Source organism: Gobius niger, assembly GCF_951799975.1.
Source record: "Gobius niger genome assembly, chromosome: 3".
Classification (NCBI taxonomy): domain Eukaryota; kingdom Metazoa; phylum Chordata; class Actinopteri; order Gobiiformes; family Gobiidae; genus Gobius; species Gobius niger.
The window spans coordinates 855,985-1,141,778 of NC_136854.1; the positions used below are offsets into that span (position 1 = coordinate 855,985).

Consider the following 285,794-nt stretch of genomic DNA (forward strand, 5'->3'; position numbering starts at 1 on the left):
TGGACATGATGATCTCTGCTCTGGTCATGATGATCTCTGCTCTGCTCTGGACATGATGGTCTCTGCTCTGCTCTGGACATGATGATCTCTGCTCTGGTCATGATGATCTCTGCTCTGCTCTGGTCATGATGATCTCTGCTCTGCTCTGGTCATGATGACCTCTGCTCTGGTCATGATGATCTCTGCTCTGCTCTGGTCATGATGGTCTCTGCTCTGGACATGATGGTCTCTGCTCTGGACATGATGATCTCTGCTCTGGACATGATGATATCTGCTCTGGACATGATGGTCTCTGCTCTGGACATGATGATCTCTGCTCTGCTCTGGTCATGATGATCTCTGCTCTGCTCTGGTCATGATGGTCTCTGCTCTGCTCTGGTCATGATGGTCTCTGCTCTGGACATGATGATCTCTGCTCTGGTCATGATGATCTCTGCTCTGGACATGATGGTCTCTGCTCTGGTCATGATGATCTCTGCTCTGGACATGATGGTCTCTGCTCTGGACATGATGATCTCTGCTCTGGTCATGATGATCTCTGCTCTGGTCATGATGGTCTCTGCTCTGGACATGATGGTCTCTGCTCTGCTCTGGTCATGATGGTCTCTGCTCTGGTCATGATGATCTCTGCTCTGGTCATGATGATCTCTGCTCTGGTCATGATGATCTCTGCTCTGGACATGATGGTCTCTGCTCTGGTCATGATGATCTCTGCTCTGGTCATGATGATCTCTGCTCTGGTCATGATGGTCTCTGCTCTGCTCTGGTCATGATGATCTCTGCTCTGGACATGATGATCTCTGCTCTGCTCTGGTCATGATGATCTCTGCTCTGCTCTGGTCATGATGGTCTCTGCTCTGGACATGATGGTCTCTGCTCTGCTCTGGTCATGATGGTCTCTGCTCTGGTCATGATGATCTCTGCTCTGGTCATGATGATCTCTGCTCTGGTCATGATGATCTCTGCTCTGCTCTGGTCATGGTGATCTCTGCTCTGGTCATGATGATCTCTGCTCTGGTCATGATGATCTCTGCTCTGGTCATGATGGTCTCTGCTCTGCTCTGGTCATGATGATCTCTGCTCTGGACATGATGATCTCTGCTCTGCTCTGGTCATGATGATCTCTGCTCTGGTCATGATGATCTCTGCTCTGGTCATGATGATCTCTGCTCTGGACATGATGGTCTCTGCTCTGCTCTGGTCATGATGGTCTCTGCTCTGGACATGATGGTCTCTGCTCTGCTCTGGACATGATGGTTTCTGCTCTGCTCTGGACATGATGATCTCTGCTCTGGTCATGATGGTCTCTGCTCTGCTCTGGTCATGATGATCTCTGCTCTGGTCATGATGATCTCTGCTCTGGTCATGATGGTCTCTGCTCTGGACATGATGGTCTCTGCACTGGTCATGATGGTCTCTGCTCTGGACATGATGATCTCTGCTCTGCTCTGGTCATGATTATCTGCTCAGGACATGATGGTCTCTGCTCTGGACATGATGATCTCTGCTCTGCTCTGGACATGATGATCTCTGCTCTGGTCATGATGGTCTCTGCTCTGCTCTGGTCATGATGATCTCTGCTCTGGACATGATGATCTCTGCTCTGCTCTGGACATGATGATCTCTGCTCTGGACATGATGATCTCTGCTCTGCTCTGGACATGATGGTCTCTGCTCTGGACATGATGATCTCTGCTCTGCTCTGGACATGATGGTCTCTGCTCTGGACATGATGATCTCTGCTCTGGACATGATGATCTCTGCTCTGCTCTGGACATGATGATCTCTGCTCTGGTCATGATGATCTCTGCTCTGCTCTGGTCATGATGATCTCTGCTCTGGACATGATGGTCTCTGCTCTGGACATGATGGTCTCTGCTCTGGACATGATGGTCTCTGCTCTGGTCATGATGGTCTCTGCTCTGCTCTGGTCATGATGATCTCTGCTCTGGTCATGATGGTCTCTGCTCTGGTCATGATGATCTCTGCTCTGGACATGATGGTCTCTGCTCTGGTCATGATGATCTCTGCTCTGGTCATAATGATCTCTGCTCTGGACATGATGATCTCTGCTCTGGACATGATGATCTCTGCTCTGGACATGATTATCTCTGCTCTGGTCATGATGATCTCTGCTCTGGTCATGATGATCTCTGCTCTGGACATGATGATCTCTGCTCTAGACATGATTATCTCTGCTCTGGACATGATGATCTCTGCTCTGGACATGATGATCTCTGCTCTGGACATGTTGATCTCTGCTCTGGAAATGATGATCTCTGCTCTGGTCATGATGATCTCTGCTCTGGTCATGATGATCTCTGCTCTGGAAATGATGATCTCTGCTCTGGTCATGATGATCTCTGCTCTGGACATGATTATCTCTGCTCTGGACATGATGGTCTCTGCTCTGGAAATGATGGTCTCTGCTCTGGACATGATGGTCTCTGCTCTGCTCTGGACATGATTATCTCTGCTCTGGACATGATGGTCTCTGCTCTGGAAATGATGGTCTCTGCTCTGGACATGATGGTCTCTGCTCTGGTCATGATGATCTCTGCTCTGGACATGATGGTCTCTGCTCTGGTCATGATGATCTCTGCTCTGGTCATGATGATCTCTGCTCTGCTCTGGACATGATGATCTCTGCTCTGGACATGATGGTCTCTGCTCTGGTCATGATGATCACTGCTCTGCTCTGGACATGATGATCTCTGCTCTGGACATGATGGTCTCTGCTCTGCTCTGGACATGATGATCTCTGCTCTGGACATGATGGTCTCTGCTCTGGTCATGATGATCACTGCTCTGCTCTGGACATGATGATCTCTGCTTTGGAAATGATGATCTCTGCTCTGGACATGATGATCTCTGCTCTGCTCTGGACATGATGATCTCTGCTCTGGACATGATGGTCTCTGCTCTGGTCATGATGATCTCTGCTCTGGAAATGATGATCTATGCTCTGGACATGATGATCTCTGCTCTGGTCATGATGATCTCTGCTCTGCTCTGGTCATGATGATCTCTGCTCTGGACATGATGATCTCTGCTCTGGTCATGATGATCTCTGCTCTGCTCTGGTCATGATGGTCTCTGCTCTGGTCATGATGGTCTCTGCTCTGCTCTGGACATGATGGTCTCTGCTCTGGTCATGATGATCTCTGCTCTGGTCATGATGATCTCTGCTCTGGTCATGATGGTCTCTGCTCTGGTCATGATGGTCTCTGCTCTGGTCATGATGGTCTCTGCTCTGGTCATTATGATCTCTGCTCTGGACATGATGATCTCTGCTCTGGTCATGATGATCTCTGCTCTGGTCATGATGGTCTCTGCTCTGGACATGATGATCTCTGCTCTGGTCATGATGGTCTCTGCTCTGGTCATGATGATCTCTGCTCTGCTCTGGACATGATGGTCTCTGCTCTGGTCATGATGATCTCTGCTCTGCTCTGGTCATGATGATCTCTGCTCTGGTCATGATGATCTCTGCTCTGCTCTGGTCATGATTATCTCTGCTCTGGTCATGGTGATCTCTGCTCTGTTCTGGACATGATGATCTCTGCTCTGGTCATGATGATCTCTGCTCTGGACATGATGGTCTCTGCTCTGGACATGATGGTCTCTGCTCTGGTCATGATGATCTCTGCTCTGGACATGATGGTCTCTGCTCTGGACATGATGATCTCTGCTCTGGTCATGATGATCTCTGCTCTGGTCATGATGATCTCTGCTCTGGTCATGATGATCTCTGCTCTGCTCTGGTCATTATGATCTCTGCTCTGCTCTGGTCATGATGGTCTCTGCTCTGGACATGATGGTCTCTGCTCTGGACATGATGGTCTCTGCTCTGGTCATGATGATCTCTGCTCTGGTCATGATGATCTCTGCTCTGCTCTGCTCTGGTCATGATGATCTCTGCTCTGGTCATGATGATCTCTGCTCTGGTCATGATGATCTCTGCTCTGGTCATGATGATCTCTGCTCTGGTCATGATGATCTCTGCTCTGGTCATGATGGTCTCTGCTCTGGTCATGATGGTCTCTGCTCTGGACATGATGATCTCTGCTCTGGACATGATGGTCTCTGCTCTGGTCATGATGGTCTCTGCTCTGCTCTGGTCATGATGGTCTCTGCTCTGGTCATGATGGTCTCTGCTCTGCTCTGGTCATGATGATCTCTGCTCTGGTCTGGTCATGATGGTCTCTGCTCTGGACATGATGATCTCTGCTCTGGACATGATGGTCTCTGCTCTGGTCATGATGGTCTCTGCTCTGCTCTGGTCATGATGGTCTCTGCTCTGGTCATGATGGTCTCTGCTCTGGACATGATGATCTCTGCTCTGGACATGATGATCTCTGCTCTGGTCATGATGATCTCTGCTCTGGTCATGATGATCTCTGCTCTGGTCATGATGATCTCTGCTCTGGTCATGATGATCTCTGCTCTGGTCATGATGATCTCTGCTCTGGTCATGATGATCTCTGCTCTGGTCATGATGATCTCTGCTCTGGTCATGATGGTCTCTGCTCTGGACATGATGATCTCTGCTCTGGTCATGATGATCTCTGCTCTGGTCATGATGATCTCTGCTCTGGTCATGATGATCTCTGCTCTGGTCATGATGATCTCTGCTCTGGTCATGATGATCTCTGCTCTGGACATGATGATCTCTGCTCTGGACATGATGATCTCTGCTCTGGACATGATGATCTCTGCTCTGGACATGATGGTCTCTGCTCTGGACATGATGATCTCTGCTCTGGACATGATGGTCTCTGCTCTGGACATGATGATCTCTGCTCTGGACATGATGATCTCTGCTCTGGACATGATGATCTCTGCTCTGGTCATGATGATCTCTGCTCTGGACATGATGGTCTCTGCTCTGCTCTGGACATGATGATCTCTGCTCTGGTCATGATGATCTCTGCTCTGCTCTGGTCATGATGATCTCTGCTCTGGTCATGATGATCTCTGCTCTGCTCTGGTCATGATGACCTCTGCTCTGGTCATGATGATCTCTGCTCTGCTCTGGTCATGATGGTCTCTGCTCTGGACATGATGATCTCTGCTCTGGACATGATGATCTCTGCTCTGGTCATGATGATCTCTGCTCTGGACATGATGATCTCTGCTCTGCTCTGGACATGATGATCTCTGCTCTGGACATGATGATCTCTGCTCTGCTCTGGACATGATGGTCTCTGCTCTGGACATGATGATCTCTGCTCTGCTCTGGACATGATGATCTCTGCTCTGGTCATGATGGTCTCTGCTCTGGTCATGATGGTCTCTGCTCTGGACATGATGATCTCTGCTCTGGACATGATGATCTCTGCTCTGGTCATGATGATCTCTGCTCTGGACATGATGATCTCTGCTCTGCTCTGGTCATGATGACCTCTGCTCTGGTCATGATGATCTCTGCTCTGCTCTGGTCATGATGGTCTCTGCTCTGGACATGATGATCTCTGCTCTGGACATGATGATCTCTGCTCTGGTCATGATGATCTCTGCTCTGGACATGATGATCTCTGCTCTGCTCTGGACATGATGATCTCTGCTCTGGACATGATGATCTCTGCTCTGCTCTGGTCATGATGATCTCTGCTCTGGTCATGATGATCTCTGCTCTGGTCATGATGATCTCTGCTCTGGTCATGATGGTCTCTGCTCTGCTCTGGTCATGATGATCTCTGCTCTGGACATGATGGTCTCTGCTCTGGACATGATGGTCTCTGCTCTGGACATGATGGTCTCTGCTCTGGTCATGATGGTCTCTGCTCTGCTCTGGTCATGATGATCTCTGCTCTGGTCATGATGGTCTCTGCTCTGGTCATGATGATCTCTGCTCTGGACATGATGGTCTCTGCTCTGGTCATGATGATCTCTGCTCTGGTCATAATGATCTCTGCTCTGGACATGATGATCTCTGCTCTGGACATGATGATCTCTGCTCTGGACATGATTATCTCTGCTCTGGTCATGATGATCTCTGCTCTGGTCATGATGATCTCTGCTCTGGACATGATGATCTCTGCTCTAGACATGATTATCTCTGCTCTGGACATGATGATCTCTGCTCTGGACATGATGATCTCTGCTCTGGACATGTTGATCTCTGCTCTGGAAATGATGATCTCTGCTCTGGTCATGATGATCTCTGCTCTGGTCATGATGATCTCTGCTCTGGAAATGATGATCTCTGCTCTGGTCATGATGATCTCTGCTCTGGACATGATTATCTCTGCTCTGGACATGATGGTCTCTGCTCTGGAAATGATGGTCTCTGCTCTGGACATGATGGTCTCTGCTCTGCTCTGGACATGATTATCTCTGCTCTGGACATGATGGTCTCTGCTCTGGAAATGATGGTCTCTGCTCTGGACATGATGGTCTCTGCTCTGGTCATGATGATCTCTGCTCTGGACATGATGATCTCTGCTCTGCTCTGGACATGATGATCTCTGCTCTGGACATGATGGTCTCTGCTCTGGTCATGATGATCACTGCTCTGCTCTGGACATGATGATCTCTGCTCTGGACATGATGGTCTCTGCTCTGCTCTGGACATGATGATCTCTGCTCTGGACATGATGGTCTCTGCTCTGGTCATGATGATCACTGCTCTGCTCTGGACATGATGATCTCTGCTTTGGAAATGATGATCTCTGCTCTGGACATGATGATCTCTGCTCTGCTCTGGACATGATGGTCTCTGCTCTGGACATGATGGTCTCTGCTCTGGTCATGATGATCTCTGCTCTGGAAATGATGATCTCTGCTCTGGACATGATGATCTCTGCTCTGCTCTGGACATGATGGTCTCTGCTCTGGTCATGATGATCTCTGCTCTGCTCTGGTCATGATGATCTCTGCTCTGGACATGATGATCTCTGCTCTGGTCATGATGATCTCTGCTCTGCTCTGGTCATGATGGTCTCTGCTCTGGTCATGATGGTCTCTGCTCTGCTCTGGACATGATGGTCTCTGCTCTGGTCATGATGATCTCTGCTCTGGTCATGATGATCTCTGCTCTGGTCATGATGGTCTCTGCTCTGGTCATGATGATCTCTGCTCTGCTCTGGTCATGATGATCTCTGCTCTGGACATGATGATCTCTGCTCTGGTCATGATGATCTCTGCTCTGCTCTGGTCATGATGGTCTCTGCTCTGGTCATGATGGTCTCTGCTCTGCTCTGGACATGATGGTCTCTGCTCTGGTCATGATGATCTCTGCTCTGGTCATGATGATCTCTGCTCTGGTCATGATGGTCTCTGCTCTGGTCATGATGGTCTCTGCTCTGGTCATGATGGTCTCTGCTCTGGTCATTATGATCTCTGCTCTGGACATGATGATCTCTGCTCTGGTCATGATGATCTCTGCTCTGGTCATGATGGTCTCTGCTCTGGACATGATGATCTCTGCTCTGGTCATGATGATCTCTGCTCTGGTCATGATGATCTCTGCTCTGGTCATTATGATCTCTGCTCTGGACATGATGATCTCTGCTCTGGTCATGATGGTCTCTGCTCTGGACATGATGGTCTCTGCTCTGGACATGATGATCTCTGCTCTGGTCATGATGGTCTCTGCTCTGGACATGATGGTCTCTGCTCTGGTCATGATGATCTCTGCTCTGGTCATGATGGTCTCTGCTCTGGTCATTATGATCTCTGCTCTGGACATGATGATCTCTGCTCTGGTCATGATGGTCTCTGCTCTGGACATGATGGTCTCTGCTCTGGTCATGATGATCTCTGCTCTGGTCATGATGGTCTCTGCTCTGGTCATTATGATCTCTGCTCTGGACATGATGATCTCTGCTCTGGTCATGATGATCTCTGCTCTGGTCATGATGATCTCTGCTCTGGTCATGATGGTCTCTGCTCTGGTCATGATGATCTCTGCTCTGGTCATGATGGTCTCTGCTCTGGACATGATGGTCTCTGCTCTGGTCATGATGATCTCTGCTCTGCTCTGGACATGATGGTCTCTGCTCTGGTCATGATGATCTCTGCTCTGCTCTGGTCATGATGATCTCTGCTCTGGTCATGATGATCTCTGCTCTGCTCTGGTCATGATTATCTCTGCTCTGGTCATGGTGATCTCTGCTCTGCTCTGGTCATGATGGTCTCTGCTCTGGTCATGATGATCTCTGCTCTGGACATGATGGTATCTGCTCTGGACATGATGGTCTCTGCTCTGGTCATGATGATCTCTGCTCTGGACATGATGGTCTCTGCTCTGGACATGATGATCTCTGCTCTGGTCATGATGATCTCTGCTCTGGTCATGATGATCTCTGCTCTGGTCATGATGATCTCTGCTCTGCTCTGGTCATTATGATCTCTGCTCTGCTCTGGTCATGATGGTCTCTGCTCTGGACATGATGGTCTCTGCTCTGGACATGATGGTCTCTGCTCTGGTCATGATGATCTCTGCTCTGGTCATGATGATCTCTGCTCTGCTCTGCTCTGGTCATGATGATCTCTGCTCTGGTCATGATGATCTCTGCTCTGGTCATGATGATCTCTGCTCTGGTCATGATGATCTCTGCTCTGGTCATGATGGTCTCTGCTCTGGTCATGATGGTCTCTGCTCTGGTCATGATGGTCTCTGCTCTGGTCATTATGATCTCTGCTCTGGACATGATGATCTCTGCTCTGGTCATGATGATCTCTGCTCTGGTCATGATGGTCTCTGCTCTGGACATGATGATCTCTGCTCTGGTCATGATGATCTCTGCTCTGGTCATGATGATCTCTGCTCTGGTCATTATGATCTCTGCTCTGGACATGATGATCTCTGCTCTGGTCATGATGGTCTCTGCTCTGGACATGATGGTCTCTGCTCTGGACATGATGATCTCTGCTCTGGTCATGATGGTCTCTGCTCTGGACATGATGGTCTCTGCTCTGGTCATGATGATCTCTGCTCTGGTCATGATGGTCTCTGCTCTGGTCATTATGATCTCTGCTCTGGACATGATGATCTCTGCTCTGGTCATGATGGTCTCTGCTCTGGACATGATGGTCTCTGCTCTGGTCATGATGATCTCTGCTCTGGTCATGATGGTCTCTGCTCTGGTCATTATGATCTCTGCTCTGGACATGATGATCTCTGCTCTGGTCATGATGATCTCTGCTCTGGTCATGATGATCTCTGCTCTGGTCATGATGGTCTCTGCTCTGGTCATGATGATCTCTGCTCTGGTCATGATGGTCTCTGCTCTGGACATGATGGTCTCTGCTCTGGTCATGATGATCTCTGCTCTGCTCTGGACATGATGGTCTCTGCTCTGGTCATGATGATCTCTGCTCTGCTCTGGTCATGATGATCTCTGCTCTGGTCATGATGATCTCTGCTCTGCTCTGGTCATGATTATCTCTGCTCTGGTCATGGTGATCTCTGCTCTGCTCTGGTCATGATGGTCTCTGCTCTGGTCATGATGATCTCTGCTCTGGACATGATGGTATCTGCTCTGGACATGATGGTCTCTGCTCTGGTCATGATGATCTCTGCTCTGGACATGATGGTCTCTGCTCTGGACATGATGATCTCTGCTCTGGTCATGATGATCTCTGCTCTGGTCATGATGATCTCTGCTCTGGTCATGATGATCTCTGCTCTGCTCTGGTCATTATGATCTCTGCTCTGCTCTGGTCATGATGGTCTCTGCTCTGGACATGATGGTCTCTGCTCTGGACATGATGGTCTCTGCTCTGGTCATGATGATCTCTGCTCTGGTCATGATGATCTCTGCTCTGCTCTGCTCTGGTCATGATGATCTCTGCTCTGGTCATGATGATCTCTGCTCTGGTCATGATGATCTCTGCTCTGGTCATGATGATCTCTGCTCTGGTCATGATGATCTCTGCTCTGGTCATGATGGTCTCTGCTCTGGTCATGATGGTCTCTGCTCTGGACATGATGATCTCTGCTCTGGACATGATGGTCTCTGCTCTGGTCATGATGGTCTCTGCTCTGCTCTGGTCATGATGGTCTCTGCTCTGGTCATGATGGTCTCTGCTCTGCTCTGGTCATGATGATCTCTGCTCTGGTCTGGTCATGATGATCTCTGCTCTGCTCTGGACATGATGGTCTCTGCTCTGGACATGATGGTCTCTGCTCTGGTCGTGATGATCTCTGCTCTGGTCATGATGATCTCTGCTCTGCTCTGGTCATGATGATCTCTGCTCTGGTCATGATGATCTCTGCTCTGGTCATGATGATCTCTGCTCTGGTCATGATGATCTCTGCTCTGGTCATGATGATCTCTGCTCTGGTCATGATGATCTCTGCTCTGGACATGATGATCTCTGCTCTGGACATGATGATCTCTGCTCTGGACATGATGATCTCTGCTCTGGACATGATGGTCTCTGCTCTGGACATGATGATCTCTGCTCTGGACATGATGGTCTCTGCTCTGGACATGATGATCTCTGCTCTGGACATGATGGTCTCTGCTCTGGACATGATGATCTCTGCTCTGGACATGATGATCTCTGCTCTGGACATGATGATCTCTGCTCTGGTCATGATGATCTCTGCTCTGGACATGATGGTCTCTGCTCTGCTCTGGACATGATGATCTCTGCTCTGGTCATGATGATCTCTGCTCTGCTCTGGTCATGATGATCTCTGCTCTGGTCATGATGATCTCTGCTCTGCTCTGGTCATGATGACCTCTGCTCTGGTCATGATGATCTCTGCTCTGCTCTGGTCATGATGGTCTCTGCTCTGGACATGATGGTCTCTGCTCTGGACATGATGATCTCTGCTCTGGACATGATGATCTCTGCTCTGGACATGATGATCTCTACTCTGGTCATGATGATCTCTGCTCTGGACATGATGATATCTACTCTGGTCATGATGATCTCTGCTCTGCTCTGGTCATGATGGTCTCTGCTCTGGACATGATGATATCTACTCTGGTCATGATGATCTCTGCTCTGGACATGATGATCTCTGCTCTGGACATGATGATCTCTACTCTGGTCATGATGATCTCCACTCTGGTCATGATGATCTCTGCTCTGGACATGATGACCTCTGCTCTGGTCATGATGATCTCTGCTCTGCTCTGGTCATGATGGTCTCTGCTCTGGACATGATGGTCTCTGCTCTGGACATGATGATCTCCACTCTGGTCATGATGATCTCTGCTCTGGACATGATGATCTCTGCTCTGGACATGATGATATCTACTCTGGTCATGATGATCTCTGCTCTGCTCTGGACATGATTATCTCTGCTCTAATCTGGACATGATGATCTCTGCTCTAGACATGATGGTCTCTGCTCTAGACATGATGATCTCTGCTCTGGTCATGATGGTCTCTGCTCTGGACATGATGGTCTCTGCTTTGGTCATGATGGTCTCTGCTCTAGACATGATGGTCTCTGCTCTAGACATGATGATCTCTGCTCTGGTCATGATGATCTCTGCTCTGGTCATGATGGTCTCTGCTCTGGACATGATGGTCTCTGCTCTGGACATGATGGTCTCTGCTCTGGACATGATGGTCTCTGCTCTGCTCTGGTCATGATGGTCTCTCCTCTGGACATGATGATCTCTGCTCTGGACATGATGGTCTCTGCTCTGCTCTGGACATGATGATCTCTGCTCTGGTCATGATGGTCTCTGCTCTGCTCTGGTCATGATGGTCTCTGCTCTGGTCATGATGATCTCTGCTCTGGACATGATGGTCTCTGCTCTGCTCTGGACATGATGATCTCTGCTCTGGTCATGATGGTCTCTGCTCTGCTCTGGTCATGATGATCTCTGCTCTGGTCATGATGGTCTCTGCTCTGGACATGATGGTCTCTGCACTGGTCATGATGGTCTCTGCTCTGGACATGATGATCTCTGCTCTGGACATGATGATCTCTGCTCTGGTCATGATGGTCTCTGCTCTGCTCTGGTCATGGTGATCTCTGCTCTGGACATGATGGTCTCTGCTCTGCTCTGGACATGATGATCTCTGCTCTGGTCATGATGGTCTCTGCTCTGCTCTGGTCATGATGATCTCTGCTCTGGACATGATGGTCTCTGCTCTGGACATGATGGTCTCTGCTCTGGACATGATGGTCTCTGCTCTGGTCATGATGGTCTCTGCTCTGCTCTGGTCATGATGATCTCTGCTCTGGTCATGATGGTCTCTGCTCTGGTCATGATGATCTCTGCTCTGGACATGATGGTCTCTGCTCTGGTCATGATGATCTCTGCTCTGGTCATGATGATCTCTGCTCTGGACATGATGATCTCTGCTCTGGACATGTTGATCTCTGCTCTGGAAATGATGATCTCTGCTCTGGTCATGATGGTCTCTGCTCTGGTCATGATGATCTCTGCTCTGGACATGATGGTCTCTGCTCTGGACATGATGGTCTCTGCTCTGGTCATGATGATCTCTGCTCTGGACATGATGATCTCTGCTCTGCTCTGGTCATGATGGTCTCTGCTCTGGACATGATGGTCTCTGCTCTGCTCTGGTCATGATGATTTCTGCTCTGGACATGATGATCTCTGCTCTGGACATGATGATCTCTGCTCTGGACATGATGATCTCTGCTCTGGACATGATGGTCTCTGCTCTGGACATGATGATCTCTGCTCTGCTCTGGTCATGATGGTCTCTGCTCTGGACATGATGGTCTCTGCTCTGGACATGATGATCTCTGCTCTGGACATGATGGTCTCTGCTCTGGACATGATGATCTCTGCTCTGGTCATGATGATCTCTGCTCTGCTCTGGTCATGATGATCTCTGCTCTGCTCTGGTCATGATGATCTCTGCCCTGGACATGATGGTCTCTGCTCTGGTCATGATGATCTCTGCTCTGCTCTGGTCATGATGATCTCTGCTCTGGACATGATGGTCTCTGCTCTGCTCTGGTCATGATGGTCTCTGCTCTGGTCATGATGATCTCTGCTCTGCTCTGGACATGATGGTCTCTGCTCTGGTCATGATGGTCTCTGCTCTGGTCATGATGATCTCTGCTCTGCTCTGGTCATGATGATCTCTGCTCTGGACATGATGGTCTCTGCTCTGGTCATGATGATCTCTGCTCTGGACATGATGATCTCTGCTCTGCTCTGGACATGATGATCTCTGCTCTGCTCTGGACATGATGGTCTCTGCTCTGGACATGATGATCTCTGCTCTGGACATGATGGTCTCTGCTCTGGACATGATGGTCTCTGCTCTGGACATGATGGTCTCTGCTCTGGACATGATGATCTCTGCTCTGGACATGATGGTCTCTGCTCTGGACATGATGATCTCTGCTCTGGACATGATGATCTCTGCTCTGGACATGATGGTCTCTGCTCTGGACATGATGATCTCTGCTCTGGTCATGATGATCTCTGCTCTGGACATGATGATCTCTGCTCTGGTCATGATGGTCTCTGCTCTGGACATGATGATCTCTGCTCTGGACATGATGATCTCTGCTCTGCTCTGGACATGATGATCTCTGCTCTGGACATGATGATCTCTGCTCTGCTCTGGACATGATGGTCTCTGCTCTGGACATGATGATCTCTGCTCTGGACATGATGATCTCTGCTCTGCTCTGGACATGATGGTCTCTGCTCTGGACATGATGATCTCTGCTCTGCTCTGGACATGATGATCTCTGCTCTGGACATGATGATCTCTGCTCTGGTCATGATGGTCTCTGCTCTGGACATGATGATCTCTGCTCTGGTCATGATGGTCTCTGCTCTGGTCATGATGATCTCTGCTCTGGTCATGATGATCTCTGCTCTGGTCATGATGATCTCTGCTCTGGTCATGATGATCTCTGCTCTGGTCTTGATGATCTCTGCTCTGGACATGATGATCTCTGCTCTGCTCTGGACATGATGATCTCTGCTCTGGACATGATGATCTCTGCTCTGATCATGATGATCTCTGCTCTGGTCATGATGATCTCTGCTCTGGTCATGATGATCTCTGCTCTGGTCTTGATGATCTCTGCTCTGGACATGATGATCTCTGCTCTGCTCTGGACATGATGATCTCTGCTCTGGTCATGATGATCTCTGCTCTGATCATGATGATCTCTGCTCTGGACATGATGATCTCTGCTCTGGTCATGATGGTCTCTGCTCTGGTCATGATGATCTCTGCTCTGGACATGATGATCTCTGCTCTGGACATGATGGTCTCTGCTCTGATCATGATGGTCTCTGCTCTGGACATGATGGTCTCTGCTCTGGACATGATGATCTCTGCTCTGGACATGATGATCTCTGCTCTGGTCATGATGATCTCTGCTCTGGACATGATGGTCTCTGCTCTGGTCATGATGATCTCTGCTCTGGTCATGATGGTCTCTGCTCTGGTCATGATGGTCTCTGCTCTGGACATGATGATCTCTGCTCTGGTCATGATTGTCTCTGCTCTGGACATGATGATCTCTGCTCTGCTCTGGTCATAATGATCTCTGCTCTGGTCATGATGATCCCTGCTCTGGACATGAAGATCTCTGCTCTGGTCATGATGATCTCTGCTCTGGACATGATGGTCTCTGCTCTGGTCATGATGGTCTCTGCTCTGGACATGATGATCTCTGCTCTGCTCTGGTCATGATGATCTCTGCTCTGGTCATGATGATCTCTGCTCTGGACATGATGGTCTCTGCTCTGGTCATGATGGTCTCTGCTCTGGACATGATGGTCTCTGCTCTGGTCATGATGATCCCTGCTCTGGACATGAAGATCTCTGCTCTGGTCATGATGATCTCTGCTCTGGTCATGATGATCTCTGCTCTGGTCATGATGATCTCTGCTCTGGACATGATGGTCTCTGCTCTGGACATGATGATCTCTGCTCTGGTCATGATGGTCTCTGCTCTGGACATGATGATCTCTGCTCTGGTCATGGTGATCTCTGCTCTGTTCTGGACATGATGATCTCTGCTCTGGTCATGATGATCTCTGCTCTGTTCTGGACATGATGATCTCTGCTCTGGACATGATGATCTCTGCTCTGGTCATGATGATCTCTGCTCTGGTCATGATGATCTCTGCTCTGGTCATGGTGATCTCTGCTCTGTTCTGGACATGATGATCTCTGCTCTGGTCATGATGATCTCTGCTCTGGACATGATGGTATCTGCTCTGGACATGATGGTCTCTGCTCTGGTCATGATGATCTCTGCTCTGGACATGATGGTCTCTGCTCTGGACATGATGATCTCTGCTCTGGTCATGATGATCTCTGCTCTGGTCATGATGATCTCTGCTCTGGTCATGATGATCTCTGCTCTGCTCTGGTCATTATGATCTCTGCTCTGCTCTGGTCATGATGGTCTCTGCTCTGGACATGATGGTCTCTGCTCTGGACATGATGGTCTCTGCTCTGGTCATGATGATCTCTGCTCTAGTCATGATGGTCTCTGCTCTGGTCATGATGGTCTCTGCTCTGCTCTGCTCTGGTCATGATGATCTCTGCTCTGGTCATGATGATCTCTGCTCTGGTCATGATGATCTCTGCTCTGGTCATGATGATCTCTGCTCTGGTCATGATGGTCTCTGCTCTGCTCTGCTCTGGTCATGATGATCTCTGCTCTGGTCATGATGATCTCTGCTCTGGTCATGATGGTCTCTGCTCTGGTCATGATGGTCTCTGCTCTGGACATGATGATCTCTGCTCTGGACATGATGGTCTCTGCTCTGGTCATGATGGTCTCTGCTCTGCTCTGGTCATGATGGTCTCTGCTCTGGTCATGATGGTCTCTGCTCTGCTCTGGTCATGATGATCTCTGCTCTGGTCTGGTCATGATGATCTCTGCTCTGCTCTGGTCATGATGGTCTCTGCTCTGGTCATGATGGTCTCTGCTCTGCTCTGGTCATGATGATCTCTGCTCTGGTCTGGACATGATGATCTCTGCTCTGGACATGATGGTCTCTGCTCTGGTCGTGATGATCTCTGCTCTGGTCATGATGATCTCTGCTCTGCTCTGGTCATGATGATCTCTGCTCTGGTCATGATGATCTCTGCTCTGGTCATGATGATCTCTGCTCTGGTCATGATGATCTCTGCTCTGGTCATGATGATCTCTACTCTGGTCATGATGATCTCTGCTCTGGTCATGATGATCTCTGCTCTGGTCATGATGATCTCTGCTCTGGTCATGATGATCTCTGCTCTGGTCATGATGATCTCTGCTCTGGTCATGATGATCTCTGCTCTGGTCATGATGATCTCTGCTCTGGACATGATGATCTCTGCTCTGGACATGATGATCTCTGCTCTGGACATGATGATCTCTGCTCTGGTCATGATGATCTCTGCTCTGGACATGATGATCTCTGCTCTGGACATGATGATCTCTGCTCTGGACATGATGGTCTCTGCTCTGGACATGATGATCTCTGCTCTGGACATGATGGTCTCTGCTCTGGACATGATGATCTCTGCTCTGGACATGATGATCTCTGCTCTGGTCATGATGATCTCTGCTCTGGACATGATGGTCTCTGCTCTGCTCTGGACATGATGATCTCTGCTCTGGTCATGATGATCTCTGCTCTGGTCATGATGATCTCTGCTCTGGTCATGATGATCTCTGCTCTGCTCTGGTCATGATGATCTCTGCTCTGGTCATGATGATCTCTGCTCTGGACATGATGGTCTCTGCTCTGCTCTGGTCATGATGATCTCTGCTCTGGTCATGATGATCTCTGCTCTGCTCTGGTCATGATGATCTCTGCTCTGGTCATGATGATCTCTGCTCTGCTCTGGTCATGATGACCTCTGCTCTGGTCATGATGATCTCTGCTCTGCTCTGGTCATGATGGTCTCTGCTCTGGACATGATGGTCTCTGCTCTGGACATGATGATCTCTGCTCTGGACATGATGATCTCTACTCTGGTCATGATGATCTCCACTCTGGTCATGATGATCTCTGCTCTGGTCATGATGATCTCCACTCTGGTCATGATGATCTCTACTCTGGTCATGATGATCTCTGCTCTGCTCTGGTCATGATGGTCTCTGCTCTGGACATGATGATATCTACTCTGGTCATGATGATCTCTGCTCTGCTCTGGACATGATGATCTCTGCTCTGGACATGATGATCTCTACTCTGGTCATGATGATCTCCACTCTGGTCATGATGATCTCTGCTCTGGACATGATGACCTCTGCTCTGGTCATGATGATCTCTGCTCTGCTCTGGTCATGATGGTCTCTGCTCTGGACATGATGGTCTCTGCTCTGGACATGATGATCTCCACTCTGGTCATGATGATCTCTGCTCTGGACATGATGATCTCTGCTCTGGACATGATGATATCTACTCTGGTCATGATGATCTCTGCTCTGCTCTGGACATGATTATCTCTGCTCTAATCTGGACATGATGATCTCTGCTCTAGACATGATGATCTCTGCTCTGGACATGATGGTCTCTGCTCTGGACATGATGGTCTCTGCTTTGGTCATGATGGTCTCTGCTCTGGTCATGATGGTCTCTGCTCTGGACATGATGGTCTCTCCTCTGGACATGATGATCTCTGCTCTGGTCATGATGGTCTCTGCTCTGGACATGATGGTCTCTGCTCTGGACATGATGGTCTCTGCTCTGCTCTGGTCATGATGGTCTCTCCTCTGGACATGATGATCTCTGCTCTGGTCATGATGATCTCTGCTCTGGTCATGATGATCTCTGCTCTGGTCATGATGATCTCTGCTCTGGACATGATGGTCTCTGCTCTGCTCTGGACATGATGATCTCTGCTCTGGTCATGATGGTCTCTGCTCTGCTCTGGTCATGATGATCTCTGCTCTGGTCATGATGGTCTCTGCTCTGGACATGATGGTCTCTGCTCTGGTCTGGTCATGGTGATCTCTGCTCTGGACATGATGGTCTCTGCTCTGCTCTGGACATGATGATCTCTGCTCTGGTCATGATGGTCTCTGCTCTGCTCTGGTCATGATGATCTCTGCTCTGGACATGATGATCTCTGCTCTGGTCATGATGGTCTCTGCTCTGCTCTGGTCATGGTGATCTCTGCTCTGGACATGATGGTCTCTGCTCTGCTCTGGACATGATGATCTCTGCTCTGGTCATGATGGTCTCTGCTCTGCTCTGGTCATGATGATCTCTGCTCTGGACATGATGGTCTCTGCTCTGGACATGATGGTCTCTGCTCTGGACATGATGGTCTCTGCTCTGGTCATGATGGTCTCTGCTCTGCTCTGGTCATGATGATCTCTGCTCTGGTCATGATGGTCTCTGCTCTGGTCATGATGATCTCTGCTCTGGACATGATGGTCTCTGCTCTGGTCATGATGATCTCTGCTCTGGTCATGATGATCTCTGCTCTGGTCATGATGGTCTCTGCTCTGGTCATGATGGTCTCTGCTCTGGTCATGATGATCTCTGCTCTGGTCATGATGATCTCTGCTCTGGTCATGATGGTCTCTGCTCTGGTCATGATGGTCTCTGCTCTGGACATGATGATCTCTGCTCTGGAAATGATGATCTCTGCTCTGGTCATGATGATCTCTGCTCTGGACATGATGATCTGTGCTCTGGTCATGATGATCTCTGCTCTGGACATGATGATCTCTGCTCTGGTCATGATGATCTCTGCTCTGCTCTGGTCATGATGGTCTCTGCTCTGGACATGATGATCTCTGCTCTGGACATGATGGTCTCTGCTCTGGTCATGATGATCTCTGCTCTGGTCATGATGGTCTCTGCTCTGGTCATGATGATCTCTGCTCTGGTCATGATGATCTCTGCTCTGCTCTGGTCATGATGATCTCTGCTCTGGACATGATGATCTCTGCTCTGGACATGATGTTCTCTGCTCTGGACATGATGATCTCTGCTCTGGACATGATGGTCTCTGCTCTGCTCTGGACATATGGTCATCTCTGCTCTGGACATGATGATCTCTGCTCTGGACATGATGGTCTCTGCTCTGCTCTGGTCATGATGATCTCTGCTCTGGTCATGATGATCTCTGCTCTGGTCATGATGATCTCTGCTCTGGACATGATGATCTCTGCTCTGGACATGATGATCTCTGCTCTGGACATGATGATCTCTGCTCTGGACATGATGATCTCTGCTCTGGTCATGATGATCTCTGCTCTGGTCATGATGGTCTCTGCTCTGGACATGATGGTCTCTGCTCTGGACATGATGGTCTCTGCTCTGGTCATGATGAGCTCTGCTCTGGACATGATGGTCTCTGCTCTGGTCATGATGAGCTCTGCTCTGGACATGATGATCTCTACTCTGGTCATGATGGTCTCTGCTCTGGTCATGATGGTCTCTGCTCTGGACATGATGATCTCTGCTCTGCTCTGGACATGATGATCTCTGCTCTGGACATGATGATCTCTGCTCTGCTCTGGACATGATGATCTCTGCTCTGGACATGATGATCTCTGCTCTGGACATGATGATCTCTGCTCTGGACATGATGGTCTCTGCTCTGGACATGATGGTCTCTGCTCTGGTCATGATGGTCTCTGCTCTGGTCATGATGGTCTCTGCTCTGGACATGATGGTCTCTGCTCTGGACATGATGATCTCTGCTCTGGACATGATGATCTCTGCTCTGGACATGATGATCTCTGCTCTGGACATGATGATCTCTGCTCTGCTCTGGACATGATGATATCTGCTCTGGACATGATGATCTCTGCTCTGCTCTGGACATGATGATATCTGCTCTGGACATGATGATCTCTGCTCTGGACATGATGGTCTCTGCTCTGCTCTGGACATGATGATCTCTGCTCTGGACATGATGATCTCTGCTCTGGACATGATGATCTCTGCTCTGGACATGATGTCTGCTCTGGACATGATGGTCTCTGCTCTGGTCATGATGATCTCTGCTCTGCTCTGGACATGATGATCTCTGCTCTGGACATGATGATCTCTGCTCTGGACATGATGATCTCTGCTCTGGTCATGATGATCTCTGCTCTGGTTATGATGATCTCTGCTCTGGTTATGATGATCTCTGCTCTGGTCATGATGATCTCTGCTCTGGACATGATGGTCTCTGCTCTGGACATGATGATCTCTGCTCTGGTCATGATGAGCTCTGCTCTGGACATGATGATCTCTGCTCTGGTCATGATGATCTCTGCTCTGGTCATGATGATCTCTGCTCTGGTCATGATGATCTCTGCTCTGGACATGATGGTCTCTGCTCTGGTCATGATGGTCTCTGCTCTGGTTATGATGATCTCTGCTCTGGTCATGATGAGCTCTGCTCTGGACATGATGATCTCTGCTCTGGTCATGATGATCTCTGCTCTGCTCTGGACATGATGGTCTCTGCTCTGGACATGATGGTCTCTGCTCTGGACATGATGGTCTCTGCTCTGGTCATGATGATCTCTGCTCTGGTCATGATGATCTCTGCTCTGGACATGATGATCTCTGCTCTGGTCATGATGATCTCTGCTCTGGACATGATGATCTCTGCTCTGGACATGATGATCTCTGCTCTGGACATGATGATCTCTGCTCTGGTCATGATGATCTCTGCTCTGGACATGATGATCTCTGCTCTGGACATGATGGTCTCTGCTCTGCTCTGGTCATGATGGTCTCTGCTCTGGACATGATGATCTCTGCTCTGGACATGATGGTCTCTGCTCTGGTCATGATGATCTCTGCTCTGGACATGATGATCTCTGCTCTGCTCTGGTCATGATGATCTCTGCTCTGGACATGATGATCTCTGCTCTGGACATGATGGTCTCTGCTCTGGTCATGATGATCTCTGCTCTGGACATGATGATCTCTGCTCTGCTCTGGTCATGATGGTCTCTGCTCTGGTCATGATGATCTCTGCTCTGCTCTGGTCATGATGGTCTCTGCTCTGGACATGATGATCTCTGCTCTGGACATGATGGTCTCTGCTCTGGTCATGATGATCTCTGCTCTGGACATGATGATCTCTGCTCTGGACATGATGGTCTCTGCTCTGGACATGATGATCTCTGCTCTGGACATGATGATCTCTGCTCTGGACATGATGGTCTCTGCTCTGGACATGATGATCTCTGCTCTGGACATGATGATCTCTGGACATGATGATCTCTGCTCTGGACATGATGATCTCTGCTCTGGACATGATGATCTCTGCTCTGGACATGATGATCTCTGCTCTGGACATGATGATCTCTGGACATGATGATCTCTGCTCTGGACATGATGATCTCTGCTCTAGTCATGATAATCTCTGCTCAGGTCATGATAATCTCTGCTCTGGTCATGATGGTCTCTGCTCTGCTCTGGACATGATGATCTCTGCTCTGGACATGATGATCTCTGCTCTGGACATGATGATCTCTGCTCTGGTCATGATGGTCTCTGCTCTGGTCATGATGGTCTCTGCTCTGGACGTGATGATCTCTGCTCTGGTCATGATGATCTCTGCTCTGGACATGATGGTCTCTGCTCTGGACATGATGGTCTCTGCTCTGGACATGATGGTCTCTGCTCTGGTCATGATGATCTCTGCTCTGGTCATGATGATCTCTGCTCTGGACATGATGATCTGTGCTCTGGTCATGATGATCTCTGCTCTGGACATGATGATCTCTGCTCTGGTCATGATGATCTCTGCTCTGCTCTGGTCATGATGGTCTCTGCTCTGGACATGATGATCTCTGCTCTGGACATGATGGTCTCTGCTCTGGACATATGGTCATCTCTGCTCTGGACATGATGATCTCTGCTCTGGACATGATGGTCTCTGCTCTGGACATGATGGTCTCTGCTCTGCTCTGGTCATGATGATCTCTGCTCTGGTCATGATGATCTCTGCTCTGGTCATGATGATCTCTGCTCTGGACATGATGATCTCTGCTCTGGACATGATGATCTCTGCTCTGGTCATGATGATCTCTGCTCTGGACATATGGTCATCTCTGCTCTGGACATGATGATCTCTGCTCTGGACATGATGGTCTCTGCTCTGCTCTGGTCATGATGATCTCTGCTCTGGTCATGATGATCTCTGCTCTGGTCATGATGATCTCTGCTCTGGACATGATGATCTCTGCTCTGGACATGATGATCTCTGCTCTGGTCATGATGAGCTCTGCTCTGGACATGATGATCTCTACTCTGGTCATGATGGTCTCTGCTCTGGTCATGATGGTCTCTGCTCTGGACATGATGATCTCTGCTCTGGTCATGATGGTCTCTGCTCTGGTCATGATGGTCTCTGCTCTGGACATGATGGTCTCTGCTCTGCTCTGGACATGATGATCTCTGCTCTAGACATGATGATCTCTGCTCTGGACATGATGATCTCTGCTCTGGTCATGATGGTCTCTGCTCTGGTCATGATGGTCTCTGCTCTGGACATGATGGTCTCTGCTCTGCTCTGGACATGATGATCTCTGCTCTAGACATGATGGTCTCTGCTCTGGTCATGATGGTCTCTGCTCTGGACATGATGATCTCTACTCTGGTCATGATGGTCTCTGCTCTGGTCATGATGGTCTCTGCTCTGGACATGATGGTCTCTGCTCTGCTCTGGACATGATGATCTCTGCTCTAGACATGATGATCTCTGCTCTGGACATGATGATCTCTGCTCTGGACATGATGGTCTCTGCTCTGGACATGATGGTCTCTGCTCTGGTCATGATGGTCTCTGCTCTGGTCATGATGGTCTCTGCTCTGGACATGATGGTCTCTGCTCTGGACATGATGATCTCTGCTCTGGACATGATGATCTCTGCTCTGGACATGATGATCTCTGCTCTGCTCTGGACATGATGATATCTGCTCTGGACATGATGATCTCTGCTCTGCTCTGGACATGATGATATCTGCTCTGGACATGATGATCTCTGCTCTGGACATGATGGTCTCTGCTCTGCTCTGGACATGATGATCTCTGCTCTGGACATGATGATCTCTGCTCTGGACATGATGATCTCTGCTCTGGACATGATGTCTGCTCTGGACATGATGGTCTCTGCTCTGGTCATGATGATCTCTGCTCTGGTCATGATGATCTCTGCTCTGGACATGATGGTCTCTGCTCTGGTCATGATGATCTCTGCTCTGGTCATGATGATCTCTGCTCTGGTCAGGATGATCTCTGCTCTGGTCATGATGATCTCTGCTCTGGACATGATGGTCTCTGCTCTGGTCATGATGATCTCTGCTCTGCTCTGGACATGATGATCTCTGCTCTGGAAATGATGATCTCTGCTCTGGACATGATGGTCTCTGCTCTGGTCATGATGGTCTCTGCTCTGGACATGATGATCTCTGCTCTGGACATGATGGTCTCTGCTCTGGTCATGATGATCTCTGCTCTGGACATGATGATCTCTGCTCTGGAAATGATGATCTCTGCTCTGGACATGATGGTCTCTGCTCTGGTCATGATGGTCTCTGCTCTGGACATGATGATCTCTGCTCTGGACATGATGATCTCTGCTCTGGACATGATGATCTCTGCTCTGGACATGATGGTCTCTGCTCTGGTCATGATGATCTCTGCTCTGCTCTGGACATGAAGATCTCTGCTCTGGTCATGATGATCTCTGCTCTGGACATGATGATCTCTGCTCTGGACATGATGGTCTCTGCTCTGGTCATGATGATCTCTGCTCTGGTCATGATGGTCTCTGCTCTGGTCATGATGATCTCTGCTCTAGACATGATGGTCTCTGCTCTGGACATGATGATCTCTGCTCTGGTCATGATGGTCTCTGCTCTGGACATGATGATCTCTGCTCTAGAAATGATGGTCTCTGCTCTGGACATGATGATCTCTGCTCTGCTCTGGACATGATGATCTCTGCTCTGGACATGATGATCTCTGCTCTGGACATGATGATCTCTGCTCTGCTCTGGACATGATGATCTCTGCTCTGGTCATGATGATCTCTGCTCTGGACATGATGATCTCTGCTCTAGTCTGGACATGATGATCTCTGCTCTGGACATGATGATCTCTGCTCTGGACATGATGATCTCTGCTCTGGACATGATGATCTCTGCTCTGCTCTGGACATGATGATCTCTGCTCTGGACATGATGATCTCTGCTCTGGACATGATGATCTCTGCTCTGCTCTGGTCATGATGGTCTCTGCTCTGGTCATGATGATCTCTGCTCTGGTCATGATGATCTCTGCTCTGGTCATGATGGTCTCTGCTCTGGTCATGATGATCTCTGCTCTGGTCATGATTATCTCTGCTCTGGTCATGATGGTCTCTGCTCTAGACATGATGGTCTCTGCTCTGGTCATGATGATCTCTGCTCTGGACATGATGATCTCTGCTCTGGACATGATGATCTCTGCTCTGGACATGATGGTCTCTGCTCTGCTCTGGACATGATGATCTCTGCTCTGGTCATGATGGTCTCTGCTCTAGACATGATGGTCTCTGCTCTGGTCATGATGATCTCTGCTCTGGACATGATGATCTCTGCTCTGGACATGATGATCTCTGCTCTGGACATGATGATCTCTGCTCTGGACATGATGATCTCTGCTCTGCTCTGGACATGATGATCTCTGCTCTGTTCATGATGGTCTCTGCTCTAGACATGATGGTCTCTGCTCTGGACATGATGATCTCTGCTCTGGACATGATGATGTCAGCTCTGGTCATGATGAGCTCTGCTCTGGACATGATGATCTCTGCTCTGGTCATGATGGTCTCTGCTCTGGTCATGATGGTTTCTGCTCTAGACATGATGGTCTCTGCTCTGGTCATGATGAGCTCTGCTCTGGACATGATGATCTCTGCTCTGGACATGATGGTCTCTGCTCTGGTCATGATGGTCTCTGCTCTAGACATGATGGTCTCTGCTCTGGACATGATGATCTCTGCTCTGGACATGATGATGTCAGCTCTGGTCATGATGAGCTCTGCTCTGGACATGATGATCTCTGCTCTGGACATGATGATCTCTGCTCTGGTCATGATGATCTCTGCTCTGGACATGATGATGTCAGCTCTGGTCATGATGATCTCTGCTCTGGTCATGATGATCTCTGCTCTGGTCATGATGGTCTCTGCTCTGGTCATGATGATCTCTGCTCTGGACATGATGATCTCTGCTCTGGACATGATGATCTCTGCTCTGGTCATGATGATCTCTGCTCTGGACATGATGATCTCTGCTCTGGTCATGATGATCTCTGCTCTGGACATGATGAGCTCTGCTCTGGACATGATGATCTCTGCTCTGGTCATGATGATCTCTGCTCTGGTCATGATGAGCTCTGCTCTGGACATGATGATGTCAGCTCTGGTCATGATGAGCTCTGCTCTGGACATGATGATCTCTGCTCTGGTCATGATGGTCTCTGCTCTGGTCATGATGATCTCTGCTCTGGTCATGATGGTCTCTGCTCTGGTCATGATGATCTCTGCTCTGTTCATGATGAGCTCTGCTCTGGACATGATGATCTCAGCTCTGGTCATGATGATCTCTGCTCTGGACATGATGATCTCTGCTCTGGACATGATGATCTCTGCTCTGGTCATGATGATCTCTGCTCTGGACATGATGATCTCTGCTCTGGACATGATGATCTCTGCTCTGGACATGATGATCTCTGCTCTGGACATGATGATCTCAGCTCTGGTCATGATGATCTCTGCTCTGGTCATGATGATCTCTGCTCTGGTCATGATGATCTCTGCTCTGGACATGATGATCTCTGCTCTGCTCTGGACATGATGGTCTCTGCTCTGGTCATGATGATCTCTGCTCTGGTCATGATGATCTCTGCTCTGGACATGATGATCTCTGCTCTGGTCATGATGATCTCTGCTCTGGTCATGATGATCTCTGCTCTGGTCATGATGATCTCTGCTCTGGTCATGATGATCTCTGCTCTGGACATGATGATATCTGCTCTGGACATGATGATCTCTGCTCTGGTCATGATGATCTCTGCTCTGGACATGATGATATCTGCTCTGGACATGATGATCTCTGCTCTGCTCTGGTCATGATGGTCTCTGCTCTGGTCATGATGATCTCTGCTCTGGACATGATGATCTCTGCTCTGGACATGATGATCTCTGCTCTGCTCTGGTCATGATGATCTCTGCTCTGGACATGATGATCTCAGCTCTGGTCATGATGATCTCTGCTCTGGTCATGATGATCTCTACTCTGGTCATGATGGTCTCTGCTCTGGTCATGATGGTCTCTGCTCTGGACATGATGATCTCTGCTCTGCTCTGGACATGATGATATCTGCTCTGGTCATGATGATCTCTGCTCTGGTCATGATGATCTCTGCTCTGGACATGATGATCTCTGCTCTGGACATGATGATCTCTGCTCTGGACATGATGATCTCTGCTCTGGACATGATGATCTCTGCTCTGGTCATGATGATCTCTGCTCTGGTCATGATGATCTCTGCTCTGGACATGATGATCTCTACTCTGGTCATGATGGTCTCTGCTCTGGTCATGATGGTCTCTGCTCTGGACATGATGATCTCTGCTCTGCTCTGGACATGATGATATCTGCTCTGGACATGATGATCTCTGCTCTGGACATGATGATCTCTGCTCTGCTCTGGTCATGATGATCTCTGCTCTGGACATGATGATGTCAGCTCTGGTCATGATGAGCTCTGCTCTGGACATGATGGTCTCTGCTCTGGTCATGATGAGCTCTGCTCTGGACATGATGATCTCTACTCTGGTCATGATGATCTCTGCTCTGCTCTGGACATGATGATCTCTGCTCTGCTCTGGTCATGATGGTCTCTGCTCTGGACATGATGATCTCTGCTCTGCTCTGGACATGATGATATCTGCTCTGGACATGATGATCTCTGCACTGGACATGATGATCTCTGCTCTGCTCTGGACATGATGATCTCTGCTCTGGACATGATGATCTCTGCTCTGGACATGATGGTCTCTGCTCTGGACATGATGGTCTCTGCTCTGGTCATGATGGTCTCTGCTCTGGACATGATGATCTCTGCTCTGGACATGATGATCTCTGCTCTGGACATGATCTCTGCTCTGGACATGATGATCTCTGCTCTGCTCTGGACATGATGATATCTGCTCTGGACATGATGATCTCTGCTCTGCTCTGGTCATGATGGTCTCTGCTCTGGTCATGATGGTCTCTGCTCTGGACATGATGGTCTCTGCTCTGGACATGATGATCTCTGCTCTGGACATGATGATCTCTGCTCTGGACATGATCTCTGCTCTGGACATGATGATCTCTGCTCTGCTCTGGACATGATGATATCTGCTCTGGACATGATGATCTCTGCTCTGGACATGATGGTCTCTGCTCTGCTCTGGACATGATGATCTCTGCTCTGGACATGATGATCTCTGCTCTGGACATGATGATCTCTGCTCTGGACATGATGATCTCTGCTCTGGACATGATGTCTGCTCTGGACATGATGGTCTCTGCTCTGGACATGATGATCTCTGCTCTGGACATGATGTCTGCTCTGGACATGATGGTCTCTGCTCTGGTCATGATGATCTCTGCTCTGGTCATGATGATCTCTGCTCTGGTCATGATGATCTCTGCTCTGGTCATGATGATCTCTGCTCTGGTCATGATGGTCTCTGCTCTGGTCATGATGATCTCTGCTCTGGTCATGATGATCTCTGCTCTGGTCATGATGATCTCTGCTCTGCTCTGGACATGATGATCTCTGCTCTGGACATGATGATCTCTGCTCTGGACATGATGGTCTCTGCTCTGCTCTGGACATGATGATCTCTGCTCTGGACATGATGGTCTCTGCTCTGGACATGATGGTCTCTGCTCTGGTCATGATGATCTCTGCTCTGGTCATGATGATCTCTGCTCTGCTCTGGACATGATGGTCTCTGCTCTGGTCATGATGATCTCTGCTCTGGTCATGATGATCTCTGCTCTGGACATGATGTCTGCTCTGGACATGATGGTCTCTGCTCTGGTCAGGATGATCTCTGCTCTGGTCATGATGATCTCTGCTCTGGACATGATGGTCTCTGCTCTGGTCATGATGATCTCTGCTCTGGTCATGATGGTCTCTGCTCTGGTCATGATGATCTCTGCTCTGGACATGATGATCTCTACTCTGGTCATGATGGTCTCTGCTCTGGTCATGATGGTCTCTGCTCTGGTCATGATGATCTCTGCTCTGGTCATGATGATCTCATCTCTGCTCTGGTCATGATGATCTCTGCTCTGGACATGATGATCTCTGCTCTGCTCTGGACATGATGATCTCTGCTCTGCTCTGGTCATGATGGTCTCTGCTCTGGACATGATGGTCTCTGCTCTGGACATGATGGTCTCTGCTCTGGACATGATGGTCTCTGCTCTGGTCATGATGGTCTCTACTCTGGACATGATGGTCTCTACTCTGGACATGATGGTCTCTGCTCTGGTCATGATGGTCTCTACTCTGGTCATGATGGTCTCTGCTCTGGACATGATGATCTCTGCTCTGGACATGATGATCTCTGCTCTGGACATGATGGTCTCTGCTCTGGACATGATGATCTCTGCTCTGGACATGATGATCTCTGCTCTGGTCATGATGATCTCTGCTCTGGACATGATGATCTCTGCTCTGGTCATGATGATCTCTGCTCTGGACATGATGATCTCTGCTCTGCTCTGGACATGATGATCTCTGCTCTGCTCTGGTCATGATGATCTCTGCTCTGGACATGATGATCTCTGCTCTGGACATGATGGTCTCTGCTCTGGTCATGATGGTCTCTGCTCTGGACATGATGGTCTCTGCTCTGCTCTGGTCATGATGGTCTCTGCTCTGGTCATGATGGTCTCTGCTCTGGTCATGATGGTCTCTGCTCTGGACATGATGGTCTCTGCTCTGCTCTGGTCATGATGGTCTCTGCTCTGGTCATGATGATCTCTGCTCTGGACATGATGATCTCTGCTCTGGACATGATGATCTCTGCTCTGGTCATGATGGTCTCTGCTCTGGACATGATGATCTCTGCTCTGGTCATGATGATCTCTGCTCTGGTCATGATGGTCTCTGCTCTGCTCTGGTCATGATGGTCTCTACTCTGGTCATGATGGTCTCTGCTCTGCTCTGGTCATGATGGTCTCTGCTCTGGACATGATGATCTCTGCTCTGGTCATGATGGTCTCTGCTCTGCTCTGGTCATGATGGTCTCTGCTCTGGTCATGATGGTCTCTACTCTGGACATGATGGTCTCTACTCTGCTCTGGTCATGATGGTCTCTACTCTGGACATGATGGTCTCTACTCTGGACATGATGGTCTCTGCTCTGCTCTGGTCATGATGGTCTCTACTCTGGACATGATGATCTCTGCTCTGGTCATGATGGTCTCTGCTCTGGACATGATGATCTCTGCTCTGGTCATGATGGTCTCTGCTCTGCTCTGGTCATGATGGTCTCTGCTCTGGTCATGATGGTCTCTACTCTGGTCATGATGGTCTCTACTCTGGACATGATGTTCTCTGCTCTGGACATGTTGATCTCTGCTCTGGTCATGATGATCTCTGCTCTGGACATGATGATCTCTGCTCTGCTCTGGTCATGATGGTCTCTGCTCTGGTCATGATGATCTCTGCTCTGCTCTGGACATGATGATCTCTGCTCTGGTCATGATGGTCTCTGCTCTGCTCTGGACATGATGATCTCTGCTCTGGTCATGATGGTCTCTGCTCTGCTCTGGACATGATGGTCTCTGCTCTGGTAATGATGGTCTCTGCTCTGGACATGATGATCTCTGCTCTGGACATGATGATCTCTGCTCTGGTCATGATGATCTCTGCTCTGGACATGATGATCTCTGCTCTGGACATGATGATCTCTGCTCTGGACATGATGGTCTCTGCTCTGGACATGATGGTCTCTGCTCTGTTCATGATGGTCTCTGCTCTGGTCATGATGGTCTCTGCTCTGGTCATGATGGTCTCTGCTCTGGTCATGATGATCTCTGCTCTGGTCATGATGATCTCTGCTCTGGTCATGATGGTCTCTGCTCTGGACATGATGGTCTCTGCTCTGGTCATGATGGTCTCTGCTCTGGTCATGATGATCTCTGCTCTGCTCTGGACATGATTGTCTCTGCTCTGGTCATGATGATCTCTGCTCTGGACATGATGATCTCTGCTCTGGACATGATGGTCTCTGCTCTGGACATGATGGTCTCTGCTCTGGACATGATGGTCTCTGCTCTGGACATGATGGTCTCTGCTCTGGACATGATGATCTCTGCTCTGGACATGATGATCTCTGCTCTGGACATGATGGTCTCTGCTCTGGACATGATGGTCTCTGCTCTGGACATGATGGTCTCTGCTCTGGACATGATGGTCTCTGCTCTGGTCATGATGATCTCTGCTCTGGACATGATGATCTCTGCTCTGGACATGATGATCTCTGCTCTGGACATGATGGTCTCTGCTCTGGACATGATGATCTCTGCTCTGCTCTGGACATGATTGTCTCTGCTCTGGTCATGATGATCTCTGCTCTGGTCATGATGGTCTCTGCTCTGGACATGAAGATCTCTGCTCTGGTCATGATGATCTCTGCTCTGGTCATGATGCTCTCTGCTCTGGACATGAAGATCTCTGGTCTGGTCATGATGATCTCTGCTCTGCTCTGGTCATGATGATCTCTGCTCTGGTCATGATGATCTCTGCTCTGGCCATGATGGTCTATGCTCTGGTCATGATGATCTCTGCTCTGGTCATGATTGTCTATGCTCTGGACATGATGGTCTCTGCTCTGGTCATGATGATCTCTGCTCTGTGTGCATTTTTACAACTTTTTCAGCATTTTTCGATAGCTTTTTTTGTCACATTTTAATCACTTTTTTGTCATTTTTTCTGTTGCTTTTTTATCTTTTTTTTTTGCATTTTTGTCATATTTTTGCCCCCCTTTCCATTGCTTTCTTGTCATTTTTTTGTATTTTTGTCCATTTTCGTAGCTGTTTTTATGTTTTTGTTGTTGCGCTTTCCAAACTCCTAACTCCTGCTCCTGAAGGGTCAAAAAAGTGACGAAAAATTGACAAAAATGTCACAAAAAAATAACTAAACAAATGACAATGTGACAAAAAATGATAAAAATTTGATAAAAAATTGATTAAAAATTGACGAAAAAATGACAAAAATGTGACAAAAAATGTGTCACTTTATCCATCACATTTTATCACTTTTTGTCATTTTTTTCTTGTATTTTTGTCCATTTTCGTAGCTGTTTTTATGTTTTTGTTGTTGCGCTTTCCAAACTCCTAACTCCTGCTCCTGAAGGGTCCTGACCTTCTTCTTGTCTCCTGAAGCTCCTGACCTTCTTCTTGTCTCCTGAAGGTACGTGGCCATCATGCACCCCCTGCGCCCGCGCTGCCGCCGCTCGGTTGATGATCTCTGCTCTGGACATGATGATCTCTGCTCTGGACATGATGATCTCTGCTCTGGACATGATGATCTCTGCTCTGGTCATGATGATCTCTGCTCTGGACATGATGATCTCTGCTCTGGACATGATGATCTCTGCTCTGGTCATGATGATCTCTGCTCTGGACATGATGATCTCTGCTCTGGTCATGATGATCTCTGCTCTGGACATGATGATCTCTGCTCTGGACATGATGATCTCTGCTCTGGTCATGATGGTATCTGCTCTGGTCATGATGATCTCTGCTCTGCTCTGGACATGATTGTCTCTGCTCTGGACATGATGATCTCTGCTCTGCTCTGGACATGATGATCTCTGCTCTGGTCATGATGGTCTCTGCTCTGGTCATGATGATCTCTGCTCTGGTCATGATGGTCTCTGCTCTGCTCTGGACATGATGATCTCTGCTCTGGTCATGATGGTCTCTGCTCTGGTCATGATGATCTCTGCTCTGGTCATGATGGTCTCTGCTCTGCTCTGGTCATGATGATCTCTGCTCTGGTCATGATGGTCTCTGCTCTGGTCATGATGATCTCTGCTCTGGTCATGATGGTCTCTGCTCTGGACATGATGATCTCTGCTCTGGTCATGATGGTCTCTGCTCTGCTCTGGACATGATGGTCTCTGCTCTGGTCATGATGGTCTCTGCTCTGGACATGATGATCTCTGCTCTGGTCATGATGGTCTCTGCTCTGGACATGATGATCTCTGCTCTGGTCATGATGGTCTCTGCTCTGCTCTGGACATGATGGTCTCTGCTCTGGACATGATGATCTCTGCTCTGGACATGATGATCTCTGCTCTGCTCTGGACATGATGATCTCTGCTCTGGACATGATGATCTCTGCTCTGCTCTGGACATGATGATCTCTGCTCTGGTCATGATGATCTCTGCTCTGGACATGATGGTCTCTGCTCTGGTTATGATGATCTCTGCTCTGGTCATGATGATCTCTGCTCTGGACATGATGATCTCTGCTCTGTTCTGGACATGATGATCTCTGCTCTGGTCATGATGATCTCTGCTCTGGACATGATGGTCTCTGCTCTGGTTATGATGATCTCTGCTCTGGACATGATGATCTCTGCTCTGGACATGATGGTCTCTGCTCTGGTCATGATGATCTCTGCTCTGGACATGATGGTCTCTGCTCTGGACATGATGATCTCTGCTCTGGTCATGATGATCTCTGCTCTGGTCATGATGAACTCTGCTCTGGACATGATGGTCTCTGCTCTGGACATGATGATCTCTGCTCTGGTCATGATGATCTCTGCTCTGGTCATGATGATCTCTGCTCTGGACATGATGATCTCTGCTCTGGACATGATGGTCTCTGCTCTGGTCATGATGATCTCTGCTCTGGTCATGATGAACTCTGCTCTGGTCATGATGGTCTCTGCTCTGGACATGATGATCTCTGCTCTGGACATGATGATCTCTGCTCTGGTCATGATGATCTCTGCTCTGGTCATGATGAACTCTGCTCTGGTCATGATGGTCTCTGCTCTGGACATGATGATCTCTGCTCTGGACATGATGATCTCTGCTCTGGTCATGATGGTCTCTGCTCTGGACATGATGATCTCTGCTCTGCTCTGGTCATGAGGATCTCTGCTCTGGTCATGATGATCTCTGCTCTGGTCATGATGATCTCTGCTCTGCTCTGGTCATGATGATCTCTGCTCTGGTCATGATGATCTCTGCTCTGGTCATGATGGTCCCTGCTCTGGTCATGATGGTCTCTGCTCTGGTCATGATGATCTCTGCTCTGGTCATGATGATCTCTGCTCTGGTCATGATGATCTCTGCTCTGCTCTGGACATGATTGTCTCTGCTCTGGACATGATGATCTCTGCTCTGGTCATGATGATCTCTGCTCTGCTCTGGTCATGATGATCTCTGCTCTGGACATGATGATCTCTGCTCTGGTCATGATGGTCTCTGCTCTGGACATGATGATCTCTGCTCTGGTCATGATGATCTCTGCTCTGGTCATGATGGTCTCTGCTCTGGACATGATGATCTCTGCTCTGGTCATGATGATCTCTGCTCTGGACATGATGATCTCTGCTCTGGACATGATGGTCTCTGCTCTGGTCATGATGATCTCTGCTCTGGACATGATGATCTCTGCTCTGGACATGATGGTCTCTGCTCTGGTCATGATGATCTCTGCTCTGGACATGATGGTCTCTGCTCTGGTCATGATGATCTCTGCTCTGGACATGATGATCTCTGCTCTGGACATGATGGTCTCTGCTCTGGACATGATGGTCTCTGCTCTGGTCATGATGATCTCTGCTCTGGACATGATGATCTCTGCTCTGGACATGATGATCTCTGCTCTGGACATGATGGTCTCTGCTCTGGTCATGATTATCTCTGCTCTGGTCATGATGATCTCTGCTCTGGACATGATGATCTCTGCTCTGGACATGATGGTCTCTGCTCTGTTCATGATGATCTCTGCTCTGGACATGATGATCTCTGCTCTGGACATGATGATCTCTGCTCTGGTCATGATGGTCTCTGCTCTGGTCATGATGGTCTCTGCTCTGGTCATGATGATCTCTGCTCTGGTCATGATGATCTCTGCTCTGGTCATGATGATCTCTGCTCTGGTCATGATGGTCTCTGCTCTGGTCATGATGGTCTCTGCTCTGGTCATGATGGTCTCTGCTCTGGACATGATGATCTCTGCTCTGGACATGATGATCTCTGCTCTGGACATGATGGTCTCTGCTCTGGTCATGATGATCTCTGCTCTGGTCATGATGGTCTCTGCTCTGGTCATGATGATCTCTGCTCTGGTCATGATGATCTCTGCTCTGGACATGATGATCTCTGCTCTGGACATGATGGTCTCTGCTCTGGACATGATGATCTCTGCTCTGGTCATGATGGTCTCTGCTCTGGTCATGATGATCTCTGCTCTGGACATGATGGTCTCTGCTCTGGTCATGATGATCTCTGCTCTGGACATGATGGTCTCTGCTCTGGTCATGATGATCTCTGCTCTGATCATGATGATCTCTGCTCTGGACATGATGATCTCTGCTCTGGACATGATGATCTCTGCTCTGGACATGATGATCTCTGCTCTGGTCATGATGGTCTCTGCTCTGGACATTATGATCTCTGCTCTGGACATGATGATCTCTGCTCTGGTCATGATGATCTCTGCTCTGGTCATGATGGTCTCTGCTCTGGACATGATGATCTCTGCTCTGGTCATGATGATCTCTGCTCTGGACATGATGATCTCTGCTCTGGACATGATGATCTCTGCTCTGGACATGATGATCTCTGCTCTGGACATGATGGTCTCTGCTCTGGACATGATGATCTCTGCTCTGGTCATGATGGTCTCTGCTCTGGACATGATGATCTCTGCTCTGGTCATGATGGTCTCTGCTCTGGACATGATGATCTCTGCTCTGGTCATGATGGTCTCTGCTCTGGTCATGATGGTCTCTGCTCTGGACATGATGATCTCTGCTCTGGACATGATGGTCTCTGCTCTGGACATGATGATCTTTGCTCTGGTCATGATTGTCTCTGCTCTGGACATGATGGTCTCTGCTCTGGTTATGATGATCTCTGCTCTGGTCATGATGATCTCTGCTCTGGACATGATGGTCTCTGCTCTGGTTATGATGATCTCTGCTCTGGTCATGATGATCTCTGCTCTGGACATGATGGTCTCTGCTCTGGTTATGATGATCTCTGCTCTGGTCATGATGATCTCTGCTCTGGACATGATGGTCTCTGCTCTGGTTATGATGGTCTCTGCTCTGGTCATGATGATCTTTGCTCTGGTCATGATGATCTTTGCTCTGGACATGATGATCTCTGCTCTGGACATGATGGTCTCTGCTCTGGACATGATGGTCTCTGCTCTGGTCATGATGATCTCTGCTCTGGACATGATGGTCTCTGCTCTGGACATGATGGTCTCTGCTCTGGACATGATGGTCTCTGCTCTGGACATGATGATCTCTGCTCTGGACATGATGATCTCTGCTCTGGACATGATGATCTCTGCTCTGGTCATGATGATCTCTGCTCTGCTCTGGACATGATGATCTCTGCTCTGGACATGATGATCTCTGCTCTGGACATGATGATCTCTGCTCTGGTCATGATGATCTCTGCTCTGGTCATGATGATCTCTGCTCTGGTCATGATGATCTCTGCTCTGCTCTGGACATGATGGTCTCTGCTCTGGACATGATGATCTCTTCTCTGCTCTGGTCATGATGGTCTCTGCTCTGGTCATGATGGTCTCTGCTCTGGACATGATGGTCTCTGCTCTGGACATGATGATCTCTGCTCTGGTCATGATGATCTCTGCTCTGGTCATGATGATCTCTGCTCTGGACATGATGAACTCTGCTCTGGACATGATGGTCTCTGCTCTGGTCATGATGATCTCTGCTCTGGACATGATGATCTCTGCTCTGGTCATGATTATCTCTGCTCTGGACATGATGGTCTCTGCTCTGGACATGATGGTCTCTGCTCTGGACATGATGATCTCTGCTCTGGTCATGATGATCTCTGCTCTGGACATGATGGTCTCTGCTCTGGACATGATGATCTCTGCTCTGGACATGATGATCTCTGCTCTGGTCATGATGATCTCTGCTCTGGTCATGATGATCTCTGCTCTGGACATGATGATCTCTGCTCTGGACATGATGATCTCTGCTCTGGTCATGATGATCTCTGCTCTGGACATGATGATCTCTGCTCTGGTCATGATGATCTCTGCTCTGGACATGATGGTCTCTGCTCTGGACATGATGGTCTCTGCTCTGGACATGATGGTCTCTGCTCTGGTCATGATGATCTCTGCTCTGGTCATGATGATCTCTGCTCTGGACATGATGATCTCTGCTCTGGACATGATGATCTCTGCTCTGGTCATGATGATCTCTGCTCTGGTCATGATGGTCTCTGCTCTGCTCTGGTCATGATGGTCTCTGCTCTGGACATGATGGTCTCTGCTCTGGACATGATGGTCTCTGCTCTGGTCATGATGATCTCTGCTCTGGTCATGATGATCTCTGCTCTGGACATGATGATCTCTGCTCTGGACATGATGATCTCTGCTCTGGTCATGATGATCTCTGCTCTGGTCATGATGGTCTCTGCTCTGCTCTGGACATGATGGTCTCTGCTCTGGACATGATGGTCTCTGCTCTGGACATGATGGTCTCTGCTCTGGTCATGATGATCTCTGCTCTGGTCATGATGGTCTCTGCTCTGCTCTGGTCATGATGGTCTCTGCTCTGGACATGATGATCTCTGCTCTGGACATGATGATCTCTGCTCTGGACATGATGGTCTCTGCTCTGGACATGATGGTCTCTGCTCTGGACATGATGGTCTCTGCTCTGGTCATGATGATCTCTGCTCTGGACATGATGGTCTCTGCTCTGGACATGATGATCTCTGCTCTGGACATGATGGTCTCTGCTCTGGACATGATGGTCTCTGCTCTGGACATGATGGTCTCTGCTCTGGTCATGATGATCTCTGCTCTGGACATGATGGTCTCTGCTCTGGACATGATGATCTCTGCTCTGGACATGATGGTCTCTGCTCTGGACATGATGGTCTCTGCTCTGGACATGATGGTCTCTGCTCTGGTCATGATGATCTCTGCTCTGGACATGATGGTCTCTGCTCTGCTCTGGTCATGATGGTCTCTGCTCTGGTCATGATGAACTCTGCTCTGGTCATGATGGTCTCTGCTCTGGTCATGATGGTCTCTGCTCTGGTCATGATGGTCTCTGCTCTGGTCATGATGATCTCTGCTCTGGACATGATGGTCTCTGCTCTGGTCATGATGGTCTCTGCTCTGGTCATGATGATCTCTGCTCTGGACATGATGATCTCTGCTCTGGACATGATGGTCTCTGCTCTGGTCATGATGATCTCTGCTCTGGTCATGATGGTCTCTGCTCTGGTCATGATGATCTCTGCTCTGGACATGATGATCTCTGCTCTGGACATGATGATCTCTGCTCTGGACATGATGGTCTCTGCTCTGGTCATGATGATCTCTGCTCTGGTCATGATGGTCTCTGCTCTGGTCATGATGGTCTCTGCTCTGGTCATGATGGTCTCTGCTCTGGTCATGATGGTCTCAGCTCTGGTCATGATGATCTCTGCTCTGCTCTGGACATGATGATCTCTGCTCTGGACATGATGGTCTCTGCTCTGGTCATGATGGTCTCAGCTCTGGTCATGATGATCTCTGCTCTGCTCTGGACATGATGGTCTCTGCTCTGGTCATGATGATCTCTGCTCTGGTCATGATGGTCTCTGCTCTGGTCATGATGGTCTCTGCTCTGGTCATGATGATCTCTGCTCTGGACATGATGGTCTCTGCTCTGGACATGATGATCTCTGCTCTGGTCATGATGATCTCTGCTCTGGACATGATGATCTCTGCTCTGGACATGATGGTCTCTGCTCTGGACATGATGATCTCTGCTCTGGACATGATTATCTCTGCTCTGCTCTGGTCATGATGGTCTCTGCTCTGGTCATGATGGTGTCTGCTCTGGACATGATGATCTCTGCTCTGGACATGATGGTCTCTGCTCTGGACATGATGATCTCTGCTCTGGACATGATGATCTCTGCTCTGGACATGATGGTGTCTGCTCTGGACATGATGATCTCTGCTCAGAGAAATAAATCATCATTTTGTGTTGATTATCGCTGATATGTAAATTATTATCGATACTTTTTGCCCAAAATCGATGCTTAAAAAGTAGCCGTTTGGTATTTATATATCGATACTTTGGCATCGATCCGCCCATCCCTAGTTCTGGGCGTTTCCCGCTCTGGGAATGGGCGGGACCGGCTGGGGACGGTCCGAGCGACGAACTTTTGGCTTGTCTGGTGAGTTTGATGTAGAAGAAAAACAAATATTGACCTTGTGTCTTGGTTGATTTGTGTTGTTTGTTGTGTTAAGTGGAAGGAGCTGGAGACGCTGTGTTCCTCATCTTGGTAAATCCACGCCATGTGAGGATTAGAGAAACATGCTAGCGCCATGCTAAAGCAATGCAGAAGCTATTTCAGGTAAAGAGATGGTTTCTACTCAATTCTATTTTAGTTCATAACAACACAGAGAAGCATTTTGGGTTATTTTTGCACCATTTTTGCTCCAGCAGTTTTTTTTTTCTTTTTTTCCATTTTTGCTGAATTTTTGTCATTTTTTTGTCAAATTTTTGTATTTTTTTTGTTGAATTTGTGAATTTTTTGTTGTTGATTTTTTGTTGAGTTTTTGTCACATTTTTGTTGAATTTTTGTCACATCTTTGTTCTATTTTTGTTGAGTTTTTGTCACATTTTTGTCACATCTTTGTTGCGTTTACATCCTTGTTTTCTCATTTTTGTGGCTGTTTTGGTGCTTTTTTCCCAAGAATCTTTTTGATTGGGGTAAAGCCAAACTGGAGAAAATGGGATCCGTTCAGGTGGGAGTTAAGAGGTTAAAATCCCACTTAAAGGAAAACAAACTGAACAATGGAGACGATTGACTTGAACACACTGAGCTCAGCGGGACTGGGGATTGATTTTTGTCACCGTACCCACTTAACGTGAGTCAGGGCTCACACCTCGTCCCATAGTTTTTGTTTTTTATAGCTTATTATTGATCTAAGTGATGTTTTATGTGTTTTATATGTTTGATGTTGCAGGACTGAACTTCCTGTACCAGTGTTTTTCCTTTTCCAATACTATACGCTGATGTGGCTGTTGGTGATGTCACTTCCTGTGTTGTTTCCGCCGCTGGATGAGGACGCTCGGGTTCGGGGAAACAGCTCTGAAGCTCTAGTTCCAAACTGCGCAGGGATCTAACCTTATCACATTACAAGAGGAGCGATCGGGACAGACGGGCTATTAATAGAGGAAATGAGAAGCAGCCTGGACTCCACTCTCTGGTAAGAACTCTTCTACAGCTCTTTGTACAAACTCTGTATCACGGCCGGATTTCTGAGCTTTCATCTGTTTCAACTCGTTTCTAACTTCACTGGAATCAGAGAAAATCAGTCACATCTGCAGAGAAGTGTCTCAGTCGTGTGAAAGTCAGTGTAAAAGACAAAGGAATCCTCCAGATGTAAGTCGTCCGGACTGAACCTGCTGTGAGTGTTTTTCCTCTTCCTCAGTTTGAAGGATAAAGCCTGTGGAGACGCTTTGATCAAAGCTTTATGTGACACTTCATTACAAAGCCCATAATAACAGAGGCTTCAGAGACAGAGCTTCAGAGGAAAAGCTTCTGTCGTCTGGACTGGGGAGTTTTAATGCTGATATTATAGCGGCTCTGGTTATGAAGAAAACGCTTGAAATGCTTCAGATACATTTGAGTGACTTTGTGTAACTGTTCAAATGTCACTGGGTCAAACAAACGACAGGAGCATTTGGACTTTCCCTCAGACACGTCCTCACTGTGACCGCCCTGAAGGGAAAGTCAGACTCAGGTTTCATGTTTGGATCCTCAGTTTGACCAGTTTCACTTTGACACGAAAAGGAAATGACACAAATGTGGGAGTGATTCTGTCAAACATTTAAAAAAGAAAAATATATGAAAATATTGCAAATGAATCATTTTATGAAAAGCCAACGTTCATGTGTTTCTTCACTGATAAATCATGTGACAGTTTAAAACATGAAACACAATGTGTCACATTATGGATTTATTTGAATATTATTATAGAACTTTGAAGGAAACCCTGTAGTTTTTACGATGTTACTCTTCCTTCCAGACTGACCTCAGCACATGCTCTGAGGAAACTGGTCAAAGGCTGATTTTTGTGTCTAAACGTCCTCGGAGTCGCCTCTGTTTGGTGAAAAGATCAGGGTTTATTTCCACGATGACTCTCAGGAACTGCAGGTTTCTTCAGTTTGCTCCGCCCCCCACACCTTCCTCTGCTCCACCTGTAGCAGGAGCTCCTCATCTGTTCACATCAGTAAATGTGGAACAATGACGTGAACAGGAGAAGTTTAAACTTGTCCCAAATGTTTTTCAGAAATGGCGTCTTGGACCCCGAGCAGCTCTGAGGAGCAGTTCCTGTGCTCCATCTGTCTGGAGGTGTTCTCTGAGCCCGTCTCCACTCCATGTGGACACAACTTCTGCAAACGCTGCATCTCTCAGGCCTGGGACACTAATGTCATCTGTAAATGTCCACTGTGTAACAGGAGCTTCTCCATCAGACCTGAGCTCTGTGTCAACACCTTACTCTCTGAGGTGGTTTCACAGGCCATACTGGAGAAGAGGAGCAGATCTATGGAGGACATGTCCTTCTTCAGTGAAGTCCAGTGTGACGTCTGCTCTGAGCCCAAACTGAAGGCAGTGAAGTCCTGCCTGGTCTGTCTGTCCTCGTTCTGTGAGAGCCACCTCCAGCCTCATCTGAGCGCGCCCAGACTGAAGAGACACCAGCTGATGGAGCCTGTGGACAACCTGGAGGACAGGATGTGTCCCAAACACAACCGGCTGCTGGAGCTCTACTGCATCACTGATCATGAGGCCATCTGTGTGGTTTGTTCTGTCGTGAAGCACAAGAACCACACGCTGGTTCCTCTGAAGGAGGCGTGTGAGCAGGAGAAGGTCTCTCTGCAGCAGTCTGTGGCTGAGAACCAGCGTCTGGTGGAGCAGAGGAGGCTGAAGGTCCAGGAGATCACAGCTGCCCTGGAGCTCAGTGAGAGAGAGGCTCAGAGAGAGACACAGCAGATGGTGAAGGTCTTCAGTGACATCATGGAGTCTGTGCAGAGATGTTTGGACCATCACACCAAAGTCCTGGAACAAAGTCTTTCTAAACATAAGGAGCGCGCTCAGGCCTTGATCCAACAGCTGCAGCAGGAGATGTGTGAGCTGGAGAAGAGCAGCACTGAGGCCCAGCAGCTCTCACTCTCTACAGACCCCCTCCACTTTCTACAGCGCTGCCCTGCACTGCCCCCTGCTGGCCTGAAGGACTGGAGCAGCGTGAGCTTTGAGCCGCAGACGTGTGAGGGCAGTGCGGCCCGAGCTCTGTCTGAGCTGGAGACAAGGCTCTCACAGAAGATCAACAACGTCTTTAGAGAAGTTCCTCCAAAGAATCAACTGAGGAGAGTTCAGACGTTTGCTGTGGACGTCACTCTGGACCCAAACTCTGCTCATCCTCATCTTCTTCTGTCTGAAGATCTCAAACAGGTTCATCACACTGATGTTTGGATGAAGCTCCCAGACTCTCCTCAGAGGTTTACTCATCATGCTATGGTTTTAGGAAAACAGAGTTTCTCCTCAGGCCGGTTCTACTTTGAGGTTCAGGTCAAAGAGAAAACTAAGTGGACTTTAGGAGTCGCCCGAGAGTCTGTGAACAGGAAGGGAGAGATCAGTCTGAGCCCAAAGAACGGATTCTGGACCATTATCTTGAGAGATGGAGAATACATCGCTTGTGATGACTCTCTTGTCCGTCTGTCTCCACTGAGGCCTCCTCAGAAGGTCGGGGTGTTTGTGGACTATGGAGCAGGTCTGGTCTCCTTTTATGACGTAGATTCTGCAGATCTCCTCTACTCCTTCACTGGCTGCAGCTTCAGGGAGAAACTCTTTCCATTTTTCTATCCAGGTACCAATGACGGAGGAACAAACTCAGCTCCTCTGATCATCTCCGCTGTGGAGACAAAGTAATGGAACTCTTCCTGATCACTGTGTCCAAACTGCTGATGTTTCTGAGTCTCCACAGTGATTGTTTTGAGCCTTTGCTTTGTCTCTATAAGACGTGAGAAACATCTGGTATTTCTTTGTTTTGTGTGGAATGTCTTTTTGGTGGTTTCTCTGTACAAAGTTCATTTGATTTCCTGAAGACTCGGCCACGTGGAGAGGGCTGGGAACCTTTAATATAATAACTCTCCAATATGTGTGATAGAACCATCAAACAGAACAACTGCTCATGTAAATGCAGCTCTATTTGAGTTATTTTACTTTTCCTGTCATGACTTTTGATGAACTGGCGTCTGAGACAATGATGGAACCTTTTAGTTTTTCTTGTAGAGTCAGATCCTTTGGCTGCGTAGAGTTTATTGTAAGACTTTGGTGTTTCAGAGGAATAACGTGTGGATCAAATGTGCAGAAACTAAATGAGTCCTAAAGTGAGATCAGTCACACATTTATTACAGAAGAATCATCTGCTGATCCAAATGTAACGTCAGTGTTTGAATCACTGTGGAATAAAAGTGACAAAGACCATCTGGATTTGGACATTTATTCACAAATATCTTTGATAATGTGGTCGTATAACAGGCTTTAGATTAAACTCACTATGAGCTTCAGCTCAGAGCTCTGTGGAACGACTGATGTGGGTGATTCACTCAGGATGAAACACGTTACATTCTGACAGAAACACGTCACTTATCATTTCATTCACTTATGATCTAATGACGCCGTGAACAATCCAAGAATCAGATCAGTTTAACACCTCACGCTTTTCTAACCTTTGTTTTATGGAACGTTCCCCTGGCTTTTGCGCTCTCTTCTGGCGGCTCGAGGAAGTGCAGCAGGTCTGGTCGAAACGAGTGCTTTGAAAGGTCCTCTTTGAAAAACACAAGGATCAAATATACAGTTCAGTCTTATGGCACAATGACAAACATTCTGTAAACATGTGGAGCTCCAACACTGAATCAATGCTTCCTCTTCCTGAGGAGAACCCTCTCAGAAGAATGTGAGAACTACAGGAGGAGCTGCCTGAGATCCTGGGCCAAAACGGGCTTTTCCCGCCCTGCTCCCTAAATAACAGTAATAATACATTTGATTTAAGTGTAGGGTATGAGGGTTTATTAATCAATTAATTTGTTTATTAATTAATTAATAGGTTGTAGATTAGCCTTAAAAATTTAACGGGGCACCAGTTCGAAAAGCGAACAAAATAAAAGTAAGAATAGGAGGCTAAACTACAGATTTATCTGAAGGAAGTGAGGTCTTGGACGTACACATTGACTCTTAGTCTGAAATAATAAACACAGACATTACCAAAGCAAACTGTGGTTTATGGAGGTTTAATGATCAAAATCAATTAACAGACGGCATTAAATATTAAAGTGCAAACAGGATAACCTAGAAGGCTAACAGGATGAATAATCAGATCAAATGTTCTAAAATTGTATCTGAAAGTCAGTAAGGTGGTTTGTGTAGAAGTTATGTGAGTCTTATTGAGCCAGGTCTGTGAGATGCGCTTACGACCGTGAGAGAAAGGTTTTCCAACTGTGGTCCGGCTTCCAAAGTCCTGGTGTCCGACGGCCTGTGGTCGTGGTCTCTCGGGTGGCGATCTCAAGCTGGTGAGGCGAGGCGGGGGGGTCTCTCTCCGGCTCCTCTGGGCCTTGGGCGTTTAGCTTGACAAGCTAATATGGTTGCACTGAAAGCTCAGCGAGCAAAAATGTTGTTGTCTTGTAGGAAAAATGGAAATGTTCTTAAAAGAAGTAACTGATAGTTACAAATCACGTCAAATGGGCTCAAACTTAAAGTTCTTGCGGTCCGTCTGAGACAAAGACAGGTCAGAGTTCAGCGGGGGAAGTGCCTTGTGCTCATCCTGCCGTCTCTCCTTCTCCAAGGGAAACTTCAACTGTCCAACTCCAACTCTCACAAGAAGTCTATTTCTTTTTCTGGGGTCTCTCTTTGTACCCCTCCTTTATACCAGGGCCGGCCCCTTTGTCTCCGCGGGACTCGACCAATCGGTTCAGTCCGTAACTCGATCTGATTGGGGCCCCAGGGGATGGGAGGAAGGCTTATCTTGGGAGAGAATTCAGGAAATACATTTCTATTGTGATAAACACATGAACAACTTCACAAACTTTCCAAATGCATCACCAACATTCCGACAGTATGTTTGTACATTGCATCTTTGTTGACCTGGGGAAGAATTCATCATTAGAACAGACTGGTTGAGTTCGTTCTCACTGTCCATGAATTAAAGAATTGGCTTATTCCTCAAATGGGATGTTTGAGATTCAGTCTTTAGTCCAATTCGAAGGTCAGTAAAGAGTTCTCGTCTCTGGTTGTGAAGGTTAAAGGATAAGATCAACACAGTCTTCATTTCCTGAACTGTGTTTGATCTGATCAGCCATTCACAAGACAGGAAGTGAAGACATTCCGAAGCTATAAAACGGTCTGGGGGTTTTGGAGTGTTTTTTTTTTGCTCATCTCTGGTATGTGGTAACCATGGCGACAGGGCAATAGGTCACCCTCATACGCTACAAAAGCCCCTCTTAAAACACCCAAGGACCCTGTGCAATGGACACGTTCAAAACAGGTACAACTAAATAAAACAGGACTACACTGGTGAGAGATGGGCCCATATTAGGCGATATATGTGTTCCGGCGGCCATTTTGAATACTGAAGTAGAATTATGCAGAACTACAACATGTGACATATTTCAGGATTTTTGACAGAGCAGGGGTCGGAGGTCATGGAGGTCATGGAGGCCGATTTTCTTCATCGCCAAAACACCAAGGGCTGAAACACACAAGTGTAGCCCAGAGTAAAGCACCTTCTTTCTACAAAAATGTGTTTTGCACATAATATTTGACCTAATGGGGTGTTTTGCTGGGAAATGCGAAAAACAGTATTTTCCACATTTTAGAGTCTTTTTCACATATTTAGTCTCTGATTCATAAAATACATGTTCTCTTGGGGTCCAAAGGTTTTATGCTGGAGGGTCGAATTTGGCCCCCGGGCCTGACGTTGCCTACCCCTGACATCGGGCCTCAGTCATCCAGAGTGTTGCTGATTTATGGAGATATTTTTACTGTAATTTATGCAGTTCTTATGGTTGAAGAGTTTCGTGGCACTAGGCTAATGCTAGGCTAGTGCTAGGCTAGTGCATGTCTATGGTATCAGCTAGCCTGCATTAAAAAACAGTGTGACCCGCTCCACAGAGCACCTGAGGCCCACCATTACATCATCATCATGTCACCCACCCACCATTACATCATCATCATCATGTCACCCACCCATCATTATATCATCATCATGTCACCCACCCACCATTACATCATCATCATGTCACCCACCCACCATTACATCATCATCATGTCACCCACCCACCATTACATCATCATCATGTCACCCACCCATCATTACATCATCATCATTAAAGTATAAAGTGTTATATTTATCTTCTGATGGAGTTAAAAGAAGAAGTTCTCGTTCTGTTTATTTGAAAAAGGCCTGAGTTTATTCAGTCCACAGTGATCACACACTTTCATACGACACAGAGGAGAGCGCCCTCTGGTGTTAGAGTCACATCCTGTACAACAACATTCAGGAAAGAGAAGCTTGTTTTCATACAAAAATATAAAATCTTATAAAATTGGCCAGAATTGCTGATATAATGGACAGGTTTAAAGCTGCCCTCGGCTCTGTCTCTGAATTCTCATTATCTGTAGTGACAGCTTAGGGGGCGGGAGATAATGAGCCCCAGAGGAGCTGCTGATGTTACTAGAAATGCATTGTGGGAATTTAACATTTCCAGCTCTGCAAAATGGAGACGCTGAGGGCAGCTTTAATGTGTGGTTTATTTTGTGACATTAAAACTAAGACGTTCAGGACTCAACAGGAGTGTCAGTGATGTCACTTCCTGCTGTAGCGTGATGTCACTTCCTGGTGAAGCATGAGGTCTCTCGCTGCAGTCTGTGATGTCACTTCCTGCTGTAGTGATGTCACTTCCTGCTGTAGCGTGATGTCACTTCCTGGTGAAGCGTGAGGTCTCTCGCTGCAGTCTGTGATGTCACTTCCTGCTGTAGTGATGTCACTTCCTGCTGTAGCGTGATGTCACTTCCTGCTGTAGCGTGAGGCCTCTCGCTGCAGTCAGTGATGTCACTTCCTGGTGAAGCGTGAGGCCTCTCGCTGCAGTCTGTGATGTCACTTCCTGGTGAAGCGTGAGGCCTCTCGCTGCAGTCTGTGATGTCACTTCCTGGTGAAGCGTGAGGCCTCTCGCTGCAGTCTGTGATGTCACTTCCTGCTGTAGCGTGATGTCACTTCCTGGTGAAGCGTGAGGCCTCTCGCTGCACTGTGATGTCACTTCCTGGTGAAGCGTGAGGCCTCTCGCTGCAGTCAGTGATGTCACTTCCTGCTGTAGCGTGAGGTCACTTCCTGGTGAAGCGTGAGGCCTCTCGCTGCAGTCTGTGATGTCACTTCCTGCTGTAGCGTGAGGTCACTTCCTGGTGAAGCGTGAGGCCTCTCGCTGCATTCAGTCATGTCACTTCCTGGTGAAGCGTGAGGTCAGTGAGGTCACTTCCTGGTGAAGCGTGAGGCCTCTCGCTGCAGTCAGTGATGTCACTTCCTGCTGTAGTGATGTCACTTCCTGGTGAAGCGTGAGGCCTCTCGCTGCAGTCAGTGATGTCACTTCCTGGTGAAGCGTGAGGTCTGTGATGTCACTTCCTGGTGAAGCGTGAGGTCAGTGAGGTCACTTCCTGGTGAAGCGTGAGGCCTCTCGCTGCAGTCAGTGATGTCACTTCCTGCTGTAGTGATGTCACTTCCTGCTGTAGTGATGTCACTTCCTGGTGTAGCGTGAGGCCTCTCGCTGCAGTCTGTGATGTCACTTCCTGCTGTAGCGTGATGTCACTTCCTGCTTCAGCGTGAGGTCAGTGATGTCACTTCCTGGTGAAGCGTGAGGCCTCTCGCTGCAGTCTGTGATGTCACTTCCTGCTGTAGCGTGATGTCACTTCCTGCTTCAGCGTGAGGTCAGTGATGTCACTTCCTGGTGAAGCGTGAGGCCTCTCGCTGCAGTCAGTGATGTCACTTCCTGCTGTAGTGAGGTCACTTCCTGGTGAAGCTTGAGGTCAGTGAGGCCTCTCGCTGCAGTCTGTGATGTCACTTCCTGGTGAAGCGTGAGGTCAGTGAGGCCTCTCGCTGCAGTCTGTGATGTCACTTCCTGGTGAAACGTGAGGCCTCTCGCTGCAGTGATGTCACTTCCTGCTGTAGCGTGATGTCACTTCCTGCTGTAGCGTGAGGCCTCTCGCTGCAGTCAGTGATGTCACTTCCTGCTGTAGTGATGTCACTTCCTGGTGAAGCGTGAGGCCTCTCGCTGCAGCTGGCTCAGGTCCTCAGATTCGCTGGAGCTGCGCTGAGCGGGAGGTTCGTAGTCGGACTCCGAGTCGATGAAGCTGCTCTCGTACTCGTCCTCTTCGTCCTCGTCGTCCTCGTCAGCGCGGCGTTTGGGGGCGGGGCCTCGGGTTTTACGAGCTGCAGAAGAAACGCAGACGTTAGGACTGAACCGGAGACGCAGCCGTTAAATATCAGAGTCTGACCTGGTCTCTTTGAGTGTTGGAACTCTTTACGATGCAGAGGGTTCTTCCTGAAACAGACAAAACAAAGAGTCGATAACAGAAACCAGAGGAAAAGAGTCGATAACAGAAACCAGAGGGAAAAGAGTCGATAACAGAAACCAGAGGAAAAGAGTCGATAACTGAAACCAGAGGAAAAGAGTCGATAACAGAAACCAGAGGGAAAAGAGTCGATAACAGAGAAACCAGAGGGAAAAGAGTCGATAACTGAAACCAGAGGAAAAGAATCGATAACAGACAAACCAGAGGAAAAGAGTCGATAACAGACAAACCAGAGGAAAAGAATCGATAACAGAAACCAGAGGAAAAGAATCGATAACAGACAAACCAGAGGAAAAGAATCGATAACAGACAAACCAGAGGGAAAAGAGTCGATAACAGAAACCAGAGGAAAAGAGTCGATAACTGAAACCAGAGGAAAAGAATCGATAACAGACAAACCAGAGGAAAAGAGTCGATAACAGACAAACCAGAGGAAAAGAATCGATAACAGAAACCAGAGGAAAAGAATCGATAACAGACAAACCAGAGGAAAAGAATCGATAACAGACAAACCAGAGGAAAAGAATCGATAACAGACAAACCAGAGGAAAAGAATCGATAACAGACAAACCAGAGGAAAAGAGTCGATAACAGACAAACCAGAGGAAAAGAATCGATAACAGACAAACCAGAGGAAAAGAATCGATAACAGACAAACCAGAGGAAAAGAGTCGATAACAGAAACCAGAGGGAAAAGAGTCGATAACAGAAACCAGAGGGAAAAGAGTCGAGAACAGAAACCAGAGGGAAAGAGTCGATACCAGACTGAAACCAGAGGAAGAGTTGATAACAGAAACCAGAGGAAAAGAGTTGATACCAGACTGAAACCAGAGGGAAAAGAGTCGATAACAGACAGATAACAGACTGAAACCAGAGGGAAAAGAGTCGATAACAGAAACCAGAGGAAAAGAGTTGATAACAGACTGAAACCAGAGGGAAAGGCCTCACCTGTAGCAGGCGGTGCCGTACGGGCACTCGGGGCGCTCCGAGGCCTCGTCTGAGTCCTCGTCTGGACCGGGCTCTTCGTAGTCGCTGTCTCCGGGGTGAGACTCCTCCTGGAAGTGCAGCGGGTTCTTCCTGAGGACACGAGCACACGAGGGTTTATTCATCAGGGCTGGAGTGATTTGTCTCAACATTTTGTCATTTTTTTCGTTTTTTTGTCTTTTTATGTCTTTTTTTGTCACATTTTTTGTCTTTTTTTGTCATTTTTTAGTCATTTTTTTGTCATTTTGTTGTCATTTTTGTTGTCATTTTTTTTGTCATTTTTTTGTCATTTTTTTTGTCATTTTTTTGTCACTTTTTTTGTCATTTTTTTTGTCATTTTTTTGTCATTTTGTTGTCATTTTTTGTCATTTTTTTGTCATTTTGTTGTCATTTTTTTGTCACTTTTTTGTCATTTTTTTGTCATTTTGTTGTCATTTTTTTGTCATTTTTTTGTCATTTTTTGTCATTTTTTTGTCATTTTTTTTGTCACATTTTTTGTCATTTTTTTGTCATTTTGTTGTCATTTTAGTTGTCATTTTTTTAGTCATTTTTTTGTCATTGTTTTGGTCATTTTTTGTCATTTTTTTGTCATTTTTTGTCATTTTTTTTGTCACATTTTTTGTCATTTTTTTGTCTTTGTCATTTTTTGTCATTTTTTGTCATTTTTTTGGTCTTTTTTTTGGTCATTTTTTTGTCATTTTTTTGTCACTTTTTTGTCACTTTTTTTTGTCGTTTTTTTGTCACTTTTTTTGTCAAATTGAGATGTTTATACTGATACTTTTTGCAGTGTGGAGTGTCTTCTGGGTGAAGAACTTTCAGAAAATGCAGCAAACTGGTGTTCTGAGCTTCACCTGTAGCAGCCTCTGCCGTAGGGACAGGGGACTCTCCTGGAGGTCAGTGAAGGAGCCGCTGGAGGAGCTGAAGCTGAAGGAGCCGCTGAAGGAGCCGCTGAAGGAGCCGCCAGGTCTGCGTCTGGACCGGAGTCTGGACTGACGGCTGATGGAACCTGTTCAAACATCAGAGCGATGAGTCGTCTCCAGGATCATCTGGAAACAGCTGTAAACACGAGGAGCACGAGGCTCAGCGACTCACGGCTGAGGCGCGCTCCGAGCCGTTCATCTTCCTCCTCCTCTTCTGCGGACGCTGCTCCTCCTCCTCCTCGCTCTCCTCTGACACAGGGGGAGGAGCTTTACGGGCTGATGATGTCACAGGGGGAGGAGCTTTAGGGGCTGATGATGCCACAGGGGGAGGAGCTTTAGGGGCTGATGATGCCACAGGGGGAGGAGCTTTAGAGGCTGATGATGTCACAGGGGGAGGAGCTTTAGAGGCTGATGATGTCACAGGGGGAGGAGCTTTAGGGGCTGATGATGTCACTGGGGGAGGAGCTTTAGGGGCTGATGATGCCACAGGGGGAGGAGCTTTAGGGGCTGATGATGCCACAGGGGGAGGAGCTTTAGGGGCTGATGATGCCACAGGGGGAGGAGCTTTAGGGGCTGATGATGCCACAGGGGGAGGAGCTTTAGAGGTCGATGACGTCACAGGGGGAGGGGCTCTCTGGGAGGGCGTGGTCTGTTTGCGGCCTGATGACGTGGCCTTCCCTCTTTTCGCCGCTGAAAACAAAGCGTTTAGTCCGGGGGTTAAAGGAAGCAGGTTTAAGTGTCGGTGTGAAAGTTACCTCCGGGGCTGTAGCTGCTGCTGGAGGCCGGAGCCGCCGCCATCATCCAGGCCGGGAGCACTCGGGGCCGGGGCGGGGCCTGGACTGGGCTTAAGTCTGGACTCTGGAAGAAAAGACACGAATGGATCCGGGTTTGGCTGAAAATATCATCGTTTTAAATAGAGATGAACAAACCTTCCTGAGAGTTTCCTGCTCAGCGTGTGATTGGAGGGTTTTCCGAGAGGGCGGGGTCTGCTGTGGGCCAATGGGAGCGCAGGTCTCTGGTCCCGGCTCCTCCTCGAACATCTGGCTGTTGCTGAAGACGAGGCGAGGATGTTACTAAAGCCTGAAGGCGCTTATGTCCAGTTTGTGACGGACTCGTGGACAGTCGGGTAAATAATGCTCGACAGAGAAAGGTCTGTTTATCATTTGAGATGTTAAACAGACACTGTACATACAGCGCCCCCTGCTGTCAGAGTTCAACACTGACACGTTTCAGCTCTCCTCTGTTAGAGACATTTCTATATTTCTATGATTGAAGCCTTTACAATAACACATGTTTAACTAGAGATATGTTCTTACCTGAGCTGTGACGAGTTCTTTAGGACCTGTCTGATCTTCAGTCACGTAAACACAGCGCAGACGGCGTTAGCATTTAGCCTCTCCCTCTCTCCTCTATAGCGTTAGCATTTAGCCTCTCCCTCTCTCCTCTATAGCGTTAGCATTTAGCCTCCCTCTCTCCTCTATAGCGTTAGCATTTAGCCTCTCCCCCTCTCCTCTATAGCGTTAGCATTTAGCCTCTCCCTCTCTCCTCTATAGCGTTAGCATTTAGCCTCCCTCTCTCCTCTATAGCGTTAGCATTTAGCCTCTCCCTCTCTCCTCTATAGCGTTAGCATTTAGCCTCTCCCTCTCTCCTCTATAGCGTTAGCATTTAGCCTCTCCCTCTCTCCTCTATAGCTCCAAAACTGGTCAAGATAGAAGCTACCAAGCTCTTCCACGTTTTCCCTATTTAAATATGGTTACGTGAAGTGTTCCACTACAAAGTATAATTACACACAATTAAACAATGTGGATTTTCTAAGCGGATAAAAGGGGGAACTATATTGTAAGGTGTAATAATACCAGGAGTAGTTTGGCATCCGCACAGTAAAGTGAAGGATTTCGAACTACTCCTGGTATTATTACACCTTACAATATAGAGTTTGGGAAAGTCTACAGTTACCATGGATATCGGCCATCTTTGCAGCTGTTAGCATACATTTCCATTGACTAACATTAGCTAAAAAAACAGTTTATAAAGTGGAGAAAATAGCCGTGGAACAACTGCATTAGCTGCGGAGTTACTGCTGGTAAATACATCTAACTAACTGTGGTCTCCATTCTCTCCATTAGTTTACAATTGCTGCTAATCCCATAATGCTTATGACGTCACATTCCCGAACTCTATAGTCCCCCCTTTTATCCGCTTAGAAAATCCACATTGTTTAATTGTGTGTAATTATACTTTGTAGTGGAACACTTCACGTAACCATATTTAAATAGGGAAAACGTGGAAGAGCTTGGTAGCTTCTATCTTGACCTGTTTTGGAGCTATAGAGGAGAGAGGGAGAGGCTAAATGCTAACGCTATAGAGGAGAGAGGGAGAGGCTAAATGCTAACGCTATAGAGGAGAGAGGAAGAGGCTAAATGCTAACGCTATAGAGGAGAGAGGGAGAGGCTAAATGCTAACGCTATAGAGGAGAGAGAGAGAGGCTAAATGCTAACGCTATAGAGGAGAGAGGGAGAGGCTAAATGCTAACGCTATAGAGGAGAGAGGGAGAGGCTAAATGCTAACGCTATAGAGGAGAGAGGGAGAGGCTAAATGCTAACGCTATAGAGGAGAGAGGGAGAGGCTAAATGCTAACGCCGTCTGCGCTGTGTTTACGTGACTGAAGATCAGACAGGTCCTAAAGAACTCGTCACAGCTCAGGTAAGAACATACAGTGAGGAAAAAAAGTATCTAGTTTCATATAGACATTGTATTGGATTTTGGCCAAATACTTTTTTTCCCCACTGTATCTCAGTATGGAAAAACGGAGGCCTATCCCTTTAAGAAAACTTGCCTACCCCTGCTCTACTGGACATAAACTCATAAAGCTGGTGTTACCTTGGAGTTCCTGCTGGCTCCTGGTCTCTCTCTGGTTCTTCCCGGTCCTGGTCCTGGTCCTGGTCCTGGTCCTGGTCCTGGTCCTGGTCCTGGTCCTGGTCCTGGTCCTGATCCTGGTCCTGGTCCATCTCCTCTGGCTCCGCCTCCTCTGGCTCCGCCTCCTCTCCCCCCGTGAGCCTGTAGCAGAACTGTCCCGGCAGCAGAGACAGCGTGTCCCCCGGCTGAAGCTCCGCCCACTGGTCCCGGGTCAGAGGCCGAGGGGCGGAGTCTGAGGCGGACTGGAGGAAGACCGGGTTCACGTGGGTCTGAGGGACAGTGGAGTCAGTGAGGAGAGCTTCACAGGAGGAGCGACCACACGAGGGAACTCACAGACTTGAGACGCAGGCGTCCATCCTGGTTCTGCAGGAGGGCGTGGCTCCGGGACACGCGTTTGTCGCTGATCTGAAACATTCACACGTTTAACTCCACCACGTTACGAAACAAAGGACTGGCGTGGTCCTCACCCCGAGCAGCGGCCCGCGGCCCAGGACCGTGTCTCCCGGAGGAACAGGGACCGCGGCTCCTCCGGACACGGGCAGCAGCTCCAAGCCCGACATCAGGCTCCGAGGCCGGGGTCGGTCTGAGCAGGAGGCCCCTGGAGAGAGAGAGAACCAGGACTGAACCAGGACTGAAGCAGGACTGGACCAGGACTGGACCAGGACTGGACCAGGACTGAACCAGGACTGAACCAGGGCTAAACAAGGACTAAACAAGGACTGAACAAGGACTAAACCAGGAATAAACCAGGACTAAACCAGGACTGAACCAGGAATAAACCAGGACTAAACCAGGACTAAACCAGGACTGAACCAGGACTAAACCAGGACTAAACCAGGACTAAACCAGGACTAAACCAGGACTAAACCAGGACTGAACCAGGAATAAACCAGGACTAAACCAGGACTAAACCAGGACTAAACCAGGGCTAAACCAGGACTAAACAAGGACTAAACAAGGACTGGACCAGGACTGAACCAGGGCTAAACCAGGACTAAACCAGGTCTAAACCAGGAATAAACCAGGACTAAACCAGGACTAAACCAGGACTAAACCAGGACTGAACCAGGGCTAAACAAGGACTAAACAAGGACTGGACCAGGACTGAACCAGGGCTAAACCAGGACTGAACCAGGACTAAACAAGGACTGAACAAGGACTGAACAAGGACTAAACCAGGACTGAACCAGGACTAAACCAGGACTAAACCAGGACTAAACCAGGACTAAACCAGGACTAAACCAGGACTAAACCAGGACTAAACCAGGACTAAACAAGGACTAAACAAGGACTGGACCAGGACTGAACCAGGGCTAAACCAGGACTGAACCAGGACTAAACAAGGACTGAACAAGGACTGAACAAGGACTAAACCAGGACTGAACCAGGAATAAACCAGGACTAAACCAGGACTGAACCAGGAATAAACCAGGGCTAAACCAGGAATAAACCAGGACTGGACCAGGACTAAACCAGGACTGAACCAAATGCTTTAGAATTGGATGCACAGTGTTGTTCCACTAAATAAACCAGGTCTTCACCTCTTAACCCCCGCCTGAACTGCATATTCTCCAGTTTGGCTTTGCCCAAATCTAAAAGCTTCCTGAAAAAAGTGTGAAAATTAGACGACAACAAAAGATCCTTCTAGATCAGATATGTAGGTCATTCTAATGAGGTCCATACACTGTGTTCCAATTTATTATGCAAATGACATTTTTCTCTGATTTTCTAAACTGTCGACTCAAATGAGAGTCAGCATCATGTTCAAGTCTTTAACTGGTCGAGGATCATTTAAATGTGGTGGAAAGAATCTCCCAGTGAAAACAGTATTTATTCATTTAAAATAAATATAGTAAAAACCTCAAAATCCACTGTTCCAAATTATTATGCAACTCATCGTTTCAATACATTTTAAAGCTTGTAATTAACTGAAAATGGTCATTTGTTGAGCTTGTAGCATTAGGAGGTCATATTTACTGAAATCAAAAGATATTTCAATCAAAAAAATATTAACAGGTCAAGTTATATTTTACCAAAGGACCTTCTTTGAGCAGCTTCAAAATTCTTAAATCCATTAAACTTGTAAGTTTTGGGACAGTTTCTGCTTGGATTTCTTTGCAGGATGTTAGAATAACCTCCCAGAGCTGCTGTTTGGATGAAAACTGCCTCCCACCCTCCCAGGGGAGGAGGGGGTCCACATCATGAGTTTCTCTCCTTTTTTGCCCATAGCAGCCAGTGATGCAGAGGTTTTCTTTACAGCAGGACATGGGGCGTTGTCATGCATGAAGAGGATCTTGTTTGGGAAAACACGGCTCTTCTTTTTGTAGCATAGAAGAAAGTGGTCAGTCAGAAAGAGGTAATTTTTACACCTTCAGGGATCCTAAAACATGACTCCGCCCCCTCCTTACTGACTCCGCCCCCTCCTTACTGACGTCACAGCCTTGTTGGGACATTGTGTCCATTCACCAACCATCCACTACTCCATCCATCTGACCATCCAGGGCTACACGGCCTCATCAGTGAACAAGACTGTTTGAAAATGAGTCCTCATGTATTTCTGAGCCACTGCAGCCGTTTCTGCTTCAGCTTCAATGAACAGTTTAGGGGAGGCCGGACAGAAGGTTTATGCACAACTGCAGCCTCTGGAGGGTCCGACACCTTGATGTAAGGGAGACTCCAGAGGCACCAGCAGCTTCAAATACCTGTCTGCTGCTTTGTAGCTGCTGTTCTCTTAATCTGATGTGTTTGTCCGGCAGAAACCGTCCATATTGTGCCTTTATCAGCACAAACCCGAGTGTGTCTGAATCATCCACAAATCTCTTATCAGTTCGATGATTACGCTTAATCTTTCATGAAATATCGAAGGTTTTCATACCTAGACCAAGATATTCAACTATTTCACGCTTTTCATCAGCAGAAAGATCCTTTTTCTTTCCCATATTGCTTGAAAATGATGATCTGCATAATAAAGTGGAACATCCTTTTTCAGCAGTTTTTCCCTTAACTGGGCTTAACCTGAAAACTAATCATCCCAGGTCTCTGAGATTAATGTCAGTGATTCATAGAGCCCGAGACACGACACCATCCATGAGTTTCATTATTATTGTTTTTTTTTTTTACCTTTTTGACACAAAAATCCAATTTGCATAATAATTTGGAACGCAGTGTAGGCTGTAACATTTTAGATTTGGGTAAAGCCAGGCCGGTTAAGGCGGGAGTTTAAGTCACTTTCTGAAGTAACTGCAGTAGTTTTATGACAAAGCACCTTTGACTCCCACGAGAGAATGATTAACTTGAATTCAGCCTTAATGTGTGGGCCAGATGAGGCGTTACACTGTTGCTCTCCAGTCGAGAAGCTTTTAGATTTGAGTAAAGCGGAACTGGAGAAAACAAGAGGTAGTTAGAGGTTAACTCCACTTTGCCTGGGCTTGTTCTGAGTGGATATAGATATAGCATATTATACACATCAATGAGTGGCACCTGCAGAAGGGGCTCTGACTGACTTTAAATGACCAGAAACATTTTATTATCTCACAAAATGGAAAAAAAAAAAAAATACAAATAAAAAATACAAACCTTGCTCCGGTCTGCGAGTTCCTGACTTTATGAATGGGAGCGAGGAAACAGGCGACAAGTTAGAATGTACAAATAAAACAGCCGTGGAATTCAACTAAACTCTCCTTACCTTTTGGAGTTGAAGATTAAAGTTAAAATTGGGGGATTATGTTCATTAAAACGACCTTATTCTGCGAAATATGGTTAAAATAGTTCAGAAACATCACGCTGCTGCGGAGAACTGTCCAAAACATCCGGGTAGGCGGCCACACGGAGCACGCGCAGGACACGCCCGGTTCGTTGTAATTTTCTATAATTAATTACACAATATTTATTTACAACTTATTATTCATAGGGAGTCTTTCGTCTGTAGGAAAATAATAATTACGTAACTTTTTATTTTATTTCGATTTGTGATTTCGTGTTTTGGTTTGAGTCCGCGGCGCATGCGCAGACAACACTACGCCAGGAAACTTTTAACAGCCTCTAATATTTTACACAATATTAATTTATTTATAGGTTATTGCTCATTAAGAGTCTTTTATGTGAAGGACAATAGTAATTACGTAACTTTTTAATTTAATTTCGATTTGTTTTTTCGTGTTTTGTTTTGACTCGGCGGCGCATGCGCAGTGAGTGTAAACAAAGAGCCGTTTAAAGGGCTGCTGTCAGACGGTAAGACTCGCTTAATAACGCCTTTATTACGGTTTATTCCTTTTGTTTGTGCTGAATACACACGTACACCGCGGGATTAGACCCGTTAACGATGGAAAACCATTAAGTTTGTTGTAAAAATGTGATTAGATTGAGTGTTTTTCGAGCGTGTTGTTTCGGGGCGGAGACACGGAGCTTTACTATACAGTCATGTTTGTTTTTACCGTTATTAATTAACTTACATTACACATAAAATGACTTGATTAACGTTAGTTGGTTAGTTTATATGCCACACTTTTCCTCATAAAGTGACTGAGATTAGGAAATGTTTTGCCAACGCGCCTTAACCTCTTAACCCCCGCTTGAACCGAGCACGCTTTCTCCAGTTTGGCTTTACCCAAATCTCAAAAGGTCCTGGGCAAAAAGCGTCAACATAGCGAGATTAAAAACGCAACACAAACGTGACAAAAGAGCCACAAAAACATTATGGAAAAAGGTGCAACAAACACAACAAAAAAGTAAGGACAAAAAGTGACAAAAACAACAACAAAGCAGCAACGTGACAGAACGTGACCTGTTTTGCAGCTTCTGTGGAGCCATGATGCAGCAGCACGTCCAGGGCCCCCTCAGCTCTTCAGACGGGCCAAACACAGGGGCCCCCAGCTTTAAGGGCCACAGTGACCAGCCCTGTTGCCACAGCCCCACGGCGGCCTGTGACTGCGACACCGAGGGCCGCTGGGATTGGAACCCCTGGGACTCAGACCCCTCGGACTCCTGGGACTCAGACCCCTCGGACTCCTGGGACTCAGACCCCTCGGGCCCCTGGGACTGGGACCGCTCGGGCCCCTCAGACTTCTCCCAGAGCCTGCCGGCTGAGATGAGCGAGCAGATCTTCCTCCAGCTGGACCCTCACAGCCTGTGCTGTGCGGCTCAGACCTGCAGGCGCTGGCACCGCCTCATCCACAGCAGCGAGGCCGTGTGGAGGGGCCAGTGTCTGCTCCTGAGGGCCCACTGCCAACGCGAGCTGGAGCAGGACCGGGGCCACGGCTTCTCCTGGAAGGTACGCCGTCACTAACCATCATAAAGGATCATACAGGCCTCCGTTTTTACATACTGAGTTCTTACCTTAGACGAGTTCATGTGTACCTGTCTGGTCTTCACGCGTGTTCTCAGTCACGTTAGCACAGACGGCGTTAGCATTTAGCCTCTCCTCCACTATATCTCCAAACCAGGTGAAGACAGAAGCTCCCGAGCTCTTCCACGTTTCACTATTACATATGGTTACGTGACGTGTTACACGATAAAGTATAATTACACAGAATGGATTTTCTTGGCGGATAAAGGGGAACTATATTGTAAGGCGTAATAATACCAGGAGTAGTTCGATCCACACAGTAAAGTGAAGATATTACTGCGCGGATGTCGAACTACTCCTGGTATTAAATCAAACATTAAAATGAAGCATTTCTAATCCATATTGCATTATTTGTGGTCCAATCTTAGGCTGACTGGATGTTTTTGGTCCAAAATAATCAAGTAAAATATAATGCACAAAAATGTCAATAAAATACCCTTTTGGGAAAATGTGGCTCATTATTATCATGAGAAATTAGATGTTTGTTCTCTTCTCATGTAAGCCACATGTTAGCCACATGTTAGCCACATGTTAGCCACATGTTAACCACATTAGCCACATGTTAGCCACATGTTAGCCACCTGTTAGCCACATGTTAGCCACATGTTAGCCATATGTTAGCCACATGTTAGCCACATGTTAGCCACATGTAAGCCACATGTTAGCCACATGTTAGCCACATGTTAGCCACATGTTAGCCACATTAGCCACATGTTAGCCACATGTTAGCCACCTGTTAGCCACATGTTAGCCACATGTTAGCCACATGTTAGCCATATGTTAGCCACATGTTAGCCACATGTTAGCCACATGTAAGCCACATGTTAGCCACATGTTAGCCACATGTTAGCCACATGTTAGCCACCTGTTAGCCACCTGTTAGCCACATGTTAGCCACATGTTAGCCGCATGTTAGCCATATGTTAGCCACATGTTAGCCACATGTTAGCCACATGTAAGCCACATGTTAGCCACATGTAAGCGACATGTTAGCCACATGTTAGCCACATGTTAGCCACATGTTAGCCACATGTAAGCCACATGTTAGCCACATGTTAGCCACATGTTAGCCATGTTAACCATATGTTAGCCACATGTTAGCCAGATGTTAGCCACATGTTAGCCACATGTTAGCCACATGTAAGCCACATGTTAGCCACATGTTAGCCACATGTTAGCCACATGTTAGCCATATGTTAGCCACATGTTAGCCACATGTTAGCCACATGTTAGCCATGTTAACCACATGTTAGCCACATGTTTGCCACATGTAAGCCACATGTTAGCCACATGTTAGTCACATGTTAGCCACATGTTAGCCACATGTTAGCCACATGTAAGCCATATGTAAGCCACATGTTAGCCACATGTTAGCCACATGTTAGCCACATGTTAGCCACATGTTAGCCACATGATAGCCACATGTAAACCACATGTTAGCCACATGTTAACCACATGTTAGCCACATGTAAGCCACATGTTAGCCACATGTTAGCCACATGTTAGCCACATGTAAGCCACATGTTAGCCACATGTTAGCCACATGTTAGCCACATGTAAGCCACATGTTAGCCACATGTTAGCCACATGTTAGCCACATGTAAGCCACATGTTAGCCACATGTTAGCCACATGTTAGCCACATGTTAGCCACATGTTAGCCATATGTTAGCCACATGTTAGCCACATGTTAGCCACATGTTAGCCGTATGTTAGCCACATTAGCATTTAGGCACACACGTGTTGATTTCACAGTGGTACATCTGAGTACAGGTCCATTGTCTTTCAGGCTCTTTTCTGAATAAACAAGGCGGCCATTTTGCTCTGGGGGAAGGTGTGACTGACGCACCTTTGTGCACTGACATAAATAAATGACCCACTTCCTTTTGCTGTGATTTAGTCCATTTTTGGGAGGTTTGTTACTGCACTTTGTTTGTGAAAATATTTGAGCTTTTATAACATTTGGCACTTTGGAGATGCTAATGAGCTATAGCACCAAAACACTGACAAGTTTACAAACCCATTTATTTTGTGTCATATTAGTAAAAAGATTTGCTCAGAGGGATTTAGATGTTTTGGAATAAACTAGTTATTAGTGAAAAACCCTTTTCCCGACTCAGATCCACTAGGAAGAGTTTCACACAGATGTTCTTCACACATCTGCTCCCTGATGGATTTATTGAACCATAAACGACGCTGTGTTTCCAGGTGACTCTGGTGAGGAACTACACGCGCAGTCGTCTCAAACATGATTGGCTGAGAGGGCGCTTCAGCGGCGTGCGCTCGGCCAATGAGCTGCGAGACGTGCGGATGGTGCCGCTGGACGCCGAGTCGTGGGGGCAGATCCTGCAGGCGGAGCTGGAGCGCTGAGGCTGAACTCTGTCAAAGATAATATATTCAACCACAAACCGCTGTAAATACGCCTTAGAAAATACCTTTTATATCCGTTTATATCAGTTTATATCAGTTTATGTCAGTTTATGTCAGTTTATATCAGTTTATGTCAGTTTATGTCAGTTTATATCAGTTTATGTCAGTTTATGTCAGTTTATATCAGTTTATATCAGTTTATGTCAGTTTATGTCAGTTTATATCAGTTTATATCAGTTTATGTCAGTTTATATCAACTATAATGTCGTGTACGGAGGATGTTTCTCAGTGAAATGTATTATTCATTTTAATGACTGGTGAAATTACGCCTGTTTTTATTAATGACACAACAATAATGTATGTGAATATAAATGTACAGTTCATGTGTTATTGGGCTGAATCAGATCTACATGTGTGTGATGTCACGTTCAGATTATGGACTTGTATCTCAGTCGGTTTCATCACCTGACAGTCACTGGATTCTCGCTCCTGTTTGTGAAGATGAGGAAATAACGAGACCTTGGTTCATCTGAGCTGAAGAGACGACTCTGGACTCTGGGACAGTTTTTGTTTCATGTGATTCGGCCTCAGGAATTGCAGAGAAATGAGCAACAAACTAAGGCAGTTGCCACGGTTACGCCTCAGTGGGGCGGGGCCTCTCCGAGAGGGGAAACAGAATCTTTTTCACTGTTTTTATCCATTTTCTGGCGAAATATGAACTTATTTATCAGATAAATAAAGTCCAGTCTAAATCAGGTGGATGTTTATTATTATACGTCAGTCGTAGCTCGCGCTGGCTAACCGTTAGCATTAGCACGATACTCTGTTATTTATGTATTTATGGGCTGTTGATCCACTTTGCTCCAAGTCTTTGTATCTTTATTTAGTAGAAAATATATTCATAAACCTCTTAGCTCCCGCCTGAACCGAGAGCATTTTCTCCAGTTCAGCTATACCCAAATCCAGTGTAACGCCTCATTTGACAGCTAAGATCTACAAAACTCATCTAAATGGATCTTTTTCCTCACGTTGTCAGATTTTTTCCCATCTCAACTCTTTTTTGTCATTTTTTTAAAATACATTTTTAGTCATTTTTTTGTCAATTTTTTGTCATTTTGTGTCACATTTTTGTCATTTTTTGTCATTTTTTGGTCACATTTTTGTCAATTTTTTGTCATTTTTTTGTCACATTTTTTGTCACATTTTTTCATCACTTTTTTGTCACATCTTCATCCTTGTTTTCGTCTCAGTTCTGTCTCTATTTTCACACCTTTTTTCCAGAAGCTTTTGGATTGGGGTAAAGCCAAACTGGAGAAAATGTGCTCGGTTCAGGTGGGAGTTAAGGTGTTAAAGTAGTTTTTGAATCATTGTTTTCCCTTTAACTGTTTTCAAACATGACCATATATGGGCGATCCCAGAGATCACGTGACCGCAGCCTTTTCTAACTCGTCTTATTTGATTTGCTCGTTTATCTGAGATTCTTTTTCCATTTAAATCAAATTGGCAAAACCTGTGTTTTTGCCGGATCAGAAACTCTTGTCTTTGTTTTGTCATGTGTGAAAGTGTAAAACCAGAGTTATACTTTGTGTAATTATATTTTTGAAAAATATATTTTGAATAAATTATTTTTCTGTTTTGTTATATTTTTGTCTTTTTTTGTCATATTTTTTGGTCTTTTTTTAAATCACATTTTGTCATTTTTTGTCATTTATTTTCTAATTTTTTGTTCTTTTTCTGTCAAATTTTTTTCATTTTTTGTTATTTTTTAGTCATTTTTTGTTATTTTTTAGTTAAAATTTTGTCATTTTTTTTTTTAATTTTTGTCATTTTTTGTCATTTTTTTGTCATTTTTTGGTGATTTTTTTGGTCTTTTTTTATCACATTTTGTCATTTTTTTGGCTATTTTTTGTTATTTTTTTGTTATTTTTTGTTATTTTTTTTGTCATTTTTTTGTTATTTTTTGTTATTTTTTTATCACATTTTGTCATTTTTTGTCACATTTTTTGTCTTTTTTTTAATTGTAATTTTTTTTGTCTTTTTTGTCACATTTTCTGTCAATTTCTTGTGACATTTTTGCCACTTTTTCATTAATGTTTTCGTCACTTTTTTATCACATTTCCATCATTGTTTTCGTCTCAGTTTTGTCGCTATTTTCTCACCATTCTTCCAGAAGCTTTAGGATTGGGGTAAAGCCAAACTGGAGAAAATGTGCTCGGTTCAGGCGGGAGTTAAGGGGTTAAACATTTATTGTCCCTGTCAGTGAGTAAAATCCACATAAATATATCTGCTGAAGAAACGTATGCAGACAGCTAGCATTTCAGCTTTACCCAAATCCAAAAGCTTCATGAAAAAGCAACGATAACGAGACATAAACGAGGATGAAAACGCAACAAAAAGTGACGAAAATCCGACAAGGATTTACCACAACATGAGGCAAACTCTTAGATCACTTTGTAGGTCTTAGCTTTCAAATAGATTAGATTTGGGTAAAGCCACCCTGGGGTGAATGTGCTCGGTTAAGGAGGGAGTTAACAGGTTAACATTAAAACAAACATCTGCACATTCCTCTCTCCTCATTTGCGGTTAGTGAGCGACTTCCGGTTTTATTTTGAAACCCGGAAGTCTCTCTAATCTCCGCGCAAACTTCGCACTTTCCTCCGCAGCCTCCTCCTCCATCAGCCCCGGACCAGAGCGGGACCAAAGCCCGAGGAAAAGCGCTCTCCTCCCGGGACACAGCCGCACAGCCCGCCCCCCAGAACCAGAGCCCAGACCGGGGACCTGCACCGGGACCTGCACCGGGACCTGCACCGGGATGGAAGGCGACGGCGTGCCCCCGCTCGTGGACATCTGCATCGCGCTGAGGCTGCAGCCGAACGACGGGCCCGTGTTCTTCAAGGTGGACGGGACGAGGTTCGGGCAAGGCCGGACCATCAAGCTGCTGACCGGGTCCAAGTACCGCGTGGAGGTGGTGATGAAGCCCGGCTGCGTGGAGGCGACGTGAGTACCGGGGGAACCGGGAGACAGGGCGGGTTAGTCCCGGACAGCAGCGGCGGGGCCGGGGCTGGGCCACAAGGGGGGGGGGGGGGTTACTCCATCACCAGGAGGAGGCGGGGGTTTATACATTTTCAGTTATTTTCCCATTTTTTCCAACATTGTGTCCCATTTTATCTGTATTTTTCCCCCATTATTTAGCCATTTTATCTAAATTCTCCCCCAGTTTCTTCCCAATGTTTCTGAAATATTTTCTCCAATATTTTCACATTTTTCTCCAAATTTTTCCCCAATATTTTTTTGGTATATATTTTTTCCTATTTTTTCTACATTTCTTTTCCCATTGTTTCTCCAATATTTTCTAAATCTTCTTAATATTTTTTCCCATTTTTTCCAACATTGTGTCCCAACAGTTCAGCCATTTTATCTGTATTTTTTCCCACGTGTTTCCCAAATTTTCTTCAATTTTTCTCACATTTTTCCCAAATATTTTCCCCACTTTTCTCTATTTTTTTTTTACAATTCTTCCCCAATTATTTAGCCATTTTATCTATATTTCCCCCCAGTTTGTTCCCAATGTTTCTGAAATACTCACATTTTTCCCCAATATTTTTTTCTATTTTTTCCCATTTTTTCTCCAATATTTTCAAAATCTTCTTAATATTTTTTCCAACATTGTGTTCCAACAGTTTAGCCATTTTATCTGTATTTTTCCCCAAATTTTCTCTATTTTTTCTTGATTTCTTTTACAATTTTGTCCTATTTTTTTTCAATCTTTTCCCATTTTTTCTCCAATATTTTTCAAAATCTTCTCAATATTTTTTCCTATTTTTTCCAACATTGTGTCCCAATTTTTATTTTATTTTTTTCCCCCAATTTTTTCCCACCGTCCAAATTTTCTCAAATTTTTCCCCATTTTTTCTATATTTCTTTTCCCATTGTTTCCAACATTGTGTCCTAATTATTTAGCCATTTTATCTATGTTCTCCCCCAGTTTGTTCCCAATGTTTCTGAATTTTGTTCTCCAATATTTTCCAATTTTTCCCCAATTTTTTTTTCAATTTTTTCCCATTTTTTTCTATATATCTTTTCCCATTTTTTCTCCAATATTTTCAAAATCTTCTTAATAATTGTGCCTATTTTTTTTACAATTTTTTCCAACATTGTGTCCCAATTGTTCAGCCATTTTATCTGTATTTTCCCCCAAATTTTCTTCAATTTTTCTCACATTTTTCCCAAATATTTTCTCTATTTTTTCTTGATTTCTTTTACAATTTTTCCCCAACTATTTAGCCACTTCATCTATATCCCCCCCCTTGTCCCCCTTATCTCCCTGTTTCCCGCGGTGCTGCTGCATTGATTCAGTTTTTATATAAAGCTACAGACGTAATAACTGACTCTGTGGTTTCTGTGAATGAGAAACCAGGGAAAGGTTTTTCTTGTGTCCTCGTCTTGACTCTTGTCTGTCGGCGACTCAGGCGGAAGGCGATGCTCATGCTCCGGTTACAGGAGCAGGGGGCGGGGCCAGAGCGCCTTTAGTTACAGGCGCAGGGGGCGGGGCCAGAGCGCCTCTAGTTACAGGCGCAGGGGGCGGGGCCAGAGCGCCTCTAGTTTCAGGCGCAGGGGGCGGGGCCAGAGCGCCTTTAGTTACAGGCGCAGGGGGCGGGGCCAGAGCGCCTCTAGTTTCAGTGTGTTTACATGCGCTGGAGTAACCTGGTCATTAGGAATATCCTGGTTATGATAATATGAGGTTTACACCAGGACTCTCTGATCCCTGTTTACCTGAGAAACTACAGCCCAAAGTAAAGCACGACACTGGAAACAGGAGCGTCTTAAATGAGATAAATGACTGAAAATGGCTTGAATAAAAGTTCTTCTTTGTTGAATTTGAGTTGGTTTGAACTGATCCGAGACACAAACGCTTTAGCGCCGACGGAACGAGAATAAACCCACTTGGAATCAGAGAAATTATTGTTTTTCACTTGAAATGACACAAAATGATCTGAATTAAGAGAATAACTCCCGCCTGAACCGAGAGCATTTTCTCCAGTTCAGCTTTACCCAAATCCTGTAGGCCAGTGCAACATCTCAAGCTGAGATCTACAAAGCTCATCTAAATGGAACTTTTTCATCACGTCATCAGATTTTTTTCCTCTCATTTTTTGGGGGGTTTTCAACTCATTTTTGTAACTTTTTTGTACATTTTTTGTCAAATTGTTTGTAATTTTTTTTGTCACTTTTTTGCTATTTTTTTCCGTCATTTTTTCTGTCAATTTTTTGCCACTTTTTTGTCATTTTTGAATTTTTTTTAACTTTTATTTCCTTTTTTAATTTTTTTTTTATTGTTTTTTTTTTAGCAGACTTGCGTTATTTCAGGCCGCTGGGATTATTTTCCCTTCACTTTTCTCGTGCCGTGGCTGACATAAAAACAAACGGCGCTGTGTGATGATGTCATCAGGCCGCGCCGCTCAGTTTGCTTGAGCGGGTGTGAGGGCCGGCCAGCAGGGGGCAGGTGTGAGGGCCGGCCAGCACGGGGCAGGTGTGAAACAGAGACCTCTCCTTAATCAAGGCGTACTTGAAATCATTTGTACTTTTATGACTGTCCAGAAAACATAAAATATCATCATAGTGTTTTGATTAATAAATAAATACAATAAAGATAGACTTTTTTTTAAAGGCAACAAATAATTGTTTGAATAATCGTGTTTCCTGCCTCGGGACGACTGATGGAAACTAGCATCCCCGCTATAATCTGGCATATTTACAGGGCTCATGTGCAACTGTTCATCAATATGCATTGTCCCTATCAAATTAAAAAGAAAAAAAAATAATGTTTAGCCATTTTATCCGTATTCCCCCAGTTTGTTCCCAATGTTTCTGAAATACTCAAATTTTTCCCCAATATCTTTTTCAAATTTTTTCCCATTTTTTCTATATTTCTTTTCACATTTTTTCCAACATTGTGTCCCAATTGTTCAGCCATTTTATTTTTTTCCCCCCCAATTTTTTCCCACGTGTTCTCACATTTTTCCCCACATATTTTTTCCTTTTTATTCTCCCCATTTTTTCCAACATTGTGTCCCAATTGTTTAACCATTTTATCTGTATTTTCCCCCAAATTTTCTTCAAATTTTCTCACATTTTTCCCAAATATTTTCCCCACTTTTCTCTATTTTTTCTTGATTTCTTTTACAATTTTGTCCTAATTATTTAGCCATTTTATCTATATTTTCCCCAGTTTGTTCCCAATGTTTCTGAAATATTTTCTCCAATATTTTCAAATTTTTCCCCAATTTTTCCCCAATATTTTTTTCAATTTTTTCCCATTTTTTCTATATTTTTTTTCCCCATTTTTTCTCCAATATTTTCAAAATCTTCTTAATATTTTTTCCCATTTTTTCCAACATTGTGTCCCAATTGTTCAGCCATTTTATCTGTATTTTTCCCCAAATTTTCTCACATTTTTCTCACATTTTTCCCAAATATTTTCCCCACTTTTCTCTATTTTTTCTTGATTTCTTTTACAGTTTACCCCCAATTATTTAGCCATTTTATCTATATTTCCCCCAGTTTGTTCCCAATGTTTCTGAATTATTTCCTCCAATATTTTCACATTTTTCCCCAATTTTTTTTTCAATTTTTTCCCATTTTTCATCCAGTATTTTCAAAATCTTCTTAATATTTTTTTCTAGTTTTTCCCATTTTCTCCAACATTGTGTCCTAATTGTTCAGCCATTTTATCTGTATGTTTCCCCGCGTTTTTCCCAAATGTTCTTCAATTTTGTGAGATTCGGGTTTATTGTCTCTGTGGAGCTTTCCCCTCCCACTAAAACATGCACAACAGCTTCACCCTCCGGCAGATGATTCCGGCCATGAGCCTCCACGTCTGGAGGAACGTCCCGTCTTAACGATGCTTCACCGACTGTGCAGGAACATGAACATCGGGGGCGTGGTGTTTCCTCTGGAGGAGCAGTCCCGGGACGAGGCCAGCGTGGTTTACCAGGGAAAGTACGACACGGAGGGGGTTCCTCACACCAAGAGCGGAGACCGGCAGCCCGTGCAAGTCAGCATCGAGGTAAAGAGAGTCTACAATGTTAGTGTGGAGGTAAAGAGAGTCTACAATGTTAGTGTGGAGGTAAAGAGAGTCTACATAAGTCAGTATGGAGGTAAAGAGCCTCTACATGAGTCAGTATGGAGGTAAAGAGAGTCTACATGAGTCAGTATGGAGGTAAAGAGAGTCTACATGAGTCAGTATGGAGGTAAAGAGAGTCTACAATGTTAGTGTGGAGGTAAAGAGAGTCTACATAAGTCAGTATGGAGGTAAAGAGAGTCTACATGAGTCAGTATGGAGGTAAAGAGAGTCTACATGAGTCAGTATGGAGGTAAAGAGAGTCTACAATGTTAGTGTGGAGGTAAAGAGAGTCTACATAAGTCAGTATGGAGGTAAAGAGAGTCTACATGAGTCAGTATGGAGGTAAAGAGAGTCTACATGAGTCAGTATGGAGGTAAAGAGAGTCTACATGAGTCAGTATGGAGGTAAAGAGAGTCTACATGAGTCAGTATGGAGGTAAAGAGAGTCTACAGGAGTCAGTATGGAGGTAAAGAGAGTCTACAATGTTAGTGTGGAGGTAAAGAGAGTCTACATAAGTCAGTATGGAGGTAAAGAGAGTCTACATGAGTCAGTATGGAGGTAAAGAGAGTCTACATGAGTCAGTATGGAGGTAAAGAGAGTCTACATGAGTCATTATGGAGGTAAAGAGAGTCTACATAAGTCAGTATGGCGGTAAAGAGCCTCTACATGAGTCAGTATGGAGGTAAAGAGAGTCTACATGAGTCAGTATGGAGGTAAAGAGAGTCTACATGAGTCAGTATGGCGGTAAAGAGAGTCTACATAAGTCAGTATGGAGGTAAAGAGAGTCTACATAAGTCAGTATGGAGGTAAAGAGAGTCTACATAAGTCAGTATGGAGGTAAAGAGAGTCTACATAAGTCAGTATGGAGGTAAAGAGCCTCTACATGAGTCAGTATGGAGGTAAAGAGAGTCTACATGAGTCAGTATGGAGGTAAAGAGAGTCTACATAAGTCAGTATGGAGGTAAAGAGAGTCTACATGAGTCAGTATGGAGGTAAAGAGAGTCTACATGAGTCAGTATGGAGGTAAAGAGAGTCTACATAAGTCAGTATGGAGGTAAAGAGAGTCTACATGAGTCATTATGGAGGTAAAGAGAGTCTACATAAGTCAGTATGGAGGTAAAGAGCCTCTACATGAGTCAGTATGGAGGTAAAGAGAGTCTACATGAGTCAGTATGGAGGTAAAGAGCGTCTACATGAGTCAGTATGGAGGTAAAGAGCCTCTACATGAGTCAGTATGGAGGTAAAGAGAGTCTACATGAGTCAGTATGGAGGTAAAGAGCGTCTACATGAGTCAGTATGGAGGTAAAGAGAGTCTACATAAGTTAGTATGGAGGTAAAGAGAGTCTACATGAGTCAGTATGGAGGTAAAGAGAGTCTACATGAGTCAGTATGGAGGTAAAGAGAGTCTACATGAGTCAGTATGGAGGTAAAGAGAGTCTACATGAGTCAGTATGGAGGTAAAGAGAGTCTACATAAGTCAGTATGGAGGTAAAGAGCGTCTACATGAGTCAGTATGGAGGTAAAGAGAGTCTACATGAGTCATTATGGAGGTAAAGAGAGTCTACATGAGTCAGTATGGAGGTAAAGAGAGTCTACATAAGTCAGTATGGAGGTAAAGAGAGTCTACATAAGTCAGTATGGAGGTAAAGAGAGTCTACATAAGTCAGTATGAAGGTAAAGAGAGTCTACATAAGTCAGTATGGAGGTAAAGAGAGTCTACATAAGTCAGTATGAAGGTAAAGAGAGTCTACATAAGTCAGTATGGAGGTAAAGAGAGTCTACATGAGTCAGTATGGAGGTAAAGAGAGTCTACATGAGTCAGTATGGAGGTAAAGAGCCTCTACATGAGTCAGTATGGAGGTAAAGAGAGTCTACATGAGTCAGTATGGAGGTAAAGAGAGTCTACATGAGTCATTATGGAGGTAAAGAGAGTCTACATGAGTCAGTATGGAGGTAAAGAGAGTCTACATAAGTCAGTATGGAGGTAAAGAGAGTCTACATAAGTCAGTATGGAGGTAAAGAGAGTCTACATAAGTCAGTATGGAGGTAAAGAGCCTCTACATAAGTCAGTATGGAGGTAAAGAGAGTCTACATGAGTCAGTATGGAGGTAAAGAGAGTCTACATGAGTCAGTATGGAGGTAAAGAGCCTCTACATGAGTCAGTATGGAGGTAAAGAGAGTCTACATAAGTCAGTATGGAGGTAAAGAGAGTCTACATGAGTCAGTATGGAGGTAAAGAGCCTCTACATAAGTCAGTATGGAGGTAAAGAGAGTCTACATAAGTCAGTATGGAGGTAAAGAGAGTCTACATGAGTCAGTATGGAGGTAAAGAGCCTCTACATGAGTCAGTATGGAGGTAAAGAGAGTCTACATAAGTCAGTACGGAGGTAAAGAGAGTCTACATGAGTCAGTATGGAGGTAAAGAGAGTCTACATGAGTCAGTATGGAGGTAAAGAGAGTCTACATAAGTCAGTATGGAGGTAAAGAGAGTCTACATGAGTCAGTATGGAGGTAAAGAGCCTCTACATGAGTCAGTATGGAGGTAAAGAGAGTCTACATAAGTCAGTATGGAGGTAAAGAGAGTCTACATGAGTAAGTATGGAGGTAAAGAGAGTCTACATGAGTCAGTATGGAGGTAAAGAGAGTCTACATAAGTCAGTATGGAGGTAAAGAGAGTCTACATGAGTCAGTATGGAGGTAAAGAGAGTCTACATGAGTCAGTATGGAGGTAAAGAGAGTCTACATAAGTCAGTATGGAGGTAAAGAGCCTCTACATAAGTCAGTATGGAGGTAAAGAGAGTCTACATGAGTCAGTACGGAGGTAAAGAGAGTCTACATGAGTCAGTATGGAGGTAAAGAGAGTCTACATGAGTCAGTATGGAGGTAAAGAGAGTCTACATGAGTCAGTATGGAGGTAAAGAGAGTCTACATGAGTCAGTATGGAGGTAAAGAGAGTCTACATGAGTCAGTATGGAGCTAAAGAGAGTCTACAATGTTAGTGTGGAGGTAAAGAGAGTCTACATAAGTCAGTATGGAGGTAAAGAGAGTCTACATGAGTCAGTATGGAGGTAAAGAGAGTCTACATGAGTCATTATGGAGGTAAAGAGAGTCTACATGAGTCAGTATGGAGGTAAAGAGAGTCTACATGAGTCAGTATGGAGGTAAAGAGAGTCTACATAAGTCAGTATGGAGGTAAAGAGAGTCTACATGAGTCAGTATGGAGGTAAAGAGAGTCTACATAAGTCAGTATGGAGGTAAAGAGAGTCTACATGAGTCAGTATGGAGGTTAAGAGCCTCTACATGAGTCAGTATGGAGGTAAAGAGAGTCTACATAAGTCAGTATGGAGGTAAAGAGAGTCTACATAAGTCAGTATGGAGGTAAAGAGAGTCTACATGAGTCAGTATGGAGGTAAAGAGCCTCTACATGAGTCAGTATGGAGGTAAAGAGCGTCTACATGAGTCAGTATGGAGGTAAAGAGCGTCTACATAAGTCAGTATGGAGGTAAAGAGCCTCTACATGAGTCAGTATGGAGGTAAAGAGAGTCTACATAAGTCAGTATGGAGGTAAAGAGAGTCTACATGAGTCAGTATGGAGGTAAAGAGAGTCTACATAAGTCAGTATGGAGGTAAAGGGAGTCTACATGAGTCAGTATGGAGGCAAAGAGAGTCTACATAAGTCAGTATGGAGGTAAAGAGAGTCTACATGAGTCAGTATGGAGGTAAAGAGAGTCTACATGAGTCAGTATGGAGGTAAAGAGAGTCTACATGAGTCAGTATGGAGGTAAAGAGAGTCTACATGAGTCAGTATGGAGGTAAAGAGAGTCTACATGAGTCAGTATGGAGGTAAAGAGCCTCTACATAAGTCAGTATGGAGGTAAAGAGAGTCTACATGAGTCAGTATGGAGGTAAAGAGCGTCTACATAAGTCAGTATGGAGGTAAAGAGAGTCTACATGAGTCAGTATGGAGGTAAAGAGAGTCTACATAAGTCAGTATGGAGGTAAAGAGAGTCTACATGAGTCAGTATGGAGGTAAAGAGAGTCTACATGAGTCAGTATGGAGGTAAAGAGAGTCTACATGAGTCAGTATGGAGGTAAAGAGAGTCTACATGAGTCAGTATGGAGGTAAAGAGAGTCTACATGAGTCAGTATGGAGGTAAAGAGAGTCTACATGAGTCAGTATGGAGGTAAAGAGAGTCTACATGAGTCAGTATGGAGGTAAAGAGAGTCTACATGAGTCATTATGGAGGTAAAGAGCGTCTACATGAGTCAGTATGGAGGTAAAGAGAGTCTACATAAGTCAGTATGGAGGTAAAGAGCCTCTACATGAGTCAGTATGGAGGTAAAGAGAGTCTACATGAGTCAGTATGGAGGTAAAGAGAGTCTACATAAGTCAGTATGGAGGTAAAGAGCCTCTACATGAGTCAGTATGGAGGTAAAGAGAGTCTACATGAGTCAGTATGGAGGTAAAGAGCCTCTACATGAGTCAGTATGGAGGTAAAGAGAGTCTACATGAGTCAGTATGGAGGTAAAGAGAGTCTACATAAGTCAGTATGGAGGTAAAGAGCCTCTACATGAGTCAGTATGGAGGTAAAGAGAGTCTACATGAGTCAGTATGGAGGTAAAGAGAGTCTACATAAGTCAGTATGGAGGTAAAGAGCCTCTACATGAGTCAGTATGGAGGTAAAGAGAGTCTACATGAGTCAGTATGGAGGTAAAGAGCCTCTACATGAGTCAGTATGGAGGTAAAGAGAGTCTACATGAGTCAGTATGGAGGTAAAGAGAGTCTACATGAGTCAGTATGGAGGTAAAGTACATGCATGTGTAATGTACATGCGTGTGCGTGTGCTGCAGTTCCAGAAGGCGGGGACCTTCGAGACCGTGTGGCAGGCCAAGTTCTACAACTACTACAAGAGAGAGCACTGTCAGTTCGGGAACAAGTTCAGCAGCATCGACTACGAGTGCAAACCCAACGAGACGCGGACGCTCATGTGGGTCAACAAGGAGGCCTTCAACTGACCCCGCCCCCTGCTGCTGACCACGCCCCTCCTGATGACCACACCCCTCCTGATGACCACGCCCTCTTCAGCTAGCTCCACCTCCTCCATGTTTTTCCCGATCGTCCCTAAAGTTGTTCCAGTCGGACTTTGGTCGGAGACGCTGCAGTGAAACAGGAAAAAAAAACAATTATTACGATTTTATCTCCAAAACAAACCTTTATTGCAATGAAAACATAAAACTAGCCTCATATTTTCCTTTAGCATCGATATCTCTGCATGTAGTTTCTTTCCCAGTTCCATCTGCAGCGTCTGGCCTTCAGGAGAACGTCTGTAGGTGTTTCTAAGATGGTGTTTGTTGGTGATTGGCTGATGTTAAATGTGATCTTCATGAATGGAGCTGTGCTTTTGTTTCTGTGGTCGTTGTGAAGGACGTTCACACTGAAGCTGGTTGAACACGTGTTTTATTGAAATATGTAACAGTCTGTGTGAGTGACCCGTGACTCCCAGGGCGGCCTCCAGAGGGCGCTGTTCCTCCTCTCGCTCCTTTCCCCAATAAGGATCAGCGTTAAAGACTCACTGTCTGTAATCTGAGATATTTATTTAGACAAACTCACAGGGAAGCGAAAGGAGGAAGCACTGCTGGGGTTTTAAAATCACACAAACTCTCAACTAAATGAAACAAATGCAACAGTCTGCCATAAAAAAGGAAACTGATTTTAACCTCTTAACTCCCGGCTGAACCGAGAGCATTTTCACCAGTTCAGCTTTACCCAAATCCTGTAGGCCAGAAAGCTAAGATCTACAAACTCATCTAAATGGATCTTTTTCCTCATGTCATCAGATTTTTTTCCATCAATTTTTTTTTCATTTTTTTAGTCTATTTTTGTTTCTTTTTTTGTTTTTTTTGTTGTTTTTTTGTCTTTTTGTCACATTTTTTTAATCTTTTTTTAATCTTTTTTAGTCTTTTTCTTCTTTTTTTAGTTCCTTTTTTTTTTTGCTTTTTTTTTCATTTTGTTTCTTTTTTTTGTCTTTTTGTCATTTTTTGTCATTTTTCTTTTTTGTTGTCATTTTTTTGTCTTTTTTTGTCTTTTTTTTGGCCTTTTTTGTTGCTTTTTTCACATTTCCATCATTGTTTTCCTCTCAGTTTTGTTGCTATTTTCACACCTTTTGGACTGGGGTAAAGCCAAACTGGATAAAATGTGCTCGGTTCAGGTGGGAGTTAAGGGGTTAAAACCCAAATATAAAGTGTAAAAGTAAAACAATGCAGGAGAAAACAGCACAGATGGAAAAAGAGAAGCAAAGAGTTTCAGACCAGTGGAAAAATGTTCCTGCAATGACAAGAAATGGGAGTGAGAGTGAGGCAGAAGAACCGAAGTGTAGGACCACATCCTTTAGAAGGTCCTTTTCTGTCATGACTTGGTCCTGATGCAAAGGTCTTGGTCGTCTGGAGGATCTGATCGTCTGGAGGGTCTGATCGTCCGGAGGGTCTGATCGTCCGGAGAGTCTGATCGTCTGGAGGGTCTGATCGTCTGGAGGGTCTGATCGTCCGGAGGGTCTGATCGTCTGGAGAGTCTGATCGTCTGGAGGGTCTGATCGTCTGGAGGGTCTGATCGTCTGGAGGGTCTGATCGTCTGGAGGGTCTGATCGTCTGGAGGGTCTGATCGTCTGGTGGATCTGATCGTCTGGAGGGTCTGATCGTATGGTGGATCTGATCGTCTGGAGGGTCTGATCGTCTGGAGGGTCTGATCGTCTGGAGGGTCTGATCGTCTGGAGGGTCTGATCGTCTGGAGGGTCCGATCGTCTGGAGGGTCCGATCGTCTGGAGAGTCCGATCGTCTGGAGGGTCTGATCGTCTGGAGGGTCTGATCGTCTGGTGGATCTGATCGTATGGAGGGTCTGATCGTCTGGAGGGTCTGATCGTCTGGAGGGTCTGATCGTCTGGAGGATCCGATCGTCTGGAGGGTCTGATCGTCTGGAGGGTCTGATCGTCTGGAGGATCTGATCGTCTGGAGGATCTGATCGTCTGGAGGGTCTGATCGTCTGGAGGGTCTGATCGTCTGGAGGGTCTGATCGTCTGGAGGGTCTGATCGTCTGGAGGGTCTGATCGTCTGGTGGGTCTGATCGTCTGGAGGATCTGATCGTCTGGAGGGTCTGATCGTCTGGAGGGTCTGATCGTCTGGAGGGTCTGATCGTCTGGAGGATCTGATCGTCTGGAGGGTCTGATCGTCTGGAGGATCTGATCGTCTGGAGGGTCTGATCGTCTGGAGGGTCTGATCGTCTGGAGGGTCTGATCGTCTGGTGGGTCTGATCGTCTGGAGGATCTGATCGTCTGGAGGGTCTGATCGTCTGGTGGGTCTGATCGTCTGGAGGATCCTCCGTTCCCAATAACCAGAGGTTCCCACGGACGAGGCCTCAGTCTGAAGTTCCATTTTTCCACTGAAGCTCGTTATGGCGCCCCCTCTCTGTGGGGCGGAGAAAGCATCTCAGGTGGATCAGTAACCATGGAAACCATCAGGTCACATGTTTCTCATCAGACAGTTCTGAGGCTCTTTGTTTCTGAAGCTTCAGATGAAGAACCTCTGATGGTCATTGGGAACTGAGGATCCTCCAATCACGTCCTTTTGTTCCATAACCTCAGGATCTGTAAGAAGTTCTAAATGACGACGATCCAAACCTTTGCACGAGGACAAAGTCATGACAGAAACTGTTCTTTTAAAAACAAACCATTGAAATGTAGCTTTACTCAAACATTTGTCCCATTTCTTCTTGTACATGAGAAACATTAAAACACATGTGCTTCAGTGTGAGTGCTGCCCCCTGTGGGCCAGGGAAGTCATGTCCAAACCACACTTATGTTAATGTGAAGGTTAATCTCATGCTCCAGTTTCTCGTCTCATTTTCCTCGGTTTTGTTTCTAAATGTTGTTTTGGCCAAATGTTATTTATTTATTGCAGATTTTCTTCAGTTTTTATCTGAATAAATCTCCAAATCCAGATCATCGTCGTCAGTTTTATCACAAACGTGTCTCGTTTCTGCACAAAACAAGATCAAAGTATAACGTTCAGAACTGATACAATCCGAGTCAGAGACGACTGAGGCCGAGCTCTTCCTGAGTCACTGAAGAAGTCACTGGTCCCTGAGGTCAGTCTCCTCCAGATCCTTCTCCACAGCGGAGATGATCAGAGGAGCTGAGTTTGTTCCTCCTTCATTGAGTTCAGGACTGAAAAAAGGAAAGAGTTTCTCCCTGAAGCTGCAGCCAGTGAAGGAGTAGAGGAGATCTGCAGAATCTACGTCATAAAAGGAGACCAGACCTGCTCCATAGTCCACAAACACCCCGACCTTCTGAGGAGGCCTCAGTGGAGACAGATCTACAGCAGGGCCGACACAAGCTTTGTACTGATCTCTGTTTCTCAACACGATGGTCCAGAATCCGTTCTTCGGGCTCAGACTGATCTTTCCCTTCCTGTTCACAGACTCTCGGGCGACTCCTAAAATCCACATAGTTTTCCCTTTGACCTGAACCTCAAAGTAGAACCTGCCTGAGGAGAAACTCTGTTTTCCTAAAACTATAGCACATGTATCAAACCTCTGAGGAGAGTCTGGGAGCTCCTTCCTCACATCAGTGTGATGAACCTGTTTGAGATCTTCAGACAGAACCAGCTCAGGATGAGCAGAGTCTGGGTCCAGAGTGACGTCCACAGCAAACGTCTGAACTCTCCTCAGTTGGTCCTTATTAGACAGTTGTGTAAAGACGTTGTTGAACTCCAGTGAGAGCCTTGTCTCCAGCTCAGACAGAGCTCGGGCCGCACTGCCCTCACACGTCTGCGGCTCAAAGCTCACGCTGCTCCAGTCCTTCAGGCCAGCAGGGGGCAGTGCAGGGCAGCGCTGTAGAAAGTGGAGGGGGTCTGTAGAGAGTGAGAGCTGCTGGGCCTCAGTGCTGCTCTTCTCCAGCTCACACATCTCCTGCTGCAGCTGTTGGATCAAGGCCTGAGCGCGCTCCTTATGTTTAGAAAGACTTTGTTCCAGGACTTTGGTGTGATGGTCCAAACATCTCTGCACAGACTCCATGATGTCACTGAAGACCTTCACCATCTGCTGTGTCTCTCTCTGAGCCTCTCTCTCACTGAGCTCCAGGGCAGCTGTGATCTCCTGGACCTTCAGCCTCCTCTGCTCCACCAGACGCTGGTTCTCAGCCACAGTCTGCTGCAGAGAGACCTTCTCCTGCTCAAACGCCTCCTCCAGAGACAACACCTCATGGTTCTTGTGCTCCCGAAAGGCACACATGGTACAGACGCAGCTCTGATCAGTGCTGCAGTAGAGCTCGAGCGGCCGGTCGTGTTTGGGACACATCCTGTCCTCCAGGTCGTCCACAGGCTCCATCAGCTGGTGTCTCTTCAGTCTGGGCACGCTCAGATGAGGCTGGAGGTGGCTCTCACAGAACGAGGACAGACAAACCAGGCAAGACTTCACTGCCTTCAGTTTGGGCTCAGAGCAGACGTCACACTGGACTTCACTGAAGAAGGACATGTCCTCCATAGATCTGCTCGTCTTCTCCAGTTTGAGCTGAGAGACCATCTCAGAGATGAAGGTGTTCTTCTTGAGCTGTGGTCTGGTGGAGAAGACCTCTTTACACAGGGGGCAGAAGCAGCTCTCGTTATTGTCCCAGGTCTGAGAGATGCAGCGTTTGCAGAAGTTGTGTCCACATGGAGTGGAGACGGGCTCAGAGAACACCTCCAGACAGATGGAGCACAGGAACTGCTCCTCAGAGCTGCTCGGGGTCCAAGACGCCATTTCTGAAAAACATTTGGGACAAGTTTAAACTTCTCCTGTTCATGTCATTGTTCCACATTTACTGATTGTGAACAGATGAGGAGCTCCTGCTACAGGTGGAGCAGAGGAAGGAGAAATTAGCAAAGTTATTGAGAGTCATCACGAAAACATGAACTGCACTTGTAGTTTCTGTTCCTCGTTGTTTTTCTGGAGCTTCACGTCTTTGCCGTGTTTTTGAGGAGGTTCAGTGGATTTTATTTTCTGCACAGAGTCCATAATGGTCCTGAAGGAAACAGAACTTCTGAGACACGGAAGAGGCAGCGAGAGCCCCCCCTGCAGCACAGAGGAGGCATCACAGGAGGAGCTACAGGAAACATGGGACAAACCAGGAGGTATCCGGGCGAGACTCACACATGACTTCTATTGTTCTGGCTCATGGACGTTCACTGGAGAATAAGTGCGATTACACAGCAGTGCATTCATGACCTCAGATTCCAAACAAAGTGCAGTGAGTTTGACTCCCACACAAACACAAACTGAACCTCCTCAGATCCTGGATGAAGAGTTTCTCTGACCCTCACATGCCGTGTGCTGCTGGGCGTCTAAGCAGGCTTCAGTGCTTATTTATAAATAAGTATAGTCTACTATCGGAGTGTCAGTATGGTTTTAGGGCTAAGTCCTTCACAGCCACGGCACTTACAGATACAGTTGAACAAATATCATCTGCTCTTGATCAAAAACTTCATGCAATCGGAATATTTGTGGATTTAAGCAAAGCATTTGATACGATAGATCACACAGTTCTACTCAGAAAATTAGAACGCTGCAGTATCAGGGGTACATCCTTACAATGAGCTACCTCAGTGAAAGAACACAATTTGTAAGAATGGGTGAATATAGATCTAGTTGTTTAAATGTCAGTTGTGGAGTTCCACAGGGTTCTGTATTAGGACCAAAATTCTTTATTTTATATACAAGTGTCATCAATATTAAAACCCATATTGTTTGCGGATGATACAAACCTGTTTTGCTCCGGCTCGGACCTGCAGAAATGAGTCCAGGATTTAACTACAGAATTTAACAAAATAAGAATGTGGTTCAACATAAATAAATTATCTTTGAACATGAATAAAACAAAATGTATGTATTTTGGAAACAGAGCGAATAATGCAGAAATTCCTATATCAATGGATGGTACAAATCTAAGTAAGAATTAAACATGTCGGAGCCGCATTAGCCGGTTCTAACGCCCGACACAGTGTTGTTCCTCCTGCATTATAACGTCTAACGCGGCTCCTCGTTGTTTAATCCGCTTATACCAGGGTCCCACAAACCTAACATTTATAATAAATGTGTTTTTCATTGACTAAAGTCACTAAATCTGCCAGACTACGGGACTATTTTGTGTGGGTTATTAGCCGGTCACTGAAGGCTGGTCTCAGAGCGAGTCATTCTCCGCAGCTATTACGAGGATCTCAGTCAGGCTCAACGACACAACATCAGCACAGAATCACAACACAACAGGACTAACCCGGAAACACTTTTCCCTGGAAGGAAACACCGATATGCGGCACTCGTGGGCAGGAGTTATTTACCTTTTACAAGGTTTAACCTGAAGCTAAAGCTAGCTAGCTCAAACAGCTCAACTGTTTATGGAAACAGCTGCGGTGGAGTCGCTCACACCTGGGCCCCACGGACTGAAACTTTTATGTTTGACTTTACTAATCCAGACAAAGATGCTTCAATGCAGGATCATTTTATGTTCGCCTGAAAATGATGAATAGCCTTAACCGTTTCCAATAGAAATGTAAAGCTCATATGTTATTAACAGTAGCTAACCTAGCTGCTCACTCTCCTCTACAAACATTTAGAGTGTGAAAATATCAAACAATTTAAAAGGAAATACACAGATATCACAAGTCAAATCAAGTTCTAATTGAAAGATTTCAATTGGGCACCATAAAGTTATCCAAATTATAGAAGCAACACTTTAACTGCTGCTGTTGCTCCGTTGTCATTGCTGTAACGACTCAAACTACACAACAGTAACTTAGGCATGACATGAATCACGACAGGCACAAAAAGCCTCGTCCTTCTAACACAGGGGTCCTCAGACTTGTTTCTCTGGGGGCCACATTATTGTTCCTGACTGTGAGGGGGGGCCGGACCGGGTTGGCTCTAACAAAGGATTGCATGACTCAGACCAAAATGCCTCAGTGTGAAGTAGAGATGACACGACTTTATCCACAAGATCAACACTTGATTCAGGCTCATATTTGTTTCACTGTAGTGGTTTGCAGAAATACTAATCAAGTCTTCACACTTTGTTTTAATTTACATTTATTTGTATTTTCAAATAAAACATCATTATGTAATGTGACCAAAGTAATAACTTCTTACACTTGTGCTTTACAAGCCTGTTCACAAGTTTTTCAAAGGACTGTAGTCATTATTCATTCTCTCCACACTCTGTGGTTAAGCTTCATTTACCACGTGGCTATAATGTTTATATTCTGATCTCTTATGTCAGTGCCCTCTGCTGGACACCTGTGGAATTATTTTTTATTTATTCAAATTGCCCCCTAGTGGCTGGAATGAGAAACTGGTTATTTAGTTAAAACATCCTAACTCCGCACAGGAATGGGCTGAGACTTATTTATTTTGACATACTCAGGGATCTGTGCTCTACAAGTGGGGGGCCGGATTAAATCATCTCACGGGCCGGATTTGGCCCGCGGGCCGTAGTTTGAGGACCCCCTAACACATCACACAGTAAAGGAGGTAAACATCATCCACCAAGTCAACTAGTCAGGGCAGCTGGGCGGGGCCTCCACCCACTCTCCACAGGCCACTACACACTCTCCACACCACCTCACTAGAGGGTATACAAATGGGACATGTCATTGATCCAATATCGAAAACAAATAGTGGATAGTAATGACAACAAGGAAGTGGCAAGATGGCAGAATATAAAGTCCAATATGACGATAATATGAAATCGGACAAGAATGAAAATTGTTATGATAAATAACAATAACTACTAATCACATTTATTATTATTTTTATTAGCATGCTGTGTTAATAATATGAAAGGGTAAAACCTCCTTGTTTGCCAGTGCTGCAAAAGTCTGCTGATTGTATGTTGACAATTGTAGCAACAGTAGGATAAAACTTAACTCACAAATACATACAGGTATATATTTGTGTACTGACACTGATATCGAATACTCAGAAAGGAATTTACTTTGTTTATTTAATGTAAATGCAAAAGTAATGTATAACTGTAGCATCAGGAATTACAAATGTAATGTACATGAACAAGGGGTCGACTCCCTTTGAGCTTCCATTAACTGTATGATCGTGAAACTCTGGAGAAAGAGTTAATTGCTCAAATAAACTACACAAACAAACAAACAAGCTAGAAACGAGCTTAAACAGATGAAACCTCAGACATCAGAGCTGTAGAAGAGTTCTTACCAGAGAGTCCTGAGGAGCAGACGGAGGAAACACTGAGGCTCCAGTGAGAGGAACGTCCTGTTGTTTAGGGACATGTGACTGAGAGGACGGTCCAGTTCTGTGTCCGGGAGTCAAAGTGCAGCTGGCATCGACTCACAACAAACAGCTCCACAAAGTCAGGGATGATCAGACTAAAGGCCATCTGGAGACTCTCCTTTATCCACAGCGGGAACTTCTGAGTGTCTGACAGGAAACCACAATTCATTTCACTTTTTCAAGTCGATTAGAAGGAAAACAAATGTTTCTATTTGCTAAATGTCAGTAGAATGAGAGAAATATGTGTTACTTTCTACAAGGTCAGACGTTCACACACACTAAGATTCCTGAACATTTAAAGAGTTAAAGCCCAGATCATGCTGTGTGTGTGGGGGGGGGAAGAAGAAAGAACTCTATGTGGACATACTGAAGTTAAAGCTCGGGGCAGATGTTTCTGAAACTGGACAATGACCCAAAGACAAACTGGTACAAAGTCCTGACCTCAGTCCAGGTTAAATGTATCAGAGCTGAAAAGGCATAGGCACACAAGGCGGCTACACATGTGTCTCAGCTACACCAGTTCTGTTTGGACAAATGGACCAAAACTCCATTTGTTGAGAAGCTTGTGGAAGGAAATCCAAACCCTGTAAAAAGTATAAAACTAGAATTGTGTAAAAGTTAAAGTGAGGAAATAAAAACTCTCCATTATCTGAGCTCTATGGACTTTCACACCTTTCCTTTGGGCAGAACCAACATGAGGAGCATAAATCCATGTACAAAGCAGATGAAGGAGCCATACGTAGATCCATCTGTGCTGAAGCTCATAGTGAGTTTAATCTAAAGCCTGTTATACGACCACATTATCAAAGACATTTGTGAAGAAATGTCCAAATCCAGATGGTCTTTGTCACTTTTATTCCACAGTGATTCAAACACTAACGTTACATTTGGATCAGCAGATGATTCTTCTGTAATAAATGTGTGACTGATCTCACTTTAGGACTCATTTAGTTTCTGTACATTTGATCCACACGTTATTCCTCTGAAACACCAAAGTCTTACAATAAACTCTACGCAGCCAAAGGATCTGACTCTACAAGAAAAACTAAAAGGTTCCATCATTGTCTCAGACGCCGGTTCATCAAAAGTCATGACAGGAAAAGTAAAATAACTCAAATAGAGCTGCATTTACATGAGCAGTTGTTCTGTTTGATGGTTCTATCACACATATTGGAGAGTTATTATATTAAAGGTTCCCAGCCCTCTCCACGTGGCCGAGTCTTCAGGAAATCAAATGAACGTTTTACAGAGAAACCACCAAAAAGACATTCCACACAAAACAAAGAAATACCAGATGTTTCTCACGTCTTATAGAGACAAAGCAAAGGCTCAAAACAATCACTGTGGAGACTCAGAAACATCAGCAGTTTGGACACAGTGATCAGGAAGAGTTCCATTACTTTGTCTCCACAGCGGAGATGATCAGAGGAGCTGAGTTTGTTCCTCCGTCATTTGGACAGGGTTCAAAAAATGGAAAGAGTTTCTCCTTGAAGCTGCAGCCAGTGAAGGAGTAGAGGAGATCTGCAGAATCTACGTCATAAAAGGAGACCAGACCTGCTCCATAGTCCACAAACACCCCGACCTTCTGAGGATGCTTCTGTAGAGACAGACGGACAGCAGGGCGATCACAAGCGCTGTATTCTCCATCTCTTAACATAATGGTCCAGAATCCGTACTTTGGGCTCACAGTGATCTTTCCCTTCCTGTTCACAGACTCTCGGGCGACTCCTAAAGTCCACATAGTTTTCCCTTTGACCTGAACCTCAAAGTAGAACCTGCCTGAGGAGAAACTCTGTTTTCCTAAAACTATAACACATGTATCAAACCTCTGAGGAGAGAACCACCGTCTTAACGACCAACCATCAGTGACATGAACCTGTTTGAGATCTTCAGACAGAACCAGAGCAGGATGAGCAGAGTTTGGGTCCAGAGTGACGTCCACAGCAAACATCTGCAATGACCTCAGTCTGTCCTTGTTCTCTAGTCTGTCCTTGTTCTCCAGTCTGTCCTTGTTCTCTAGTCTGTCCTTGTTCTCCAGGACAGACTGGAGAACAAGGACAGACACCACACAGATCAGAATCAGAATCAGAATGGTTTTTACTGCTGTGGTCATGGCCTTCTGACCAGAGCTGGTGTGGAGCTCCGGCGGCCGGTCGTGTGTGGGACACTCCCCGTACTCCAGGTCGTCCACAGGCTCCATCTGCTGGCGTCTCTTCAGTCTGGGCTCAGAGCTGACGTCACTCTGGACTTCACTGAATAAGGGCATGGGGTCCATAGATCTGCTCGCCGTCTCCCGTTTCTCCAGTGTGGCCTGTGAGATCATCTGAGAGAGTAAGGTGTTGACGCAGAGCTCAGGTCTGATGGAGAAGCTCTTGTTACACAGTGGACATTTACAGATGACTTTAGAGGAGACGGGCTCAGAGAACACCTCCAGACATGGCTCACCTGAGGACACACAGGGACAGAGTCAGAGATGACTTTTACAGTTTCAGGTTCAGAGGGAAACTCTCCTCCTGCTGCCTCAGAGTTACCTGATCCTTCTGTCCACCCTGGTCAAAGCCTGTCTCCCTGCCCCACTCGTCACCTCTTCATCACCTTCCTGTCTACGGACTCAGTCCAACCTGAACTCAAACTCTCTGCTGTTTCTCACCACAGGAACCTCAGATGGACCAGGATATTTAATGACTGAACATATCTCCGTCTGAAGGAACAAACCTGTCAGAGCGATCAGCTCGAACCCGTCACAGGAACTTCTTCTTCTGACTTTACAATCTACACTGTGGAGCTGGAGGAAGTCACCACCCAGTCTAACATCTGACGGGACTTCACAGCTTCTGAAGAAGAGAACTGGATGATTCTCCAAACAACTTTTCGTTTCACCTTAAGGGAGGGGATTTTCACTTGTTCCACAGTCAGTGATGGTAAGTTACGTTTGTAGCCACAGTCGCCCTGGGCAGACTGACAGAAGCTGCTCACACAGAGCGACTGGACCAACTCTCCCTCACAGGCCCGGGTTCCTCAGGCTCATCATGGTGTCCCTCATGTTGTCACATATATGGTGACTTCACGCCGCTGGTTTATTATTATTATTGACTGGGAAAAACATCAGTGAGATGAGCTCTTTTACCGTCACAGCAGAACTGGAGAAGGACTGATTTGTTTCAAGATAAATGGATCACTGATACTTTAGACCAGGAGAGTCCACTGAGTTATTTAGGCCTGGAGATTTTATTTAGGCTGCAAGTTGGAAGGAGAGCTTTGCTATTTTTTATTTTTTTTGTTATTGAACTCACAACATTTGTCTCCCCTGTTCTAATTTTGCCATACATGCTTCGCACTGTTTTATCAACTAGCTGGAAATGTATGAACTTCTTCGGGACATAAACAGAAATAAAAAGGTGACTGGACTGAGAATCCAATTGACACGTCAGAGACACCCACCACAGAGCGCACATGCACAGGCACTGTGGAGCTGTCGTTCTTGGTCTTGGGTTCATGTTACTTCAGTGTAGATGTTGCTCTTAGCAGGTGAGGGGGCAGAAGAGGGGAAACCTCAGCTTTATATGCATTTGCTGATGAGTGTGAGTGAATGTCCAACCATGTCTGAAGGGTTTTTGTTGGTGATTTGTGATTAATATAGAGATTATTGAGGTTCAATTTGAGGTTCCAGTTATATTTCAATAGAAATGGATCATGCTTCACTTCTATTGAGCACCTAAAGAAACTCGTTACCCTGATTAACTTCATCTTAAAGATTATGGTCTGCCGAGATGACCTCTGCTCTGACACCATGTCTGCTCTCCTTGATAAATGAACACTTTCCACTTGGTCACCATAGCTTGTTTTCTGTTTCCATTAAAATTAAAAAACTGATAAACATGCAGAACAGTTCTAAAGTTTTATGGGTTTGAGTTATTACAGATTTTTGTATCTTTTGTTTGAGGGGTTCACTTAAAGCCTACACTGCGTAGCATTCCATGGTACAAATAGTATGCAGAGCTTTGATAGCTAGTATGCAGTATGCTTAAGTTGCATTGTTACAGTTAAAATGGTATGTAATGCAAGGCAAAACTTTTTTAAACTTGTGAGTTTTTGGAGAGTTTCTGCTTGGATTTGTTTGCCGCCCCCTCCTTACTGACGTCACAGCCTTGTTGGGACATGGTGGCCATTCACCAACCATCCACTACTCCATCCATCTGACCATCCAGGGTCACACGGCCTCATCAGTGAACAAATGTGAAAATGAGTCCTCATGTATTTCTGAGCCACTGCAGCCGTTTCTGTTCATGAACATTCAATTAACCGTTTAGGGGAGGCCGGATAGAAGGTTTATGCACAACTGCAGCCTCTGGAGGGTCCTACACCTTGATGTTCGGGAGACTCCAGAGGCACCAGCAGCTTCAAATACCTGTTTTTGTAGCTGCTGTTCTCTTAATCTGATGTGTTTGTCTGGCAGAAACCGTCCATATTGTGCCTTTATCTGCACAAACCCGAGTGTGTCTGAATCATCCACAAATCTCTTATCAGTATGAGGATTACGCTTCCTATTTCATGAAATAGCGAAGGTTTTCATACCTAGACCAAGACATTCAACTGTTTCACGCTTTCCATCAGCAGAGAGATCCTTTTTCTTTCCCTTATTCCTTGAAAATTATGATCTGCTTAATAAATGTCATTGTATTAATTCTATGGCTTTGAATACTTGGATGTTTTTTTTTATGTATTTAATGTTCATTATTGGTAGTATTTTTGTCCATGTGGTGTGGAGTCTGCTAAACCTTAAAATTTTAGGTTGAAATAGTCAAGAAAAAGTTAATGTAATGAGTGTGTTGAACTTTAAAATTTTAAGTTCAAATTGTCAAAAAAGTAATATGGATAACTCTACTAAACTTTAAAAAAAAAATACATTGGACGAGTGCACTGAACTTGTAGGTGTAGATTTGATGTAACGTAAAAAATGTAGTTCATTAACTCAATCTCACATTTTACTGACTTTAAAACACTTGATCCCAAAGAAGCTCTGATCCTTCATCTCCCACAGCAGCACATGAAGCATCAACACATTAAAGAAACATAAAATCACACAAAGACACTGACTACGGCCCAGAGTTTCATTAACCTCTAAACCCCCGCCTGCACCACTTTAGCTTTACCCAAATCTAAACATTTCTTGAAAAAAGTGTCAAAATAGACTGAGGAAACCGTGAGGAAAAACGCGATAAAAAAGGACAAAAACACAGCAAAAGGTTTGTTTTAAGTAAGGGATAATGTATAGAACGCTGGTCATTATCGGGAAAATAAGCACCGACAGGGCGAACCGGACCCCGACACGAAGCGGCCATTTGCCAACTGAACACACACAACATAAACTTCGTACACTTTTATGAAGGTCGAAAGGTTTATTTAATGACTTCCGCGACAAATAGTTCCCAAAGGTTTGCGCGTTGCTCGGCAACGTTTTGCTAGGCTAGAAGCAGCATGGCTAGCAGCTAGCCTAGCTCCTTAGCTGAAGGCGCAGTTGGAGGAGGTGGTGAATCTCTGGGTAAGTTGAAAGTCAGACTCACGCTAACTTCACGAGCGATTCCCCGACTTCCCTCTCAGTGACGGGACAGATAGTGTCGCTGCTACGTACGTGCGGAGTGATATGAAAACACAAACTCCGTTGCCATTGGCAGCGTCATTATTTATTTCAGACGTCCTTTATCAGAAAATAATGACCGGTAGAACGTTGGGAAATCCCATTCAAATCAACGGAGCTTCTACTTACGTTGTGAAGAGCCGTATAATAATTGCTTTTGTCGGTCTTAGCTTTCAAATGAGGCGTCTCTCTGGTGTATATCTGTAAACTCCAGCTTTAAGATTTGGGTAATACCAGAGGCTGTAACAGAAACACTTTGTCTCACCTGATGTTTGGGAGTTTTCTCAGAACAATCTGTCGGCTCCAAGTCTCCGCAGACGACGTGACTTGATCTGGATGAAGCTGAACGTTAAAAGCTTTAATCGAGTCAGAGAAACACAGGAACATAAACGTTTATGTCCCTGATCCGCCTGATCTGACCAAAGTCCACGTTTTTACAGGCGTCATAAAGACACAGTTAAATATTACTGAGGAGGAAAAAGGCTCAGTTTTGTCATTTGAAACGCTGACTAAGGATTTTGAAAAGTCACTTTTTTTCGGTAATAGTAATAAGAATAAAAATGCGCGGCGTGCTGCAACAATCATTGTCTGGAGCTCTGGAATATATGAATTGTCCATCTCAACCTTCACTGTATAAATCCTGCAGCACCTGGACTTTTTATTGAATACTTTCCGGTATCTGAAATAGAGACAAAATAATGCTAAAAAAGTAAATCATAGAAAAGCAATGAAGATGCATAATTTACAAAATGTGTACATACTGTATGAAATTATACATCCATCAGCATTCCTTGTTGCAGATCTGTGTACACGGTGAGGGCTGAGAGTTGCATTCTTGTGTCCATAATGGGCAGGTCATAACTGAATCTTTTGCGGGCGTACATAAGATGACTGTGCCTCATGTCTCCAAGTGCTGTTAATCTACAAAAACATACTTTAAAGCTTCTATAATTTACATTTAAAAAGAAATTGCAAATACAATACCTAAACTTCACATACTTTAGTACTTCTTTGAACCAACGTTCTTTCAGAATGACCTCACGCCGTTGAACCTTTCACTGTTCACCCGTTCACTTTCCAGTGCTGTTCTCCTCCTCAGGAATACCAAGTGATGGTAAACTAAACAAAAAACAAAAACATTATTTTCATTTCAGTGTCAATGACCAGTGTGACATCTATACAGACACCAAACATGATAATCTAATTTACCCCCAAAAATTCGTACCTCTCAGAGAAGTCCCCGTGGATACTTGATAGTGCTGACACAGCAATATGAGCAGGAAATAGTGGTTGTTTTTTTATATTTTGGAGTAGATATTGGAACTCCTGATCCGCTTTGGTAACTGGAAACATAAAGTTATGTATATTTACACAAACTGTGCAAGTCTAATACAATTCTTACAGACTAAGCAATATTTTTAATCACATTTTCTTCAATAGCGCGCGTAGCCCACTGGCCCTCATATATTTATCGTACAATAAAGTTCAGATGCTAGCACTATATTTAGATTTTGACATTACACATACTGCGTGTCTGCAAGTCTCCAAATCTCAATGCTACATTTGATGTACCGCCAGTTTGCACAGAAATATACATGGTCAATTCACGTGCATGTAAAGTAGTGAAAACATCCGCGGTGACCAAAAACCCTAACCATAACGGACTAAATTCAACTAATTATCGTCATGAAAACTTCCAAATGTCATGCATTTACCTGTAGAAACTGCCATCTCTCTTCCTCCGTGCTGAAGCTGGGCTCACGTAGCTCCGTCCATCTGTTAAACGACTCTCCGATATAAATTCCACATCTGTCCTGCCCTCGTTTTCCTGCTAGTTTAGAAGATGGACTTATGAACCGTTTACATGTCTAAAGAGAAGGAGCAGGCAGTCTGTTGTTGTCCAGAGCGGCGCTCGGGCGTAATGGCGGATCCAGGTACGAGACACTCTCTCTGTGCGTGCTCAGTTCTCGGGCGCGAGCCTGCAGCGCATGAAGTGTCATCATCGTCTTGCTCGCATTTTATTGGTCTACGCCATCGGCGAACGGGCTCTTGAGTAGTTGCTGAGCTCAGGGAAGGAGGGACTTACAAAAAAATATTATAATATATATTTGTACTCACTATATATCAAAATGTAAGGCCACGAGGTCAATTTTGTGGATTTCTTAAAAAATGTAACACATTTAGACTTCCAGACTATCACTTTAAGACCTCTAAGACCTCTTTTTTACAAATAAAGTCCATTTAGATGGCATAGCCTATATGTGTATGTGGATAATAATAATTAAAAGAAGATTTCGTTTACTGTCCACCTCCTTATTGACAAAAAAGAACTATTATTTCTCATTCCAGTTTAAATGTTCTAAATGTCGGGACTTGAGGCCACAGTTTCAGACCCTGCACTTTGTCCAACAGTCGCCTTCGAGGGTCACAAATGTTTTTCTCACATAGTTTTTCCAACTGTGTGAACAAGGACTGGTCGTCACTTTGAAGCATCTCTACATATGAACGGCTGTTCAGTTTTTTCAGTTTCTGTATCTCCGTAGCAGCCGAGGTTGTAAAAATAGACTTTATGCTAATATTGTAACAAGCTCCACGGCGACGACAAAAGCACTTTATCAACTTTCATCAACTTTCCAGTGGTTAAAATGGTCCAAATCAGAGCTTTCTTTGTTGCTTTACACTAACTATCAATACTGTTTGGTAGCCGAAAAAATTCCATTACCCATAATGCAACAGGCGACCCGAGATGGGCATTTGCTTATAATAAATGTATTTTGTAACGTACTCCGTTACTTTGTCAAAATATAGTACTGTATTCTGAATACTTTGAATACTGTTAGATACTTTCACAGTGATTGTCATTACTAACATCCCATATTGATAAGCGTCTATTAACGCCTAGAAAACTCACCTCTCCATTTGAAGGTCTGTATCCTCGGTGCTTGTTTCGTTTGTTCAGTTACTGTAAAGAAAAACAATATAAAACATATTTCACAATCTTAAACAGTGTACAACTATACCATTGCACCCAAAATATTTAATATTCTCAGGTCAGCAAGTCTTTAAAAATATATTTTCATTTCGCGGGCATCGAAGCACTCACGTTACGAACACATCGCGAGAGTAGCAGAAACTGACGTCCAAAAATAAAATACAAATCATTTTTTAATACATTTAGCACACATTAATTGCCTTCTAATCGTGATAATAGTTTGCTAATTTACTATTTTAACATGTAGCTTGCTAGCTAAGAATGTCACAGCTAATTCGTCCTCGTTATGATTTAGCCGTGTCAGTTAACCCCTTAACTCCCGCCTGAACCGAGAGGATCTTCTTCCTCACGTCATCACATTTTTTTTTCTCCATCATTTTTTTGTTGGGTTTTCAACACATTTTTTTTTTTAACTTTTTTGTCATTTTTTGGTAATTTTTTCGTCACTTTTTTGTCATTTTTTTGTCATTTTTTCGTCATTTTTTCGTCTATTTTTTATCACTTTTGTGTCGTATTTTGTCACATTTTTGTCATTTTTGGTAAATTTTTTGTCATATTTTTGTCATTTTTTCGTCTATTTTTTATCACTGTTTGTCACATTTTGTCATTTTTTTTATCACTGTCACATTTTTGTCACATTTTTGTCATTTTTGGTCAAATTCTATCAAATTTTTGTCACATTTTTGTCATTTTTTTGTCTTTTTTTGTCACATTTTTGTCATTTTTTAAATCACATTTTTGTCATTTTTTGTCACATTTTTGTCATTTTTTTGTCAATTTCTTATGATATTTTAGTCACATATTTGTAATTTTTCGTCCATTTTGTTAATCAAATTTTAGTCTTTTTTTAATCACATTTTGTCACATTTTTGTCATTTTTTCGTCAATTTTTTGTCAATCTCTTGTGACATTTTTGTGACATTTTTGCCACTTTTTCATCAATTTTTCGTCACTTTTTTGTCATATTTTGTCACATTTTTGTCATTTTTCATCCATTTTTTAATCAATTTTTTGTCTTTTTTAATCACATTTTTGTCATTTTTTAAATCACATTTTTGTCATTTTTTCGTCCATTTTTTGTCAATGTTTTCTCACTTTTTTGTCACATTTCCATCATTGTTTTCGTCTCAGTTTTGTCGCTATTTCCACAGCTTTTTTCCAGAAGCTTTTGGATTGGGGTAAAGCCAAACTGGAGTAAATGTGCTCGGTTCAGGTTGGAGTTAAGGGGTTAAAGTCACTCACCTTTTCGTGGCCACATCACACACTTCCTCCTGTATTTGCCCCGTAGATTCTGACTGTAACCATACGGTGGCAGTGCTCCTCTCCTCCGCCGTCTCTGCTCCAGCTGAAGAAGCCCAGACCGGAGCCTCCTCCTCCGCGGCCGCTGCTCCAAAACTTCCCCCGGAATGTCGCCTGTTTTCGGGCTGTGCTCCTCGCCTCTCGGGGGCTGTTTCTCCGCTGTGTCCCCTCATGCCTCTGCCCCCTCGTTTCTTTAATACCACCGCCTCTCTCGGACTGTCCTCTCCCCTCTCCCCCCCCCCACGGGACTGACTCTCCCCCTCCGTGGCCGCGCTCAGAGCCTCCTCCCCGGGCTGTGGTGGCCGCTGTCCCCCGCTGCTGGAGGATGATGTCGTGGTGGTGGAAGGTGACTCTCCGGGCGGCCGCGGTGCTGCTCGTGTCCTGGCTGTTAGGGAGCTGCGGCTGGGGCTGGTTCCAGAGCAACAACGACGCCAAACCGCAGACCCAGGACAGCGGACAGCGAACCAGCGACGACCAGAGCTGCTTCTGCCATGTGAGTGCCTCCAAACCCCGAGTTTTTTTTTACCTCATTTTAACTCATTTTTAACACGTTCGAACGCCGTACCTCGTCGTTTCGCGGGCATTTGTCGCCGTCGCCGTTGCCAGGGTAACCGTTCCAGAACCTTCCGAGACGATAACGTTAAAAACTGCACGTATTTATCAAATTTACCGAATAATCTCACACAAAACAGCATCAAACAATCATAAAACAAATAAATGTCATTTCCTTGAAAGCATAAACACAAAAATTAGCCGAATTATTATAATATTTGCCTGAAATTGGTTTACGAAAACAGGAAATGGGGTACTTCCAAAAACGTTTGGCATTTCGTCCGCGCTGGGATCGTTAGCAGGTGGTTTAATGTATTTCGTAGGTGATTTTTGTTTTATTTACGTGCTGATTGTGATTATAAATATACCTATTATTGTCAAAGTGGGTACGGTAAAGATTAGGGACAGGAATACAGTTTAAATATACAACACAGAGACGTTTTGCGGTTTGTAAGTATGTCGTAACGTAAATTTAATGATCTTTTCTTCCTTTCTGATCCAGAAATAAACCTCAAATGACGACATACGTATTAGGAGTAAGTTCGGGTTAGTTTTATGCCGTTTATACACAGTTTTTGGAGGTGTCAGTAGGATTTGACATGCCCCCAGTCCGGACGAAATGCCAAACGCTAGCTAGTCCCACGGGAAACTCTGTTTAATAAGCTAAATTAACCGTGAAACGCTCCGCTTTCACCCGTAAAACCCGCAGAGTCAGCACTTTTACTCGGCGACGTCATTGTGTGAAAGTACACGTATCTTGGCCGCGTTCCTGGATGTGTTTTTTAGCAGAAAATGGGTTTAAAAGTGTAAATAAGCGTGGTGTAACGTGATTGGCTGCGGCGGCGCGGGTGCATTGTGGGAGGTGTAGTGCTTTGACCCGCTGTCGCCCGTGCGCCGTCGATGTCAGGAAACTACAGCGATTGGCGGAGGGTTTTGGGGGCGGGGTTTAGGAGACTGCAGCTGGAGCGTAAGGGAGACGGGCTCAAATATCACAACTACTACAAGAACAGCAGGAGCTACAAACTCAGGGAGAAGTTTTAGTTTATTTTGAGGAAAACAAAGGCTAAATTAGGGCTAAAGAAACAAAGCTAAGACAAGGATGAAATAGGAGTTAAACTGGGTAAAACAATGACTGAACTTCAACATAATTTGGACTAAACTAGGACTTCATTAGAGATAGGTTTAGGGCTGAACCACATGGTGATCTAGGACTAAAAATCAGCTAAATTATTGATTAGCTTAGACAAAAAAAAAATCTGTTTTGATATTTAAAATTCACAATCTTTCCCAAACGTGATCTGAGAAGCGTGGCGTTGTGGTCACTTTGTGGTCACTTCGTGGTCACTTCGTGGCTGATATGTGGCGGGCAGCAGCTGCTGCTGTGGTGGTGCTGGTGCCTTTCGCGCTGATGCTGACGGGAGAAACGCCGTGGACAAAGGTGAGTGGCTCCATCTGCTCCAGCTCTGACGTGTCATGAGAAACACAGGACCAGCTTTAATTAGGCCAAATAATCCTCTTTTGGACAATATCCGGCTCAACCGGAGCATCCATCAGCGAGGTTTTCAATTCTGTAGTTATGAATGTATAAGAGAGGACGACCTCTCGAATTCTCTAAACTCAGTGCTGTTCATGGTGATATATTTGTTCCTGATTATGATGAAATTAAAGCCGTGTCTCGTGTCGACAGCTGTTTGTTCATATGTACCTTCTGTTCTCAAAGACTTTAACCTCTTAACTCCCGCCTGAACCCAGAGGATCTTTTTCCTCATTTTTTTTTCCATAATTTTTTTGTTGGGTATTCAACTCATTTTTGTAACTTTTTTGTCATTTTTTTTGTCACATTTTTTTTTTTTTAATTGTCATTTTTTGTCACATTTAAAAAAAAAAAACGTGTCAAATTTTTGTCATTTTTTGTCACTTTTTATTTTTTTAAATTTTTGTCATTTTTTGTTACATTTTTAATTTATTTTTGTCACATTTTTGTCATTTTTTGTCACATTTTTAAAAAAAAAATTGTCAAATTTTTGTGACATTTTTAAAAATTTTGTGTCAATTTTTTGTCATTTTTTGTCACATTTTTTTTTTTAAATCGTCAAATTTTTGTCATTTTTTGTCACATTTTTAATTTATTTTTGTCACATTTTTGTCATTTTTTGTCACATTTTTAAAAAAAAATTGTCAAATTTTTGTGACATTTTTAAAAATTTTGTGTCAATTTTTTGTCATTTTTTTGTCACATTTTTTTAATTTTTGTGTCAAATTTTTATCACACTTTTGTCATTTGTTGTCACGTTTTTATTGTTTATTTTTTCGTCCATTTTTTATCCAATTTTTGTCTTTTTTGTCACATTTCCATCACTGTTTTCGTCTCAGATCTGTTGCTATTTTCACAGCTTTTTTCTAGAAGCTTTTGGATTGGGGTAAAGCCAAACTGGAGAAAATGTGCTCGGTTCAGGTGGGAGGTAAGGGGTTAACATCATAATGTGGGACAAAAACAAACCATAAACTAATTCTTAAATTTCAAATAATAAGAAATAACAAATAGCTTTAGCAAAAATTCCGTTTTCTTTTATTTTTCGATGATGATGAAGCGATTTCGGAAATATCGCTTCGTTGTCGCAGTTTATTGTCTTCAAGAAACCACAAAAATACAGCGATAAAACACTGTGTACCTATTTTTAACCCCGTACCCCCAACAGTTCGACTTTACCCAAATCTAAATATCTGGGAAGTTGTTACTCTTTAGCTGCTGTTTTGTGTTATAAGTGATTTGCCTCAGGTGCTCTGTGGAGCGGGTCACACTGTTTTTAATGCAGGCTAGCTGATACCATAGACATGCACTAGCCTAGCACTAGCCTAGCATCACGAAACTCTTCAAATGTAAGAACTGCATGAAATTCACCAAAAAAATTATCTCCAGAAATAACTAGGAAATGAGGCCCTATGTCAAAAATCCTGAAATATCCCTTTAACCTCTTAACTCCCACCTGAACGGATCCCATTTTCTCCAGTTTGGCTTTACCCTAATCAAACAGCTTGCACCAAAACAGCCACAAAAAATGAGAAGAAAACAAGGATGTAAACGCAACAAAAAAGTGACAAAAATTCAGCAAAAAAGTGACAAAAATTCAACATAAATTCAACAAAAAACAACTTTTTTGATATTTTCTGGTAGTCGACGCTTTGCCAGACTCGACCTGTATTTTCGAAGGATTTTTAAAACAATGTTGAACAAAACTGCAAAAAAAAAAGTCCATTTATTTTCATTCTTACCTTTTGTAAGAATTTAACTATGTGAGGTTTGAACCAAAGTATGGACGGCTCTTTGTGTGAACCAGCCGGTGCGTTCACATGACGTCACTACATTCTAAACAACCTGTAGTTCATAAAGGGTTGTGTTGTTGTGACGTTACACCTTTGTAAACAGGCTGTAATTAAAGCCCCGCCCTCCTCTCTGCTCTCCAACGGTTCTTATTGTTCATGTTTGTGACTGTTTTGTAATTACAGTTGACCGGAGAACTGGACGACTGTTTCTGTGACGTGGAGAGCATCGACGTCTTCAACAACTTCAAGATCTACCCCAAGATCAAGAAGCTCACGGAGAGGGACTACTTCAGATACTACAGGGTAAGAACTGACTTCAGATACGACAGGGTAAGAACTGACTTCAGATACGACAGGGTAAGAACTGACTTCAGATACGACAGGGTAAGAACTGACTTCAGATACGACAGGGTAAGAACTGACTTCAGATACTACAGGGTAAGAACTGACTTCAGATACGACAGGGTAAGAACTGACATCAGATACGACAGGGTAAGAACTGACTTCAGATACTACAGGGTAAGAACTGACTTCAGATACTACAGGGTAAGAACAGACTTCAGATACGACAGGGTAAGAACCGACTTCAGAAACTACAGGGTAAGAACTGACTTCAGATACGACAGGGTAAGAACTGACTTCAGATACGACAGGGTAAGAACCGACTTCAGATACGACAGGGTAAGAACAGACTTCAGATACGACAGGGTAAGAACCGACTTCAGATACGACAGGGTAAGAACAGACTTCAGATACGACAGGGTACGAACCGACTTCAGAAACTACAGGGTAAGAACTGACTTCAGATACGACAGGGTAAGAACTGACTTCAGATACTACAGGGTAAGAACTGACTTCAGATACTACAGGGTAAGAACTGACTTCAGAAACTACAGGGTAAGAACTGACTTCAGATACGACAGGGTAAGAACTGACTTCAGATACTACAGGGTAAGAACTGACTTCAGATACTACAGGGTAAGAACTGACTTCAGATACGACAGTGTAAGAACCGACTTCAGATACGACAGGGTAAGAACAGACTTCAGATACGACAGGGTAAGAACTGACTTCAGATACTACAGGGTAAGAACTGACTTCAGATACTACAGGGTAAGAACTGACTTCAGATACTACAGGGTAAGAACTGACTTCAGATACTACAGGGTAAGAACTGACTTCAGATACGACAGGGTAAGAACTGACTTCAGATACTACAGGGTAAGAACTGACTTCAGATACTACAGGGTAAGAACTGACTTCAGATACGACAGGGTAAGAACTGACTTCAGATACGACAGGGTAAGAACTGACTTCAGATACGACAGGGTAAGAACTGACATCAGATACGACAGGGTAAGAACTGACTTCAGATACGACAGGGTAAGAACCGACTTCAGATACGACAGAGTAAGAACTGACTTCAGATACGACAGGGTAAGAACCGACTTCAGATACGACAGAGTAAGAACTGACTTCAGATACGACAGGGTAAGAACTGACTTCAGATACGACAGAGTAAGAACTGACTTCAGATACGACAGGGTAAGAACTGACTTCAGATACGACAGGGTAAGAACTGACTTCAGATACTACAGGGTAAGAACTGACTTCAGATACGACAGGGTAAGAACTGACTTCAGATACGACAGGGTAAGAACTGACTTCAGATACTACAGGGTAAGAACAGACTTCAGATACGACAGGGTAAGAACTGACTTCAGATACGACAGGGTAAGAACTGACTTCAGATACTACAGGGTAAGAACAGACTTCAGATACGACAGGGTAAGAACTGACTTCAGATACGACAGGGTAAGAACTGACTTCAGATACTACAGGGTAAGAACAGACTTCAGATACGACAGGGTAAGAACTGACTTCAGATACGACAGAGTAAGAACAGACTTCAGATACTACAGGGTAAGAACTGACTTCAGATACTACAGGGTAAGAACTGACTTCAGATACGACAGAGTAAGAACAGACTTCAGATACGACAGGGTAAGAACTGACTTCAGATACTACAGGGTAAGAACTGACTTCAGATACTACAGGGTAAGAACTGACTTCAGATACGACAGGGTAAGAACTGACTTCAGATACTACAGGGTAAGAACTGACTTCAGATACGACAGAGTAAGAACTGACTTCAGATACGACAGGGTAAGAACTGACTTCAGATACGACAGGGTAAGAACTGACTTCAGATACTACAGGGTAAGAACTGACTTCAGATACTACAGGGTAAGAACTGACTTCAGATACGACAGGGTAAGAACTGACTTCAGATACGACAGAGTAAGAACTGACTTCAGATACGACAGGGTAAGAACTGACTTCAGATACGACAGAGTAAGAACTGACTTCAGATACGACAGAGTAAGAACTGACTTCAGATACGACAGAGTAAGAACTGACTTCAGATACTACAGGGTAAGAACCGACTTCAGATACGACAGAGTAAGAACCGACTTCAGATACTACAGGGTAAGAACTGACTTCAGATACGACAGGGTAAGAACTGACTTCAGATACTACAGGGTAAGAACTGACTTCAGATACGACAGAGTAAGAACTGACTTCAGATACTACAGGGTAAGAACTGACTTCAGATACTACAGGGTAAGAACTGACTTCAGATACTACAGGGTAAGAACTGACTTCAGATACGACAGGGTAAGAACTGACTTCAGATACTACAGGGTAAGAACTGACTTCAGATACGACAGAGTAAGAACTGACTTCAGATACGACAGAGTAAGAACTGACTTCAGATACGACAGAGTAAGAACCGACTTCAGATACGACAGGGTAAGAACTGACTTCAGATACTACAGGGTAAGAACTGACTTCAGATACTACAGGGTAAGAACTGACTTCAGATACTACAGGGTAAGAACCGACTTCAGATACGACAGAGTAAGAACTGACTTCAGATACGACAGGGTAAGAACTGACTTCAGATACGACAGAGTAAGAACTGACTTCAGATACTACAGGGTAAGAACTGACTTCAGATACTACAGGGTAAGAACTGACTTCACATACGACAGAGTAAGAACTGACTTCAGATACGACAGGGTAAGAACTGACTTCACATACGACAGAGTAAGAACTGACTTCAGATACGACAGGGTAAGAACTGACTTCAGATACTACAGGGTAAGAACTGACTTCACATACGACAGAGTAAGAACTGACTTCAGATACGACAGGGTAAGAACTGACTTCACATACGACAGAGTAAGAACTGACTTCAGATACGACAGAGTAAGAACTGACTTCAGATACTACAGAGTAAGAACTGACTTTAGATACTACAGGGTAAGAACTGACTTCACATACGACAGAGTAAGAACTGACTTCAGATACGACAGGGTAAGAACTGACTTCAGATACGACAGAGTAAGAACTGACTTCAGATACTACAGGGTAAGAACTGACTTCAGATACGACAGAGTAAGAACTGACTTCAGATACTACAGGGTAAGAACTGACTTCAGATACGACAGAGTAAGAACCGACTTCAGATACTACAGGGTAAGAACTGACTTCAGATACGACAGGGTAAGAACTGACTTCAGATACGACAGGGTAAGAACTGACTTCAGATACTACAGGGTAAGAACTGACTTCAGATACTACAGGGTAAGAACTGACTTCAGATACGACAGGGTAAGAACTGACTTCAGATACTACAGGGTAAGAACCGACTTCAGATACTACAGGGTAAGAACTGACTTCAGATACTACAGGGTAAGAACTGACTTCAGATACGACAGGGTAAGAACTGACTTCAGATACGACAGGGTAAGAACTGACTTCAGATACGACAGGGTAAGAACTGACTTCAGATACGACAGGGTAAGAACTGACTTCAGATACGACAGGGTAAGAACTGACTTCAGATACTACAGGGTAAGAACTGACTTCAGATACGACAGGGTAAGAACTGACTTCAGATACTACAGGGTAAGAACTGACTTCAGATACGAATGGTAAGAACTGACTTCAGATACTACAGGGTAAGAACCGACTTCAGATACTACAGGGTAAGAACTGACTTCAGATACTACAGGGTAAGAACTGACTTCAGATACTACAGGGTAAGAACTGACTTCAGATACTACAGGGTAAGAACCGACTTCAGATACTACAGGGTAAGAACTGACTTCAGATACTACAGAGTAAGAACTGACTTCAGATACTACAGAGTAAGAACTGACTTCAGATACTACAGGGTAAGAACCGACTTCAGATACTACAGGGTAAGAACTGACTTCAGATACTACAGGGTAAGAACCGACTTCAGATACGACAGAGTAAGAACCGACTTCAGATACTACAGGGTAAGAACCGACTTCAGATACGACAGAGTAAGAACCGACTTCAGATACGACAGGGTAAGAACTGACTTCAGATACTACAGGGTAAGAACCGACTTCAGATACTACAGGGTAAGAACCGACTTCAGATACTACAGGGTAAGAACCGACTTCAGATACGACAGGGTAAGAACTGACTTCAGATACTACAGGGTAAGAACCGACTTCAGATACTACAGGGTAAGAACTGACTTCAGATACTACTACACTTTTTCGTCAAATTTTTCGTCAAATTTTTGTCACTTTTTTGTCCATTTTTTGTAAATTTTTTGTAAATTTTTTGTAAATTTTTTTGTCAAATTTTGGTCAATTTTACGTCAAGTTTTTCTCACTTTTTTGTAATTTTTTTGTAAATTTTTTGCATTTTTTTGTCAAATTCTCATCACTTTTTGCGTCAATTTTTCGTCAAATTTTTCTCACTTTTTGTAATTTTTTTGTAAATTTTTTGTAAATTTTTCTCACTTTTCCGTCAAATTGTTCGCATTTTTTTGTCAAATTCTTATCACTTTTTCGTCCTTTTTTTTTGTCCATTTTTCGTCAAATTTTTCGTCAAATTTTTCGTCAATTTTTTGTCAATTTTTTGTCAATTTGTTGTCAAATTCTTATCTCTTTTTCGTCCTTTTTTTGCTATTTTTCGTCAAATTTTTGTCCATTTTTGTAAATTTTATTAAGAACGATTAAGAACGATTTCATTAAGAACTGACTTCAGATACGACAGGGTAAGAACCAGGGACTGCTTCAGATACACACTGCCCCCTGCTGGCTCGTGCTGTTTCCTGTGACTGAGTTTGAAAACGCTCTAATCTCACGCAGAGGAAGTGAAATCGTCCACTTCCTTTTTCAGAAACGGGAAGTAGATTTACAGCTTCTGTTTTTGAACCAGGGCTGGATTTATCAGGGCTGGGTGTTGCCAACAGGAGCAGTCCTGTAGAGCTGTTTCTCCACATTCCTGAAGGTTTACGTCTCAGTAACAAACCCGTTTCTCACAGTTGCCTGAGGGAGCGGCGCTGAGGTTAGCACTCCCTCAATCACAACAGGACCAGCCAGTGATTCTGTAAACAAACAAACAAACAAACAAACAAACAAACACCGCTGCTACAGACCAGTGGTTCTCAACCTGGGGGTCGCGAGACAAATTTGGGGGGTCGTCAGATCATTTAGATAAAATATACATATTTTCGTTAGCGCATAATGTTTTTATTGTAGCATGTGTTTGCTATTTTACCAGAGTGCCATTATGTGTTTGTAGTTTCATGAATTTTATTTCAGCTATTTTTTAACTTTTTGTTTATTGGCAAGTCAGAACAACAAGTTACAACAAAGATCTTTGATTTTTTTCCCCTTCCCCAAAAACCAAAAAGAAAAAAAAATCATTAACCCCCCGAAAAAAATAAAAATAAATAAATTAAATTTAAAAAAAAAATTGTTTTTTTTTGTTTGTTTTTTTTCCATTTCATTTCTTTCTTCAGCCATGGCATTATTACAGAAAATGACATAATAATAACAACAGCAACGTATTCAATGCTGAATAGGAGCATGAGGACGACATGCTCCTATTCATAATAATAATAATAATAATTAAAAATAAATAAATAAATAATAATAATAATTTAAAAAACTAAATGAAAAAAATAAAATGCGGTCCTTTAAACCAGGGGTTCTCAACCTGGGGGTCGGGACCCCCAAGGGGGTCGGGAGACAAATTTGGGGGGTCGGCAAAGCATATAGATGAAAATGTATATTTTAATAATATTATGATGGTGTTGCTATTATACCAGGGTTCCATTATTTGTTCTAAATTTGATTCATTTTACTTTAGCCATTGTTTTGTCTTTGTTTTTTTTTAGAATTATATAGTTTAACCCCTTAACTCCCGCCTGAACCGAGCACATTTTCTCCAGTTTGGCTTTACCCCAATCCAAAAGCTTCTGGAAAAAAGGTGTGAAAATAGCAACAAAACTTAGACGAAAACAATGATGGAAATGTGACAAAAAGCGAGAAAACATTGGCAAAAAAGTGACAAAAAAAATGATGAAAAAATGACAAAAATTTGACCCAAAAAATGACAAAAAAATGAACAAAAATTGATAAAAAATTGACCAAAAAATATAAAAAATGTGACAAAAAATTGACAAAAAAATTATAAAAAAAATGACAAAAAAGTGACAGAAATGAGTTGAATACCCAACAAAAAAATGATGGAAAAAAATCTGATGACGTGAGGTAAAATATCCTCTGGGTTCAGGCGGGAGTTAAGGGGTTAATGTCCCTGTTTTTCCCCTGGTCTGACCCAGGAGGGGGTCACGATCCTAATGAACTGTTATAATGGGGGTCGCGGCTCCAAAAGGTTGAGAACCACTGCTATAGATTATGAGCTCCTGATGAGAAGCCTTTTAAAGCTGCACTGATTATGTAAAAAATAAATATGTTGCGTCTTTGACCTTTCAGTGACCCTGTGGGGGGTTAGTTTAGGGCCTTTACTGACCATCCCAGTAGTGATCGATTTGATTTCGGGTTTTTTAAGGTTTCTGGAATGGAATAATGTCTACGTAACCATGGATACGGTTCAATCAGCAGAGAAACCTACACAGTTGGAGCGTCGTACAGGCCGTCCGGGGGGTAAATAACCACCCAACATCTGCTGGGGCACTGAAAGGTCAAATACATGTTAATATCAACTGTATTTTCAACTTAAAAAGTTGCAAAGTGCACCTTTTAAGTAAATAAAAATAAATAAATAAATATGTACCGATGGGGCCTCGGAGCCTGCAGGGGCCTCCAGAGTCTGACCTCATAATTCACCTGAAAAAGCCCAGCCCCTTTGTCCATATAGCACATTTAAACAACGAGGACGTGTCCAAAGTGCTGCACAAAAATGAATCAACAACAGTATCGGCATCACCGCTATAAGTACATGAAACAAATCTATTTTCTTAAACGAGTGAGTTTGAACTTTGTGTATTTGTTTAATTATAGAAAACGTATATCCCGTTTAATGCTACTTTTGGACACAAACACATTTTAAAATCAAGTTAATATATATTTAAACAGTTTGTTTTAAGTTTTTGAATGGATTTCACATCAAAATATACGAAAAACAGTTTCATTTTTCTTTTTAATTCATCTTGAAATCATCTGGGACCCCCCCACCCAAGGCTTCATGACTCCCTGAGGGGTCCCGACCCCCACTTTGGGAACCACTGTTGTAGATGATATATCACAGCAGTAGAGGGCGCTGTGTGGTATTGATCTCTGGTGTGTTGCAGGTGAACCTGAGGCGCCCGTGTCCGTTCTGGCCTGACGACAGCCACTGTGCCATTAAGGACTGCCACGTGGAGCCCTGCCCTGAGGCACGTCCCACACACTCTGTTATTACATTATTATTATTAATATTTAAACCTAAACACCAGGTTTTAACTTCTGTCTGGTTGTTTTTCAGAGTAAAGTCCCCGTTGGAATCAAGTCTGGAAACTATAACAAGGTGCGTCTTCATTTGTTTACATCATTTGCCTGGTTTAACCTCTTAGTTTTACTTTTTTCTGATTTTGAGCCTGAGCTGAGTCGCTCCTGGTGTTTCCCACGCTCATTCATTCACAAATACCTGACCCGTTTGGTATCCACGTGTAGCAGGAAAGGCTGTAATCCAAATATGGTCATTTCCTCAGTGGGAGACAGCAGGTGGGAGGAACATCCTCAGGGACATGTGCAGACAGGGACCATACAGGAAAACACAAACGTAAAAACCTGTAGAAACATATGTGTTTTTAAAGTCAGGCTCCAGTTTTCCCACTGAACTAAAGGCTGATAAAGAGTTAAAGTTTAGCCTGGTGTGAAAAGTGCAGCTGACGTTGAGCAGACTGACTAAATAAACTGTGTCTCTGCAGATCCTCCTGCGTCACAGGTATAAAACCTGAGTGTTGTTTTAACCTCTTAACTCCCGCCTGAACCGAGAGGATCTTTCTCCTCACGTCAGCACATTTTATTTCCATCATTTTTTTGTCGGGTATTCAACTCATTTTTGTAACATTCTTGTCATTTCCTCGTCAATTTTTGGTCACATTTAAAAAAAAGAAAATCATAATTTTTTTGTCACATTTTTGTCACTTTTTTGTTCCATTTTTGTCATTTTTTGTCAAATTTTAGTCATTTTTTGTTACATTTTTGTCATTTTTTTGTTACATTTTTGTCATTTTTTGTTACATTTTTGTCATTTTTTGTTACATTTTTGTCATTTTTTTGTTACATTTTTGTCATTTTTTGTTTCATTTATGTCATTTTTTTGTTACATTTTTGTCATTTTTTTGTTACATTTTTGTCATTTTTTTGTTACATTTTTGTCATTTTTTTGGTCATTTTTTGTCACATTTTTGTCATTTTTTGTCACATTTTTGTCATTTTTTGTTCCATTTTTGTCATTTTTTTGTTCCATTTTTGTCATTTTTTTGTCTTTTTTTCCCACTTTTTCATGAATTTGGAAATGTGACAAAAAAGTGACGACAAATTGACGAAAAAATGACAAAAATGTATGAAAAAGTGCCAAATATTTCACAAAAATGTCACAAAAAATATTTAAAAAAATAATGAAAAAATTACAAAAATTCACAAAAAATGACAAAAAAATACCAAAAAAATGACAAAAAATAACAAAAAAAATAACAAAATTTGACACAAAAATACAAAAAAATGACAAAAATCTGATTAAAATGGACAAAAAAATGACAGAAATGTGACAAAAAATAAATAAAAAAAATCACAAAAATATGACCAAAAAAATCACAAAACGTAAAAAAAAAGAAGAAAGAAAAATGACAAAAAGGAGTTGAATACCCCAAAAAAAATGATGGAAAAAAAATCTGATGACGTGAGGAAAAAGATCCATTGAGATGAGTTTTGTAGATCTTTAGAGTAGAGTGAGAGGGAAGTCAGGACTAATACATACTTTTAACATTTTTAAACTCCGTCTAGTCCCTTTAAACATTTCCTTTGTCGTGTGTTTGCAGTATTCTCAGTATTTAAAGCAGTACTAAGTAACTTGTTTACTTTAATAAATCCTTCCCGTCGTCCCTGTGGGGGTGATGCAAGTGTTAAAGGAATGATTGGAGGGTCTTTCATCGCCCCCTGGTGTCTCTGGCCAGAAAACCACAATTGCATCTTGATTGCTACCGGGTGGGAGTCACCAATACACACTAATGGAATCAGAAGAAGAAGCTAACAGGCTAACGGGCAAAGCTAACTGCGGGCTAGCACCACTTAAAGAGGGGGTATTTGCACCAGTCTATATCACACTACAATGATGAGCAAACCTAATAACCCTCATTAGTGCCAGATTACGAAAACCTGGTTTCTTTAACCCCTTAACTCCCACCTGAACCCAGCACATTTTCTCCAGTTTGGCTTTACCCCAATCCAAAAGCTTCTGGAAAAATAGCAACAAAACTGAGACGAAAACAATGACGAAAATCTGACAAAAATGACAAAAAAGTGAAAAAAATGTACGAAAAAGTGGCAAAAATGTCACAAAAAAATGACAAAAATATGACAAAAAATTGATGAAAAAATTATGAAAAAGTGCCAAAAATGTCACAAAAAATATACAAAAAATTACAAAAATTTGATAAAAAATTTGACACAAAAATATGACAAAAAAATGACCAAAAATGTAACAAAAAGTGAACCTTCTGTTGGTCTGTAAATGCAGTAAATTAGAATAACTGCCTTGTATAAAATGTCTCTCTCAAAATGGCTGTAGTGAATGTCTTGAAATCGGCCTCTGTCTCTTTAAGAACCTCTGAGCCTTTAGACACGCCCCCTCCACACGCTGTCTGTGGCATCAGTGGGGAGGGGGTTCTGCTGAGGAGCAGTGGTTGGTCACTCGGCTGGTGACCAAAGCTCGGAGGCGTCTCTAGGAGGTGGGGGCGTTCCCATGGATCTATAATAATAACTGGATAAGACACTCCCCCCTTGCCCGCGCGCCGGTCGGCGGACGGCCACTCGATGGTACTGCAGCAGCAAATTCACATTGGGCCCAGAAAGGATTTTTGCCATAGAGCAGCCATGCGAAAAAAAACTGTCCGTATTCGGCTGACAGGACGCCTACAACTTTCACAAAGGTCGGATTTAGTGTCGATTATCATCTACATTAACATCATGTACTTTTTTCCCCTTCGAAATTTACGTATCGTCTAAAAAATACATTTGTAAGGACTTAGCCGAGCTCCGCTCTAGCCACGCTCTAGCTTTCCGCCGCGTTGATTGGTCAGAAGGTGCACGTGGTGCCGGCAGCGCAGCCGGGCACGTGCAGAGCGCGCCCTCGCTGTCCGTGTACGAGCACATGTGGGCTCGGAGGAAAAACAACAGCAGCAGCAGCAGAATGAAGACCAGCATGGGGAACCGAGAGAAAAGAGGACGCAAAACTCACTTTGCAAGTAAGTTTGTATCACACAGAATGTATTCTGTATTGTAAATGTTAGCATACACCACAGTTATTTATATAATGTAGCTTTATGAAAATAGCAAACAGAAACTACTACGACTACCATTTTTAAACAAACAGAAGCTATTCTAAAAGATGACAGTACCCCGATCCCATTTAGTCATTAAAATATACTGTATGTGCATCGAATTACAATAGTGACAAGGCCTAATACATAGTGAGAAGTTTGTTATTTGGACAAACGTCTCGAGAGCAAAATAAGGTTAGTTTTCATAGTGTCTATGACGTCGGACGCTTCCCTGCTATTTTGCCGTCACATTTCGATCTGAACAATATCTGACTGGCTAAGATCAGTTCCAGGAGTTGGAAATTGTTAGTTTTTAGTTCATTGAATAATATATAATGACGTGACATTTTTAATCAAGTTTGTCTAATAACTAATAATTGACTTTGTCTCTCAAACCAATGCTAAGTGCATTAAAATGAACAAAAAGCAACATGTTGAGCTGTTCAAGACGAAAATAAAAAGTGGTGTTAACCCTTGGTCACTGCATGTCTTTCTATGCATTGTTTTAGCAAAGCAAGACAAAAATGAAGGTCAGAAAACAGAGACAACAGTAATGTTAAAATTACAAAACAAACGTATTCATGCTATCATACTTGTTCACTAATGTAACAAGACTGGTGATTATATTACACGTAATAGACATATAATTGCACAGTAGAGATCTGTATAATTCTCATTCTGGTCTTGTGATCCAGAAATGTGAACTCTAGTATAATAAGGATGACAATATGTTTTTTCTTTCTTCACTGAGGCTGTTCTGCTGCAGAGAGGAGTCTGCTGCAGGATCTGTGTCCACTACGGATATGGAAGGTGCGGCTTTGTATGAACTTCTTTACTAACTGGTGATTAGCTCTTACTACTTCAGTTAGTTTGTTATGTGTTTCATAGCCACAAATAAAACTGTAATAAAGTTGCTGCTCAGTAATTCTTCCTATATTGAGCAGATGCTGCTGATGGCTGAGTCCGGTCACCCATCTCCTCCTCACGGGGCAGTTACTCCTTGGTTTCTTGTTGGAAGAGTCGTGCTCTGACCGTTAAAGCTTTATGTGAGAAGGCATGTGTTATACCTGAGATGTTTGTATTGTCCAGTAGGAGACCTGTTCCAGTCTGGGATTGTCATTGAATCTACTCTGTGCTCTGACAGCGGAGAAAAGAACTTAAGGTGGTCTGGGCTGAGTTTTTAGCTCAGTAGATAACAGCTTTGGGTATTATTCTTTTTCACTTTGTCATGGAAGATATTACGGGCACTTCTGGAAATGAAGCTAATACCACGTGTTCTTCAGAGTGCAGAGGATTACCGTTTATTTTTTTAACTGCTGCCATCGGGTGTAAATCAATAAAATGTACAATTTGGGCAAAACCCAGTGATTGTTTTTTGTGTATAGTGTTCTAGGCCTATTCTGCAAATATATTGCGGCAGTTTTCTTTTTTGCAAGATCATTAATTTATTGTATGTTGTACATAAAAAGCTTCATTGCATTTCAATTACATCTATTAGTTTCTGTGACAATGCCATAGACAATTGACATAAATGTTGATGGTGATTTATTTTACTAGAATGTGTTTTTTTAAACTAATTTTGCAATTCTGCTACAGTAAAATTATTTAAAATAACACTACTCACAACTGTACAATGTTCTACTCTTTTCTACTGCTGATTTACTTGTGATATATTGCTAAACTGCAAATGTTGTGAAATGCAATGTAATGTATTATAATAGATCTTGCCAGCCTAATAATTAGAGGATGGTCTTAATCACTTTGCCATTGTTGATAATTATGAATATACAAATTGCAATGATTCTTGTTCTCATGTTCCATCCATAAAAATGCACATTTCTACATATACACACTTTGATTACATGTTACATGACATAAAATACTAGATAACATTTCAGTGTGTCCATGCAAATTCAGCTCCTATAAGGAAGCATTATAGCAACAAATACTTGATATTTTTAATGATGGTGTGTAAAAGAAAAGTCAATATGCCAAACAAGACACAGAAAAGGTCAAATGTACTGAAAATATTACTTTAAATAAAGTAAAACTGTAATTGTGTTGTACAGGACATTTACCATGGATCTATTATATTAAACATTTGCATACTACGTCTGAAAGTGGGTCTCATCATTTCATGTTTATGTTCATGTCACAAGTTAAATGGATCAAATGCTGCGTTGTACAAAATTGCGGTTATTTAAAACTTACAAAGGTATAAACTGACTTTGACTTTGTCATAATGGTGAAAAATAAAAGTTGAATGTGTCTTTTAAACATGGGAAAACGGTGCAGATCTTTAAATACGCGTTGGGCTGTAGGCCACTTTGCGAGCTGGGTCTGCTGTTCAACTCAAGGCTGATTCTCCGCTCGCTCTAGTCGTGCTGAGAATATACAATTTACTTGACATGTGGTCAATTGTAGAAGTATAATTAACCTTTAATTAAACGTTGGAAAACAGTTCTAAAAGTGAAGAGCAGATATTATATTACATCAAAAACTAGGCTGAGCGATGTTGACCTGCTCAGCATACGGTGGAGCTGCGCTCTGCTGCCGAGCTGCGGCGCTCGCTCTCGTCGCGCTGAGAATCATGGGCATGGGCAATAAACATCCAGGTTTCTTTGTGTTTTTTATTTGAAATGATAAAAGACCACTAATATGGCCATAACAATTAATAGTATAAATTATACAAGCAAATAATAGCCGTTAAAATTTTCGCTGGGCCCAATGAACACGGAACTAACGCGGAAGTAAGAATTTTTTCTGGCTCGTTGCGCCAATGAGCACAGGCCATTGAAATCAACAGGCGGCCATATTGGAAACCCGGGGCTTGGGCGTTCCTAGGAGGACTCAGGCAAACCTATCCCTAAAATGGCCGCCATCAGAGTTTTTACAGATTACTCAGAAATACGTGAATGTGCCAAGGCAACACTTCAGGCATGTTTTTAATGAGGGAGTGACAGAATAACATGATGGAAAGCTTGAAAAAGTCCAGTTTGCATAATACCCCCCCTTTAAACAGTATTTACAGCAAGTATTTGATGCTTTATTGTGTGTTCTCAGTATTTATTGCTTTTTTGTGTGTTCTCAGTATTCTCGGGCGGCCAACGCTGAGTCAGACGTGTCTGACTGTGAACATGCCAACGAGCTGGGAGCCATCAACAGCACGCTCAGGTCTGACTCTGCAGCTCTAGTACATCCTTTATACTTGACTGAGCCTCAGCTATGGAGTAAGAAGTACTTGTCGTCGTCGTACTTACATGTACTTGTGTGTCCTGCAGTAACCAGACCAAGGAGGCGTTCGAGGACTGGGCGCGACACGACGACGCTCAGGACTATTTCTGCGAACTCGACGGTGAGACCAACTTTATCAGGAGGAGCTAAACTGTAGCTGTTTTTATTCCACTGTTTATCTGCGCTATAGTGTCTCCATAAGACTCCACCATAATTATAAAGAATAGGCTCCTCCCCCTTGACCATAATGACCACATTATGGCGGATTTACAAGCTCCTCCCCAGATCCCGCCCTTCCCTGTAGACTCCGCCCTTGTGGGACGTGTAGCTCGCGCTGCTCCAATGCTAACAGCCCGGCCCTTATTAGTGCGAGATTACCAAAACATTTTCTCCAGTTTGGCTTTACCCCAATCCAAAAGCTTCTGGAAATTGGTGTGAAAATAGCGACAGAACCGAGACGAAAACAATGATGGAAATGTGACAAAAAAGTGACGACAAATTGACGAAAAAAATAACAAAAATGTGACGAAAAATTATGAAAAATGACAACAAATTATGAAAAAGTGCCAAAAAATTCACAAAAATGTCACAAAAAATGGACTAAAAAATGACAAAAATGTGATAAAAAATTGACAAAAAATTACAAAAAAATGATGAAAATGACAAAAAAAAATGATTAAAAAGTAGCAAAAATGTCAAAAATATGACAAAAAAATGACGGAAAAATGACAATAAAATGACAAGTGTGACAAAAAGCGAAAAAAATGAAGAAAAAAAAATCATAAAAATGAGTTGAATACCCCAAAAACATGACGAAAAAAAGTCATTTTTGTAACTTTTTGTTGTTTTTTTTGTCATTTTTTCGCCTTTTTTAATCCATTTTTTGTAATTTTTTCACATTTTTGTAATTTTTTCGTCATTTTTTTAATCAATTTTTTCGTCATTTTTTTGGTCACATATTTGTTATTTTTTTGTCAATTTTTTGTCACATTTTTGTCCTTTTTTCGTCCATTTTTTGTCAATTTCATGTGACATTTTTGTGACATTTTTGCCACTTTTTCATCAATTTTTCGTCACTTTTTTGTCACATTTCCATCATTGTTTTCGTCTCAGTTTTTCACAGCTTTTTTCCAGAAGCTTTTGGACTGGGGTAAAGCTGAACTGGAGAAAATGCTCTCGGTTCTGCTGGGAGTTAAGGGGTTAAAGATGTGCTGTTGTTCTTTAGATGAGGCGTCTCCTGATGCCGAGTACGTGGACCTGCTGCTGAACCCGGAGCGTTTCACAGGATACAAAGGTCCGTCTGCCTGGAGGGTCTGGAACAGCATCTACGAGGAGAACTGCTTCAAGTGAGACTTCTTCTTCTTCTTCTTCTTCTTCTCTCACTCGGGGATTCTTCATGTGTTTGTGTTGTTTCCCTCAGGCCGCGGTCCGTGTACCGGCCGCTGAACCCCCTGGTGCCCAGCAGAGGTCAGTGTCTGCCTTTACAAACATCTGAACATGTTTTTAACAATAATAACTGTTGTTCTTTGTGCTGCAGGAGACGACGACGGTGAGTGCGTTTCTGTTTCTAATGTAAAGAAGAGAACGTTTTAAAGCAGTTTGTTTTGTTCGGCAGGAGAAGGATTCTACAACTGGCTCGAAGGTCAGTGCTCGGACTCATTTATACTTTTACTTTTACGTGTGTAGAAGTTGTTAATGTATTGTTTTGATCCTTTACTGCCCAGGTCTGTGTTTGGAGAAGAGAGTTTTCTATCGACTGATCTCTGGACTTCACAGCAGCATCAACATCCACCTGAGCGCAGACTACCTCCTGGACGGTCAGTACTGCAAATACTACTACTACTACCACTACTACTACTACTACTACTACTACTACTACTACACATACTACCACAGAAACTCGTTGATCTTGACTCCTCAGCTCTCTGCCAGGACACGACTGGAAGAGTTTTAAGGCCTATTCATACTCCACAAGACGCGAGAACTTTGTTCTTGTTCTTGAGGCAAAAAGAACAAGAACAAAGTTCGTCTGAGCTCTGGCATTTCATACTCCACAAGACGTGTTTCTGCCGAACGGCCACGCCCCCTTTATCCGCATCCAAAACAAACAAGGAATGACCGAAATAAAACAAGCTATTTGACTTCAAACTATTATAAAATGTATCAGTCACGATATTGCAAACATTTTGAAGATTGACTTCATGTTTAGCCACATCTCCCGCTGGTTTATTACGTTAGAAAACGTTAACGTTGAAAGCTTACCTCCGTGTCACTCGGTAAAACCATGTTGTTTCACGTCTGTGTTGCTCTCAGTAGAGGTTTTGTCCATCCAAGAACCTTCACTGAACATGTTGGTGACGTTTCCCGGTGTTTGATGAAAGGGTCTAAGGTTTACAAGCCTGGTCTCCCTCCGTCCACGAGCCTGAACCACTTTTTTCTCTATCACTCGCCTCTTTCACGCAGGTAGCGTCAGGCTCTTCTGTTTCCTCTTCGTCCTCGCCCAAAACATCCGCGTGTTTCTCTCCAGGACTTTGTTGCCATTTGCGTGTCCTTGTAATCCTTCAACGAAGTATTTTACTGCCGCGAGCGGTGCCTCAAAAGTATCCATGTTGTCTCCGTTTTTCGCACCGGTGTTAAGACGTAAACATTGGATTCTCGCTTCCCGCTTCCGCCAAAATAACCCCGCCCACTAAAAATCCAGCCAATCACAGCCAGAGTTCTCGCAGCCCTGCCGAACAAAGTTCTGCTGGGCCGAAGTGTCAGCCAGAGCTGCCGAACAGGAGCTGCGAGAACAAAATGACGTCATTTTGTTCTCGCAGCTCTGGGTGCGAGAACAAAGTTCTCGCGTCTTGTGGAGTATGAATAGGCCTTTAGTCTTTAATGATCTGAGTTTCTGGATGGCTCAGGGCTCATTATTGGGGAAACAGCTCCCCCTGGTGGTCATGTATTATTCTCTTTGTGACGTCTTTAATCTGTAAATATTCAGACTTATTAAACGTGCTTTGGCCTAATGAATGATTCTCTGTGATTCTCACGCATTAACGTTAGCATTAGCAGCAGTAGATTAACTGCAGAATGAACCATGCTCAGGGGGCGGGGTCATATTTACCTGTATGTTTCCTCCACTGTGGGCGGGGTCATATTTACCTGTATGTCTCCTCCACAGAGGGCGGGGTCATCCATAGAGGGCGGGGCCATATTTACCTGTATGTTTCCTCCAAAGTGGGCGGGGTCATCCATAGAGGGCGGGGCCATATTTACCTGTATGTTTCCTCCACAGAGGGCGGGGTCATATTTACCTGTATGTTTCCTCCACAGAGGGCGGGGCCATATTTACCTGTATGTTTCCTCCAAAGTGGGCGGGGTCATCCATAGAGGGCGGGGCCATATTTACCTGTATGTTTCCTCCACAGAGGGCGGGGTCATATTTACCTGTATGTTTCCTCCACAGAGGGCGGGGCCATATTTACCTGTATGTTTCCTCCAAAGTGGGCGGGGTCATCCATAGAGGGCGGGGCCATATTTACCTGTATGTTTCCTCCACAGAGGGCGGGGTCATATTTACCTGTATGTCTCCTCCACAGAGGGCTGGGGCCGCTCCGTGTGGGGCCCGAACCCGGCCGAGTTCCGGCGTCGTTTCGATTCGCTGGAGGGGACGCGGCGCCTGAAGAACCTCTACTTCCTGTTCCTCATCGAGTTGCGGGCGCTCTTCAAGGTGGCGCCGTACTTCGAGCGCGCTGTGGTCCACCTCTACACGGGCAAGAGCCGAGAGGACCAGCGCACCAAAGACCAGCTGCTGAAGCTCTTCACAGAGATCAGGTAACACCAAAGATCTGCTGAAGCTCCTCACAGAGATCAGGTAACACCAAAGACCAGCTGCTGAAGCTCTTCACAGAGATCAGGTAACACCAAAGACCTGCTGAAGCTCCTCACAGAGATCAGGTAACACCAAATACCTGCTGCTGAAGCTCCTCACAGAGATCAGGTAACACCAAAGACCTGCTGAAGCTCCTCACAGAGATCAGGTAACACCAAAGACCTGCTGCTGAAGCTCTTCACAGAGATCAGGTAACACCAAATACCTGCTGCTGAAGCTCCTCACAGAGATCAGGTAACACCAAAGACCTGCTGAAGCTCTTCACAGAGATCAGGTAACACCAAAGACCTGCTGAAGCTCCTCACAGAGATCAGGTAACACCAAAGACCAGCTGCTGAAGCTCCTCACAGAGATCAGGTAACACCAAAGACCTGCTGAAGCTCTTACAGAGATCAGGTAACACCAAAGACCTGCTGAAGCTCTTCACAGAGATCAGGTAACTCCAAAGACCTGCTGAAGCTCCTCACAGAGATCAGGTAACACCAAAGATCTGCTGCTGAAGCTCCTCACAGAGATCAGGTAACACCAAAGACCTGCTGAAGCTCCTCACAGAGATCAGGTAACACCAAAGACCTGCTGAAGCTCTTCACAGAGATCAGGTAACTCCAAAGACCTGCTGAAGCTCCTCACAGAGATCAGGTAACACCAAAGATCTGCTGCTGAAGCTCCTCACAGAGATCAGGTAACACCAAAGACCTGCTGAAGCTCCTCACAGAGATCAGGTAACACCAAAGACCTGCTGAAGCTCCTCACAGAGATCAGGTAACACCAAAGACCTGCTGAAGCTCCTCACAGAGATCAGGTAACACCAAAGACCTGCTGAAGCTCCTCACAGAGATCAGGTAACACCAAAGATCTGCTGCTGAAGCTCCTCACAGAGATCAGGTAACACCAAAGACCTGCTGAAGCTCCTCACAGAGATCAGGTAACACCAAAGACCTGCTGAAGCTCTTCACAGAGATCAGGTAACACCAAAGACCTGCTGAAGCTCCTCACAGAGATCAGGTAACACCAAAGACCAGCTGAAGCTCTTCACAGAGATCAGGTAACACCAAAGACCTGCTGAAGCTCCTCACAGAGATCAGGTAACACCAAAGACCTGCTGCTGAAGCTCCTCACAGAGATCAGGTAACACCAAAGACCTGCTGAAGCTCTTCACAGAGATCAGGTAACACCAAAGACCTGCTGAAGCTCCTCACAGAGATCAGGTAACACCAAAGACCTGCTGAAGCTCCTCACAGAGATCAGGTAACACCAAAGACCTGCTGAAGCTCCTCACAGAGATCAGGTAACACCAAAGACCAGCTGCTGAAGCTCTTACAGAGATCAGGTAACACCAAAGACCTGCTGAAGCTCCTCACAGAGATCAGGTAACACCAAAGACCAGCTGAAGCTCTTCACAGAGATCAGGTAACACCAAAGACCTGCTGAAGCTCCTCACAGAGATCAGGTAACACCAAAGACCTGCTGCTGAAGCTCCTCACAGAGATCAGGTAACACCAAAGACCTGCTGAAGCTCTTCACAGAGATCAGGTAACACCAAAGACCTGCTGAAGCTCTTCACAGAGATCAGGTAACACCAAAGACCAGCTGAAGCTCTTCACAGAGATCAGGTAACACCAAAGACCTGCTGAAGCTCCTCACAGAGATCAGGTAACACCAAAGACCTGCTGAAGCTCCTCACAGAGATCAGGTAACACCAAAGACCTGCTGAAGCTCTTCACAGAGATCAGGTAACACTGAAGACCTGCAGAAGATCAGGTCAGGACTGAAGCCGCTGTGGAGATCATCAGAGCAGACGATGGGAAAAGCTGAGGTTGATCTTGTGGAGACCTGTGTTAGTCCAGGATCTTCACCTTCTCGTGTTTCTGCAGAGCGTTTCCGATGCACTTTGACGAGAAGTCCATGTTCGCGGGGAACACGCTGGAGGCCAAGACCCTGAAGGTCAGTCCAGGCTCCTCTGCTCTCCTGAAGGTCTGAGGTCTTTGCTGAGTGTCCATGTTGTCCATGTGCAGGAGGAGTTCCGGCTGCACTTCAAGAACATCTCCAAGATCATGGACTGTGTGGGCTGCAGCAAGTGCCGGCTGTGGGGCAAACTGCAGGTCAGGAGCCGGACTAAACCGGACTAAACCGGGACTGAACCGGACTAAATCAGGACTGAAGTCAGGACTGAAGTCAGGACTGAAGTCAGGACTAAACTGGGACTCTAACTTTGTCTGTGGTCTGTCTGTCTGTCTGTCTGTGGTCTGTCTGTGGTCTGTCTGTGGTCTCACCGTGGTCTCTGTCTCAGACGGAGGGCCTGGGCACGGCGCTGAAGGTCCTCTTCTCTGAGCGGGAGATCAAGAGTCTGGGCGAGAGCAGCAGGACCTCAGGAGGCTTCCAGCTCACCCGGCAGGAGGTGGTCAGCCTCATCAACGGCTTCGCCAGGTACGGAGGCTCAGGGGTTAGACTGAGCACATGTGCCTGAGGCTCAGGGGTTAGACTGAGCACATGTGCCTGAGGCTCAGGGGTTAGACTGAGCACATGTGCCTGAGGCTCAGGGGTTAGACTGAGCACATGTGCCTGAGGCTCAGGGGTTAGACTGAGCACATGTGCCTGAGGCTCAGGGGTTAGACTGAGCACATGTGCCTGAGGCTCAGGGGTCACCAGAGGTCCCTATGCTAAAGTGGCTATGATAGTTAGCATCAGAGGTCCCTATGCTAAAGTGGCTATGATAGTTAGCACCAGAGGTCCCTATGCTAAAGTGGCTATGATAGTTAGCATCAGAGGTTCCTATGCTAAAGTGGCTATGATAGTTAGCATCAGAGGTCCCTATGCTAAAGTGGCTATGATAGTTAGCACCAGAGGTCCCTATGCTAAAGTGGCTATGATAGTTAGCATCAGAGGTCCCTATGCTAAAGTGGCTATGATAGTTAGCACCAGAGGTCCCTATGCTAAAGTGGCTATGATAGTTAGCATCAGAGGTTCCTATGCTAAAGTGGCTATGATAGTTAGCATCAGAGGTCCCTATGCTAAAGTGGCTATGATAGTTAGCACCAGAGGTCCCTATGCTAAAGTGGCTATGATAGTTAGCATCAGAGGTCCCTATGCTAAAGTGGCTATGATAGTTAGCATCAGAGGTCCCTATGCTAAAGTGGCTATGATAGTTAGCATCAGAGGTCCCTATGCTAAAGTGGCTATGATAGTTAGCACCAGAGGTCACTATGCTAAAGTGGCTATGATAGTTAGCATCAAAGGTCCCTATGCTAAAGTGGCTATGATAGTTAGCACCAGAGGTCACTATGCTAAAGTGGCTATGATAGTTAGCACCAGAGGTCCCTATGCTAAAGTGGCTATGATAGTTAGCACCAGAGGTCACTATGCTAAAGTGGCTATGATAGTTAGCACCAGAGGTCACTATGCTAAAGTGGCTATGATAGTTAGCATCAAAGGTCCCTATGCTAAAGTGGCTATGATAGTTAGCATCAGAGGTCCCTATGCTAAAGTGGCTATGATAGTTAGCATCAGAGGTCCCTATGCTAAAGTGGCTATGATAGTTAGCATCAGAGGTCCCTATGCTAAAGTGGCTATGATAGTTAGCACCAGAGGTCCCTATGCTAAAGTGGCTATGATAGTTAGCACCAGAGGCCCCTATGCTAAAGTGGCTATGATAGTTAGCACCAGAGGTCCCTCTGCTAAAGTGACTATGATAGTTAGCATCAGAGGTCCCTATGCTAAAGTGGCTATGATAGTTAGCACCAGAGGTCCTTATGCTAAAGTGGCTATGATAGTTAGCACCAGAGGCCCCTATGCTAAAGTGGCTATGATAGTTAGCACCAGAGGTCCTTATGCTAAAGTGGCTATGATAGTTAGCACCAGAGGTCCCTATGCTAAAGTGGCTATGATAGTTAGCACCAGAGGTCCCTATGCTAAAATGGCTATGATAGTTAGCACCAGAGGTCCCTATGCTAAAGTGGCTATGATAGTTAGCACCAGAGGTCCCTATGCTAAAGTGGCTATGATAGTTAGCATCAGAGGTCCCTATGCTAAAGTGGCTATGATAGTTAGCACCAGAGGTCCCTATGCTAAAATGGCTATGATAGTTAGCACCAGAGGTCCCTATGCTAAAGTGGCTATGATAGTTAGCATCAGAGGTCCCTATGCTAAAGTGGCTATGATAGTTAGCATCAGAGGTCCCTATGCTAAAGTGGCCATGATAGTTAGCATCAGAGGTCCCTATGCTAAAGTGGCCATGATAGTTAGCATCAGAGGTCCCTATGCTAAAGTGGCTATGATAGTTAGCATCAGAGGTCCCTATGCTAAAGTGGCTATGATAGTTAGCATCAGAGGTCCCTATGCTAAAGTGGCTATGATAGTTAGCATCAGAGGTCCCTATGCTAAAGTGGCTATGATAGTTAGCATCAGAGGTCCCTATGCTAAAGTGGCTATGATAGTTAGCATCAGAGGTCCCTATGCTAAAGTGGCTATGATAGTTAGCATCAGAGGTCCCTATGCTAAAGTGGCTATGATAGTTAGCATCAGAGGTCCCTATGCTAAAGTGGCTATGATAGTTAGCATCAGAGGTCCCTATGCTAAAGTGGCTATGATAGTTAGCATCAGAGGTCCCTATGCTAAAGTGGCTATGATAGTTAGCATCAGAGGTCCCTATGCTAAAGTGGCTTTGATAGTTAGCACCAGAGGTCCCTATGCTAAAGTGGCTATGATAGTTAGCATCAGAGGTCCCTATGCTAAAGTGGCTATGATAGTTAGCACCAGAGGTCCCTATGCTAAAGTGGCTATGATAGTTAGCATCAGAGGTCCCTCTGCTAAAGTGGCTATGATAGTTAGCACCAGAGGTCCCTCTGCTAAAGTGGCTATGATAGTTAGCACCAGAGGTCCCTCTGCTAAAGTGGCTATGATAGTTAGCACCAGAGGTCCCTATGCTAAAGTGGCTATGATAGTTAGCACCAGAGGTCCTTATGCTAAAGTGGCTATGATAGTTAGCACCAGAGGTCCCTATGCTAAAGTGGCTATGATAGTTAGCACCAGAGGTCCCTATGCTAAAGTGGCTATGATAGTTAGCACCAGAGGTCCCTATGCTAAAGTGGCTATGATAGTTAGCATCAGAGGTCCCTATGCTAAAGTGGCTATGATAGTTAGCATCAGAGGTCCCTATGCTAAAGTGGCTATGATAGTTAGCATCAGAGGTCCCTATGCTAAAGTGGCTATGATAGTTAGCATCAGAGGTCCCTATGCTAAAGTGGCTATGATAGTTAGCATCAGAGGTCCCTATGCTAAAGTGGCTATGATAGTTAGCATCAGAGGTCCCTATGCTAAAGTGGCTATGATAGTTAGCATCAGAGGTCCCTATGCTAAAGTGGCTATGATAGTTAGCATCAGAGGTCCCTATGCTAAAGTGGCTATGATAGTTAGCACCAGAGGTCCCTATGCTAAAGTGGCTATGATAGTTAGCACCAGAGGTCCCTATGCTAAAGTGGCTATGATAGTTAGCACCAGAGGTCACTATGCTAAAGTGGCTATGATAGTTAGCACCAGAGGTCACTATGCTAAAGTGGCTATGATAGTTAGCATCAAAGGTCCCTATGCTAAAGTGGCTATGATAGTTAGCATCAGAGGTCCCTATGCTAAAGTGGCTATGATAGTTAGCATCAGAGGTCCCTATGCTAAAGTGGCTATGATAGTTAGCATCAGAGGTCCCTATGCTAAAGTGGCTATGATAGTTAGCACCAGAGGTCCCTATGCTAAAGTGGCTATGATAGTTAGCACCAGAGGCCCCTATGCTAAAGTGGCTATGATAGTTAGCACCAGAGGTCCCTCTGCTAAAGTGACTATGATAGTTAGCATCAGAGGTCCCTATGCTAAAGTGGCTATGATAGTTAGCACCAGAGGTCCTTATGCTAAAGTGGCTATGATAGTTAGCACCAGAGGCCCCTATGCTAAAGTGGCTATGATAGTTAGCACCAGAGGTCCTTATGCTAAAGTGGCTATGATAGTTAGCACCAGAGGTCCCTATGCTAAAGTGGCTATGATAGTTAGCACCAGAGGTCCCTATGCTAAAATGGCTATGATAGTTAGCACCAGAGGTCCCTATGCTAAAGTGGCTATGATAGTTAGCACCAGAGGTCCCTATGCTAAAGTGGCTATGATAGTTAGCATCAGAGGTCCCTATGCTAAAGTGGCTATGATAGTTAGCACCAGAGGTCCCTATGCTAAAATGGCTATGATAGTTAGCACCAGAGGTCCCTATGCTAAAGTGGCTATGATAGTTAGCATCAGAGGTCCCTATGCTAAAGTGGCTATGATAGTTAGCATCAGAGGTCCCTATGCTAAAGTGGCCATGATAGTTAGCATCAGAGGTCCCTATGCTAAAGTGGCCATGATAGTTAGCATCAGAGGTCCCTATGCTAAAGTGGCTATGATAGTTAGCATCAGAGGTCCCTATGCTAAAGTGGCTATGATAGTTAGCATCAGAGGTCCCTATGCTAAAGTGGCTATGATAGTTAGCATCAGAGGTCCCTATGCTAAAGTGGCTATGATAGTTAGCATCAGAGGTCCCTATGCTAAAGTGGCTATGATAGTTAGCATCAGAGGTCCCTATGCTAAAGTGGCTATGATAGTTAGCATCAGAGGTCCCTATGCTAAAGTGGCTATGATAGTTAGCATCAGAGGTCCCTATGCTAAAGTGGCTATGATAGTTAGCATCAGAGGTCCCTATGCTAAAGTGGCTATGATAGTTAGCATCAGAGGTCCCTATGCTAAAGTGGCTATGATAGTTAGCATCAGAGGTCCCTATGCTAAAGTGGCTTTGATAGTTAGCACCAGAGGTCCCTATGCTAAAGTGGCTATGATAGTTAGCATCAGAGGTCCCTATGCTAAAGTGGCTATGATAGTTAGCATCAGAGGCCCCTATGCTAAAGTGGCTATGATAGTTAGCACCAGAGGTCCCTATGCTAAAGTGGCTATGATAGTTAGCATCAGAGGTCCCTCTGCTAAAGTGGCTATGATAGTTAGCACCAGAGGTCCCTCTGCTAAAGTGGCTATGATAGTTAGCACCAGAGGTCCCTATGCTAAAGTGGCTATGATAGTTAGCACCAGAGGCCCCTATGCTAAAGTGGCTATGATAGTTAGCACCAGAGGTCCTTATGCTAAAGTGGCTATGATAGTTAGCACCAGAGGTCCCTATGCTAAAGTGGCTATGATAGTTAGCACCAGAGGTCCCTATGCTAAAGTGGCTATGATAGTTAGCATCAGAGGTCCCTATGCTAAAGTGGCTATGATAGTTAGCATCAGAGGTCCCTATGCTAAAGTGGCTATGATAGTTAGCATCAGAGGTCCCTATGCTAAAGTGGCTATGATAGTTAGCATCAGAGGTCCCTATGCTAAAGTGGCTATGATAGTTAGCATCAGAGGTCCCTATGCTAAAGTGGCTATGATAGTTAGCATCAGAGGTCCCTATGCTAAAGTGGCTATGATAGTTAGCATCAGAGGTCCCTATGCTAAAGTGGCTATGATAGTTAGCATCAGAGGCCCCTATGCTAAAGTGGCTATGATAGTTAGCATCAGAGGTCACTATGCTAAAGTGGCTATGATAGTTAGCATCAGAGGTCCCTATGCTAAAGTGGCTATGATAGTTAGCATCAGAGGTCCCTATGCTAAAGTGGCTATGATAGTTAGCATCAGAGGTCCCTATGCTAAAGTGGCTATGATAGTTAGCATCAGAGGTCCCTATGCTAAAGTGGCTATGATAGTTAGCATCAGAGGTCCCTATGCTAAAGTTGAGGATGTGATGCTTACATATAAATGAGGAAACGTTAAAACTCTGAAATGCTGTTCCCTCAGACTCTCCACGAGCATCCACCAGCTGCACACGTTCCGCTCCATGCTGACGGACGAGAGGTGACGTCATCCGTCGGTGGGCGGAGCCGCCGCGGCGTCCGCGCGCTCGTAGGAGGGGCCGGACTCCGCTCAGCCACTCGCTGCCTTCGCTTCAGCACGTTTTCACTTTCCCACTCGGGACGGTTCAGACGGAAACGCCAGCTCAGTCACGGTTCCTTCATCCTGGAACCGAAACTCCTCTGGCACTTTCGGACTTCGCGAACTTCACCGAGGAAAGACCGAAGAGGTTAAAGGTCAGACGCTGCAGGAGTTCATCCAGGAAGTGACTCGACTCTCCCCCAATAGGAAAATAAAAAATGCCTTATTTTTATATATAACGTTTTCCTGGTCCTGCAGCGTCTGGCTTTACTGTAGGACTTTACTGGACTAACATAGGACTCGTGAGCGCCCCCTGCTGCCTGTCGCTGCTGTGTGTTTTCACTGTTACAGATGAAGTGGGCGGAGAGAGGAGCGTTTCAGTAAATCTCTATGACCTCATCAGATAATATATATTTATAGGGTTCACACAGGAAGCAGGAACTTTCCATCCAACACGGGAACGTTTCGGAAGCAAATCAGACACAGCGGGAAACTTTCAGACACAAAACAGTTTCCCATCACTGGATTCAGGTACTCTCTCACCTCCAGTCCAGCCTCGAGATGTTCTGAGCTTTCAAATAAGGACCGTTTCCACCAGGTGAACCCTACAAACGTTGCCTTTAAGTTTAAAAATCTAAATCTTTATCTCCATCTGTGCAATAAGGCTGAAACTAATCGATTAATCGACAATAAATCGATTATTGAAATAGTTGAAACTGTTTTAGTAATCGATTAATCGTTTTCTAGTAAACACAGACTTAACCCCTTAACTCCCGCCTGAACCGAGCACAGTTTCTCCTGTTTGGCTTTACCCCAATCCAAAAGCTTCTGGGAAAAAGGTGTGAAAATGGCAACAAAACTGAGACGAAAACAATGATGGAAATGTGACAAAAAAAATTGACAAAAATTTGACAAAAAATATACAAACATTTGTCGAAAAAATGGCAAAAAATGACAAAAAAAAATATGGAAAAAACGCCAAAAAATTCACAAAAATGTCACAAAAAATTGACAAAAAATAACAAAAAAAATGGGGGAAAAAAACGACAAAAAATTGAATGAGTTGAATAACCCCCCAAAAAAAACATGGAAACAAATCTGGTGACGTGAGGAAAATGATCCATTTAGATGAGTTTTGTAGATCTTAGCTTTCAAATGAGGCGTTACACTGGCCTACAGGATTTGGGTAAAGCTGAACTGGAGAAAATGCTCTCGGTTCAGGCGGGAGTTAAGAGGTTAAAAACAGTGTTAATTTTGACAACACATTTTAATTTAGTTTTAGTTTAGTTCTAGTCGAGATTTAGTAAAAAAAGATAATAATTTCAATTCTAGTTTAGTTTTAGTCGACTAAATGTAAGAGTGATTTGGTGGCGTTTGCATCGATGATATTGTTTATAATCATATTTACTCTTGTTCCTCGGCTTCATGGAGCTGCTCCTTTAGCCGTGGTTGTAAATGTGGCTTTTTCAGATGATTTTAGTTTCTCTTTTTCATTTTTATTTAGCCTTATTTTAGTCGACTAAAACAGGGGGTACGGGAACCCCTGGGGGTACTTAGCGGGGGGTACTTGGAATTATTTCAGATTAAAAAAGAAGGTGAAGCTGAGTAGAATTTCAATGTGAATTTCAAAGGAAAGTTAGTTTTAATTATGTTTTTCAGTAAATGGTTTGATTTTGAGAATATTTTAGCTTAATTCTGAACACAACACTGTTAAATACTGTGTAATATTAATGTAGTTGGTCACTTTGTAATAATATTGGTAAAATCCTCCAGGTAGGGGGTCCTCAGAGTATAAATCCACAACTCAAGGATGGAACAGGCTGGAAACCACTGGACTAAAATATCACTTTGACTAAAATTACACAGCTTAAAAAGAGCAAAAATGACATGAGCATGTTTTATTTTTTGATGGAGCCGACTTTGTTTTTAAAGTTCGGGTCTTTAGTGTTTTGTACTTGGAAAATGTCATAAATATCTGTGTCTTCCAATCATAAAACAGTCACTTTAAGTTTCCTCCATCCACACGTCCTCAAGTGAGGCCACTTTAGCTTCATGTGATTAAACAAAATACAAAACAGTTTTCATTCTCCAGTCACAGCCGAGCCATTATCGATTAATCGTTAGTTTCAGCCCGACTGCACCAACTAAGACTTTCCCCACGACGAGTGACGGGACCGGCTTTAGCCACGACGTCACCAAAGCTTCAGAACCGGGTTTGTTTTCAGTCTGACCCAGAGCTCAGAACTCTGAGGCCACGCCTTCAAGGCCACGCCTCCAAGGCCACGCCTCCAAGGCCACGCCTCCAAGGCCACGCCTCCAAGAACGAACCGCAGAAGAACATCGACTTCAGGATGTTTGACTTCGGCCTCATTTCCCACATCCAGTGTTTTTGTTATTCATGCAGTTCTTATATTTGAAGAGTTTTGCTAGTGCTAGGCTAGTGCTGGGCTAGTGCTAGGCTAGTGCTTGGCTAGTACTAGGCTAGTGCTATGCTAGTGCTATGCTAGTGCTATGCTAGTGCTATGCTAGTGCTATGCTAGTGCTAGGCTAGTACTAGGCTAGTGCTATGCTAGTGCTATGCTAGTGCTAGGCTAGTACTAGGCTAGTGCTAGGCTAGTACTATGCTAGTGCTAAGCTAGTGCTAGGCTAGTGCAAGGCTAGGCTAGTGCTAGGCTAGTACTATGCTAGTGCTAAGCTAGTGCTAGGCTAGTGCTAGTACTAGGCTAGTACTAGGCTAGTACTATGCTAGTGCTAAGCTAGTGCTAGGCTAGTGCAAGGCTAGGCTAGTGCTAGGCTAGCACATTTCTATGGTATCAGCTAGCCTGCATTAAAAACAGTGTGAGCTGCTCCACAGAATCATTTTAAAAGACCTTACATTTGAGCAGCAGCTTCGTGGCTGTATAAGCTACGCGGTGGCGGCGGTGGCGGAGGGATCTGAGAGTAAATAGTCCCTGAGAACATGATTCTATGGACTCAGACATTTATATGGTTAGTCTGTTGTTGTAAGTGATTTGCCTCAGGTGTGGAGCGGGTCACACTGTTTTTAATGCAGGCTAGCTGATACCATAGACATGCGCTAGCCTGGCGCCACAAAACTCTTCAAATGTAACTGCATGAATTACAAAAACAAAGTGTCCATAAATCAGAAACACTCTGGATAACTGAGGCCCGATGTCAAACATCCTGAACTATCCCTTTAAACCGTTAAAGAATCAGACTTTACAAAGCACCACCTCTGATTGGTCCCTCGTGCTGTCAATCACTCTGTCGGCCAATCAGCATCGCTCTGACTCCGTCTCACTTCCTGGAGCAGGATCTAAGGGGTGTGGCTAATCGTTCCTGTGGTCGATGGAAAAGATCCTAAAGTTTATAAATGTCACTTTTCTTCACGTGTGTCGCTTTAAAAACCCTGCGTTTAGAAGAAGCTCCGAAACGAACCTTTAAACAAGCGCGGAAACAGGAAACGTTCTGCTCTTTCTCTCCAGGACCAAAGATCAGGTGAAGTTCGAGAGTCCTTCAGGAATAATGAGGTGTTTGTTGTGTTTCTCATTTCTCTGTATTTATTTGTGTTTGGGGCTGGCTCTGTTTGTGAAGGAAATATTAAAACTTTTGGAAAGTTTCCGGTTTGTTTCATTTCTATGTTTCATTTTCCTGTGACTGAAGAAGACGAGGAGGTGCAGCTCCAGGTGAAACCATGTGACCTGAGGAGATACAGGAGATCCAGATGTTTCAGTGTGGAGGAGTCAGGGATGAGGGTGCACTTCCCCGGAGCTCCTGGTGAGGCGCTGTTCGTCTCCAGCTCTGGATAAACAAACATTATACCATGGTCTGGGTGAATACTGGACTCTGATTGGCTGGTGCATTATTTTGGTATAACCGCACACGTAGTCCGGTAGTTAAATCACTGGGATATCACTCCGCTGTGGCGTCGCCATAGCAACGCCTGACACAGCTGAGTCAGATAAAGGCGTAATTAGTGACTGACAGGAACGTATGAGATGGATTTAGTGTTTGCTAAATGTTTGTAGAGGAGAGTGAGCAGCTAGGTTAGCTACTGTTAATAACATATGAGCTTTACATTTCTATTGGAAACGGTTAAGGCTATTCATCATTTTCAGGCGTACATGAAATGATCCTGCATTGAAACATATTTGTCTGGATTAGTAAAGTCAAACATAAAAGTTTGAGTTGGGGGGGCCCAGGTGTGAGCGACTCCACCGCAGCTGTTTCCATAAACAGTTGAGCTGGTTGAGCTAGCTAGCTTTAGCTTCAGGTTAAACCTTGTAAAAGTGAAATAACTCCTGCCCACGAGTGGCGCATATCGGTGTTTCCTTCCAGGGAAAAGTGTTTCCGGGTTAGTCCTGTTGTGTTGTGATTCTGTGCTGATGTTGTGTCGTTGAGCCTGACTGAGATCCTCGTAATAGCTGCGGAGAATGACTCGCTCTGAGACCAGCCTTCAGTGACCGGCTAATAACCCACACAAAATAGTCCCGTAGTCTGGCAGATTTAGTGACTTTAGTCAATGAAACAAATACTTATTATAAATGTTACGTTTGTGGGACCCTGGTATAAGCGGATTAAACAACTCGGAGCCGCATTAGACGTTATAATGCACTTCGCGGAGTAACACCACTCCGCTGCGCGTCGTGGTGTTCTTGACTCCGCGTCGTGCATTATAACCGTCGAATGCACGGCTCCGAGTTGTTTAATCCTTACTTATTCCTTGATTTAAATGAGACTAAAACCTGCAGATGTTTCGGTCGACTCCTAAAAACTAAATAACAGTTTGTAAGGAGGTCGTGAGGAAGTCGTGAGGAGGTCAGGAGGAGGACCATGGGAGGAGGACCACGGGAAAAGGAGCACAGGAAGAGGAGGAAGACAACAGGAGGAGAAGGAGGACCACCACAGGAGGAGGACCTGTAAGGATTATAACGAAATCTGAACAATCCTCTGACTCAGGCTTTGCTCACACGCTACAGAACAAGAAGACCATGTCAGTGAGATGAGCTGATAGACATAATCATAATCATTCTGAACATGATGAGAAGTACAGATAATATACAAACACATAGACACAAACAACTGACTCACTGATAGGCCTCACCCTCTCTGCGTAGAGGAGTGCAAGACTAGGATAAAAGGAGACTGTAAACAGAGGTCTGGACTTCACTTCTTCTCTTTCACCAGCTGGTTATACAACTTTGTAACTGGGAACAATGGCAATAAACACCTTATCTTTGAGACGACTTCTATCTCCAGTGTCTGCTTTGGCGATATCCAAATAACTGTTCTCGCGTGAGACAAAAGAACCAGATCTGACAGACCACAGGAAGACGAGGGATGATGAATGTGGATGAATGTTGAGAAATGTGAGAAATGTTGATAAATGTGGATAAATGTGATGAATGTTGATAAATGTGGATAAATGTGATGAATGTTGAGAAATGTTGAGAAATGTGAGAAATGTTGATAAATGTGGATAAATGTGATGAATGTTGATAAATGTGATGAATGTGATAAATGTGGATAAATGTTGATAAATGTGATGAATGTTGATAAATGTGATGAATGTGATAAATGTGGATAAATGTTGATAAATGTGGATAAATGTGATGAATGTGATAAATGTGGATAAATGTTGATAAATGTGGATAAATGTGATGAATGTGATAAATGTGGATAAATGTTGATAAATGTGGATAAATGTGATGAATGTTGATAAATGTGGATAAATGTGATGAATGTTGATAAATGTGGATAAATGTGATAAATGTTGAGAAATGTTGAGAAATGTAAGAAATGTGGATAAATGTGGATAAATGTGATGAATGTTGATAAATGTGATGAATGTGATAAATGTGGATAAATGTTGATAAATGTGGATAAATGTGATGAATGTGATAAATGTGGATAAATGTGGATAAATGTGATGAATGTGGATAAATGTGGATAAATGTGGATAAATGTGATGAATGTGGATAAATGTGATGAATGTGGATAAATGTGATGAATGTGGATAAATGTGATGAATGTTGATAAATGTGATGAATGTTGATAAATGTGGATAAATGTGATGAATGTTGATAAATGTGATAAATGTGATGAATGTTGATAAATGTGATAAATGTGATGAATGTTGATAAATGTGGATAAATGTGATGAATGTTGATAAATGTGGATAAATGTGATGAATGTTGATAAATGTGATAAATGTGATGAATGTTGATAAATGTGGATAAATGTGATGAATGTGGATAAATGTGGATAAATGTGATGAATGTGGATAAATGTTGATAAATGTGATGAATGTTGATAAATGTGATAAATGTGATGAATGTGGATAAATGTTGATAAATGTGATGAATGTTGATAAATGTGGATAAATGTGATGAATGTTGATAAATGTGGATAAATGTGATGAATGTTGATAAATGTGGATAAATGTGATGAATGTGGATAAATGTGGATAAATGTGATGAATGTGGATAAATGTTGATAAATGTGATGAATGTTGATAAATGTGGATAAATGTGATGAATGTTGATAAATGTGGATAAATGTGATGAATGTTGATAAATGTGGATAAATGTGATAAATGTTGATAAATGTGGATGAATGTTGATAAATGTGGATAAATGTGATGAATGTGGATAAATGTGATGAATGTGGATAAATGTGATGAATGTGGATAAATGTGATGAATGTTGATAAATGTGGATACATGTAGATGAATGTGGATAGATGTGATGAATGTTGATAAATGTGGATAAATGTGGATAAATGTGATGAATGTTGATAAATGTGGATACATGTGGATGAATGGATAAATGTGGATAAATGTGATGAATGTGGATAAATGTGATGAATGTTGATAAATGTGGATACATGTGGATAAATATGGATAAATGTGATGAATGTTGATAAATGTTGATAAATGTGATAAATGTTGATAAATGTGGATGAATGTGGATGAATGTGGATAAATGTTGATAAATGTGGATAAATGTGGATGAATGTGGATAAATGTTGATAAATGTGATAAATGTTGGTAAATGTGGATAAATATGGATAAATGTGATGAATGTGTACCCTGGCTAACGCCATGCTGCTGTGTGCGCTCGAATTATTTCGCACTGCACAACAGCCTGGGGACCATGGCCGAAATTTTCGCGTGGATTTGGGAACCAATCACAGAGCGAGGAGGGACGGCAAGACGATGACGAGCTATTGGATATACGGAAGCTTGTGGTTTATTTACGGATTTAAAAAAAAAAGTTTATTTACGGATCATACATGACAGCAGCAAACACAATGGTATTTTTCGATCAAGATTTAGACCTTGTTCTAAATAGTTAAGCTCGAAAGTTTACAACGGGTACGTCATACGTCATCTCATACGATGATACCATTGGCTGTGGCCTCGTGCAGACACATGATAGATTTTTTTTTTTTTCGTATCGCCCAATAAACGACTATGGACGATCGTAAACCACACCTCCTCCTACGAGAAAATGAATTGGTGGTCCCCAGACTAAATATCACTTGCGATTTTAGTCTGGCGTTAGCCAGGCTAATGAATGTGGATAAATGTGATGAATGTGGATAAATGTGGATAATTGTGATGAATGTTGATAAATGTGCTAAATGTTGAGAAATGTTGAGAAATGTGATAAATGTTGATAAATGTGGATAAATGTGGATAAATGTGGATAAATGTTGATAAATGTGGATAAATGTGATAAATGTGATAAATGTTGATGAATATGGATAAAGTTGATGAATGTGGATAAATGTTGATAAATGTTGATAAATGTTGATAAATGTGATAAATGTGGATACATTTGATGAATGTTGATAAATGTGGATAAATATGATAAATGTGGATAAATGTTGATAAATGTGGATAAATGTGATGAATGTGATAAATGTGGATAAATGTGATGAATGTTGATGAATATTGATAAATTTGATGAATGTTGATGAATGTTGATAAATGTGGATAAATGTGATGAATGTTGATAAATGTGGATAAATGTGATAAATGTTGATAAATATGGATAAATGTGATAAATGTGAAATGTGGATAGATGTTGATAAATGTGATAAATGTTGATAAATGTTGATAAATGTTGATAAATGTTGATAAATGTGAAATGTGGATAAATGTGGATAAATGTTGATAAATGTGATGAATGTTGATAAATGTGGATAAATGTGATAAATGTTGATAAATGTGGATAAATGTGATGAATGTTAATAAATGTGGAAAAATGTTGATAAATGTGATAAATGTTGATAAATGTGATAAATGTTGATAAATGTGGATAAATGTGATAAATGTTGAAAAATGTTGATAAATGTGGATAAATGTTGATAAATGTTGATAAATGTGATGAATGTTGATAAATGTGGATAAATGTGATAAATGTGGATAAATGTGATAAATGTTGATAAATGTTGATAAATGTGGATAAATGTGGATAAATGTGGATAAATGTTGATAAATGTTGATAAATGTGATGAATGTTGATAAATGTTGATAAATGTGATGAATGTTGATAAATGTGGATAAATGTGATAAATGTTGATAAATGTTGATAAATGTGGATAAATGTTGATAAATGTTGATAAATGTGATGAATGTGGATAAATGTTGATAAATGTGATAAATGTTGATAAATATGGATAAATGTGATAAATGTGGATAAATGTGATAAATGTTGATAAATGTTGATAAATGTTGATAAATGTGGATAAATATGGATAAATGTTGATAAATGTTGATAAATGTGATGAATGTTGATAAATGTTGATAAATGTGATGAATGTTGATAAATGTGGATAAATGTGATAAATGTTGATAAATGTTGATAAATGTGGATAAATGTGATAAATGTTGATAAATGTGGATAAATGTGGATAAATGTGATGAATGTTGATAAATGTGGATAAATGTGATAAATGTTGATAAATGTGGATGAATGTTGATAAATGTGGATAAATGTGATGAATGTTGATAAATGTGGATAAATGTGATGAATGTTGATAAATGTGGATAAATGTGATAAATGTTGATAAATGTGGATGAATGTTGATAAATGTGGATAAATGTGATGAATGTGGATAAATGTGATGAATGTGGATAAATGTGATGAATGTGGATAAATGTGATGAATGTTGATAAATGTGGATACATGTAGATGAATGTGGATAGATGTGATGAATGTTGATAAATGTGGATAAATGTGGATAAATGTGATGAATGTTGATAAATGTGGATACATGTGGATGAATGGATAAATGTGGATAAATGTGATGAATGTGGATAAATGTGATGAATGTTGATAAATGTGGATACATGTGGATAAATATGGATAAATGTGATGAATGTTGATAAATGTTGATAAATGTGATAAATGTTGATAAATGTGGATGAATGTGGATGAATGTGGATAAATGTTGATAAATGTGGATAAATGTGGATGAATGTGGATAAATGTTGATAAATGTGATAAATGTTGGTAAATGTGGATAAATATGGATAAATGTGATGAATGTGTACCCTGGCTAACGCCATGCTGCTGTGTGCGCTCGAATTATTTCGCACTGCACAACAGCCTGGGGACCATGGCCGAAATTTTCGCGTGGATTTGGGAACCAATCACAGAGCGAGGAGGGACGGCAAGACGATGACGAGCTATTGGATATACGGAAGCTTGTGGTTTATTTACGGATTAAAAGAAAAAAGTTTATTTACGGATCATACATGACAGCAGCAAACACAATGGTATTTTTCGATCAAGAGTTAGACCTTGTTCTAAATAGTTTAGCTCGAAAGTTTACAACGGGTACGTCATACGTCATCTCATACGATGATACCATTGGCTGTGGCCTCGTGCATATGTGATGAATGTGGATAAATGTGATGAATGTGGATAAATGTGATGAATGTTGATAAATGTGATGAATGTTGATAAATGTGGATAAATGTGATGAATGTTGATAAATGTGATAAATGTGATGAATGTTGATAAATGTGGATAAATGTGATGAATGTTGATAAATGTGGATAAATGTGATGAATGTTGATAAATGTGATAAATGTGATGAATGTTGATAAATGTGGATAAATGTGATGAATGTGGATAAATGTGGATAAATGTGATGAATGTGGATAAATGTTGATAAATGTGATGAATGTTGATAAATGTGATAAATGTGATGAATGTGGATAAATGTTGATAAATGTGATGAATGTTGATAAATGTGGATAAATGTGATGAATGTTGATAAATGTGGATAAATGTGATGAATGTTGATAAATGTGGATAAATGTGATGAATGTGGATAAATGTGGATAAATGTGATGAATGTGGATAAATGTTGATAAATGTGATGAATGTTGATAAATGTGGATAAATGTGATGAATGTTGATAAATGTGGATAAATGTGATGAATGTTGATAAATGTGGATAAATGTGATAAATGTTGATAAATGTGGATGAATGTTGATAAATGTGGATAAATGTGATGAATGTGGATAAATGTGATGAATGTGGATAAATGTGATGAATGTGGATAAATGTGATGAATGTTGATAAATGTGGATACATGTAGATGAATGTGGATAGATGTGATGAATGTTGATAAATGTGGATAAATGTGGATAAATGTGATGAATGTTGATAAATGTGGATACATGTGGATGAATGGATAAATGTGGATAAATGTGATGAATGTGGATAAATGTGATGAATGTTGATAAATGTGGATACATGTGGATAAATATGGATAAATGTGATGAATGTTGATAAATGTTGATAAATGTGATAAATGTTGATAAATGTGGATGAATGTGGATGAATGTGGATAAATGTTGATAAATGTGGATAAATGTGGATGAATGTGGATAAATGTTGATAAATGTGATAAATGTTGGTAAATGTGGATAAATATGGATAAATGTGATGAATGTGTACCCTGGCTAACGCCATGCTGCTGTGTGCGCTCGAATTATTTCGCACTGCACAACAGCCTGGGGACCATGGCCGAAATTTTCGCGTGGATTTGGGAACCAATCACAGAGCGAGGAGGGACGGCAAGACGATGACGAGCTATTGGATATACGGAAGCTTGTGGTTTATTTACGGATTTAAAAAAAAAAGTTTATTTACGGATCATACATGACAGCAGCAAACACAATGGTATTTTTCGATCAAGATTTAGACCTTGTTCTAAATAGTTAAGCTCGAAAGTTTACAACGGGTACGTCATACGTCATCTCATACGATGATACCATTGGCTGTGGCCTCGTGCAGACACATGATAGATTTTTTTTTTTTTCGTATCGCCCAATAAACGACTATGGACGATCGTAAACCACACCTCCTCCTACGAGAAAATGAATTGGTGGTCCCCAGACTAAATATCACTTGCGATTTTAGTCTGGCGTTAGCCAGGCTAATGAATGTGGATAAATGTGATGAATGTGGATAAATGTGGATAATTGTGATGAATGTTGATAAATGTGCTAAATGTTGAGAAATGTTGAGAAATGTGATAAATGTTGATAAATGTGGATAAATGTGGATAAATGTGGATAAATGTTGATAAATGTGGATAAATGTGATAAATGTGATAAATGTTGATGAATATGGATAAAGTTGATGAATGTGGATAAATGTTGATAAATGTTGATAAATGTTGATAAATGTGATAAATGTGGATACATTTGATGAATGTTGATAAATGTGGATAAATATGATAAATGTGGATAAATGTTGATAAATGTGGATAAATGTGATGAATGTGATAAATGTGGATAAATGTGATGAATGTTGATGAATATTGATAAATTTGATGAATGTTGATGAATGTTGATAAATGTGGATAAATGTGATGAATGTTGATAAATGTGGATAAATGTGATAAATGTTGATAAATATGGATAAATGTGATAAATGTGAAATGTGGATAGATGTTGATAAATGTGATAAATGTTGATAAATGTTGATAAATGTTGATAAATGTTGATAAATGTGAAATGTGGATAAATGTGGATAAATGTTGATAAATGTGATGAATGTTGATAAATGTGGATAAATGTGATAAATGTTGATAAATGTGGATAAATGTGATGAATGTTAATAAATGTGGAAAAATGTTGATAAATGTGATAAATGTTGATAAATGTGATAAATGTTGATAAATGTGGATAAATGTGATAAATGTTGAAAAATGTTGATAAATGTGGATAAATGTTGATAAATGTTGATAAATGTGATGAATGTTGATAAATGTGGATAAATGTGATAAATGTGGATAAATGTGATAAATGTTGATAAATGTTGATAAATGTGGATAAATGTGGATAAATGTGGATAAATGTTGATAAATGTTGATAAATGTGATGAATGTTGATAAATGTTGATAAATGTGATGAATGTTGATAAATGTGGATAAATGTGATAAATGTTGATAAATGTTGATAAATGTGGATAAATGTTGATAAATGTTGATAAATGTGATGAATGTGGATAAATGTTGATAAATGTGATAAATGTTGATAAATATGGATAAATGTGATAAATGTGGATAAATGTGATAAATGTTGATAAATGTTGATAAATGTTGATAAATGTGGATAAATATGGATAAATGTTGATAAATGTTGATAAATGTGATGAATGTTGATAAATGTTGATAAATGTGATGAATGTTGATAAATGTGGATAAATGTGATAAATGTTGATAAATGTTGATAAATGTGGATAAATGTGATAAATGTTGATAAATGTGGATAAATGTGGATAAATGTGATGAATGTTGATAAATGTGGATAAATGTGATAAATGTTGATAAATGTGGATGAATGTTGATAAATGTGGATAAATGTGATGAATGTTGATAAATGTGGATAAATGTGATGAATGTTGATAAATGTGGATAAATGTGATAAATGTTGATAAATGTGGATGAATGTTGATAAATGTGGATAAATGTGATGAATGTGGATAAATGTGATGAATGTGGATAAATGTGATGAATGTGGATAAATGTGATGAATGTTGATAAATGTGGATACATGTAGATGAATGTGGATAGATGTGATGAATGTTGATAAATGTGGATAAATGTGGATAAATGTGATGAATGTTGATAAATGTGGATACATGTGGATGAATGGATAAATGTGGATAAATGTGATGAATGTGGATAAATGTGATGAATGTTGATAAATGTGGATACATGTGGATAAATATGGATAAATGTGATGAATGTTGATAAATGTTGATAAATGTGATAAATGTTGATAAATGTGGATGAATGTGGATGAATGTGGATAAATGTTGATAAATGTGGATAAATGTGGATGAATGTGGATAAATGTTGATAAATGTGATAAATGTTGGTAAATGTGGATAAATATGGATAAATGTGATGAATGTGTACCCTGGCTAACGCCATGCTGCTGTGTGCGCTCGAATTATTTCGCACTGCACAACAGCCTGGGGACCATGGCCGAAATTTTCGCGTGGATTTGGGAACCAATCACAGAGCGAGGAGGGACGGCAAGACGATGACGAGCTATTGGATATACGGAAGCTTGTGGTTTATTTACGGATTAAAAGAAAAAAGTTTATTTACGGATCATACATGACAGCAGCAAACACAATGGTATTTTTCGATCAAGAGTTAGACCTTGTTCTAAATAGTTTAGCTCGAAAGTTTACAACGGGTACGTCATACGTCATCTCATACGATGATACCATTGGCTGTGGCCTCGTGCAGACACATGATAGATTTTTTTTTTTTTCGTATCGCCCAATAAACGACTATGGACGATCGTAAACCACACCTCCTCCTACGAGAAAATGAATTGGTGGTCCCCAGACTAAATATCACTTGCGATTTTAGTCTGGCGTTAGCCAGGCTAATGAATGTGGATAAATGTGATGAATGTGGATAAATGTGGATAATTGTGATGAATGTTGATAAATGTGCTAAATGTTGAGAAATGTTGAGAAATGTGATAAATGTTGATAAATGTGGATAAATGTGGATAAATGTGGATAAATGTTGATAAATGTGGATAAATGTGATAAATGTGATAAATGTTGATGAATATGGATAAAGTTGATGAATGTGGATAAATGTTGATAAATGTTGATAAATGTTGATAAATGTGATAAATGTGGATACATTTGATGAATGTTGATAAATGTGGATAAATATGATAAATGTGGATAAATGTTGATAAATGTGGATAAATGTGATGAATGTGATAAATGTGGATAAATGTGATGAATGTTGATGAATATTGATAAATTTGATGAATGTTGATGAATGTTGATAAATGTGGATAAATGTGATGAATGTTGATAAATGTGGATAAATGTGATAAATGTTGATAAATATGGATAAATGTGATAAATGTGAAATGTGGATAAATGTGGATAGATGTTGATAAATGTGATAAATGTTGATAAATGTTGATAAATGTTGATAAATGTTGATAAATGTGAAATGTGGATAAATGTGGATAAATGTTGATAAATGTGATGAATGTTGATAAATGTGGATAAATGTGATAAATGTTGATAAATGTGGATAAATGTGATGAATGTTAATAAATGTGGAAAAATGTTGATAAATGTGATAAATGTTGATAAATGTGGATAAATGTGATAAATGTTGAAAAATGTTGAAAAATGTTGATAAATGTGGATAAATGTTGATAAATGTTGATAAATGTGATGAATGTTGATAAATGTGGATAAATGTGATAAATGTGGATAAATGTGATAAATGTTGATAAATGTTGATAAATGTGGATAAATGTGGATAAATGTGGATAAATGTTGATAAATGTTGATAAATGTGATGAATGTTGATAAATGTTGATAAATGTGATGAATGTTGATAAATGTGGATAAATGTGATAAATGTTGATAAATGTTGATAAATGTGGATAAATGTTGATAAATGTTGATAAATGTGATGAATGTGGATAAATGTTGATAAATGTGATAAATGTTGATAAATATGGATAAATGTGATAAATGTGGATAAATGTGATAAATGTTGATAAATGTTGATAAATGTTGATAAATGTGGATAAATATGGATAAATGTTGATAAATGTTGATAAATGTGATGAATGTTGATAAATGTTGATAAATGTGATGAATGTTGATAAATGTGGATAAATGTGATAAATGTTGATAAATGTTGATAAATGTGGATAAATGTGATAAATGTTGATAAATGTTGATAAATGTGGATAAATGTTGATAAATGTTGATAAATGTGATAAATGTTGATAAATGTGGATAAATGTGATAAATGTTGATAAATGTTGATAAATGTGATGAATGTTGATAAATGTGGATAAATGTGATAAATGTTGATAAATGTTGATAAATGTGGATAAATGTGATAAATGTTGATAAATGTTGATAAATGTGATGAATGTTGATAAATGTGGATAAATGTGATAAATGTTGATGAATGTTGATAAATGTGATGAATGTTGATAAATGTGGATAAATGTGATAAATGTTGATAAATATGGATAAATGTGATAAATGTGAAATGTGGATAAATGTGGATAGATGTTGATAAATGTGATAAATGTTGATAAATGTTGATAAATGTTGATAAATGTTGATAAATGTGAAATGTGGATAAATGTGGATAAATGTTGATAAATGTGATGAATGTTGATAAATGTGGATAAATGTGATAAATGTTGATAAATGTGGATAAATGTGATGAATGTTAATAAATGTGGATAAATGTTGATAAATGTTGATAAATGTGATGAATGTTGATAAATGTGATGAATGTTGATAAATGTGGATAAATGTGATAAATGTTGATAAATATGGATAAATGTGATAAATGTGAAATGTGGATAAATGTGGATAGATGTTGATAAATGTGATAAATGTTGATAAATGTTGATAAATGTTGATAAATGTTGATAAATGTGAAATGTGGATAAATGTGGATAAATGTTGATAAATGTGATGAATGTTGATAAATGTGGATAAATGTGATAAATGTTGATAAATGTGGATAAATGTGATGAATGTTAATAAATGTGGAAAAATGTTGATAAATGTGATAAATGTTGATAAATGTGATAAATGTTGATAAATGTGGATAAATGTGATAAATGTTGAAAAATGTTGATAAATGTGGATAAATGTTGATAAATGTTGATAAATGTGATGAATGTTGATAAATGTGGATAAATGTGATAAATGTGGATAAATGTGATAAATGTTGATAAATGTTGATAAATGTGGATAAATGTGGATAAATGTGGATAAATGTTGATAAATGTGATGAATGTTGATAAATGTTGATAAATGTGATGAATGTTGATAAATGTGGATAAATGTGATAAATGTTGATAAATGTTGATAAATGTGGATAAATGTTGATAAATGTTGATAAATGTGATGAATGTGGATAAATGTTGATAAATGTGATAAATGTTGATAAATATGGATAAATGTGATAAATGTGGATAAATGTGATAAATGTTGATAAATGTTGATAAATGTGGATAAATATGGATAAATGTTGATAAATGTTGATAAATGTGATGAATGTTGATAAATGTTGATAAATGTGATGAATGTTGATAAATGTGGATAAATGTGATAAATGTTGATAAATGTTGATAAATGTGGATAAATGTGATAAATGTTGATAAATGTTGATAAATGTGGATAAATGTTGATAAATGTTGATAAATGTGATAAATGTTGATAAATGTGGATAAATGTGATAAATGTTGATAAATGTTGATAAATGTGATGAATGTTGATAAATGTGGATAAATGTGATAAATGTTGATAAATGTGGATAAATGTGGATAAATGTTGATAAATGTGGATAAATGTGATAAATGTGGATAAATGTTGATAAATGTGGATAAATGTTGATAAATGTTGATAAATGTGATGAATGTTGATAAATGTGATAAATGTGAAATGTGGATAAATGTGGATAAATGTTGATAAATGTGATAAATGTTGATAAATGTTGATAAATGTTGATAAATGTTGATAAATGTTGATAAATGTGAAATGTGGATAAATGTGGATAAATGTGGATAAATGTGGATAAATGTGGATAATGAAGAGGAAACAGAATGTGGCTTAAACAGACTAAAACAGTCATTTGTTCTTCATAATCTCTCTCCTCTGGACCATGAGATCCTGCAGGTGAAGTGTGTCGTCATCACCAGCAGAGGGCGCCATCACACCGTGAACTGAGCTCGTCCTCGTACGGTTCGTTTCTCCTCATCCTCTCTCTGTCACAGTGGCTCCTCCCCCTCTCTCCTCTCTCTCCTCTCTCTGTCACAGTGGCTCCTGCCTCTCCCCCTCTCTCTCCTCTCTCTCCTCTCTCTGTAACAGTGGCTCCTCCCCCTCCCCTCTCTCTCCCCCTCTCTCCCCTCTCTCCTCTCTCTCCTCTCTCTGTCACAGTGGCTCCTCCCCTCTCTCTCCCCCTCCCCTCTCTCTCCCCTCTCTCCTCTCTCTCCTCTCTCTCCTCTCTCTGTCACAGTGCCTGTGGTCTCGTGATGGATCCCTGTGTCCCGGTGCTGCTGCTCCTCCTCTGGGCTCTGCTCCTCCGTGAGTCCTCCTCTGTGGAGCTCCAGGACCTGGTCCGGTTCGGGTCTGAAGCTGGAGATGAGACGCTCCCCCCCGGGTCAGACTCCTCCGCGGAGCTCGCCGTGTCCCCCCCCCTGCACTTCTTCAGCCGAGCTTTCAGCAACATCTACGTGAGTCACACTTTGACTTTGTTTCATTCAGGAAACATTTACTCAGATCAGTTTTACTTTTGGACTCGTTTGGTTTAAAGAAAGGAAAAACAGTTGAAATGATTTGATTCTGAGGAGAACGTCCCGCCAGAGCCTCCAGAGCCTCCAGAGCCTCCGGAGCCTCCAGAGCCCGGGCTTTAACTTGTTATTTCGTGTTGCATTGTTTTCCGTGGAAAAGGCCGGTCGTCCCGTTCTCTACAGTTTGGCTTAACCCAAATCTAAAACGTATTTTATTTCCCACATTTTCCCACATACTCGTTTTTGGAGATAAGTGTAGATGATTTATCCATTTTCTTCCGCTTTTTACGGGCCCAGACTTCCCCATCTGGGTCCTGAATGTGGTGCTCAATGACACTATCAAGTCACAGCGCCCCCTAGTGTGGTGATGAAAAGCACCGTGAGGCCCAGCCCGGGTGAGGCCCAGCCCGGGTGAGGCCCAGCCCGGGTGACGCCCAGCCCGGGTGACACCCAGCCCGCGTGAGGCCCAGCCCGCGTGAGGCCCAGCCCGGGTGAGGCCCAGCCCGCGTGAGGCCCAGCCCGGGTGAGGCCCAGCCCGGGTGAGGCCCAGCCCGCGTGAGGCCCAGCCCGGGTGACGCCTAGCCCGGGGAACGCTCAGCCCGGGTGACACCCAGCCCGGGTGAGGCCCAGCCCGGGTGACGCCCAGCCCGAGTCTCCATCGTTCTGAAGCCTGATCTGGAGTTCTCTGCTGAGTCTGAGTCCAGACCTGGTCCTTAACGAGACTTTCCCACACGGCTCTGGACTCGTCACATTAAAAACGGTGTCACTAAATCCCAGAAGAATGTGCGTCATGTGACTCCGGCCATGGAGAAACATCAGAGCCATGTTCCTGTGTTCCTGTGTTCCTGTGTTCCTGTGTTCCTGTGTTCCTGTGTTCCTGTGTTCCTGTGTTCTTGCGTTCCTGCGTTCCTGCGTTCCTGCGTTCCCGTGTTCCCGTGTTCCCGTGTTCCCGTGTTCCCGTGTTCCCGTGTTCCCGTGTGCCCGTGTTCCTGTGTTCCTGTGTTCCTGTGTTCCTGTGTTCCTGTGTTCCTGTGTTCCTGTGGCTGAGGAGACGGGACTGGACGTGTGTGAAGGACCTCCTCTGGGTCTGAGTCCGTTTCCACAGTCGGTTTCCTGGAAGACTTTAATTAGAGTAAACAGTCTGAGTCCGGCCTCGGGCCCCGGGGCCTCACACTGAGCGGCGGGAGACGGGCCCGACTCAGCGGGACAAACATCTGGAGCTCATGAACACCAGGAACATCTGTGAGGGACGCTCTGAGGAAGTGAAGCGCTGCCTTCACACCCGGCACTCTGAGCGTTAGGAGCAGCTGAGAATGCTGTGGTGGTAACCACGGTAACGGCGGTGACGGCTGGATCTGTCCACACGAAACAGAAACTGCCCTAAAGTCACGAGCTCAGAGAGAAGAGAGAACTGGGGACATTCATATACGTGTGTTTGGAGCCACCAGAGGGCGCTGTTACAGCCAAGGCCATGAGGACCAAAGAGAAGGGCTCCTCTCTGAGGTCACATGACCTTTACAGACCGTACAGACGATTGTCCAGGGAAACACGTCACATACAAACATATGTGTTTTTCTATTTAGTGTTTGAACATTTGTATTATGGGAGTGGGCGGGGCTACACGTCAGCGTCAGTCCACACGGTTCTCATCGCGGCTCTAAAACCTCTCATGACTGAGAGGTGTCGTGTGCTGGAAACACACGCGTGTTCTGGAAACACACGCGTGTTCTGGAAACACACGCGTGTGCTGGAAACACACGCGTGTGCTGGAAACACACGATACATGACATTCATCTACACACTTACTTCTTCGCGCTGTAGTGACGTCTCAGCCCCACAGCAGCTCCTGCTCCTTCACGGGGGGTTTAGATGTTGGATCCATTTCACCTCCACACATGATGTTCCTCCTCAGCTCCTCATCCGTCCACAGAACATCTCCAGCTGTGGAGCTTCTCTGAGCTCTTTCACAAACCAGCAGCTTCTTTAAAATGAGCAACATTTCACTTTCATGTTTCCGACCTGGACGACGGCGGCCATCTTGTGACTGGCCCTTCTAACCCAGAGCAAAGTCAATGTTTGGATTTACTTTGAGTTCTGATGACTTTGATTATTGTGACTCGTGTTAAAGAACATAATGTTTTTCAGATTGACACATGTTTGAGTTGAGTTTGTTCCAGTCTGGTCTGGATCCGGGTTTGTTTGGTCTGAGACTCGTCATGTCTGTGTACATTCCAGAGCAGATGTTTGTTTCTTCATGTGTGTGGGCCGAGTTCAACACGGAACAGAACCAGGACACGGTGTTCATGTTCAGACCATCTACACCAGGGGTCCTCAAACTACGGCCCGGGGGCCAAATCCGGCCCGTGGGATGATTTAATCCGGCCCCCCACGTAGAGCACAAATCCCTGAGTGTCAAAATAAAGTCAGTCTCAGCCCATTCCTGTGCGGAGTTAGGATGTTTTAACTAAATAACCAGTTTACTCATTCCAGCCACTAGGGGGGGATTTGAATAAATAAACAATAATTCCACAGGTGTCCAGCAGAGGGCGCTCACATAAGAGATCAGAATATAAACGCATTATAGCCACGTGGTAAATTAAACTTACCACCACAGAGTGTGGAGAGAATGAATAATGACCACAGTACTTTGAGAAGCTTGTGAACAGGCTTGTAAAGCACAAGTGTAAGAAGTTATTACTTTGGTCACATTACATAAGGATGTTTTATTTGAAAATACAAATAAATGGAAATTAAAACAAAGTGTGAAGACTTGATCACTATTTTGGCAAAACCGCTACAGCCATCACAGTCAGAAAAAAGTCTGAGGAGCCCTGATCTACACTGTAGAAACCAGGACACGGTGTGTGTTTGTGGGTCAGTGTGTGTTTGTGGGTCAGTGTGTGTTTGTGGGTCAGTGTGTGTTTGTGGGTCAGTGTGTGTTTGTGGGTCAGTGTGTGTTTGTGGGTCACAGCGCCCCCTCCAGGACGCCCTGACCTTTATCTGCGCTCGGTTTACGGTCAGAGTGTCTGTAAATAAAACTGTCCCAGAGGTGAAGCTCTTCTCTTTCTACACCTCGTTCCAAATGATTCTGCAGATTTTGTTTTTGTGTGAAAAAAATATGAAACTCATGGATGCTTTTGTGTCTCAGGCTTTGAATCAGTGCAGTGCAGGACACCACGCTCTGAAACAGGCACAGGTCCGACATGAAGCTACACTGTGCTCTTGTTTCCAGATCTCGTCTAACGGGCTGGTGTCGGTGGAGCAGCTCCCCCCGCAGGCGCAGTACCTGGGCCAGACTCCGGCCGCGTTCGGGACGGTGGCGGCCCTCATGGGGGACCTGGACCTCGGGTCGGTCCACTACAGGCTGGACCGCAGCCCCGAGGTCCGGGAGAGGTCAAAGACTCTGCTGAGGCAGGCGTTTCCCGACAGAGACGTGAAGGAGGAGCCGGAGGGAACCGTGGTCATCACCTGGAACAACATGGCCGCCGCGGGGAGCGAGGGGGCGGAGACTCAGGTGAGGGGGAGGAGTTACTTAAGGCCTTAGTTTGAACTCTGCCAGTGTAAAACCAGCCTTAAACGCTCTCTTTCCGATGTTATTCTCTGACGTAGAAAAGGTTAACCTCTTAACTCCCGCTTGAACCGAGAGCATTTTCTCCAGTTCACCTTTACCCAAATCGTGTAGGCCAGTGTAACGCCTCATTTGAAAGCTAAGATCTACAAAACTCATCTGAATGGATCTTTTTCCTCACGTCATCAGATTTTTTTCCCATCATTTTTTCGGAGGTTTCAACTCATTTTTGTGACTTTTTTTTGTCATTTTTTTGTCAGTTTTTCGTCTTTTTTTTCTTCTTCAATTTTTTTGTCAATTTTTGGTCAACTTTTTATCACATTTTTGCCACTTTTTTGCTATTTTTTCGTACATTTTTTGTAAATTTTTCGTCATTTTTTGTCCTTTTTTGTCAATTGATTTGTTCATTTTTGTTTAGCCTGTTAGCCTTAGTTAGCTTATTTAGTTTTAGCTTGTTAGCCTTAGTTAGCTTGTTTGGTTTTAGCCTGTTAGCCTTTGTTAGCTTGTTGGGTTTTAGCCTGTTAGCCTTTGTTAGCTTGCTTTGTTTTAGCCTGTCAGCCTCAGTTAGCTTGTTTGGTTTTAGCCTGTTAGCCTCAGTTAGCTTGTTTGGTTTTAGCCTGTTAGCCTCAGTTAGCTAGTTTGGTTTAAGCCTGTTAGCCTTAGTTAGCTTGTTTGGTTTTAGCCTGCTAGCCTCAGTTAGCTTGTTTGGTTTTAGCCTGTTAGCCTCAGTTAGCTTGTTTGGTTTAAGCCTGTTAGCCTTAGTTAGCTTGTTTGGTTTCTGCCCGTTAGCCTCAGTTAGCTTGTTTTGTTTTAGCCTGTCAGCCTCAGTTAGCTTGTTTGGTTTTAGCCTGTTAGCCTCAGTTAGCTTGTTTGGTTTTAGCCTGTTAGCCTCAGTTAGCTAGTTTGGTTTAAGCCTGTTAGCCTTAGTTAGCTTGTTTGGTTTTAGCCTGCTAGCCTCAGTTAGCTTGTTTGGTTTTAGCCTGTTAGCCTCAGTTAGCTTGTTTGGTTTAAGCCTGTTAGCCTTAGTTAGCTTGTTTGGTTTCTGCCCGTTAGCCTCAGTTAGCTTGTTTTGTTTTAGCCTGTTAGCCTCAGTTAGCTTGTTTTGTTTTAGCCTGTTAGCCTCAGTTAGCTTTGGTAAAATGGTGAAGTTCTCTGTGTTTCCTCAGAGGAACTCGTTCCAGCTGCTGCTCGTGCTCATGAGCTCCTCCTCCGCCGCCGTGCTGTTGTTCCCGCGCTCCGGCCTGCAGTTCCTGTCGTCTCCTGCGGGGGGCGTGCCCCGGGCCCTGGAGGCGGGCTTTAGCGAGGGGCTGGTCTCTCATTGGTGGTGGAGCGAAACTCAAGGGAAAGAGTTGTGGATCACAACGGAGAAGGAGGATTCCGTCGGGGAACTCGCACGGTAACGGTTCATCGCCGCGGTAACCACTTATTGACCTCCCACAAAACCCCAAACCAGGACTGTCCATGAGTTCTGATTGGACAGTGGGTGTTTGGGGGCGGGGTTTTGCGACAGGTCAAGTGTGACGCTACAAACATGATACAAACTCTGTGACTCCGTCTGCAGCGGCTCCAACTGCGGCGTCCGAGGAGTCTGGGTCTACGAGATCGGCTCCAGCAACTTCTTCAGAGTCGAACCCGGGACCGCGACGGCGCTCGCTGATGACATCACCGCTGCCACGCCCACCGCCAGCACGTCACCGCGGCAACCAGACGCGACAACGGGAACGACGAGGCCGACGGAAACAGAGGAGCCCGAGTACGTCTACGAGGACGAGTTCAGCGTCACGAAAAGTACTGCTACTACTACTGCTACTACTACTGCTACTACTACTGCTACTAGTACTACTACTACTACTACTACGTCAAAGTACTCCACGACCCCCGAGAGGACGACACAAGGACCTCCTTCCACGACCGCAGGACAGAGGAGGTTTTCAGGAAGACTGGGTCTGTTCTTCACCACACGAAGTCCAGCCCGACCCAGACCAGAGCCCAGACCAGAGCCCAGACCAGACCCGCGGTACTCTGCCCCGGAGCGCCCCCATGTGGTGGTGGAGGACGAGGATCTCGACGTTAACGGTAAAAACATTTTACAGAACGATGAGTTTTACATTTTGACTTTTACATTTCAAAGCCTCTGTTTGTCACTATTGTGGACTTTAAACATGTCCATCATGTACAAGTTAGGATGTTTTTTCACAGGAAATTGTGCGTAGGCTAGCGTTAGCATATGTAGCATGAAGCTAGCGTTAGGACTCTCTTGTTGAACCACTGCTTCTCTGTCTCTGTATTTGATATAAACATATATTCATGATCCAGTGTTTCTTGGGTAGAGTTCTCTTTTTCTCTTGGTTTTGCCTCTGGAGCTTCAGGCCAGTGGCGGAGCTTCATCCTCCTGAGGCCAGAGGTGGAGCTTCATCCTCCTGAGGCCAGAGGTGGAGCTTCATCCTCCTGAGGCCAGAGGCGGAGCTTCATCCTCCTGAGGCCAGAGGTGGAGCTTCATCCTCCTCAGGCCAGAGGTGGAGCTTCATCCTCCTGGACTGTCCACAGACCAGGGTTCACTTGTTTCAGCCCAGAGACGCTCAGGAGTTTGGCTTACGTCTCTTCCTGTTTGTTGTTTACCTGTTGTTTATTTGTTGTTTATTTGTTGTTTATTTGTTGTTTACCTGTTTGTGTTCCAGTTTTCTCGTACGGCCCGGAGACGTGCTCTCAGAACAGCCACAGCTGCTCTCCGTTCGCCGACTGCAGGGACCACCGCTCCGGCTTCTGCTGCTACTGCCGCCCCGGTTACTACGGCAACGGGAGGGACTGCGTGGCCGAGGGTAAACCTCAGCGCCCCCTGCTGTTTCCTTACTTCTGTCTTCTTCTTCTGTCTCTGCAGGTAAACCTCAGCGCCCCCTGCTGTTTCCTTACTTCTGTCTTCTTCTTCTTCTTCTGTCTCTGCAGGTAAACCTCAGCGCCCCCTGCTGTTTCCTTACCTCTGTCTTCTTCTTCTGTCTCTGCAGGTAAACCTCAGCGCCCCCTGCTGTTTCCTTACCTCTGTCTTCTTCTTCTGTCTCTGCAGGTAAACCTCAGCGCCCCCTGCTGTTTCCTTACCTCTGTCTTCTTCTTCTGTCTCTGCAGGTAAACCACAGCGCCCCCTGCTGTTTCCTTACCTCTGTCTTCTTCTTCTGTCTCTGCAGGTACACAGCGCCCCCTGCTGTTTCCTTACTTCTGTCTTCTTCTTCTGTCTCTGCAGGTACACAGCGCCCCCTGCTGTTTCCTTACTTCTGTCTTCTTCTTCTGTCTCTGCAGGTAAACCTCAGCGCCCCCTGCTGTTTCCTTACTTCTGTCTTCTTCTTCTGTCTCTGCAGGTAAACCTCAGCGCCCCCTGCTGTTTCCTTACCTCTGTCTTCTTCTTCTGTCTCCGCAGGTAAACCACAGCGCCCCCTGCTGTTTCCTTACTTCTGTCTTCTTCTTCTGTCTCGGCAGGTAAACCACAGCGCCCCCTGCTGTTTCCTTACTTCTGTCTTCTTCTTCTGTCTCTGCAGGTACACAGCGCCCCCTGCTGTTTCCTTACTTCTGTCTTCTTCTTCTGTCTCTGCAGGTAAACCACAGCGCCCCCTGCTGTTTCCTTAACTCTGTCTTCTTCTTCTGTCTCTGCAGGTAAACCACAGCGCCCCCTGCTGTTTCCTTACTTCTGTCTTCTTCTTCTGTCTCTGCAGGTAAACCACAGCGCCCCCTGCTGTTTCCTTACTTCTGTCTTCTTCTTCTGTCTCTGCAGGTAAACCACAGCGCCACCTGCTGTTTCCTTACTTCTGTCTTCTTCTTCTGTGTCTGCAGGTAAACCACAGCGCCCCCTGCTGTTTCCTTACTTCTGTCTTCTTCTTCTGTCTCTGCAGGTAAACCACAGCGCCCCCTGCTGTTTCCTTACTTCTGTCTTCTTCTTCTGTCTCTGCAGGTAAACCACAGCGCCCCCTGCTGTTTCCTTACTTCTGTCTTCTTCTTCTGTCTCTGCAGGTACACAGCGCCCCCTGCTGTTTCCTTACTTCTGTCTTCTTCTTCTGTCTCTGCAGGTAAACCACAGCGCCCCCTGCTGTTTCCTTACTTCTGTCTTCTTCTTCTGTCTCTGCAGGTAAACCACAGCGCCCCCTGCTGTTTCCTTACTTCTGTCTTCTTCTTCTGTCTCTGCAGGTAAACCACAGCGCCCCCTGCTGTTTCCTTACTTCTGTCTTCTTCTGTCTCTGCAGGTAAACCACAGCGCCCCCTGCTGTTTCCTTACTTCTGTCTTCTTCTTCTGTCTCTGCAGGTAAACCTCAGCGCCCCCTGCTGTTTCCTTACTTCTGTCTTCTTCTGTCTCTGCAGGTAAACCACAGCGCCCCTGCTGTTTCCTTACTTCTGTCTTCTTCTGTCTCTGCAGGTAAACCACAGCGCCCCCTGCTGTTTCCTTACTTCTGTCTTCTTCTTCTGTCTCTGCAGGTAAACCACAGCGCCCCCTGCTGTTTCCTTACTTCTGTCTTCTTCTGTCTCTGCAGGTAAACCACAGCGCCCCCTGCTGTTTCCTTACCTCTGTCTTCTTCTTCTGTCTCTGCAGGTACACAGCGCCCCCTGCTGTTTCCTTACTTCTGTCTTCTTCTTCTGTCTCTGCAGGTAAACCACAGCGCCCCCTGCTGTTTCCTTACTTCTGTCTTCTTCTTCTGTCTCTGCAGGTACACAGCGCCCCCTGCTGTTTCCTTACTTCTGTCTTCTTCTTCTGTCTCTGCAGGTAAACCTCAGTGCCCCCTGCTGTTTCCTTACTTCTGTCTTCTTCTGTCTCTGCAGGTACACAGCGCCCCCTGCTGGTTCCTTACTTCTGTCTTCTTCTTCTTCTTCTGTCTCTGCAGGTAAACCACAGCGCCCCCTGCTGTTTCCTTACTTCTGTCTTCTTCTTCTTCTTCTGTCTCTGCAGGTAAACCACAGCGCCCCCTGCTGGTTCCTTACTTCTGTCTTCTTCTTCTTCTTCTGTCTCTGCAGGTAAACCACAGCGCCCCCTGCTGTTTCCTTACTTCTGTCTTCTTCTTCTGTCTCCGCAGGTAAACCACAGCGCCCCCTGCTGTTTCCTTACTTCTGTCTTCTTATTCTGTCTCTGCAGGTAAACCACAGCGCCCCCTGCTGTTTCCTTACTTCTGTCTTCTTCTTCTGTCTCTGCAGGTAAACCACAGCGCCCCCTGCTGTTTCCTTACTTCTGTCTTCTTCTTCTGTCTCTGCAGGTAAACCTCAGCGCCCCCTGCTGTTTCCTTACTTCTGTCTTCTTCTTCTGTCTCTGCAGGTAAACCACAGCGCCCCCTGCTGTTTCCTTACTTCTGTCTTCTTCTTCTGTCTCTGCAGGTAAACCACAGCGCCCCCTGCTGTTTCCTTACTTCTGTCTTCTTCTTCTGTCTCTGCAGGTAAACCTCAGCGCCCCCTGCTGTTTCCTTACTTCTGTCTTCTTCTTCTGTCTCTGCAGGTAAACCACAGCGCCCCCTGCTGTTTCCTTACTTCTGTCTTCTTCTTCTGTCTCTGCAGGTAAACCTCAGCGCCCCCTGCTGTTTCCTTACTTCTGTCTTCTTCTGTCTCTGCAGGTAAACCACAGCGCCCCCTGCTGTTTCCTTACTTCTGTCTTCTTCTTCTTCTTCTGTCTCTGCAGGTAAACCACAGCGCCCCCTGCTGTTTCCTTACTTCTGTCTTCTTCTTCTTCTTCTGTCTCTGCAGGTAAACCACAGCGCCCCCTGCTGTTTCCTTACTTCTGTCTTCTTCTTCTGTCTCCGCAGGTAAACCACAGCGCCCCCTGCTGTTTCCTTACTTCTGTCTTCTTATTCTGTCTCTGCAGGTAAACCACAGCGCCCCCTGCTGTTTCCTTACTTCTGTCTTCTTCTTCTGTCTCTGCAGGTAAACCTCAGCGCCCCCTGCTGTTTCCTTACTTCTGTCTTCTTCTTCTGTCTCTGCAGGTAAACCACAGCGCCCCCTGCTGTTTCCTTACTTCTGTCTTCTTCTTCTGTCTCTGCAGGTACACAGCGCCCCCTGCTGTTTCCTTACTTCTGTCTTCTTCTTCTGTCTCTGCAGGTAAACCACAGCGCCCCCTGCTGTTTCCTTACTTCTGTCTTCTTCTTCTGTCTCTGCAGGTAAACCACAGCGCCCCCTGCTGTTTCCTTACTTCTGTCTTCTTCTTCTGTCTCTGCAGGTAAACCTCAGCGCCCCCTGCTGTTTCCTTACTTCTGTCTTCTTCTTCTGTCTCTGCAGGTAAACCACAGCGCCCCCTGCTGTTTCCTTACTTCTGTCTTCTTCTTCTGTCTCCGCAGGTAAACCACAGCGCCCCCTGCTGTTTCCTTACTTCTGTCTTCTTCTTCTGTCTCCGCAGGTAAACCTCAGCGAATGACCGGGAAGCTCTCGGCCCGCCTCCTCCTTGGCTCCGCCCCGTTGCCGTTGGAGATCTCCCAGAAGGACCTGCACTCGTACGTGGTGGCGAACGACGGCCGGGCGTACGTGGCCATCAGCGCCGTGGCCCCGCCCCTCGGCCCCGCCCTCCTGCCCCTGTCGTCCGTGGGCGGGGTCATCGGCTGGGCCTTCGCGCTGGAGCAGCCGGGACATCGGAACGGCTTCAGCGTCGCGGGTGAGACTTCCACGCCCACGCCGCATAATGAGGCTCTTCTCTGATTGGTCGACTCGCAGCCGCATAATGAGGCGCGCTCTTCTCTGATTGGTCGACTGTCTCTCTGCAGGGGGCGTGTTTACCCGGAGGGCGGAGGTGCTCTTCTCAGGGGGGGAGCGCCTCACCATCCTTCAGGAGTTCCAGGGCATCGACGAGCACGAGCACCTGCAGGTCTGACACCTGACCACACCTGACCACACCTGACCACAAATTAACATGTATGTTCATTAACATGTATGTTCATTAACATATATGTTCATTAACATGTATGTTCATTAACATGTATGTTCATTAACATGTATGTTCATTAACATGTATGTTCATTAACATTTATATGTTCATTAACATGTATGTTCATTAACATGTATGTTCATTAACATGTATATGATCATCAACATGTATATGTTCATTAACATGTATATGATCATCAACATGTATATGTTCATTAACATGTATATGTTCATTAACATGTATGTTCATTAACATGTTTGTTCATAAACATGTATATGTTCATCAACATGTATGTTCATTAACATGTATGTTATGGTCATTAACATGTATATGTTCATCAACATGTATGTTATGTTCATTAACATGTATGTTATGTTCATTAACATGTATGTTCATGAACATGTATGTTCATTAACATATATGTTCATTAACATGTATGTTATGTTCATTAACATGTATGTTATGTTCATTAACATGTATGTTCATTAACATGTATGTTATTGTAGCAAGCCGAGCGGTTATGGCGATTTATAAATAAATATCTCCGCCAAAATAAACTACTTTTTAACATAAATATTGACAACGGCACCGGAGAGAAGGCTCCGGACCTTAAGGCACGCAGGTTCGTTTATGATAGACACAGGCAGAGTCCAAGCTTAGCAAAAATACATGTTTTATTTACTATTATATATTCTGCTTCAATAAGTTACTTTGTTTCTCTTTCGTTGGTAAAACGTTCGGTTGATACACAGATTTACATTTGCACATTTTATACACTACCACAACTTGGCAGTATTCAAAACAAAAGTAAAGTCCGTGAGTTGAGCAGATTAAAAGCAGGTTAAAAGACAAGGCAACAACATGGACAGCGCCGTCATCGCACCAGCGCGGCCAGATCACCTGTAAATTAATTAAAACTGTTAACACCTAGCCTTACTGGTGGAATATAGTGAAACTCTGCCCCAAACGTACCATCTAACGCAGGGCACAACACACGGGTGTGGAGCCATGACAGCAGACGCACACCATCCCTGCCCATGGAGCATCTGGAGCTACATCGTGGAACCGTTACCACGCGGAGCTAGACCACAAAACCTCCAGTTAGGGCCAGTAATTAGTTACATTAAATTCGAAAACCTAGAGCAAACGCTACCTGTCCTTCGGAAGAGCGAGGAACGCACTGACACCGGCGGGACCAGGAAGTGAGTGACGTCAGAGAACGAAGGAGTGAGTGCATTGCGCTTATATACCCGCGGCGCCACCAGCTGGCGGGAGGAGGTGCAACAGGCGCCATGCCACATTATGTTCATTAACATGTATGTTATGTTCATTAACATGTATGTTCATGAACATGTATGTTCATTAACATATATGTTCATTAACATGTATGTTCATTAACATGTATGTTCATCAACATGTATGTTCATCAACATGTATGTTCATCAACATGTATGTTCATTAACATGTATGTTCATTAACATGTATATGTTCATCAACATGTATGTTCATCAACATGTATGTTCATTAACATGTATGTTCATCAACATGTATGTTCATCAACATGTATGTTCATTAACATGTATGTTCATCAACATGTATGTTCATTAACATGTATGTTTATTAACATGTATATGATCATCAACATGTATATGTTCATTAACATGTATGTTTATTAACATGTATGTTCATTAACATATATGTTCATTAACATGTATATGTTCATCAACATGTATGTTCATTAACATGTATATGTTCATTAACATGTATGTTCATTAACATGTATGTTATGATCATTAACATGTATTTTATGTTCATTAACATGTATGTTATGTTCATTAACATGTATTTTATGTTCATTAACATGTATGTTCATGAACATGTATATGTTCTTCAACATGTATGTTCATTAACATGTATGTTCATTAGCATGTATGTTCATGAACATGTATATGTTCATTAACATGTATGTTCATCAACATGTATGTTATGTTCATTAACATGTATGTTCATGAACATGTATGTTCATTAACATGTATATGTTCATCAACATGTATGTTCATCAACATTGTATGTTCATTAACATGTATGTTCATCAACATGTATGTTCATTAACATGTATGTTCATTAACATGTATGTTCATCAACATGTATGTTCATTAACATGTATGTTTATTAACATGTATATGATCATCAACATGTATATGTTCATTAACATGTATGTTTATTAACATGTATGTTCATTAACATATATGTTCATTAACATGTATATGTTCATCAACATGTATGTTCATCAACATGTATGTTCATTAACATGTATGTTCATCAACATGTATGTTCATTAACATGTATGTTCATTAGCATGTATGTTCATGAACATGTATATGTTCATTAACATGTATGTTCATTAACATGTATGTTATGTTCATTAACATGTATTTTATGTTCATTAACATGTATGTTATGTTCATTAACATGTATTTTATGTTCATTAACATGTATGTTCATGAACATGTATATGTTCTTCAACATGTATGTCCATTAACATGTATGTTCATTAGCATGTATGTTCATTAACATGTATATGTTCATCAACATGTATGTTCATCAACATGTATGTTCATTAACATGTATGTTCATTAACATGTATGTTCATTAACATGTATGTTCATCAACATGTATGTTCATCAACATGTATGTCCATTAACATGTATATGTTCATTAACATGTATTTTTTGTTCATTAACATGTATGTTCATGAACATGTATATGTTCTTCAACATGTATGTTCATTAACATGTATGTTCATTAACATATATGTTCATTAACATGTATGTTCATTAACATGTATGTTCATTAACATGTATGTTCATTAACATGCATATGTTCAGTAACATGTATGTTCATCAACATGTATGTTCATCAACATGTATGTTCATTAACATGTATGTTCATTAACATGTATGTTCATCAACATGTATGTTCATCAACATGTATGTTCATCAACATGTATGTTCATCAACATGTATGTTCATTAACATGTATGTTCATTAACATGTATGTTCATTAACATGTATGTTCATCAACATGTATGTTCACCAACATGTATGTTCATCAACATGTATGTTCATTAACATGTATGTTCATTAACATGTATATGTTCATCAACATGTATGTTCATCAACATGTATGTTCATTAACATGTATGTTCATCAACATGTATGTTCATTAACATGTATGTTTATTAACATGTATATGATCATCAACATGTATATGTTCATTAACATGTATGTTTATTAACATGTATGTTCATTAACGTATATGTTCATCAACATGTATGTTCATCAACATGTATGTTCATTAACATGTATGTTCATCAACATGTATGTTCATTAACATGTATGTTTATTAACATGTATGTTCATTAACATATATGTTCATTAACATGTATATGTTCATCAACATGTATGTTCATTAACATGTATATGTTCATTAACATGTATGTTCATTAACATGTATGTTATGTTCATTAACATGTATTTTATGTTCATTAACATGTATGTTATGTTCATTAACATGTATTTTATGTTCATTAACATGTATGTTCATTAACATGTATGTTCATTAACATGTATGTTCATTAACATGTATGTTCATCAACATGTAGGTCCATCAACATGTATGTCCATTAACATGTATATGTTCATTAACATGTATTTTATGTTCATTAACATGTATGTTCATTAACATATATTTTCATTAACATGTATGTTCATTAACATGTATGTTCATTAACATGTATGTTCATTAACATGTATGTTCATTAACATATATGTCCATTAACATGTATATGTTCATTAACATATATGTTCATTAACATGTATGTTCATCAACATGTATGTTCATCAACATGTATGTTCATCAACATGTATGTTCATTAACATGTATATATGTTCATTAACATGTATATGTTCATCAACATGTATGTTCATTAACATGTATGTTCATTAACTTGTATGTTCATCAACATGTATGTTCATCAACATGTATGTTCATTAACATGTATGTTCATTAACATGTATGTTCATCAACATGTATGTTCATTAACATGTATGTTCATTAACATGTATGTTCATTAACATATATTTTATTTTATTGACTCAGGTTCAGACGCAGCTGGAGGGAACACTGCCCCCTGTCCCTGAGGAGGCCACAGTGCACATCAACCCGTACACTGAGGTCTACCACTATGACACTAACTGTGAGTACTAATACTACCACTGAGTACTAATACTACCACTATGACACTAACTGTGAGTACTAATACTACCACTGAGTACTAATACTACCACTATGACACTAACTGTGAGTACAAATACTACCACTGAGTACTAATACTACCACTATGACACTAACTGTGAGTACTAATACTACCACTGAGTACTAATACTACCACTATGACACTAACTGTGAGTACTAATACTACCACTGAGTACTAATAGTACCACTATGACACTAACTGTGAGTACTAATACTACCACTGAGTACTAATACTACCACTATGACACTAACTGTGAGTACAAATACTACCACTATGATACTAACTGTGAGTACTAATAGTACCACTATGATACTAACTGTGAGTACTAATACTACCACTGAGTACTAATACTACCACTATGATACTAACTGTGAGTACTGATACTACCACAGTGAGTACTAATACTACCACAGTGAGTACTGATACTACCACAGTGAGTACTAATCCTACCACAGTGAGTACTGATACTACCACAGTGAGTACTAATCCTACCACAGTGAGTACTAACACTACCACATTGAGTACTAGTACTACCACAGTGAGTACTAATCCTACCACAGTGAGTACTGATACTACCACAGTGAGTACTAATCCTACCACAGTGAGTACTGATACTACCACAGTAAGTACTAATACTCCCACAGTGAGTACTGATACTACCACAGTGAGTACTAATCCTACCACAGTGAGTACTGATACTACCACAGTGAGTACTAATCCTACCACAGTGAGTACTGATACTACCACAGTAAGTACTAATACTCCCACAGTGAGTACTGATACTACCACAGTGAGTACTAATCCTACCACAGTGAGTACTGAAACTACCACAGTGAGTACTAACACTACCACAGTAAGTACTAATACTACCACAGTAAGTACTAATACTCCCACAGTGAGTACTGATACTACCACAGTAAGTACTAACACTACCACAGTAAGTACTAATACTCCCACAGTGAGTACTGATACTCCCACAGTGAGTACTAACACTACCACAGTAAGTACTAATACTACCACAGTGAGTACTAATACTACCACAGTGAGTACTTATACTCCCACAGTGAGTACTGATACTACCACAGTGAGTACTTATACTCCCACAGTGAGTACTAATACTACCACAGTGAGTACTGATACTACTACCACAGTGAGTACTAATACTCCCACAGTGAGTACTGATACTACCACAGTGAGTACTTATACTCCCACAGTGAGTACTTATACTCCCACAGTGAGTACTGATACTACCACAGTAAGTACTAACACTACCACAGTAAGTACTAATACTACCACAGTAAGTACTAATACTCCCACAGTGAGTACTGATACTACCACAGTAAGTACTAACACTACCACAGTAAGTACTAATACTCCCACAGTGAGTACTGATACTCCCACAGTGAGTACTTATACTCCCACAGTGAGTACTAATACTCCCACAGTGAGTACTAATACTACCACAGTGAGTACTAATACTCCCACAGTGAGTACTGATACTACCACAGTGAGTACTGATACTACCACAGTGAGTACTTATACTCCCACAGTGAGTACTTATACTCCCACAGTGAGTACTTATACTCCCACAGTGAGTACTGATACTACCACAGTAAGTACTAACACTACCACAGTAAGTACTAATACTACCACAGTAAGTACTAATCCTACCACAGTGAGTACTAACACTACCACAGTAAGTACTAATACTACCACAGTGAGTACTAATACTACCACAGTAAGTACTAATCCTACCACAGTGAGTACTAACACTACCACAGTAAGTACTAATACTACCACAGTGAGTACTAATACTCCCACAGTAAGTACTAATACTACCACAGTAAGTACTAATACTACCACAGTGAGTACTGATACTACCACAGTGAGTACTAACACTACCACAGTAAGTACTAACACTACCACAGTAAGTACTAATCCTACCACAGTGAGTACTAACACTACCACAGTAAGTACTAATACTACCACAGTGAGTACTAATACTACCACAGTGAGTACTGATACTACCACAGTGAGTACTGATACTACCACAGTGAGTACTGATACTACCACAGTGAGTACTGAAACTACCACAGTGAGTACTAATACTACCACAGTGAGTACTGATACTACCACAGTGAGTACTGATACTACCACAGTGAGTACTTATACTCCCACAGTGAGTACTAATACTACCACAGTGAGTACTGATACTACCACAGTGAGTACTGATACTACCACAGTGAGTACTGAAACTACCACAGTGAGTACTAATACTACCACAGTGAGTACTGATACTACCACAGTGTGTACTGATACTACCACAGTGAGTACTTATACTCCCACAGTGAGTACTAACACTACCACAGTAAGTACTAATACTACCACAGTAAGTACTAACACTACCACAGTGAGTACTAATACTACCACAGTGAGTACTGATTCTACCACAGTAAGTACTGATACTACCACAGTGAGTGCTAACACTACCACAGTGAGTACTGATACTACCACAGTGAGTACTAATACTACCACAGTGAGTACTGATTCTACCACAGTGAGTACTGATACTACCACAGTGAGTACTAACACTACCACAGTGAGTACTAATACTACCACAGTGAGTACTGATACTACCACAGTGAGTACTGATGCTACCACAGTGAGTACTAGTACTACCACAGTGAGTACTAACACTACCACAGTGAGTACTAACACTACCACAGTGAGTACTGATACTACCACAGTGAGTACTGATACTACCACAGTGAGTACTTATACTCCCACAGTGAGTACTAATACTACCACAGTGAGTACTGATACTACCACAGTGAGTACTGATACTACCACAGTGAGTACTGAAACTACCACAGTGAGTACTAATACTACCACAGTGAGTACTGATACTACCACAGTGAGTACTGATACTACCACAGTGAGTACTTATACTCCCACAGTGAGTACTAACACTACCACAGTAAGTACTAATACTACCACAGTAAGTACTAACACTACCACAGTGAGTACTAATACTACCACAGTGAGTACTGATTCTACCACAGTAAGTACTGATACTACCACAGTGAGTGCTAACACTACCACAGTGAGTACTGATACTACCACAGTGAGTACTAATACTACCACAGTGAGTACTGATTCTACCACAGTGAGTACTGATACTACCACAGTGAGTACTAACACTACCACAGTGAGTACTAATACTACCACAGTGAGTACTGATACTACCACAGTGAGTACTGATACTCCCACAGTGAGTACTTATACTCCCACAGTGAGTACTAATACTACCACAGTAAGTACTAATACTACCACAGTAAGTACTAACACTACCACAGTGAGTACTAATACTACCACAGTGAGTACTGATTCTACCACAGTAAGTACTGATACTACCACAGTGAGTGCTAACACTACCACAGTGAGTACTGATACTACCACAGTGAGTACTAATACTACCACAGTGAGTACTGATACTACCACAGTGAGTACTAACACTACCACAGTGAGTACTAATATTACCACAGTGAGTACTGATACTACCACAGTGAGTACTAACACTACCACAGTAAGTACTAACACTACCACAGTAAGTACTAACACTACCACAGTAAGTACTAATACTACCACAGTGAGTACTAGTACTACCACAGTGAGTACTAACACTAGAGTACCCCTGTGTCTCGCAGTGATCACCTCGTCCTCCAGCAGAAGGTACTCCGTGGTGTCTCCGTCGGGCGAGACTCAGAGTCTGAGTTACCAGTGGAGACAGACCATCACGTACCGGAGCTGCGGTCACGAGTCCGAGTCCAGGAGCGCCCCGCACACGCAGCAGCTCAGCGTGGACCAGATCTTCGTCATGTATGACCAGGAGAACCAGCTGATCCGCTACGCCATGAGCAACCGCATCGGCCCCGTGCACAGTGAGTACCTCAGGTCCCCCCGACACGGGCTTCCCACGGCTACTCACTGAGACATGTCAGGTATCCACACATCAGGACCTCTGTGTCTCACTGTGAACCTGCAGACCGAGCTCTAAGCTCTAAGGAGGAGAAATGTTCTTCCTCAGTCTGTAGGAGTCTGGGGGAGTCTGGGGGAGTCTGGGGGAGTCTGGAGGAGTCAGGAGGAGTCTGGGGGAGTCTGGAGGAGTCAGGAGGAGTCTGGGGGAGTCTGGAGGAGTCAGGAGGTGTCTGGGGGAGTCTGGAGGAGTCTGGAGGAGTCTGGGGGAGTTTGGATGAGTCTGGGGGAGTCTGGGGGAGTCAGGAGGAGTCTGGGGGAGTCAGGAGGAGTCTGGGGGAGTCAGGAGGAGTCTGGAGGAGTTTGTTGGAATGCACGACTTCCTGACGTTCACAGAAACACAAACAGAAACGTGAGCCGTGTTTCTGCAGCTGGACTCGGGATCAGAGATCGACCCCTGACCCCTGACCCCGACGCCTGCCGGACACTTCCTCCTCAGGGTTTGATCCAGGCCGTGACCTCGCAGCGCCCCCTGCTGACCTGTGGCTGATGTGGTCAGAGAGCAGTGGGTCTGCGGTCGGGGCACAGAGAGAGTCCTGAAGAGCGGAAGAATAAAGAGTAAGGTCACATGACTCAGACAGGCGATGTTCAGAACCATGAATAGTGAAAAGTGAATTACCTCAGGAACTACAGAGAAATGAGAAACAAAATACAGGCTCTTCAGAAGGTTGTGACGTCACACATGAAGCAAAGCCACTTCCGGGTCCAAACAGTTGAAGGTTTCAGAGACAAACATGATCTGAATCTCCTGGTCAAATATCAACAGATAAAAGACCTGCCCTCAGAGGCCCCGGATCAGAACCTCCTCATGGTCCCTGGTCCTGGATGAAACCAGGACACGGCCATCCTTATGTTTGAAAACCTACTTGTTTCAGGAAGTGCTTTTATTCCAGCAGATTAAGATTAAAACATTGTGACGTGAACTCTACACCGATGCTCCTACATGAACCTGTGCTGATGCTCCTGTGGTCGTCTCAGGTTTGGTTCCCGAGGAGAACCCGTGCTTCACAGGGCAACACGGCTGCGACATCAACGCCATGTGCAAACCTCAGGACGGCCAGAGCTTCAGCTGCGTCTGCTCCTCCGGCTTCAGCGGAGACGGACACCTCTGCTACGGTGGGTTCACCTTTCCTGTCTCACCAGGGGGCGCTCTGACCCTGACCCGAGTCTGACCCGACTCTGACCCGACTCTGACCCGACTCTGACCCGACTCTGACCCGACTCTGGCTCTGTGTCTCAGATGTGGACGAGTGTCTTACTCCGGGCGTCTGTGGACCGGACTCTCTCTGCTCTAATACCGTGGGCTCATATCGCTGCGTCTGCCGCCCCGGACTCAGGCTCCGCCCCGACGGCCGCTGCACAGGTGACACACGCTAAGCACACGCTAAGCACGCAACATACGCTCACCACACAACATACGCTAACCACGCAACATGCGCTAACCACACAACATACGCTAACCAGACAACACATGCTAACCACAAAACATATGCTAACCACACAACATACGCTAACCACACAACATATGCTAACCACACAACATACGCTAACCACGCAACACACACTAACCACGCAACACACACTAACCACACAACATACGCTAACCACGCAACACACACTAACCACGCAACACACACTAACCACGCAACACACACTAACCACGCAACATACGCTAACCACACAACACACGCTAACCACACAACATAGCTAACCACACAAAACACACTAACCACACAACACACGCTAACCACACAACATAAGCTAACCACACAACATACGCTAACCACGCAACACATGCTAACCACACAACACATGCTAACCACACAACACATGCTAACCACACAACACATGCTTACCACACAACACATGCTAACCACACAACACATGCTAACCACACAACACATGCTAACCACACAACACATGCTTACCACACAACACATGCTAACCACACAACACATGCTAACCACACAACACATGCTAACCACACAACACATGCTAACCACACAACACATGCTAACCACACAACACATGCTAACCACGCAACATACGCTAACCACACAACATACGCTAACCACGCAACACATGCTAACCACACAACACATGCTAACCACACAACACATGCTAACCACACAACACATGCTAACCACACAACACATGCTAACCACGCAACATACGCTAACCACACAACATACGCTAACCACGCAACACATGCTAACCACACAACACATGCTAACCACACAACACATGCTAACCACACAACACATGCTAACCACACAACATACGCTAACCACACAACACACACTAACCACACAACATACGCTAACCACACAACACATGCTAACCACACAACACATGCTAACCACACAACACATGCTAACCACGCAACATACGCTAACCACACAACATACGCTAACCACGCAACATACGCTAACCACGCAACACATGCTAACCACACAACACATGCTAACCACACAACACATGCTAACCACACAACACATGCTAACCACACAACACATGCTAACCACGCAACATACGCTAACCACACAACATACGCTAACCACGCAACACATGCTAACCACACAACACATGCTAACCACACAACACATGCTAACCACGCAACATACGCTAACCACACAACATACGCTAACCACGCAACACATGCTAACCACACAACACATGCTAACCACACAACACATGCTAACCACACAACACATGCTAACCACACAACATACGCTAACCACGCAACACATGCTAACCACACAACACATGCTAACCACACAACATACGCTAACCACGCAACACATGCTAACCACACAACACATGCTAACCACACAACACATGCTAACCACACAACACATGCTAACCACACAACATACGCTAACCACGCAACACATGCTAACCACACAACACATGCTAACCACACAACATACGCTAACCACACAACACATGCTAACCACGCAACATACGCTAACCACGCAACACATGCTAACCACACAACACATGCTAACCACACAACATACGCTAACCACACAACACATGCTAACCACACAACATACGCTAACCACGCAACACATGCTAACCACACAACACATGCTAACCACACAACACATGCTAACCACACAACATACGCTAACCACGCAACACATGCTAACCACACAACACATGCTAACCACACAACACACACTAACCACACAACACATGCTAACCACACAACACATGCTAACCACGCAACATACGCTAACCACACAACATACGCTAACCACACAACACATGCTAACCACACAACATACGCTAACCACGCAACACATGCTAACCACACAACACATGCTAACCACACAACATACGCTAACCACACAACACATGCTAACCACACAACATACGCTAACCACACAACACATGCTAACCACACAACATACGCTAACCACGCAACACATGCTAACCACACAACACATGCTAACCACACAACATACGCTAACCACACAACACATGCTAACCACACAACATACGCTAACCACGCAACACATGCTAACCACACAACACATGCTAACCACACAACACATGCTAACCACACAACATACGCTAACCACGCAACACATGCTAACCACACAACACATGCTAACCACACAACACACACTAACCACACAACACATGCTAACCACACAACACATGCTAACCACGCAACATACGCTAACCACACAACATACGCTAACCACACAACACATGCTAACCACACAACATACGCTAACCACGCAACACATGCTAACCACACAACACATGCTAACCACACAACATACGCTAACCACACAACACATGCTAACCACACAACATACGCTAACCACACAACACATGCTAACCACACAACATACGCTAACCACGCAACACATGCTAACCACACAACACATGCTAACCACACAACACATGCTAACCACACAACACACGCTAACCACACAACACATGCTAACCACACAACATACGCTAACCACACAACATATGCTAACCACACAACACACACTAACCACACAACACATGCTAACCACACAACATACGCTAACCACACAACACATGCTAACCACACAACATACGCTAACCACGCAACACATGCTAACCACACAACACATGCTAACCACACAACACATGCTAACCACACAACATACGCTAACCACACAACATATGCTAACCACACAACACACACTAACCACACAACACATGCTAACCACACAACACACGCTAACCACACAACACATGCTAACCACACAACATACGCTAACCACACAACATATGCTAACCACACAACACACACTAACCACACAACACATGCTAACCACACAACATACGCTAACCACACAACACATGCTAACCACACAACATACGCTAACCACGCAACACATGCTAACCACACAACACATGCTAACCACACAACACATGCTAACCACGCAACACACGCTAACCACACAACACATGCTAACCACGCAACATACGCTAACCACACAACATACGCTAACCACACAACACATGCTAACCACACAACATACGCTAACCACACAACATACGCTAACCACACAACATACGCTAACCACACAACATATGCTACCACGCAACACACGCTAACCACACAACACATGCTAACCACGCAACATACGCTAACCACGCAACATATGCTAACCACACAACATAAAAGTCAGCACAGGTTTGTAAAGTGTCGTTATTAAAGTGTGTGGTTTCAGAGGACGCTGTGGCGGTGGATCACTGCGCTCAGGGCAGCCATGACTGTGACGTCACTGAGCGCGCTCAGTGCACGTACTCCGGAGGCTCCTCCTACTCTTGCTCCTGTCGCCACGGTTACAGGGGCGATGGGCGCCGCTGCACAGGTGAGTGCTCAGACATGGGGACACGCCCACTCCAGGACTGACCCCGCCCACTCCAGGACTGACCCCGCCACTCCAGGACTGACCACGCCCACTCCAGGACTGACCACGCCCACTCCAGGACTGACCCCCCCACTCCAGGACTGACCACGCCCACTCCAGGACTGACCACGCCCACTCCAGGACTGACCACGCCCACTCCAGGACTGACCACGCCCACTCCAGGACTGACCCCCCCACTCCAGGACTGACCACGCCCACTCCAGGACTGACCGCACCCACTCCAGGACTCACCACGCCCACTCCAGGACTCACCACGCCCACTCCAGGGCTGAACACGCCCACTCCAAGACTGACCACGCCCTCTCCAGGACTGACCCCGCCCACTCCAGGACTGACCGCACCCACTCCAGGACTCACCACGCCCACTCAAGCACTGGCCCCGCCCTCGCCTGTGGCTCTGACGTCTCTGTGGTTTCAGACGTGGACGAGTGTGATTCCACGCCCTGTCACCGTGAGGCGCTCTGTTCCAACACCCCGGGCTCCTTCAGCTGTGAGTGCAGCCCCGGCTTCAGCGGAGACGGGTTCAGCTGCCGCCCCCGCGGTGAGTGTACGAGGTTGACCGATACATCAGGCCGATATTTGATTTTTTCCTTTAAAACGAGCTCCGTCTGCTGAGGAGCTTCACACACAGGATTATACACATTTTTTAATATCGGTCACATCTGTCGACCTGTAATAATAATAGTGAAGTTAACCTAGTGGTGGCTCTGTGGAACTGCAGCGTTGGGCTGTTTGTGTTGTGAAGGTTTGGGACGTGTCGGTCTCGGAGACTCTGTGGGACGTCCTGAGGTTTACGAGCTCCAGACTCTGTCATTACAAACTCTGTGGAGAAACATGTTCCTCTGATTTATGATCTGTCCGCCCACGACGCCAGGACAAAGGCAATACTGTACTTTAAACACCACAAAGACCCGGAGCTCTTTCAAAAACAGAGGAGCAAGAGGAACAAGAGGAATTAAAGCTGCTCGCGGCGCTAAAGTCCCTCGCCCCGCGTGCACTCCCCCTTGCGACTGCCCCCGCTCTCTCTCGCCCAAACCTGCTCTCGCCTCTGCCTCACACCCAGCCTGGACTCACTCTTGTACCGGCGAGAAAAGAGAAAGCATTCTAAAAGTGTCAAAGCCATATTTGAACTGGCACCTCCTACACCAAAGACCAGCGCACTATCACTGAGCTGTAGCTCCATGTTAATGTGGGCCTGATGTGGGCTACTCTTCTTTAAATTACCGGTTAGAAATTTGTTTCCAGTTCACCACCGGAGAAGAGGGGTCAGTTCAGGTCATGTGTCCCAACATAAATTTTTTTCAATTGTTTTCCACATTGTCCCCAGTGTTGCCTCAGTTGTTTCCCTACTATCTCACAATGTCTTTGTCTTTAGTTTTTATATTCTGGAAGCGTTCTTTCCACGTTTTTCAAGAGGGCGGGAACATAGGCGTTGATTCATGTTATATCCATTTGGTGACGAGTTAAAAAAAAAAAAAACAATTCTGCCGGATCAGAATTGATCCAGCAGTCTCACAGTTGGGAAACCAACACTCCAGCTATGACGCTACACAGGGACAGCAAATGCCAATCTGAAATAATATCTTATGAAATGCCCCGCGCTCATGTGTTTTAAACTTGGACATGTGCAGCGGCCCATGTGTGGACGAGCTACCTCCTTCACCTCAGACGACCACACTATCACTGAGCTATAAGTCCATACAAACATGGGCCTGATGAGGGCGAGGATTCTATAAATACATGGGCCGAAATTAGGTCCAGCACCCCACTGGAGGAGAGGGGTTATTTTCCCGTTTTTAATGATGGTGGAACCATAGGCGGTGATGGGAACCCTGCACTCTACCAATGGAGCTACACAGGCTGAGTGAGGAACATGGCCGATTTTGCAATACCACAGTTGTGTATTATCCTGTATAACGTGAATACAGTTTGGGCAATAATATATTGAATCATTTTGTAATTAGAGTGAATTCCCCTGGCCGTCCAAAGATTGTTGAGAGGGTGCTCCCTCGATATGTGAAGCAATAATGTGGTGAGACCCATATAGCAGGAGGAACACACAGAGAGGCGGACAGGAAACAGCCGGACTGAACTTCCTGTGATCATACAGTCCAGAAAAAGCTGAATTTGCCGCCAAAAACGTCCAAAGTAAAACTTTTATCCCTTACAGAGGGTTAGTATAAGTCCGTACGAGTCTAAAACTGTGGCTTTTGTGAATAAAGGGGGAAATTTGGGAGAATTTCAGGAGAAACTCTGACAGAGTCCAACATGCTGCCAGGCAAAGAACTCTGGCTATTTTCACGGAGGATGGGCGGGCCACTTACAAGCCACTTACACTAACAAGACACTTACAAGCCTATTTAAAGGCATTTTTGGCGATAGCGGCTGCGTGTGCACACCATTAGGTCCAGCTGGCACCTGATTGGGTCTGTTCCAATCAGACAAAGTGTGTGAAAGATATGAAGCTTAGAAATTTGCTGAAAATGGCCTCTCAGTTGCGGCCTTGTCATGAACACGCCCAATAATATGTCAAAAAAAGTAATTGATGATTTTGAAAGCCACATGGGTTTGAGACATGTTGGCCAAAATTGGAGGCTTTCCAATAAAAACTCAGGGAGGGGGTTTGAGGTTCAGGCCAAGATGGCCGACTTCCTGTCGCATTTAGGGCGGGGTCATAATATCATTTTTTATATACGTGGTCTATGTCCTTGGCCAATGTCACTTTTGTACGATGATTTTTTTAGTGACCGGTCCTCCATTGAGTCAATGTAAACTGCCTGTTTGAGGGGGCGCCACAAAGCCATATTTTAATATTTCCTCTCGCGGACTCCCCCCTGGTCGGGAGGCGACCAGGAGGTGCTATCCGGAATAGATGCCCTAGCCCCCTCAGCTCCTTTCGACGTGAAGGAGCAGCGACTCTACTCCGATTATCCCGAATATTGACTTTGAAGAGGAACCAGAGGAACAAGAGGAATGTCAAAGCAACGGTAAACTTTTGAGCCGTGAAAACGAGTTCTGTCCAACGACTCAGATACACTCACGATTCACATAAGTTTTTATCTGTTCTGAATGTCCCTTGAAGTATCATTTGAATCCCCTGATCCTCTGATCAGGCTCCTCAGAGGGGGGCAGGGCAGGTCGGGTTAGAAAACACTTATTTTCTCCTCACGTTGTTGTCTTAGAACACACAGTTCCTTGTTTTCCATAAGAGCCGCCCGGAGTCGCTGATGTTTTGTGACTGTGCAGTTTTACGAGCTTGAACGTATCATTACATGTTTTGTTTTGTCGAGTTCAGAGAAAAGAGTTTCAGCTGCTTCGAGTGCAGAAACAACAACAGCCCCAACACAGGGGGCGGGACCGGCCCAGACCAAAGGTTAAAGCTGTCAATCTGACTGTGGGGACGGAGCAGTGGCGCCCCCTGGTGGTGAAAGCAAAACCCAAGTCCTAAATGATGAGAGTCTAATGCTAACGTCTATAGGAAAAACACATTGAAACCGCTAAAGCTAAAGGCTATAGGAAGAACACATTGAAACCGCTAAAGCCTATAGGAAAAACACATTGAAACCGCTAAAGCTAAAGGCTATAGGAAAAACACATTGTAAACCGCTAATGCCAACAGCTATAGGGAAAACACATTGAAACCGCTAAAGCCAACGGCTATAGGAAAAACACATTGAAACCGCTAATGCTAACGTCTATAGGAAAAACACATTGAAACCGCTAAAGCCAACGGCTATAGGAAAAACACATTGAAACCGCTAATGCTAACGACTATAGGAAAAACACATTGAAACCGCTAATGCTAACGGCTATAGGAAAAACACATTGAAACCGCTAATGCTAACGGCTATAGGAAAAATAAATTGAAACCGCTAATGCCAACGGCTATAGGAAAAACGCATAGAAACCGCTAAAGCTAACGGCTATAAGAAAAACACATTGAAACCGCTAAAGTTACCGGCTATAGGTAAAACACATTGTAAACCGCTAATGCCAACAGCTATAGGAAAAACACATTGAAACCGCTAAAGCTAAGGCTATAAGAAAAACACATTGAAACCGCTAAAGCTAACGGCTATAGGAAAAACACATTGAAACCGCTAATGCCAACAGCTATAGGTAAAACACATTGAAACCGCTAAAGCTAACGGCTATAGGAAAAACACATTGAAACCGCTAATGCCAACAGCTATAGGTAAAACACATTGAAACCGCTAAAGCTAAGGCTATAAGAAAAACACATTGAAACCGCTAAAGCTAACGGCTATAGGAAAAACACATTGAAACCGCTAATGCCAAGGGCTATAGGAAAAACACATTGAAACCGCCAATGCCAACAGCTATAGAAAAAACACATTGAAACCGCTAATGCCAACAGCTATAGAAAAAACACATTGAAACCGCTAAAGCTAACGGCTATAGGAAAAACACATTAAAACCACTAAAGCTAACGGCTATAGTAAAAACACATTGAAACCACTAAAGCTAACGGCTATAGTAAAAACACATTGAAACCGCTAATGCCAACGGCTATAGGAAAAACACATTGAAACCGCTAAAGCTAACGGCTATAGGAAAAACACATTGAAACAGCTAAAGCTAACGGCTATAGGAAAAACACATTGAAACCGCTAAAGCTAACGGCTATAGGAAAAACACATTGAAACCGCTAATGCCAACAGCTATAGGTAAAACACATTGAAACCGCTAATGCCAACGGCTATAGGAAAAACACATTAAAACCACTAAAGCTAACGGCTATAGTAAAAACACATTGAAACCACTAAAGCTAACGGCTATAGTAAAAACACATTGAAACCGCTAATGCCAACAGCTATAGGAAAAACACATTGAAACCGCTAAAGCTAGCGGCTATAGGAAAAACACATTGAAACCGCTAAAGCTAACGGCTATAGAAAAACACATTGAAACCGCTAAAGCTAACAGCTATAGGAAAAACACATTGGAACAGCTAAAGCTAACGGCTATAGGAAAAACACATTGAAACCGCTAAAGCTAACGGCTATAGGAAAAACACATTGAAACCGCTAAAGCTAACGGCTATAGGAAAAACACATTGAAACAGCTAAAGCTAACGGCTATAGGAAAAACACATTGAAACCGCTAAAGCTAACGGCTATAGGAAAAACACATTGAAACCGCTAATGCCAACAGCTATTGGTAAAACACATTGAAACCGCTAAAGCTAAGGCTATAGGAAAAACACATTGAAACCACTAAAGCTAACGGCTATAGGAAAAACACATTGAAACCGCTAATGCCAACGGCTATAGGAAAAACACATTGAAACCGCTAATGCCAACAGCTATAGAAAAAACACATTGAAACCGCTAATGCCAACGGCTATAGGAAAAACACATTGAAACCGCTAATGCCAACGGCTATAGGAAAAACACATAGAAACCGCTAAAGCTAACGGCTATAGGAAAAACACATTGAAACCGCTAATGCCAACGGCTATAGGAAAAACACATTGAAATCGCTAAAGCTAACGGCTATAGGAAAAACACATTAAAACCACTAAAGCTAACGGCTATAGTAAAAACACATTGAAACCACTAAAGCTAACGGCTATAGTAAAAACACATTGAAACCGCTAATGCCAACAGCTATAGGAAAAACACATTGAAACCGCTAAAGCTAGCGGCTATAGGAAAAACACATTGAAACCGCTAAAGCTAACGGCTATAGGAAAAACACATTAAAACCACTAAAGCTAACGGCTATAGTAAAAACACATTGAAACCGCTAATGCCAACAGCTATAGGAAAAACACATTGAAATCGCTAAAGCTAACGGCTATAGGAAAAACACATTAAAACCACTAAAGCTAACGGCTATAGTAAAAACACATTGAAACCACTAAAGCTAACGGCTATAGTAAAAACACATTGAAACCGCTAATGCCAACAGCTATAGGAAAAACACATTGAAATCGCTAAAGCTAACGGCTATAGGAAAAACACATTAAAACCACTAAAGCTAACGGCTATAGTAAAAACACATTGAAACCGCTAAAGCTAACGGCTATAGTAAAAACACATTGAAACCGCTAATGCCAACAGCTATAGGAAAAACACATTGAAACTGCTAAAGCTAACGGATACTGGAAAGGTTCCCGGATTAGCCGACTCGCTAACTGTGACTTTATCTGTGGTCCTCAGAGCGGTCCCGGTGTGAGGCTCAGAGTGACTTTACCTGTGGTCCTCAGAGCGGTCCCGGTGTGAGGCTCAGTGTGACTTTACCTGTGGTCCTCAGAGCGGTCCCAGTGTGAGGCTCAGAGTGACTTTATCTGTGGTCCTCAGAGCGGTCCCGGTGTGAGGCTCAGTGACTTTACCTGTGGTCCTCAGAGCGGTCCCAGTGTGAGGCTCAGTGACTTTATCTGTGGTCCTCAGAGCGGTCCCGGTGTGAGGCTCAGAGTGACTTTATCTGTGGTCCTCAGAGCGGTCCCAGTGTGAGGCTCAGTGACTTTACCTGTGGTCCTCAGAGCGGTCCCGGTGTGAGGCTCAGAGTGACTTTATCTGTGGTCCTCAGAGCGGTCCCAGTGTGAGGCTCAGTGACTTTAACTGTGGTCCTCAGAGCAGTCCCGGTGTGAGGCTCAGTGACTTTAACTGTGGTCCTCAGAGCGGTCCCGGTGTGAGGCTCAGAGTGACTTTACCTGTCGTCCTCAGAGCGGTCCCGGTGTGAGGCTCAGTGTGACTTTAACTGTGGTCCTCAGAGCGGTCCCAGTGTGAGGCGCAGCGTGCTGAGGCGGAGGCGCGCTCTCAGGCTCAGGCCGGGGGGTTCTGGTCGCTCTTCAGGCCTCGCTCTGAGGTCTTCGTCCCTCGCTGCGACGCCGACGGTCAGTTCGAGTCCACGCAGTGCGGGCAAGAGCAGTGCTGGTGTGTGGACAGAGGGGGCGCCGAAGTGCAGGGGACGCGGGTCAGCGGCGCCGACAGCCCCCCCCTCTGTGAGTACCGCCAAAAACATCATCTAAATCATGTTCAGAGCGGGTTTAAAGGTGTGGTTTGTCTTAACCCCGCCCCCTGCCCCGCCCCCTCAGGTATAAACCAGGCCGTGACCCCGCCCCCCTTTGGCCCCACCCCTCCTCCAGGTGTGGGCACGGTGGCTCCGGGGAGCCTCCTGCTGTTCGCCCAGAGCGGCCGCATCGACCAGATCTCACTGACCACGGGGGAGACCACGCCCCTCATCCACGTCCCGGTGAGTACAGACCACGCCCCTTCATCCACGTCCCGGTGAGTACAGACCACGCCCCGGTGAGTACAGACCACGCCCCTCATCCACGTCCCGGTGAGTACAGACCACGCCCCTCATCCACGTCCCGGTGAGTACAGACCACGCCCCTTCATCCACGTCCCGGTGAGTACAGACCACGCCCCTCATCCACGTCCCGGTGAGTACAGACCACGCCCCCTCATCCACGTCCTGGTGAGTACAGACCACGCCCCCTCATCCACGTCCCGGTGAGTACAGACCACGCCCCTTCATCCACGTCCCGGTGAGTACAGACCACGCCCCCTCATCCACGTCCCGGTGAGTACAGACCACGCCCCCTCATCCACGTCCCGGTGAGTACAGACCACGCCCCTCATCCACGTCCCGGTGAGTACAGACCACGCCCCCTCATCCACGTCCCGGTGAGTACAGACCACGCCCCTTCATCCACGTCCCGGTGAGTACAGACCACGCCCCTTCATCCACGTCCCGGTGAGTACAGACCACGCCCCCTCATCCACGTCCCGGTGAGTACAGACCACGCCCCCTCATCCACGTGGATCCAGCGCAGACGGCGTTAGCATTTAGCCTCTCCCTCTCTCCTCTATAGCTCCAAAACAGGTCAAGATAGAAGCTACCGAGCTCTTCCACGTTTTCCCTATTTTAATATGGTTACGTGAAGTGTTCCACTACAAAGTATAATTACACACAATTAAACAATGTGGATTTTCTAAGCGGATAAAAGGGGGAAATATATTGTAAGGCGTAATAATACCAGGAGTAGTTCGAAATCCGCGCAGTAATCTTCACTTTACTGCGCAGTAATCTTCACTTTACTGTGCGGATGCCAAATTACTCCTGGTATTATTACGCCTTACAATATAGTCCCCCCTTTTATCCGCTTAGAAAATCCACATTGTTTAATTTTAACATAATCTTTAGTACAGTTCATTATTGTTCTGTGTTAATCAGTGCATTTTTTAGAAACAGTGAGTGTTTGCGAGTTTAAGTGAAGCATTTCAGAGTGAAAGCTGAACGTCTGAGTGGTTTCCTGTCATTAAGGCTGGATCATCATGAACAACATCATCTCTGAATCAGGACCATCTTTAATAATGGAGGCTAAAGCTCAGCCTTCAGCCGTTTCCTGTGGAGCAGAGGAGCCACACTGGAGCCACACTGGAGCTCTGTTTACATACAGACTCTGATTCAGCCCGAGGGCCGAGTGGGCGGGGCCGAGGTCAGGGGTCACGCCCACGCGCCGCGCTCTGTGGAATGAAGAAATGTGATTATTGTTGTGTCCAGGACCGAGTGGTCATCGCTGTGGCCTACGACTGTGTGGAGCAGACGGTTTACTGGACCGAGATCACAGGCCCGAGCATCAGCCGCGCCTCACTGACACTGAGGGAGCGAGGGGCGGAGCTTCTCGTCAGCTCAGGTAACTCTACAAGAACACACATAACTGAGGGAGGGGGCGGAGCTTCTCGTCAGCTCAGGTAACTGTACAAGAACACATATAACACATATAACTGAGGGAGGGGGCGGAGCTTCTCGTCAGCTCAGGTAACTGTACAAGAACACATATAACACATATAACTGAGGGAGGGGGCGGAGCTTATCGTCAGCTCAGGTAACTGTACAAGAACACACATAACTGAGGGAGGGGGCGGAGCTTCTCGTCAGCTCAGGTAACTCTACAAGAACACACATAACTGAGGGAGGGGGCGGAGCTTCTCGTCAGCTCAGGTAACTGTACAAGAACACATATAACACATATAACTGAGGGAGAGGGGGCGGAGCTTCTCGTCAGCTCAGGTAACTGTACAAGAACACATATAACACATATAACTGAGGGAGGGGGCGGAGCCTATCGTCAGCTCAGGTAACTGCACAAGAACACATATAACACATATAACTGAGGGAGGGGGCGGAGCTTCTCATCAGCTCAGGTAACTGTACAAGAACACATATAACACATATAAAAGAGGGAGAGGGGGTGGAGCCTATCGTCAGCTCAGGTAACTGCCATTTTTTGGTCATTTTTTGTCATTTTTTTGCCATTTTTTAGTCATTTTTTAGCCATTTTTTGTCATTTTTTTGTCGTTTTTTGCCATTTTTTGTCATTTTTTTGCCATTTTTTGTCATTTTTTTGTGTCATTTTTTTGTGTCATTTTTTGTCATTTTTTGTCATTTTTTGTCATTTTTTTGTCATTTTTTGTCAATTTCTTTTTGACATTTTTGCCACTTTTATCGTCAGCTCAGGTAACTGTACAAGAACACATATAACACATATAACTGAGGGAGGGGGCGGAGCTTCTCGTCAGCTCAGGTAACTGTACAAGAACACATATAACACATATAACTGAGGGAGGGGGCGGAGCTTATCGTCAGCTCAGGTAACTGTACAAGAACACATATAACACATATAACTGAGGGAGGGGGCGGAGCTTATCGTCAGCTCAGGTAACTCTACAAGAACACATATAACACATATAACTGAGGGAGGGGGCGGAGCTTATCGTCAGCTCAGGTAGCTGTATAAGAACACATATAACACATATAACTGAGGGAGAGGGGGCGGAGCTTATCGTCAGCTCAGGTAACTCTACAAGAACACATATAACACATATAACTGAGGGAGAGGGGGCGGAGCTTATCGTCAGCTCAGGTAACTCTACAAGAACACATATAACACATATAACTGAGGGAGGGGGCGGAGCTTATCGTCAGCTCAGGTAACTCTACAAGAACACATATAACACATATAACTGAGGGAGAGGGGGCGGAGCTTTTCATCCTCAGACCTGCTGAACTCTCCCCCTCCCTCTCTCAGACCTGCTGAACTCTCCCCCTCCCTCTCTCAGACCTGCTGAACTCTCCCCCTCCCTCTCTCAGACCTGCTGAACTCTCCCCCTCCTTCTCTCAGACCTGCTGAACTCTCCCCCTCCCTCCCTCAGACCTGCTGAACTCTCCCCCTCCCTCTCTCAGACCTACTGAACTCTCCCCCTCCCTCTCTCAGACCTGCTGAACTCTCCCCCTCCCTCTCTCAGACCTGCTGAACTCTCCCCCTCCCTCCCTCAGACCTGCAGAGTCCTGAAGGTCTGGCTCTGGACCCCGTGTCTCTGCTGAACTCTCCCCCTCCCTCCCTCAGACCTGCTGAACTCTCCCCCTCCCTCCCTCAGACCTGCAGAGTCCTGAAGGTCTGGCTCTGGACCCCGTGTCTCGGCTCATGTTCTGGACGGACTCGGTTCTGGACGTGGTGGAAGTTTCCAGACTGGACGGGTCTGAGAGGCGTGTCCTGTTCAACACGGAGCTGGTGAACCCGCGGGCCATCGTCACTGACCCCGCCTATGGGTAAGACACGCCCACTTACACACCCACATACAGGAGACACGCCCACATACAAGAGACACGCCCCCATACGGATCTGAGAGGCGTGTCCTGTTCAACACGGAGCTGGTGAACCCGCGGGCCATCGTCACTGACCCCGCCTACGGGTAAGACACGCCCACTTACAGGAGACACGCCCACATACAGGAGACACGCCCACATACAAGAGACACGCCCTCATACAGGAGACACGCCCACATACAAGAGACACGTCCTCATACAGGAGACACGCCCACATACAGGAGACACGCCCACATACAAGAGACACGCCCTCATACAGGAGACACGCCCACATACAAGAGACACGCCCTCATACAGGAGACACGCCCACATACAAGAGACACGCCCACATACAAGAGACACGCCCACTTATGGGTAGGGATCTTCTGGACGGACTGTGACCTCTTGTTGTTTCAGGAGGATCTTCTGGTCGGACTGTGACCTCTTGTTTTTTCAGGAGGATCTTCTGGTTAGACTGTGACCTCTTGTTGTTTCAGGAGGATCTTCTGGACGGACTGTGACCTCTTGTTGTTTCAGGAGGATCTTCTGGTTGGACTGTGACCTCTTGTTTTTTTAGGAGGATCTTCTGGACAGACTGTGACCTCTTGTTGTTTCAGGAGGATCTTCTGGTCGGACTGTGACCTCTTGTTGTTTCAGGAGGATCTTCTGGTCGGACTGTGACCTCTTGTTTTTTCAGGAGGATCTTCTGGACAGACTGTGACCTCTTGTTGTTTCAGGAGGATCTTCTGGACGGACTGTGACCTCTTGTTGTTTCAGGAGGATCTTCTGGTCGGACTGTGACCTCTTGTTGTTTCAGGAGGATCTTCTGGTTAGACTGTGACCTCTTGTTGTTTCAGGAGGATCTTCTGGTTAGACTGTGACCTCTTGTTGTTTCAGGAGGGTCTTCTGGACGGACTGTGACCTCTTGTTGTTTCAGGAGGGTCTTCTGGTTAGACTGTGACCTCTTGTTGTTTCAGGAGGATCTTCTGGTCGGACTGTGACCTCTTGTTGTTTCAGGAGGGTCTTCTGGTTTGACTGTGACCTCTTGTTGTTTCAGGAGGGTCTTCTGGTTTGACTGTGACCTCTTGTTGTTTCAGGAGGGTCTTCTGGACGGACTGTGACCTCTTGTTGTTTCAGGAGGGTCTTCTGGTTAGACTGTGACCTCTTGTTGTTTCAGGAGGGTCTTCTGCTTGGACTGTGACCTCTTGTTGTTTCAGGAGGATTTTCTGGTTTGACTGTGACCTCTTGTTGTTTCAGGAGGATCTTCTGGTCGGACTGTGACCTCTTGTTGTTTCAGGAGGATCTTCTGGTTAGACTGTGACCTCTTGTTGTTTCAGGAGGATCTTCTGGTTAGACTGTGACCTCTTGTTGTTTCAGGAGGGTCTTCTGGACAGACTGTGACCTCTTGTTGTTTCAGGAGGATCTTCTGGTTAGACTGTGACCTCTTGTTGTTTCAGGAGGGTCTTCTGGACAGACTGTGACCTCTTGTTGTTTCAGGAGGATCTTCTGGACGGACTGTGACCTCTTGTTGTTTCAGGAGGATCTTCTGGTTAGACTGTGACCTCTTGTTGTTTCAGGAGGATCTTCTGGACGGACTGGAACAGAGACGGGCCTAAGATCGAGATGTCGAACATGGACGGGTCTGAGCGGACGGTGCTGGTTCAGGACGACCTGGCTCTGCCCAACGGCCTGAGCTACGACCACCAGAGCCGGCTGCTCTGCTGGGCCGACGCCGGTCAGAACCTCTCTCTTCTATCAACGTCATTTACCAGAGAAAAGATAGTTTCTGATGTTTTCCTCAACCTCTTAAGCCTGCATTGACTGAACACATTTCGTCCAGTTTACTGTCCATTTCCCACTTGACTACAATGTGTTGTTTAAACCCTGATCCCTCATTATGTCAGCGCCCTCTGCTGGACACCTGTGGAAGTCTTTCCTTTTATTTTTGTCTAAGCTGCCCCCCGGTGGCTGGAGTGAGTATTTAAATCAAAGCTCCGCACAGAGCAGAGTCTCTGTGAGTCCGGCTCAGAGTTAAAGGAGTCTCTGTGAGTCCGGCTCAGAGCTAAAGGAGTCTCTGTGAGTCCGGCTCAGAGCTAAAGGAGTCTCTGTGAGTCCGGCTCAGAGCTAAAGGAGTCTCTGTGAGTCCGGCTCAGAGTTAAAGGCGTCTCTGTGAGTCCGGCTCAGAGTTAAAGGAGTCTCTGTGAGTCCGGCTCAGAGCTAAAGGAGTCTCTGTGAGTCCGGCTCAGAGCTAAAGGAGTCTCTGTGAGTCCGGCTCAGAGCTAAAGGAGTCTCTGTGAGTCCGGCTCAGAGCTAAAGGAGTCTCTGTGAGTCCGGCTCAGAGCTAAAGGAGTCTGTGTGAGTCCGGCTCAGAGCTAAAGGAGTCTCTGTGAGTCCGGCTCAGAGTTAAAGGAGTCTCTGTGAGTCCGGCTCAGAGTTAAAGGAGTCTCTGTGAGTCCGGCTCAGAGTTAAAGGCGTCTCTGTGAGTCCGGCTCAGAGCTAAAGGAGTCTGTGAGTCCGGCTCAGAGCTAAAGGAGTCTCTGTGAGTCCGGCTCAGAGTTAAAGGAGTCTCTGTGAGTCCGGCTCAGAGTTAAAGGAGTCTCTGTGAGTCCGGCTCAGAGTTAAAGGAGTCTCTGTGAGTCCGGCTCAGAGTTAAAGGCGTCTCTGTGAGTCCGGCTCAGAGCTAAAGGAGTCTCTGTGAGTCCGGCTCAGAGCTAAAGGCGTCTCTGTGAGTCCGGCTCAGAGCTAAAGGAGTCTGTGAGTCCGGCTCAGAGCTAAAGGCGTCTGTGAGTCCGGCTCAGAGTTAAAGGAGTCTCTGTGAGTCCGGCTCAGAGCTAAAGGAGTCTGTGTGAGTCCGGCTCAGAGCTAAAGGAGTCTCTGTGAGTCCGGCTCAGAGCTAAAGGAGTCTCTGTGAGTCCGGCTCAGAGCTAAAGGAGTCTGTGAGTCCGGCTCAGAGCTAAAGGAGTCTCTGTGAGTCCGGCTCAGAGCTAAAGGAGTCTGTGAGTCCGGCTCAGAGCTAAAGGAGTCTCTGTGAGTCCGGCTCAGAGCTAAAGGAGTCTGTGAGTCCGGCTCAGAGTTAAAGGAGTCTGTGAGTCCGGCTCAGAGTTAAAGGAGTCTCTGTGAGTCCGGCTCAGAGTTAAAGGAGTCTCTGTGAGTCCGGCTCAGAGTTAAAGGAGTCTCTGTGAGTCCGGCTCAGAGTTAAAGGAGTCTGTGAGTCCGGCTCAGAGTTAAAGGAGTCTCTGTGAGTCCGGCTCAGAGCTAAAGGAGTCTGTGAGTCCGGCTCAGAGCTAAAGGAGTCTGTGTGAGTCCGGCTCAGAGTTAAAGGAGTCTGTGAGTCCGGCTCAGAGCTAAAGGAGTCTGTGTGAGTCCGGCTCAGAGTTAAAGGAGTCTGTGAGTCCGGCTCAGAGCTAAAGGCGTCTCTGTGAGTCCGGCTCAGAGCTAAAGGAGTCTCTGTGAGTCCGGCTCAGAGTTAAAGGCGTCTCTGTGAGTCCGGCTCAGAGCTAAAGGAGTCTCTGTGAGTCCGGCTCAGAGCTAAAGGAGTCTCTGTGAGTCCGGCTCAGAGCTAAAGGAGTCTCTGTGAGTCCGGCTCAGAGCTAAAGGCGTCTCTGTGAGTCCGGCTCAGAGCTAAAGGAGTCTGTGAGTCCGGCTCAGAGTTAAAGGAGTCTGTGAGTCCGGCTCAGAGTTAAAGGAGTCTGTGAGTCCGGCTCAGAGTTAAAGGCGTCTCTGTGAGTCCGGCTCAGAGCTAAAGGCGTCTGTGAGTCCGGCTCAGAGTTAAAGGCGTCTCTGTGAGTCCGGCTCAGAGCTAAAGGAGTCTCTGTGAGTCCGGCTCAGAGCTAAAGGCGTCTGTGAGTCCGGCTCAGAGTTAAAGGCGTCTCTGTGAGTCCGGCTCAGAGCTAAAGGCGTCTGTGAGTCCGGCTCAGAGTTAAAGGCGTCTCTGTGAGTCCGGCTCAGAGTTAAAGGCGTCTCTGTGAGTCCGGCTCAGAGCTAAAGGAGTCTGTGAGTCCGGCTCAGAGCTAAAGGAGTCTGTGAGTCCGGCTCAGAGCTAAAGGAGTCTGTGAGTCCGGCTCAGAGTTAAAGGAGTCTCTGTGAGTCCGGCTCAGAGTTAAAGGAGTCTCTGTGAGTCCGGCTCAGAGTTAAAGGAGTCTGTGAGTCCGGCTCAGAGTTAAAGGAGTCTGTGAGTCCGGCTCAGAGTTAAAGGAGTCTCCGTGAGTCCGGCTCAGAGCTAAAGGAGTCTCCGTGATGCTCTGCTCCGGCTCCTCAAACGTCTCATGTCTTTACGATGTTTACAGCTGCGCAGATGTTTGTATGAAGCACATTTACGAGCTCGTTAAAAGCAGCAGGACGCTCCTCACAGATGTTTGTCACATCATTAAAGCGTGCTCTCTGTGTTTTGACCCTGCAGGCACCCGTAGAGTGGAGTGCATGGACCCGCACGTCCGGCAGAGGAGCTCGGTGTCGGAGCAGGTCCAGTACCCGTTTGGCCTGGTGTCTGTGGGACGGAGGCTCTTCTACAGCGACTGGAGGAGGTACAGCTTCACACTGCAGCCTGAAGATACGTTTATCCTTCATGAGCGCCGGCTCCGCCCACAGACACAGTCTAACCAATGACTTTAGAGCAGGTTTTCACTGAGGAAGTGAAGAGTGTTCTGTTCGTGTGACGGTTTGTGATGTTTGTGAGACGAGAAGGAAAGTGTGAGCTGAGTTTGTGCAGCTGAAGTGTCATATGTTTTTACTTCACATTTAGTTTTTAGAGTCGACCAAAACATCTGCAGGTTTTACACCAGAAAACAAAAAGAAAAAACAAAAACAGATTTAACATGAATGGCTTGGATTGTTCGTGAGGAAGCTATTGGTCAGTTACCTCAAGCTAAAGGTTAGCGGCTAGCGTTAGCATGAAGCTATCGGTCAGTTACCTCGAGCTAAAGGTTAGCGGCTAGCGTTAGCATGAAGCTATCGGTCAGTTACCTTGAGCTAAAGGTTAGCGGCTAGCGTTAGCATGAAGCTATCGGTCAGTTACCTCGAGCTAAAGGTTAGCGGCTAGCGTTAGCATGAAGCTATCGGTCAGTTACCTCAAGCTAAAGGTTAGCGGCTAGCGTTAGCATGAAGCTATCGGTCAGTTACCTCAAGCTAAAGGTTAGCGGCTAGCGTTAGCATGAAGCTATCGGTCAGTTACCTCAAGCTAAAGGTTAGCGGCTAGCGTTAGCATGAAGCTATCGGTCAGTTACCTCAAGCTAAAGGTTAGCGGCTAGCGTTAGCATGAAGCTATCGGTCAGTTACCTCAAGCTAAAGGTTAGCGGCTAGCGTTAGCATGAAGCTATCGGTCAGTTACCTCAAGCTAAAGGTTAGCGGCTAGCGTTAGCATGAAGCTATCGGTCAGTTACCTCAAGCTAAAGGTTAGCGGCTAGCGTTAGCATGAAGCTATCGGTCAGTTACCTCAAGCTAAAGGTTAGCGGCTAGCGTTAGCATGAAGCTATCGGTCAGTTACCTCAAGCTAAAGGTTAGCGGCTAGCGTTAGCATGAAGCTATCGGTCAGTTACCTCAAGCTAAAGGTTAGCGGCTAGCGTTAGCATGAAGCTATCGGTCAGTTACCTCAAGCTAAAGGTTAGCGGCTAGCGTTAGCATGAAGCTATCGGTCAGTTACCTCAAGCTAAAGGTTAGCGGCTAGCGTTAGTATTTGTATATTCAAGTGTTTTTTCATGACAAATACAAACACACGACTGAAACAGCTGGTTTCACTCAGTCGTGTTTAGTTCAGAGTCGCTCTCCCAGTGCATTGTGGTCCATATTGACCCGTTTAGTGACCATCGATGCTCACTACTTTGCAGAATGCATTGTGGGAAATTTTGAGTGCACTACCTTTGTCTCTCTGGGTATTCAGACACCCCTACAACATGTGACCACTATATCGTCACTATATAGTCACTATATAGTCACTATAGCTGTTAAATGACCGATAGCTTCATGCTAACGTTAGCTGCTAACCTTTAGCTCGAGCTGTTAAATGACTGATAGCTTCATGCTAACGTTAGCTGCTAACCTTTAGCTGGAGCTGTTAAATGACCGACAGCTTCATGCTAACGTTAGCTGTTAACCTTTAGCTGGAGCTGTTAAATGACCGACAGCTTCATGCTAACGTTAGCTGCTAACCTTTAGCTCGAGCTGTTCAATGACTGATAGCTTCATGCTAACGTTAGCTGCTAACCTTTAGCTCGAGCTGTTAAATGACTGATAGCTTCATGCTAACCTTAGCTGCTAACCTTTAGCTGGAGCTGTTAAATGACCGACAGCTTCATGCTAACGTTAGCTGCTAACCTTTAGCTCGAGCTGTTAAATGACTGATAGCTTCATGCTAACCTTAGCTGCTAACCTTTAGCTGGAGCTGTTAAATGACCGACAGCTTCATGCTAACGTTAGCTGCTAACCTTTAGCTCGAGCTGTTAAATGACTGATAGCTTCATGCTAACCTTAGCTGCTAACCTTTAGCTTGAGCTGTTAAATGACCGGTAGCTTCATGCTAACGTTAGCTGCTAACCTTTACCTTGAGCTGTTAAATGACCGATAGCTTCATGCTAACGTTAGCCGCTAACCTTTAGCTGGAGCTGTTAAATGACCAATAGCTTCATGCTAACGTTAGCTGCTAACCTTTAGCTTGAGCTGTTAAATGACCGATAGCTTCATGCTAACGTTAGCCGCTAACCTTTAGCTGGAGCTGTTAAATGACCAATAGCTTCATGCTAACGTTAGCTGCTAACCTTTACCTTGAGCTTTTAAATGACCGATAGCTTCATGCTAACGTTAGCTGCTAACCTTTACCTTGAGCTGTTAAATGACTAATAGCTTCATGCTAACGTTAGCTGCTAACCTTTACCTTGAGCTGTTAAATGACCGATAGCTTCATGCTAACGTTAGCTGCTAACCTTTACCTTGAGCTGTTAAATGACCGATAGCTTCATGCTAACGTTAGCTGCTAACCTTTAGCTTGAGCTGTTAAATGACCGATAGCTTCATGCTAACGTTAGCTGCTAACCTTTAGCTGGAGCTGTTAAATGACCGGTAGCTTCATGCTAACGTTAGCTGCTAACCTTTAGCTGGAGCTGTTAAATGACCGACAGCTTCATGCTATAGTCACTATACAGTCACTATATAGTGACTATATAGTGCGGGCCTATGTAGTGAATGAGGGGTCAGGGACTAATGTGGACGTTCGGATACAGCCTCAGCCTTAGTCTCGTTCGTGACCTTTAACCCCCGTAACCTCCGCCCTCTGACCCACAGAGAGGCCGTGGTGTCTCTGGACCGGCCCAGTCAGGCAGAGGTCCAGGTCTTCACCCCCCAGAGAAGATCCAGACTGTACGGAGTCAGCACCACAGACTACTGCCCCCGAGGTAACTACTGCCCCAACTTCAGTCTTCCAGTACTCTCCCGCAGTACTGCTGTAGTACTGTAGTACTCTCCTGTAGTACTGCATTACTGCTATAGTACTCTCCTGTAGTTCTGCAGTACTGCTGTACTTCTGTCCTGCAGTACTGTAGTAGTACTGTAGTACTGTAGTACTCTCCTGTAGTACTGCATTACTGCTATAGTACTCTCCTGTAGTTCTGCAGTACTGCTGTAGTTCTGTCCTGCAGTACTGTAGTAGTACTGCAGTACTGTAGTACTCTCCTGTAGTACTGTAGTACTGCTTTCGTGGCTGATGCTCTCTGGCGCCCCCTCTGTTCCAGTGTATAACTACTGTGTGGATAATGGCGGCTGCTCTCACCTGTGTTTGCCTCGACTCGGAGGATTCTCCTGTCGCTGCCCCGACCGGGACCGGGAGACCTGCCACGAGCCCGGACTCAACCAGGTCTAGACCAGGACTCAACCAGGTCTAAACCCGGACTCAACCAGGTCTAAACCAGGACTCAACCAGGTCTAAACCCGGACTCAACCAGGTCTAAACCCGGACTCAACCAGGTCTAAACCCGGACTCAACCAGGACTAAACCGGGACTCAACCAGGTCTAAACCAGGACTCAACCAGGTCTAAACCTGGACTCAACCAGGTCTAAACCTGGTCTAAACCGGGACTCAACCTGGTCTAAACCTGGACTCAACCAGGTCTGAACAAAAGGATTTTTTGAGCTTTGAACCAAAAACAGGAGACGTTTTATTTTGTACAGATTATTTTTTATTAAGTTTTTCCAAAATCTTTGAAACTAAAATGTTACAAAATAAAACCACACATTTAAACCTGACTCTGAACTTTACTTAGTTCATGTTTTTATAATAAAACAGAAAAAACAGAAACTTTAGTGGAAAACGTTCATAATTTCAGCTGTGAGTTTAAGACTTTATTTTTGTATTTTTAAACTAACACATGATGAAAAGTCACTTTTTTACTTTTATTTGTGAAATTTCTTCTAAAATGTATTTTTGAATCTTTTGAACCACATTTATGTTTTTACGTCTGAACTAGTTTAGTGCCGTAAACTGTGACATTTTTACTGTTTTACTTTAATATTAACCAGTCTGAGCTTTTATTCTGAAAAAACGGTCACTGTTGTGTTTTATTGTGAAAATGAACAAACAATAAAAACCTGTAAAAAACAAACGTGTGTTTTATTCATCAGGAAACACTGGGACTGATTTACTTTAATATTTCAGAAATAACGGAAACGTGTGTCAGCTTTGTTTTGTTTGGAGTGAGTTCTTTAAGACCCTCGTGCCCCCCCAGAGGGGCTTCACTCTGGGGGGGCACGAGGACAGAAATACTGTGGACACTTCATCAGGACGGAGCCGTTTGTGCCTCAGAGTCTGAAGAAACTCCAACATCTAAGAGCCAAAGCTGTAGTACAGGGGCTCCTGCAGCTCCAGGCGGGGGCGCTGTTCCCCAGGGAGCTCCTTCCTCCCCTGCAGGGGGCGCTGTTCCCCAGGGAGCTCCTTCCTCCCCTGCAGGGGGCGCTGTTCCCCGGGGAGCTCCTTCCTCCCCTGCAGGGGGCGCTGTTCCCCAGGGAGCTCCTTCCTCCCCTGCAGGGGGCGCTGTTCCCCAGGGAGCTCCTTCCTCCCCTGCAGGGGGCGCTGTTCCCCAGGGAGCTCCTTCCTCCCCTGCAGGGGGCGCTGTTCCCCAGGGAGCTCCTTCCTCCCCTGCAGGGGGCGCTGTTCCCCGGGGAGCTCCTTCCTCCCCTGCAGGGGGCGCTGTTCCCCAGGGAGCTCCTTCCTCCCCTGCAGGGGGCGCTGTTCCCCAGGGAGCTCCTTCCTCCCCTGCAGGGGGCGCTGTTCCCCGGGGAGCTCCTTCCTCCCCTGCAGGGGGCGCTGTTCCCCTGGGAGCTCCTTCCTCCCCTGCAGGGGGCGCTGTTCCCCAGGGAGCTCCTTCCTCCCCTGCAGGGGGCGCTGCTGCACCGGCGTGAGCACCAGGGGGGCGGAGTTCTGCGTGGCGGTGGACAGGCAGGGGTTGAGGACGGGCAGGACGGCGCCCCTGAAGGCGCAGTCGCTGAAGGAGTAAAGCGGAGCCGCCGTGTCGGCGTCGTAGAAGGAGACCACGCCCACATCACAGTCCACGAACACGCCCACCGTCTGCAGAGGGCGCCCCGGGACCACGGCCACCGGCAGAGCCTCGAGAGCCTGGTACCGCGTCCCGTCACGAAGCCACAGCACCCAGAACCCGTTAGCCGGGCACAGCGGCACCTTCTTCTTCCTGTTTACAGAACTCCTGGCCACGCCCACATCCCAGTCGCTCTTCCCCGACACCTGCACCTAAAGAGAGGGACATCAGTGTCATACCCCGCCCTATAGAGGGACATCAGTGTCATACCCCGCCCTAAAGAGAGGGACATCAGTGTCATACCCCGCCCTAAAGAGGGACATCAGCGTCATACCCCGCCCTATAGAGGGACATCAGCGTCATACCCCGCCCTAAAGAGAGGGACATCAGTGTCATACCCCGCCCTAAAGAGGGACATCAGCGTCATACCCCGCCCTATAGAGAGACATCAGCGTCATACCCCGCCCTATAGAGGGACATCAGCGTCATACCCCGCCCTATAGAGGGACATCAGTGTCATACCCCGCCCTAAAGAGGGACATCAGCGTCATACCCCGCCCTATAGAGGGACATCAGTGTCATACCCCGCCCTAAAGAGGGACATCAGCGTCATACCCCGCCCTATAGAGAGGGACATCAGTGTCATACCCCGCCCTATAGAGAGGGACATCAGTGTCATACCCCGCCCTATAGAGAGACATCAGCGTCATACCCCACCCTATAGAGGGACATCAGTGTCATACCCCGCCCTATAGAGAGACATCAGCGTCATACCCCACCCTATAGAGGGACATCAGTGTCATACCCCGCCCTATAGAGAGACATCAGCGTCATACCCCACCCTATAGAGAGACATCAGCGTCATACCCCGCCCTATAGAGAGACATCAGCGTCATACCCCGCCCTATTCACCTTATTCCGGAGGTTCGCGTGGGCGCCGCCATGAATTGTCCCGCCCCTTTTCTCCTATGTGTTAACATGGGGCTGGAGAAGTCCGCGTAAAATCAGTCACTACACGAAAACAAAGCCGTTTTCAGGCCGCGCAGAGAAACGGTGCAGTGTCGACATGTCGGTGCAAATGAACATCGGACATTTTACACAAATCAATCGACTAAACATCAGATTTGAGCGGAGAATATTTTCCCTCGTTCTCCGTTAAAATGAACGGGCTTCGCGCTCGACCGGAAGTGTCAGGAAAAAGAGGCGCCGAGACGACGCAAAAAGTGGCAAAAGTGGGCGGGGCGGAATAAGGTGAATAGAGGGACATCAGCGTCATACCCCGCCCTATAGAGGGACATCAGTGTCATACCCCATCCTTTAGGTCACACTGGTCCATGTGGATGTTTTTTCAGTAGAAGTAAAAAAAACTAGCATTAGCTTAAGCATATGTATCAGGAAGCTAACGTTAGAAACATGGTTAGCATTTAGCTACGTCGTGTATTCATGGTCCTCTCATGTCTCTGTATCTTCATTTTTGAAATATTTTCATAATTCAGCTCATTAACCTCTTAACTCCCACCTGAACGGATCCCATTTTCTCCAGTTTGGCTTTACCCCAATCAAAAAGCTTATTGGGACAAAAGCACCAAAACACCCACGAAAAAATGACAAGAAAACAAGGATGTAAACGCAACAAAAATGTGACAAAAATTCAACAAAAATGTGACAAAAATGTGACAAAAATTCAACAAAAATGTAACAAAAATGAAAAAAAAAAAAAAACATACAAAAGGTGACACAACACAGCAACAATGCGAGGAAAAAGGTCTGTTTTGTGGGTCTTAGCTTTCAAATGAGGTGTTACACAGGCCTATATAATAGCCAAAGAGGACAGAATGCATTTGGTTTAGGCGGGTGGCAAGGTGGTGAGGTGGTAAGAGGTTAAAGTATTTTTGGAGGAACCTCTCGACCATGACCATATATGGGCGACCCCTTCGAACATGACCATATTTGGGCGATCCCGTTACCTGGAAGTAGAACCTCCCGGAGCTGAAGCGCTGTCGGGTCAGGACGCTGCAGCTCTGTCTGAACCGGTCGCCGCCGCCCTTCATGCTCCGCCTCTTCCTCTTCTCCACGCCGTAGTGCACGGCCGTGTCGCCGCGGGACAGCACCAGCCTGTGATGGGCCGTGTCGGGGTCAAGGGTCAGGCTCACGGCGAGGCTCCGCAGGTGAGCCAGGTCCGAGCTCAGCCGGAGGGACCTGAGGCGCTCAGAGACTCTCTCCTCCAGCGCAGACACCACCTCCGACACTCGCGGCTCCAGGGGGGGCGGGGCCAGAGACACGCCGTCCCAGTCCTTCAGAGCCACGGGCTGCAGCGGTTGGCTGGTTCAAGATACAGAGGAGGGGCTTATGAGTCATGGCTGTGCTAGCAAAACGAAACCACCCGGAAAATTAAAGCTCTGCTCAAAGGAACCGCCTCAACGTCAACGTGCAGATGTTACAGCAGCTCCTGGAACCACCTTCAGAACCACCTTCCGAACCAACTTCAGAACCACCTGACCACGGCCTGACCAGGAGGAGTCTGACCTGTTCCTGTTCTATGAGAAAAATACATTGACGCTAATGCTAATGGCTATGAGAAAAATACATTGAGGCTAATGCTAATGGCTATGAGAAAAATACATTGAGGCTAATGCTAATGGCTATGAGAAAAATACATTGAGGCTAATGCTAATGGCTATGAGAAAAATACACTGAGGCTAATGCTAATGGTTATGAGAAAAATACATTGAGGCTAATGCTAATGGCTATGAGAAAAATACATTGAGGCTAATGCTAATGGTTATGAGAAAAATACATTGAGGCTAATGCTAATGGCTATGAGAAAAATACATTAAGGCTAATGCTAATGGCTATGAGAAAAATACACTGAGGCTAATGCTAATGGTTATGAGAAAAATACATTGAGGCTAACGCTAATGGTTATGAGAAAAACACATTGAGGCTAATGCTAATGGCTATGAGAAAAATACATTGAGGCTAATGCTAATGGCTATGAGAAAATACATTGAGGCTAATGCTAGGGGCTATGAGAAAATACATTGAGGCTAATGCTAATGGCTATGGGAAAAATACATTGAGGCTAATGCTAATGCCTATGAGAAAAACACATTGAGGCTAATGCTAATGGCTATGAGAAAAATACATTGAGGCTAATGCTAATGGCTATGAGAAAAATACATTGAGGCTAATGCTAATGGTTATGATAAAAATACATTGAGGCTAACGCTAATGGCTATGAGAAAAATACATTGAGGCTAATGCTAATGGCTATGAGAAAAATACATTGAGGCTAATGCTAATGGCTATGAGAAAAATACACTGAGGCTAATGCTAATGGTTATGAGAAAAATACATTGAAGCTAATGCTAATGGCTATGAGAAAATACATTGAGGCTAATGCTAATGGCTATGGGAAAAATACATTGAGGCTAATGCTAATGCCTATGAGAAAAACACATTGAGGCTAATGCTAATGGCTATGAGAAAAATACATTGAGGCTAATGCTAATGGTTATGAGAAAAATACATTGAGGCTAACGCTAATGGCTATGAGAAAAATACATTGAGGCTAATGCTAATGGCTATGAGAAAAATACATTGAGGCTAATGCTAATGGCTATGAGAAAAAATACATTGAGGCTAATGCTAATGGCTAAGAGAAAAATAAATTGAGGCTAACGCTAATGGCTAAGAGAAAAATACATTGAGGCTAACGCTAATGGCTAAGAGAAAAATACATTGAGGCTAACGCTAATGGCTATGAGGAAAAATACATTGAGGCTAATGCTAATGGCTAAGAGAAAAATACATTGAGGTTAACGCTAATGGCTACGAGAAAAATACATTGAGGCTAACGCTAATGGCTATGAGAAAAATACATTGAGGCTAATGCTAATGGTTATGAGAAAAATACATTGAGGCTAATGCTAATGGTTATGAGAAAAATACATTGAGGCTAATGCTAATGGCTATGAGAAAAATACATTGAGGCTAATGCTAATGGCTATGAGAAAAATACATTGAGGCTAATGCTAATGGCTATGAGAATAATACATTGAGGCTAATGCTAATGGCTATGGGAAAAATACATTGAGGCTAATGCTAATGGCTATGAGAAAAATACATTGAGGCTAATGCTAATGGCTATGAGAAAAATACACTGAGGCTAATGCTAATGGTTATGAGAAAAATACATTGAGGCTAATGCTAATGGCTATGAGAAAATACATTGAGGCTAATGCTAATGGCTATGGGAAAAATACATTGAGGCTAATGCTAATGCCTATGAGAAAAACACATAGAGGCTAATGCTAATGGCTATGAGAAAAATACATTGAGGCTAATGCTAATGGTTATGAGAAAAATACATTGAGGCTAACGCTAATGGCTATGAGAAAAATACATTGAGGCTAATGCTAATGGCTATGAGAAAAATACATTGAGGCTAATGCTAATGGCTATGAGAAAAAATACATTGAGGCTAATGCTAATGGCTAAGAGAAAAATAAATTGAGGCTAACGCTAATGGCTAAGAGAAAAATACATTGAGGCTAACGCTAATGGCTAAGAGAAAAATACATTGAGGCTAACGCTAATGGCTATGAGAAAAATACATTGAGGCTAATGCTAATGGCTAAGAGAAAAATACATTGAGGTTAACGCTAATGGCTACGAGAAAAATACATTGAGGCTAACGCTAATGGCTATGAGAAAAATACATTGAGGCTAATGCTAATGGTTATGAGAAAAATACATTGAGGCTAATGCTAATGGTTATGAGAAAAATACATTGAGGCTAATGCTAATGGCTATGAGAAAAATACATTGAGGCTAATGCTAATGGCTATGAGAAAAATACATTGAGGCTAATGCTAATGGCTATGAGAAAAATACATTGAGGCTAATGCTAATGGCTATGGGAAAAATACATTGAGGCTAATGCTAAAGGCTATGAGAAAAACACATTGAGGCTAATGCTAATGGCTATGAGAAAAATACATTGAGGCTAATGCTAATGGTTATGAGAAAAATACATTGAGGCTAACGCTAATGGTTATGAGAAAAATACATTGAGGCTAATGCTAATGGCTATGAGAAAAATACATTGAGGCTAATGCTAATGGCTATGAGAAAATACATTGAGGCTAATGCTAATGGCTATGAGAAAATACATTGAGGCTAATGCTAATGGCTATGGGAAAAATACATTGAGGCTAATGCTAATGCCTATGAGAAAAACACATTGAGGCTAATGCTAATGGCTATGAGAAAAATACATTGAGGCTAATGTTAATGGTTATGAGAAAAATACATTGAGGCTAATGCTAATGGCTATGAGAAAAATACACTGAGGCTAATGCTAATGGTTATGAGAAAAATACATTGAGGCTAATGCTAATGGTTATGAGAAAAATACATTGAGGCTAATGCTAATGGCTATGAGAAAAATACATTGAGGCTAATGCTAATGGCTATGAGAAAAATACATTGAGGCTAATGCTAATGGCTATGAGAAAAATACATTGAGCAGGCTAATGCTAATGACCTGCTCCTGTGGATGAAGAGGAGTCTGACCTGTTCCTGATGAAGATGAGTCTGACCTGTTCCTGTGGATGAAGACCAGCGCCTCCCCCGCCTCCCTCTCTTGCAGCTCCTTGACCTCCCGCTGCAGCTCCTGCACCATGCTCCCCGCCTGCGCCTGCGCCTGCGTCTGCACCTCCTCCAGGACCTGGGTGAACCGGTCCAGACTGGTTTGGACGTCCTGCACCACGGCATGGAGGACCGCGACCACCTCTGCCGCCTTGTGGTCCGCCTCCTGCTGGCTCCGCTCCAGCACCGCCCGCACCTGCGCCATCTTCTCCACCCGCAGCTGCACCTTCCGGCTGCTCAGGGTGTAGGGGGCGCTGCTGGTCGGGTCCTGGCGGAGCAGAGGTCATCACAAACATCTCAGCCTGGTTCAGAACTTAAGCCACGCCCACCTCTGGTTTCGGGTCCTTTTTTCTGAGGTCCGGTTTCGGGTCCGGCGTGGAGACGGTCTGGACCTGGTCGTGCTGGTCTCCTGGCTCCTGGAGGTGGTGTCCCATCAGCTCCTTGAAGATGGAGTGAGGCTGGAGATGGGCCTCACATAAGGAGGTGGAACAGTCCTGACAGAACTTCAGCGCCGGACTCTTCGGCTCCGCGCAAAAGTCACACCAAACCTGCCTGGACGATCGAGACACAAACCGTCCCCATTACACCCTGTGAGCTACAGCGAGGCTAATGCTAATGGCTATGAGAAAAATACATTGAGGCTAATGCTAATGCCTATGAGAAAAATACATCGGGGCTAATGCTAATGGCTATGAGAAAAATACTTTGAGGCTAATGCTAATGCCTATGAGAAAAATACTTTGAGGCTAATGCTAATGCCTATGAGAAAAATACATTGAGGCTAATGCTAATGGCTATGAGAAAAATACATCGAGGCTAATGCTAATGGCTATGAGAAAAATACTTTGAGGCTAATGCTAATGCCTATGAGAAAAATACTTTGAGGCTAATGCTAATGCCTATGAGAAAAATACATTGAGGCTAATGCTAATGGCTATGAGAAAAATACATTGAGGCTAATGCTAATGCCTATGAGAAAAATACTTTGAGGCTAATGCTAATGCCTATGAGAAAAATACATCGGGGCTAATGCCTATGAGAAAAATACATCGGGGCTAATGCTAATGCCTATGAGAAAAATACTTTGAGGCTAATGCTAATGCCTATGAGAAAAATACTTTGAGGCTAATGCTAATGGCTATGAGAAAAATACATCGAGGCTAATGCTAATGGCTATGAGAAAAATACTTTGAGGCTAATGCTAATGCCTATGAGAAAAATACTTTGAGGCTAATGCTAATGCCTATGAGAAAAATACATTGAGGCTAATGCTAATGGCTATGAGAAAAATACATTGAGGCTAATGCTAATGCCTATGAGAAAAATACTTTGAGGCTAATGCTAATGCCTATGAGAAAAATACATCGGGGCTAATGCCTATGAGAAAAATACATCGGGGCTAATGCTAATGCCTATGAGAAAAATACTTTGAGGCTAATGCTAATGCCTATGAGAAAAATACATTGAGGCTAATGCTAATGGCTATGAGAAAAATACATTGAGGCTAACGCTAATGGCTATGAGAAAAATACACTGAGGCTAATGCTAATGCCTATGAGAAAAATACATTGAGGCTAATGCTAATGGCTATGAGAAAAATACATTGAGGCTAATGCTAATGCCTATGAGAAAAATACTTTGAGGCTAATGCTAATGCCTATGAGAAAAATACATCGGGGCTAATGCCTATGAGAAAAATACATCGGGGCTAATGCTAATGCCTATGAGAAAAATACTTTGAGGCTAATGCTAATGCCTATGAGAAAAATACTTTGAGGCTAATGCTAATGGCTATGAGAAAAATACATCGAGGCTAATGCTAATGGCTATGAGAAAAATACTTTGAGGCTAATGCTAATGCCTATGAGAAAAATACTTTGAGGCTAATGCTAATGCCTATGAGAAAAATACATTGAGGCTAATGCTAATGGCTATGAGAAAAATACATTGAGGCTAATGCTAATGCCTATGAGAAAAATACTTTGAGGCTAATGCTAATGCCTATGAGAAAAATACATCGGGGCTAATGCCTATGAGAAAAATACATCGGGGCTAATGCTAATGCCTATGAGAAAAATACTTTGAGGCTAATGCTAATGCCTATGAGAAAAATACATTGAGGCTAATGCTAATGGCTATGAGAAAAATACATTGAGGCTAACGCTAATGGCTATGAGAAAAATACACTGAGGCTAATGCTAGTGGCTGGACATAGATTCCTTCATAATGATTTATTTTCATGAACATTTCTCCATAGTCAGTTAAGTCTTATTTTATTTGGCTACTTTAGGTGATCCTGTCATAGTTTCTGTCCCAGCTTTGATTAGTTGACATTAGCTTTAGCATGCTAATGCTAGCCGCTGTAGCAGCCTGTCTGTATTCACGTTACTGGTATCGCTGTATCCCTAGTTACTCTTACTCGAGTAAGTATTTTGGCGACTTTACCTCTTGTGCAGATACGACTGTAGAGAAAACTCTGTACCTGGGTTTGCTCGGACCGTAGTCGGACCACATGTCTCCCAGACTGTACACGGACTGGGCCCCGTTCACGCTGTAGTCAGACCGGGCCCCCAGAACAGTCCCCTCAGGCCGGGCCCCGTTCACGCTGTAGTCAGACCGGGCCCCCAGCACAGTCCCCTCAGCCCGGGCCCCCAACACACTCCCCTGAGGCCGGGCCCCCAGAACAGTCCCCTCAGGCCGGGCCCCGTTCACGCTGTAGTCAGACCGGGCCCCCAGCACAGTCCCCTCAGCCCGGGCCCCGTTCACGCTGTAGTCAGACCGGGCCCCCAGCACAGTCCCCTCAGCCCGGGCCCCCAACGCAGTCCCCTCGGGCCGGGCCCCGTTCACACTGTAGTCAGACCAGGCCCCCAGCACACTCCCCTGAGGCCGGGCCCCGTTCACCTTGTAGTCAGCCCGGGCCCCGTACACACTGCCTGGGGCCCCGTACACACTGCCTGGGGCCCCGTACACACTGTCTGGGGCCCCGTACACACTCTCCTCTGACTGCCTGTAGTGCTGCACCATGCTGTGGAGGGCCTTGTTGGGGTGGAGCGGGGGCCGCGTGGGGAAGGTCTTGGAGCAGACGGGGCACTGGTGGGGCCCCGGGTCCCTCCAGCGCACCGAGATGCAGGACTGACAGAAGTTATGTCCGCACGGCGTGGACACGGGCTCCGAGAACACGTCCTCACACACGACACACGTGAGGTCCCGAGAGGACAGCGCCATCTGCTGGAACACACACACACACGGGAAATGAGGTGAGGAGGGAGAGGGTCCCTCAGGGGTCGATCCTCAGACCAATATTATTCGATCTGTACAGGTTCTGCTACACATAACACACTGCAGTCTTCATTTTTAATCACATTTTATAAAGATTATTTGGGTTTTATTGTTTTTGTCTCTGATTTTATCCTGAAGTAGTTTCCTTGTGATGCTGTTCCATATTTACTTTATGTACAAACCGCGCCTCACAGAGTGGCTTTTGGTCACCGAGGACCTGTTTGCCCTGGGAGACCCTACAGGGGCACGAAGCCCCGACACCAGAGCTCCAGGATCATTCAGGCTCACGTTGAGGCGGCGGCTCCAGGAGGGGCAGGAAAAACAAACTTTTCCATTTTCAGGTTTTGTGCTAATTTGGTCTCTTCACATATACATTTTCACCTGGTAACAAACAAATCCCTAATCTTCACATTAACAGTTTAATTATTCACTGATTCAATGTTTCTGTGCAGATATTTTTAAATCATTTATTCATGCCTGATTTATTGAGCTTTGACTTAAAAAAAACAAGGCAAAATTTAAATTTCTATATATTTTACCACTTATTAAAAGCTTATTCAAAAACTAAAAGAGATCTAAAAAGAGCAAGTAAAGTTTCCCTTTATACCTGCGATGTCTCGCTTTAAAGCTGAAACTTAAAATCATCAATCTTTTTTTTATGTTAATGTTTCCCATCATAATATTAGCAAAACTTTTTCATATAATTATCATAATGAGCTTTATTCTTTGTCCATAATTTCTTTCTGCAGATTAGAATTTACAAACAAATGTATGAAGTGTAGCAGAATGTTCCATTAATTGATTAACCCCTGCCTTAACTGAGCACATTTTCTCCAGTTCAGCTTTACCCAAATCTAAAAGCTTCTTGACTGGAGCTGACAGCCTATAGGTTAGAGTAACGCCTCATTTGAAAGATAAGACCAACAAAACGGATCTAAACGGATGTTTTTCCTTGTGTTGTTGCCGTGTTGTCGTCACTTTTTCACATCTTATTATTGCCACTTTTTTGTCTTTGTTTTTTCTCATTTTCGTCACTATTTTGACTCTTTTTCCAAGAAGCTTTTAGATTTGGGTAAAGCCGCACTGGGCAGTGACTGAATGGCATCACCTGCTGCTTTTATCCTGACTAATACCTGCTGAATGTGTTTGGAAAACACCTGAATGACTCCGGGATGATGTCACCTGTTTACCTGAAGCCCCGCCCCCGGTGTGCGCGCTCCTCTCTGATTGGCCGAGCCCCAGAGTCAGTTCCAGTAAGGAAACGTTTGAAAGTATGAGAGGAATCTGGCTCCAGCCACGCAACGAGTAAAACGTCCAAATGTGACATAAATACAGGACAAAAATACACAAAAATACACAAAATACACACATATGTAACAGCTTTAGTCTCATGAAGTACTTTCACCTTTGTTTTAGTCTCAGTTTAGGCAAAGAAAGATTATGAAATACTTTAGTCAATGTAATGAACCCTGTAATCTACGAGTTTAAACAGCACGGAGAGTTCAGCACAGGAAAGAAAACACTTTTTACTCACCTGTGTCTCCTGAAGTAGTTGCAGTTATAGTAATAGTAATAGTAGCAGTAGTTGTAGTTGTAATATGTGAGATACTCCGCTCCGTACTCCACTTTTTGATACTTTACTTACAGAGGGCATGGATTGCAGTCGCACCGGTAAGGCCAGGGCCACCTCAGGCAAGGCCACGCCCACTCCATGTAAGGCCACGCCCACCCCAGGTAAGGCCACACCCACCCCAGGTAAGGCCACGCCCACTCCCAATACGGCCACTCACACTCCAGGCAAGGCCACGCCCACTCATAATAAACCAACACCCACTCCAGGTAAGACCACGCCCACTCCAGGTAAGGCCACGCCCACTCCAGGTAAGGCCACGCCCACCCCAGGTAAGGCCACACCCACCCCAGGTAAGGCCACGCCCACTCCCAATACGGCCACTCACACTCCAGGCAAGGCCACGCCCACTCATAATAAACCAACACCCACTCCAGGTAAGACCACGCCCACTCCAGGCAAGACCACGCCCACTCCAGGTAAGGCCACGCCCACTCCAGGTAAGGCCACGCCCACCTCAGCCAAGCATTTGACCTGATTCTTAACAGGATGAACTTGATTCTTTTAAACCTCTTAACCTCCACCTGAACCGAGCACATTTTTTCAAGTTTGGCTTTACCCAAATCTAAAACCTTATAGAAAAAAACTCAAAATAGACAAAAGAGCTACAAAAACAATCTTCTTTCGCCCTTTTAATCTTACAGCCGTGCACTTTAAACCTGAGCCGTTTATTATTTTGTGGACGTTTGTTTCGGGGTCAGACTTCGCTCCTTCGCCTCCTCATACTTTAGGGATAAATGAGAAGTTCATTTCCATCACAGCTCAAACAGAATCATCAGTCACGGCTCTGGAGACTTTTATTTTTGCATTTGAAGACTTTACTGTCCCAGAGGGAGATCTGTCCTTAGCGTTTAATCAGAGTCTGATCAGCCACAGAGACACAGAGTCCAACGTCTGAAATACAGGTTCAAACCAGGTCTCGTGACTCTGTGGTAAAGTCTTTAGCTTGGTCCGAGACAAACCCGGACCAGGACCAGGATCAGGATCAGGATCAGGATCAGGATCAGGATCAGGACCAGGATCAGGATCAGGATCAGGATCAGGATCAGGACAACTGGACCAGGATCAGGACCACTGGACCAGGATCAGGACCAGCGGATCAGGATTATTGGACCAGGATCAGGACCAGTGGATCAGGACCAGGATCAGGATCAGGATCAGGATCAGGATCAGGATCAGGATCAAGATCAGGACCAGCGGATCAGGATCAGTAGATCAGGATCAGGACCAGCGGACCAGGACTGTGTCTCCGTCCTCGATGGAGTAGAACTGGAGACTCTTCAGGTCGTTGTCCATCTGGAACTCGGTCCCCTCCATCTGCAACAAACACCAGAGACTGAGCTGTTTCACTGGGGCAGCTGTAGGGGGCGGTGTCGTACCTTTGGGCAGCTGTAGGGGGACTGTAGTACCTTTGGGCAGCTGTAGGGGGACTGTAGTACCTTTGGGCAGCTGTAGGGGGACTGTAGTACCTCGGGGCAGCTGTAGGGGGACTGTAGTACCTTTGGGCAGCTGTAGGGGGACTGTAGTACCTCGGGGCAGCTGTAGGGGGACTGTAGTACCTCGGGGCAGCTGTAGGGGGAGGTGTAGTACCTTGGGGCAGCTGTAGGGGGAGGTGTAGTACCTCGGGGCAGCTGTAGGGGGAGGTGTAGTACCTTGGGGCAGCTGTAGGGGGACTGTAGTACCTCGGGGCAGCTGTAGGGGGACTGTAGTACCTCGGGGCAGCTGTAGGGGGAGGTGTAGTACCTTGGGGCAGCTGTAGGGGGACTGTAGTACCTTTGGGCAGCTGTAGGGGGACTGTAGTACCTTGGGGCAGCTGTAGGGGGACTGTAGTACCTTTGGGCAGCTGTAGGGGGACTGTAGTACCTCGGGGCAGCTGTAGGGGGCGGTGTAGTACCTTGGGGGAGCTGTAGGGGGAGGTGTAGTACCTTGGGGCAGCTGTAGGGGGAGGTGTCGTACCTTGGGGGAGTTGTAGGGGGCGGTGTCGTACCTTGGGGCAGCTGTAGGGGGCGGTGTAGTACCTTGGGGGAGTTGTAGGGGGCGGTGTCGTACCTTGGGGCAGCTGTAGGGGGAGGTGTAGTACCTTGGGGCAGCTGTAGGGGGCGGTGTCGTACCTTGGGGGAGTTGTAGGGGGCGGTGTAGTACCTTGGGGGAGTTGTAGGGGGACTGTAGTACCTTGGGGGAGCTGTAGGGGGAGGTGTAGTACCTTGGGGCAGCTGTAGGGGGACTGTAGTACCTTGGGGGAGCTGTAGGGGGCGGTGTTGTACCTTGGGGCAGCTGTAGGGGGAGGTGTCGTACCTTGGGGGAGCTGTAGGGGGCGGTGTTGTACCTTTGGGGAGCTGTAGGGGGAGGTGTCGTACCTTGGGGCAGCTGTAGGGGGAGGTGTAGTACCTTTGGGGAGCTGTAGGGGGAGGTGTCGTACCTTGGGGCAGCTGTAGGGGGACTGTAGTACCTTGGGGCAGCTGTAGGGGGAGGTGTAGTACCTTGGGGCAGCTGTAGGGGGAGGTGTAGTACCTTTGGGGAGCTGTAGGGGGAGGTGTCGTACCTTGGGGCAGCTGTAGGGGGAGGTGTAGTACCTTTGGGGAGCTGTAGGGGGAGGTGTCGTACCTTGGGGCAGCTGTAGGGGGACTGTAGTACCTTGGGGCAGCTGTAGGGGGAGGTGTAGTACCTTGGGGCAGCTGTAGGGGGCGGTGTCGTACCTTGGGGGAGGTGTAGGGGGCGGTGTCGTACCTTGGGGGAGCTGTAGGGGGCGGTGTCGTACCTTGGGGGAGCTGTAGGGGGCGGTGTCGTACCTTGGGGGAGGTGTAGGGGGAGGTGTAGTACCTTGGGGCAGCTGTAGGGGGCGGTGTCGTACCTTGGGGGAGCTGTAGGGGGCGGTGTCGTACCTTGGGGCAGCTGTAGGGGGAGGTGTAGTACCTTGGGGCAGCTGTAGGGGGAGGTGTAGTACCTTGGGGCAGCTGTAGGGGGAGGTGTAGTACCTTTGGGCAGCTGTAGGGGGAGGTGTAGTACCTTGAGGCAGCTGTAGGGGGCGGTGTCGTACCTTGGGGCAGCTGTAGGGGGAGGTGTAGTACCTTTGGGCAGCTGTAGGGGGACTGTAGTACCTTTGGGCAGCTGTAGGGGGACTGTAGTACCTCGGGGCAGCTGTAGGGGGCGGTTTCGTACCTTGGGGCAGCTGTAGGGGGAGGTGTCGTACCTTGGGGGAGCTGTAGGGGGAGGTGTCGTACCTCGGGGCAGCTGTAGGGGGAGGTGTCGTACCTCGGGGCAGCTGTAGGGGGCGGTGTCGTACCTTGGGGCAGCTGTAGGGGGCGGTGTCGTACCTTGGGGGAGCTGTAGGGGGACTGTAGTACCTCGGGGCAGCTGTAGGGGGCGGAGTCGTACCTTGGGGGAGCTGTAGGGGGACTGTAGTACCTTGGGGGAGCTGTAGGGGGCGGTGTCGTACCTTGGGGCAGCTGTAGGGGGCGGTGTCGTACCTTGGGGCAGCTGTAGGGGGCGGTGTCGTACCTTGGGGGAGCTGTAGGGGGCGGTGTCGTACCTTGGGGGAGCTGTAGGGGGCGGTGTCGTACCTTGGGGGAGGTGTAGGGGGCGGTGTCGTACCTTGGGGCAGCTGTAGGGGGAGGTGTACTACCTTGGGGCAGCTGTAGGGGGCGGTGTCGTACCTTGGGGCAGCTGTAGGGGGACTGTAGTACCTTATGGCAGCTGTAGGGGGAGGTGTCGTACCTTGGGGCAGCTGTAGGGGGCGGTGTCGTACCTTGGGGGAGCTGTAGGGGGAGGTGTAGTACCTTATGGCAGCTGTAGGGGGGGTGCAGTACCTTGGGGCAGCTGTAGGGGGAGGTGTAGTACCTTGGGGCAGCTGTAGGGGGCGGTGTCGTACCTTGGGGCAGCTGTAGGGGGAGGTGTAGTACCTTATGGCAGCTGTAGGGGGCGGTGTCGTACCTTGGGGGAGGTGTAGGGGGAGGTGTCGTACCTTGGGGCAGCTGTAGGGGGAGGTGTAGTACCTTATGGCAGCTGTAGGGGGCGGTGTCGTACCTTGGGGCAGCTGTAGGGGGCGGTGTCGTACCTTGGGGGAGCTGTAGGGGGCGGTGTCGTACCTTGGGGCAGCTGTAGGGGGAGGTGTAGTACCTTATGGCAGCTGTAGGGGGCGGTGTCGTACCTTGGGGCAGCTGTAGGGGGCGGTGTCGTACCTTGGGGGAGCTGTAGGGGGCGGTGTCGTACCTTGGGGCAGCTGTAGGGGGCGGTGTCGTACCTTGGGGGAGGTGTAGCTCAGGCTCAGCTCCGCCGTGGGGATCTTCAGCAGTCGGTGTAACAGCCCTTTGACTTTCTGCAGCTCCATCGACGCTACAAACAAAACATGAACATTAGGAACTCATGAGTCACCTTATGAACATACTGCGATATTAAAGCGTCTGGAAACACGTGCGACGGGACGGAGCTGTACCTGGGAGCTTCTTCTCGATTCGTTTGCGCTCGGCGTCGTCTGGAAACAGGAAGTGGATTTCTGAAACAGGAAACACTTTGTTTTTACTCTGACAGGGTTAAAGCGTTAAAGGTAAATGTGCGGCTCTGACTGAGGAGCTGGTTCTTCAGAGCAAACGGCTCAGGTTTCTTCAGCTCTCCGTCCTCGGGGGCGCCGTACTCTGCAACACAGGACAGGTCATGAAGCCACAGCCGCCCAGGGGCAGGCTGACAGAGGCTGACAGAGGTGGACTCACTCTGGATCAGCGCCTGGTATCGGGGGTGGTCTGTGATGAAGTCAGGGCTGGGCTGGCTCCGCCCCCCGGCCTGCAGCCACGCCTCCCCGAACAGTTTAATGTAGTCGAGCTCCGCCCCCCTGCGGTCGTCCGCCCTCACCTGTACACAGATGTTAGACAGATGTTAGAGACAAACCAGGGCTGCTTCGCCTCGGTCCGATGTGGGCGTGGTATTGGTCTTATGTGGGCGTGGCCTTGGTCTGATGTGGGCGTGGCCTTGGTCTGATGTGGCCTTGGTCTGATGTGGCCTTGGTCTGATGTGGCCTTGGTCTGATGTGGCCTTGGTCTGATGTGGCCTTGGTCTGATGTGGCCTTGGTCTGATGTGGCCTTGGTCTGATGTGGGCGTGGCCTTGGTCTGATGTGGCCTTGGTCTGATGTGGCCTTGGTCTGATGTGGGCGTGGCCTCGGTCTGATGTGGGCGTGGCCTTGGTCTGATGTGGCCTTGGTCTGATGTGGGCGTGGCCTCGGTCTGGTGTGGGCGTGACCTCGGTCTGATGTGGGCGTGGCCTTGGTCTGATGTGGCCTTGGTCTGATGTGGGCGTGGTATTGGTCTTATGTGGGCGTGGCCTTGGTCTGGTGTGGGCGTGACCTCGGTCTGATGTGGGCGTGGCCTTGGTCTGATGTGGGCGTGGCCTTGGTCTGATGTGGCCTTGGTCTGATGTGGGCGTGGCCTCGGTCTGATGTGGGTGTGGCCTTGGTCTGATGTGGGTTTGGCCTCGGTCTGATGTGGGCGTGGCCTTGGTCTGATGTGGGCGTGGCCTCGGTCTGATGTGGGCGTCACCATGGTCTGATGTGGGCGTGACCTCGGTCTGATGTGGGCGTGGCCTCGGTCTGATGTGGGCGTGGCCTTGGTCTGATGTGGGCGTGACCTCGGTCTGATGTGGGCGTCACCATGGTCTGATGTGGGCGTGACCTCGGTCTGATGTGGGCGTGGCCTTGGTCTGATGTGGGTGTGGCCTTGGTCTGATGTGGGCGTGACCTTGGTCTGATGTGGGCGTGGCCTTGGTCTGATGTGGGCGTGACCTTGGTCTGATGTGGGTGTGGCCTTGGTCTGATGTGGGCGTGGCCTTGGTCTGATGTGGGCGTGACCATGGTCTGATGTGGGCGTGGCCTTGGTCTGATGTGGGTGTGGCCTTGGTCTGATGTGGGCGTGGCTCTTTTTGAACCAAAGCCTTGATGGTTGTGTTTACCTTTGTGCCGTTGAGCAGGGACACTCGGGGCAGGTTGATGGTTGTGTTTACCTTTGTGCCGTTGAGCAGGGACACTCGGGGCGGGGTTACCTTTGTGCCGTTGAGCAGGGACACTCGGGGCAGGTTGATGGTTGTGTTTACCTTTGTGCCGTTGAGCAGGGACACTCGGGGCAGTTTTACCTTTGTGCCGTTGAGCAGGGACACTCGGGGCAGGTTGATGGTTGTGTTTACCTTTGTGCCGTTGAGCAGGGACACTCGGGGCAGTTTTACCTTTGTGCCGTTGAGCAGGGACACTCGGGGCAGGTTGATGGTTGTGTTTACCTTTGTGCCGTTGAGCAGGGACACTCGGGGCAGTTTGGCGATGAGGATCTGGGTGCAGGTTTTGTGGTTTCCGTCGCTCGTCTTCAGAGGATTCGCTCGACACGAAAACTGCTCCAGAGAACGAAGCTTCGTCAACTCGTTCACCACCGACCACTGAGGGAGAAACTACTTTACTACAGATACTTTTACTACAGATACTTTTACTACAGATACAGGAGGAGACTTCACGGGGGACAGTGAAGGCCTCACCTCAGAAATACTGTTCTGGTCCAGGTTCAGGTTCTTCAGAGCCGGAAACATCTGAGTGTCTTCTCCTGGAAACAAGGGAGGAGTAAAGAGAGGAGAATGGGAGAGGAGGAGGAGGAGGAGAAGAGGAGGAGGAGGAGAAGAGGAGGAGAAGAGGAGGAGGAGGAGAAGAGGAGGAGAAGAAGAGGAGGAGGAGAAGAGGAGGAGAAGAAGAGGAGGAGGAGAAGAAGAGGAGGAGAAGAATAGGAGGAGGAGAAGAGGAGGAGGAGAAGAGGAGGAGGAGAAGAGGAGGAGGAGAAGAGGAGAAGAAGAGGAGGAAGAGGGGTAAAGAGACAAGAGGAGAAGAGGAGGAGAAGACGTAGAGGAGGAGGAGAAGAAGAGGAGGAGAAGAGGAGGAGGAGAAGAAGAGGAGAAGAAGAAGAGGAGAGAAGAAAAGGAGAGGAGAAGAGGAGAAGAAGAAGAGGAGGAGGAGAAGAGGAGGAGGAGAAGAGGAGAAGAAGAGGAGGAGCAGAAGAAGAGGAGGACGAGATGAGGAGAAGAAGAAGAGGAGGAGAAGAGGAGGAGGAGGAGAGGAGAAGAAGAGGAGGATGAGGAGAGGAGGAGAAGAGGAGGAGAAGAGGAGGAGAAGAGGAGGAGAAGAAGAAGAAGAAGAGGAGGAGCAGAAGAAGAGGAGGAGTAGAAGAAGAAGAAGAGGAGGAGGAGAAGAAGAGGAGGAGCAGAAGAAGAGGAGGAGGAGAAAAGGGGAAGAAGAGGAGGAGGAGAAGAAGAGAAGGAGAAGAGGAGGAGAAGAAGAAGAAGAGGAGAAGAAGAAGAAGAAGAGGAGGAGCAGAAGAAGAGGAGGAGGAGAAGAAGAGAAGGAGAAGAGGAGGAGGAGGAGGAGAGGAGAAGAAGAAGAGGAGGAGCAGAAGAAGATGAGGAGGAGAAGAGGAGAAGAAGAAGAGGAGGAGGAGAAGAAGAGGAGGAGGAGAAGAAGAGGAGGAGCAGAAGAAGAGGAGGAGGAGAAGAGGAGAAGAAGAAGAGGAGGAGGAGAAGAAGAGAAGGAGAAGAGGAGGAGAAGAAGAAGAAGAGGAGCAGAAGAAGAGGAGGAGGAGAAGAGGAGCAGAAGAAGAGAAGGAGGAGAAGAGGAGGAGAGAAGAAGAGGAGAAGAAGAAGAAGAGGAGGAGCAGAAGAAGAGGAGGAGGAGAAGGAGAAGAGGAGGAGAAGAAGAAGAAGAGGAGAAGAAGAAGAGGAGGAGCAGAAGAAGAGGAGGAGGAGAAGAAGAAGAGGAGGAGAAGAAGAAGAAGAGGAGAAGAAGAAGAGGAGGAGCAGAAGAAGAGGAGGAGGAGAAGAAGAAGAAGAGGAGGAGAAGAAGAGGAGTAGAAGAAGAGGAGGAGCAGAAGAAGAAGAGGAGAAGGAGAAGAGGAGGAGAAGAAGAGGAGGAGCAGAAGAAGAGGAGGAGCAGAAGAGGAGAAAAGGTGAAGAGGAACCTGAGTCTGTACCTGGTCCCGAGTCTGGGAAGTGGATCATGGAGAGTCCGGTCTGGGCCAGGTTCAGCTGCTCCAGCCTGAAACACAGACACGCTCAGACCTGCAGCTAACGCCTTTAAGTAAGGATTAAACAACGAGGAGCCACATTAGACGGTTATAATGCACGACGCGGAGTCAAGAACACCACGACGCGCAGCGGAGTCTAACGCGGCTCCTCGTTGTTTAATCCGCTTATACCAGGGTCCCACAAACCTAACATTTATAATAAATGTGTTTTTCATTGACTAAAGTCACTAAATCTGCCAGACTACGGGACTATTTTGTGTGGGTTATTAGCCGGTCACTGAAGGCTGGTCTCAGAGCGAGTCATTCTCCGCAGCTATTACGAGGATCTCAGTCAGGCTCAACGACACAACATCAGCACAGAATCACAACACAACAGGACTAACCCGGAAACACTTTTCCCTGGAAGGAAACACCGATATGCGCCACTCGTGGGCAGGAGTTATTTACCTTTTACAAGGTTTAACCTGAAGCTAAAGCTAGCTAGCTCAACCAGCTCAACTGTTTATGGAAACAGCTGCGGTGGAGTCGCTCACACCTGGGCCCCCCCAACTGAAACTTTTATGTTTGACTTTACTAATCCAGACAAATATGCTTCAATGCAGGATCATTTTATGTACGCCTGAAAATGATGAATAGCCTTAACCGTTTCCAATAGAAATGTAAAGCTCATATGTTATTAACAGTAGCTAACCTAGCTGCTCACTCTCCTCTACAAACATTTAGCAAACACTAAATCCATCTCATACGTTCCTGTCAGTCACTAATTACGTGTTTATCTGATTCAGCTGTGTCAGGCGTTGCTATGGCGACGCCACAGCGGAGTGACATCCCAGTGATTTAACTACCGGACTACGTGTGCGGTTACACCAAAATAATGCACCAGCCAATCAGAGTCCAGTATTCACCCAGACCATGGTATAACCTGCTTTAACCCGCACAGACCTGGGCAGAGACGCCAGAGCCAGCAGCGACTCCTGCTCCAGAGGGTTCCTCGCCAGAGTCAAGGACTTCAGGGTCTGCAGGAGGACCGGACCCGGACTGAAGACCCAGTGAGGAGAGAAGATCACATCATGTTCGTTATTAGTCTTAAATGTCTGCAGGTTAAAACCCCTTAACTCCCACCTGAACCGAGCACATTTTCTCCAGTTTGGCTTTACCCCAATCCAAAAGCTTCTGGAAAAAAGCAGTGAAAATAGCAACAAAACTGAGACGAAAACAATGATGGAAATGTGACAAAAAAGTGAGAAAAACATGACAAAAAAAGAGACGAAAAATTTATGAAAAAGTGGCAAAAATGTCACAAAAATGTCACAAGAAATGGACAAAAATATGACAAAAAAAGACCAAAATGTAGCAAAAAAAAGACAAAAATCTGATAAAAAAATTGATGAAAACATGAAAAAATGTGACAAAAAAATTACAAAAATGTGATAAATATTTGACAAAAAAATGACGAAAATGTTACTAAAAATTACAAATATGACAGAAATGTGATAAAAATGTGACAAAAATGTGACAAAAACATGACCAAAATGTTGCAAAAAAATGACAAAAATCGGATAAAAAATGTGACAAAAAAATCACAAAGTGTGACAAAAAAATGACAAAAATGTGATAAATATTTGACAAAAAATGACAAAAAAGTTACATAAATGAGTTGAATCCCCAACACAAAAATGATGGAAAACAAATCTGACGACGTGAGGAAAAAGATGCTCTCGGTTCAGGCGGGAGTTAAGAGGTTAAACCAGGACTGACCTGGTGATGGCGCTGATGTGGTTTCCCTCCAGACTCAGGTCTTCCAGCTGTGGCCACATGGGGGCGCAGTGCAGCACCTGAACCACAGCACAGACTGAACACGAGTTTCCCCCGGGGGTCAGGGGTCAGAGCGGTGCTTACCTGTGACCAGGAGAGGGCGCACTCCATCAGGGCCAGCGCGGTGAGGCGGGAGAAGGAGGCGGAGAGCGAGGCGGGGTCAGGGGGCGGAGCCAGGCGGTTAAAACTGCAACAGAGGGAATAAGTGAAGAGCTTCAGTCGCTTCAGCCGCTTCAGCCGCTTCAGCCGGGCGCGCTCTGTGTCTTACCTGAGCTGCAGTCCCTCCAGCGCCACCATCTGGTCAGTGATCGCCGCGACGTCCACCCAGCGGCCAATCAGAGTGCGGCTCAGGTCCAGCCACCGCACATGTGACACGGTTAAGGACCAATCAGAAGCAGACGATGGATAAGAGCAGGAGCTACGACACTGATCACCTGCACAGGGTCGTTGTGTCCTTGGGCAAGACACGTCACCCTCCTCGCCTCCAGTGTTGATGCTGGTGTATGAATGATTGAAAGGGTGAGTGGTTCATTATAATGCAGGTAGGAAGGCGCTGTGTATAAATGTGAGAGGCTGTAATTGTTTCCTTTCAAAATAAAACAGCTCCCGATCGTCCAGTGCCAGTGAATGAGACTGGACAACTCCCTGTGTTTCATTTTTTTTATTTTTTTCAATTCTTAAAAAAAAAACAATTCAAATCATTTTTTTTTGTTTTTATTTTGCTATTTTTTTCCAATATTTTCTTATTTTTTTTCTTCAAAAGTTTTCATTTCCCCAATTATTCTTGGTTTTTTTTTTCAAATTTTTTTTTTTTTCAATTCTTTATTTCCCCCCCCAATTTTTTTATCCAATTAATTGTTTTTTGTTTTGTTTGTTTTTTTTTACAAATTTGTCATTTCCCTCAATTTTTCCTTATTTTTTTCATATTTTTTCCTTTTTTTTTATTTTGCTATTTTTTTCCAATATTTTCTTATTTTTTCTTCAAAGGTTTTCATTTCCCCAATTATTCATTTTTTTCCCAATTAATTGTTGTTGTTTTTTTTTTTTTTTTTTTTTTTTTACAAATTTGTCATTTCCCTCAATTTTTCCTTTTTTTTTTAAAATTTTTCATATTTTTTCATTTTCCCCCAGTTTTTCTTTTTTTTTTCAGTTCTTCATTTTTCGATTTTTTTTTCAATTTTTTCATTTTTTTCATTTTGCTATATTTTTCCAATATTTTCTCTTCTTGTTTTTCAAAAGTTCTCATTTCCCCAATGCTTCACTTTTTTTCAGTTCTTTATTTTTCCCCCCAATTTTTTTATCCAATTAATTGCAGTTGTTTTTTTTGTTTTTTTTTAGTTGTCATTTCCCCCCAATTTTTCCTTTTTTTTGTGCTATTTTTTTTCCAATATTTTCTTATTTTTTCTTCAAAAGTTTTCATTTCCCCAATTATTCATTTTTTCCCCCCAATTATTTATTTATTATTTTTTTATTTTTTATACAAGGTTGTCATTTCCCCACATTTTTTTTTTTGTTTTTCATATTTTTTTTTAATTCTTCATTTTTCCCCCCAATTGTTTTTTTCTCCATTTTTCAACAAAACATATATTTTTTTTCCAATTAATATTGTGTTTGTTTTTGGGGTCGGATATTGCAATTGCTAATTAGCAGCTTTGCTAAAACACTAAAAGCCCTGGATCTGGTCTGTCCAGTGCGATAGTTACGTCTGCTCTGGACGACACCTGAGATTCTCTACAAGTGTCCAGATGTTTCTCCGGTTCATGCAGATGTTTCTCCGGTTCGTGCAGATGTTTCTGACCTCAGTGAAAGGATATTGGGCGTGGTTTCCCTGATCTCGCCCTCGGCTCCGGCGCTGCAGACGTCACTGCGGTTCAGGATGATGGAGGGAAGACTCTCGAAGCTGAAACACACGCAGGGAGTTACATACATGTAGAGGCATCAGTGTAGGTGATTACACACATGTAGAGGCATCAGTGTAGGTGATTACACACATGTAGAGGCATCAGTGTAGGTGATTACACACATGTAGAGGCATCAGTGTGGATACAGAGGTTTACCTGCGCTCCCTGACTCTGTCCCACTGCAGTTTCTTGGAGGAGATGTTGATGTCTTCACTCAGCACCTCGTCTGTATCGATGTGGTAAAGCTGCTCCACGGCCGTCAGGAAGTCCAGCCCGAACGACACTTTAGACGGACGCACGAAGGAGCCGGAGCCGGGAGAGCTGCAGGAGAGGAACTACAACAGTAACTACAACAGGAGAGGAACTACAACTGTAACTACAACTGTAACTACAACAGGAGAAGAACTACAACAGTAACTACAACAGGAGAGGAACTACAACTGTAACTACAACAGGAGAGGAACTACAACTGTAACTACAACAGGAGAGGAACTACAACTGTAACTACAACAGGAGAGGAACTACAACTGTAACTACAACAGGAGAGGAACTACAACTGTAACTACAACAGGAGAGGAACTACAACTGTAACTACAACAGGAGAGGAACTACAACTGTAACTACAACAGGAGAGGAACTACAACTGTAACTACAACAGGAGAGGAACTACAACTGTAACTACAACAGGAGAGGAACTACAACAGTAACTACAACAGGAGAGGAACTACAACTGTAACTACAACAGGAGAGGAACTACAACAGTAACTACAACAGGAGAGAGAGGAACTACAACTGTAACTACAACAGGACTGGATTCTTAAAGGAATAGGCCACCGTTTTTACATACTGAGATATGTTCTTACCTAACCTTAGTCGAGTTAATATATCCCCGTCTGGTCTTTGTCCGTGCGCTCTGTCAGGCAAACGCAGCCTCTCCCACATGTCACATAGCTCCGAAAAAGCTCACGATAGAAGCTACCAAGCTCTTCCACGTGTTCCCTATTTAAATAAAGTTACGTGAAGTGTTTTCATGCAAAGTATATTTACACAGAAATGTAGCATGTCGATTTTATAAGCAGATAAAAAGGGGGACTATATTGTGAGGCGTAACGATACGAGAGTTGGCAACGGAGTTCGTGCTTTCATATCACTCCGCGCGTACGTAGTAGCGGACACTCTCTCTGTCCCCGTCACTGAGAGAGAAGTTGGGGGAATTGCTCGTGAAGTTAGCGTGAGTCTGACTTTCAATTTACCCAAAGATTCACCACCATTCCTCCAACTGCGCCTTCAACTAAGCAGCAAGGCTAACTGCTAGCCTTGCTGCTTCTAGCCTAGCCAAACGCTGCAGCGAAACGCGCAAACTTTTGGGAACTATTTGTCGCGGATGTCATTAAATAAACCTTTCGGCCTTCATAAAAGCGTACAAAGTTTATGTTGTGTGTGTTCAGTTGGCAAATGGCCGTATAATAAGCGGGATAATGTATAGAACGCTGGTCATTATCGGGAAAATAAGTACCGACAGGGCGAACCGGACCCCGACGCGAAGCGGAGGGGTCTTGTTTCGCCCCTTACATAAAATCGACATGCTACATTTCTGTGTAAATATACTTCGCATGAAAACACTTCACGTAACTTTATTTAAATAGGGAACACGTGGAAGAGCTTGGTAGCTTCTATCGTGAGCTTTTTTGGAGCTATGTGACATGTGGGAGAGGCTGCGTATGTGTGAGCGCACGGACAAAGACCAGACGGGGATATATTAACTCGGCTAAGGTTAGGTAAGAACATATCTCAGTATGTAAAAACGGTGGCCTATTCCTTTAATAAACACAAGTAGCAGTAGCAGTAGGAACAGCAGTAGTAGCAGTAGTAGCAGTAGTAGCAGCAGTAGCAGCAGTAGCAGTAGCAGTAGCAGTATTAGCAGTAGTAGCAGTAGTAGTAGTAGTAGTATTTTACCTGCAGGTGAAGTACTGCACTCCCTCGTGGACGCCGTCGTGTTTCCCTCGCTCTGTATTGTCCCACTCCACTCCGAGCCAAACTCCTACAAACACATTTAAAGAGGGGGTATTATGCTTTTTTCAGCCACATAGCACCAGTCTATATCACACTACAATGATGACCAAACCTTCTGTTGGTCTGTAAATGCAGTAAATTAGAATAACTGCCTTGTATAAAATTGCTCTTTCAAAATGGCGGTAGCAAATGACTTGAAATAGGCCTCTGTTTCTTTAAGAACCTCTGACCCTTTCCGACACGCCCCCTCCACACGCTGTCTGTGGCATCACAACAACACTGCGCTCGTTGTCTCAACTGTATTGAAACTACGATCGGTGCATTTTAATTTTTATTGTTGGAAAGGAGCTACTGTTTATCACTTTGGGAACAATGGCCACACAGGATATTATTTGGAGACGAACCTTCCACACCGGACGCTTGGAAGGGGCTCTTGCCTGAAAAATAACTGCTGTTTGGAGGCTCTCTCTTTGCATCTGCCCTATGGATCTCTAACTATACCCCCATGGACGACACCAGGATCTGCAGGAGCCCATACGATTCAAAGACGGACATTATCTGTGCAGGTGGACAGTGGTTTTTAGAGGTTACCCGTTAGCTTGTTATAATCGACTACAGCTCATTGTTGATGAAAAGTCTGCAATAAACCACAAATGTGTAAAGCCAGGCTCATTGTGTGATCATCGTAAAGGCTGCATCGAGTAGTTGCTGCTTTATTGACGTTATTTGTGCATAATATGCTGCCTGTTTTCAATGAATGTTGTGAAGGTGAAGGTTGTTAGCTTGTCGTGGCTAATAGTGCCTTAGCTCCGGGAGAAAACCACTCGGCTACGACTCACTGTAAATGAAATGTGAGCAATAAACTACAAAATCAACAAGCCAGGCTCCGTGTGTGATCATCATAAAGGCTGCTTCAAGCAGTTGCCTGTTTTAGTGACGTTTTCAATACATAATATGCTGCTTGTATTCAGTGAATTTTCCCGTTAGCTTGTCGCGGCTAGCTTGTTAGCTCCGGGAGAAAGCCACTCGTCTATGACCCATTGTAGATGAAATGTGAGCAATAAACTTCCAAATCAACAAGCCAGGCTCTGTGTGTGATCATTGTTAAACGGTTCTTTATGTGTGTGGTGGTTTTATTGACTTTATGTGTGCATATTTCTCGTTTTCACGTGATGACTCGAGGTTTAGCTTAGCATTAGCTTTCTCCGGAGGCTCTGTGCATCATCAAGGCCCAGCGCAGAACCAGCCGCTGAAATAAGCGCTCTTGTCACCGGTTTTAATCCTGGGTGTTTCGGTAACAAACACTGATGTGTCTTTGTAAAAGTCTGCTGTAGCTCCGGTTCACAACACATGAAGCTAATCCTCCATGATGACTCTGTTTACATCTTAGGGCTGGACACTGCGGGGAGGGGGTTCTGCTGAGGAGCAGTGGTTGGTTACTCGGCTGGTGACGAAAGGTCGGAGGCGTATCCTGGAGGTCGAGGGCGTTTCCTGAAGGAATCAGGCGTTTTATCCCTAAAATGGCCGCCATCAGAGTTTTTACAGATTACTCGAAAATACGTGAATGTGCTAAGGCAACACTTCAGGCATGTTTTTAATGAGGGAATGACTTAATAACATGATGTAAAGCTTGAAAAAGTCGATTTTGCATAATACCCCCCTTTAAATAAAACAACAATAACTGAACCCGAGAGAGACCAGGACAGTCCAGAGTCAGATGAACTTGCCCTGAGTCAGAGTCAGATGAACTTGCCCTGAGTCCGAGTCAGATGAACTTGCCCTGAGTCCGAGTCAGATGAACTTGCCCTGAGTCAGAGTCAGATGAACTTGCCCTGAGTCAGAGTCAGATGAACTTGCCCTGAGTCCGAGTCAGATGAACTTGCCCTGAGTCAGAGTCAGATGAACTTGCCCTGAGTCAGAGTCAGATGAACTTGCCCTGAGTCAGAGTCAGATGAACTTGCCCTGAGTCAGAGTCAGATGAACTTGCCCTGAGTCAGAGTCAGATGAACTTGCCCTGAGTCAGAGTCAGATGAACTTGCCCCGAGTCAGAGTCAGATGAACTTGCCCTGAGTCAGAGTCAGATGAACTTGCCCTGAGTCAGAGTCAGATGAACTTGCCCTGAGTCAGAGTCAGATGAACTTGCCCCGAGTCAGAGTCAGATGAACTTGCCCTGAGTCCGAGTCAGATGAACTTGCCCTGAGTCAGAGTCAGATGAACTTGCCCTGAGTCAGAGTCAGATGAACTTGCCCTGAGTCAGAGTCAGATGAACTTGCCCTGAGTCTGAGTCAGATGAACTTGCCCTGAGTCTGAGTCAGATGAACTTGCCCTGAGTCAGAGTCAGATGAACTTGCCCTGAGTCAGAGTCAGATGAACTTGCCCTGAGTCAGAGTCAGATGAACTTGCCCTGAGTCTGAGTCAGATGAACTTGCCCTGAGTCAGAGTCAGATGAACTTGCCCTGAGTCCGAGTCAGATGAACCTGCCCTGAGTCGGAGTCAGATGAACTTGCCCTGAGTCGGAGTCAGATGAACTTGCCCTGAGTCAGAGTCAGATGAACTTGCCCTGAGTCAGAGTCAGATGAACTTGCCCTGAGTCAGAGTCAGATGAACTTGCCCTGAGTCAGAGTCAGATGAACTTGCCCTGAGTCAGAGTCAGATGAACTTGCCCTGAGTCAGAGTCAGATGAACTTGCCTGTAGTGGGAGGCACTGGTCCCACGTATCGCACTGTGGCTCTTTCTCCTCCATATGACACTCTCCTCCCCACGGCGTCGTCCGGGAGCAGGACCTCAGAGGCGTCCATGAGCTCAGGCAGAAGAACCTCAGAGGAGCAGCAAGAAGACCTGCTGCAGAGACAGAAACATGAACCTCAGAGAACCTCAGAGAAGCACCAAGAAGACCTGCTGCAGAGACAGAAACATGAACCAGAGAGAACCTCAGAGGAGCAGCAAGAAGACCTGCTAGTATTAGCAATAGTAGTAGTAGTAGTAGTTACAGGTGAAGTACTGCAGTCTCTCTCTGATAGTATTAGTAGTATTAGTAGTACTTACATGTGAAGTACTGCAGTCTTCTCTCTGATAGTAAAAGTAGTAGTAGTAGTAGTAGTAGTAATAGTAGTAGTAGTAGTAATAGTAGTAGCAGTACTTACAGGTGAAGTACTGCAGTCTTCTCTCTGATAGTAAAAGTAGTAGTAGTAGTAGTAGTAGTAATAGTAGTAGTAGTAGTAGTAGTAGTAGTAGCAGTACTTACAGGTGAAGTACTGCAGTCTTCTCTCTGATAGTAAAAGTAGTAGTAGTAGTAGTAGTAGTAGTAGTAGTAGTAGTAGTAATAGTAGTAGCAGTACTTACAGGTGAAGTACTGCAGTCTTCTCTCTGATAGTAAAAGTAGTAGTAGTAGTAGTAGTAGTAGTAGTAGTAGTAGTAGTAGTAGTAGTAGTAGTAGTAGTAGTAGTAGTACTTACAGGTGAAGTACTGCAGTCTTCTCTCTGATAGTAATAGTAGTAGTAGTAGTAGTACTTACATGTGAAGTACTGCAGTCTTCTCTCTGGCCACACCTGTACACGGAGCTAGCTGAGCTAGCTGAGATTAGCACATGACCGCAAACAGCGCGTTTAGGCTGAAATAAAAGCCTGTAACAAACACTGTGGTCTCAGAGACACTCGGGGATGGTGGGACTGACTGCAGGCGTCACATCGATCACTTCAGGTGTCCTATAAACGGAAATAAAGGCTTAAAATCCGTGTTTTTATCGGATTTAAACTGTCACGGGCTGCGAACCAAAACAACGGCGCACCACCGGAAGTGACGCACTTACATTTAGATTTTAAAGGATAAACATATTTTTACGAAGACATTAATTATAAAGATACTATATTATATTTGAAAGTCTGGAAAATTCATAATAAATAGATCGAACAATGAATTAAATTTAAAAAAATAAAGAGGCGGAAGTGTCGCAAGACGTTAGACGATACCGGAAGGAAGCATTTCAGGAAGTGAATGGAGAAACTCTGGAGAAAACGGCTTCTGTCACTTTATTAAACACTCTAAACAGAACACATAGATGTAGATTGAAGCTGAAGAGCGCGGCAGTGTCGACCCGTGACGTTTCGAACCCGTGAGATGACGTTTCGAAGATGATTCTGGCGCTGCTCCTCCTGACCCGGGTCGTCGTTTCGGAGTTAGCGGCGTCTGCGGGTCTGGCCCCCGGGGGAGCGGAGGTGCAGGTGAGGCTCTGGCTCTGGGATACACTCCCTGTTAAACTCTTACCCCCCGAGGGCTTTGTCTCCAGTTCAGCTTTACCCAATTCCGAAACCTTCTCGACTTCATTTGAAAGCTAAGACCTACAAAACGGAAACGGATCTTTTCCCCCGTGTCGTCGTCGCTGTTTTGTAATATCACCGCTTTATGTAATAATCATGTAATAAATGTTCACAATGTGATAAACGTTTAGCTTAACTCTTAACAAAATGGCGCAGACAGTAGAGCAGGTGTAAATCCCGCAGGTACTGTCGCTGTGTCCTTGGGCAAGACACTTCCCCCTCCTGCCTCCAGCGTCTGTGTACACTGGTGTTTGAATGAGAGTGAATGGGTGAGCGGTTCCTTGATGTAAAGCGCTTTGAGCCTAAAGCAGGTAGAAAGGCGCCGTATAAAGTGACCGTTTAACCTCTTAACCTCCACCTGAACCGAGCACATTTTAAACAGTTTGGCTTTACCCCAATCCAAAAGCTTCTGGAAAAATAGCAACGAAGCTGAGACGAAAACAATGATGGAAATGTGACAAAAAGTGAGAAAACATTGACAAGAAATTGACAAAAAAATGACATAAAATTGACAAAAATGTGACAAAAAATGACTAAGAAATGACAAAAAATTGACAAAAAATGACAAAAAATTGATTAAAAATGTGACAAAAAATTGACCAAAAAATGACAAAAGTTTGACAAAAAAATTGACAAAAAATGACAAAAAATTGTCCAAAAAATTGACAAAAAATGACAAAAAATTGACCAAAAAAAATGACAAAAAATTGACAAAAAAATGACAAAAGTTTGACAAAAAAATTGACAAAAAATGACAAAAAATTGTCCAAAAAAAATGACAAAAAATTGACAAAAAAATGACAAAAAAATGATAAAAGTTTGAAAAAAAAAATTGACAAAAAAATGGACAAAAAATTGACAAAAATGTGACAAAAATTGACAAAAAAATGACAAAAATGTGACAAAAACTGACAAAAAATTGACAAAAATGTGACAAAAATTGACAAAAAAATGACAAAAATGTGACAAAAAATGACAAAAAAATGACAAAAATGTGACAAAAAAGTTACAAAAATGAGTTGAATACCCAACAAAAAAATGATGGAAAAAAAATCTGACGACGTGAGGAAAAAGATCCTCTCAGTTCAGGCGGGAGTTAAGAGGTTAACCTCCACATGAACCCAAAGCTGCTGCTCTACCCAAATCCGAAACCTTCTTGAAAAAAACGAGGATGAAAATGCCACAAAAGAGCCACAGAAAAGTGACAAAAACGCGAGAAAAAACGATCCATTTAGATGAGTTTTGTAGGTCTTTTAAATGAGGTGTTGCACTGGCCTATAGGCGGCCATTCACCTTTGAGATTTGGGTAAAGCTGATACGAAGATGAGAGAAAATGCTCTTGGTGAAGGCGGGGCTTAAGAGGTTTAAACCACACTGTGTGATAAACTAGTAGTAGTAGTAGTAGTAGTAGTAGTAGTAGTAGTAGTAGTAGTAGTAGTAGTAGTAGTAGTAGTAGTAGTAGTAGTAGTAGTACTTACAGGTGAAGTACTGCAGTCTTCTCTCTGATAGTAGTAGTAGTAGTAGTAGTAGTAGTAGTAGTAGTACTTACAGGTGAAGTACTGCAGTCTTCTCTCTGATGGTAGTAGTAGTAGTAGTAGTAGTAGTAGTAGTAGTACTTACAGGTGAAGTACTGCAGTCTTCTCTCTGATGGTAAAAGTAGTAGTAGTAGTAGTAGTAGTAGTACTTACAGGTGAAGTACTGCAGTCTTCTCTCTGATAGTAGTAGTAGTAGTAGTAGTAGTAGTAGTAGTAGTAGTACTTATAGGTGAAGTACTGCAGTCTTCTCTCTGATAGTAGTAGTAGTAGTAGTAGTAGTAGTACTTACAGGTGAAGTACTGCAGTCTTCTCTCTGATAGTAGTAGTAGTAGTAGTAGTAGTAGTAGTAGTAGTAGTAGTAGTAGTAGTAGTAGTAGTAGTAGTAGTAGTAGTACTTACAGGTGAAGTACTGCAGTCTTCTCTCTGATAGTAGTAGTAGTAGTAGTAGTAGTAGTAGTAGTAGTAGTAGTAGTAGTAGTAGTAGTAGTAGTAGTAGTAGTAGTAGTAGTAGTAGTAGTAGTAGTTATAGTAGTACTTACAGGTGAAGTACTGCAGTCTTCTCTCTGATAGTAAAAGTAGTAGTAGTAATAGTAGTAGTAGTAGTAGTAGTAGTTATAGTAGTACTTACAGGTGAAGTACTGCAGTCTTCTCTCTGATAGTAAAAGTAGTAGTAGTAATAGTAGTAGTAGTAGTAGTAGTAGTAGTAGTAGTAGTAGTAGTAGTACTTACAGGTGAAGTACTGCAGTCTTCTCTCTGATGGTAAAAGTAGTAGTAGTAGTAGTAGTAGTAGTACTTACAGGTGAAGTACTGCAGTCTTCTCTCTGATAGTAGTAGTAGTAGTAGTAGTAGTAGTAGTAGTAGTAGTAGTAGTAGTAGTAGTAGTAGTAGTAGTAGTAGTAGTAGTAGTTATAGTAGTACTTACAGGTGAAGTACTGCAGTCTTCTCTCTGATAGTAAAAGTAGTAGTAGTAATAGTAGTAGTAGTAGTAGTAGTAGTAGTAGTAGTAGTTATAGTAGTACTTACAGGTGAAGTACTGCAGTCTTCTCTCTGATAGTAGTAGTAGTAGTAGTAGTAGTAGTAGTAGTAGTAGTAGTAGTAGTAGTAGTAGTACTTACAGGTGAAGTACTGCAGTCTTCTCTCTGATAGTAAAAGTAGTAGTAGTAATAGTAGTAGTAGTAGTAGTAGTAGTAGTAGTAGTAGTTATAGTAGTACTTACAGGTGAAGTACTGCAGTCTTCTCTCTGATAGTAGTAGTAGTAGTAGTAGTAGTAGTAGTAGTAGTAGTAGTAGTACTTACAGGTGAAGTACTGCAGTCTTCTCTCTGATAGTAAAAAAGTTAAGTGTGATAAACGGGGGCGTGGTTGGGGGGGGGTATGTGTGTGCTGTTGTTTACAATCCTGAAAGTCAGTGTTTTGCAAAATATGACCCTGAGAGCTCAGTCGTATCTGGTTTAGCTCCGTGGCCTTGAAGGGAAAGTGTTGAGGAGAGGTAAGAGATATTCATGTATGATTCACTAGCTCTTACTTGCTCTCAGCATTAGCTCGGTTCTCCAGAGCAGGTAGATGATGACGGTCAGGGTCTGGTTTGGGACGGGCACTGGGACCTGACCGGTTTCTCCCCCCCTGTGTCCCAGGCCGGGCGGCTGCGCTGGTCCCCCGCGGACGCCGACGCCCCCCACACGGTGCAGGTGCGGCGGTTCGAGGAGCCCGGATGGAGCGACCTGCCCGAGTGCTCGCAGACCAAGACCAACTCCTGCGACGTGAGCGCGGTGATCCGAGACGCTCCGCACGGCTGCGTGAGGCTGCGGGTGCGAGCGCAGAGCGGGCGGGGGCGCTCGGAGGCCGTGGAGGCCTGCGGCGCCGGGGAGGACCGCTGCACGCCACGGGTCAGTGCGCCGGTGCGTTCACTCAGCACTCACTTTCTCACAGGCAGCATTTAGACACTTTTCCTGATCCGACCGAGTTTGCTTTGCTTGTTTGAGGACATTTCAAACCAGTTCTAGGGTAAATCTCGCTTGAAATAAGTAAAATTGAGATAAGACCAATTTTCTTTCCCCATTGGCAAAGAAAATGACCTGAAATAAGGAGGAAATGTATCGAAACGAGTCAGAAACATCTCAGAACAAGTGAAATAATCCAGGACAAATGCCCAAGAACTTCTTAACCAGTCAAAACAACTAACATTTGGATTATTGTGCTCAAACTGAGATGTTTTTACTGATCTAGTTAAATACTTTTTGCAGTGCATGAGGTCCCGATACCAGAAACCGATACCATTTGACCTACGAAGCGCAGCTACGAGGCGCAGCTCTCGGCTGAGGAGAGAAGAAGCGACAAACTGGAGAATAGTTTAGTGTAAACACAATAATCCACATAGAGCTGACTTTATTACAGACTGCGCTCTCTAAACCAGAGTCTGAGCTGGATTTAACCAGAGCGTCTGCAGTGTTTACAACATACAGGCTAACGATGCTAACTCGCGGCTAGCAGCAGTGTAGCATCCCAGCTGAATTATTGAAGCGTACAAGTGGTATTTCCATTCTGTATGACCACCGTAAGAGCTAAAAGGTTAAACACAAGCAAATTACACTCATGAAACGATCTTAAGCATGAGCATAAACATAAAACAGACCATTACCTTTTTTCTCCCGTCAGTTAGGAGCCAGAAGTAAATGGGTAAACCGTAAGGCATTTTACACATTCTCCCGCCATGAGGATAAAAACATTTAAGCACTTCCTACAATACCGGAAACTACGTCATTTGTACAGGAAGTACTTTAAAATAAACCATACTCCGCTACAAACAGTTTGGGCCATTCTGACACCGTTTTATGCCCAGGGGTTTATTCATCTGAAAAACTAACCCAGCGACTAAAAAGTCCTTAGAAAATCCAGATTAAAGACATACAGCATGTTTATATTGAGGGAAAATGAGCTGCAGCAGAACAATGAAAACGCTGTAGCTACTCGCTAAGTTACTACAAACACAGAAGAAAATCTACAGGAGCTGAAGTAAAGACGAAAAGAGACCATTTAAGGAACATCTCAATACTATTGTTAAATAAAAACACATAAATGAATAAAGCTCAGGCATTGGGAGCTTTAGGACATGGGCTTTTCTGTCTATGATGGACAGAGACATAAAAATAAAACATATTGAATGAAAATAAAAAATAGATAAATAAATGGCATCAGCTCAATTCTAATATACAGTGGGGAAAAAAAGTATTTGGTCAGTTTCACATAGACATTCTATTGGATTTTGGCCAAATACTTTTTTCCCCCACTGTAACTGCTCTTAAATGTGTCGCCTACTTTACTTAAGGAAATGTACATGAGTAAATTTACTAATTACAAACCAATCTGCTGTGGAAAAAGTAAGAACGTTGAAGAAAAGGCCTTGTACTCGTATCGGTATTCGGTATCGGCGAGTACTTTAAATCAAAGTACTCGTATCGGTTTTAGGAAAAGTGGTATCGGTGCCTCCCTAGTCAGGACATGACTGGAGCAAACGGGGGGTAGAAGATGCATCATTTTAACATTCTTGAACTCCGTCTGGTCCCTTTAAAGTCAAAAACATGAGTGTTATTTTTGTCTCAATGAACTAAACGGATCAAACAAACAATAAGACGGTGGTTTTATGAAACATTATTCTGTCCCAGCTCTGTTGAACATGTTTAACTATAAGCTAATGAATCCTTTTCCGTTTACTTCCTGAGTGTCTCTGTGGTCTTTGGTCCTCAGCTCCGCCTCTCGCCTGTCCCTGGCTCCGCCCCCGGCTCCGCCTCCCTCACGGTGCACCTGCTGCGTGACCACGCCCTGTGGGAGGAGTTTGCGGACCACGCGGAGCAGCGTGTGTGTCACTGGAGGGAGGCTCGTCCTGAGGAGTCGCTCTGCACAGACTCTCCGTCCTCGGTCACGCTGTCGGAGCTGGACCCGGGTCAGACCTACTGCGTGAGCGTCCAGTACCTGCTGTTCTCTCAGCCCGAGGGCCTCCCGCGCTGCCCCGTGTGCCTGCAGGTCCCCCGGGCGCCACACAAGCACCTGGCGGCGGCTCTGGGGGCGGGGCTGCCGGCGTTAGCGCTGGCTCTGGTCTCCGTCACCGCCTACGTCTACATCTTTCACAGGAAGAGGCTGAAAACCTGCCTCAGGCCCGAGCAGGAGCCGCACTGGCTCACGCTGCCTGTAGGGGGCGCTGCTGTGCTGCGTGCAGGGGAGGAGGAGTGTGACGTCATCACAGGGTTCAGAGAAGTAACCCAGGACTGAGGAGGAGGAGGAGGAGGAGGAGGAGGAGGAGGAGGAGGAGGAGGAGGAGGAGGAGGAGGAGGAGGAGGAGGAGTGTGACGTCATCACAGGGTTCAGACAGATGGACCAGGACTGAGGAGGAGGAGGAGGAGGAGGAGGAGGAGGAGGAGGAGGAGGAGGAGTGTGACGTCATCACAGGGTTCACACAGATGGACCAGGACTGAGGAGGAGGAGGAGGAGGAGGAGGAGGAGGAGGAGGAGGAGGAGGAGGAGGAGCCGCACTGGCTCACGCTGCCTGTAGGGGGCGCTGCTGTGCTGCGTGCAGGGGAGGAGGAGTGTGACGTCATCACAGGGTTCAGAGACATAACCCAGGACTGAGGAGGAGGAGGAGGAGGAGGAGGAGGAGGAGGAGGAGGAGGAGGACGAGGAGGAGGAGGAGGAGGAGGAGGACTGTGATGTCAGAGTCTTTGCACATTCGTTAATCACGCAGCATTTGGGCCTCAGTCTTCATGTGTTTGACCAGCACTTGTTAGTCTTGATAAATGACCCCAAAGTATTAATTTAAATTTAAATGTTTCATTTCAAGGTCCACATAAATTCCTTCGTGACGTCCTGAGGCTTCAGATAAACCTGTGACCAGCGCTCGGTAAATGACTGTGTTACGCTGAGGCTGAAGCCCCACAGCAGAGACAGAGTTTAGGAGATCACGAGCCAAAGCCTGGTGACCCGGGAGGAGCTCGGAGCAGAGTCGCTGCTCCTTCACGTCGAAAGGAGGGTGGGTGTATGGTGGATGGAAGAACCAAAGCTGCAGCAGGAGCTCACTGGGCTAAAACGCTGTAAAAGCAGAAAGTCACAGAACAACAGAAACATCAGCATAGCCCAGCTGTTTCTAACTGTGTTTTAATGTGCGAGGAAAGCCCTCCTCTTTGGTCCTCATGGAGCTGACACTGCTCTAACACCGCCCCCTGGTGGCCAAAAGTCTCTCTGCACCTTAACAAACCTTACGTCTTTATCACTTTATTTTCTCTCTTTGGAAATCCCCAAACCTGCACATCGTGTGTTTAAACGAGCTTTATCAAACCTCCATGTTTTTGAATCCTCTTCTGTGTGAAACATTTCAGAATCTGCTGTTACAATGTGAATAAAGCTGATCTTTATAAACTCTTTATACGGTTTGTCTTTGTGGATCATGAAAAAGAAAAGGAAACTCCACAGCTTTAGCCTCGTTATACTTTTATAAACATTATGATTTCAGGAAATAATCAGGCTCGAGTGTGTTTGATTATGTGTGTAAACAGATAAAGTCCTTTTACTGCTTCATATTTTTAACTGGGGGAAAAATTGGGGAAAAAGCACCAAAACAGCCACAAAAAATGAGAAGAAAACAAGGATGTAAACGCAACAAAGAAATGACAATAATTCAACACAGATGTGACAAAAACTCAACCAAAAAATGACAAAAACAAACAAAAAAAGACAAAAAAGTGACAAAAATTCATCAAAAAGTGACAAAACTTCAACAAAAAATGTGACAAAAATTCATCAAAAAGTGACAAAAATTCAACAAAAAAGTGACAAATTCAACAAAATGTGACAAAAATTCAACAAAAAATGTGACAAAAATTCAACAAAAAATGTGACAAAAATTCAACAAAAAAGTGACAAAAATTCAACAAAAAAATGACAAAAATTCAACAAAAATGTGACAAAAATTCAACAAAAAGTGACAAAAATTCAACAAAAATGTGACAAAAATTCAACAAAAAAGTGACAAAAATTCAACAAAATGTGACAAAAATTCAACAAAATGTGACAAAAATTCAACAAAAATGTGACAAAAATGTGACAAAAATTCAACAAAAAAATGACAAAAATTCAACAAAAATGTGACAAAAATTCAACAAAAAGTGACAAAAATTCAACAAATGTGACAAAAATGTGACAAAAATTCAACAAAAAAATGACAAAAATTCAACAAAAAAATGACAAAAATTCAACAAAATGTGACAAAAATTCAACAAAAATGTGACAAAAATTCAACAAAAATATGACAAAAATGAAAAAAAAAAAAAACATACAAAAAGTGACAAAAATTCAACAAAAATTCAACAAGAAGTGACAAAAATTCGACAAAAAAATGACAAAAATTCAACAAAAATGTGACAAAAATGAAAAAAAAAAAAAAACATACAAAAAGTGACTCAACACAGCAACAACATGAGGAAAAAGATCAGTTTTGTGGGTCTTAGCTTTCAAATGAGGTGTTACGCAGGTCTATATAATAACCAAAGAGGACAGAATGCATTTGGACTGCACTTTCTTACAAAGTGTTTTTTCTCCAGTTCAGCTTTACCCAAATCTAAAAGCGTCTCTGTGCTCGGTTCACGCGGGGGTTAAATTTCTCACAGCGGAACCATCGCGGGTCACGTGTTGTTCCCGGTCGGACACATTTTCCTGCGCACCGCTGGAGAAACGTGTTGTAAACATTCAACACTCAAATGTCCGCGCGGCGAAAAACTCCTTAAATAAAGACACGAGACACACGAGACACAGTCCGCGAGGAGAGGAGGAAGAGGAGCAAACATGAAGAGGAAGAAGCGCAGGTTCGTGTGGATTTAATCCCGACTGTTTTTACCGTAGAGTGTTTTAGTTTTGTTCCACTTTAAGGCGACTCTGCGGCTGAACAGGAGGAAATACATTTAGGATGAAGTGGCGAAAGTGAATAATAAAGAAACGGCTCATAATCCTGAGACTCTGTGAAGTAAAGTAAAGTAAAGTAAAGTAAAGTGAAGAGGCATTAAAGGGACAGGCCACCGTTTTCCACACTGAGACATGTTCTTACCTGAGCTTAGACGAGTTGATGTGTACCTGTGTGGTCTTTGTGTGTGCGCTCAGTCACGCACAAAGACCAAAGCTGTTGTTAGCATTTGTCCTCTCTCGGTATCTTCCTATAGAGTTCGGGAATGTGATGTCATATCGCTAAGCATTATGGGATTAGCAGCCATTGTAAACTAATGGAGATTTTAAAAGTCAAAATACTGGAGTTATTGTTTACATTAAAACACTTGGAGACCACAGTGTAATAAATGTATTTACCAGCAGTGACTCAGCCGCTAACGGAGCTGTTCCACTGGTTTTTCTCCACTTTTACACTGTTTTTAGCTAGTGTTAGTCAATGGAAATGTATGCTAACAGCTGCAAAGATGGCCGATCTCCATGGTAACTGTGGAATTTCCCGAACTCTATGGCTCCAGACGGTGAAGTTAGGACCAGGCTCGTTCACAGTTTGATCTTCTGTGATGTTTCCGTGGCTTTAACCCTGTGTTTCCAGTGAGGAGGTGGTGGACTACGAGGTGGGACTCGTCTCAGGGAGTCTCTCCAAGTCCGGTCCAGGGTCCGGGTCCGGTCCAGGGTCCGGGTCGCTCTCGTCTCTGTTCCAGACCTCGTCAGCTCCGCCCTCAGAGCTGTTCCAGCCGGCGCCTCAGGTCCGAACACTTCCTGTAGTAATCATGAACACGTAGTAATCATGAACACGTATGTGATATTAGCATGTTTCTGTTCGTTCACAGATGGTGAAAAGTGTTGAACCCACAGAAAAACCAGAGGAAACTCCAGACGTCAAAGTCCAGAAGAAGAAGAAAGTCCAGACTCCGGCCGAGACCAGAGTGACCTCCAGGTACAGGCGCTGATTCTGAGTAAAACATCACGGTGGCGCAGTGGTTAGAGCTCGTGCTTCACAGCTAGAAGCTCCCGGGTTCGATTCCCACCTGGACGGGGTCTTTCTGTGTGGAGTTTACATGTTCTTCACTAAAAACATGTACAGCGACAGCTTAGGGTGAGGGGCGGTGGCTTATGGGAAGGCACACAGCTCCTAATCGCCAGCGAGGAACCACCAGAGGTCCCTATGCTAATGTTGGTCTGATAGGAAGCATTGATGATGCTGACGCACATCTGGTTTAGACCTTTATCCAATCTGCTCGATGCGGATCCACTGACTCTGCCGCTGTTCCTCTTCAGGGAGGAGGGTCTGCAGGCGGCGGACGATGCCGACCACAGCGTCAGGCCAAAGAAGAGGAGGCTGCCCCCTGGTGGAGAGGAGGACGCCGAGTTCTGGATCAAACATCGACAGAAACTGAAGGAGAACAAACAGAGAGAGCGCGAGAACCAGCGGCGCACGGTGTTCGTGGGAAACCTGCCGCTGTCGTCCACCAAGAAGGTAATGCTAACGCTAATGCTAACCCTACAGCGAGCAGCACAAGAAGCTAACACTGACACAAACCTTAACGCTAACCCTATCCCTACAGGGGGCAGCACAAGAAGCTAACACTAACATAAACCTTAATCCTAGCCCTACAGGGGGCAGCAAAGACAGTAATGCTAACACTAGCGCTACAGCTCTGTGATCCGGCTGAGGGCGGAGCCACACGTGTGCGTTCGCTCCTGTAAGACAAAAATAGCACAAGAACTAAACTTTAAGTTAAATGCAGTGTTTTATAAGGTTTAAAGAGCTCAGTGCTTTAATATTGTGATACAGTTACTGCAGTAATTCTGCTTTGAGCATTTGTTTGTCTGAAAAATCATAAAAAAGAAAATAACGTGTATTTCTGATCAGTTCATTAAATGTATTTGATCGAATCGACCTTCATATTGAAATACATATTGAATCGTTGTTTCCCAAATGCACACAGGCTAAAGTTTGGGCCTTTTGAAAATATTGTAGAAAATCCAAATATCGGCCCGATACATCGGCCGATATGTAGTTTCTGTGCGTTTCTGGCTGAGTTGACGTGTTTGTTGCAGACGCTGCGGCTGCTCTTCAAAGACAACGGGCCCATCGAGTCCATCCGGTTCCGCTCTCTGGTGAGTCCACCCGGCTCTGGTCCTGTTCTGACCCGGCTCTGGTCCAGTCTGGGTCTCTTCTGACCCGGCTCTGGTCCTGTTCTGACCCGGCTCTGGTCCAGTCTGAGTCTGTTCTGACCCGGCTCTGGTCCTGTTCTGACCCTGGTCCAGTCCGGGTCTGTTCTGACCCAGCTCTGGTCCTGTTCTGACCCTGGTCCAATCTGGTCCTGTTCTGACCCAGCTCTGGTCCTGTTCTGACCCGGCTCTGTGTTTGTAGGTCAGAGAGGACCCCAGTATGTCCCGTAAAGTGGCCGCCATCATGTGAGTAACCAGTCCTTCTGCTCTGCATCAGCCGGTTCCTCCTCCCTCCTCCCTCCTCCCTCCTCCCTCCTCCCTCCTCCCTCCTCCCCAGGGTTGCCAGGTCTGGGCAGCCAAACCCGCCCAAAAATATCTGAACACCGCGGACATACGGCGCAGCTGGAATTTTCAATATTGTTTACTAGTTAACAGAGCCCATGTGCTCCTGCGATGATGAGAAACCGCCACTATTTCCCCCCCTTATTGAAAAAGCAGCTCACAGAGCCTTGGATTTGCCTTCGAAATAGTGATTTTGATCAAGTCAACATTGATTACAGCAAGGCAAAAAAACGCGGACAGTTTTTTTCACCTGCGGAATGGCTTTAAAAACCACCCAATTCCGCGTTTTAACCGCGGACCTGGCAACCCTGCTCCTCTCTCCCTCCTCCCTCCTTCCTGTGGGACGAGTGTGAATGAGGTTTAAACGTGTTGCAGGAGGAAGGCTCACCCGCAGAAGCAGAGCATTAACGCCTACGTGGTTTTCAAAGAGGAGCAGAGCGTCACCAGCGCCCTCCACAGGTACGGCCGAGCATTACATCTACGACAACCGTCAACAACCGTCTGTAAACCTGTTACAAAGACCCGTAACTGAGGCTGACCAGAACAGAAATCACAATTTCTATTACATTTTCTATTAAAATTCTGTTAAAAGTTTATTACATTTCTGTTCAAATTTTATTAAATTTGTTCAAATTTTATTAAAATTCTATTAAAGTTCTGTTAACCTTATTAAATTTAAATTTAAAAAGTTTATTAAATTTCTGTTAAAATTTTATTAAATTTGTTAAAATTCTATCATCTTTCTATTACATTTCTATTAAATTTCTGTTAGAATTTTATTAAATTTGTTAAAATTTTATTAAATTTAAATTAAATTTCTGTTAAATTTCTATTAAATGTTTGTTAAATTTGTTAAATTTCTACATTTCTATTAAAATTCTCTTAAAGTTCTGTTAACCTTATTAAATTTAAATTTAAAAAGTTTATTAAATTTCTGTCAAAATTATATTAAATTTGTTAAAATTTTATTAAATTTGTCAAAATTTTATTAAATTTCTATTAAAATTTTATTAAATTTCTATTAAATGTTTGTTAAATTTGTTAAATTTCTATTATCTTTCTATTAAAATTCTATTAACTTTCTATTAAAATTCAATAAAAAATAGAAAAAAATTCAATTAAAATTTAATTTAATTTCTATTACATTCCGATGAATCGCCCAGCCCTTGTATAAAATATTACTTTTATATTGAACAAACAGTATTTTTTCTTTAGAGACTGAAATTATGATCAAAAGAACCCAATAACATTAATTTAACCTCTTAACCCCCGCCTGAATCCAGAACATTTTTCCAGTTTGGCTTTACCCAAATCTAAAAGCTTGAAAACGAGATAAAGTGGCTTGATCAGAACTGCCTGGTGTTTCCCACGCGTCTTCATTCACATGTTTGGTATCCACGTGTAGCATGAAAGGCTGTGATTCCTGATGGTTTATAGAGCTGTGAATAAATCAAAATAAAAGCACACATTTAGTATCAAGTACTCATGTTTTATTGTGGCGGTGTTTTATTGTGAAGTCTCTTATTGTGAAGTGTTTTATTGTGAAGTCTCTTATTGTGAAGTCTCTTATTGTGAAGTCTCTTATTGTGAAGTCTCTTATTGTGAAGTTTCTTATTGTGGCGGTGTTTTATTGTGAAGTCTCTTATTGTGAAGTCTCTTATTGTGAAGTCTCTTATTGTGAAGTCTCTTATTGTGGCTGTGTTTTATTGTGAAGTCTCTTATTGTGAAGTCTCTTATTGTGGCGGTGTTTTATTGTGAAGTCTCTTATTGTGAAGTCTCTTATTGTGGCGGTGTTTTATTGTGAAGTCTCTTATTGTGAAGTCTCTTATTGTGGCGGTGTTTTCTTGTGAAGTCTCTTATTGTGAAGTCTCTTATTGTGGCGGTGTGTTGTAGGAACGGGCTGGAGCTGGAGCCCGACCTGTTCATCCGTGTGGACCGCGTCTCGGGCTCAGACTCGGTCAGTATTAGTCCGGATGCCCTCCCGTCCTCCCGAGTGTCTGTTTCTGATCTTCTGTTTCTCCGCAGCACGACCACAAACGCTCCGTGTTCGTGGGGAACCTCCCGTTCGGTGAGTCCGAAACGCCAGAGACGATTTACACAAAAAAAAAAAACGAAATGTGGCCAAAACGCTGTATAAAAAAAATCATTAAAAACTTGTGACAAAAATGCACTGAAAACGACTGAGTGTTGTTCTGCTGCAGACCTGAAGGAGGCGCCGTTGCGTAGACACTTCTCAGACTGTGGTCCTGTGGAGGCCGTGAGGCTGATCCGAGACCCTCAGAGCGGACTGGGCAAAGGCTTCGGATACTTACTCTTCCAGGTACTTCCACTACTAATAATAATTAATAATAATTAACTATAAAAAAAAATGTCAATAAAGACCCTTAACTGAAAACAAAATAGAACATTAAATGTCCTTCAGTTTCATTTAACACAAACATCTTCCATCGTCTCGTCCAAACTTTAAATCTAGGAGCTGTTTCTGCTGAACATCTGTCTGTAAACCTGACGATTATAAAGACCCATCACTGAGACCCAAATAGAAATCACAATTTATATTAAATTACAATTAAAATTCTATTAAAGGGGCTAGATGCAAGTTTGCCATTTTATACTCACTACTGCCACCTCAGGCCATATGTGTAACTGCAACTTCTATATTAAGCTCGTGCATGACGGCACTTCAGACCCGGAGTAACGCCTTTCTGAGCGACATTCTACACATTAGGACATGGCTGGAACATGTAGTTGGAGGAAAATACATAATTTTAACATTTTAAAACTCCCTATAGTCTATAAAAATATATAAAAAATCTATTAAATTTCACTTAAATTTCAATACAATTTTAGATTAAATTTCTATTAAAATGTCGTTACCTTTCTATTTAAAAAAAATCTATAAAAATTATATTAAAACCTCTAGAAAAATGTATTAAATTCTATTAAATTTCGATTAAAGTTCTATTACATTATCTGTAAAAAGATCGAATGAAATTTCTATTCAATTCTTTTACATTTTGATTAAAGTTTTATAAAATGTATATGAAAATGTTCAATTTCTGTAAAAAATATATTAAGATTCTATTAAATTTTGCTTAAATTTCAATAAAAAATTCAATTAAAATTTCTATAAAAATGTCTATTAAATTCTATTAAATTTCGATTAAAGTTCTATAAAAAATTCTATTTTTTTACAAAATTTCTATAAAAAATTCTTTTGAAATTTTATTAAAAAAATATTAAAAATTTATTAAATTTCGCTTAAATTTCAATACAATTTATATTAAATTTCTACTATTTCTTACTACATTTCTATAAAATTTCTATTAAAAATTCAATGAAAATTTCTAGTAATTTTTTTATAAAATTTCTATAAAAAATCTAATGAAAAATCTAATCAATTCTATTAAATTTTTATTAAAGTTCTATAAAATGTATATGAAAATGTTATTACATTTCTGTAAAAATTTCTATTCAATTCTATTCCATTTTTATTCCATTTCTATTCAAATTCTATTGAATTTCTATGCAATTTTGATGAATCGCCCTCCCCTCGTGTAAAATATTACGTTTATGTTGAACAAGCAGAGGCTGAAACTATGATCAAAACAACATTAATGTAACCTCTTAACCCCCGCCTGAACCAGCACTTTGTCCAGTGAGGCTTTACCTGAATCTAACCGTGTTTGTTTGGTCCTCAGAGCTCGGACAGTGTGCAGCTCGCTCTGAGGCTTTACCTGAATCTAACCGTGTTTGTTACAGAGTGTGGACAGCGTGCAGCTCGCTCTGAGGCTTTACCTGAATCTAACCGTGTTTGTTTGGTCCTCAGAGCTCGGACAGCGTGCAGCTCGCTCTGAGGCTTTACCCGAATCTAACCGTGTTTGTTTGGTCCTCAGAGCTCGGACAGTGTGCAGCTCGCTCTGGAGCTTTACCTGAATCTAACCGTGTTTGTTTGGTCCTCAGAGCTCGGACAGTGTGCAGCTCGCTCTGAGGCTTTACCTGAATCTAACCGTGTTTGTTTGGTCCTCAGAGCTCGGACAGTGTGCAGCTCGCTCTGAGGCTTTACCCGAATCTAACCGTGTTTGTTTGGTCCTCAGAGCTCGGACAGTGTGCAGCTCGCTCTGGAGCTTTACCTGAATCTAACCGTGTTTGTTTGGTCCTCAGAGCTCGGACAGTGTGCAGCTCGCTCTGAGGCTTTACCTGAATCTAACCGTGTTTGTTTGGTCCTCAGAGCTCGGACAGTGTGCAGCTCGCTCTGAGGCTTTACCTGAATCTAACCATGTTTGTTTGGTCCTCAGAGCTCGGACAGTGTGCAGCTCGCTCTGAGGCTTTACCTGAATCTAACCGTGTTTGTTGGTCCTCAGAGCTCGGACAGTGTGCAGCTCGCTCTGAGGCTTTACCTGAATCTAACCGTGTTTGTTTGGTCCTCAGAGCTCGGACAGTGTGCAGCTCGCTCTGAGGCTTTACCTGAATCTAACCGTGTTTGTTTGGTCCTCAGAGCTCGGACAGTGTGCAGCTCGCTCTGGAGCTTTACCTGAATCTAACCGTGTTTGTTTGGTCCTCAGAGCTCGGACAGTGTGCAGCTCGCTCTGGAGCTTTACCTGAATCTAACCGTGTTTGTTTGGTCCTCAGAGCTCGGACAGTGTGCAGCTCGCTCTGAGGCTTTACCTGAATCTAACCGTGTTTGTTTGGTCCTCAGAGCTCGGACAGTGTGCAGCTCGCTCTGAGGCTTTACCTGAATCTAACCGTGTTTGTTGGTCCTCAGAGCTCGGACAGTGTGCAGCTCGCTCTGAGGCTTTACCTGAATCTAACCGTGTTTGTTGGTCCTCAGAGCTCGGACAGTGTGCAGCTCGCTCTGGAGCTTTACCTGAATCTAACCGTGTTTGTTTGGTCCTCAGAGCTCGGACAGTGTGCAGCTCGCTCTGAGGCTTTACCTGAATCTAACCGTGTTTGTTGGTCCTCAGAGCTCGGACAGTGTGCAGCTCGCTCTGAGGCTTTACCTGAATCTAACCGTGTTTGTTGGTCCTCAGAGCTCGGACAGTGTGCAGCTCGCTCTGAGGCTTTACCTGAATCTAACCGTGTTTGTTTGGTCCTCAGAGCTCGGACAGCGTGCAGCTCGCTCTGGAGCTTTACCTGAATCTAACCGTGTTTGTTTGGTCCGCAGAGCTCGGACAGCGTGCAGCTCGCTCTGAGGCTTTACCTGAATCTAACCGTGTTTGTTTGGTCCTCAGAGCTCGGACAGTGTGCAGCTCGCTCTGAGGCTTTACCTGAATCTAACCGTGTTTGTTTGGTCCTCAGAGCTCGGACAGTGTGCAGCTCGCTCTGAGGCTTTACCTGAATCTAACCGTGTTTGTTTGGTCCTCAGAGCTCGGACAGTGTGCAGCTCGCTCTGGAGCTTTACCTGAATCTAACCGTGTTTGTTTGGTCCGCAGAGCTCGGACAGCGTGCAGCTCGCTCTGAGGCTTTACCTGAATCTAACCGTGTTTGTTACAGAGTGTGGACAGTGTGCAGCTCGCTCTGAGGCTTTACCTGAATCTAACCGTGTTTGTTTGGTCCTCAGAGCTCGGACAGTGTGCAGCTCGCTCTGAGGCTTTACCTGAATCTAACCGTGTTTGTTACAGAGCTCGGACAGTGTGCAGCTCGCTCTGAGGCTTTACCTGAATCTAACCGTGTTTGTTACAGAGCTCGGACAGTGTGCAGCTCGCTCTGAGGCTTTACCTGAATCTAACCATGTTTGTTTGGTCCTCAGAGCTCGGACAGCGTGCAGCTCGCTCTGAGGCTTTACCTGAATCTAACCATGTTTGTTTGGTCCTCAGAGCTCGGACAGTGTGCAGCTCGCTCTGAGGCTTTACCTGAATCTAACCGTGTTTGTTTGGTCCTCAGAGCTCGGACAGCGTGCAGCTCGCTCTGAGGCTTTACCTGAATCTAACCGTGTTTGTTACAGAGTGTGGACAGTGTGCAGCTCGCTCTGAGGCTTTACCTGAATCTAACCGTGTTTGTTTGGTCCTCAGAGCTCGGACAGTGTGCAGCTCGCTCTGAGGCTTTACCTGAATCTAACCGTGTTTGTTTGGTCCGCAGAGCTCGGACAGCGTGCAGCTCGCTCTGAGGCTTTACCTGAATCTAACCGTGTTTGTTTGGTCCTCAGAGCTCGGACAGCGTGCAGCTCGCTCTGGAGCTGAACGGATCCAAACTGGAGGGACGGTCCATCCGAGTGATGCGCTCTGTGCAGAACGACAGGCTGAAGAGGACGCAGGCGGGGAAACCTCCGGGGTCAAAGGTCGGGAAACCGGGGAGGCGGAGCCAAGAGCACAAACACAAACCTGTGACCAAACCGGGGCAGTTCAGAGGAGAGATGGCCGACCCCAACAAGAAGAACAAGAAGAAGAAGAAGCTTGTGAAGAAGAAGCCGAAGGGGAAGAAGCTCCAGCAGAAAAAGTGACTCTGATTAAGTTTGAACTGTTAAAGCGACGCCGCGGCTCAAAACACGGATACGTTTGTTCTGAATGTTTTAATAAAATCTCTTTACCAGGTTTATTCTCTGAGACTTATCCAGGAAGTCCCTCCAACATGGCCGTGTCGCTCCTGGTCCTTCACATCCATCCTTTTTCTTCCACTCGTCCATCGCCGTGACGACCCAGGAGAACTTTAGGAAGTAACTGTACTTTATACTTCTACTCGAGTAATGTTACAGTGAAGTATCTGGTTCTTACTTAAAGACACTAGATGCAAGTTGTTCATTTTATACTCACCGCTGCCACCTCAGGTCTCACGTGTAACTGCAGCTTCTATATTAAAGGGATATTTCAGGAGTTTTGACATCGGGCCTCAGTTATCCAGAGTTTTACTGATTTCTGGAGATATTTTTTTCTTATATTTGAAGAGTTTCGTGATGCTAGGCTAGTGCAAGGCTAGTGCATGTCTATGGTACCAGCTAGCCTGCATTAAAAACAGTGTGACCCGCTCCACAGAGCACCTGAGTCACTTATAACACCAGACTAACCATATAAATGTCTGTGTCCATAGAGTCATTTGGCTGAGGCCGATTTTCTTTATTGTAAACAGACTGAGGGCCGAAGCCACTGATTATTCGCCCAAAGTTAAGCACAACACTGGAAACATGACCGTCTTACATGAGATAAATTAAAGTTCTATGTTGAATTTGAGTCGGTTTGAACTGATCCAAGATACAAATGCTATAGCGCCGATGGAACAAGAATAAAACCCACTTGGAATCAGAGAAATTATTGTTTTTCACTTAAAGTGACACAAAATTATCTGAATTAAGAGAATAACGACGACTAGAGGTTTTATCTCATCTAAGACCGGACCAAATCTACTCAAGCCTTAGATTTAATCTGTTCATTCAAGTAGATTTATGTCATTTTTACCTTAAAACGATTATTCTTTTCCAGTGCACGTCTTTCTACTGCCAGTGTTGTACATCATATATGACCTAATCTTTCTTTCTCCCATTTAACTCTAATAATGTTAAAAGTTCTCTCTGATTTGTGTAATAATGTTTCTCAAAATCATCTTGAGGGCCAGAGGGGCTGTGCTGGAGGGCCGGATTTGGCCCTAGGGCCTGACGGTGCCTACCCCTGATTAAAAAGACCTTATATTTGAGCAGCATCAGCTTCGTGGTTGTATAAGCTTCGCAGCGGCGGGATCTGAGAGAAAATAGTCCCTCAGGTCAGTTATATTACAAACATGATTCTATGGACACAAACATGTATATGGTTAGTCTGGTGTTATAAGTGATTTGCCTCAGGTGCTCTGTGGAGCGGGTCACACTGTTTTTAATGCAGGCTAGCTGATACCATAGACATGCACTAGCCTAGCACTAGCCTAGCGCCACGAAACTCTTCAAATATAAGAACTGCATGAATTACAACAAAAAATATCTCCAGAAATCAGCAACACTCTGGATAACGAGGAAATGAGGCTCTATGTCAAACATCCTGAAACATCCCTTTAAGCTCACACATGACGGCACTTCACAACATTTTCTAAAAACTACTGGTGCAGATGTTCCAGAGGCAGAAACAGCTGTGAAACTCTCTGTTCCCTTGGCTTTCTGATGTCAAGCTAGAAAGTCCCGCCTTCTCCAGCCTGTCAGGTCCAATCAGGAGGAGGGGGAGGAGCTTCACATAGCTCTCGTCCTGTATTTAACCAGGTTTATAGATGTATTAGTTTCATGTTCACTAAAGACATGAAAACGATGAGTAAAAGTCACAAACGTGTTCAGGAAGTGAAATGTTTATTACTGGACGGCACCGGCGACATAATAAAAGAAACTGTTCAGCAAAACGTCTGAATTCAATGTGTTTTTCTGTGATTTTTTAAGCCGTTAAATAAAACTCTCTCCGCGCTCTAACGTTCTGATCTAACATTAAACATTTGTATCGTAAACCTGCCTCTTTACAAACACTTTACAAACAAAACCGACCGAACATGGAAACGTTGTCATGGAAACAGAACCGTGGGTGTGGTTGGGGCGGCGGCCTGCGGGGGCGCTCTTCACTCCTCGATGTCTTCTTCACTGAGGCTCTGAGCGCTGGAGATTCTCTGGAAACACAAACAGACGCCCGGTAATACACCTGCCAGGCCTGTGGGGGGCGCTGTGGGGCCAGACCGGGACTAAACACGGGTTCATCAGACTTTAATACGGCACGTTTTCTGTTCATGTTTTACTGAAAAATAAGGAAAAAAAATCTCTTAACTCCCGCCTGGACCGAGCACTTTTTCTCCAGTTTGACTTTACCCAAATCTAAAAACTTCTTGGAAAAAGTAAAAAATAATAATAATAATAAATTAATTTAAAAAAGCAGCAAAAAAAAAAAAAAAAGTGACAAAAAACAAACAATAAAAAAGTGACCAAAAGAATACCCCAACAAAAATGTAACAAAAAAAACAACTAAAATGTGACAAAACAACAACAAAAACGCTTAAAGAAAATAATAAAAATGTGACAACCCCCCCCAAAAAATTACAAAAAAACAATAAAAATGTAACAAAAAATAAATAAATGTGACAAAAAAAATGACAAAAAATCATAAAAATGCAACAAAAAAACAACTAAAATGTGACAAAAACAACAAAAAAATGCATCAAGAAAATAATAAAATGTGACATAAATAAATAAATAAAAAATGTGACAAAAAAACGAATAAAAAATGTGACAAAAAAACAAACAATAAAAAGTGACCAAAAAAATACCCCAAATAAAATGTAACAAAAAAACTGCTAAAATGTGACAAAAAATTGACAAAAAATGATAAAAATGTAGCAAAAAACAACAAAAATGTGACAAATGCGAGATGAAAAGGAATGTGAAAAAAGTGACGACAACGCGGCCATAATGTGAGGAAAAGGATCCGTTTTGTATGTTTTGGTGGTATGTTATGAGGTGTTACTCTGTAGGCTGTGAGCTCCAGTCCAGAAGCTTTAAAGGGATATTTCAGGAGTTTTGATATCGGGCCTCAGTTATCCAGAGTGTTGCTGATTTCTGGAGATATTTTTTTTGTAATTCATGCAGTTCTTATATTTGAAGAGTTTCGTGGCGCTAGGCTAGTGCTAGACTGTCAGACGGTTTTTAATGCAGGCTAGCTGATACCATAGAAATGCACTAGCCTAGCACCACAAAACTCTTCAAATATAAGAACTGCATGAATTACAAAAAAAAAGGTACCAGCAACACTCTGGATAACTAGGAAATGAGGCCCTGTGTCAAACATCCTGAAACATCCCTTTAACTTTGGGAAAAAGCTAATTTACAATAGAGAACATTTCCAGACAACTATTTTGATATTTTCTGGTCTAATATCGTCATAAAGCCCAGCCCCAGTCTCTCGAAATGACCAGAATGCTCACTCCAGCCACTAGGGGGCGCTTAACCTCTTAACCCCCGCCTGAACCAACAGGATCTTTTTCCTCACGTCAGATTTTTTTTTTCCATCATTTTTTTGTTGGGTGTTCAACTCATTTTTGTAACTTTTTTGTCATTTTTTAGTCAAATTTTCATCACATTGTTGTCACGTTTTTGTCACATTATGTAATTTTTTTGTCATTTTTTGAGTCCTTTTTTTCACATTTTTGCCATTTTTTTAAATCACATTTTTGTCATGTTTTTGTCACATTGTTGTAATTTTTTCGTAATTTTTTTGTCATTTTTTTGTCACATTTTTGTCATTTTTTTGTCAAATTTTCATCCAATTTTTTCGTAATTTTTTTGTCACATTTTTATCATGTTTTTGTCACATTTTTGTAATTTTTTGTCATATTTTTGTGATTTTTTGTGACATTTTTGTCCTGTCAGGCTCATTATAATTTATTATTACTCAACAGCGTTAAAACATCTGGGGGGAGAGGTTAAAGTATGCAGTTAGTTTGGTGTTGTCGGGGGGATTCCGTGCGGGGCCTCACCTGGCTGACCGAGGGCAGCCGCGTCAGTAACATCTGGAAGACAGGAGGGGGCAGTGTCTGCTGGAGGACCTGCAGGAGCTGCTGGGGCTGACCGCACACCGAGATGGCGTTGGACAGGTGCTCCACACACGCCTCGAACTCACCTGGAGAGAAACGACCAATCAGAGACAAGCCCCGCCCCCAACGCTGACAGTGCACGTGTGCCGCTCTAACCCTGGGCCAGAAGCTCCTCCCCCAGCTGGATCTCCTCCAGGAAGAACTTCTGCACGGCTTCAGAGTCCTTCAGGTCCGGGAGCTGCACGACAACCAGACAAGAGCTTTTAGATTTGGGTAAAGGCTAGAGTGAAGAGGTTAAAGTGAAGAGGTTAAAGTGAAGAGGTTAAAGTGAAGAGGTTAAAGAGGTTAAAGAGGTTAAACACTGCAGATGGTTGTGTTTTTCTGAGGTGAAGGATCCAGACTCACCTTGATCTGACCCGCTCGCTCCTCGTCCAACTTCTGCTGCTTCCGGCCTGAAACACAACAGGTGCATGAAGTAGAGTAAAGTGCAGTAAAGTGTTGTAAAGTGCAGTAAAGTAAAGTAAAGTGTAGTAAAGTGTTGTAAAGTGCAGTAAAGTAAAGTAAGTAGTGATGCACGATAATGCCAATTTGAACCGATAATGACACCGATAATTATGTAAATATATTTGCACTTTACAGTTCACAGTTCTGCCCAAAATGTATTAACTCTACCGAGCAACATACAAGTGTATAAATATAAATCAAATACTGAGTTTTACTTTGGGTTTGAGTCTCCACCTTTTTCTAAAGCTCTGTTTTTACAGTTCCATCATCTGAGCAGGTCTGACTCTGCTCATCTGTGTCACATCTTATTAAAAAAAAAAAAGAATAATAATATTACTACCACTACCACTACTACTTCCTTCCTAGTATTTCTCTTTTTGTTGACATCAAACTAATGAATTCTTGTTCACAATACTGGAACATAGACAGTATTACAGTATTTCACTGTGTCTAGAGGCGTCTCTGACATGAGAGAGAAGTGATGCCAAATCTGTGACAGATTCTGACTAATAATACGATTCTACAGCACAAAAACACGACTTTCTCCTGCACTGGCTCATTTATGCATTTGTGACGAGGCTCATTTCATCAATGTAAAACTCCTCTCGTTCATAGCGCTTTAATCCTGTTTATTTTATCAGAAATATGAAGATAATGCATGTGTTTTCAGGCCTCGCCCTGTTACAGTAACTCACGTGAGCGGGTCAGAGGTTCGCATTTCCTCATCTTTTTCTCATTTTGTTGCGGTGCTAATGTTGAAGTGACTTCGATGTAAAAAGTGTAAAATCTCTTCCTTCACGGCGGCGCCTGCACAGCTGTGTCTCTGGAAAACTGGCCGTGTTTTTCAGCTAAAGCTGTGCAGAAGTCGGCCGTGGAGAGCGTGTATCTGCTGCTGTAAATGTCCTGAGTCTGCAGCAGCTCCGGGCTGCAGGACGAGCGGGGCCGAGAGAAAGGCAGCGAGCTGGAGCCGCAGATTCAATGTCATTTGAGCTTAGAATTATCGGGCCTAATTATCGGCCGATTTTTTTTATCGGCTTTATCGGGGATGGCGCCAAAATGCCGATAAATATCGGCGGCCGATATTATCGTGCATCCCTAAAAGTAAAGTCCAGTAGAGCGACTTGACTCACGCTGCCTCAGTCGGCTCCTGAAGTTGGGGTCGCTCCGTCGCTTCCGGTCGAAGTAGATGCAGTAACCGACGAGCAGCGCCCCGCACACGCCAGCGGCGATGGCCCCGGGACGAGGAACATACATCATCCTCACGCTGTCACGGTGTCAGCCCCCTGCCCGGAGAAACACACGCTAAACTACATACATCACCCTCACAGTGTCAGCCCCCTGCCCGGAGAAACACACGCTAAACTACATACATCACCCTCACAGAAACACACGCTAAACTACACAGAAACACACGCTAAACTACATATATCACCCTCACAGAAACAAACTACATACTTCTGGACTGTAACGCCTCATTTGAAAGCTAAGACCTGCATAAGTGAGTAACTTTATCGTCGTGTTTTTGTCGCTCTTTCGTGGCTTTGTTGGTTTGTGTCTCTTTACTCGGGCTGAAACAACTAATCGATTAATCGACAACTAATCGATTACTGGAATAGTCGTCAACTATTCCAGTAATCGATTAATCGTTTTCTAATAAACACAGACTAAAATAGAGCAAAAAAGACACGACAATGATGTATTTTGAATGAAAATCTACTTTGTTTTTAAAGTTCGGGTCTGCAGTGTTTTGTACAGTGTAAATTTCATAAATATCTGTCTTTGTCTCGTCCAATCAGAAAGCAGAATTAGCACAAAGAGCCTCCATTACCACAATAATGGTTAGTTGCAGCCCTGCTCTTTAGTCGTGTTATTGTTGCTTTTCCGGCACATTTTTATCCTTTTTCCACTTCCTTGTTTTTAGATTTGAGTAAAGCCCAACTGGAGAAAATGTGCTCGGGTACGGCCGGGGTTAAAAAACACAAAGGCAGAGACACACTTTTCACTTTGTCCAGTGTTTTGCCAAATTTCCCCCATTTGATCCAATTATTTAATTATTGAAAAAAAATCCCTCAATTTATTAAAATTTTCTTAATTTTAAATTAATTTCCCATTTTTTGGACATGGAAGATAAACGTGATATTGTAATAATATATTATCTCAGACCCTCATTGTTATTGCCCACATGTAACACATGTAACACATGTAACATGTAAACGCTGGTCATTGAAAGCACAACATAAACTCAAACAGTAAATCTTTGTTGTGGATAAAACTGTAAATTATTTCCCTGGTTCAGTTTGATCCTGAGACATAAAAACGCGCTGATATCAGAGCGTTAATGAACCTGTGACGCTGCTGCGGCTGTAGAGACGCCTCTGCCCGGGCGGAGAGTCCCGGAGGGTCGGCCTGTCGTTACCGGCGCAGCCCCGGTGAGAGGCCGGGGAGAGGCCGGTGTGAGGCCCGGGTGAGGCCGGGGAGAGGCCCGGGTGAGGCCGGTGTGAGGCCGGGGAGAGGGTGCGGGTCGCGGGCCTCGGTAACGGGACGGGGGTCGGTGCGGCGGTGGCTTAGCGGTCAGCTCCTGCGGTCAAAGCACGGGCCTGTTGCGCATGCGCAGAGCGGCAGGCTGAGCTGAAGGACCCGGAGAGGAGCCCGCGCGGCGCCTGATCTCATTTTTTTTTTTTTTTTATAATTTTAGTTTGAGAGATTTAAGGAAAAAAATAGCCGGGGATACAGAGTAGTGATTTACAGAGACAAAAACAAAATATAGAAAAAAAAAAAAGCAATGTATGTTAAAAATAGGGTGAACATGGGTAAAGTGGGACACGTTTTGAAAATTCAGTTTCCACCTCATTTTTGGTTTGGAATTAAAACCAAGGTCTTTAATGTTGTATATTTTTAAAAAGCTTTAGATTCTATTTCACACCAGTGGAGGAACAAAAGTCAAATGTTTAACACAGAACACAAGAGTGACAGAACAATGGAAGAATAATACAGTAAAGTGCCTTCATCAGATTTACTTTGGTTTATAAATGAGTGAGGAACAATATGAAGGACACGTCCAAAAAAAACACATGGTAATCTGTGAACTCAGGCCGTCTTTATGGTGAAGCAGGAACAAACATGTTTTAAAGATTTGCAAAGAATTATATACATAGCCGATATTTTTTTTTAAAATCTACAATTAAAGAACTTAGAAACCTCAAACAACTTCATGTTGAAATGTTGCTAAACTGTGATCAACAGCTCGTAGTGAAGAACTACAGTTAAAACTTCAGTCAGAAATGTGATCAGAAAACATGAGCAAAACAAGAGTTACATTTATCTGATTTGAAGATGTGTGAATAAAAGGAACACCTAATACCCAGGATTTTCCACAAAAATACACTGTCCCACTTTGCCAATAGCACATTGGTAATGTGGGACAGTGATAAAATCTTATAAAAACAAAAGTATAAAGAATAAACCTTTGTTTGCAGATACATTCCCTTATATCATTTAACAAAAGTCTGCATTTGTTAGTTTTAAAAAGTTATAACCTTAAGATCATAAATCCACAAATGCTTTGTCATTGGACACACCTCTTTTTTACTGCTTGGTGGTAGATTATGTTTGCCGCGCCATATGAAGTGAAGTTATATCCACAGAACCATTTTCTTATCCTGCATATTCTAATTATTGGGTGTGTTTGTATTTTTAGTAATAAAATATAACACATTAAAAAATAATTATGATTAAAGTGAAGTGTCCCACTTTACCCATATTCACCCTGTATAAACAGCTAAACTCTGACCAGATTTTCCAAATTAAAAGGCCCTGAGTTTTTCATTTTAAACAATGAAAGAAGAAGCCACTAAACTAAAATGGTCATGGTCCAACTCATTCCTTCAGAAAAAAAAAAAAAAGTGGATGAAAAACACGAGCGATAAAATATGACCAAAAAAGCGCTTAAGTTTTGTAGGTCTTAGCTTTCAAACGAGGCGCTACTCTGGCCTACACGCTCAGCTCCAGTCAGGGCGCGTTTAGATTTGGGTAAAGCTGAGCTGGAGGAAGCGTGCTCGGTTAAAGGTTTCACAACGACCCAAAAACACGACTCCGTTTCAAACAGTCGACTTAAGATTTATTAGTTTCACAAAATTAAAATCTTTTCACACGTCATTTACAATATTTACAGTGTAGGCAGTAAAAAGGCTCAGTCTGAGGTGGAGGTGGAGGAGGAGGTGGAGGAGGTGGAGGTCAGGAGGAGCCGAACATCTCCTGAGAGGCGTAGGTCATGTAAACAAACCCGTCCTCGTCCTGATGCTCCTTATAAACCTGAGACACATGAGGTCACAGGGTTAGAACGGGAGGTCAAAGGTCAAGGTTTAAGATGGAGCGGGGTGTAGGGAGGGGAAGATGTAAGGGAAGGAGGGTGTAAGGGGAGGAGGGTGTAAGGGGAGGAGGGTGTAAGGGAAGGAGGGTGTAAGGGAAGGAGGGTGTAAGGGAAGGAGGGTGTAAGGGAAGGAGGGTGTAAGGGAAGGAGAGTGTAAGGGAAGGAGAGTGTAAGGGAAGGAGAGTGTAAGGGAAGGAGAGTGTAAGGGAAGGAGAGTGTAAGGGAAGGAGAGTGTAAGGGAAGGAGGGTGTAAGGGAAGCAGGGTGTAAGGGAAGGAGGGTGTAAGGGAAGCAGGATGTAAAGGGAGGAGGATGTAAGGGAAGGAGGATGTAAAGGAAGGAGGATGTAAGGGAAGGAGGGTGTAAGGGAAGCAGGATGTAAGGGGAGGAGGATGTAAGGGAAGCAGGATGTAAAGGGAGGAGGGCGTAAGGGGAGGAGGATGTAAGGGGAGGAGGGTGTAAGGGGAGGAGGGTGTAAGGGGAGGAGGGTGTAAGGGGAGGAGGGTGTAAGGGAAGGAGGGTGTAAGGGAAGGAGGGTGTAAGGGAAGCAGGGTGTAAGGGAAGCAGGGTGTAAGGGAAGGAGGGTGTAAGGGAAGCAGGGTGTAAGGGAAGGAGGGTGTAAGGGAAGGAGGGTGTAAGGGAAGGAGGGTGTAAGGGAAGGAGGGTGTAAGGGAAGGAGGGTGTAAGGGAGTAGGATGTAAGGGAAGGAGGATGTAAGGGAAGGAGGGTGTAAGGGAAGGAGAGTAAGAGGAGGGTGTAAGGGAAGGAGGGTGTAAGGGAAGGAGGGTGTAAGGGGAGGAGGGTGTAAGGGAAGGAGGGTGTAGGGGAAGGAGGGTGTAGGGGAAGGAGGGTGTAAGGGAAGGAGGGTGTAGGGGAAGGAGGGTGTAGGGGAAGGAGGGTGTAAGGGAAGAAGGGTGTAAGGGAAGGAGGGTGTAAGGGAAGGAGGGTGTAAGGGAAGGAGGGTGTAAAGGAAGGAGGGTGTAGGGAAGGAGGGTGTAAGGGAAGGAGGGTGTAAGGGAAGGAGGATGTAAAGGAAGGAGGGTGTAGGGAAGGAGGGTGTAAGGGAAGGAGGGTGTAAGGGAAGGAGGGTGTAAAGGAAGGAGGGTGTAAAGGAAGGAGGGTGTAAGGGGAGGAGGGTGTAAGGGGAGGAGGGTGTAAGGGGAGGAGGGTGTAAGGGAAGGAGGGTGTAAGGGAAGGAGGGTGTAAGGGAAGGAGGGTGTAAGGGAAGGAGGGTGTAAGGGAAGGAGGGTGTAAAGGAAGGAGGGTGTAAGGGAGGGAGGGTGTAAGGGGAGGAGGGTGTAAGGGGAGGAGGGTGTAGGGAAGGAGGGTGTAAGGGAGGGAGGGTGTAAGGGAAGGAGGGTGTAAGGGAAGGAGGGTGTAAGGGAAGGAGGGTGTAAGGGAAGGAGGGTGTAAGGGAAGGAGGGTGTAGGGAAGGAGGGTGTAAGGGAAGGAGGATGTAAGGGAAGGAGGGTGTAAGGGAAGGAGGGTGTAAGGGAGGGAGGATGTAAAGGAAGGAGGGTGTAAGGGAGGGAGGATGTAAGGGAGGGAGGGTGTAAGGGAGGGAGGGTGTAGGAAAGGAGGGTGTAGGAAAGGAGGGTGTAGGAAAGGAGGGTGTAAGGGAAGGAGGGTGTAAGGGAGGGAGGGTGTAAGGGAGGGAGGGTGTAAGGGAGGGAGGGTGTAAGGGAGGGAGGATGTAAGGGAGGGAGGGTGTAAGGGAGGGAGGGTGTAAGGGAGGGAGGGTGTAAGGGAAGGAGGGTGTAAGGGAAGGAGGGTGTAAGGGAGGGAGGGTGTAAGGGAGGGAGGGTGTAAGGGAGGGAGGGTGTAAGGGAGGGAGGATGTAAGGGAGGGAGGGTGTAAGGGAGGGAGGGTGTAAGGGAAGGAGAGTGTAAGGGAAGGAGGGTGTAAGGGAAGGAGGGTGTAAGGGAAGGAGGGTGTAAGGGAAGGAGGGTGTAAGGGAGGGAGGATGTAGGAAAGGAGGGTGTAAGGGAAGGAGGGTGTAAGGGAAGGAGGGTGTAAAGGGAGGATGTAAAGGAAGGAGGATGTAAGGGAGGGAGGATGTAAGGGAGGGAGGATGTAGGAAAGGAGGGTGTAAGGGAAGGAGGATGTAAGGGAGGGAGGATGTAGGAAAGGAGGGTGTAAGGGAAGGAGGATGTAAAGGAAGGAGGATGTAAGGGAGGGAGGGTGTAAGGGAAGGAGGGTGTAAGGGAAGGAGGGTGTAAGGGAAGGAGGATGTAAGGGAAGGAGGATGTAAGGGAAGGAGGATGTAAAGGAAGGAGGGTGTAAAGGAAGGAGGATGTAAAGGAAGGAGGGTGTAAAGGAAGCAGGGTGTAAGGGAAGCAGGGTGTAAGGGAAGGAGGGTGTAGGGAGGGAGGGTGTAAGGGAGGGAGGGTGTAAGGGAAGGAGGGTGTAAGGGAAGGAGGGTGTAAGGGAGGGAGGGTGTAAGGGAGGGAGGGTGTAAGGGAGGGAGGGTGTAAGGGAGGGAGGGTGTAGGAAAGGAGGGTGTAAGGGAAGGAGGGTGTAAGGGAAGGAGGGTGTAAGGGAGGGAGGGTGTAGGAAAGGAGGGTGTAAGGGAGGGAGGGTGTAAGGGAGGGAGGGTGTAGGAAAGGAGGGTGTAAGGGAAGGAGGGTGTAAGGGAAGGAGGGTGTAAGGGAAGGAGGGTGTAAGGGAAGGAGGATGTAAAGGAAGGAGGATGTAAGGGAAGGAGGATGTAAGGGAAGGAGGGTGTAAGGGAAGGAGGGTGTAAGGGAAGGAGGATGTAAAGGAAGGAGGATGTAAAGGAAGGAGGATGTAAGGGAAGGAGGATGTAAGGGAAGGAGGATGTAAAGGAAGGAGGATGTAAAGGAAGGAGGATGTAAGGGAAGGAGGATGTAAGGGAAGGAGGATGTAAGGGAAGGAGGGTGTAAGGGAAGGAGGGTGTAAGGGAAGGAGGGTGTAAGGGAAGGAGGGTGTAAGGGAAGGAGGGTGTAAGGGAAGGAGGGTGTAAGGGAAGGAGGGTGTAAGGGAAGGAGGGTGTAAGGGAAGGAGGGTGTAAAGGAAGGAGGATGTAAGGGAAGGAGGGTGTAAAGGAAGGAGGGTGTAAGGGAAGGAGGGTGTAAAGGAAGGAGGATGTAAAGGAAGGAGGATGTAAGGGAAGGAGGGTGTAAAGGAAGGAGGATGTAAGGGAAGGAGGGTGTAAGGGAAGGAGGGTGTAAGGGAAGGAGGATGTAAAGGAAGGAGGGTGTAAGGGAAGGAGGGTGTAAAGGAAGGAGGATGTAAAGGAAGGAGGATGTAAAGGAAGGAGGGTGTAAAGGAAGGAGGGTGTAAAGGAAGGAGGATGTAAGGGAAGGAGGGTGTAAAGGAAGGAGGGTGTAAAGGAAGGAGGGTGTAAAGGAAGGAGGATGTAAGGAAGGAGGGTGTAAAGGAAGGAGGGTGTAAAGGAAGGAGGATGTAAAGGAAGGAGGATGTAAAGGAAGGAGGGTGTAAGGGAAGGAGGGTGTAAAGGAAGGAGGATGTAAAGGAAGGAGGGTGTAAGGGAAGGAGGGTGTAAGGGAAGGAGGGTGTAAGGGAAGGAGGGTGTAAGGGAAGGAGGATGTAAAGGAAGGAGGGTGTAAGGGAAGGAGGGTGTAAAGGAAGGAGGGTGTAAGGGAAGGAGGGTGTAAGGGAAGGAGGGTGTAAGGGAAGGAGGATGTAAAGGAAGGAGGGTGTAAGGGAAGGAGGGTGTAAAGGAAGGAGGATGTAAAGGAAGGAGGGTGTAAGGGAAGGAGGGTGTAAGGGAAGGAGGGTGTAAGGGAAGGAGGATGTAAAGGAAGGAGGGTGTAAAGGAAGGAGGATGTAAGGGAAGGAGGGTGTAAAGGAAGGAGGGTGTAAGGGAAGGAGGGTGTAAGGGAAGGAGGGTGTAAAGGAAGGAGGGTGTAAGGGAAGGAGGGTGTAAAGGAAGGAGGGTGTAAAGGAAGGAGGGTGTAAAGGAAGGAGGGTGTAAAGGAAGGAGGGTGTAAGGGAAGGAGGGTGTAAGGGAAGGAGGATGTAAAGGAAGGAGGGTGTAAAGGAAGGAGGATGTAAGGGAAGGAGGGTGTAAGGGAAGGAGGATGTAAGGGAAGGAGGGTGTAAGGGAAGGAGGGTGTAAGGGAAGGAGGGTGTAAAGGAAGGAGGGTGTAAAGGAAGGAGGGTGTAAAGGAAGGAGGATGTAAAGGAAGGAGGATGTAAGGGAAGGAGGATGTAAGGGAAGGAGGATGTAAGGGAAGGAGGATGTAAGGGAAGGAGGGTGTAAGGGAAGGAGGGTGTAAGGGAAGGAGGGTGTAAGGGAAGGAGGGTGTAAGGGAAGGAGGGTGTAAGGGAAGGAGGGTGTAAGGGAAGGAGGGTGTAAGGGAAGGAGGGTGTAAGGGAAGGAGGATGTAAGGGAAGGAGGGTGTAAGGGAAGGAGGGTGTAAGGGAAGGAGGGTGTAAAGGAAGGAGGATGTAAGGGAAGGAGGGTGTAAAGGAAGGAGGGTGTAAGGGAAGGAGGGTGTAAAGGAAGGAGGATGTAAAGGAAGGAGGATGTAAAGGAAGGAGGATGTAAAGGAAGGAGGATGTAAAGGAAGGAGGGTGTAAAGGAAGGAGGGTGTAAAGGAAGGAGGGTGTAAAGGAAGGAGGGTGTAAAGGAAGGAGGGTGTAAAGGAAGGAGGATGTAAGGGAAGGAGGGTGTAAGGGAAGGAGGGTGTAAGGGAAGGAGGATGTAAAGGAAGGAGGATGTAAGGGAAGGAGGGTGTAAGGGAAGGAGGATGTAAGGGAAGGAGGATGTAAGGGAAGGAGGATGTAAAGGAAGGAGGATGTAAGGGAAGGAGGGTGTAAGGGAAGGAGGGTGTAAGGGAAGGAGGATGTAAGGGAAGGAGGATGTAAAGGAAGGAGGATGTAAAGGAAGGAGGATGTAAGGGAAGGAGGGTGTAAGGGAAGGAGGATGTAAGGGAAGGAGGATGTAAGGGAAGGAGGATGTAAAGGAAGGAGGATGTAAGGGAAGGAGGATGTAAAGGAAGGAGGATGTAAGGGAAGGAGGGTGTAAGGGAAGGAGGATGTAAGGGAAGGAGGATGTAAGGGAAGGAGGATGTAAAGGAAGGAGGATGTAAGGGAAGGAGGATGTAAGGGAAGGAGGGTGTAAAGGAAGGAGGGTGTAAGGGAAGGAGGGTGTAAAGGAAGGAGGATGTAAGGGAAGGAGGATGTAAAGGAAGGAGGATGTAAGGGAAGGAGGATGTAAAGGAAGGAGGGTGTAAGGGAAGGAGGGTGTAAGGGAAGGAGGGTGTAAGGGAAGGAGGATGTAAAGGAAGGAGGGTGTAAGGGAAGGAGGGTGTAAGGGAAGGAGGATGTAAAGGAAGGAGGATGTAAGGGAAGGAGGGTGTAAGGGAAGGAGGATGTAAGGGAAGGAGGATGTAAGGGAAGGAGGATGTAAAGGAAGGAGGATGTAAGGGAAGGAGGATGTAAGGGAAGGAGGATGTAAGGGAAGGAGGATGTAAGGGAAGGAGGATGTAAGGGAAGGAGGGTGTAAAGGAAGGAGGGTGTAAGGGAAGGAGGGTGTAAAGGAAGGAGGATGTAAGGGAAGGAGGATGTAAAGGAAGGAGGGTGTAAGGGAAGGAGGATGTAAAGGAAGGAGGATGTAAAGGAAGGAGGATGTAAAGGAAGGAGGATGTAAAGGAAGGAGGATGTAAAGGAAGGAGGGTGTAAAGGAAGGAGGGTGTAAAGGAAGGAGGGTGTAAGGAAGGAGGGTGTAAAGGAAGGAGGATGTAAAGGAAGGAGGATGTAAAGGAAGGAGGATGTAAGGGAAGGAGGATGTAAGGGAAGGAGGATGTAAAGGAAGGAGGGTGTAAGGAAGGAGGGTGTAAAGGAAGGAGGATGTAAAGGAAGGAGGATGTAAAGGAAGGAGGGTGTAGGGAAGGAGGGTGTAAAGGAAGGAGGATGTAAAGGAAGGAGGATGTAAAGGAAGGAGGATGTAAGGGAAGGAGGATGTAAGGGAAGGAGGATGTAAAGGAAGGAGGGTGTAAGGGAAGGAGGGTGTAAGGGAAGGAGGATGTAAAGGAAGGAGGGTGTAGGGAAGGAGGGTGTAAAGGAAGGAGGATGTAAGGGAAGGAGGATGTAAGGGAAGGAGGATGTAAGGGAAGGAGGGTGTAAGGGAAGGAGGGTGTAAGGGAAGGAGGGTGTACGGGAGCAGGGTGTACGGGACATACCTGGGCCATGGTTTGGGACATACTGGCCAGGCCGCTGTTGTTGATGAGGAGGTAGAAGGCCTGTGACGGCAGCAGAGCCATACGGTTCCTGAGGAGCAGAGACGACGCTTTAGGAGGATTTAAACTTTGGTCTAAACGGACGAGTCAAAGTCTGTTTTTTAAACTTCAAAACCGTGTTTACAGATCCTGACCCCCATCAGCTGCTGTAGAATCAGCAGCCCATCTGACCCCTCCCTCCAAAGTCCTTGAAAAACTTTTCAACCAAAATACATTTTTTGAAAAGTTCCAGACGGGGTTTGACCTGGTGGCCCACTCCCTCTCCGTGGCCCACTCCCTCCCCGTGGCCCACTCCCCTCTCCGTGGCCCACTCCCCTCCCCGTGGCCCACTCCCCTCCCCGTGGCCCACTCCCCTCCCCGTGGCCCACTCCCCTCTCCGTGGCCCACTCCCCTCCCCGTGGCCCACTCCCCTCTCCGTGGCCCACTCCCCTCTCCGTGGCCCACTCCCCTCTCCGTGGCCCACTCCCCTCTCCGTGGCCCACTCCCCTCCCCGTGGCCCACTCCCCTCTCCGTGGCCCACTCCCCTCTCCGTGGCCCACTCCCCTCTCCGTGGCCCACTCCCCTCTCCGTGGCCCACTCCCCTCTCCGTGGCCCACTCCCTCCCCGTGACCCACTCCCCTCCTCGTGCTGCAGTGGTTCAAGTCCTACAGTGACAGACAGGCGTGACCTCCTCTACAGCCCCTGTTTAGGGGGTGCCACAGGGTTCTTTTCTTGGCCCGGTTTTGTTCTTTACACGTCGCCCCTGGGTTCATAATGTGGACACACGTGCAGAGACCGGACTGAACTTTAGGGCCGTTTTCATTCCACTCAACATCTGCACTTCAGTCGCTCCATAAGGCTGCACACGACCACATCCAGAGGATTTTTACACATCGGATTCATGACTGATTTACTCAGTTTGACCCAAAACAAAATCCAAAATCATCAGGTCTGAGAATAAAACCAGAACAAACATCCTTATTCAAAGGATTTTCTACAGCAAATACTTGGACACTACTCGGATACTACACGGACACGCCGAGTAGTATCCGAGTAGTAGAGTAGTATCCGAGTAGTAGAGTAGTATCCGAGTAGTAGAGTAGTATCCGAGTAGTAGAGTAGTATCCTCCCTCCTCTGGTCTGACTCAGCAGCCTCTGCTCAGTCATGTGTCTCTAACAGGCTTCACTGACCATGACGCCACATGTGTCTGACGAGGAGCAGCTGACCGTCTGAGGCGCGAGGCCCACGAGGACGTCCCATGACGAGGAACAGAGGAGCTCAGAGGAGCTCAGAGTCACAAACTCCTGAATCTGACCGGACGCAGAGACACGTCCGAGAGACACGTCCGAGAGACACGTCCGAGAGACACGTCCGAGAGACACGTCCGAGAGACACGTCCGAGAGACACGTCCGAGAGACACGTCCGAGACACGTCCGAGACACGGGGACCTGGGGCCGTGTCTGAAACCATCACATTATAGCCTCTAACACCTGACCTTTGACCTTTCATGGGGTCGACTGTTAGATCTCTATGCAGTTAGTTTGCCCAATTGGACCGTCCTTACCCAGGGGAAGTGACGTCACCAACAGCTGTTGTTTAAGGTTATTGGCAGACTGCAGGCAAACAAAAGCACACGTCGCCCCCTAGTGTACAGTGTCCAACAACAACAGATCCTCACATTTCCCTTTAGCGTCATTTTATCTCCACAGCTGTTTCTTAAAGCTACAGCAGCAGATGATCCATGAGGGTTAAGTTTTCTGGAGGCGAGGGGGGGATTGGGCAGTGGCTTATGGGAGCTCCTAATCACCGTTAGCTAGCATCTGAGGTCCCTATGCTAAAGTGGCTATGATAGTTAGCATCAGAGGTCCCTATGCTAAAGTGACTATGATAGTTAGCATCAGAGGTCCCTATGCTAAAGTGGCTATGATAGTTAGCATCAGAGGTTCCTATGCTATAGTGGCTATGATAGTTAGCATCAGAGGTCCCTATGCTAAAGTGACTATGATAGTTAGCATCAGAAGTCCCTATGCTAAAGTGGCTATGATAGTTAGCACCAGAGGTTTCTATGCTAAAGTGGCTATGATAGTTAGCACCAGAGGTCCCTTTGCTAAAGTGGCATCAGAGGTCCCTATGCTAAAGTGACTATGATAGTTAGCATCAGAAGTCCCTATGCTAAAGTGGCTATGATAGTTAGCACCAGAGGTTTCTATGCTAAAGTGGCTATGATAGTTAGCATCAGAGGTCCCTTTGCTAAAGTGACTATGATAGTTAGCATCAGAGGTCCCTATGCTAAAGTGGCTGTGATAGTTAGCATCAGAGGTCCCTATGCTAAAGTGGCTATGATAGTTAGCACCAGAGGTTCCTATGCTAAAGTGGCTGTGATAGTTAGCACCAGAGGTCCCTATGCTAAAGTGGCTATGATAGTTAGCATTGAGGATCCTATGCTAAAGTGGCTATGATAGTTAGCACCAGAGGTTCCTATGCTAAAGTGGCTATGATAGTTAGCATCAGAGGTCCCTTTGCTAAAGTGACTATGATAGTTAGCACCAGAGGTCCCTATGCTAAAGTGGCTATGATATTTAGCATTAGAGGTCCCTATGCTAAAGTGGCTATGATAGTTAGCATCAGAGGTCCCTATGCTAAAGTGGCTATGATAGTTAGCATCAGAGGTCCCTATGCTAAAGTGACTATGATAGTTAGCATCAGAGGTCCCTATGCTAAAGTGGCTATGATAGTTAGCATCAGAGGTCCCTATGCTAAAGTGACTATGATAGTTAGCATCAGAGGTCCCTATGCTAAAGTGACTATGATAGTTAGCACCAGAGGTTCCTATGCTAAAGTGGCTATGATAGTTAGCATCAGAGGTCCCTATGCTAAAGTGACTATGATAGTTAGCACCAGAGGTTCCTATGCTAAAGTGGCTATGATAGTTAGCATCAGAGGTCCCTATGCTAAAGTGGCTATGATAGTTAGCATCAGAGGTCCCTATGCTAAAGTGACTATGATAGTTAGCATCAGAGGTCCCTTTGCTAAAGTGACTATGATAGTTAGCATCAGAGGTCCCTATGCTAAAGTGACTATGATAGTTAGCATCAGAGGTCCCTATGCTAAAGTGACTATGATAGTTAGCATCAGAGGTCCCTATGCTAAAGTGGCCGTGATAGTTAGCATCAGAGGTCCCTATGCTAAAGTGGCTATGATAGTTAGCATCAGAGGTCCCTATGCTAAAGTGGCCGTGATAGTTAGCACCATAGGTCCCTATGCTAAAGTGGCTATGATAGTTAGCACCAGAGGTCCCTATGCTACAGTGGCTATGATAGTTAGCATCAGAGGTCCCTATGCTAAAGTGGCCGTGATAGTTAGCATCAGAGGTCCCTATGCTAAAGTGGCTATGATAGTTAGCACCATAGGTCCCTATGCTAAAGTGGCTATGATAGTTAGCACCATAGGTCCCTATGCTAAAGTGGCTATGATAGTTAGCACCAGAGGTTCCTATGCTAAAGTGGCTATGATAGTTAGCACCAGAGGTCTCTATGCTAAAGTGGCTATGATAGTTAACACCAGAGGTCCCTATGCTAAAGTGGCTATGATAGTTAGCACCAGAGGTCCCTATGCTAAAGTGGCTATGATAGTTAGCATCAGAGGTCTCTATGCTAAAGTGGCTATGATAGTTAGCACCAGAGGTCCCTATGCTAAAGTGGCTATGATAGTTAGCATCAGAGGTCCCTATGCTAAAGTGACTATGATAGTTAGCATCAGAGGTCCCTATGCTAAAGTGGCTATGATAGTTAGCATCAGAGGTCCCTATGCTAAAGTGGCTATGATAGTTAGCATCAGAGGTCCCTATGCTAAAGTGACTATGATAGCTAGCATCAGAGGTCCCTATGCTAAAGTGGCCGTGATAGTTAGCATCAGAGGTCCCTATGCTAAAGTGACTATGATAGTTAGCACCATAGGTCCCTATGCTACAGTGGCTATGATAGTTAGCACCAGAGGTCCCTATGCTAAAGTGGCTATGATAGTTAGCATCAGAGGTCTCTATGCTAAAGTGGCTATGATAGTTAGCACCATAGGTCCCTATGCTACAGTGGCTATGATAGTTAGCACCAGAGGTCCCTATGCTAAAGTGGCTATGATAGTTAGCACCAGAGGTCCCTATGCTAAAGTGGCTGTGAGAGTTAGCATTGAGGCTCCTCCCCCTGACTACTGACAGACCAATGCGGAGGCTTCTTATGGCTAACGTACGGACCTCTTTCCAATCTGCTGGTTTCAGACGAGGCCCTGGAGAAGCGACTCCGCTTTGGCCTCCCACACTCGTCACGTCACAGGTTACATTTAGTGCAGAAGCAGCAGCTCGTCCCCTCACTGGTTCATCCAGACACAGACCCATGACCCCCCCATGACCCCCGTCCTCCCGCTCCCAGACTGGTTTGAATGTTTCTAAAGCTCTTCAGTCACAGACCGGCAGGAAGGGCATCTGAGGCGCTTTACCTGATGATGGTGACGAACTGCGTCATGGTGAGCTCGTGAGGAACCAGGAACTTGGTCTTGTCCAGCGGCGGCAGAAACTTCTCCTTATCGTAGCGTTCGATGATCACCTGAAGAGAAACACGAGACACGGAGCTTTAATATGAACCATCTGGAGCTTTACAATGTGCTCACGTGTCCCATTACAGCAGGCCCGGGGGCCAAACCGGCCCTCCAGCACAGAACCTCTGGCCCCCAATATGATTTTGCGAAATATTATTAAGCATTAAGGGATCAAATACCCATTTAAGTGATCTAAAATGCAAGAAAGTGTCTTTTTATAGTGCATGTTTTAACCTCTTAACTCCCGCCTGAACCGAGGGGATCTTTCTTCTCACGTTTTTGTTGGATGTTCAACTCATTTTTGTAACTTTGTCATTTTTTGGTCTTTTTTTTTAAATCAAATTTTTATCACATTTTTGTCACATTTCCATCATTGTTTTCGTCTCAGTTTTGTTGCTATTTTCTCACCTTTTTTCCAGAAGCTTTTGGATTGGGGTAAAGCCAAACTGGAGAAAATGTGCTCGGTTCAGGTGGGAGTTAAGGGGTTAACCGCAGAACATCCCACCTGGTCATGTATAATGTAAAACTGGTTCTCAAACGTGGGTCGTGGGCCTACAGGAAACTTTTTTTTCAATGTTTTCCATCTGAAACTACACAGAAACACACTGGAGTCTGTTCAAATTAATATTATTGGGTTGTTTTGATCAGAATTTCAGTCTCAAAGGCAAATATTTTATACGATATATGACAAATTAGTTTTATTTGGGTCGCAGCTGGTCATGAAGGTAATGCGGGTCTCGCAGCTGGACCACTTTAGACCCACTGATGTAAAACTTTGGCATTTGCAGAAAATGGCATTCTCTCAAAACTAAATCGTCTTTACTTTGAAAATATCTCTGAAATGTTACTAGAGAGATCTTAAGATAACGTAAAATTCCTGCCAGATTGAGTTTCTAATTTCAAAAACAAAACCGATCCAAAAATCCAAAGAGCTAATTTTTGTAACCAATGTGTCAATAAACATTTAAACCTGAACGTTTGACACAGAAAACGCCTCATTTTTATATGAAAACATTAAAAACTAAATCTCAAAGACACGTTTTCCTCATCTGTGAAGAATCCACAGTTTAAGTCTGACACTGAACTTCCCCTTCCCACCTGCAGGGGGCAGCGGAGAGTCAACACTTCTCTACTCTCTGAACCTGGACACAGCTTCATCTGCTTTGGCAAAACCCAAATCTAAAACTTCAGGAAAAAAAGGTCAAAATAGAAACAAAAAAAGATGAAAACAAGGAGCAAAAACCGCAATAATAAAGTGATGGGGGGAAAAATTCGAATGCAGGAAAAAAGATCTGTTTAGATGATTTTTCTGGGTCTTAGCTTTCAAATGAGTCTACACTGGCCTTTTAGATTAGGGTAAATCTGAGCGGGAGAAAACACTTGGTTAAGGCGGTGGATTCAAGGCCAGACGCTGCAGAGGAAAAAAAGACTTTTTAACTCTAGAAACACAATCGCTCAAACACAAAAGAGATAAAACACCCGATACAAGAACTTCATCAAAATCTATAAAACACGACAAACACCCCACACGCGAGTCTTATATGAAACTGTCATGTCTAATAAAGGAGGGGCCAGAGGAATGTGATGAAGATGTAAAGTGTTTCCTGGATCTGTGAGACTTCTGTGGTGAAGCTCAGTGTCCTTCAGGAGCAGTTATGTGGAGATTTCTAAAATGGAGTCGCCATTTTTGTCCCCAATATCTGTGACCGGGTTTTGCCTTGATCTAGGGCTGCTCGATTATTGAAAAAATAATAATCACGATTATTTTTGTCATAATTGAAATCACGATTATTCAAACGATTATTTGTTGCCTTTAAAAAAAATCCATAAAAAAATGACAAAAACTCAGCAAAAAAATAACAAAAATCCATAAAAAAAAGTGACAAAAACCCGGCAAAAAAAAAAAAAAAATCCAGCAAAAAAATCCAGCAAAAAAAGACAAAAATCCAGCAAAAAAATCCAGCAAAAAAAATAACAAAAATCCAGCAAAAAAATGACAAAAATCCAGCAAAAAAATCCAGCAAAAAAATAACAAAAATCCAGCAAAAAAATGACAAAAATCCATAAAAAAGTGACAAAAATCCAGCAAAATAACAAAAATCCAGCAAAAAAATGACAAAAATCCAGCAAAAAAATAAAAATCCAGCAAAATAACAAAAATCCAGCAAAAAAATGACAAAAATCCAGCAAAAAAATAAAAATCCAGCAAAAAATAACAAAAATCCAGCAAAAAAATGACAAAAATCCAGCAAAAAAATAACAAAAATCCAGCAAAAAAATAACAAAAATCCAGCAAAAAAATAACAAAAATCCATAAAAAAGTGACAAAAATCCAGCAAAAAAATAACAAAAATCCAGCAAAAAAATAACAAAAATCCAGCAAAAAAATAACAAAAATCCAGCAAAAAAATAACAAAAATCCATAAAAAAGTGACAAAAATCCAGCAAAAAAATAACAAAAATCCAGCAAAAAAATGACAAAAATCCATCAAAAAAGTGACAAAAATCCAAAAATTAAAAAATAGAAAAAAAAAAAAAAATTTGAAAAAAAAAAAAAAAATTGAAAAAAAAGAAGAATATATCATCGAATTTTTGCGATTATGCTAATTTTGTAATCGTTTACTGTTGTAATTGAAATCGTAATCGAATTTCGATTAATTGCACAGCCCTACCCTGATCATTTTTAGAGCGGGACGGCAAATGGCCTGTTTGGCTGAAATCAGACGGTCATTCCCACAGTAAGTCACTCGCCACGTAATCGGGAAAATCGTCTTCAGTCTCGTGTAGAAATGGAGAGAATCGGTCTTTATTTACTCCCGCAGCAGCAAATTCAAAATTTAATTTTTAACTTCAATATGCAAGAATTTAACCTCTTAACTCCCGTCTGAACCGAGAGGATCTTTTTCCTCACGTGAGATTTTTTTTTCATCATTTTTTTGTCGGGTGTTCAACTAGTTTTATTAAGTTTGTAATTTTTGTGTCATTTTTTGTCACATTTTTTCACTTTTTCAATTTTTTGGTCAAATTTTTATCACATTTATCATTTTTTTGTGACATTTTTGCCACTTTTTAATCCATTTTTTGTCACTTTTTTGTCACATTTTCGTACATTTTGTTGCTATTTTCCCAGCTTTTCCTCAGGAGCTTTTGGATTGGGGTAAAGCCAAACTGGAGTAAATGTGCTCGGTTCAGGCGGGAGTTAAGGGGATAAAAAAAAACACCTTTCAAACACTGGACACTGTGGAGAAGCAGGTGGACATGAAGAGGGTCTTGTTGTCGTTTGCTGCTCAAAAGTCTTGTGATCTTTCAAACTCCCCCACATTAATGTCACTCTAATGCACGTGTGGACGAGACACACCTCAGTGCCAACACCATTCAGCTACTCCGCTCTAGTTTCTGTCCACCATCATTTTGCTTTGTTTACTCTGCCCACTGACACAACTGAAAACAGCCTCATTAAACCAAACTCCAGGGGCGGACTGGCCATGTGTCCGTTCTGGAAGAGCACAGAGGGGCCGCCGGTCCCGCCTCAACCCAGCTTTACCCAAATCTAAAAGCTACAAAGAAACGCATCAAAATAGCGAGAAAAAGAGGATGAAAAGTCGACAAAAACACGGACCAAAAAACTACAAAAAATATAGAAAAAAAAAGTGGCGACAAAAATGGCGACGTGACGAAAAGTTTCCATCACTTTTGTACGTCTTAGCTTTAAAAAAAAAACATAAAAAACATGAATCTCAAAGGAATTCCGTGGAGTATGGTGCACCACAAGGTTCAGTTTTGGGACCAGTATTATTTATTATTTATATGAATGATTTTGCTTGTGTTTCTACAACTGCCTTTCCCGCTCTTTCTGCTGATGATGCCGATCAAAAAAACAATAATAAAAAGCCGAACTGGGGAAAATGCACTCGTTAATGTTAAGGCGGGGGGTCAGAGGTTAACCTCTTAACTCCCACCTGAACGAGCACATTTTCTCCAGTTTGGCTTTACCCAAATCCAAAAGATTCTTGGGGAAAGAGCACCAAAAATTCAACAAAAATGTGACAAAAATTCAACAAAAATGTGACAAAAATTCAACAAAAATGCGACAAATGGAAATAAAGAAAAAAAAAGACAGAAAAGAAAACAAAAAACAAAAAGGTGACAACACGGCAACAGCGCGAGGAAAAAGGTCAGTTTTGTGGGTCTTAGCTTTCAAATGAGGTGTTACGCAGCCAAAAGGACAGAATGCATTTGGTTAAGGCGGGGGGTAAGAGGTTAAAACATGTCTTTGTGGAAGTGTCGCTTTTACGCTAATTTGGGCCCGGCTGGTCAGAGTCCAGGGCTGTGTTTCAGTCCCAGTCCAGCCCTGCCAAACTCCAATGTTTAAATGAACTAAAGGAACTAAAAAATAAAATGTTTTAACACGTGCAACCAATGGAAATATGTTAAATCAATGTTTACTGAAATGTTGAGGAAAGAATCTTGAATATGTAGAAAGTTCTGGTCATTTCTCTTTTTAGGTCACACTGATCTCCATTCGTTTCAATGGAAGGGGCGGGACTTAAGACAGATGCTGATTTTGAACATATACACACACATTTGCATATTGTCCAGGGTTACTGCATCTTTCCACTTAAACCATTTACTTTCTATTGAGTTTAAACATTTTATCCACATACCGATCAGGATCTAAATAAATCTAAATAACTGTGTTCCTCACTTACTGTGAGGCCAGAGACGCAGGAGCAAAGAAATACATAACTAACCCTCCCCGACCTTCATCACTATGGAAGCACGAGCCTGTAGGAGAAACACCCAGGCCATCAGAGGTGTCCAAGACAGAGACCCAGGACACTCAGATGAACTCAGATCAGGAACATCACACACACAAGTAAAAACACCCGGAAACAGAGTCCAGGGTGTAACAGATCAGTGTGAAACTGTAGAGACAGACATGAGGAAAACATAAGAATCATCAAAATGTTTTAGAGTTTTGGAAACCTATCAAGCCAGGTTTAAATTGCAGGGATTTTTTCTGGATTAGTTTTGAAATAAACGGTGGAAAAAAATCTGTCAATATTGAAATGTTGCCTCAAAAAAAAAAAAATCAGGTTAATATTAAAAATCCCTTTGGAAAAACTGTAGTTCAGGTCAGAGCGGTGACGTGTGGAGCCCGAGAGAGACTGAAGGAGACCCCGGTCACCAGAGAGACGGGCCCCGGAAAAAGAAGAACGTTTTGACTCGGTTTTGACTCAGTTTTCCGCGTGCCGGTTCCGCCTCCCCCCCCTGCCCGCTCCAGACTCACCGGGATCTTGTTGGGGAACTTGCTCCGGATCCCGGTCGCCTCCTGCTTCCTCGTGGCTGAAACAGAACAAAGTCTCGGTCAGTCTCGGTCCCCGCGGGGCTGACGGGAAGTCCCGGGTCCGTTACCGAAGCTCTTGCGCTGCTTGAAGGGGCGGCCGTGGCTCGGTGTGCGCTCGAGCGGCGGCATGGCGGTGCGTGATGAGCGCGTGCTGCTCCCGGTGTGCGGAGGCGCGCGCCCGGAGCCCGGTTAAGTACGCGCGTAAGAGGTCAGGTGAGGGGAGGAGGAGGGGGCGTGGCACTGGGGGGTCACGAGGGGTCACCGGGGCGGAGAGAGATGTGACAGATGCCCTTCCATCCTCCCTCTCCATTCTGATGATCACAGCGCCCCACAACATGTACCCCCAAAATACTTTTCCTAATAAATCCTACTTATTAACCTCTTAACTCCCGCCTGAACCGAGAGCATTTTCTCCAGTTCAGCTTTACCCAAATCCTGTAGGCCAGTGTAACGCCTCATTTGAAAGACCTACAAAACTAAATGGATCTTTTTCCTCACGTCAGATTTTTTTTCATCACTTTTTTGTTGGGCAGTCGTCAATTTTTCGTCAATTTTTTGTAACTTTTTAGTCAAATTTTCGTCAAATTTTCGTCACTTTTTCGTCCATTTTTTGTCCATTTTTCGTCAAATTTTCGTCAAAATTTCATCAAATTTTCGTCAAATTTTCATCAAATTTTCGTCAAATTTTCGTCAAATTTTCGTCAAATTTTTCTCACTTTTTGTCAATTTTTTGTCAATTTTTTGTCACCTTTTTGTCACTTTTTTGTCACTTTTTTGTCAAATTTTCATCAAATTTTCGTCCATTTTTCGTCAAATTTTCGTCCATTTTTCGTCAAATTCTTCGCATTTTTTTGTCAAATTTTTCTCACTTTTTGTCAATTTTTTGTCAATTTTTTGTCACCTTTTTGTCACTTTTTTGTAACTTTTTTGTCAAATTTTCATCAAATTTTCGTCCATTTGTCGTCCATTTTTCGTCAAATTCTTCGCATTTTTTTGTCAAATTCTTATCACTTTTTCGTCCTTTTTTTTTGCAATTTTTCACCAAATGTTTGTCCATTTTTGTCATTTTTTGGTAAAAAAAAAATGTCACATTTCCATCCTTGTTTTCGTCTCAGTTCCAGAAGCTTTTGGATTGGGGTAAAGCTGGTGAAAATGTGCTCGGTTCAGGTGGGAGTTAAGGGGTTAATATTGCCTGCAGTTCACAAACTATCCACCAGGGGGAGCTGCAGCGCCCTCAGCACCCTGGGTTCCCACGGCCTTGTCACCTCCTCCAGCTGTTCTGACCCCGAGGCCCAGGTGTAGTTTTATTGTGAAGGTCCAGGTTCTCTTGTGTTTTATTGTGAAGGCCCAGGTTCTGTTGTGTTTTATTATGAAGGCTCAGGTTCTCTTGTGTTTTATTGTGAAGGCCCAGGTTCTCTTGTGTTTTATTGTGAAGGCCCAGGTTCTCTTGTGTTTTATTGTGAAGGCTCAGGTTCTCTTGTGTTTTATTGTAAAGGCCCAGGTGTAGTTTTATTGTGAAGGCCCAGGTTCTCTTGTGTTTTATTATGAAGGCTCAGGTTCTCTTGTGTTTTATGATGAAGGCTCAGGTTCTCTTGTGTTTTATTGTGAAGGCCCAGGTTCTCTTGTGTTTTATTATGAAGGCCCAGGTTCTCTTGTGTTTTATTATGAAGGCCCAGGTTCTCTTGTGTTTTATTGTGAAGGCCCAGGTTCTCTTGTGTTTTATTGTGAAGGCCCAGGTTCTCTTGTGTTTTATTGTGAAGGCCCAGGTTCTCTTGTGTTTTATTGTGAAGGCCCAGGTTCTCATGTGTTTTATTATGAAGGCCCAGGTTCTCATGTGTTTTATTGTGAAGGCTCAGGTTCTCATGTGTTTTATTGTGAAGGCCCAGGTTCTCATGTGTTTTATTGTGAAGGCCCAGGTTCTCTTGTGTTTTATTGTGAAGGCCCAGGTTCTCTTGTGTTTTATTATGAAGGCCCAGGTTCTCTTGTGTTTTATTGTGAAGGCCCAGGTTCTCTTGTGTTTTATTATGAAGGCCCAGGTTCTCCTGTGTTTTATTATGAAGGCTCAGGTTCTCTTGTGTTTTATTGTGAAGGCCCAGGTTCTCTTGTGTTTTATTATGAAGGCCCAGGTTCTCTTGTGTTTTATTATGAAGGCCCAGGTTCTCTTGTGTTTTATTATGAAGGCCCAGGTTCTCTTGTGTTTTATTATGAAGGCCCAGGTTCTCATGTGTTTTATTATGAAGGCCCAGGTTCTCTTGTGTTTTATTGTGAAGGCCCAGGTTCTCTTGTGTTTTATTATGAAGGCCCAGGTTCTCCTGTGTTTTATTATGAAGGCTCAGGTTCTCTTGTGTTTTATTGTGAAGGCTCAGGTTCTCTTGTGTTTTATTATGAAGGCCCAGGTTCTCCTGTGTTTTATTATGAAGGCCCAGGTTCTCTTGTGTTTTATTATGAAGGCCCAGGTTCTCTTGTGTTTTATTATGAAGGCCCAGGTTCTCATGTGTTTTATTATGAAGGCCCAGGTTCTCTTGTGTTTTATTGTGAAGGCCCAGGTTCTCTTGTGTTTTATTATGAAGGCCCAGGTTCTCCTGTGTTTTATTATGAAGGCTCAGGTTCTCTTGTGTTTTATTGTGAAGGCCCAGGTTCTCTTGTGTTTTATTATGAAGGCCCAGGTTCTCCTGTGTTTTATTGTGAAGGCCCAGGTTCTCCTGTGTTTTATTATGAAGGCTCAGGTTTTCTTGTGTTTTATTGTGAAGGCCCAGGTTCTCCTGTGTTTTATTGTGAAGGCTCAGGTTCTCTTGTGTTTTATTGTGAAGGCCCAGGTTCTCCTGTGTTTTATTGTGAAGGCCCAGGTTCTCCTGTGTTTTATTGTGAAGGCCCAGGTTCTCCTGTGTTTTATTATGAAGGCTCAGGTTCTCTTGTGTTTTATTGTGAAGGCCCAGGTTCTCCTGTGTTTTATTGTGAAGGCCCAGGTTCTCCTGTGTTTTATTATGAAGGCTCAGGTTCTCTTGTGTTTTATTGTGAAGGCTCAGGTTCTCTTGTGTTTTATTATGAAGGCTCAGGTTCTCTTGTGTTTTATTATGAAGGCCCAGGTTCTCTTGTGTTTTATTATGAAGGCCCAGGTTCTCTTGTGTTTTATTGTGAAGGCCCAGGTGTAGTTTTATTATGAAGGCCCAGGTTCTCTTGTGTTTTATTGTGAAGGCCCAGGTGTAGTTTTATTATGAAGGCCCAGGTTCTCTTGTGTTTTATTATGAAGGCCCAGGTTCTCTTGTGTTTTATTATGAAGGTCCAGGTTCTCTTGTGTTTTATTATGAAGGCTCAGGTTCTCTTGTGTTTTATTATGAAGGCCCAGGTTCTGTTGTGTTTTATTATGAAGGCCCAGGTTCTCTTGTGTTTTATTGTGAAGGCCCAGGTGTAGTTTTATTATGAAGGCCCAGGTTCTCTTGTGTTTTATTGTGAAGGCCCAGGTGTAGTTTTATTATGAAGGCCCAGGTTCTCTTGTGTTTTATTATGAAGGCCCAGGTTCTCTTGTGTTTTATTATGAAGGTCCAGGTTCTCTTGTGTTTTATTATGAAGGCTCAGGTTCTCTTGTGTTTTATTATGAAGGTCCAGGTTCTCTTGTGTTTTATTATGAAGGCCCAGGTTCTCTTGTGTTTTATTGTAAAGGCCCAGGTTCTCTTGTGTTTTATTGTGAAGGCTCAGGTTCTCTTGTGTTTTATTATGAAGGCCCAGGTTCTGTTGTGTTTTATTATGAAGGCTCAGGTTCTCTTGTGTTTTATTATGAAGGCCCAGGTTCTCTTGTGTTTTATTGTGAAGGTCCAGGTTCTCTTGTGTTTTATTGTGAAGGCCCAGGTTCTCTTGTGTTTTATTGTGAAGGCTCAGGTTCTCTTGTGTTTTATTATGAAGGCTCAGGTTCTCTTGTGTTTTATTGTGAAGGCCCAGGTGTAGTTTTATTATGAAGGCCCAGGTTCTCTTGTGTTTTATTGTGAAGGCTCAGGTTCTCTTGTGTTTTATTGTGAAGGCCCAGGTTCTCTTGTGTTTTATTATGAAGGCCCAGGTTCTCTTGTGTTTTATTGTGAAGGCTCAGGTTCTCTTGTGTTTTATTATGAAGGCCCAGGTGTAGTTTTATTATGAAGGTCCAGGTTCTCTTGTGTTTTATTATGAAGGCTCAGGTTCTCTTGTGTTTTATTGTGAAGGCTCAGGTTCTCTTGTGTTTTATTGTGAAGGCCCAGGTGTAGTTTCATTATGAAGGCCCAGGTTCTCTTGTGTTTTATTATGAAGGCTCAGGTTCTCTTGTGTTTTATTGTGAAGGCCCAGGTGTAGTTTTATTATGAAGGCCCAGGTTCTCTTGTGTTTTATTATGAAGGCTCAGGTTCTCTTGTGTTTTATTGTGAAGGCCCAGGTGTAGTTTTATTATGAAGGCCCAGGTTCTCTTGTGTTTTATTATGAAGGCTCAGGTTCTCTTGTGTTTTATTGTGAAGGCCCAGGTGTAGTTTTATTATGAAGGCCCAGGTTCTCTTGTGTTTTATTATGAAGGCTCAGGTTCTCTTGTGTTTTATTGTGAAGGCCCAGGTGTAGTTTTATTATGAAGGCCCAGGTTCTCTTGTGTTTTATTATGAAGGCTCAGGTTCTCTTGTGTTTTATTATGAAGGCCCAGGTTCTCTTGTGTTTTATTATGAAGGCCCAGGTTCTCTTGTGTTTTATTATGAAGGCTCAGGTTCTCTTGTGTTTTATTATGAAGGCTCAGGTTCTCTTGTGTTTTATTGTGAAGGCCCAGGTGTAGTTTTATTATGAAGGCCCAGGTTCTCTTGTGTTTTATTATGAAGGCTCAGGTTCTCTTGTGTTTTATTATGAAGGCTCAGGTTCTCTTGTGTTTTATTATGAAGGCCCAGGTTCTCTTGTGTTTTATTGTGAAGGCCCAGGTTCTCTTGTGTTTTATTGTGAAGGCTCAGGTTCTCTTGTGTTTTATTGTGAAGGCCCAGGTTCTCTTGTGTTTTATTGTGAAGGCCCAGGTTCTCTTGTGTTTTATTGTGAAGGCCCAGGTTCTCTTGTGTTTTATTGTGAAGGCTCAGGTTCTCTTGTGTTTTATTGTAAAGGTCCAGGTTCTCTTGTGTTTTATTGTGAAGGCTCAGGTTTCTTGTGTTTTATTGTGAAGGCTCAGGTTTCTTGTGTTTTATTGTGAAGGCTCAGGTTTCTTGTGTTTTATTGTGAAGGCTCAGGTTCTCTTGTGTTTTATTGTGAAGGCTCAGGTTCTCTTGTGTTTTATTGTGAAGGCCCAGGTTCTCTTGTGTTTTATTGTGAAGGCTCAGGTTTCTTGTGTTTTATTGTGAAGGCTCAGGTTCTCTTGTGTTTTATTGTGAAGGCCCAGGTTCTCTTGTGTTTTATTATGAAGGCTCAGGTTCTCTTGTGTTTTATTATGAAGGCTCAGGTTCTCTTGTGTTTTATTGTGAAGGCCCAGGTTCTCTTGTGTTTTATTGTGAAGGTCCATGTTCTCTTGTGTTTTATTGTGAAGGCTCAGGTTCTCTTGTGTTTTATTATGAAGGCTCAGGTTCTCTTGTGTTTTATTATGAAGGCTCAGGTTCTCTTGTGTTTTATTGTGAAGGTCCATGTTCTCTTGTGTTTTATTGTGAAGGCTCAGGTTCTCTTGTGTTTTATTATGAAGGCTCAGGTTCTCTTGTGTTTTATTGTGAAGGCTCAGGTTCTCTTGTGTTTTATTGTGAAGGCCCATGTTCTCTTGTGTTTTATTATGAAGGCTCAGGTTCTCTTGTGTTTTATTATGAAGGTCCAGGTTCTCTTGTGTTTTATTATGAAGGCCCAGGTTCTCTTGTGTTTTATTGTAAAGGCCCAGGTTCTCTTGTGTTTTATTGTGAAGGCTCAGGTTCTCTTGTGTTTTATTATGAAGGCTCAGGTTCTCTTGTGTTTTATTGTGAAGGCTCAGGTTCTCTTGTGTTTTATTGTGAAGGCTCAGGTTCTCTTGTGTTTTATTGTGAAGGCCCAGGTTCTCTTGTGTTTTATTGTGAAGGCCCAGGTTCTCTTGTGTTTTATTGTGAAGGCCCAGGTTCTCTTGTGTTTTATTGTGAAGGCTCAGGTTCTCTTGTGTTTTATTGTAAAGGTCCAGGTTCTCATGTGTTTTATTATGAAGGCCCAGGTTCTCTTGTGTTTTATTATGAAGGCCCAGGTTCTCTTGTGTTTTATTGTGAAGGCCCAGGTTCTCTTGTGTTTTATTGTGAAGGCCCAGGTGTAGTTTTATTGTGAAGGCCCAGGTTCTCTTGTGTTTTATTGTGAAGGCTCAGGTTTCTTGTGTTTTATTGTGAAGGCTCAGGTTCTCTTGTGTTTTATTGTGAAGGCCCAGGTTCTCTTGTGTTTTATTATGAAGGCCCAGGTTCTCTTGTGTTTTATTGTGAAGGTCCATGTTCTCTTGTGTTTTATTGTGAAGGCTCAGGTTCTCTTGTGTTTTATTATGAAGGCTCAGGTTCTCTTGTGTTTTATTGTGAAGGCTCAGGTTCTCTTGTGTTTTATTGTGAAGGCCCAGGTTCTCTTGTGTTTTATTATGAAGGTCCAGGTTCTCTTGTGTTTTATTATGAAGGCTCAGGTTCTCTTGTGTTTTATTATGAAGGCTCAGGTTCTCTTGTGTTTTATTATGAAGGTCCAGGTTCTCTTGTGTTTTATTATGAAGGCCCAGGTTCTCTTGTGTTTTATTGTAAAGGCCCAGGTTCTCTTGTGTTTTATTGTGAAGGCTCAGGTTCTCTTGTGTTTTATTATGAAGGCTCAGGTTCTCTTGTGTTTTATTGTGAAGGCTCAGGTTCTCTTGTGTTTTATTATGAAGGCTCAGGTTCTCTTGTGTTTTATTATGAAGGTCCAGGTTCTCTTGTGTTTTATTATGAAGGCCCAGGTTCTCTTGTGTTTTATTGTAAAGGTCCAGGTTCTCTTGTGTTTTATTATGAAGGCTCAGGTTCTCTTGTGTTTTATTGTAAAGGCTCAGGTTCTCTTGTGTTTTATTATAAAGGCTCAGGTTCTCTTGTGTTTTATTATAAAGGCTCAGGTTCTCTTGTGTTTTATTATGAAGGCTCAGGTTCTCTTGTGTTTTATTGTAAAGGTCCAGGTTCTCTTGTGTTTTATTATGAAGGCCCAGGTTCTCTTGTGTTTTATTGTGAAGGCCCAGGTTCTCTTGTGTTTTATTATGAAGGCCCAGGTTCTCTTGTGTTTTATTATGAAGGCCCAGGTTCTCTTGTGTTTTATTGTGAAGGCCCAGGTTCTCTTGTGTTTTATTATGAAGGCCCAGGTTCTCTTGTGTTTTATTGTGAAGGCTCAGGTTCTCTTGTGTTTTATTGTGAAGGCTCAGGTTCTCTTGTGTTTTATTGTGAAGGCCCAGGTTCTCTTGTGTTTTATTGTGAAGGGCGCGCCGGTGCGTCGCGCCTGCCGCCCCGCTCTTGCCGCTCCGCTCTTGCTCCGGTCCAGGCGCAGCGGAGGCGGAGGAGGAGGTGGGCGGCTCATCTCTCCTCTGTCCCCGGCCCAGGAGCTGCGTGACGCGGCCGCACCTGCCCCCTGTCCCCCCCGCGCGCAGGCCATGGACGAGCAGGCCGGTCCCGGAGTGCTGTTCCCGGGCAGCGGCGCGGCCAAGTCCCCGCTGCCCGGAGCCGGAGAGGCGGCCCGGGCGCTCTACAGCCTCCCGGGGGCGCTGTGCTTCCTCCAGCGGCAGTGGGCGTCCTTCGAGCGGGAGAGGGACCAGTGGGACAGCGAGAGGAGCGAGCTGCAGGTGAGGACATGGGGGAGGACAGGGGGGGCATGAGGGACTGGTCCAGAGCGCGAGGACGGGAGCAGGACCAGGATCAGTCCAGGTCTCCGTGAGTTCCGCCTGACCTGATTTAGATGATTGTCTTCATTTCTCATGTAGATCCGGGTCTGGGACAGGTCCAGGTCCAGGTCTGGGACAGGTCCAGGTCCGGGTCTGGGACAGGTCCAGGTCCAGGGCTCGGTGTGGGGGCGCAGATGTGTCTTATGTAACTCTTTACTTTCTCTTCATGTGCCCGATATAAACACAGGACGTACAGAAGTGGGTCAGGCTTTTGTCCCAAAGAGAGGAGGCAAACTCAGAGTCACGTGAAGGTGTGAAGGTGACCCCCCCATAGTTATGGCCCTGGTCCTGGTCCTGGTCCTGGTCCTGGTCCTGGTCCTGGTCCTGGTCCTGGTCCTGGTCCTGGTCCTGGTCCTGGTCCTGGTCCTGGTCTACAGCCGGGGCGGACCGGTCATGTGTCTGTTCTGGAGGAGCTCAGAAGGGCCACTGGCTCCAGGGCCGCTGGTCTTGGTCTGACTCTCAATGTTCTCCTTAACCTCTTACCAGCCGCCTAAATGCATTCTGTCCTCTTTGGCTGTTATATAGCCCTGTGTAAAACCTAATTTGAAAGCTAAGACCCACAAAACTGATCTTTTCCCTCGCATTGTTACTGTGTTGTGTCACCTTTTTTTTGGTCATTTTTTGATGAATTTTTGTTGATTTTTTGTCACATTTTTGTTGATTTTTTGTCACATTTTTGTTTATTTTTTGTCACATTTTTGTTTATTTTTTGTCATTTTTTTGTTGAATTTTTGTCACATTTTTGTCATATTTTTGTTGAGTTTTTGTAATTTTTTTGTCATTTTTTTGTCATTTTTTGGTTGAATTTTTGTCATTTTTTTGTTGAGTTTTTTTTTATTTCGTTGCGTTTACATCCTTGTTTTCTTCTCATTTTTGTGGCTGTTTTGGTGCTTTATCCCCAAGAAGCTTTTGGTTTAGGGTAAAGCCAAACTGGATGGAATGGGATCCGTTCAGGTGGGAGTTAAGAGGTTAAAGGGACTTTCATACTCACCACTGCCCCCTCAGGTCATACGTGTCACTGCAGCTTCTATATTGACCTCTTGCAGGACTTTCTGAGTGACAGGATGATATGACGATAAATAAATGGATAAACAGGATTATTCGTTTCTCGTTGACCTTATTCCCACACTGCTCAGACGGATCAGGACCAACCGCGTTTCCCACAAGGCTTTGGGGCAGAGCCTGAGTGACCCCTGACCCCTGAGTCACGGGTTTCGGTCCTGGATGCCCCGGTGTGAACTCTGCCTCTGTGTCTCAGTCTCAGATCGCGTTCCTCCAGGGCGAGCGCCGCGGCCAGGAGAACCTGAGGAAGGACCTTCAGAGGAGGATCAAGATGCTGGAGTTCAGCCTGAGACAGGAGAGGTACTGCAGTATGAGTACTTCAGACTGTAGTACTGCAGTAGAAGTACTTCGGACTGCAGTACTGTGACCTCTGACCTGTTTGTTCCAGAGCTCGGTTCCAGCGACTGAAACACGGCCCTGAACTTCACCAGGAGCAGCTCAGACCCCCGACCTACGACTCAGGTAACGACCACGCCCCCTCCCTGAGGCCACGCCCCCTCCTGAGGCCACGCACCCTCCTGAGGCCACACCCCCTACCTGAGGCCACACCGTCTACCTGAGACCAGACCACCTACCTGAGACCACACCCCCTACCTGAGACCACACCCCCTACCTGAGACCAGACCTCCTACCTGAGGCCACACCGTCTACCTGAGGCCACACCCCTACCTGAGACCACACCCCCTACCTGAGACCACACCCCCTACCTGAGACCACACCCTCTGCCTGAGACCACACCCTCTACCTGAGGCCACACCCCCTACCTGAGGCCACACCCCCTACCTGAGACCACATCCCCTCCCTGAGACCACACCCCCTCCCTGAGACCACACCCCCTCCCTGAGACCACACCCCCTCCCTCAGGCCACACCCCCTCCCTGAGGCCACACCCCCTCCCTGAGGCCACACCCTCTACCTCATTGATGCAGCCATGAAGCAAAGCAAAGGAAACGAGTTTTGTGCAGTATTTGAAAAAGTAGCTGTACTTTTCCTCTAGTTCAGTGGTTTCTAAAGAGATGGTACTTTTTAAGACAAGTTTAATCATCACATACGATTAAAACTTCATAATGAACATGTTTCAGATGAAGAGGAGTCTGAGAGCTCAGCTCCGACCCACGGCTTCCACCAGAGCTGCACCCAGGGCCAGGACATCATCAACAGGTACTGCAGTACAAATACTTCACATACTTCACATACTCACATACTTCACATACTTCAGATAGTCACACTGTCGTCTATCGCAGGTTATTTTTAGAATGAAACCCGCGCGATAAACGAGGGACCAGTGAACGAACTAAAGATCAGGGACAAGAGTCTCTGTGGAGACATCAAGAACCAGATGTTTACACACACTTTATATAAAAATACTTTTGCATTTATTCTCACTGTCTGACATGAAACCAGAATAAACCTGTATGTTTCAGTTAAAGTAGAATTTAAAAAAATATTTATTTTTGTCAAATTCCCAAAAAATGACAGATGGAATTTTTTAGAAATGTTTTTGTTACATTTCCTTCACAAACTTCCATTTCCTCCAAACAGAACTGGTGTCACTGAGACACATGTGTAGCCGCCTTGTGTGCCTATGCCTTTTCAGCTCTGACACATTTATCCTGGACTGAGGTCAGGACTTTGTAGCAGTTTGTCTTTGGGTCATTGTCCGTTTGAGGAAACATCTGCCCCGAACTTTAACTTCAGTATGTCCACATAGAGTTCTTTCTTCATGATGTAAGTGCACCAGCCCCTCCCCCACAGCATGATGCTGCCCCTCCCCCACAGCATGATGCTGCCCCTCCCCCACAGCATGATGCTGCCCCCCCTCCCCCACAGCATGATGCTGCCCCCCCTCCCCCACAGCATGATGCCGCCCCCCCTCCCCCACAGCATGATGCCGCCCCCCCCCTCCCCCACAGCATGATGCCGCCCCCCCCTCCCCCACAGCATGATGCCGCCCCCCCCTCCCCCACAGCATGATGCCGCCCCCCCCCTCCCCCACAGCATGATGCTGACCCCCCCTCCCCCACAGCAGAACAGCCAATTTTTCTGGCATTTAGCAAATATAAATATTTTTTTTAAATTCTAATTGACCCAAAAAACTTAGTTCTGGTTTCATGTCAGTGAGAAAAATGCAGATGTTTTTTATGAAGTTCATGTAAACATCTGGCTCCCGCTGTGAAAGAAACAAAATGTAAATAATGTCCAGAGGTTTAATGTGAACTTTTATTTCGTGACACATCAGTGACACAGATGTGGATCTGGGTTAGTTGAGAATAAACTAGTTAGTGAAAACATGAAGAAGAAGAAGAAGAAGAAGAAGAAGAGAGTATTGTAGTGGAGCGAGACTGAGCATGTGCAGACGGAGACAGAGGAGTCTGTGTGAGGCCCGAGCGCCGGCTGGTACTGAGCTCCAGCTGCAGGAGGAGGAGCAGGAGGAGTGGTAGTAGTAGTAGTAGTAGTAGTAGTAGTAGTAGTAGTAGTAGTAGTAGTAGTAGTAGTAGTAGTAGTAGTAGTAGTAGTAGTAGTAGTAGTAGTAGTAGTAGTAGTAGTAGTAAAAGTACTTTGTGTCACAGGTATCTGGAGGAGCTGGGATACTCCAACGTCCTGGAGGTCAAGTCCAACCGAGTGCGAGTTCTGCTGGGTCTGAGCGCGGAGCAGGAGCCGCACACCAGGTACAGAAACACATTCTCCCGCTCAGCTTTACCCAAATCTAAATCTCTACGGGAGTGTCCAGCCTTCAGGGTCTGCAAAACCGAAGGCTTTTCCTCACGTCGTCCTCACTTCTTTGTTGCTTTTTCATCCGTGTTTAGCGACATTTTTCAGGAAGCTTTTAGATTTGGGTAAAGCCGAACTCTTACTTTTCCCTTCCTGCTCTTTTACTTCCCCCTCTTTTTTTTTTTTTTTTTTTTGTCTCTCTTTTCCCCTCCTTCTTTCGCTCCCTTCTTCACGGTCTGTACGTGTGCATTTCTCTTTTGCCAATAAAAATAAAAGCCGAACTGGAGAAACTCTAGAGAAAGTTTGTCAAGAGATGTGTGTAAAAAAAAATCTGAAAAAAACATAAAGAACGAGGGAAAAAGTGGGAAAACATTTGTAACATTTGTCCTACACCTTGATGCTGTTTTGTAGCTGCTGTTCTATTCATCTGATGTGTTTGTCTGGCAGAACCCGTCCTCATTGTGCCTTTATCTGCACAAACCCGAGTGATTACGCTTCATCTTTCATGAGATATCGAAGGTTTTGAACTATGTCACTCTTTTCATCAGCAGCAGATCCTTTTTCTTTCCCTTATTGCTTGAAAATGTTGATCTGCTTAATAAAGTGAACGTCCTTTTCCTGTCGTTAATACTTAACTGGGCTTAACCTGAAACTGACCATCCCAGACTGAGATTCATGTCCGTGATTAAAGAGCCCGAGACACATGAGTTACACAGATGTGAACCATGAACCACGTCCCGTTACCATAGTTACCACAGTGAGCGCGGCGTGTCCTTCATGCCTCTGTCTGATGGAATATTATCAAAAGTGTCGCCTCCTCTTTAGTTTAGTGTGATTACTCTGTGTTCAGGTCCCTCTGCAGAGCGTCTCCTCTTTAGTTTAGTGTGATTACTCTGTGTTCAGGAGCCTCTGCAGAGCGTCTCCTCTTTAGTTTAGTGTGATTACTCTGTGTTCAGGAGCCTCTGCAGAGCGTCTCCTCTTTAGTTTAGTGTGATTACTCTGTGTTCAGGTCCCTCTGCAGAGCGTCTCCTCTGTAGTTTAGTGTGATTACTCTGTGTTCTGGAGCCTCTGCAGAGCGTCTCCTCTTTAGTTTAGTGTGATTACTCTGTGTTCAGGAGCCTCTGCAGAGCGTCTCCTCTTTAGTTTAGTGTGATTACTCTGTGTTCAGGTCCCTCTGCAGAGCGTCTCCTCTTTAGTTTAGTGTGATTACTCTGTGTTCAGGAGCCTCTGCAGAGCGTCTCCTCTTTAGTTTAGTGTGATTACTCTGTGTTCTGGAGCCTCTGCAGAGCGTCTCCTCTTTAGTTTAGTGTGATTACTCTGTGTTCAGGAGCCTCTGCAGAGCGTCTCCTCTTTAGTTTAGTGTGATTACTCTGTGTTCAGGTCCCTCTGCAGAGCGTCTCCTCTGTAGTTTAGTGTGATTACTCTGTGTTCTGGAGCCTCTGCAGAGCGTCTCCTCTTTAGTTTAGTGTGATTACTCTGTGTTCAGGTCCCTCTGCAGAGCGTCTCCTCTGTAGTTTAGTGTGATTACTCTGTGTTCTGGAGCCTCTGCAGAGCGTCTCCTCTTTAGTTTAGTGTGATTACTCTGTGTTCAGGAGCCTCTGCAGAGCGTCTCCTCTTTAGTTTAGTGTGATTACTCTGTGTTCAGGTCCCTCTGCAGAGCGTCTCCTCTGTAGTTTAGTGTGATTACTCTGTGTTCAGGAGCCTCTGCAGAGCGTCTCCTCTTTAGTTTAGTGTGATTATTCTGTGTTCAGGTCCCTCTGCAGAGCGTCTCCTCTTTAGTTTAGTGTGATTACTCTGTGTTCAGGAGCCTCTGCAGAGCGTCTCCTCTTTAGTTTAGTGTGATTACTCTGTGTTCAGGAGCCTCTGCAGAGCGTCTCCTCTTTAGTTTAGTGTGATTACTCTGTGTTCAGGAGCCTCTGCAGAGCGTCTCCTCTTTAGTTTAGTGTGATTACTCTGTGTTCAGGAGCCTCTGCAGAGCGTCTCCTCTGTAGTTTAGTGTGATTACTCTGTGTTCAGGAGCCTCTGCAGAGCGTCTCCTCTGTAGTTTAGTGTGATTACTCTGTGTTCTGGAGCCTCTGCAGAGCGTCTCCTCTTTAGTTTAGTGTGATTACTCTGTGTTCAGGAGCCTCTGCAGAGCGTCTCCTCTTTAGTTTAGTGTGATTATTCTGTGTTCAGGTCCCTCTGCAGAGCGTCTCCTCTTTAGTTTAGTGTGATTATTCTGTGTTCAGGAGCCTCTGCAGAGCGTCTCCTCTGTAGTTTAGTGTGATTATTCTGTGTTCAGGTCCCTCTGCAGAGCGTCTCCTCTTTAGTTTAGTGTGATTACTCTGTGTTCAGGAGCCTCTGCAGAGCGTCTCCTCTTTAGTTTAGTGTGATTACTCTGTGTTCAGGAGCCTCTGCAGAGCGTCTCCTCTTTAGTTTAGTGTGATTACTCTGTGTTCAGGAGCCTCTGCAGAGCGTCTCCTCTTTAGTTTAGTGTGATTATTCTGTGTTCAGGAGCCTCTGCAGAGCGTCTCCTCTTTAGTTTAGTGTGATTACTCTGTGTTCAGGTCCCTCTGCAGAGCGTCTCCTCTTTAGTTTAGTGTGATTACTCTGTGTTCAGGAGCCTCTGCAGAGCGTCTCCTCTTTAGTTTAGTGTGATTACTCTGTGTTCAGGTCCCTCTGCAGAGCGTCTCCTCTGTAGTTTAGTGTGATTACTCTGTGTTCAGGAGCCTCTGCAGAGCGTCTCCTCTGTAGTTTAGTGTGATTACTCTGTGTTCAGGTCCCTCTGCAGAGCGTCTCCTCTTTAGTTTAGTGTGATTACTCTGTGTTCAGGAGCCTCTGCAGAGCGTCTCCTCTTTAGTTTAGTGTGATTACTCTGTGTTCAGGTCCCTCTGCAGAGCGTCTCCTCTTTAGTTTAGTGTGATTACTCTGTGTTCAGGAGCCTCTGCAGAGCGTCTCCTCTTTAGTTTAGTGTGATTATTCTGTGTTCAGGAGCCTCTGCAGAGCGTCTCCTCTTTAGTTTAGTGTGATTACTCTGTGTTCAGGAGCCTTTGCAGAGCGTCTCCTCTTTAGTTTAGTGTGATTATTCTGTGTTCAGGTCCCTCTGCAGAGCGTCTCCTCTTTAGTTTAGTGTGATTACTCTGTGTTCAGGAGCCTCTGCAGAGCGTCTCCTCTTTAGTTTAGTGTGATTACTCTGTGTTCAGGTCCCTCTGCAGAGCGTCTCCTCTTTAGTTTAGTGTGATTACTCTGTGTTCAGGAGCCTCTGCAGAGCGTCTCCTCTTTAGTTTAGTGTGATTACTCTGTGTTCAGGAGCCTCTGCAGAGCGTCTCCTCTTTAGTTTAGTGTGATTATCTGTGTTCAGGAGCCTCTGCAGAGCGTCTCCTCTTTAGTTTAGTGTGATTACTCTGTGTTCAGGAGCCTCTGCAGAGCGTCTCCTCTTTAGTTTAGTGTGATTACTCTGTGTTCAGGTCCTCTGCAGAGCGTCTCCTCTTTAGTTTAGTGTGATTACTCTGTGTTCAGGAGCCTCTGCAGAGCGTCTCCTCTTTAGTTTAGTGTGATTATTCTGTGTTCAGGAGCCTCTGCAGAGCGTCTACTCTTTAGTTTAGTGTGATTACTCTGTGTTCAGGAGCCTCTGCAGAGCGTCTCCTCTTTAGTTTAGTGTGATTACTCTGTGTTCAGGAGCCTCTGCAGAGCGTCTCCTCTTTAGTTTAGTGTGATTACTCTGTGTTCAGGTCCCTCTGCAGAGCGTCTCCTCTTTAGTTTAGTGTGATTACTCTGTGTTCAGGAGCCTCTGCAGAGCGTCTCCTCTTTAGTTTAGTGTGATTACTCTGTGTTCAGGAGCCTCTGCAGAGCGTCTCCTCTTTAGTTTAGTGTGATTACTCTGTGTTCAGGAGCCTCTGCAGAGCGTCTCCTCTTTAGTTTAGTGTGATTACTCTGTGTTCAGGAGCCTCTGCAGAGCGTCTCCTCTTTAGTTTAGTGTGATTACTCTGTGTTCAGGAGCCTCTGCAGAGCGTCTCCTCTTTAGTTTAGTGTGATTACTCTGTGTTCAGGAGCCTCTGCAGAGCGTCTCCTCTTTAGTTTAGTGTGATTACTCTGTGTTCAGGTCCCTCTGCAGAGCGTCTCCTCTTTAGTTTAGTGTGATTACTCTGTGTTCAGGTCCCTCTGCAGAGCGTCTCCTCTTTAGTTTAGTGTGATTACTCTGTGTTCAGGAGCCTCTGCAGAGCGTCTCCTCTTTAGTTTAGTGTGATTACTCTGTGTTCAGGAGCCTCTGCAGAGCGTCTCCTCTGTAGTTTAGTGTGATTATTCTGTGTTCAGGTCCCTCTGCAGAGCGTCTCCTCTTTAGTTTAGTGTGATTATTCTGTGTTCAGGTCCCTCTGCAGAGCGTCTCCTCTTTAGTTTAGTGTGATTACTCTGTGTTCAGGAGCCTCTGCAGAGCGTCTCCTCTTTAGTTTAGTGTGATTACTCTGTGTTCAGGTCCCTCTGCAGAGCGTCTCCTCTGTAGTTTAGTGTGATTATTCTGTGTTCAGGAGCCTCTGCAGAGCGTCTCCTCTTTAGTTTAGTGTGATTATTCTGTGTTCAGGAGCCTCTGCAGAGCGTCTCCTCTTTAGTTTAGTGTGATTATTCTGTGTTCAGGAGCCTCTGCAGAGCGTCTCCTCTTTAGTTTAGTGTGATTATTCTGTGTTCAGGAGCCTCTGCAGAGCGTCTCCTCTTTAGTTTAGTGTGATTACTCTGTGTTCAGGAGCCTCTGCAGAGCGTCTCCTCTTTAGTTTAGTGTGATTACTCTGTGTTCAGGAGCCTCTGCAGAGCGTCTCCTCTGTAGTTTAGTGTGATTATTCTGTGTTCAGGTCCCTCTGCAGAGCGTCTCCTCTTTAGTTTAGTGTGATTACTCTGTGTTCAGGAGCCTCTGCAGAGCGTCTCCTCTTTAGTTTAGTGTGATTACTCTGTGTTCAGGAGCCTCTGCAGAGCGTCTCCTCTTTAGTTTAGTGTGATTACTCTGTGTTCAGGAGCCTCTGCAGAGCGTCTCCTCTTTAGTTTAGTGTGATTATTCTGTGTTCAGGAGCCTCTGCAGAGCGTCTCCTCTTTAGTTTAGTGTGATTACTCTGTGTTCAGGAGCCTCTGCAGAGCGTCTCCTCTTTAGTTTAGTGTGATTACTCTGTGTTCAGGAGCCTCTGCAGAGCGTCTCCTCTTTAGTTTAGTGTGATTACTCTGTGTTCAGGAGCCTCTGCAGAGCGTCTCCTCTTTAGTTTAGTGTGATTACTCTGTGTTCAGGAGCCTCTGCAGAGCGTCTCCTCTTTAGTTTAGTGTGATTACTCTGTGTTCAGGTCCCTCTGCAGAGCGTCTCCTCTTTAGTTTAGTGTGATTACTCTGTGTTCAGGTCCCTCTGCAGAGCGTCTCCTCTTTAGTTTAGTGTGATTATTCTGTGTTCAGGAGCCTCTGCAGAGCGTCTCCTCTTTAGTTTAGTGTGATTACTCTGTGTTCAGGAGCCTCTGCAGAGCGTCTCCTCTTTAGTTTAGTGTGATTACTCTGTGTTCAGGTCCCTCTGCAGAGCGTCTCCTCTTTAGTTTAGTGTGATTATTCTGTGTTCAGGAGCCTCTGCAGAGCGTCTCCTCTTTAGTTTAGTGTGATTACTCTGTGTTCAGGAGCCTCTGCAGAGCGTCTCCTCTTTAGTTTAGTGTGATTATTCTGTGTTCAGGTCCCTCTGCAGAGCGTCTCCTCTGTAGTTTAGTGTGATTACTCTGTGTTCAGGAGCCTCTGCAGAGCGTCTCCTCTTTAGTTTAGTGTGATTACTCTGTGTTCAGGAGCCTCTGCAGAGCGTCTCCTCTTTAGTTTAGTGTGATTACTCTGTGTTCAGGTCCCTCTGCAGAGCGTCTCCTCTGTAGTTTAGTGTGATTACTCTGTGTTCAGGAGCCTCTGCAGAGCGTCTCCTCTTTAGTTTAGTGTGATTACTCTGTGTTCAGGAGCCTCTGCAGAGCGTCTCCTCTTTAGTTTAGTGTGATTACTCTGTGTTCAGGAGCCTCTGCAGAGCGTCTCCTCTGTAGTTTAGTGTGATTATTCTGTGTTCAGGAGCCTCTGCAGAGCGTCTCCTCTTTAGTTTAGTGTGATTACTCTGTGTTCAGGAGCCTCTGCAGAGCGTCTCCTCTTTAGTTTAGTGTGATTACTCTGTGTTCAGGAGCCTCTGCAGAGCGTCTCCTCTTTAGTTTAGTGTGATTACTCTGTGTTCAGGAGCCTCTGCAGAGCGTCTCCTCTTTAGTTTAGTGTGATTACTCTGTGTTCAGGAGCCTCTGCAGAGCGTCTCCTCTTTAGTTTAGTGTGATTATTCTGTGTTCAGGAGCCTCTGCAGAGCGTCTCCTCTTTAGTTTAGTGTGATTATTCTGTGTTCAGGAGCCTCTGCAGAGCGTCTCCTCTTTAGTTTAGTGTGATTACTCTGTGTTCAGGAGCCTCTGCAGAGCGTCTCCTCTTTAGTTTAGTGTGATTACTCTGTGTTCAGGAGCCTCTGCAGAGCGTCTCCTCTTTAGTTTAGTGTGATTATTCTGTGTTCAGGAGCCTCTGGTCCCTCTGCAGAGCGTCTCCTCTTTAGTTTAGTGTGATTACTCTGTGTTCAGGAGCCTCTGCAGAGCGTCTCCTCTTTAGTTTAGTGTGATTACTCTGTGTTCAGGAGCCTCTGCAGAGCGTCTCCTCTTTAGTTTAGTGTGATTATTCTGTGTTCAGGAGCCTCTGGTCCCTCTGCAGAGCGTCTCCTCTTTAGTTTAGTGTGATTACTCTGTGTTCAGGAGCCTCTGCAGAGCGTCTCCTCTTTAGTTTAGTGTGATTACTCTGTGTTCAGGTCCCTCTGCAGAGCGTCTCCTCTTTAGTTTAGTCCAGGGGGGGCCGACTAGTCAGAGACCAAGAGCCGAAATGTTCAACCTTGATCCTGTGAAGAGCCACAAAAGCACCGACCATTAGCGAGATCCCGGAGCGGTGGTTTATTGTGATTAAATAGAATGTGACCGTTTTATTTAATCACAATAAACTATAACTTTATGCCTTTTGCTTTTTTTTTTAATAATTGTGTTAGATTGAATGGTTTTACTTCTAACCAAGATTGAAATACATGTATATTAACTGACATTTTGTGCTGTTCTGCTCTGACTGAGACAGAATTAGATTTTTTTATTATTATTATTTTTTTAATACTGGGGTGTGTTTGTATGGGGGGCCCTGCCCACTGAGCCCCCTCCTCTGATCCGCCCCTGGCCTGTGGCTCAGTGCAGCTTCGTCCTGACTGGACTGTGCAGAGAACTCACTCTCGGCTGCACAAAGTTCATAAAGTTTAACCAGGAGCCTCTGGACGACTGAGGTTGACTGGTTGGATTGTTGGTCAAAGACTGTTACAGTTTATAAAATAAATATTTTAAATTATTTTGCAAAGAGCCGCATTGTATTAAACATATCCAGTCATGCAAAGAGCCGCACTCTGATTGGCCAAGAGCCGCGTGTTCGCCACCCCTGGTATAGTGTGTTGGTCTGTGTTCAGGGCAGAGCCTCTGGACCCTCTGCAGAGCGTCTCCTCTGTATTATAGTGTTGGGGGTGTGTTCAGGGCGGAGCCTCTGTATCACAGTGTTGGGGTGTGTTCAGGGCGGAGCCTCTGGACCCTCTGCAGTGCGTCTCCTCTGTATCACAGTGTTGGGGGTGTGTTCAGGGCGGAGCCTCTGTATTATAGTGTTGGGGGGGTGTTCAGGGCGGAGCCTCTGTATCACAGTGTTGGTCTGTGTTCAGGGCGGAGCCTCTGGACCCTCTGCAGTGCGTCTCCTCTGTATCACAGTGTTGGGGGTGTGTTCAGGGCGGAGCCTCTGTATCACAGTGTTGGGGGTGTGTTCAGGGCGGAGCCTCTGGACCCTCTGCAGAGCGTCTCCTCTGTATCACAGTGTTGGGGGTGTGTTCAGGGCGGAGCCTCTGTATCACAGTGTTGGGGTGTGTTCAGGGCGGAGCCTCTGTATCACAGTGTTGGTCTGTGTTCAGGGCGGAGCCTCTGGACCCCCTGCAGTGCGTGGAGACGGTCATGGAAACCTTCAGGATCATCGAACGAGCCGCCGCTCAGTTCGGTCCAGACCAGATGCAGATCCCGGACCCGGAGCAGGAGCGAGACCTGGACCTGGACCTGGAGCCGGACGACGACCCGACCACGGCCGACCTGGTGAGGGGGTCACAGAGCTAACCACAGAGCTAACCACAGAGCTAACCACAGAGCTAACCACAGAGCTAACCACAGTGCTAACCACAGTGCTAACCACAGAGCTAACCACAGAGCTAACCACAGAGCTAACCACAGAGCTAACCACGGAGCTAACCACAGAGCTAACCACAGTGCTAACCACAGAGCTAACCACAGAGCTAACCACAGAGCTAACCACAGTGCTAACCACAGAGCTAACCACAGAGCTAACCACAGAGCTAACCACAGTGCTAACCACAGTGCTAACCACAGAGCTAACCACAGAGCTAACCACAGTGCTAACCACAGAGCTAACCACAGAGCTAACCACAGAGCTAACCACAGAGCTAACCACAGTGCTAACCACAGAGCTAACCACAGAGCTAAACACAGAGCTAACCACAGCTAGCCACAGAGCTAACCACAGTGCTAACCACAGTGTTAACCACAGAGCTAACCACAGAGCTAACCACAGAGCTAACCACAGAGCTAACCACAGTGCTAAACACAGAGCTAACCACAGAGCTAACCGCCGAGCTAACCACAGAGCTAACCACAGTGCTAACCACAGAGCTAACCACAGAGCTAACCACAGAGCTAACCACAGAGCTAACCACAGAGCTAACCACAGAGCTAACCACAGAGCTAACCACAGAGCTAACCACAGTGCTAACCACAGTGCTAACCACAGAGCTAAACACAGAGCTAACCACAGAGCTAACCACAGAGCTAACCACAGAGCTAACCACAGAGCTAACCACAGAGCTAACCACAGTGCTAGCCACAGAGCTAACCACAGAGCTAACCACAGTGCTAACCACAGAGCTAACCGCAGAGCTAACCGCAGAGCTAACCGCAGAGCTAACCGCAGAGCTAACCACAGAGCTAACCACAGTGCTAACCACAGAGCTAACCACAGAGCTAACCACAGTGCTAACCACAGAGCTAACCGCAGAGCTAACCGCAGAGCTAACCGCAGAGCTAACCGCAGAGCTAACCACAGTGCTAACCACAGTGCTAACCACAGAGCTAAACACAGAGCTAACCACAGAGCTAACCACAGAGCTAACCACAGAGCTAACCACAGAGCTAACCACAGAGCTAACCACAGTGCTAGCCACAGAGCTAACCACAGAGCTAACCACAGTGCTAACCACAGAGCTAACCGCAGAGCTAACCGCAGTGCTAACCACAGAGCTAACCACAGAGCTAACCACAGAGCTAACCACAGTGCTAACCACAGAGCTAACCACAGTGCTAACCACAGAGCTAACCACAGTGCTAACCACAGAGCTAACCACAGAGCTAACCACAGAGCTAAAGGAACAGGCCACCGTTTTTACATACTGAGATATGTTCTTACCTGAGCTGTGACGAGTTCTTTAGGACCTGTCTGATCTTCAGTCACGTAAACACAGCGCAGACGGCGTTAGCATTTAGCCTCTCCCTCTCTCCTCTATAGCGTTAGCATTTAGCCTCTCCCTCTCTCCTCTATAGCTCCAAAACAGGTCAAGATAGAAGCTACCAAGCTCTTCCACGTTTTCCCTATTTAAATATGGTTACGTGAAGTGTTCCACTACAAAGTATAATTACACACAATTAAACAATGTGGATTTTCTAAGCGAATAAAAGGGGGAACTATATTGTAAGGCGTAATAATACCAGGAGTAGTTTGGCATCCGCACAGTAATCTTCACTTTACTGTGCGGATACGTGACTGAAGGCACGAGGGAAGATCAGACAGGTCCTAAAGAACTCGTCACAGCTCAGGTAAGAACATATCTCAGTATGGAAAAACGGTGGCCTATTCCTTTAACCACAGAGCTAACCACAGTGCTAACCACAGAGCTAACCACAGTGCTAACCACAGAGCTAACCACAGAGCTAACCACAGAGCTAACCACAGAGCTAACCACAGAGCTAACCACAGTGCTAACCACAGTGCTAACCACAGAGCTAACCACAGAGCTAACCACAGTGCTAACCACAGAGCTAACCACAGTGCTAACCACAGAGCTAACCACAGAGCTAACCACAGAGCTAACCACAGAGCTAACCACAGAGCTAACCACAGTGCTAACCACAGAGCTAACCACAGAGCTAACCACAGAGCTAACCACAGTGCTAACCACAGTGCTAACCACAGAGCTAACCACAGAGCTAACCACAGTGCTAACCACAGAGCTAACCACAGTGCTAACCACAGAGCTAACCACAGAGCTAACCACAGAGCTAACCACAGAGCTAACCACAGAGCTAACCACAGTGCTAACCACAGAGCTAACCACAGAGCTAACCACAGAGCTAACCACAGAGCTAACCACAGAGCTAACCACAGAGCTAACCACAGAGCTAACCACAGTGCTAACCACAGAGCTAACCACAGAGCTAACCACAGTGCTAACCACAGAGCTAACCACAGAGCTAACCACAGAGCTAACCACAGAGCTAACCACAGTGCTAACCACAGAGCTAACCACAGTGCTAACCACAGAGCTAACCACAGTGCTAACCACAGAGCTAACCACAGTGCTAACCACAGAGCTAACCACAGAGCTAACCACAGAGCTAACCACAGAGCTAACCACAGTGCTAACCACAGTGCTAACCACAGAGCTAACCACAGAGCTAACCACAGTGCTAACCACAGAGCTAACCACAGTGCTAACCACAGAGCTAACCACAGAGCTAACCACAGAGCTAACCACAGTGCTAACCACAGAGCTAACCACAGAGCTAACCACAGTGCTAACCACAGAGCTAACCACAGAGCTAACCACAGAGCTAACCACAGAGCTAACCACAGAGCTAACCACAGTGCTAACCACAGAGCTAACCACAGAGCTAACCACAGTGCTAACCACAGAGCTAACCACAGAGCTAACCACAGAGCTAACCACAGAGCTAACCACAGAGCTAACCACAGTGCTAACCACAGAGCTAACCACAGAGCTAACCACAGAGCTAACCACAGAGCTAACCACAGAGCTAACCACAGTGCTAACCACAGAGCTAACCACAGAGCTAACCACAGTGCTAACCACAGTGCTAACCACAGAGCTAACCACAGAGCTAACCACAGTGCTAACCACAGAGCTAACCACAGTGCTAACCACAGAGCTAACCACAGAGCTAACCACAGAGCTAACCACAGTGCTAACCACAGAGCTAACCACAGAGCTAACCACAGAGCTAACCACAGAGCTAACCACAGAGCTAACCACAGAGCTAACCACAGAGCTAACCACAGAGCTAACCACAGTGCTAACCACAGAGCTAACCACAGAGCTAACCACAGAGCTAACCACAGAGCTAACCACAGAGCTAACCACAGAGCTAACCACAGTGCTAACCACAGAGCTAACCACAGAGCTAACCACAGAGCTAACCACAGAGCTAACCACAGAGCTAACCACAGAGCTAACCACAGAGCTAACCACAGAGCTAACCACAGAGCTAACCACAGAGCTAACCACAGTGCTAACCACAGAGCTAACCACAGAGCTAACCACAGAGCTAACCACAGAGCTAACCACAGAGCTAACCACAGTGCTAACCACAGAGCTAACCACAGAGCTAACCACAGTGCTAACCACAGAGCTAACCACAGAGCTAACCACAGAGCTAACCACAGAGCTAACCACAGAGCTAACCACAGTGCTAACCACAGAGCTAACCACTGTCTCGTCTGCAGATGGTGCGCCGTCACTCCACCGTCTCCGTCTCCAGCTCGTCCGGATCGTCTCTGAGCGACGACCCCGACACGGAGGAGGCTCTGAGGGGCTTCGACTTCCTGGGCACGACCGAGGACAGCGCCCCCTACGGTCAGCAGACGATCAGGGAGTCAAACCCGAGACCGCTGTGGGAGCTTTAGTGCAGGGGAGCTGAGAGAGTGGGAGGACAGAGGCTGAGTCATGTTTCTGCTGTTGCCTGGAAACCATGACTCAGCCAAAACATCACCACACAGAGCAAAAAGACAGGAAGTCCCGCCCACAGAGCGCCACCTGCCAATCATTTAGGTTTCCACAGTTTATTGCTAATATAGAAAAATGGTGATGAAGACAGCTGTGATTAACTTACCATTAATGATGAGCTTCAGCTCACGGCAGATCCGGCATCATGTGACACTGGGGCATCACGTGTTTAAGTCTTTATTTAATTTTAGTTGGAAACACAGCTCAACATTCCAAGTTCTTTCTTAACCCCTTAACCCCCACCTGAACGGATCCAGTTTGGCTTTACCCTAATCAAAAAGCTTCTTGGGAAAAAAGCACCAAAACAGAAACAAAACAAGAGAAAACAAGGATGTAAACACAACAAAAAATGACAAAAATTCAACAAAAAAATGACAAAAATTCAACAAAAAAATGACAAAAATGTGACAAAAATGTGACAAAAATTCAACAAAAATGTGACAAAAATTCAACAAAAATGTGACAAAAATTCAACAAAAATGTGACAAAAAATCAACAAAAATGTGACAAAAATTCAACAAAAATGTGACAAAAAATCAACAAAAATGTGACAAAAATTCAACAAAAATGTCACAAAAATTCAAGAAAAATTTGACAAAAAATCAACAAAAATTTGACAAAAAATCAACAAAAATTCAACAAAAATGGGACAAAAAATCAACAAAAATGTCACAAAAACGCAACAAAAATGTCACAAAAATTCAACAAAAATGTCACAAGAATTCAACTATAAAAGAAAAAAAATGATAAAAACAGCAATGGAAAAAGTGACAAAAAAGTGACAATTGTTTTTTTTTTTAAAGCGAAGGAAAGGGGTCAAAAATATGACAAAAATGCCAACAAAAAAAAGATAAAAAACTGATGAAAATGTGACAAAAAAGCTATCGAAAAATGCCGAAAAAGTTGTAAAAATGCACAAAAACATGGCAACAAAGCAAAGACAAAGATCAGTTTTGTTGGTCTTAGCTTTCAAATAAGGTGTCACTCTGACCTGTAGCTCTGCACTCAAGAAACTTTTCGTTTTGGGTCATGCACTCGGTTAAGGTGGGAGTTAAGAGGTTAATAATGTGAATGTGGAGCTAAAGTTTAACCTCTTAACTCCCGCCTGAACCGAGACGATCTTTTTCCTCACGTCAGATTCTTTTTCCATCATTCTTTTGTTGAGTATTCAACTCATTTATGTAACTTTTTGGTCACATTTTTGTCATTTTTCGTCAGTTTTTTGTCATTTTTTGGTCACATTTTTTATCAAATTTTTATCATTTTTTTGTCACGTTTTAATCTTTTTTTGTCACATTTTGTCATTTTTTTGTCACATATTTGTAGTTTTTTTGTCATTTTTTTGTCACATTTTTGTCGTTTTTTTGTCACATTTTGTCATTTTTTCGTCAAATTTTTGTCATTTTTTTGTCACATTTTGTCATTTTTTCGTCAAATTTTTGTCATTTTTTTCATCAATTTTTAATAATTTTTTTGTCATTTTGGATTGGGGTAAAGCCAAACTGGAGAGAAAGTGCTCGGTTCAGGCGTGAGTTTAGGGGTTAAACGCCTGACACTGAGATGTTCGACTCAAATGAACGAGTACCTTTACCAGGACACAGTTCCTCTGAGCGAGTACCCTGAACACACGTGTCCGTCTTGGTTTCAGACCTGGACCTGAGTCTGGGCCGGACCTGGGACCAGAGCGTGATCGCGGAGCTGAAGGAGCAGTACAAGCGGGAGCGCCGGGGGAAGAAGGGCGTGAAACGTGAGTCCACCCCTGAGTACGCTAATGCTAACGCTAACGCTAACGCTAAAGCTAAAGCGCTGACGTCTGCTCTCCCCCAGGACCCAACCGCTCCAAGCTCCAGGACATGCTCTCCAACCTGCGAGAGTCCGAGGAGCCGCCCTCCGGACCCCCCCGGCCCGGGCGCTTCAGTGAGCAGGACGCGGGACGGCCCGACGACGGTACCCGAGTCTCTGTTCTCACCCAAGCACCAGCTGACCCCCCGGTAACCCCGCCCTGTCTCCCCCAGAGCCCGTGTTCGTGGCGTCTCCGGGGAAGTCCTTCCTCCTGGGGCCGGTGGACGAGGCCGTGGCCCTGGACCTCGGTCTGGGAGAACTGGCCGGACTCACAGTGGCCAACGAGGCCGACGGACCCCCATACGACGTGAGCCAGCGGTCCCCATATCACCCTTTCCTCCTCTAACCCTCTCTCCTCCTCTCTCTTCCTCTCTCTTCCTCTCTCCTCCTCTCTCCTCCTCTCTCCTCTCTCTCCTCTCTCTCCTCTTCTCTCTCTCCTCCTGTAACCCTCTCTCCTCTCTCTCCTCTCTCTCTCTCCTCTCTCCTCCTCTCTCCTCCTCTCTCTCCTCTCTCTCCTCTCTCTCCTCTCTCCTCTCTCTCTCCTCTCTCCTCTCTCCTCTCTCTCCTCTCTCCTCCCCTCTCTCCTCCTCTCTCTCCTCTCTCTCTCCTCTCTCCTCTCTCCTCTCTCTCTCCTCTCTCCTCTCTCTCCTCCTCTAACCCTCTCTCTCTCCTCTCTCCTCCTCTCTCCTCTCTCTCCTCTCTCCTCCTCTCTCTTCCTCTCTCCTCTCCTCTCTCTCTCCTCTCTCTCTCCTCTCTCTCTCCTCTCTCTCCTCTCTCCTCCTCTCTCTTCCTCTCTCCTCCTCTCTCCTCCTCTAACCTCCCCTCCCCTCTCCTCTCCCCCAGGTCTCCCTGGGCTCCGCAGACTCTGTGAGGAGGACCTGGTCTCAGAAGTTCAGCCTGAGGAGCCACCTGGACTCCGTGCGGTCCGTGGTCTTCCACCCGACGGAGCCGCTGCTGCTGACGGCCTCTGAGGACCACACGCTGAAGCTGTGGAACCTGCACAAGACGGCGCCCAACAAGAAGTACGGGCTGCACGCGCTTTAGTCCTTCACCTGTGATTACCCATGATGCCGCGGGGCTCAGGTGGTTGATCTTTGTCTCTGACGTGAGTTTGTGTCTGATGCAGATGTGCCGCCGTCGACGTGGAGCCAATCTACACCTTCAGAGCCCACAGGTCAGTGTGGGCGGGGCTTATATGTGGGTGTGGCTTATATGTGGGCGGGGCTTATATGTGGGTGTGGCTTATATGTGGGCGTGGCTTATATGTGGGTGTGGTGTATGTGTGGGTGTGGTTTATATGTGGGTGTGGTCTACATGTGGGTGTGGTCTACATGTGGGTGTGGTTTATATGTGGGTGTGGTTTATATCTGGGCGTGGTCTACATGTGGGTGTGGTTTATATGTGGGTGTGGTTTATATGTGGTTGTGGTCTACATGTGGGTGTGGTTTATATGTGGGTGTGGTCTACATGTGGGTGTGGTCTACATGTGGGTGTGGTTTATATGTGGTTGTGGTCCGTCCGCAGCGCTGAGGTCCTGACTGTGGCCATGAGTTCTTCTGGGGAGCAGTTCTTCAGCGGGGGGGGCGACGGCGCCATCTACAGCTGGACCACGCCCAGCGCCTCCACCGACCCTTACGACCCCTACGGTACGAACATGTGCGGGGCGGGGCTTATGTGTGGGTGTGGTTTATATGTGGGCGTGGCTTATATGTGGGCGTGGACACAGGAGAGCATGTTTGTCTCCACAGAGTCCAGCGTCCTGCGGGGGGCACTGTCCGGTCACTCTGACGCAGTGTGGGGCGTGGCTTATAGCTCCGCCCACCAGCGCCTCATTTCCTGTTCGGCCGATGAGACGCTGAGGGTTTGGGACGCGGCGGATACGAAACCAGCGCTGACCGTCATCAGACCAGGTACTACTACTGCTGATACTACTGATACTACAACTGTACATATTACTACTACTGATATTACTGTTAAAGGGGGGGTATTATGCAAAATGGACTTTTTCAAGCTTTACATCATGTTATTAAGTCATCCCCTCATTAAAAACATGCCATGAAATGTTGCCTTGACACATTCACGTATTTTCGAGTAATCTGTAGAAACTCTGATGGCGGCCATTTTAGGGATAAAACGCCTGATTCCTTCAGGGAACGCCTCGAACCTCCAGGATACGCCTCCGACCTTTCGTCACCAGCCGAGTAACCAACCACTGCTTCTCAGCAGAACCCCCTCCCCGCAGTGTCCAGCCCTAAGATGTAAACAGAGTCATCATGGAGGATTAGCTTCATGTGTTGTGAACCGGAGCCACAGCAGACTTTTACAAAGACACATCAGTGTTTCTGTTACCTAAACACCAAGGATTGAAACCGGTGACAAGAACACTTATTTCAGTGTCTGGTTCTGCGCTGGGCCTTGATGATGCACAGAGCCTCCGGAGAAAGCTAATGCTAAGCTAAACCTCGAGTCATCACGTGAAAACGAGAAATATGCACAAATAAAGTCAATAAAACCACCACACACATAAAGAACCGTTTAACAATGATCACACACGGAGCCAGGCTTGTTGATTTGGAAGTTTATTGCTCTTATTTCATCTACAATGGGTCATAGCCGAGTGGTTTTCTCCCGGAGCTAACAAGCTAGCCGCGACAAGCGACAAGCTAACGGGAAAATTCACCGAATACAAGCAGCATATTATGCACTAAAAACGCCACTAAAACAGGCAACTGCTTGAAGCAGCCTTTATGATGACCACACACGGAGCCTGGCTTGTTGATTTCGTAATTTATTGCTCACATTTCATCTACAGTGAGTCGTAGCCGAGTGGTTTCTCCCGGAGCTAAGGCACTATTAGCCGCGACAAGCTAACAACCTTCACCTTCACAACATTCATTGAAAACAGGCAGCATATTATGCACAAATAACGTCAATAAAGCAGCAACTACTCGATGCAGCCTTTACGATGATCACACAATGAGCCTGGCTTTACACATGTGTGGTTTATTACAGACTTTTCATCAACAATTAGCTGTAGTCGATTATAACAAGCTAACGGGTAACCTCGAAAAACCATTGTCCACCTGCACAGATAATGTCCGTCTTTTGAATGGTATGGGCTCCTGCAGATCCTGGTGTCGTCCATGGGGGTATAGTTAGAGATCCATAGGGCATGGCAGATGCAAAGAGATAGCCTCCAAACAGCAGTTATTTTTCAGGCAAGAGCCCCTTCCAAGCGTCCGGTGTGGAAGGTTCGTCTCCAAATAATATCCTGTGTGGCCATTGTTCACAAAGTGATAAACAGTAGCTCCTTTCCAACAATAAAAATTAAAATGCACCGATCGTAGTTTCAATACTGTGGAGAAAACGAGCGCAGTGTTGTTGTGATGCCACAGACAGCGTGTGGAGGGGGCGTGTCGGAAAGGGTCAGGGAACGTCTTAAAGAGACAGGGGCCTATTTCAAGACATTTGCTACGGCCATTTTGAAAGAGCAATTTCATACAAGGCAGTTATTCTAATTTACTGCATTTACAGACCAACAGAAGGTTTGTCATCATTGTAGTGTGATATAGACTGGTGCTATGGGGCTGAAAAAAGCAGAATACCCCCTCTTTAATACCATACATATTGTGTCAATCAGCATGTTCAATCCTACCCATAATGCATCAGGTCATGTGACAGCTAAGATAATAACTGTGTAACAATGTATTTCTAAGCTTTTCTTCACCCGCCTCTTTGTGCTGGTGTTTCAGAGCTGGGCGTCCCCTCCTCTCTGGACCTTCTCTCCTCAGACCAGTCGCTCATGGTCTGCTCCTTCAGCTCCGGAAACATCTGCATCTTCAGCCTGGAGACCCACCAGCAGCTGCTCCGGCTGGACTGTGAGCCCGGAGCCGAGCGGGGCATCAACCAGGTCCTGAGCCACCCCACCATGCCCCTGACCATCAGCGCGGAGGAGGACCGGCATATCCGCTTCTACGACAACAATACAGGTACTTCTACTGCGAATACTACTGCGAATACTACTGCAAATACTGCCCCTGACCATCAGCGCGGAGGAGGACCGGCACATCCGCTTCTACGACAACAATACAGGTACTACTACTGCAAATACTACTGCAAATACTGCCCCTGACCATCAGCGCGGAGGAGGACCGGCACATCCGCTTCTACGACAACAATACAGGTACTACTACTGCAAATACTACTGCAAATACTGCCCCTGACCATCAGCGCGGAGGAGGACCGGCACATCCGCTTCTACGACAACAATACAGGTACTACTACTGCAAATACTACTGCAAATACTGCCCCTGACCATCAGCGCGGAGGAGGACCGGCATATCCGCTTCTACGACAACAATACAGGTACTACTACTGCGAATACTACTGCAAATACTACTGCAAATACTGCCCCTGACCATCAGCGCGGAGGAGGACCGGCACATCCGCTTCTACGACAACAATACAGGTACTTCTACTACTGCAAATACTACTGCAAATACTGCCCCTGACCATCAGCGCGGAGGAGGACCGGCATATCCGCTTCTACGACAACAATACAGGTACTTCTACTACTGCAAATACTACTGCAAATACTGCCCCTGACCATCAGCGCGGAGGAGGACCAGCACATCCGCTTCTACGACAACAATACAGGTACTACTACTACAAATACTACTGCAAATACTACTGCAAATACTGCCCCTGACCATCAGCGCGGAGGAGGACCAGCACATCCGCTTCTACGACAACAATACAGGTACTACTACTACAAATACTACTGCAAATACTACTGCAAATACTGCCCCTGACCATCAGCGCGGAGGAGGACCGGCACATCCGCTTCTACGACAACAATACAGGTACTACTACTGCAAATACTACTGCAAATACTGCTGCTACCACTGCCAAATGACAGTCGAGCTACAAAGAAAAGAGCATTGGTCCAAGGATTGACCCTTGAGGGGCTCAACACGTCAGACTCGAGTAGAAAACGTGTTTGTAGGGCTGTTTTTTTTTTACATTTACTGTGATATCGACGTGATCTTGTAGACGTGATCTTGCAGACGTGATCTTGTCCAGCTTTAGTGTTTCAGCCACGTCTCCAGCTTCAGGTCCTCCTGCGTCTCCTTCTGTGGTTTGATCTGACGGACTCAGCCTGACCTGCCCCCGGTGGCCGTCTCTGTGTGTTGCAGGTAAACTGGTGCACGCCATGGTGGCTCACCTGGACTCGGTCACCTGCCTGTCCGTCGACCCCCACGGCCTCCACCTCATGTCGGGCAGTGAGTACAAACAAACCCCCACCTCATGTAGGGCAGTGAGTACAAACAAACCTCCACCTCATGTAGGGCAGTGAGTACAAACAAACCCCCACCTCATGTCGGGCAGTGAGTACAAACAAACCTCCACCTCATGTAGGGCAGTGAGTACAAACAAACCCCCACCTCATGTCGGGCAGTGAGTACAAACAAACCCCCACCTCATGTAGGGCAGTGAGTACAAACATCCACCTCATGTAGGGCAGTGAGTACAAACAAACCCCCACCTCATGTCGGGCAGTGAGTACAAACAAACCCCCACCTCATGTAGGGCAGTGAGTACAAACATCCACCTCATGTAGGGCAGTGAGTACAAACAAACCTCCACCTCATGTCAGGCAGTGAGTACAAACAAACCTCCACCTCATGTCAGGCAGTGAGTACAAACAAACCTCCACCTCATGTCGGGCAGTGAGTACAAACAAACCCCCACCTCATGTCGGGCAGTGAGTACAAACAAACCTCCACCTCATGTCGGGCAGTGAGTACAAACAAACCTCCTCCTCATGTAGCGCAGTGAGTACAAACAAACCTCCACCTCATGTCGGGCAGTGAGTACAAACAAACCTCCACCTCATGTAGGGCAGTGAGTACAAACAAACCTCCTCCTCATGTAGCGCAGTGAGTACAAACAAACCTCCACCTCATGTAGGGCAGTGAGTACAAACAAACCCCCACCTCATGTAGGGCAGTGAGTACAAACATCCACCTCATGTAGGGCAGTGAGTACAAACAAACCTCCTCCTCATGTCAGGCAGTGAGTACAAACAAACCCCCACCTCATGTAGGGCAGTGAGTACAAACAAACCTCCTCCTCATGTCAGGCAGTGAGTACAAACAAACCCCCACCTCATGTAGGGCAGTGAGTACAAACAAACCTCCACCTCATGTCGGGCAGTGAGTACAAACAAACCTCCACCTCATGTAGGGCAGTGAGTACAAACAAACCCCCACCTCATGTAGGGCAGTGAGTACAAACAAACCTCCACCTCATGTCGGGCAGTGAGTACAAACAAACCCCCACCTCATGTAGGACAATGAGTACAAACAAACCTCCACCTCATGTAGGGCAGTGAGTACAAACAAACCTCCACCTCATGTCGGGCAGTGAGTACAAACAAACCCCCACCTCATGTAGGGCAGTGAGTACAAACAAACCCCCACCTCATGTAGGGCAGTGAGTACAAACAAACCTCCACCTCATGTAGGACAGTGAGTACAAACAAACCTCCACCTCATGTAGGACAGTGAGTACAAACAAACCTTCACCTCATGTAGGGCAGTGAGTACAAACAAACCTCCACCTCATGTAGGGCAGTGAGTACAAACAAACCTCCACCTCATGTAGGACAGTGAGTACAAACAAACCTCCACCTCATGTAGGGCAGTGAGTAC

General features: G+C 44.8%; 13 protein-coding genes across 17 annotated transcripts in view; 8 read left to right on the top strand and 5 right to left on the bottom strand.

The window, feature by feature from the left end:
* Nucleotides 1-40,491: 40,491 nt before the first annotated feature.
* LOC306960553 (E3 ubiquitin-protein ligase TRIM39-like) lies at nucleotides 40,492-42,140 on the top strand (the record flags this gene model as incomplete). The annotated part of the gene is made up of 1 exon (XM_079552986.1): nucleotides 40,492-42,140. Exon 1 carries the CDS (start codon nucleotides 40,506-40,508, stop codon nucleotides 42,138-42,140), a length of 1,635 nt encoding a protein of 544 aa, XP_079409112.1. The 5' UTR covers nucleotides 40,492-40,505.
* A 5,306-nt stretch (nucleotides 42,141-47,446) lies between these two features.
* On the bottom strand, nucleotides 47,447-56,459 carry aplf (aprataxin and PNKP like factor). The gene is made up of 12 exons (XM_079552989.1): nucleotides 56,228-56,459; nucleotides 53,119-53,249; nucleotides 52,985-53,056; nucleotides 52,727-52,920; nucleotides 52,616-52,654; nucleotides 50,665-50,785; nucleotides 50,491-50,593; nucleotides 49,908-50,425; nucleotides 49,667-49,821; nucleotides 48,780-48,908; nucleotides 47,754-47,800; nucleotides 47,447-47,688 (listed from the first exon to the last, which is right to left on the bottom strand). The coding sequence occupies exons 2-12, from the start codon at nucleotides 53,209-53,211 to the stop codon at nucleotides 47,501-47,503; spliced, it is 1,659 nt and encodes a 552-aa protein (XP_079409115.1). The 5' UTR covers nucleotides 53,212-53,249; nucleotides 56,228-56,459; the 3' UTR covers nucleotides 47,447-47,500.
* Nucleotides 56,460-57,455: 996 nt separating this feature from the next.
* fbxo48 (F-box protein 48) lies at nucleotides 57,456-60,415 on the top strand. Its single transcript, XM_079554111.1, has 2 exons — nucleotides 57,456-57,920; nucleotides 60,203-60,415. The coding sequence occupies exons 1-2, from the start codon at nucleotides 57,459-57,461 to the stop codon at nucleotides 60,362-60,364; spliced, it is 624 nt and encodes a 207-aa protein (XP_079410237.1). The 5' UTR covers nucleotides 57,456-57,458; the 3' UTR covers nucleotides 60,365-60,415.
* A 2,757-nt stretch (nucleotides 60,416-63,172) lies between these two features.
* On the top strand, nucleotides 63,173-72,525 carry cnrip1a (cannabinoid receptor interacting protein 1a). Its single transcript, XM_079554115.1, has 3 exons — nucleotides 63,173-63,361; nucleotides 67,286-67,430; nucleotides 72,339-72,525. The coding sequence occupies exons 1-3, from the start codon at nucleotides 63,177-63,179 to the stop codon at nucleotides 72,501-72,503; spliced, it is 495 nt and encodes a 164-aa protein (XP_079410241.1). The 5' UTR covers nucleotides 63,173-63,176; the 3' UTR covers nucleotides 72,504-72,525.
* Nucleotides 72,526-75,551: 3,026 nt separating this feature from the next.
* LOC306961367 (E3 ubiquitin-protein ligase TRIM21-like) lies at nucleotides 75,552-90,744 on the bottom strand. Of its 2 annotated transcripts, none has more exons than XM_079554078.1 (2): nucleotides 90,678-90,744; nucleotides 75,552-77,276 (listed from the first exon to the last, which is right to left on the bottom strand). In XM_079554078.1, the coding sequence occupies exons 1-2, from the start codon at nucleotides 90,691-90,693 to the stop codon at nucleotides 75,610-75,612; spliced, it is 1,683 nt and encodes a 560-aa protein (XP_079410204.1). In that variant the 5' UTR covers nucleotides 90,694-90,744; the 3' UTR covers nucleotides 75,552-75,609. The 2 variants fall into 2 exon arrangements, with proteins under 2 accessions (XP_079410204.1, XP_079410205.1); XM_079554079.1 differs by lacking the exon at nucleotides 90,678-90,744 and adding an exon at nucleotides 80,731-80,771.
* ero1b (endoplasmic reticulum oxidoreductase 1 beta) lies at nucleotides 90,728-120,692 on the top strand. The gene is made up of 16 exons (XM_079554128.1): nucleotides 90,728-91,227; nucleotides 94,794-94,913; nucleotides 102,265-102,348; nucleotides 102,438-102,479; nucleotides 108,590-108,672; nucleotides 108,780-108,853; nucleotides 109,958-110,078; nucleotides 110,153-110,199; nucleotides 110,270-110,281; nucleotides 110,348-110,374; nucleotides 110,457-110,549; nucleotides 112,317-112,551; nucleotides 114,484-114,553; nucleotides 114,625-114,711; nucleotides 114,900-115,036; nucleotides 120,449-120,692. Exons 1-16 carry the CDS (start codon nucleotides 91,060-91,062, stop codon nucleotides 120,507-120,509), a joined length of 1,461 nt encoding a protein of 486 aa, XP_079410254.1. The 5' UTR covers nucleotides 90,728-91,059; the 3' UTR covers nucleotides 120,510-120,692.
* Nucleotides 120,693-138,163: 17,471 nt separating this feature from the next.
* Nucleotides 138,164-180,866, top strand: LOC306961345 (nidogen-1-like). 3 transcript variants are annotated; one of them, XM_079554044.1, is made up of 22 exons: nucleotides 138,164-138,381; nucleotides 141,671-141,952; nucleotides 143,173-143,402; nucleotides 143,568-144,082; nucleotides 144,685-144,825; nucleotides 148,359-148,610; nucleotides 148,720-148,820; nucleotides 153,042-153,138; nucleotides 156,906-157,139; nucleotides 158,212-158,349; nucleotides 158,474-158,596; nucleotides 161,958-162,101; nucleotides 162,580-162,702; nucleotides 168,901-169,131; nucleotides 169,225-169,382; nucleotides 170,700-170,832; nucleotides 172,577-172,748; nucleotides 174,362-174,519; nucleotides 177,184-177,307; nucleotides 180,057-180,166; nucleotides 180,503-180,624; nucleotides 180,823-180,866. In XM_079554044.1, exons 1-22 carry the CDS (start codon nucleotides 138,181-138,183, stop codon nucleotides 180,826-180,828), a joined length of 3,795 nt encoding a protein of 1,264 aa, XP_079410170.1. In that variant the 5' UTR covers nucleotides 138,164-138,180; the 3' UTR covers nucleotides 180,829-180,866. The 3 variants fall into 3 exon arrangements, with proteins under 3 accessions (XP_079410170.1, XP_079410169.1, XP_079410168.1); XM_079554043.1 differs by lacking the exon at nucleotides 180,823-180,866 and adding an exon at nucleotides 180,790-180,811 and having other exon boundaries at nucleotides 180,503-180,646; XM_079554042.1 differs by lacking the exon at nucleotides 180,823-180,866 and having other exon boundaries at nucleotides 180,503-180,777.
* Nucleotides 180,867-194,021: 13,155 nt separating this feature from the next.
* Nucleotides 194,022-209,691, bottom strand: tbce (tubulin folding cofactor E). The gene is made up of 18 exons (XM_079554129.1): nucleotides 209,671-209,691; nucleotides 209,315-209,466; nucleotides 206,569-206,653; nucleotides 204,769-204,933; nucleotides 204,524-204,611; nucleotides 202,980-203,077; nucleotides 202,796-202,898; nucleotides 202,655-202,731; nucleotides 201,839-201,934; nucleotides 200,843-200,907; nucleotides 199,368-199,432; nucleotides 199,068-199,271; nucleotides 198,798-199,028; nucleotides 197,568-197,706; nucleotides 197,424-197,492; nucleotides 197,294-197,353; nucleotides 197,102-197,193; nucleotides 194,022-194,178 (listed from the first exon to the last, which is right to left on the bottom strand). Exons 2-18 carry the CDS (start codon nucleotides 209,421-209,423, stop codon nucleotides 194,083-194,085), a joined length of 1,842 nt encoding a protein of 613 aa, XP_079410255.1. The 5' UTR covers nucleotides 209,424-209,466; nucleotides 209,671-209,691; the 3' UTR covers nucleotides 194,022-194,082.
* An 839-nt stretch (nucleotides 209,692-210,530) lies between these two features.
* ifngr2 (interferon gamma receptor 2) lies at nucleotides 210,531-216,740 on the top strand (the record flags this gene model as incomplete). Its single annotated transcript, XM_079552990.1, has 3 exons — nucleotides 210,531-210,845; nucleotides 214,109-214,360; nucleotides 216,219-216,740. Exons 1-3 carry the CDS (start codon nucleotides 210,756-210,758, stop codon nucleotides 216,738-216,740), a joined length of 864 nt encoding a protein of 287 aa, XP_079409116.1. The 5' UTR covers nucleotides 210,531-210,755.
* Nucleotides 216,741-219,299: 2,559 nt separating this feature from the next.
* On the top strand, nucleotides 219,300-228,434 carry rbm34 (RNA binding motif protein 34). The gene is made up of 11 exons (XM_079554100.1): nucleotides 219,300-219,322; nucleotides 220,051-220,204; nucleotides 220,289-220,395; nucleotides 220,737-220,935; nucleotides 221,520-221,579; nucleotides 221,836-221,879; nucleotides 222,351-222,434; nucleotides 223,869-223,932; nucleotides 224,001-224,043; nucleotides 224,177-224,295; nucleotides 228,121-228,434. Exons 1-11 carry the CDS (start codon nucleotides 219,303-219,305, stop codon nucleotides 228,412-228,414), a joined length of 1,188 nt encoding a protein of 395 aa, XP_079410226.1. The 5' UTR covers nucleotides 219,300-219,302; the 3' UTR covers nucleotides 228,415-228,434.
* A 1,965-nt stretch (nucleotides 228,435-230,399) lies between these two features.
* tomm20b (translocase of outer mitochondrial membrane 20b) lies at nucleotides 230,400-235,422 on the bottom strand. Of its 2 annotated transcripts, XM_079554118.1 has the most exons (6): nucleotides 235,303-235,422; nucleotides 234,089-234,320; nucleotides 232,860-232,906; nucleotides 232,611-232,692; nucleotides 232,398-232,540; nucleotides 230,400-230,540 (listed from the first exon to the last, which is right to left on the bottom strand). In XM_079554118.1, the coding sequence occupies exons 2-6, from the start codon at nucleotides 234,213-234,215 to the stop codon at nucleotides 230,493-230,495; spliced, it is 447 nt and encodes a 148-aa protein (XP_079410244.1). In that variant the 5' UTR covers nucleotides 234,216-234,320; nucleotides 235,303-235,422; the 3' UTR covers nucleotides 230,400-230,492. The 2 variants fall into 2 exon arrangements, with proteins under 2 accessions (XP_079410244.1, XP_079410243.1); XM_079554117.1 differs by lacking the exon at nucleotides 235,303-235,422 and having other exon boundaries at nucleotides 234,089-234,361.
* Nucleotides 235,423-237,131: 1,709 nt separating this feature from the next.
* Nucleotides 237,132-253,617, bottom strand: map1lc3c (microtubule-associated protein 1 light chain 3 gamma). Its single transcript, XM_079554122.1, has 5 exons — nucleotides 253,540-253,617; nucleotides 253,415-253,470; nucleotides 248,026-248,132; nucleotides 243,497-243,584; nucleotides 237,132-237,269 (listed from the first exon to the last, which is right to left on the bottom strand). The coding sequence occupies exons 1-5, from the start codon at nucleotides 253,598-253,600 to the stop codon at nucleotides 237,192-237,194; spliced, it is 390 nt and encodes a 129-aa protein (XP_079410248.1). The 5' UTR covers nucleotides 253,601-253,617; the 3' UTR covers nucleotides 237,132-237,191.
* A 7,292-nt stretch (nucleotides 253,618-260,909) lies between these two features.
* Nucleotides 260,910-285,794, top strand: part of strn (striatin, calmodulin binding protein) — a 26,386-nt gene continuing 1,501 nt past the window's right edge. The window contains exons 1-16 of the mRNA XM_079554064.1: nucleotides 260,910-261,221; nucleotides 262,579-262,682; nucleotides 262,771-262,844; nucleotides 263,465-263,543; nucleotides 264,953-265,051; nucleotides 273,073-273,247; nucleotides 276,960-277,089; nucleotides 278,888-278,986; nucleotides 279,067-279,186; nucleotides 279,255-279,388; nucleotides 279,925-280,103; nucleotides 280,208-280,255; nucleotides 280,606-280,727; nucleotides 280,830-280,991; nucleotides 282,834-283,070; nucleotides 284,277-284,363. Of these exons, the coding sequence (XP_079410190.1) occupies nucleotides 261,033-261,221; nucleotides 262,579-262,682; nucleotides 262,771-262,844; nucleotides 263,465-263,543; nucleotides 264,953-265,051; nucleotides 273,073-273,247; nucleotides 276,960-277,089; nucleotides 278,888-278,986; nucleotides 279,067-279,186; nucleotides 279,255-279,388; nucleotides 279,925-280,103; nucleotides 280,208-280,255; nucleotides 280,606-280,727; nucleotides 280,830-280,991; nucleotides 282,834-283,070; nucleotides 284,277-284,363 (2,038 nt within the window). The 5' untranslated portion in view covers nucleotides 260,910-261,032. The remainder of the gene's footprint in view (nucleotides 261,222-262,578; nucleotides 262,683-262,770; nucleotides 262,845-263,464; nucleotides 263,544-264,952; nucleotides 265,052-273,072; nucleotides 273,248-276,959; nucleotides 277,090-278,887; nucleotides 278,987-279,066; nucleotides 279,187-279,254; nucleotides 279,389-279,924; nucleotides 280,104-280,207; nucleotides 280,256-280,605; nucleotides 280,728-280,829; nucleotides 280,992-282,833; nucleotides 283,071-284,276; nucleotides 284,364-285,794) is intronic.

What these genes read in the sequence shown, in the direction of transcription:
- cnrip1a (XM_079554115.1), top strand. Translation starts at nt 63,177, where the DNA reads ATGGAAGGCGACGGCGTGCCCCCGCTCGTGGACATCTGCATCGCGCTG. An exon ending in CCCGGCTGCGTGGAGGCGAC is followed by an intron (nt 63,362 to 67,285) that starts GTGAGTACCGGG and finishes CCGACTGTGCAG; the next exon opens with GAACATGAACATCGGGGGCG. An exon ending in CCGTGCAAGTCAGCATCGAG is followed by an intron (nt 67,431 to 72,338) that starts GTAAAGAGAGTC and finishes CGTGTGCTGCAG; the next exon opens with TTCCAGAAGGCGGGGACCTT.
- aplf (XM_079552989.1), bottom strand. Translation starts at nt 53,211, where the DNA reads ATGTCGGGCTTGGAGCTGCTGCCCGTGTCCGGAGGAGCCGCGGTCCCT. An exon ending in GCCGCGGGCCGCTGCTCGGG is followed by an intron (nt 53,057 to 53,118) that starts GTGAGGACCACG and finishes TGAATGTTTCAG; the next exon opens with ATCAGCGACAAACGCGTGTC. An exon ending in GACGCCTGCGTCTCAAGTCT is followed by an intron (nt 52,921 to 52,984) that starts GTGAGTTCCCTC and finishes ACTGTCCCTCAG; the next exon opens with ACCCACGTGAACCCGGTCTT.
- fbxo48 (XM_079554111.1), top strand. Translation starts at nt 57,459, where the DNA reads ATGATGCAGCAGCACGTCCAGGGCCCCCTCAGCTCTTCAGACGGGCCA. An exon ending in GCCACGGCTTCTCCTGGAAG is followed by an intron (nt 57,921 to 60,202) that starts GTACGCCGTCAC and finishes CTGTGTTTCCAG; the next exon opens with GTGACTCTGGTGAGGAACTA.
- LOC306961345 (XM_079554044.1), top strand. Translation starts at nt 138,181, where the DNA reads ATGGATCCCTGTGTCCCGGTGCTGCTGCTCCTCCTCTGGGCTCTGCTC. An exon ending in AGACGGACACCTCTGCTACG is followed by an intron (nt 158,350 to 158,473) that starts GTGGGTTCACCT and finishes TCTGTGTCTCAG; the next exon opens with ATGTGGACGAGTGTCTTACT. An exon ending in CGCCCCTCATCCACGTCCCG is followed by an intron (nt 169,383 to 170,699) that starts GTGAGTACAGAC and finishes TGTTGTGTCCAG; the next exon opens with GACCGAGTGGTCATCGCTGT.
- ero1b (XM_079554128.1), top strand. Translation starts at nt 91,060, where the DNA reads ATGATGTCGTGGTGGTGGAAGGTGACTCTCCGGGCGGCCGCGGTGCTG. An exon ending in TGGAGGCCAAGACCCTGAAG is followed by an intron (nt 114,554 to 114,624) that starts GTCAGTCCAGGC and finishes GTCCATGTGCAG; the next exon opens with GAGGAGTTCCGGCTGCACTT. An exon ending in GGCTGTGGGGCAAACTGCAG is followed by an intron (nt 114,712 to 114,899) that starts GTCAGGAGCCGG and finishes TCTCTGTCTCAG; the next exon opens with ACGGAGGGCCTGGGCACGGC.
- map1lc3c (XM_079554122.1), bottom strand. Translation starts at nt 253,600, where the DNA reads ATGCCGCCGCTCGAGCGCACACCGAGCCACGGCCGCCCCTTCAAGCAG. An exon ending in CAAGCAGCGCAAGAGCTTCG is followed by an intron (nt 253,471 to 253,539) that starts GTAACGGACCCG and finishes GTTCTGTTTCAG; the next exon opens with CCACGAGGAAGCAGGAGGCG. An exon ending in CAGTTCGTCACCATCATCAG is followed by an intron (nt 243,585 to 248,025) that starts GTAAAGCGCCTC and finishes TCTGCTCCTCAG; the next exon opens with GAACCGTATGGCTCTGCTGC.
- tbce (XM_079554129.1), bottom strand. Translation starts at nt 209,423, where the DNA reads ATGGACGCCTCTGAGGTCCTGCTCCCGGACGACGCCGTGGGGAGGAGA. An exon ending in GCTCTGGCGTCTCTGCCCAG is followed by an intron (nt 200,908 to 201,838) that starts GTCTGTGCGGGT and finishes TCTGTGTTTCAG; the next exon opens with GCTGGAGCAGCTGAACCTGG. An exon ending in AATCGAGAAGAAGCTCCCAG is followed by an intron (nt 197,194 to 197,293) that starts GTACAGCTCCGT and finishes TTTTGTTTGTAG; the next exon opens with CGTCGATGGAGCTGCAGAAA.
- tomm20b (XM_079554118.1), bottom strand. Translation starts at nt 234,215, where the DNA reads ATGATGTATGTTCCTCGTCCCGGGGCCATCGCCGCTGGCGTGTGCGGG. An exon ending in AGCGAGCGGGTCAGATCAAG is followed by an intron (nt 232,693 to 232,859) that starts GTGAGTCTGGAT and finishes GTTGTCGTGCAG; the next exon opens with CTCCCGGACCTGAAGGACTC. An exon ending in GGCTGCCCTCGGTCAGCCAG is followed by an intron (nt 230,541 to 232,397) that starts GTGAGGCCCCGC and finishes TTGTGTTTCCAG; the next exon opens with AGAATCTCCAGCGCTCAGAG.
- rbm34 (XM_079554100.1), top strand. Translation starts at nt 219,303, where the DNA reads ATGAAGAGGAAGAAGCGCAG. An exon ending in CGCTGTCGTCCACCAAGAAG is followed by an intron (nt 220,936 to 221,519) that starts GTAATGCTAACG and finishes TGTTTGTTGCAG; the next exon opens with ACGCTGCGGCTGCTCTTCAA. An exon ending in GCGTCTCGGGCTCAGACTCG is followed by an intron (nt 223,933 to 224,000) that starts GTCAGTATTAGT and finishes GTTTCTCCGCAG; the next exon opens with CACGACCACAAACGCTCCGT.